This window comes from Phyllobates terribilis, unplaced genomic scaffold, assembly GCF_046119375.1.
Source record: "Phyllobates terribilis strain yellow unplaced genomic scaffold, ASM4611937v1 Scaffold_11__3_contigs__length_659146591, whole genome shotgun sequence".
NCBI classification, from domain to species: Eukaryota; Metazoa; Chordata; class Amphibia; order Anura; family Dendrobatidae; genus Phyllobates; species Phyllobates terribilis.
In genome coordinates this window covers 71752791-72041148 of record NW_027362771.1, presented here as the reverse complement: position 1 = coordinate 72041148, position 288358 = coordinate 71752791, and positions in this window count along the sequence as shown.

Here is a 288358-nt window from a genome sequence, read left to right as displayed (position 1 = left end):
GTCCTGATGATGCCAGGGTGTTCTCTGCGTCGCCAGTGCTCAAGCCCAATGTATTGTGCAAACCTGGCCGCTCCGGTGATCAGGGGGATGTTTCAGAAGCCTGGTCGTTCTCTGTGGCTGATACCCTCCAGGATGTTGCAGCCAAAGTCCGACCCAACAGCCTGGAGCCAGAAACCGAAGCCCCTACTGACCTGTCCGGAAGTGGCGCTCCTTGGCCCGCCACTGCGCTTGTACGGCAGCGGAGGCTAAACGTTTCCTGGGATGCTCCGAGTGAAGTCACGGAGATGACATCTGATGACGTTGGTGATCTCGTGCTGAACTCCAGTACTTACGAAGGGGTGAAGGCTTCCTTCCTGGCTGGCGATGGCAATGAGTAGACAGCGTGAGATCTCCGATTCCTCTTCAAGCTCCTGCTTCTTCGTCCGGATGGAGGCGAGGTGTCAGGTAGGTACTCCGGTACTGGCCTGCTGGTATGGCTTATTTCCACAGGATCCCTCGCTGTCTGAATTTTCAGCGCTAAGCAGCTCTACAGCCACTCTATGCCTCCTTCTGCCTCAGCATGGTGCGTCAGCTGCTATAGTAGGTTGTCCATGTCTTCACTCTTTTGCATCAGCTGATAATGATGCCTACACGGCAACAGCTGTTATTTTATCCTCAAATTCTTCTCGCACTTTTCTTCTTGACTAGTTATAATCCTGCAAAAAGAAGCACCAAAACATCTGTACAGAACCAGTTTGAACCTGCTCGTGACAGCTCACAGCTGACCAGATGAACTTTTAACCCTATTATGTTATAGATGACATGAAAAACACCATTAGTCTCCTGATTAACTTATGACGAGTAATAATAAAATATTCAGGGTCTGTGTTACTATAAGACCCCCATTCTATTCTTGGTTCAGGGGGTCTTACATTCTGCAGTCGATGCTGGTGATAGAGGAGAAGTCTGTACCAGAAACTCTGGGCATCTCAAACTGTGTCCAGCCACTAAAATAAGGGTGGCTTGGACCTGTAGTGCCATACGTGCCATACAGTCTGGCAGTATGGGTGCATGTGCTATCCAGCTGGATTATACAGATCCCTTCTTCGGCCAATAGGAACGTGTAGCGCCCCGAGGTCTCGATCGCTACAGAGGTATTGCACCTCAACCAGAGGTGTGATATCCCCCTCCTGGGTAAGGATGGTTTGTGGACCAGGTCTCTGTGAGCTGCACACATTACACTTCTCATTCAGGGGGGGGGGGAACAGCTCGATGGTGCTCCCATTAATATAAATGCAGGCACGAGTGACCTTGTTCCCTGCCTGGAGTGGGGAGGTGGGGGGAACCTAGTGATGTGGGAGCAGATAGGGGCTGGTTTCTGGGCATAGGTAGGAGCCCATTGGTTGCAGGTCACCTGGGCTCATACACAGAGAGGGAGGTATAAAAGGTGGGCACCATCTTAGATCAGTGTTCAGTCAGTGAGAGGAGAAGACAGGGAGCGGAGGCTCCGTTGGAGCTCTGCTCAAAGGCAGGCCTAGGGTGAAGGCTGGAGCCTGAGAGGAAGGAGGAGAAGAAGGAACAGAACACCAGGAGAGGCCCAGAGACACGAAGGCAGAAGGAACCCTAAGGACCCAGGAGATTGCAGGTGACGGGTTGGCAGAACAGGGTACCGGATCCCAAGTTGGTGGAGGTGACTAATCCTTAGCCAAGAACCCGTGGTCGTGATCATTTACTGGTGCGACCCCTCACTACACCTACTAGGAAGGCACACCACATAGGGTCAGGGAAGTGGGCACCCAGCCCTCCCAGGAGAAGACTCGAGGCAGCTGGACAGAAGTAGTGTCACTGGTGGGGCACGGCTGATGAAAGGATAGAAGGGAGCCCTGTGCCACACTCTGGAATTGCCTGGGGGTTGATCGAGCCCCCTGCCTGGTGGACGCAGCACGGCTCAGGCGGTCCTACCTGTGCACAAGTGACCTGGAAGAGAACTGTGAGTAAAGAACCTGAACTGTAACACCTTGTCTCTGTGCTTCCTCACCGCGTACAGCACTACTAGTACTGGGACGCCCCGCACCACAACCACCATCATCGCTCTACATTGCCCTGAGGCTAGACTCCTCCCATGGAGAGTTATACTACACTTTGCTGCCCTCACAACATCAGCCTCAGAGGTCGGTTCAGCAGCGGCGGTTCTTATTGACCGCAATCCACGGGTGGCGTAGTCGGACATTGCATTATACTGATACAGAGACTGCCACAACCTTGGTCTGACCACCCTGAGCCACGGGACCGGGTCGCCACTACTACTCCCAGCATTGCCCTGAAGCCCGGTACCGAGTGCCCCACGGCCCAGGGGGCGAGACAAAAGCATCACACCCCACTAAAGTTCCCAGCTTACAACTAGTAGCTGCCAAATATAGTTTGTTTTTCCTCTGGTTTCCTGCTGCTGCTTATCTTCTGTGTTGTCTATGGATTTCCTCTTCTGACCTCAGCTTGTTTACTGACTACTCTTGCATCTTTACATTTTTTACATTTATTGCCCTCCTGTTTCTGACCCGACAACCTCACCACTCCTGCCAGCCTGTACCATCAACCAGCCACCTCCTGTATAAGACCAAATCCCTGTACAGGGATTAAAGTGTTGAGGCCAGAACTAGCCCTAGGATCTGGTAAATGGAGAGGCTAGCTAGGGCTAAGCTGTCCCTGGAAGCCATTTTTACAAGTTGACCACTGAGAAAGCCCCATTGCATTATATCTGGTCAAAACAAATTATGCATCCCCCTATCAGATACAAGACTTGACCCAGTGAGTCCAGGATCTTACAGAGCAATTTCAGTATTATGAAACTGCTCAGTCTCAGGCCTATATCACTGCAGCTCCTCCCTTGACCTATTCTGAATCCAAGGTTGACCTACCTGACCGATTTTAAGATCACTGTACAGTTTTTTCATGTAAAGAAAGTTGTTGCCGGTACTTCATTTGCCCACATTTGTCAGGTTCTTAGAAACATCATATTCTTTCTACAGGATGAACTCAAGGACTGGGCTTTTTCCCTATGCTTTATGCTCCAGAACTTTCCATAGTTGACTCATTTTTTCAGGCCCTAAGGCTCCTATATGATAAGCCTGACCGGGTGATATACTACTGAGGAATACTGCACTGAATTTTAGCACTGGGCTACAGACTTGCAATGAAATAACCAGGCCTTTCGCCATCAATTTTGTACTTGACTTTCTGATTAAATCGAAGACATGTTAGTATAGTTTCCTTTTCCTGACTCTATTAATATAGTCATGCCCCTGGCAATATGTCTTGATAGGCAATTGCGCAAGAACAGACATAAACTCACTGCTAACTCTGCACCTCCACCTAAGACTTGTGTACCTATTGCCCTTACTGTGGAGCCAATAGAAATTGTAGTATTTACTTTCCATCAACAACAAGAAATAAAACAACAAAAACTGTTTTTTGGTAACAACTGTGGAGAGTCTGGTCATCAGATGTACTCCTGCCCAAAACTAACACCGCCAGAAATATGCCAGTGCCTAGGTGGGTGCCCAGATAGGCACACAGTTATCTCTCTATGCTTCTGCATCTGTGGGTGCTTAAGGCCTTTATATAATTTAAGTTTCGCAGTAATGATTGTTAATGCCAAGATTGCAAAAGATCTTGGCTTACCCTTGGTAAATCTATGTTTTTCTATGAAAGCCAGTGCTATTGATAATATACACTACCGTTCAAAAGTTTGGGGTCATTTAGAAATGTAATTATTTTTGAAAGAAAAGCACATTTTTTTCAATGAAGCTAACATTAAATGAATCAGAAATACACTCTATACATTGTTAATGTGGTAAATGACTATTCTAGCTGCAAACGTCTTGTTTTTATTGCAATATCTACATAGGTGCATAGAGGCCCATTTCCAACAACCACCACTCCAGTGTTTTAATGGTACATTGTGTTTGCTAACTGTGTAAGAAGGTTAATGGATGTTTAGAAAACCCTAGAAAACTCTCGCACAAGTATGTTAGCACAGCTGAAAATGGTTTGGCTGATTTGAGAAGCGATAAAATTGACCTTCCTTTGAGCTAGTTGAGAATCTGGAGCATTACATTTGTTTGTTCTATGAAACTCTCAAAATGGCCAGAAAAAGAGAACTTTCATGTGAAAAGTGACAGTCTATTCTTGTTCTTAGAAATGAAGGCTATTCCATTCGAGAAATTGCCAAGAAACTGAAGATTTCCTACAACGGTGTGTACTACTCACTTCAGAGTAGAGCACAAACAGGCTCTAACCAGAGTAGAAAGAAGAGTGGGAGGCTCCGCTGCACAACTGAGCAACAAGACAAGTACATTGGAGTCTCTAGTTTGAGAAATCGACGCCTCACAGCTCCTCAACTGGAAGCGTCATTAAATAGTACACGCAAAACTCCAGTGTCAACGTCTACAGTGAAGAGGTAACTCCCCGGGATGCTGGCCTTCAGGGCAAAGTGGCAAAGAAAAAGCCATATCTGAGACTGGCTAATAAAAGGAAAAGATTAACATGGGCAAAAGAGCACAGACATTGGAAAAGAGGACGATTGGAACAAAGTTTTATGGACAGACGAATCAAAGTTTGAGGTGTTTGGATCACACACAAGAACATTTGTGAGACGCAGAACAGCTGAAAAGATGCTTGAAGAGTGCCTGATGCCACCTGTCAAGCATGGTGGAGGTAATGTGATGGTCTGGGGTTGCTTTGGTGCTGGTAAAGTGGGAGATTTGTACAAGGTAAATGGGATTTTGAATAAGGAAGGCTATCACTCCATTTTGCAACGCCATGCCATACTCTGTGGACAGCGCTTGATTGGAGCCAATTTCATCCTACAACAGGACAATGACCCAAAGCACACCTCCAAATTATGCATGAACTATTTAGGAAAGAAGCAGGCAGCTGGTATTCTATCTGTAATGGAGTGGCCAGCGCAGTCACCAGATCTCAACCCTATTAAGCTGTTGTGGGAGCAGCTTGACCGTATGGTACGCAAAAAGTGCCCATCAAGCCAATCCAACTTGTGGGAGGGGCTTCAGGAAGCATGGGGTGAAATTTCTCATGATTACCTCAGCAAATTAACAGCTAGAATGCCAAAGGTCTGCAATGCTGTAATTGCTGCAAAGGGAGCATTCTTAGACGAAAGCAAAGTTTGAAGGAGAAAATTATTCTTTCAAATAAAAATCATTATTTCTAACCTTTTCAATGTCTGGACTATATTTTCTAATCATTTTGCAACTCATTTGATAAAGTATGAGTTTTCATGGAAAACACAAAATTGTCTGGGTGACCCCAAACTTTTGAACGGTAGTGTACCTCATTCCCGAGATGTGGTGAACTATATCACTAAAGAGGATTCATTGCTTGTTGGTGCTTTACACTTTGAACCTATGACTTTTTTTTTCTTGAAAACCTGTCCGAGACTGTGGTCTTTGGTATGCCATGCCTACGTAAACATAATCCAGTTATTGACTAGCACCAGGGCAATGTAATATGCTAGTGCTCTTAGTGTTAGAACAATTGTATGTCTTTATGTATGAATTTGTCTAAGGCCTTACTTATTGGTTTACTTGAAATATTTAGAATTTTTTACTGATGTATTATTGTATGATGGTTATCTGGGTTGTTGTTGACAGGTTCAGTAAACAGTGTAAATTTGCTCCTCTGTCTGGGTTGCCTAAGACTGTGTGCACACGATGCATTTTTGGTGCATTTTCATTGTGTTTATTCTACTAAGAAATGGGCCAAAAATGCTAGGGAATCCTTGTGCCAGCTAATGCAATGGCAATCCTGAAGTGCTGTGCACATGACCATAAATTTTCCTGTCAGGATTTGCATTGCATTTAAACCTGCAGTATGTCAATTCTTTGTGCATTTTTGACGCATTTTTCACTCATTGACTTCAATTGACTCAGTCAAATCCAGAGCAAAAACGCAGGTGTAAACATATTTGTGAATTTGCTACAGATTTTTGCTGCATATTTGACTGACTCAATTGAAGTCAATGGGTCAAAAACACAGCAAAAACGCACAAAAAAATTACCGTGGGTGACAGGCGTCGGCTGATGAGAGACTACTCCTCCCATGAGCCTATGGCTGCTACCACTGATAACGTGGGATGGGATGGCAGCTATCATCGGCCGGCGCCTGTGCTCACAGTGTTAAAAAAAAAAAAGTTAAAATAAATGAATGTTGAAATAAAAACACATTATACTCACCTATCTGCAGTAATCCTGAGGGTTCCACGGCGATGAAATCACTCGGCAGCACTCTATTCACTAACAGGAGCACGATCGCTCCCAGCAGTGTATAGAGCTGAGCTGCTGGGAGAGAGATCATCAGAGTTCAATCAGCTGATGGCTCCGGTGACCTCACTTGCTGCACCGATGATGAGAGAGACAATTCTCCTGCTGTGGTGGTGCCATAAGTGAGGTCACTGGAGCTCATCAGCTGATTGAACTCCGGTGCCCTTTCTCTCGGCAGCTCAGTGCAATACACTGACACATGAGTGATTACACTACGTGTTAGTGTATAGCCTGCTGCCCTCTAGAACAGTCACATCAGTGATTGCTGATGTAACTGCTCTAGAAGTTACCCTGATCTTCATGGGTCACTCTGGATTATGTCATCACGGTGGACAGGTGAGGAATATGGTTGTTTTCTGTGGACAGTCTGGTCATCAGATGTACTCCTGCCCAAAACTAACACCGCCAGAAATATGCCAGTGCCTAGGTGGGTGCCCAGATGCCCAGCAAGGCACACAGTTATCTCTCTATGCTTCTGCATCTGTGGGACTTAAGGCCTTTATATAATTTATGTTTCGAAGTAATGATTGTTAATGCCAAGATTGCAAAAGATTTTTTTTACAGGTGACAATGGCTTCAGCGGATTAGGCATTACGTGAGTATTTTTGTTTATTATTTTCTGTTTTTTTACAGGGGACAATGGATTCAGCAGATTAGCATTAGGTGAGTAAACTGTGTTTCTTATTTTTAAATAAATTATTAAAACTGTGTGAACTTTTATTTCAAATAGAGGATTTTTTTCAGGCCATGTGGTTATTTTCAAACCTTTACTTTGGGGTTGGTAATGGTGGCACATAATAGATGCCCTCTATAACTAACCTGGGCTTCATGTCAGCTGCCAATGCAAGGTTGACATGAACCCCAACCCTATTACCCCACTTGCCACCGCACCAGGGCAATTGGGGAAAGTGAGGCCAAGCACCAGATTTGGCGCATCTTTTGGATGCGCCATTTCTGGGGCTGCTGAGGGTTGATATTTTTAGCCTCAGAGGGGGCCAGTATCCATGGCCCCTTCTATGACTATTAATTTCAGTTCACAGTTGTCTGTTTAGCCTTTGCTGGTTAGATTTTATAGCGGGACCCTATCTCAATTTTTTTCTGGGGTCCCCCTGTAATCCCCCTGTAATCTAGCCAGTAAATTCTAAGCAAACAGCTGTGGGCTGTTATTAACAGCCAGGAAACATGTTGGCCTAATGGCCCCTTCAGTTGCTAGTAATATCAGCCCCCCGTGGTCTACTTTCCCTCTACTGGTTATGAAAATGACATGAGGGCCCATGACATTTTTTTATTTAATTCTTCATTTTATTTCATTTATAAGAAATCCCATGCCCACTGTGCTTGTCTTTGACACTGCGTAAACTGCATAAAAGAATGTTAATTTCTGTAGCGGAGACACTGGTATCTGCTGCTGATTTTGACTGATTGAAATGTCATTACATGCGGTGGATCCGCATGTACTGACAAAACAAGAATGCACAAATATGCTGCCTCCAAAGTGCTGCTGGTTCCTCATCGTGGAGAAGTATCATTAAGGCAAAACAAACAGCTGTGAGCTGTTATTAATAGCCAGGAAACATGTTGGCCTAATGGCTTCTTCTTAGGCTAAACATAGCAACCCTCAGCTGCCCCAGAAATTACACTTAATATTTGAATGGGATTAGGAGTAATGGGATTATGGGTAATTGTATTAGGTGTTGCTGACACCAAGCCCTAGGTTTAGTAGTTTAGAGGTGTCAGCCAGACACCCTCATTACTAAACCTGTAAGTAAAGAGTTAAATAAACACACACACCAAGAATGAAACACTTTATTTAACATAAAACAGACCCATTCATTTAAATTAACAAATATACTCACCTCAGGTCTGACGGTAATCTAAGGGTTAAAGTGATGCCCCACATTTTTTTTTTCAAATATCTTTTTTTATCTCCAAAAAGCATTCAGTGATGTACCCTTCTTGCCACAGCTCGCACTGATGTGCCATCCTGGATGAACTGCACTACCTGAGCAACTTCTGTGGGTTGTACTGTAGACACCACCTCATGCTACTGTACCTCTAGGGATGAGAGCAATGGCAAAATGAAAAAGTGACCCAAACAACAGCCAAAAAGGATAGCAGAGAAATGGTCCGTGGTCACCACCTGCAGAACCACTCCTTTATAGGGGGTATCTTGCTAATTGCCTATCATTTCTACCAGTTGTCTGTTCCATTAGCACAACAGCAGGAGAAATTGATTCACAATCAGTGTTGCTTCATAACTGGACAGGTAGATTTCACAGAAGTGTTATTGACTTGGAGTTACAATGTGTTGTTTAAATGTTCCCTTTATTTTTTTGAGCAGTGAATATATATATATATATATATATATTTATAGTTTCAGCTGTGGGCTGTTATTAACAGCCAGGAAACATGTTGGCCTAGTGGCCCCTTCAGTTGCTAGTAATATCAGCCTCCCGTGGTCTACTTTCCCTCTGCTCGTTATGAAAATGACACGTGGGCACAGGCCATTTTTTTTATTTAATTCTTCATTTTATTTCTCTTCCACGTCTTTTCCAAGGGGCATTGAAGTGCCTCCCAATTTTTGGCAGCCCTTGCATTCACTGCATAGGCCAACACTATGGGAGACCAACTTCCTAATAATGGGAACATTTTGTTCATGAGGCCCTCTATGTCTCTTCCAAGGGGCATTGAAGTGCCTCCCAATTTTTGGTAGCCCTTGCATTTACTGCATAATAAAACAGTAAGGGAGACCCACTTCTTAATAATGGGGACATTGTTTTCCAGAGGCCCTCCTCTAAGTCTCTTCAAAGGGGTATTGGGGTGCATCCAAATTTTCAAAGGGGTATTAGGGTGTGTCTAAATTTTGGGCAGCCCTGCCACTCACTGCATATGCAATAACAGTATAGGAGACCCACTCTTTAGTAATGGGAACAACAAAGCATAGCCGGCTGATGGCCCTCTAATAATAGTGAGGGCCGACTGCTGGCCCTATAAAAATAGCCTTCAAGATTTTCAGAGTCCCTCCTTCATAAATGAAACAGGGTGTTTCTGATCATGTCTCACACACCACATGGCCAGATAAGGTTGTAAAATGTTAAAATGACATTTCCCGGTGAATGCATTTGTCACGGTTGAAAGCAATGCAAAAGTGCAAAAACGCATCAAAAACGCTAAGTGTGAACACAGCTCAAGGTGTGGGGGAATATTTTTGCTTTTGGTTATTTATTTTGCCTTATATATAAGTCATTACCCTGGAAAGGATGTTCCTTAACATATTTCTCAGGAAAATCCATTTTGGTTTCGTTTTTGTATGTTTTATTGTGAGTCCGTAAAAGTGGCGTAATACCTCTGACTACATTGTTTACAGCAGTGACTTGGGAGTCATAAATGCTTCCAGGGGTTTTCCCCATACTGTTACTATGTCACTTGAGCACAGTTCCCATCGATTTGGGCACGTTTTAGGCCCTGTGCAGACTGCCGGGGGGAGCCGCCTGAAAAATGCTCGAGTTTCCCATAGACGTATTCCAATGTGCTCGACCCAAGCAACGAGCACCCGAGCATTTTAGTGGTCGCCCATCACTATCCGAGACCACTTGTGTTCCTCATTTTCTTTTAGCTCTTTTTTTATCTCTTATTTACTGCTCATGCTAAAAGTTAAGTACAGTTTCTAAGATTTGGATGACAGTTTCCAAAAAGAGCTGCTGAATGATCTTATTTTACAGTTTTAAATATTTTATATGCTATAAAAAGAATGGAATGTTATACAGTAAAACTACTTCCATATTTATTTTATTCTTAGATTCTTTGCATCTCAAATTTATGGATGCTGAGCATAATAAATATTCACAGCAGCTAAAAAGTGGTTGCATTTTGTATATTCCTAAGAAGACTTCAAATATCTACAGTAAATGCCATAGCATGAGAAAATAAATAAAAGGAATCACGGCATGTTAGATTTATATAGGCCAATGAAAATAAAAGCAGTGATATAAAAACCACATTAAAGGTAGGAAAGCAATAGTCTTCAAAGCTGCTGCAATTAAGTATATTTATTTAATAAATTCATTTTTATTTATATAATTATGTTGCAAGTTTTATTTTTTCAGTTCACTAAAAAGGATATTAAATCCAGAAAACATTGCAGAAAGGTCATTTTTCACAATAAGTAGTCACAATTCCAATACACTGCAGTTTTCAACACGCCAAACTTAAGACAAGTAAATAGTACTGATGGACAACTACTCACACACCTATCATCCGTGGGGTGTTGTTGCCTAGTCTCATAGATGCAGACTGTATAGGCTTATTTAACCCCTTATGGACCGAGCCACTTTGTATGTTAATGACCAGGCCAATTTTTTCAATTCTGACCACTGTCACTTTATGCGGTAATACCTCTGGAATGCTTCAACGGATTCCCCTGATTCTGAGAATGTTTTTTCATAACATATTGTACTTCATGATAGTGGTAAAACTTCTTTGATATCACTTTCATTTATTTGCAAAATAAACAGAAATTTGGCAAAAATTTTTAAAATGTTGTAATTTTCAAACTTTGAATTGTTATGCCCTGAAATCAGAGAGATATGTCACACAAAATAGTTAATAAATAACATTTCCCACATGTCTACTTTACATGAGCACAATTTTGGAAACAAATTTTTTTTATTAGGGAGCTATAAGGGTTAAAATGTGACCAGCGATTTCTCATTTTTCCAACAAAATTTACAAAAAATTTTTTTTAGGGACCACATCACATTTGAAGTCACTTTGAGGGGTCTATATGATAGAAAATACCCAAGAGTGACACCATTCTAAAAACTTCACCCCCCAAGGAACTCATACCCACATTCAAGAAGTTTATTAACCCTTCAGGTGCTTCACAGGAACTGAAGCAATGAGGAATAAAAAAATTAACATTTAACTTTTCTCACAAAATATTATATTTAGACCAATTTTTTTTTATTTTCACAAGGGTAACAGAAAAAAATGGACCACAAAATGTATTGTGCAATTTCTTCTGAACATGTTGATACCAAATATGTGGCGGAAAACTACTGTTTGGGCGCATGGCAGGGTTCGGAAGTGAAGGAGCGCCATTTAACTTTTTGAATTAAAAATTTGCTGGAATAATCAGCAAACGCTATGTTGCGTTTGGAGAGCCCCTGATGTGCCTAAACAGTGGAAACCCCCAACAAGTGACCCCATTTTGTAAACTAGACCCCTCAATGAACTTATCTAGATGTGTGATGAGCACTTTGAACCCCGAGGTGCTTCACAGAAGTTTATAACATAAAGACGTGAAAAAAAAACCTCACAAAAATTTTCTTTTAGCCCCCAACTTTTTATTTTCACAAGGGTAACAGGAGAAAATGGACCCCAAAAGTTGATGTGCAATTTCTCCTGAGCATGACGATACCCTATATGTGGCATAAAACCACTGTTTAGGCACATGGCAGGGGTCGGAAGAGAAGGAGCGCCATTTGACTTTTTGAATTCAAAATTTGCTGGAATAATTAGCGGACGCCATGTTGCGTTTAGAGAGCCCCTGATGTCCCTAAACAGCAGAAACCCCCCACAAGTGACCCCATTTTTTGGAAACTAGACCTCTCAATTAACTTATCTAGATGTGTGATGAGCACTTTGAACCCCAAGGTGCTTCACAGAAGTTTATAACATAGAGACGTGAAAAAAAAATCACAAAAATTTCTTTTTAGCCCCAAATTTTTATTTTCACAAGGGTAACAGGAGAAAATGGACCCTTAAAGTTGTTGTGAAATTTCTCCTGAGCACACCGATATCCTATATGTGTCATAAAACCACTGTTTGGGCGCACAGCAGTGTTTGGAAGGGAAGAAGCGCCATTTGATTTTTTTGAATTCAAAATTTGCTTGAATAATTAGCGGACGCCATGTTGCGTTTGGAGAGCCCCTGATGTGCCTAAACAGCGGAAACCCCTCACAAGAGACACCATTTTGGAAACTAGACCCCTCAATGAACTTATCTAGATGTGTGCTGAGCACTTTGAACCCTTAGGTGCTTCTCAGAAGTTTATAACGTAGAGCCGTGAAAATAAAAAAAAAAATCACAAAAATTTTTTTTCAGCCACAAATTTTTTATTTTCCCCAGGGTAACAGGAGAAAATTGACCTCTCATTTTGTTGTGCAATTTCTCCTGAGCACGCCAATACCCTTCACGTAATTGGCAACTACTTTTGAGGCACAGTGCAAAGGTCAGAAAGGAAGGAGCACCATATTATAGTACAGATTTTACGGTTATGGTTTGAGGGTGCCATGACCCACTGGGAGATCCCCTGAGGTTCCGTAACAGCAGATTCCCCCATAAATGACCCCATTTTTCAAACTACACCTCTCAATGAACTCATCTAGGGGTGCAGTGATCATACTGACACCAAGGGTGTGCCACAGAATTTTATTCCATTGGGCAGTGAGGAAAAAATAATTACATTTTTACCGCAAAAATTTTGTTTTAGCCCCAGATTTGACATTTTCACACTGGATAATGGATAAAAATGGCACCTAAATTTGTCTCTCAATTTCTGCTGAATGTGGCAATACCTCATATGTGGCTGTACAGTACTGCTTGGCCACACGGCGACACTCAGGAGGGACGGAGCGCTATTTACCTCCTGGAGCGCAGATTTTCCTAAAATAGTTTGCGTACCCCATATACAGAGCCCCTAAATGCTATAAGAGCAGAATCCCCCCTCAAGTGACCCCATTTTAATGTATATCTGCGGTTGTTAAGGGGTTCATAAACACAAGTCCTTATGGTTTACCAGGGGATCCCGATCTGGTATTGAATCTGTGGACCTTCTCTACAACAAATAAATGAGTCATATTATCCCTCTCCAAAATCTCCGCTTGCCGCTCTTCATATAAAGTGTCTGGATTTCTCCCCTCAGTTTTTTCAGAACCTCCACTAACCTGACATTATTTTGGCAAAGTCGATTTTTGAGATTATCAGCTTTTGCAAATAATACAGTAACATTATCTGTGTTATCTTGTCTTTTTCTCCTTAACTGCAGCATGGCATTTCCTATTTCACTTAAAATGCCATCCACAATTTTGGTTCTCTCTGCACTTTCTGTAGATCTTCCCTCAATTTAGAAATGTCCTCTTTTATGCCTCCAACTTGACAAGATAGTTGTAGCATCGGCGTCTCTGCCTCCTGCTAGGCAGAGACGCCGTCCCTCTCACCTTCCTGTTCAGTGCACGGCGTCCTCCAGCGCTCCTTCCCTCGCTGCTGCCGGCGCGCGCTCCTACCCGGGCACCGTGCTTAGGGCGCGCGTGCTCCCCCTCTCTTAAAGGGACCGCGCGCGTCGTCCTAAGGAATCCCCAGCCAATAGCCGGAGGACTTCACATATATAATTTTTGTACCAAGGAAGATTTTTGATCATGCTTCTTTAGCCATGCAGCTGCCCCAACCTCATCATCTGTTTTCTGTTCTCACGCGCTGGTGTCACCAAAGTGCCACACTCTGCTGGAACCTGTACTGCATCTGAGATTGGAAGATCTCAACTATTAGCTGAGCACAGGTTCTCTTTTAAATCTACATGGCCATTCATGAGTTAAACAGGTTTCAGTTTCTTGTGGTATGGAAGAGGTTAAAAGTTCCTTGTTGTAACTCTGCTGAGTTTTTCTATTGACTCTTGTCTCAGTTGCTGCTTGTTGTAACTACACCCCTTTCATTATTTAAACCTGGTCCTGGCTTCCTCCCTTGCCAGCTATAGAATTTCCATTCTGTGCTTGACTACTCTGGAGAAGGTGTTCTTGCAGAAACAGTTGTGCTTCTTTGATTCTTGTGGATTTCCATTTGTTTGTGTGTTTTTCCCTGTCTATCTCATTCCCTGTGTTGTCTTTACCATAGTAGTAAGACTAGTGTCCTGCTGTACTGCACACAAGCCAGGACAAGGTGCAAGGTCAGTCAGGGCTTAGGCACGTGACAGCGCATGGGGTGAAGGACCCATCTAGGGCAACAGGCAGAGCAGGTTTCAGCATAAGGTGAATGTTGAGGGGTCATCATCCCCCTCACCCTATCATCAGGGCTTTCCTTTACCAGCTCCCTTACCCCCTCCCGTTGCATCGCACACCAGGCATCTCCATGCCCTGGCGTGACAGCTGGTATCTTAAAGCAATATTGGGCTTCCACCTCTCAACTACTCTGCCTTACTGTGACATCAGTATTGGTGCCTGCCCTTCCTGTGTCTGCTTCCATCACAGGGCCACAGTTCTAGTTCTGTGTCTTTTGGGCCTTGAAGTTCTTTTCAGGCTGGGTTAACTTCTGTCAGCGTTTACTGTTTGCTGTGTGGTCTGGGTGGGGCTGTTTTAACTCCTGAAATCCTGCTGTCTACCGCCAGTTTTAATCTGACAAGCTTTTGTGAACTTGTGCCTTGCAATATTCCCTGTGGACATTCCTGATTTTGACCTTGGCTCGTTCATTGACTATTCTGTTAGAGACATCAGTTCTTTACATGACGCAGATGTTGCTGCCACATTATATAACACCAATATAACACCACAACAACTGCAGCTCTCAATTCGGTCGCCCCCTCACACATACCAAAGCTCGCACAATCAACAGGGAACCCTGGCACACCAGCCTAACCAAAGAACTGCGACTGGCCTCCAGGGTTCCTGAGCGTAGATGGAAAAGATCCCACTCCAATGAGCATTTCATTGCATTCAAACAGTCCCTCACTACCTTCAAGTCCACACTCACCACAGCAAAACAAACATACTTCTCATCTCTCATATCCTCCCTGTCTCACAACCCCAAGCAACTATTCAACACCTTCAATACTCTCGTCCGCCCTCCCAGTGCCTCATCCCTCTCATATAATCTCAGCCGAAAACTTTGCCTCATTCTTCAAGCAGAAGATTGACACCATAAGACACAGTTTTTGCCTAAAGTCCCCCCAGCCCCACCTCACATCTACTCAATCCTGCTCCTCCTCCAAAACCATCTTCTCCACCATTACGGAAGATCAACTTTCCTCTTTACTCTCCAAATCACACCTCACCAACTGTGACTTGGCCCAATCCTGTCCCACCTCATCCCCAACCTCACCACTATCTTCATCCCAACCCTAACCTGTCACTAACAACTGGTGTCTTCCGCTCATGCTTCAAACATGCCTCAATAACACCCATCCTCAAAAAGCCATCCCTTGACCCATCCTCTCTGACTAGTTATCGTCCATTATCACTTCTCCCCTATGCCTCAAAACTACTGGAACAACATGCTCACTTTGAACTGTCCTCCCATATCTCCTCCTGTTCTCTTTTTAACCGCCTCCAATCTGGCTTCCGACATAATAATAATAATCTTTATTTTTGATATAGCGCTAACATATTCCTCAGCGCTTTACATACATTAACGTCGCTGTCCCCATCGGGGCTCACAATCTAGATTCCCTATCAGTATGTCTTTGGAGTGTGGGAGGAAACCGGTGAACCCGGAGGAAACCCACGCAAACACGGGGAGAACATACAAACTCCTTGCAGATGTTGTCCTTGGTGGGATTTGAACCCAGGACCCCAGCGCTGCAAGGCTGCAGTGCTAACCACTGAGCCACCGTGCCGCCCGACTGCACCATTCTACTGAAACTGCCCTGACTAAAGTCACCAATGACCTACTAACTGCCAAATCAAAGCAACACTACTCTGTCCTCCTCCTCTTAGACCTTCCATCTGCCTTTGACTCAGTGGACCATTCCCTCTTACTACAGACTCTCTCACCTGTCGGCATCACAGACTTGGTCCTATCTTGGATCTCCTCATACCTAACAGACCGGACATTCAGTGTCTCCCACTCACACACCACCTCCTCATCTTGCACCCTATCTGTTGGTGTCCCCCAAGGTTCAGTCCTAGGACCCCTCCTCTTATCCATCTACACCTTTGGCTTGGGACACCTCATTGAGTCTCACGGCTTTCAGTATGATGATGACACACAGATCTACTTCTCCGGACCCGACATCTCCTCCCTACTAACCAAAATCCCGCAATGTCTGTTCGCTATTTGATCCTTCTTCTTGCTAGATTTCTAAAACTTAACATGGACAAAAACCGAATTCATCATCTTTCCACCATCTCATTCATCCCCCCCACCCGACCTATCTATCAACGTCAATGGCTGCTCACTCTCCTCAGTCCCGCAAGCTTGCTGCCTTAGGATAATCCTGGACTCTGATCTTACCTTCAAACCACATATCCAAGCCCTTTCAACTTCCTGCTGACTCCAACTCAAAAATATCTCCCGGATCCGCACATTCCTCAACCATGAATCTGCAAAAACACTAGTGCATGCCCTCATCATCTCCTGCCTCGACTACTGCAGCCCCCTGCTCTGTGGCTTCCCTTTTAACACTCTTGCACTGCTCCAATCTATCCTAAACTCTGCTGCCTGACTAATCCACCTGTCCCCCTGCTATTCCCCGGCCTCTCCTCTCTGTCAATCCCTTCACTGGCTCCCCCTTGCCCAGATACTCCAGTTCAAATCCTTAACTATGGCAAACAAAGCCATCCACATTCTGTGTCCCCCATATATCTATGACCTAGTCTCCCGGTACTTACCTACACGCAACCTTCAATCGTCACAAGATCTCATTCTCTACTCCCCTCTTATCTCCTCTTCCCACAATCGTATACAAGATTTCTCCCATGCATCCTCCCTACTCTGGAACTCTCTACCCCAACATATAAGGCTCTCGCCTACTGTGAAAACCTTCAAAAGGAACCTGAAGACTCACCTCTTCCGACAAGCGTACAACCTGCAGTAACCATAGCTCCACCATACAGCTGCACGACCAGCTCTGCCCCTATCTACTGTTTCCTCACCCATTCCTTGTAGACTGTGAGCCCTTGCGGGTAGGGTCCTCGCTCCTTCTGCTCCAGTCGCCATCACATTTTGTTCAAGATTATTGTAATTGTTCTTGTATGTATACCCCTTTTTCACATGTAAAGCGCCATGGAATAAATGGCGCTATAATAATAAATAATAATAATAATATTCTCCTGTTTTACAATTTTATCCCTACAATGACCTCCTGGTTCAATCCCAGTTACTAGATCATTATCTTGCCTTGGTTTTGTTCGTCTGGACAGTAGCCCTTCCATGGAAACAATACACTGGACCCTGTTGTTAGGCCAAATCCCTGTACAGGGGTTAAAGAGTGAAGGCTGGGGTTCCTCTGGTATCTGTTAGGTGGATTGGCTTGTGGCAAGTATTTCTGAAGTAGCCTTTTTGAGCCTATGCCTCTGACAGGCATGACACAGGGCTTTTTGGACCACAAAATAGCTGCTTCTATTTTTGTCATCCACCTCTTCGTGTTCAGGAGGTATTCCCCCACTGATTTATGCTCTTAGCTGGCTTGCAGAGAGGGGCTTGCAAGATATAATCAGGATTCAATAGCAGAAGATCCTCAACACATGGGTCCAAGTGTAACTAGACCACGTTCTTCCTTCAATAAAAATAATTTAAACCAAACACTAGATGTATAAATGAAAATAACAGCTGTTGAAAACAGTTTTCTTGATTTTAATATTAATTTCATAGCGAATTAACATGCAACCTGTTTTGAAAACCATATGGAAACAAATACAAAAATTCTGCTATTGCACAGAATTTCTATGGTTCTTTTTGTGTACCCATGCAGAGTAGCATATGGTACTCTATTTTTATAGAATTGTGAGCATGAGGCCTTAGTAAAATTTACATAATTTAAACACAGGTAATTAATAACTTACCAGGCTAGATTTAATTACAAATGTTATGTTGTACAAAACACTTAGCCACACAATCACTTTTCCTTTCAATAAAACTTATGAATTTGTCTTGTTCTCTAAACTATTACGGTAATTTCTGTATAACAGAAATAAATCTGCAATACTCACAAAATAAACTTTAACTTCCCAGTGAAACCTTCTTAGCATATAAACATCTGTAGGAAGCAAAAGTAAATGGAAACATTACCATCGATAATAAAAAGGAAGATTATTATGAAACATTTGAAATGGCAAGACCTCTGTTTCACATAAAACAGATAGTCACTAAGGCTTCTATCTAAGGAAAGAAAGGAAGTTTAATACACTTGACAGCTTTTATAGCTCACTACCTATTCAAAGAAAGAAAGTTAAATTATAACTTTTAATGACTATAATTTAAAAAACAGGCATTAAAAGTGCTGGAGGGAGTTACTGCAGAACACTGATAGCCATACTTAGCAGAAAATCAACTCGTAATGAAAAGAAGATAAAAGCACATCACAGGTTTCAGAGTCCTTCCTACAAAGTCACAATCCTTAAATACAAAAATGAAAAGAAAAAAAATAAGAATTATAGATTATCTTCCATGAACACACAAACACATGGGAATTGCTGCACTTCGTAGTTTCAATAGATTTAGGCATTTTCCAAATCATACAGTACTCAGTCTGACTTTTGTTGAAATAATCTGAACTCTCTTATGCAGGAAACGTAAAGGCAAATATAAACAATTGTTCAAGATTGGCCAGTGGAAAAAAAAAACCTTATTCAATTTCTTACTAGTAAAGGCTTCATATTGAATATGTTCACCCTCTGTTTTTCTTCGAAGAGGAGTGATTTGCTGGTTAGCATGATCACTTTCCACCACTTATGTCCTGGGTATGACCAATGCGAACATGTATGGTTATGACCAATAACAGGGAGTGACCAATACCAACTAACTAATGCCAACATCTGAGGAAGCTTGTATGTTTTTCTTATATTTACCGGGGTTTCCTTCCACACTGCAAGAAAATACTGTTAAGTAATTGACTATGCAAATGACATTAGTATGTCAGGGATTAGGAAAGGACTGAATTCATGATGAAAATTGTGCAGTTTCTGGCCATATCATAAGTAATGAATGTATGTTTAAATTTTTATCTTATCAACAATAGAACACAATTACAAATCAAAATTACAAAGTGACACACTTACAATTTGTGAAATTTATATTTTCTTTTTCTGACTTTTTACTGTATTTTTTTTCCTTTTTTCTAAACAAAATCCTTACAAAGTTGGAGAGAAATGTTTACAAAGATGGAGACTAAGATTTTTCACAACCTTTTTAAGACAGATATGTTTACAGAATCATTATGAGATGCCATATCTGAATTCTTATATTAATAATAGAGATGATAGAACCATTTGAAATGCAAATTTGCAGCCTAGCTAAATTTTGCTAAAAAATTCAATTTTCGACAAATAAATTTGCCACAAATCGCAATACTTCAAAGTTTCTAATAGCAATTTAAATAGATGTTTGACACTCAGAGGTATCCTAGGACAGAACTAGGTATCCTAGAACTCTTAAATGAAAAACACAGCCTTATTAATTTCCCAGCATCCTAATTAACAACATGCTGGAGAATCAGACTTTTTCCTTTGCTAAATGAAAAAGAAAAATATTTTTCACAAAGCATTCAAAAATTATTCCTTTTTTAGGGAGCAAAAACAGGTATGCTCAGCAGAACTTATGAACGTGAAGCAGTAATGGCTTCTCAATTTGCACAGGTTGTGCAGACTACTCTAACTTTCCACTGAAGGCTGGACATGACAGCACGCCGAGAGATATGTGGGCAAGCTCTTGCCACTGGTTCAATATGCTGACCTAGAGGTTAATGGATAGGGAATAAGGCTATCTGCCTGAGAACAGACACAGTCTACGTAGGACTGAACCTGACTGTTAAGTCAGTGTGCCACTGAAGTGCATCACGTTGTCTCAAAGGAAACCAAGGATTCTGCTCACATCATCCTTTATCTGTATGTAGTGGTTTTTTTGCACGCTTACTTATTCAATCTTTTATCAAAAATAATGATGACCCAGCTTGTAAGAGCTTAAAATCTACAATGAGGTGAGGGTGACACAAAGTTCAGGTGCTTATTTGCAATGATGGTCCAGCCATCTTGATGAAATGGGAGATAGATAAGGACTGCATGAGCTAGTCACCAGCCAATATTTCCAGTGCTTTTGGGTGCAGTGGAGTTTGATGGAGAATTATATTCAGAGAAATAGTAAATAGGCTTTATATAAAATGACTTTGATTAGGGAATGTGATTGGCCATCCTAAACAGATGTGTTTTTAGGGAGCACCTAAAACTGTGCAAGTTATAGTTGGTTCTAATTTCTTGGGGTAAAGCATTCCAGACATTTAGTACAACTCGTGAGAAGTCTTGGAGTCAGGAGCGGGAGGTACGAATTAGTTCAGATGTTAGTCAAAAGTTGCTTCGGAGTGTAGAGAACGGGTAGGACGATAAACAGAAATGAGTCAGGAGACGTAGGGGGGTTCCGCTCTGTGGAGAGCTTTTTGGGTGAAAACGAGCAATTTAAATCCTATAATTGACTCGCCCCCTGGGCCGTGGGGCACGCGGATCCAGGCGATAGGGGAACGATGGGGGTAGTAGTAGCGGCGGCCCGGTCCCGCGGCTCAGGGTGGTCAGGCCAATGGTAGTCTGCTACGTGCTTCAGATAATGTCCGACTACGCCACCCGTGGATTGCGGTTATTAGGAACCGCCGCTGCATGCAGACCGCTGGGGCTGATGAGGTGTGCAGCTAGGGTAGTGTGACTCCCCACGGGAAGAGTGCGGCCCCAGGGCAGTGTAGTGGATGGTGGGAGTGATGGTGGTGAAGGTCCCAGTACCGGTAGTGCCAGAGGAGCGAAGGAGCACACGGACAACAAGTTACAGTCCAGGGTCTTTACTCACAGTTCGTTTGTTCCGGGTCACTTCCGTCGGCAGTGACCACCCGAGCCGTGCTGCGTCCACCAGGTGAGGGGCTCGGTCAACTCCCAGGCAGTTCAGGAGCATGGCACAGGACCCCCTTTAATCCTTTCTCTGTCCTGCCTCACCAGTGACCCACTTTTGTCCAGCTGCCGCGGACTCGTGCGGTTAAACGTGGGCCCCGTCCTCCACTGTCCTATATGGTGCCTTCCTAGCAGGTTTGATGAGGTGTCGCACCAATAGATGATCACGACGACCGGTCTTTGGCTGAGGGTAGTTTCTCCTCCACCAACTTGGGATCCGGTACCCTTAATCTGCCTGACCCTTCACCCTGGATTCTCGTGGCTTCTTAGGGTCCCTTCCACCTTCTTGTTCCTGAGCCCTTCTTTTTCTCTCTCTCTTTCTTTGCAGTTCTTTTCTGTTTCTGTTCCTTTCTGTTCCTTTCTCTTGGAGCTGAGATGAGCCAAAATCTCAGCTCCCCTTCACCTCCTCCTCGGCCTCTCACTAGGCCCTCCTGGAGTAGAGCTCCTACAGAGTCTCTACTCCCTGTCTTCTCCTCTCTGGACAGAACTGACCCAGAACTAAAATGGTGCCCACCTTTTATACCTCCCTCTAGCCATGAGCCCAGGTGACCAGCAACCAATGGGCTCCTATCTACGCTCAGGAACCAACCCCTATCTGCCCCTACAGCACTGGGTGTTCCACCCCCCTCCCCACTCCAGGCAGGGACATAGTCGGTCGTGCCTGCACTTCTGTCTAGCGGGAGCACCGTTGAGCTGTCCCTCGGAAATGGGGTGTGTGTGCTGTATGCAGCTAACTGAGCCCTGGTCCATATTCCATCCTTACCCGGGAGTGGAATATCACACCTCTGGACTGAGGTGCAGTACCCCTGTAGCGGCCGAACCCTCGGGGCGCTACATTCCCCCCTGGTAAAGCACAGCTCGTCATCGGGCTGGAAAAGAGCAAAAACAGTTAATTACAGGACATGCAAAACTTTTTAAAACTTTTCACATCAGAAAACAGGCAACATGGTTCAATTCGCTTTATGGGAAACGCTTTCCTTTTCTTGTCACACTATTATAAAACACTTTGCTAATGCCTCTGGAACTCTTTTGTCATATAAAACACCTTGTAAAACATTTGCATTATCACCTAACAGCATATTAAACTTTCTCATGTAAAACATTTTTAAGTAAAGCACATTCTTGGATTCTTGGATCATGGCCGCGGTGCAACTTGCAACCAGGTGTTCTTTCTTCTTGTAAGTGCAGGAATTTTGGCAAACTTGTAAACATGAGGGACTTACTGTCCCGAGGTAGACGTAGTAGTCTTTTTATAAAACCAGTAGGGAACGCTTTAGGAAGCGCAACTATATACAAGGGATTTGACCGCTCTCAGTCCTCGGCCAGTTTTGGGAAGGGAATGGCTGCTCACAGTCCTCAGCCTGGTAGGGGGTGAGGGGCACACAGGTAACAGTTCAATATTTGTCCCAACGGGGACCACACTTTCAAGACGGGAACAGTCCCAAAAACAGTTCTGATACCCTGAGGGGTAACTATGTACACAGTTACTTTGCTACTTACTAGTAGCGGTGTCCTCCATATGCTCCTTCTTCCTCCTCATATGGTTCTTCAGACCCGTCCGGGTCCTCTTGGATCTCCTCATAGCCGCGGTATTGTAGCTCCTCCTCGGTGAGCCGATGGACATGTAGGGCGTATGGTCCTTTTGCACCTACGTGGCGGGTAAAGGCGACCACATCACCAGGGTATAGGTCACGGCCACGATGTCCCTCAGGTAGATGACTCTCCATGTCCCTGCGGGTCACAAAGACGTCGCCTGCGGTTTCTGGGCCCCTGATGAAGCCCCAGCCGTTCTCCATGTGGAATTTGACTATGGTCCCGGTGATTCGGGGACCACGGGCTGCTTGGGGGTCTTGGCGGGCCTTGCGCTTTTGCTCAGCACTCTGGGCCTGGAGCCGTTCCTTTCTGACGCGCCTCTCTCATCGCTCCCGCTCAAAGGTCGCCAGTTGCTGATGACAGGCCTCCAGACGACGGACCGCATCTGCCCGGGTCTCTTGAGAGAACCCCATCAAGTTCTCGCTGGTGGGGTCCCACGCAAATTGGACGTCCTCCAGTGGGGGTAGGGTGACCTCGACGGGTTCAGGAGCCGGTATCAGAGGCTCGCGCGGGGGCTGGGCCTTCCATGGCTGATTGCCGGTCACTTCAGCCGGCCACTCCAGCGGCAGTCCATCCGGACCGGTGTGATGTGCCAATAGGTCCACGCCCAGCGATGGTATAGTGGGGGGACCGAATCTGGGAGCAGCGCCCGGGGGCACTCGGCCTTGCGACCAGGCCGGGGGTCTTGTGGCTGCGCTAGGTGGCAGTCCCATCCGGGACAGGGGCGCAGTCTTAGCGATGGCACCCGGGTCATCCAGGCCTTGCGACCGGGCCGATGATGCTTCCTGCTTTACGGCGCCCGGGGTCAAGGGGCGTGGCGCTGGGCGGGGCGTGGCCGCGGCGCTCGCCGCTTGAGGCCTAGCCGGGAGCAGTGGCGGCGCAGCAACAGGTGCGGTGAGTGGGGCTTCTGGTGCTGCGACGGGAGGCTGGGGCAGGCTTGCGGGTGCTGGGCTTGGGGTGGTGACGTCCCCTTCACTTGCCTCAGTCCTCGTGGCTCCCTCCGCGGCGTCGCCTCCGGTCCTCTCTCCTCTTGCGCCATCCTCAGAGGCAGGCAAACCCCGGGGTGCGGCTGAGGCCTGTCGCTGGTGGGTCTCGGCCTGCCGGGCCAGTTCCTCTCTCCACTCGGTGAGTGCACTCCGCTGCGCCCGGACCATCCTCCGCTCCAAGTCCTCCAGTGCAGCTTGCGCACGCTCCGGGTCTCTGGGGAGCTGCGCTAGGGCTTCTGCTAGGCTGCAGAGCGGTTCGGCCTGCAGCAGGCTTCGGGCCAGGAGGCTGGTGCTGCTGAGGGCGTCCATTCCCGGGTGCGGTCTGTCTGGACTGATCCAGACCACCCCCTGCCCCGCAGTTTTCTTCTCTTTCCGCCCCCATGGGGGGTGGTCCTGGGGCATTCTGCTGACAATCACTCTCAGGGGCAGCCCCCCCACGTTGACGGACATTTCCACAGCCGTGCTCATGGTTGTCGGGGGCGGGCTTCCTCTTTGGCGCCATTCTGGGACCCGGCCCACGATGGAAGGCGGACTCCTGTGGTCTTTTGGCGCGCACATTATGGCGATCGTTCTTCTGGGGCGGGCGCCATCTTTGGTACAATGAAACAGTCTCTTTTCAGGTGCGCAGTACCTGTTGTTAGCGGGCACGAAATCCTGCCGACTACGCCAAAGCCGACTCGCCCCCTGGGCCGTGGGGCACGCGGATCCGGGCGATAGGGGAACGATGGGGGTAGTAGTAGCGGCGGCCCGGTCCCGCGGCTCAGGGTGGTCAGGCCAGGTGGTCTGCTACGTGCTTCTGACGCGCCCCCTGGGCCAGTGCTGTAGTGCGGCGCGCGTGCACGCGGGGAATACCCGGAGCCGGATCCGATGGGGGTAGTAGTCTTCGTGTGGCGGTGACCCGGTCCGTGCCCAGGGTAGTCAAACTAAGTGGCAGTTTTTGGTATGATGGTATTAGTGTCCGACTACGCCACCCGTTGAATGCGGCTATGAAGCCGCCGCTGCAGGGCAGTCCGCTGAGGCCGGTGGTACGGATGTGCAGCGTGGATGGTATAACCCCCAACGGGAGGGGTATGGCCTCAGGGCAGAGGATGAGGTTGATGTTGGGAGTGATGTTGTGGATGTCCCAGCACTAATGGTGCGACAAGGAAGCACGGAGACGCGAGGGTACAGTTCAGGGTCTTTACTGATGGTACAAGGCAAATTCCCCCGGGAGTACTGGCTAGTAGTTGGGGCCTGGTTAGTCTGCGAGTAAGCCGGAGTTCCCCTGGCCAGGTGGAGTTGTAGGCCTTCCTGTTAGTCTGTATCCTTCCTGGCTACCCTGTTTTCGGCGGTTACAAGTAGCCCACGTCCCTGGGTATACCGTGTGGTGCTCACCCGTATGGCTGGTGACCTGGGGCCTCCTGTTAGCCTCCGCTCCGGGATGGCGGTGCTGGTCACTTCGTTGTGACTGAGCCTCCGGGCTTTTATGGCCAGAGGACCTGGAATCCCCTGCCGGATGGATTCTGCTGCTGGGTATATCTTAGTCCCCACAACCTCGGACTCCTGTGTCCGGTTTTAGTACCTTCTCCCAGGGCGAGCTCTGCACAGCTCCAGCCCCTGGCGCTTCTCCTTGGCTCCTACAGAGCTCCTGATGTCTATCTGTCCCTGTTTCTGCGTGTCCAGACCAGACTCCGTCTCTGTCTGGAACTCCTCTCACCTAACCCTGCCTCAGCCCCAGTTTATGTAGGGGAAGTTCTTCCCCTCCCAGGACTGGGCAGGAGGTGTGGCATGCTTAGGATTCCTGCCCAGGAGACCTCCCACCTGCTCACAGACGTTGCCACACTTCAGATAATGTCCGACTACGCCACCCGTGGATTGCGGTTATTAGGAACCGCCGCTGCGTGCAGACCGCTGGGGCTGATGAGGTGTGCAGCTAGGGTAGTGTGACTCCCCACGGGAAGAGAGCAGCCCCAGGGCAGTGTAGTGGATGGTGGGAGTGATGGTGGTGAAGGTCCCTGTACCGGTAGTGCCGGAGGAGCGAAGGAGCACGCTGACAACAAGTTACAGTCCAGGGTCTTTACTCACAGTTCGTTTGTTCCGGGTCACTTCCGTCGGCAGTGACTGCCCGAGCCGTGCTGCGTCCACCAGGTGAGGGGCTCGGTCAACTCCCAGGCAGTTCAGGAGCATGGCACAGGACCCCCTTTAATCCTTTCTCTGGCCTGCCTCACCAGTGACCCACTTTTGTCCAGCTGCCGCGGACTCGTGCGATTAAACGTGGGCCCCGTCCTCCGCTGTCCTATATGGTGCCTTCCTAGCAGGTTTGATGAGGTGTCGCACCAATAGATGATCACGACGACCGGTCTTTGGCTGAGGGTAGTTTCTCCTCCACCAACTTGGGATCCGGTACCCTTAATCTGCCTGACCCTTCACCCTGGATTCTCGTGGCTTCTTAGGGTCCCTTCGACCTTCTTGCTCCTGAGCCCTTCTGTTTCTCTCTCTCTTTCTTTGCAGTTCCTTTCTGTTTCTGTTCCTTTCTGTTCCTTTCTCTTGGAGCTGAGATGAGCCAAAATCTCAGCTCCCCTTCACCTCCTCCTCGGCCTCTCACTAGGCCCTCCTGGAGTAGAGCTCCTACAGAGCCTCTACTCCCTGTCTTCTCCTCTCTGGACAGAACTGACCCAGAACTAAGATGGTGCCCACCTTTTATACCTCCCTCTAGCCATGAGCCCATGTGACCAGCAACCAATGGGCTCCTATCTACGCTCAGGAACCAACCCCTATCTGCCCCTATAGCACTGGGTGTTCCACCCCCCTCCCCACTCCAGGCAGGGATATAGTCGGTCATGCCTGCACTTCTGTCTAGTGGGAGCATCGTTGAGCTGTCCCTCGGAAATGGGGTGTGTGTGCTGTATGCAGCTAACTGAGCCCTGGTCCATACTCCATCCTTACCCGGGAGTGGAATATCACACCTCTGGACTGAGGTGCAATACCCCTGTAGCGGCCGAACCCTCGGGGCGCTATATAATCCTATAATGTATGGGCAGCCAGTGCAATGAGTGGCACAGAGCGGAAGCTTTTGAGTAATGATTAGCCAGATAGATGACCCTGGCTGTTGCATTAACGATGGACTGGAGAGGGGAAAGTCGAGTGAGGGGGAGGCCAATTAATAGAGAATTACAATATTCAAGGCGGAAGTGGATCAGGGCAACAGTGAGGGTTTTTGTTGTTTCCATGGTGAGAAAGGGGCAGATTCTAGAGATGTTCTTCAGGTTCAAGTGACAAGAGCAGGCAAGAGATTGTATATAGGAGGTGAAGGAAAAATTTGTGTCAAACATAATACCAAGACACTTGCTGCCTAGGAGTTATTGTGGTGCTACCCACGGAGGGGGAGATGTCAGATTTAGGGAGGTAAGTAGACAGCGGGAGCAGAAGGAGTTCAGTTTTGGAAAGGTTGAGTTTCAGATAGAGAGTAGACATGGTGTTGGAAACTGCATACAGTCACTGGTGTTCTGTAGTTCAACAGTGGTAATGTCAGGGGATGAAGTGTATAGTTGTGTGTCACCAGCATCAAGATGGTACTGAAAGCCAAGTTTGCTTATGGTCTGTCCAATTGAGGCCGTGTAGAAAGAGAAGAGAAGCGGGCTAAGGACTGAACCCTGAGGGACCCCAATAGTGAGAGAAAGAGGAGAAGAAGTGGAGCAAGCTAACGATACACTGAAGGAGTAGTCAGAAAGATAGGAAGAGAACCAGGAGAGAATAGTGTCCTTTAAGCCAATTGAGTGGAGCATAGAGAATAGGAGGTGATGGTCAACAGTGTCAAAAGCTGCAAGAAGAATGATCAGAGAGTAGTCAATGTTACGTTTTTGCTGTCAAAAGGTCATTGGTCACTTTGATGAGTGCAGTTTCTGTAAAATGTAGGGGGCGGAAGCCAGACTGTGATGGATCTGGGAGAGAGTGAGTAGAAAGGTAACAGATAAGGCGGGAGTAGACCATGCAATCCAAGAGTTTAGAGATGAAGGGGAGATTGGAGACTGGTCTGTAGTTATTTGTGCAGGATGGGTGAAGAGAGGGTTTTTAATAATGGAGTAATGATAGTGTTTGAAGGAGGAGGGGAAGATACCAGAAAAAAGGGAGAGATTGCCGATTTTAGTTAGGTGATTAGTGATGACTGGAGAGAGACTGGAGTAGGTGTGAGGTAATGGGGTCAGTAGTACATGTAGTAGGATGAGAAGAAGAGAGGAGCCTGGAGATCTTTCTTCTGTGACTGGGTCAAATGTGAAGAGTGAGCAAGTGGAGATGTGGGGAGAGATGGGAATCACGGCACTTGGTGGCTGGGAGCTGATTTCCTGATTGGTATTTTCTATTTTCTATGTAAAGTAGGCGGCCAGATCATCAGCACAAATGTCTGAGATAGGGGCCATTAGGATTGTGGAGGAAGTGAAAGGTGTCAAAGAGTTTTTTTGGGTTGTTAGATAGCGATGAGATCAGGGTGGTGAAGCAGGTCTATTTGGCAAGGTGAAGGGCAGTGTTATAGGTTCTTAACATAAATTTATAGTGGATAAAGTTTTCTGGTGTACGAGTTTTCCTCCATAGGCGTTCGGCACTTCTAGAGCATTGCAGGAGAAATGGAGTTTGCGGTGTGAACAAGGGCTGTTTTACTATGTGTTTGGAGGTTCTGTGGGTGAGGGGCACTACTTGGCAATGAAATATCCCTTATAATTATTTTGTATTTCAATTTGTAAGCTTACAATGCAATGAAAGCAACTTTTTGAAGACAGAATTCTACTGTAAATAATTAATTATTAAATATTTCAGAAACTATAGCCAATCTGTAAAAACCAAAGTCATATTCTTAATTAGTACCATAAAATTAATATAAAAATGTTCCAACATAATTGGCAACAAAATCACTATATACCAGTGTTATATTATATGCCTTTATAGATAGTTGGTGCAATTTGGTATTTTTTACTCTTTGTGTAGGGACATACTATTTAGGATTGTAATATTACCAATAATTGTACAAATAGGACCATTTCACCTTCCTGCAATATATGCTTGTGGTTTTTAAAGATCTTTTTATTTTGTTGCATTAATAAAGATTATTTAAATACTAAATAGACTTCATTTTTTTAGGATTTCATTGTAACTTTGTATGATTACATGAAAAATTTCCAAGAATGTTAAAAACATATTTTTACAATATTTTTCATCCTATATGCTATTTAAAAAAAGACAATAAAAAAAATTATTTTGTCAGAAATACTGCCACATCCTATATTTCTTGTTGTTATTCTTTGAATCTTCACATCAAGGTGTTTTTATAGTCCCTGAATATAGTACTGTCTAACAATGTAATTTGCATAAATATAGGTTATAGTTTATTCCTGTTGTGTAAATGGATTTATTGTGTAATATAAATGGATTAGACTTACCTATCAGGGAAAAAACAATGCCCAAAGTAATAAAGGTAAGGAATGCTGACATAGCACTAATTCCCAAGACATATTTGTTTTGTAGTGAGATTAAAATCTGTAGAGGTCATAGATGGGACAAGTTTTCTTCTCTTTTTCCTCAGATGAGAATAGGAATTCAATTTATTTTAGCATGAGTATATGGTTGTAAACATATTCACACTTAGGAATGGAAATTGTTAATTGCTTAGTCTAATTTTCTATAATGGTAATTGATTGATGAGTATTTATTTGGTACATGGTACTTCATTGAAGTCTACGAGACAATGTATCTCCGTTCAGAGGACATATCAGACTCAAAGTAGCACTACAAACCTAATTAAATAGATTATCAAAGATCTTTACTTCATGGAAACCTGCAGATATCCGTGTTTCACAGAGAAGTGTTTTGCACTTTATGTTATCTCACAATTCCTTTCCCTGTAAAGTCTATTATTGATCAACCTTCTAAAGTTTCAAGTTATATCATTAGCTTGGTGGTAATAGCTCTCAACATTTCACAATGTTTTTCTCATTTTAGGATATGTCTTTAAATAGTATTTCTATACTAAATTAATTTATATCTGTATATAACCATGATGAGAAGAGTTAAATAGGTATCAATCAGATCATATTTTTAACTAAAAAGCAAAAAATAAATTTAAAGATTAGTGTTGAGCGAGCATGCTCGACACTGCTCGGTACTCGCCCGAGCATCACGCTACTCGGGATGTTCGGCGAGCACTGAGCATTTCCGGGTTACTCGGGTGGGAGCTCGGGTCTCCGCCCTGCACGTTTGGCGCTCTTTACAGAGCCAATGAACATACAGGGATTGCCAGCCAGTCACTGTAATGCCGCAGCCATGTTGTTTGTGGGCATTACAGTGATTGGCTGGCCGCACAGCGTCACCTCGAGTATTTAAAACCGGGCGCCGCCATCTTGGACACAGTCGCTCCGGATCAGACAGTGTAGGGTCAGTGCTGCTGAGTTAGGGAGAGATATATAGTGCGAAATAGGTAGTGTAGGGTCTCTTAAGCCTGCCAAATCAAACAAACAGTCCTTCTCAGGACTAATATCCATCCCAGATATCAGGCAGGCAGGCAGGCTGTATAGGAGACGCAGTGGTTATACCAGCAAATGCTGCATTACAGTCCTGTGTGCTCCTGTTGGTCAAATTGCTAGACTTACCACCCCTGTCTCAGGGGTGATTTTTTCATCTAAATCCTGTATTTTCTTTCTTTCCTCAGTCAGACTGTCCAAATACGCGTCTTATTAACCTTTTGGTTATCCCCCCCCCCCCAAAAAAAAAAAAAATTGAGTGTGTCTGTGACTGTTCAGACACCAATATATCTGTTTAAAAGAGTCTGGTGTAGGCCAGAAAAATATAACTGTGGTTTTGCAGTTCCAGGAGTCAAATCTCTGTATTATCCTTTTTTTGGCTTTTTTGTGCCGTAAAAAAAACTGTAATAGTGTCTCCCTGACTGGTCAGACACCAATATATCTGTTTAAAAGAGTCTGGTGTAGGCCAGAAAAATATAACTATGGTTTTGCAGTTCCACGGGTCAAATCTCTGTATTATCCTGTTTTTGGCATTTTTTGCCGTAAAAAAAACTGTAATAGTGTCTCTCTGACTGGTTAGACACCAATATATCTGTTTAAATGAGTCAGGTGTATGCCACAGAACTATAACTGTGGTTTTGCAGTTCCACGGGTCAAATCTCTGTATTATCCTGCTTTTGGCATTTTTTGCCATAAAAAAAAACTGTAATAGTGTCTCCCTGACTGGTCAGACACCAATATATCTGTTTAAAAGATTCTGATGTAGGCCAGAAAAATAGAACTGTGGTTTTGCAGTTCCAGGGGTCAAATCTCTGTATTATCCTGTTTTTGGCATTTTTTGCCGTAAAAAAAACCTTAATAGTGTCTCCCTGACTGGTCAGACACCAATATATCTGTTTAAAAGAGTCTGGTGTAGGCCAGAAAAATAGAACTGTGGTTTTGCAGTTCCACGGGTCAAACCTCTGTATTATCCTGTTTTTGGCATTTTTTGCCATAAAAAAAACAGTAATAGTGTCTCCCTGACTGTTCAGACACCAATATATCTGTTTAAAAGAGCCTGGTGTAGGCCAGAAAGATAGAACTGTGGTTTTGCAGTTCCACGGGTCAAATCTCTGTATTATCCTGTTTTTGGCATTTTTTGCCGTAAAAAAAACCAGAAATAGTGTCTCCCTGACTGGTCAGACAACAATATATCTGTTTAAAAGAGTCTAGTGTACGCCACATAACTATAACTGTGGTTTTGCAGTTCCACGGGTCAAATCTCTGTATTTTTCTGCTTTCTGCATTTTTTTGCCATAAAAAAAAACTGTAATAGTGTCTCCCTGACTGTTCAGACACCGATATATCTGTTTAAAAGAGTCTGGTGTAGGCCAGAAAAATAGAACTGTTGTTTTGCAGTTCCACGGGTCAAATCTCTGTACTATCCAGCTTTTGGTATTTTTTCTGTAAAGAAAAACAGTAATAGTGTCTCACTGATTGTTCAGACACAAATATTTCTGTTTGAAAAATTCTGGTGTACGCCACATAACTATAACTGTGGTTTTGCAGTTCCACGGTCCAAATCTCTGTATTATCCACTTTAGGGCCTTTTTTACATAAAAAAAACAGTTTGAGTATGTCGCTGACTGTTCAGCCCCAAATATATCTATTTAAAAAAGTATGGTATACGCCAGTAAATTAGAATTGTGGTTTTGCAGTTCCACGGTTCAAATCTCTGTATTATCCAGCTTTTGGTATTTTATCCATAAAGAAAAACAGTAATAGTGTCTCCCTGATTGTTCAGACACAAATATATCTGTTTGAAAGATTCTGGTGTACGCCACATAACTATAACTGTGGTTTTGCAGTTCCTTGGTTCAAATTTCTGTATTATCCAGCTTTTGGCCTGTTTTATGTAAAAAAAAAACACTAATAGTGTCTCCCTGTCTATTCAGTCACAAATATATCTGTTTAAAAGATTCTTGTGTAGGCCAGAGAAATAGAACTGTGGTTTTCCTCTTCCACGGTTCTAATCTCCTTTCTATTACCCTTTTTCCATTGATAGTGCGAGTGTAAGCTATTTTACTTAATTTACAATGGGCAAGGCGCGAGGCAAGGGACGTGAAACTGGACGTTCTGGTGATGGTGCGTGTAGAGGACGGGGCCGTGGCCAAGGTGAAAATGTGCCACAACCAACAGCCACATCTTCTCGCTCCCACTTCTTGAACGAATTACTAGGGAAGCACACTACAACACCAGTATTGCGAACTGATCAGTGTGAACAGGTTATTAATTGAATAGCAGATAATACTTCCAGTTACCTGGGCACTACCACCTCAGGTCTGTCTCCCACATGGTCAAGTTTTAGTAGCCGTGAGTCTCGACCGCATACTCCTCCTCACCCTGATGCTCCTTCCTCCCACCATGCCGAGTGTCATCAGACAGCAACTGATCCCACACTTGGACACTTTGAAGATCTGTTCACTGGTCTATTTCCATATTTGTGCCCCTCGCCTGCTCCGCTTGAAGTGGTGGAAGAGGAAATCCCATGTAGCGATGCCCAAATATTTGAACAGCCACGGCCACAGGAAGTCGATGCTGGCAATTTGTCACAAGAGGTGGACGATGACGAGACACAATTGCCAGGAAGTGAGGAGGAGGATCCTAGTGCGAAAATGGAAGAGGAGGAGGTGGTGGATGATCTAGTAACTGACCCAACGTGGCAGGAGGACACGAAGAGCGAGGCCAGCAGCACACAGGGGGAGGGAGGCAGAGTACCCCAACAGGCAGGAAGAAGCAGTGTGGTGGCCGCACACAGAAGGTGGTCAACAGTTCCCTGTAACACCAACACGAGGGATGTTGCCAGTACAACCGGTAGGTCTTCCAGAGTCTGGAATTTTTTTAAAGACTCTGCTTATAACCCCAAAAAGGCCATTTGTACCACCTGCCAGTCCAGCATCAGCAGGGGTGACAAAACTACCAGCCTGACCACCACCAGCATGATCAGGCACATGTCAGCAAAGCACCCGACTTAGTGGGGTGTACCCCAGGGTCCACGACCAGTGTCAGCGGGTGTCACCACTGCTTCTTCCACTGTTGTGCATGTAATAGAACCCCCTGTTGTGCGTGCAAGGCAATCCCCTGTCCATAGTGCATGCAAAGATGCCCCCTCCTCTCAGTCTTCACTTGTTATGGCAGTTTCTCAAGAAACAGCATCAACATCCACATCCACATCCCACCGCAGCGTTCAATTGTCCATATCTCAGACGTTTGAACAAAAGCACATATTCGCAGCCAACGCCCCACAGGCCACAGTCCTTAATTCGCACATTTCACGACTGCTTGCGTTGGAAATGCTGCCTTTTAGGCTGGTGGAGACGGAATCATTCTGCAACCTTATGGCGGTGGCCGTCCCTCGGTACTCGTTCCCCAGCCGACACTATTTTGCCCGGTGTGCCATCACCGCACTACACAAGCACATGTCCCAAAACATCTGCAGTGTCCTCAACAACGCAGTTACTGTAAGAGTCCACCTGACAACGGACACATGGACAAGTGCTTGTAGCCAGGGATGGTACATCTCCCTGATGGCACAGTGGGTAAACATAGTGGAAGCTGGGACACAGTCAGACCTTGGGACGGAACACATCCTCCCCACACCGAGGATTGCAGGCCCTATGTCAGTCAGAGTTGCCCCCACAGTGTACAGCTCCTGCGCATCATCCTCCTCCTCCTCATGTTCAGCCTCCCTCTCAGATATCACCACATCAGTTACAAGCTGGAAGCACTGCAGTACTGCCTCAGCCAAGCGGCAACAGGCTGTGCTGAAACTCATAAGCTTAGGTGATAAACTTCACACTGCTTCTGAGTTGTGGACAGCTGTGAAAGAGCAGGCAGATCTGTGACTGAGACCGCTAAACCTACATCCAGGCATGGTCGTGTGTGACAATGGCCGTAACCTGGTGGCGGCTCTGAGGCGAGGCGAGATCACACACGTACCATGCCTGGCTCATGTGCTTAACCTCGTGGTTCAGCCAATTCTTAAATCGTGCCCCGAGTTGCCAGATCTGCTCGTCAAAGTACGCCGCCAGTCAGCTCATTTTCGCAAGTCAGCTACAGCTTCCGCCGCCCTTGCTGTGTTGCAGCAGCGTTTGCAGCTTCTGGCACACCGACTGGTGTGTGATGTCCCCACACGTTGGAACTCTACCCTCCACATGTTGCAAAGGATTTGTGAGCAGAAGAGAGCAGTTGTGGAGTACCAGCTGCAACAAGGCCGTCGATATTCAGGTCAGAATCCACACATAAGACCTCAGGAGTGGACCTGGATGTCTGACATATGTACCATCCTGACAAACTTTGAGGAGTTCTCCAAGATGGTGAGTTGCGATGACGCCATAATTAGCGTCAGCATCAAACTTGTCTGTCTTTGCAACGCTCTCTGCAGAGAAGTAAAGAGGAGGCATTGCAGCCCGAGTATGATGAGATGGATCAAGAAGCCGTAACGGGCGGTTACACACAGCCCAGCCTCATCTCATCCCAATGTGCATTGGGCGACAATGAGGGAGAGGAGGAGGAGGAGGAGGAAGAACAGGAGCTGGTATCATGCGCTGTAGACTGTAGTACCTGTACAACTGTCATACCGTCGGTTCAGTGTCGGTGGCCTGAGAACAGGGGCGAGGAGGAGGAGGAGGAGAGCATGATCAGTTATCATATTGGTGAGTACACGGAAGTTTTGCCCGTTACCAGTCTGGCACGCATGTCTGACTTTATTTTACGCTGCCTTAACCGTGACCCTCGCGTTGTCAAAATGTTGGGTGACAGTCATTACTGGTTGGTGACACTTTTAGACCCCCGCTACAAGGAGAACTTTCACTCTCTTACTACTGAGGTGGAGAGGTCTACAAAAATGTGGCAGTACCAGAAGGCCCTTGCTGCAGAACTGTTAAAAAAATTCACATCTGAACACGCTAGCAGCAGAGGTCACATTTTGTTGACCAACCAAGGCGTATAGGCAAGAGAGATGCAACTCCAATCAAGCAGAGGCAGGGGAACACTGTCACCATTCTGGGACAGTTTTCTGAGACCCGCCCAGCTTACAGGCCCTGAGGCGCGGGGTACTCTCACAAGGGTGACCATGGTCCATGTTGCCAGCATTGCAAGTTCCTCCGTCCTAATTTTTGGCAGCTTTTGCTTGGAAGGCATAGGAAAAGACTATGGGAGACCCACTCCCCAATAATGGGAATAATTTTTTTACTATGCTGTACTGCATGGCTCTTGTTTGCCAGCATTGCAAGTTCCCCCGTCCTAATTTTTGCCAGCTTTTGCTTGGAAGGCATAGGCAAAGACTATGGGGGATCTACTCCCCAATAATGGGAATAATGTTTTTAATATGCTGTACTGCATGGCTCTTGTAAGGCTCATGAAAACCGTCTTGTTAAGCTACTCTGAACTCCACGTCTCTTCCAAGGGCATTAAAACCGTCTTGTTAAGCTACTGCGACCACCACCACTTTTCCAAGGGGCATTAAAACTGTCTTGTTAAGCTACTGCGACCTCCACCAGTTTTCCAAGGGGCATTAATACAGTCATGTTAAACTACAGCGACCTCCACGTCTCTTACAAGGGGCATTAAAACCATCTTGTTAAGCTACTGTGACCTCCACGTCTCTTCCAAGGGGCATTAAAACCGTCTTGCTAAGCTACTGCGACCTCCACCATTCTTCCAAAGGGCATTAAAACTGTCTTGTTAAGCTACTGTGACCTCCATGTCTCTTCCAAGGGGCGTTAAAAACGTCTTGTTAAGCTACTGCGACCTCCACCTATTTTCCAAGGGGCATTAAAACCATCTTGTTAAGCTACTGTGACCTCCACCACTTTTCCAAGGGGCATTAAAACCACCTTGTTAAGATACTGCGACCTCCACAATTCTACCAAGGGGCATTAAAACCATCTTGTTAAGCTGCTGCGACCTCCAGGTCTCTTCCAAGGGGCACTAAAACCGTCTTGTTAAGCTACTGTGACCTCCACCACTTTTCCAAGGGGCATTAAAACCATCTTGTTAAGCTACTGTGACCTCCACCACTTTTCCAAGGGGCATTAAAACCACCTTGTTAAGCTACTGCGACCTCCACAATTCTACCAAGGGGCATTAAAACCATCTTGTTAAGCTGCTGCGACCTCCAGGTCTCTTCCAAGGGGCACTAAAACCGTCTTGTTAAGCTACTGTGACCTCCACCACTTTTCCAAGGGGCATTAAAACCATCTTGTTAAGCTACTGCGACCTCCACCATTCTTCCAAGGTTCATTAAAACCGTCTTGTTAAGCTACTGCGACCTCCACGTCCCTTCCAAGGGGCATTAAAACCATCTTGATAAGCTACTGCGACCTCCACCACTTTTGAAAGGGGCATTAAAACCATCTTGTTAAGCTACTGCGACCTCCAACACTTTTCCAAGGGGCATTAAAACCGTCTTGATAAGCTACTGCCACCACCACCATTCTTCCAAGGGGCATTAAAACCATCTTGTTAAGCTACTGCGACCTCCACGTTTCTTCCAAGGGGCATTAAAACTGTCTTGTTAAGCTACTGCCTTTTGGAAGTGCATTGAGGTGAAGGGTGCATTGCTGGAAAAGGGAAAAAAACAAAAAAACAAACCTCTTTAAATCTCTTAATTTGCGAGTGTGTACGAGCTGAGTGTGACCGGAGCGTAAGCACGAACGAAAGTAAGTGTGTGACTTGTTTTTCAGTGAAGAGGTATTTGGGAATCCTGCAGAAAATACCTGTGTGAATTGCGGTGAGTTGCTGCATTGTGACCTGCTGAGTGCTTTTTTACCTGTTTAGTTTTATTGGGCTTTTTAAAACCTATTTTCTCACTACAGTTTTAGTTTCTTAGTTTACTACCTGTGTATTTAAGGGTTAACTACATTGCACTAAAATCCTGAGGTGTAGCTTTACTCACAAGGGGTTAATTAAGGGGAAGGGGTCATAATTAAGGGTTTATATGGGGCAGCTGGTTGGGCATCCAGTCCTTTGGAAGTTCATTGAGGTGAAGGGTGCATTGCTGGAAAAGGGAAAAAAAAAACAACTCTTTAAATCTCTTAATTTGCGAGTGTGAACGAGCTGAGTGTGAATGAGCTGAGTGTGACTGGAGCGTAAGTGCGAACGAAAGTAAGTGTGTGACTTGTTTTTCAGTGACTTGGATTCAGGGAGTTTGGAATGGAGGACTTTGGACTGAATTGCTGTCTGTATTTCATTAATTCTTTACTTTTCTATTTACTTAACATTCTGTCTATTGCAATCCCCATTAGGAAATGAGCTCCATTATTGAAAATGCAATCCAGTGTACATCTTGCCACATGTATGCATTCCTTGAACAGCCGGTCGGGGTTGCTTACTGCTGCGCAAGATGTGTGCACGTTGTGCGTTTGGAAGCCCTGATACTGGATCTAAATGAGCAGCTGGCAACACTGAGATCCATTGACAACATGGAAAGGAGTCTGCTGCTCACTGAGCAGCTGCTCACTGGGGTAGATGTGGGGGTGGGTGGTAGTCGGGAGCTGCAGGACAGTGAGGCCGCTAGTTAGGTGACAGTTAGAAGGGAGGGTAGAGGGAATAGTGCCAGGGAGGCTAGTCCTGATCTGGCACACCCCAATAAGTTTGCAAAGTTGGCAGATGAGGGGACTGACGGTACAGGGGTAGCACTGCTGAAGCAAGGCATTTCCCCTGAAAGCCAGAGGAGTGTCAGCTCCAGTAAAGAGGGAAATAGGAGAGTAGGGCAGGCCAGGCAGGTGCTGGTAGTGGGGGACTCAATTATTAGGGGAACAGATAGGGCATTAAAACCGTCTTGTTAAGCTACTGCGACCTCCACCACTTTTCGAAGGGGCATTAAAATCGTCTTGTTAAGCTACTGCGACCTCCACGTCTCTTCCAAGGGGCATTTAAACCGTCTTGTTAAGCTACTGCGACCTCCATCACTTTTCCAAGGGACATTAAAATCGTCTTGTTAAGCTACTGCGACCTCCACCATTCTTCCAATGGGCATTAAAACCGTCTTGTTAAACTACTGCGACCTCCATCACTTTTCCAAGGGACATTAAAATCGTCTTGTTAAGCTACTGCGACCTCCACCATTCTTCCAAGGGGCATTAAAACCATCTTGTTAAGCTACTGCGACCTCCACGTCTCTTCCAAGGGGCATTAAAACTGTCTTGTTAAACCACTCTGAACTCCACAGCTCTTCCAAGGTGCATTGAAATGTTGTTTTTAATTAACTCTAACCTCCACGACTCTTCCAACGGGCATTGCATTTCCTCCTGATTTTAGTCAGCTTTAGCTTTTCAATGCATAGGTGAACACTAAGGGAGACCCACTCCCCAATAATGGGTAGAAGGTTTTGAGTATGCTGTAATCCACGTCTGTTTCAAGGGGCATTGCAGTTCCTCATAATTTTTGGAAAGCCTTCCATTTACTGCTTAGGCCAACAGTGCACAGGAGACCCAGTTGCTATAAATGGAAAAAACGGTTTAGTTAAGGCCTTCTGACCTCCATGTCACTTCCAAGGGGCATTGGAGTGCCTCGAAATTTTTGGTAGGCATTGCACTCACTGTATGCCCTATAACTGTGTAGTCGAACCGCTCCTTTTGGTACAGAAACATATCCTACAAGACATGTGTGGTTAATTGGCCTGATATTGATGTGAATGGTCCCTGTTCCTCCTGCTCTTTCTCCTTTGCCACCACCTCATCCATCATTCATCACCTGAAGCTTTGTTTTAACGGGAGTCATAGAACTGGGATAGTAGCAGGAAAACATCCAGCAATCCTCGGAGGAGGTAGGATATGCGCCAAAGAGCTGACCACATCAGGCCTAGCCGCTACTACATACGTGCACTTGCATTCCAAGAAAACAAAGCAGATTCTAACTTCTATCATCATCATCATGCTACTCACCTTGGCACTCTCAACTCCCCTGATGGAGAAGCCAGGGCCCACCGGAGGAGTCTGGTTCTCTGGTGGGCTCGTGCAATGCTGCCCTAAAGCTGGCCAGGCTAATTAAAGTGTGAGGGGATGTTGCAAGGAGAAATAGGGGTGGCTGGGGACCGTTTATGGACACCCGGCCGCCCCCAGGCAGGGGAGCGTGTGTGGACACCAGCCTTGGGGCGGATGGGGACCAAGCGTGGACACCCGGCCGCCGGGCGGCTGGGGACTGAGTATGGATTCCAGGCTGCCGACGCAGCCATGTAATGGAGGCCGGCATCTGCCTCCACATGCCTAAAAGGCCCAATTTCAAGTGCAAGCAAGCTAGCAGTATGGTATTGCAGCCTGGGGGTGGGTGAGTGGCAGGCTGCACACTTACGCTTGCATTCCAAGAAAACAAAGCAGATGCTAACTTCTATCATCATCATCATGCTCCTCACCATGGCACTCTCAACTCCCCTGATGGAGAAGCCAGGGCCCACCGGAGGAGTCTGGTTCTCTGGTGGGCTCGTCCAATGCTGCCCTAAAGCAGGCCGGGCTAAGAATAGTGTGTGGGAGGATGTTCCACGGAGAAATAGGGGCGGCTGGGGACCGTTTATGGACACCTGGCCGCCCCCAGATGGCTGGGGAGCATGTGTGGACACCCGGCCGCAGGGCGGCTGGGGACCGAGTATGGACACCCGGCTGCCCCCTGGAGGCTGGGGACCGAGCGTGGACACCCGGCCGCCGGGCGGCTGGGGACTGAGCATGAATACCTTGCTGCCGAAGCAGCCATGAGGTAGTGGCCAGCTTCGGCCTCCTCCAAACTAAAAGGCCCCATTTCAAGTGCAAGCAAGCTAGCAGTATGGTATTGCAGCCAGGGGGTGGGTGGGTGGCTGGCTGCATTCTTGCGCTTGCATTGCAAGGAATGGGGGAGGTACAATTGAACACTGCCCTGGGACAAGGACTTGCACGGGGATAGATGCAAGTCTTCATCTTCTGATGCGGAAAGGATCACTTCTGATGGGCACACTTTTTAACAGTGACCTGGGTGTCAGAGATTCTTCCAGGGGTCATCCCCATGCTGTTCCCATGTCTTTTCAGCACTGTATGCATGTGTCACAGAGCACATGGCCAGATAAGATTGTAAAATGTTAAAATTACATTTCCCGGTGAATGCATTTGTCACGGTTGAAAGCAATACAAAAGTGCAAAAACACATAAAAAATGCTACTTGTGAACATAGCCCAAGGTGTGGAGGAGTATTTTTGTTTTTGGTTATTTATTTTACCTTATTCACAAGTCTTTACCCTGGAAAGGAAGTTCCTTAACATCTTTCACAGGAAAACCGTTTCAGTTTAGTTTTTGAACTTTTTATTGTGAGCCCGTTAAAGTGGCTTAATACCTCTGAGCACGTTGTTGACAGCAGTGACCTGGGGCTCAGAAATGCTTCCTGGGGCGATGCCCATGATGTTCCCATGTCTTTTGAGTACTGTCACTATCGTTTTGGGCACTTTTTAGACTTTCTGCAAACTGCCGGGGGTGCAGCCGCAAAACTGCTCGGGTCTCCCATAGCCTAACATTGGGCTCGTTGCTCGGGTCTTGGCCCGAGCTTCGAGCACCCGAGCATTTTAGTGCTCGCTCAACACTAATAAAGATCAATTTCCCAAGATTGCAATATGGTCATATTTAAAGGTCTGCATTATGGCAGCAACACTTATTTCACAACAAGCTTTAAAGCCGGATCCAAGATTGATTGATATCTGAAGAGAAGGAGCAATAGCACATGATAAACCCAAGGACTCTGATTGTAGCGTGTGACATTACAATGGGACCGGTGTCTAAGGAACAAAAAAGCAGACCACAATCATATTGCCTGGCCAAGATGAAGATCTAAGGAGGTCAGATGGACGCATGAGCACATGGAATAAATTGGTGCCACAATAGTATGTATCAAAAGGAAACAATATAAAATATAACAAAAAAGGAGGCATATGACAGAATTTTCTATTAAAATATACTATTAAGTATATTAAACAGAAAAAGCTATATATACATCTATATATCTATATGAACACTGTCAAAAATGCTAGAATGGAGATGTGCACTTATTACACCAAAAACCACAAGGTACAACAAATGCATAGTACCCGGATCATATGAGGACAAAGAAAAGTCCTAGCTGAATCTGGAAGTAACTCCATGCGACATAATGTATACAAAGGAGGGCAATTGGAGTCTAAAGTGCTTCAAATATAACAAAGTTTTATTAATACACATAATTGTAAAACATGACAAGTAGACAATGATAAAAGATGATCACAGACAATGAGCAGAGCTGACACATACATCTGGTGCATAAAGAGTCCAATAAATTTAACTCACATAGTGTCGGTATATAAGCACAATGGCAGTAACAGGAGTCATTGTACAACGATGTCAAACTTTGAAGTAATAACAATCCCACAAAGTAAAAATAAGTTATAAATCTCAACATATAATGTGCAACTGTACACTTATAATCGTGGAAATCAAAAAACAGAACATACCGACATGTAAAGCACCAGAGAGAAGGTCAGCCAAAGAGAAAAAAAACCCTGGGTGCCCGCATGGCCCCTGGCTGTTTAACCCCCTAAATGCTGCGATCGATATTGATAGCAACATTTAAAAGGCAGGGAAAGAGAGGAGGGAGGGGGCTCCCTTTCCCCTCTGATCAGTGCCCCTACGTCGTCATTGTGAGAAACTGATCTTTGCCATGGTGATCATGACGCGATTTGGGTCATCAGGCTACAGAAAGTCTCTTAGACCATGCTCAGAGCATGGTCTAAGAGGCTTCTGTTAGTGCTGCACTTACTGGTATAAAGCATTGCAACGCTGGTGCATTATAATGCCTTATACCAGTGATCAAAGCCATGAAAGTTGAAGTCTCAAAGAGCAACTAAGTATAAAAGTAATAAAAAATTAAAAAAAAGGAAAAAATTTTTTTAAAAAATCTCAAAATAATAATAATAATAAAAAAAAAAAATCAGAACAATAAATGTATTTTTATGTAAAAACAAAAATAAACAAAAAAGTAAAAGTTTGTTATCTCCGCTTCCTGGCCTATAAAACTGTCACACTAGTTAACCCCTTCAGTGAACACCGTAAAAAAAAACAAAGCAGAAAACTATACTTTTTCATCATACCGCCAAACAAAAAGAAAAATAAAATGTGATCAAAAAGACGAATGTAAATAGAAATGGTATCACTGAAAATGCCATCTTGTCCTGCAGAAAACAAGCTGCCATACAGCTCTATGAGCTGAAAAATAAAAAAACTATAGCTCTCAGAATGCAGCAATGCAAAAACAATTCTTTTTTCTGCAAAATAATTTTTATTATTTAAAAGCGCCAAAACATAAGAAAATTATATAAATGTGGTTACCCCGTAATCATACTGATCCAAAGAATAAAGTCGTCTTATCACTTTTACTACACAGTAAACGGCATAACAAAAAAAAAAAAATTCCTGAATTGTTGGTTTTTATTCATTCTGCGTCCCAAAAATCGGAATAGAAAGCGATTAAAAAATGTCATGTGCCTGAAAATGGTACCAATAAAAACGTCAAGTCGTGCCGCAATAAAGAAGTATTCACATGACTCTGAAGAAAAAGTGTATTTTAGTGTGTGATAGCAGCCAAACATAGAAAAGTCAGTATAAATTTGGTATCGCTGTAATCGCACAGACCTGCAGAATAGTCGTTTAGTCACATAAACTGCATTAGGAACAGCATAAAAAAAAAAATTGTTGACCTGCGCTTGATTTTCTTATTCTGCCTCCCAAAGATTGCAGTAAGGCTCGGCTCACATTTATCCTTCAATGAACACTTACAGAGGGGTTTCAGTATAAATCTCTATCTAGGGGGTAACATTTCTCCTTGCAGAGAGCAACATGTTAAGCATGTCACGGTGAGGAGACTTTTAAAGTCGCAATGCTCCTCTGGGAAATATGCAAATTGTCTCTTCAGAGAGGAAGAGGACCAGAACTCTAGTGCCACCTACAGGAAGTAGCAATCCTAAAAGTCAATAGTGGCCCTTTAACAAGGCTTATCACATGACATATGATGTACACACGTGGTCAAAATTGTTGGTACCCCTCTTTTAACGAAAGAAAATCCCACAATGGTCACAGAAATAACTTGAATCTGACAAAAGTAATAATAAATTAAAAACCTATGAAAATGAGCAAATGAAAGTCAGACATTGCTTTTCAACTATGCTTCCACAGAATTTAAAAAAAAATGTATCTCATGAAATAGGCCTGGACAGAAATGTTGGTACCCCTGAAAATAATGTGACAAAAGGGACATGTTAAATCAAGTTGTGTCCACTAATTAGCATCACAGGTGTCTACAATCTTGTAATCAGTCAGTGGGCCTGTATATAGGGCTACAGATACTCACTGTGCTGTTTGGTGACATGGTGTGTACCACACTCAACATGGACCAGAGAAAGCAAAGGAAAGAGTTGTCTCAGGAGATTAGAATGAAAATTATAGACAAGCATGTTAAAGGTAAAGGTTATAAGTAATGATGGGCAAGCAAGAAAAATGCACGGGTGCTCGCTGCTCAGGGCGAGTACATTGGAATACTCGAGTGCTCGACTCGAGCAAAAGCCCAATGTAAGTCTATGGGAAACTCGAGCATTTTTCAGGTGGCTCCCCCCGGCGGTCTGCAGAGGGCCTTAAATTTGCCCAAATCGATGGGAACAGTGCTCAAATAACATGGGAACAGCATGGGGAAGACCCCTGGAAGCATTTCTGACTCCCAGGTCACTGCTGTGAACAATGTTGTCAGAGGTATTACGCCATTTTTACAGACTCACAATAAAACATACAAAAACAAAATGGATTCTCCTGGGAAATATGTTAAGGAACATCCTTTCCAGGGTAATGACTTGTATATAAGGCAAAATAAATAGCCAAAAACAAAAATACTCCTCCTCAACTTGGGCTATGTTCACATGTAGCGTTTTTGATGCATTTTTGCACTTTTGCATTGCTTTCAACCGTGACAAATGCATTCACCGGGAAATGTCATTTTAACATTTTACAACCTTATCTGGCCATGTGGTGTGTGAGACATGATCAGACACATCCTGTTTCATTTATGAAGGAGGGACCCTGAAAGTCACAAAGCCTATTTTTATAGGGCCATCAAGCGGCCTTTACTATTCTTAAAGGGCCAGCAGTTGGCCCTCGCTATTCTTAGAGAGCCATCAGCCGGCTATGCTTTGTTGTTCCCATTACTAAAGAGTGGGTCTCCTATACTGTTATTGCATATGCAGCAAGTGGCAGGGCTACAAAAAATTTGGACGCACCCCAATACCCCTTTGAAAATTTGGATGCACTCCAATACCCCTTTGAAGAGACTTAGAGGTGGGTCTCCTGAAAACAATTTTCCCATTATTAGGAAGTGGGGATTCCATACTGATTGCCTATGCAGTGAATGCAAGGGCTGCCAAAAATTTGGACCTACTCCAATGCCCCTTGGAAGAGACGTAGAGGAGGGCCTCCTGATAAAAAATATTCCCATTATTAAGAAGTGGGTCTCCCATTGTGTTTGCCTGTGCAGTGAATGCAAGGTTTGCCAAAAATTTGAAGCACTCCAATGCCCCTTAGAAGAGACGTGGAGATCAGAGGGCCTCCTGAAAACCATGTTCCCATTATTAGGAAGTGTGTCTCCCATTGTGTTTGCCTATGCAGTGAATGCAAGGGCTGCCAAAAATTTGGAGGCACTCCGATGCCCCTTGGAAGAGACTTGGAGGTCAGAGGGTCTTCTGAAAACAATGTTCTCATTATTAGGAAGTGGGCCTCCCATAGTGTTGGCCTATGCAGTGAATGCAAAGGCTGCCAAAAATTGGGAGGCACTCCAATGCCCCTTGAAAGAGACGTAGAGGGCCTCATGAAAAAATGTTCCTATTATTAGGTAGTGAGTCTCCCATAGTGTTGGCCTATGCAGTGAAAGCAAGGGCTGCCAAAAATTTGGAGGCACTCCAATGCCCCTTGGAAGAGACGTGGAGGTTAGAGGGCCTCATGAAAACAATGTTCCCATTATTAGGAAATGGGTCTCCCAAAGTTTTGGCCTATACAGTGAATGCAAAGGCTGCCAAAAATGGGAGGTACTCCAATGCCCCTTGGAAGAGATGTAGAGGGCCTTATGAAAAAATGTTCCCAATATTAGGAAGTGGGTCTCCCATAGTGTTGGCCTATGCAGTGAATTCAAGGGCTGCCAAAAATTGGGAGGCACTCCAATGCCCCTTGGAAGAGACATGGAGGTCAGAGGGCCTCATGAAAACAATGTTCCCATTATTAGGAAATGGGTCTCCCAAAGTTTTGGCCTATGCAGTGAATGCAGGGGCTGCCAAAAATTGGGAGGCACTCCAATGCCCCTTAGAAGAGAAGTAGAGGACCTCATGAAAAAATGTTCCCATTATTAGGAAGTGGGTCTCCCATAGTGTTGGCCTATGCAGTGAATGCAAGGGCTGCCAAAAATTGGGAGGCACTCCAATGCCCCTTGGAAAAGACGTAGAGGAGGGCCTCATAAAAAAAGTTCCCATTAGAAAGGAGCGGGTCTCCTATACTTGTAATGCCAATGCACTAAGTGTATGGGCTGACAAACATTTAACCCTGGGGGGTATACATGAACATACTGTATAAAAAATTGTTTTTACGTGCATCATAAACACCCTTTAGAAAAATTATGTGGGTGTTGCATAACGGACCACAGTCACCCTGGTGACATGGTGGTGGCGGATGAGGATGAGGAGAAGGAGGAGGACAAGAGCAAATAGATAAAATCAGTAAGCGTATACCCATGTGTGGGTGTAAAGAGGTGCATGGGAATACACCCCCCCAAAAAAAGACAATGGATTTGAGTTTATGTTATGCTGCTATCATTCGGTGGTGTTGAGAAGTCTGGCCCAATCAAGCCCTTGTTCATTTTAATAAGAGTCAGCCTGTCAGCATTTTCAGTTGACAGGTGGATGCGCTTATCAGTTATAATTCCACCAGCGGCACTAAAATCCCGGTCTGATAAAACGCTGGCGGCAAGGCAGGCCAGGACCTACAAAGCATAGAGAGCCAGTTCATTCCACGTGTCCAGCTTGTATACCCAATAATTATAAGGCACAGAGGAATCACGGAGGACGTTAGTACGGTCGGCAAGGTACTCCCTCAGCATCTTCCCAAACTTTGCACTCCTTGTGAGAGTACCCGGCGCCTCAGGGCCTGTGCGATGGGAGGGGCTGAGAAAACTCTCCCAGAACTTTGACAGTGTTCCCCTGTCTCTGCTGGAATGGAGTTGTGTCTCTCTCGCCTTTACAATTTGGTTGTCCAACGAACTGTGAGCTCTCCCACCAGCGTTCTCAGATGGGAATTTTTTAATTAGTTCTGCAACAAGGGCCTTCTGGTACTGCCCCATTTCTGTAGACCTGTCCACCTCAGGAATAAGAGATATAAAGTTCTCCTTGTAGCGTGGGTCTAGAAGTGTTACCAACCAGTAATGACTGTCACCAAAAATTCTGAGAACGCGAGGGTCACAGGAAAGAGGGTGCGTAACATAAATTCAGCCATGCTTGCCAGACTGCTAACAGGCAAGACTTCCATGTCCTCACCAAGAGGACGACTGACCATGCTCTCCTCCTCCTCCTCCCTGTCCTCAGGCCATCCATGCTGAACAGACGGTATGACAGTTGTGCTGGTAGTACCATCTATAGCGCATTAAACTAGATCCTGTTCTTCCTCTTCCTCCTCCTCCTCTTCCTCCTCATTGTCACCCAGTCCACATTGGGATAAGATGAGGCTGGGCTGTGTGTAATCACCCTGTATGGTTGCTTGCGCCATCTCATCGTGCTCCGCCTGCAATGCATTCTCTTTGATTGTGAGCAGAGAGCATTTCAGAAGACAGAGAAGTGGGATGGTGACGCTAATTATGGCATCATCACCGCTCACCATCTTCGTGGAGTCCTCAAAGTTTTGAAAGATGGTACATATGTCTGACATCCATGTCCACTCCGGAGGTCTTATGTGTGGAATCTGAACTGAATATTGACAGCCTTGTTGATGCTGGTAGTCAAAAACTGTCCTCTTCTGCTCACAAATCCTTCCCAACATCTGCAGTGTAGAGTTTCAACGCGTGGGAACATCGCAGATCATTCGTCTAGCTGGAATCTGCTAACGCTGCTGAACCACGGTAAGGGGGGTGGAAGCTGCAGCTGACTTTCTAAAATGGCACACAGGCGGCGTACTTTGACAAGCAGACCAGCAGCTCTGGGTAGGTTTTGAGAAACCGCTGAACCACAAGGTTATGCACATGGGCCTGGCATGGTAGATGTGTGAGCTCGCCTCGCCTCAGAGCCGCCACCAGGTTCCGGCCATTGTCACACACGACCATGCCTGGCTGTAAATTCAGCAGTGTCAGCCACAGATCTGCCTCCTCTTTCAGAGCTGTTCACAACTCTTCAGCATTGTGCGGTTTGTCACCTAAGCATATTAGCTTCAGCACAGCTTGTTGCCGCTTGGCTGAGGCAGTGCTGCAGTGGTTCCAGCTTGTGACTGATGTGGTCATTTCAGAGATGGAGACTGAAGAGGAGGAGGAAGCTGAGGAGGATGAGGTGCAGGAGCTGTAGACTGTGAGGGCAACACTGATTGACCTAGGGCCCGCAATCCTTGGCGTCGGGATGATGTGATCCATGCCAAGGTCCGACTGGGTCCTGGATTCCACTATGTTAACCCAGTGTGCTGTCAGCGAGATGTACCTTCCCTGCCCACAAGCACTTGTCCACGTGTTCGTGGTTAAGTGGACTTTCCCAGTAACTGCATTGTTGAGGGCATGGCTAATGTTGTGGGACATGTGCTTGTCTAATGCGGGGACGGCACACCGGGAGAAATAGTGGCAGCTGGGGACCAAGCACCAAGCGATGGCCGCCGCCATCAGGCTGCGGAAATCTTCGGTCTCCAGAAGCCTAAAAGGCAACATTTCGAGCTCAAGCAGTCGCAAAATGTGAGAATTTAGTAGTGTGGCCTATGGGGCATTGGCTACGTATTTGCGCTTCATTCCAAGGACTGGGGTATGGATAACTAAATGCTGCGCTGGGACAAGGATGTGCTTGCTGATGGTGCTAGTTGACAGTGTGCAACGACAGGTGCAGGGGCAGGAGGCATCTTTGCATGCACTATGGACAGGGGATTGGCTTGCACGCACAACAGCGGAAGTCACCCGCAGACACTGTTCCTGGACCCTGGGGTTCGGCCCACAAAGTCGGATGCTTTGCTGCCATGTGCCTGATCTTGCTGGTGGTGGTCAGGCTGGTAGTTTTGCAACCCCTGCTGATGCTGGCCTGGCAGGTGGTGCAAATGGCCTTTTTGGGGTTATCGGCAAAGTCTTTAAAAAACAACCAGACTCGGGAAGACCTAACAGTTGTACTGGTAACTTCTGTCATTTTGATGTTATGGGGAATGGTTGCCTGCCTTCCATCTGCGGCCACCACACTGATTCTTCCTGCCTCTTGGGGTGTTCTCCCTCCCTCCCCCTGTGTCCTGCATGTCCTCCTGCCAGGTCAGTTACTATATAGTGTTGAGCGAGTATGTTCTGCTAACCCTTTCGCGCAAGTAAATACAGCTGCTTGGTGTTATGTTTAAATCATTCCCGCGTGCATGATTTGTGACTGTTTGACAGCTTTATTACATGTGAGGAATTATTGTTTCTTTTGCATTCCTCACATGTAATAAAGCTATCAAACAGTGACGCGGGAGTGATTTGAACATAACACCGAGCAGCTGTAACTAATCGGTGCTCGCCCGAGCATACTCGGCGAAAGGGTTAACAGAACATACTCGCTCAACACTATTACTATGTCATCAGCCAACTCATTTTCCACTTGCGCACTCTAGTCCTCCTCCTGACTTTCTGGCAATTGTGTCTCATCATCATCCACCTCTTGTGAAACTTTCCCACCGTCGCCTTCGTATAACCATGGCTGCTCAAATATTTGAGCATCGCTACATGCGATCTCCTCTTGCCCCGCTTTAAGTGCACCCAGAAAGAGGCCCGAATCTATACATGGAAAAGTGAAAAGCTCTTCGGAGTATCCAAGTGTGGTGTCAGTTGTCTCCGGGCACTCAGCAAGGTGGGAGGAAGGAGGTTCAGGGTGAGGAATATGCCTTCCACGCTCACGGCTACTGAGACTTTACCGTGTGGAAGACAGGGTGGTGATGGTGGTGGTGGCAAAGTGACTGGAATCATTATCAGCTATCCAACCAACAACTTTTTGACACTGCTCTGGTTTCAATAGTGGTATGCTGCGGTCCCCTAGTAATTGGGACAGGAAGGTCGGGCGAGAAGATTTCAGCTTGCCCACTGCCTCGGCCTCTGCATGCACCATCAAAATCACCATCACGTCCAGTTCCCCGTCCCTTGACACACAGCTTGTGTTAGAACCCTCTTGTTTGTTTTTTCCATCTTGTGTTTTGAGGTCACGTGACCATCTGCCTTTATATTCCAGCTCCGCCCTTTTGGCTGTTCTGGACTTCAGTGTTTGACTGTTTCTCTAGCCAGGTGCTTCTGTGCCCTTCTCTGTCAGTTCGCTTGGTCCTTCTGGGACCTCTAGTACCTTTTTGTCAGTTTGTCTTTTTGTGTTCTGCAACTACTTCTTTGTTTAGGAGGTGTACCATTTTTTAACCCAGTCCTTAGTTCTTTCAGGGACCCCTCCCTTTATGCTATAGGTCTTCGTTCAGACTAGCCGAGGGCTAAGGCGGGTCTGTTCGCTAGGAACAGGCAGCCCACTACATCATAGGGATTCAGCTTAGTCTTACTGTAGGGACAGCTTTCCCATATCTTTCCTTAGTTTATGTTGCAGATCATAACAGTAAGTCCAGCCCAAAAAACTAAAAGGAAAGAAATTCGGCGATCAGTATGATTTACGTCCAGGATATGGCTCAACGCCTGCAGGGATTGTCTCTGGAGGTGGCCGAGCTTCAGCAACATGTGAGCAGCAGTTCTGGAGCGCATTTTGTCGAACCCAAGGTAGGACTGCCTGATGTTTTTTATGGTAAACAGCAAGATTTTTTTTCCTTTAAAAATGATTGTTTGTTATATTTTTGTTTGAGACCAAGGTCCTCTGGGAATGAATCACAGCACATTTGTTTTATTATGTCACTTTTGCGCAATGAACCACAGGGGTGGGCCTTTTCTCTCCAACCTAATGATCCGTGTTTAAGGTCTGTTGAAGAATTTTTTTCTGCTTTGTGGCTATTATATGACGATCCTGATCGAATCTCATCTGCTTGAGGCAGAAGTCAGGTGTTTGAATCAGGGGTCAGGTGATGTTGAAAATTATTGCACACACTTCAGGAGATGGGCCTCAGAAGTTAAATGGAATGATCCTGCCCTGAAATGTTTATTTCTTGCTGATCTGAGTGAAAGGGTTAAGGATCTGCTAATTGCATTCCCTGCACCCGATATTTTGCAGGATGCCATGCAATTAGCTGTTCGTGTGGACAGGAGGCTGAGGTTCAGGCTGAATGAGGTAAAAACTCCTGTAATGTCAATTCCTAGTCCCCAGAAATCTGCTCTGACGGCGGAGTACCGATGGAGGTTGGGGCGATGTCACTCCACTCTCAGGAAAGAGACCGGAGGTTCGCCGAGGTATTGTGTCTTTATTGTGGTAAAGCTGACCATTTGATTAAGTATTGTGAGCTTTGTTTAAGTAAAGAAAAAAAAAAGGTCAGTTACACCCGTATAGCTTGTTTACGCTCTGCAGAAGTATTTCTTTCTGGGAGTACTACTTTGCAGGGAGATTTGATTGAATTTCAGGTATTTGTGGATTGTGGCTCAACACTTAATGTGACTGATAAAGGGTTTTTGGAAAACCTTAAATTGAAATCCAAACCTTTGTCATCACCTATTTCTGTGATTGCAATTGATAACACTCCCTTGAAATGTATTACGCACAAGGTTGCTGCATTTCCCCTCACTATCAATGGAGTTCAGCAAGAAATTTTGGACTTGGTTGTATTAGATAATTTACCCTCTCTGGTTGTTCTAGGATTGCCTTGGTTAAAACTGCACAATCCTTTACTGGACTGGTCTATTAATGTAATTAAGTCTTGGAGTCCGAAGTGCTATGATAAATGTTGTAATTGTCGCATTGCGGCTGTGGAAAAAGGGGAATTACCTGTAACTACTCAAGATTTTTGGAGGGTTTTTTCAGAGGAGTCGCAAGTTTTACCTCCTCATAGGGATTATGATTGCGCCATTGAGTTTGTTCTGGGAGCTACTCTTCCCAAGAGTCGCTTGTTTAATCTGAAAGAAAGGCCTTGGAGGAATACATACAGACTAGCCTGGCTGCTGGTCACATTAGACCTTCTAAGTCGCCTGTGGCAGTTGGATTTTTCTTTGTTAAAAAAAAGGACGGGGATTTACGTCCATGTCTGGATTTTTGTGAAATTAATAAGATTACCGTATGCAATTCCTACGAATTGCCGTTAATTCCTGACTTGTTTAACCAGTTAGTGGGGGCCAAGTGGTTCGCTAAAATTGATCTCCGGGTGGGCATACAATTTGTTACGAGTGAAAGAGGGTGATGAATGGAAAACTGCTTTTAACACTCCGGTAGGTCATTTTGAGAATCTGGTGGTGCCTTTTGGTCTTACCAATGCAACTGCATTTTTTCAGAACCTTATTAATGACATCCTGACACCTTTGATTGGTAAGAATGTGGTTGTGTATTTGGATGACATTTTGATTTATTCACCAGATCTAGAGTCCCATTGGCATAGTGTATGTGAAGTTTTGCAGTTATTGAGTGATAATTCACTATTTGCTAAGCTAGAGAAATGTGAGTTTGCTGTGCAGAAAATTATTTTTTTGGGCTACATTGTCTCCAGCGAGGGCTTTGAGATTGACCCTGTGAAGGTTCAGGCTGTGCAGGAATGGCCTAGGCCTATTGGTTTGAAATCTATACAGAGATTGTTGGGTTTTGCCAATTATTACAGGAAATTCATTAAGAATTTTTATGCAATTGTTAAACCTCTAACCGATCTCACCAGGAAAGGTGCGAATACGGCCCAGTGTACTATTGAGGCCATTGAAGTGTTTGAGTATCTCACAAAGAAAAAGTTCAGTTCTGCCCCTATCCTTATGCAGTCTGATGAGACCAAGCCTTTTTTGGTCGAGGTTGATGCTTCATCGGTGGGTGTCGGAGCAGTTTTGTTTCAGGAGAACAAGGGTGGAGTACATCCTTGTGCCTTCTTTTCGAAAAAATTTCGGAAACCGAACTGAATTATGATGTTGGAAATCGGGAGTTGCTGGCTATTAAACTCGAGTTTGAACATTGGAGTCATTCTTTGGAAGGCGCTACATTTCCTATTCAAGTTTTCACAGATGATAAGAATTTGATCTATCTGGATGCTGTCAAGCAATTGAATGACTGTCAAGCTAGGTGGGCACTTTTTTTTTCTCGGTTTCATTTTTCTGTTACCTATATCCCTGCTACCAAGAATGTTAAAGCCGATGCTTTATCTCGCAGCTTCTCTCCTACAGTCGGTGCCAAGGAGGAGGAGAGCATTTTATAGAAAGGAGTTGTGGTGTCGGCATTGGACTCCATGTTGGAGAATGGGATTCTGAGAGCTCAAGATGATGCGCCATCTAACACTCCCCATGGGAGGTTGTTCGTGCCTAGAGCATTTAGGAGAGATTTGTTTGTAGAGTGTCATGAGTCTCGGTTGGCTGGTCATCCAGGAATTTCAGAGACTAAAAGACTTATCAGTCGCAGTTTTTGGTGGCCTGGATGGCAGAAGGAAGTCATCAAGAGGGTGCATCAATGTACTGTGTGTGCTAGGTCAAAGGCTTCACATACTCCTGGTGCGGAGATGCTTTGCCCTCTGGAGGTTCCTAGTGCACCTTGGATGCATCTATCTCACAATGGATCTTATTACTGATCTTCCTGTGTCTGAGGGTTTTACTGTCATCTGGGTGGTCGTGGACCATTTTAGAAAGATGTGTCATTTGGTTCCATTCATTAAGTTGCCCTGCGCCAAGACACTCGCTAAGGCATTTGTTAAGGAGATTGTCAAGCTCCATGGCGTTCCCACGGATATTGTTTCTGCTAGAGGACCTCAGTTTGTGGCTTGCTTTTGGCGTGCTTTTTGTGACAGGTTGGGAGTCCATTTGTCATTTTCATCTGGTTATCATCCTGAGTCTAATGGACAGACTGAAAGAAAGAACCAGGATGTTGAACAGTTTTTGCGTTGTTTTGTGGCGGACAATCAAGAGGTGTGGTCTGAGTTTCTGCCTCTCGCAGAATTTGCTCTCAACAATCATACATCCTCCTCTGCTAGGTGTTCTCCTTATTTTTGTTGTACTGGGAGACATCCGTCTTTTGGTTTGTTTTCCAAATTGGGGTCGGCGGTGCCAGAGGAGGAGAATTTTTCCGGTGATTTGGAGAGAGTTTGGACTAATGTACGCAGCAACCTTCAAGAGGCTAACAAGAAGTCGAAAAAGTATTTTGACAGGAAACGTAAGGAGGTTTTGCTTACTGTGGGTGACATGGTTTTGTTGTCCTCGAAGAACCTGCAGTTGAGGATTCCCTCTAAAACACTGGGTCCTAAGTTTGTGGGTCCATTTAAAGTGCTTCAGGTTGTTAACCTATCTGCTTTTACGTTGGATGTCCCTACTTCCTGTAAGATTAATCATGTGTTTCATGTTTCCTTGTTGAAAAAGGCTCATATATCTGATAAGGACGCCACTGTCACAGTTCCTCCTGTGGTGGAAGACGGCGAATATGAAATTTCTTGAATTCTAGATGGTATAGAGGGAGATTACAGTATCTCGGCTCCTGGAAGGGTTTTGGTCCCGAAGACAACTCCTGGGTAAGGACGGATGATGTCTCTGCTCCTAGGCTTGTTAAAGCTTTCCACAAGAGGTTTCCGGATAGGCCCGGGCCTTGAGGATCCGGAGGATCCTCATAAAAGAGGGGTACTGTTAGAACCCTCCTGTTTATTTTTTCCATCTTGTGTTTTGCGGTCACATGATCATCTGCCTTTATATTCCAGCTCCGCCCTTTTGGCTGTGCTGGACTTCAGTGTTTGACTGTTTCTCTAGCCAGGTGCTTCTGTGCCCTTCTCTGTCAGTTCCCTTGGTCCTTCTGGGACCTCTAGTACCTTTATGCCAGCTTGTTTTTTTGTGTTCTGCAACTACTTCTCTGTTTAGGAGGTGTCCCATTTTTTATCCCTGTCCTTAGTTCTTTTAGGGACCTCTCCCTTTATGCTATAGGTCTTCGTTCAGACTAGCCGAGGACTTAGGCGGGTCTGTTCGCTAGGAACAGGCATCCCGCTACATCATAGGGATTCAGCTTAGTCTTACTGTAGGGACAGCTTTCCCCTATCTTTCCTTAGTTCATGCTGCAGATCATAACACCTTGCCCATTTTAAATGGAGGACAATATCTTCCACTCGCATTACAAATGACTGAATTTGGAGTGAACTTATATGTGATCCGTTTGATGGACAAACCACAGTTTTAAATAGCTGGCCTGTAGGTAACTATTTTTAACTGCAAACTGGTGTCAATAACTTTGCTGACACACTGAAACAAAATTTTAATGGAGGCCAGAAATGGCATAGTTTTCAATGAACTTATATGTGATCCGTGTGACGGACAAACCACAGTTTTAAATAGCTGGCCTGTAGGTAACTATTTTTAACTGCAAGCTGGTGTCAATAACTTTGCTGACACACTGAAACAAAATTTTAATGGAGGCCAGAAATGGCATAATTTTCAATGAACTTATATGTGATCCGTGTGACGGACAAACCACAGTTTTAAATAGCTGGCTTTTAGGTAACTATTTTTAACTGCAAGCTGGTATCAATAACTTCGCTGACACACTGAAACAAAATTTTAATGGAGTCCAGAAATGGCAGAATTTTCAGCGAACTTAAATGTGATCAGTGTGATGGACAAACCACAGTTTGAAATACCTGGCCTGTATGTAACTATTTTTAACAGCGACCTCGTGTCAATAACTTCACAGACACAGTGCAACAAAATTTCAATGGAGGCCAGAAATGGCAAAATTTTCAGTGCAATTATTCGTGATCCGTGTGATGGACAAACCACAGTTTAAAATAGCTGGACTTTTAATGCTGTAATATGGAAAGGACCTGCCTGTATTCTGCTGTGCCAACAAGCAAATGGCGCAGAAAAACGGTGTTCTCTGGAATACTTTTTAAGCAAATAATCAGGATTAAGATAAAAAAAAAATTATTCCTGGCCCCTGATACCTGGGGCTATTTCTACCAATATCTGTAAAAGCACCAGCAGACAGAACTGGAATGGACCCTCTAGCTATATGCACTGCAGTCTGCTATATACCCTGCCTGCCTAGCACTGATATCTCTACAGCTGGATTAGTCCTCAGAAGGACTGTTAGTTGAGATGGATATGTAGAGAATCTTGTGGAATACCTACACTAACTAATAAACAACCAAATCTCTCCCTAGCTCAGCAGCACCTCTCCCTATACTGCCTGATAGCGGAGTAGACTATGACGAGCATGGCTGCATCAGGTCTGATATAGACCTGATGACGCTGTGTTGCCAGCCAATCACTGTACTGCCACAACCAACATGGCTGCAGCATTACAGTGTGTGGCAGACAATCCCTGCATGTTAATTGGCACTCTAAAGAGCACCAAACATGCAGGGAGGGGGCCCAAGCATCCGCTTGAGCATCTCGGAAGTACTCGGCGAGCTCTGAGCATCTCGAGTACTGAGATGCTAGGGCGAGTACCGAGTACTTGCGAGTATGCTTGCTCATTACTAGTTATAAGACCATCTCCAAGCAGCTTGATGTTCCTGTAACTACAGTTGCACATATTATTCAGAAATTTAAGATCCATAGGACTGTAGCCAATCTCCCTGGACGTGGCCGCAGGAGGATAATTGACGATAAATCAAAGAGACCGATATTACGAATGGTAACAAAAGAGCCCAGGATAATGTCTAAAGAGCTTAAAGGTGAACTTCAAGCTCAAGGACCATCAGTGTCAGATCGCACCATCCGTCGTTGTTTGATCCAAAGTGGACTTCATGGGAGACCACCAAGGAGAACACCATTGTTGAAAAAAAATCATAAAATAGCCAGACTGGAATATGCCAAATTACATGTTGACAAGCCACAAAGCTTCTGGGAGAATGTCCTATGGTCAGATGAGACAAAAATGGAAGTTTTTGGCAAGTCACATCAGCTCTATGTTTACAGACGGAAAAATGAAGCATATCAAGAAAAGAACACTGTCCCTACTGTGAAACATGGAGTAGGCTCTGTTATGTTCTGGGGCTGCTTTGCTGCATCAGGCAAGGGTGTCTTGAATCTGTGCAGGGTACAATGAAATCTCAAGACTATTCAGGGATTCTAGAGAGAAATTTGCTGCCCAGTGTCAGAAAGCTTGGTCTCAGTCGCAGGTCATGGGTTTTGCAACAGGATAATGACCCAAAACGCAAAGTTAAAAACATCCAAGAATGGCAACCTTCAAACACGAGACAACTGGAGCAGTTTGCTCATGAGGAGTGGGCCAAAATACCTATCGAGAGGTGCATAAGTCTCATTTACAGTTACAGGAATCGTTTGATTGCAGTGATTGCCTCAAAAGGTTGTTCAACAAAATAATAAGTTAAGAGTAACCTCATTTCTGTCCAGGCCTATTTCATGAGTTTAATTCTTTTAAAAATTCTGTGGAAGCAGGGTTGAATAGCAATGTCTGACTTTCATTTGTTCATTTTCATAAATTTTTAATTTATTATTACTTTTGTCAGATTCAATTTATTTCTGTGACCATTGTGGGTTTTTCTTTCATTAAACGAGGGGTACCAACAATTTTGACCACGTGTTTAAGCAAAAACCAGAAACTCAATTTGCAGTTACTGTGCTTCAGGGAACTGGCCTCGTCACTTTGCACTGACAAGGGGCAGTACCCTGAAGCACTGTGTCTGCAAATTGAGTTTCTGGTTTTGGCTTATATCCTATGTCATTTGATAACTCTTGTTACCACTAGAGTTCTGGTCCTCTTCCTCTCTGAAGAGACAATTTGCAGTATAAATCTCTGAAATACATGACAGAGGAAGATCCTGTATATTGAAGAAGATGGAGGCACTGAGGATGCCGTCTGGCCTATGATGAGTGATGTCTGTTTTTTTAAGCATGCACAAAAGAGCAGTCAGCCACAGTTTTGTGCACCTCTGAAAAGTCAGACACCGCTAAACGGAGGACAAACGGAGTAGGGAGTAACTTTGTTGCCTCCCTACAGTGAATGGATCTGTCAAAGTGTCATCTGAATCACGTTTTTCAGATATTTATATGCAAATTGTCTCTTCAGAGAGGAAGATGACTAATGACCTGGGCACAAATAAAGAAATTGGGGGTGGGGTTAGAACAGTCAATGAAGTAAGAAGGAATAGAGGTACAGAGAGATACATAAAATGCATGTATACTAATGCTAGAAGCCTCACCCAAAAAATGGAGGAGTTAGAATTAATCTTATTGGAAAATAATCATAACATGGTGGGGATATCTGAGACGCGGCTGGACGAGAGCCATGACGGGGCAGTTAATTTACAGGGCTATAGTCTGTTCAGAAATGACCGTACAAATAAGCGAGGGGGGGTGTGTTTATATGTAAAATCATCCTTAAAACCCATCTTGCGGGAGGATATATGTAAATCTAATGGAAATGTAGAGTCCCTGTGGGTGGAGATAAGGGGAGGGGAAAAAAAAATAAATTACTGATAGGGGTTTGTTATAAGTCTCCAAAAATAATGGAAGCAGAGGAGAATATCCTCGTAAAGCAAATAGATGAAGCAGCGACTCAAGGAAAAGTCATTATTATGGGGGACTTCAGCTACCCTGAAATACATCGGGGGACAGAAACCTGTAGTTCAAGCAAAGGTAATAGGTTTTTGACAACTATGAGAGACAATTACCTTTCACAACTGGTTCAGGACCCAACAAGAAGGGGGGCACTGCTAGACCTAATATTAACCAACAGGCCAGACCGCATATCAAATATACGAGTTGGGGGTCACTTGGGTAATAGTGATCACAAAATAATACGTTTTCATGTAACTTTTAATAAGATGTGTAGTAGAAGAGTTACAAGGACACTAAACTTCAGGAAGGCGAATTTCCAACAGTTGAGAGATGATCTTAGTGCAATAAACTGGGACGATATCCTGAGACATAAAGCTACACAAAGCAAATGGGAGACATTTATTAGCATCCTGAATAGGACCTGTGCACAATATATACCCTATGGGAATAAACATGCTAGAAATAGGATGAAACCACTATGGCTAAATAGAGCTGTAAGGGGTGCAATAAGTGACAAAAAGAAAGCATTTAGAGAACTAAAGCAAGTAGGTGGTGATGAGGCATTAAATAAATATAGAAAATTAAATAAATTCTGTAAAAACCAAATCAAGGCTGCAAAGATTGAGGCAGAGAGAATCATTGCCAGAGAAAGTAAAAATAATCCCAAAATATTCTTTAACTACAAAAATAGTAAAAAACTAAAAAATGATAGAGTTGGCCCCCTTAAAATAGTCTGGGTGAAATGGTGGATGAGGATGAGGAAAAAGCCAATATGCTAAATGATTTTTTTTCAACCGTATTTACACAAGAAAATCGCATGACAGAAAACATGATTAGTGATAACAAAAATTCTCCATTAATTGTCACTTGCTTAACCCAGCAGGAAGTACGGCAGCGTCTAATAATCACTAAAGTTGACAAATCTCCGGGCCCGGATGGGATACACCCGCGAGTACTGCAGGAATTAAGTAACGTCATAGATAGACCATTATTTTTAATCTTTAAAGATTCCATAATAATAGAGTCTGTACTACAGGACTGGCGTATAGCAAATGTGGTGCCAATATTCAAAAAGGGGACAAAAACTGAATTTGGAAATTATAGGCCAGTAAGCTTAACCTCTACTGTGGGTAAAATCCTGGAGGGTTTCCTAAGAAATGCTATACTAAAGTATCTGAAGAAGAATAACCTCATGACCCAATATCAACATGGGTTTACGAGGGACCGTTCCTGTCAAAGTAATCTGATCAGTTTTTATGAGGAGTCAAGTTCGAGACAGGACCAAGTAAATGCTGTGGATGTTGTGCATATCGACTTTTCAAAAGCTTTTGATACGCTTCCACGCAAAAGGTTGATACATAAAATGAGAACAATGGGGATAGGGGAAAATATATGTATGTGGGTTAAGAATTGGCTCAGTGATAGGAAACAAAGGGTGGTTATTAATGGAAAACACTGAGACTGGGTCTCAGTTAACTGTGGGGTACCACAGTGGTCAGTATTGGGCCCCCTTCTTTTTAACATATTAATTAATGACCTTGTAGGGGGCATACAGAGTAATATTTCAATATTTGCAGATGACACTAAACTCTGCAGGGTAATCAATACAGAGGAGGACAATTTTATATTACAGGAGGATCTATGTAAACTAGAAGCTTGGGCTGATAAATGGTAAATGAGCTTTAATGGGGATAAATGTAAGGTAATGCACTTGGGCAGAGGAAATAAAATGTATAATTATATGCTTAATTGTAAAACACTGGGCAAAGCTGTAACTGAGAAAAACCTGGGTGTATTGGTGGAAGACAAGCTCACGTTTAGTGGCCAGTGTCAGGCAGCTGCTGCAAAGGCAAATAAAATAATGGGATGTATTAAAAGAGGCATAGATGCTCATGAGGAGAACATAATTTTACCTCTATACAAGTCACTAGTACGACCACATTTAGAATACTGTGTACAGTTCTGGTCTCTGGTGTATAAGAAAGACATAGCTGAACTAGAGAGGGTGCAGAGAAGAGCGACCAAGGTTATTAGAGGACTGGGGGTCTGCAATACCAAGACAGGTTATTACACTTGGGGTTATTTACTGTGGAAAAAAGAAGGCTTAGGGGTGATCTTATTACTATGTACCAGTATATGAGGGGACAGTACAAAGACCTGTCTACTGATCTTTTTACTCTGAGGCCAGAGACGGGGACAAGGGGGCATCTTCTACGTCTGGAGGAAAGAAGGTTTAATCATAATCACAGACGGGGATTCTTTACTGTAAGAGCAGTGAGACTATGGAACTCTCTGCCGCATGATGTTGTAATGAGTAATTCTCTATTAAAATTTAAGAAGGGCATGGATGCCTTTCTTGAAAAGTATAATATTACAGGTTATATATACTAGATTCCTTGATAGGGCGTTGATCCAGGGAACTAGTCTGATTGTCGTATGGAGTCGGGAAGGAATTTTTTCCCCAATGTGGAGCTTAGTGTTTGCCACATGTTTTTTTTGCCTTCCTCTGGATCAACATGTTAGGCTATGGGTTGAACTAGTTGGACTTAGTCTTCCTTCAACCTTAAAAACTATGTTACTATGTAAAAATCTAGTGCCAACTATAGGAAATAGCAATCCTAAAAGTCAATATCAGCGCTCTAATGTGCCTTGTCACATAACTTAGGATAAAAGCCAAAATCAAAATCTCAATTTGCAGACACTGTGTTTCGGGGTACAGCCCCTCATCAGTGCATGGTGTGAGATCTGCTATGGCTGGGTGAAAGGCATCTGACCAGGATCCAAGGGGTAATGTTTCTCCTTGTGGAGAGTGACATGTCATGCCTGGCATGCCAAGGTGAGAAGACTTTTAAGCCGCAATGTTCCTCTGGGAAATTTGCAAATTGTCTCTTCAGATAGGAACTTAGGATAAACTTAGGATAAAAGCCAAAATCAAAATCTCAATTTGCAGACACTGTGTTTTGGGGTACTGCCCTCGTCAGTGCAAAGTGTGAGATCTGATTTGGCTGGGTGAGAGGCATCTGACCGGGATCCAAGGGGAACATGTTGCATTGATGGGGGGGAAATACCCCGAAACACAGTGTCTGCAAATTGAGATTTTGGTTTTGGCTTTTATCCTAAGTCATGTGACAAGGCTTGTTAGAGATTCAATATTGACTTTAAGGATTGCTACTTCCTTTTTGTGGCACTAGAATTTTATTCCTCTTCCTCTCTGAAGAGACAATTTACATATTTCCAAGAGGAGCATTGAGGCTTAAAAGTCTTGTCACTTTGGCATGTCACTCTCCGCAAGAAGAAATATTACACTTTGGATCCCAGATATTTAGATGGAAACCCCGATGTAAGTGCTCAGTGTAGAGCACAGGATAAATATGAACTTATACAAAATGTTCTGTACCCCAAAATGCCAGCAATAAAAGCTTAAACTCAACCCACAAAAAACAAGTCCCCACCCCGGTCTGTCACATGTTAACAGAAACATAGTTTTCCAAGTTAGAGACAGAACAAAGGCTCTGGAAAAGCAACATGGCTCCTACCAAAAGAAATCCAGTGCAATCTTTGCTCCCAAATCCAAATAACCCCCTCTCTTCTGAGCCCCACATTGTGCCTAAACCGCAGTTTGAAACCACTTGTTTGACATTAACGAAGTAATGAGAGCCGACTTAATTTTGGGTGCGTGGCTCAAGAAGCACAAGCTGGGCACAATATACAGAACTACAATAATTGCCACTACAATGACATATTTGCAATTTTCACTCTGCAACTTCCACTGCGTGTTTTCTTCTGGAAAACGCCCAGAGTCAAAATTGGCATTACATCCATAGATGAATTCCCAGAGGGGTGTAAATTCAAATAAGGGGTCACTTGAGGGAAGTTTCCACTGTTTAGGTACATCAGAGGCTCTGCATTTGGAGTACACAAACTATTCTAGAAAAATCAGCACCACAAAAGTCAAATAGTGCTCCTTTGCTGCTGAGCCCTACCGTGTTGCCAAACTGTACTCTTCAGCCTTATATGGGCTATTGCCACATTCAGGAGAAATTGTGTAACAAATCCTGGTGCCTTTTTATTCATTTTCTCTTGTGAAAATGAAAAATCTGTGGCTAAAACAGTATTTTAGTGATAAAAATGTAATTATTAGTTCTTCACCACCCTATGGTATAAAATTCTGTGACACACTGTGGTGTCAATATCCCCACTGCATCACTTGATATATTCACTAAGGGATGCAGTTTGCAAAATGGGGTCACTTCTTCCCTTCTTCGCTTTGTACTGTGCCTGAAAAGTAGTTTCTGACCACATATAGGATACTGACGAACTAAGGAGAAATTGCGCAACAAATTGTGAGGTCCATTTTCTCCTATTTCTCCTTTTAAATCATAAAAACTTGGGGCTAAAACAGCATTTTACTTGTAAAAATGTAATTATTTTTTCTTCACTGCTCAATAGTATAAAACGTTGTGACACACCTGTGGTGTCAAAATGCTCACCGCACCCCTGAAGTGGCAAGTAAAAGTTTGGGCATTCCTCGTCAAAATTACTGTTATTGTAAACAATTAAGCAAATGAGAGTTAAGTAAAGCAAAAGATGAAATGATATGTAAAACGCCTAAAGTTAAAGATGACACATTTCCTTTGTATTTTCGGCCAAAAAAAAATCATCATCTTTTACATTTTAAAAACTACAAAAAGGAAAATTGGTCTATGCAAAAGTTTAAGCACCTGGCATGGTTAGTACCTAGTAGCACCCCTTTTAAAAGTATAACAGCTTGTAAACGCTTTTTGTAGCCATTTAAGAGTCTTTTATTCTTGTTTGAGGGATTTTAATCTATTCTTCCTTGGAAAATTCTTCCAGTTCTGTGAGATTCCTGGGTCGTCTTTCATGCCTTGCTATTTTGATGCCTAGCCACAGACTATCAATGATGTTCAAATCAGGGGACTGTGAAGGCCATTGTAAAACCTTTGGCTTGCACCTTTCGAGGTAGTCTATTGTGGATTTTGACGTATGTTTAGCATCATTATCCAAATGTAGAAGTCATTCTCTTTTCAACTTCAGCTTTTTTATAGATGGTGTTATGATTGCATCAAGAATGTGTTGAAATGTCATTGAATCCATTCTTCCCTCTACCCGTGAAAGGTTCACTGTGTCATTGGCTGCAACACAACCCCAAAGCATGATTGATCCACCCCCATGCCTAATGGTTGGCGATATGTTCTTTTCCAGAAATTATGTGCACTTTTTTCTCCACACACACATTTGATCATTCTGGCCAAAAAGTTCTAGTTTAGCTTCATTGGTCCACAGGACTTGTTTCAAAATGACATCAGACTTGTTTAGATGTTTTTTTGCATACTTCTGATACTGAATTTTTATGGTGGGGATGCAAGAGAGGTTTTCTTCTGATGATTTTTCCATGATGGCTCTATTTGTGCAGGTGTCTCTGAACAGTAGAACAATGTACCATAACTCCAGAATCAGCTAAATCTTTATGAAGGTCTTTTGAAGTCAAGCAGTAGTTCTGATTTGCCTCTCCACTTCAGCAATCCTATGAGCAGCTCTCACTGAATTTTTTCTTGGTCTTCCAGACCTTGTCTTAACCTTCATTGTTCCTGTTAACTGCCATATGCTTCAAACTGAGGAAAGGGCAACTTGGAAATGCTTCACTATCTTCTTGTAGCCTTCTCCTGATTTTTGTACCTACACCATTTTCATTTTCAGAGTTCTAGGTAGCTACTTAGAAGAATTCATGGCTGCTGTTTTTTGGCACAAGGTTAGAGGAGGCTGGGATTTAATAAAGCTGGGAAATTGGCATCACCTGGCCTTTCCTAATGATGATAGCAAATGTGAGGAGCTGGCCACTTGCTAAAAACTATTAGATCAATGCACGTAGAGTGGATTCCATGGCTCTTAGGGATGCAGACATTTTCCAGCACAGAGCACTGGTTCCATTGGTCTTATTGTTGTTTTTTTGGAGATTCGCTTGCTTGTCAGCTTAAGTTTCAATGAAAGTGTTCAGCTTCAGGAATCAATATTTCCATTCAGTGACAGTAAGCAGAGGAAAACATGCCAGCTGGATCTCAAATATACAAAGGCCAGACAGGAGAAATGTGTCATCTTTAACTTTAGGCCTTTTAGAGATCATTTCATCTTCAATTTGCTTAACTGTTCACAATAACAGTAATTTTGTACAGGGATGCCCAAACTTTTACATGCCACTGTAGATGAATTTATTGAAGGGTGTAGTTTGTAAAATGGAGTCACTTATGAGGGTTTCTCCTGTCTTGATACCTCAGGGGCTCTGCCTTTGTGACATGGCACTCGGAAATCATTCCAGCAAAATCTGTACTCCAGTATGGTGCTCCTTCTGAGCTTTCAACTGGGCCTGAAAAGTAGTTCCCGACTACATATAGAATATTGACAAACTCAGGAGAAAAGCAAATTGTATAGTCCATTTCTCCTGTTACAAATGTGAAAATGAACAATTTGGGGCTAAAGCAACATTTTTGCAGGAAAATGTGATTTTTTTATTTTCGCGACTTAATAAAATTCTGTGAAGCACCTGTGGGCTCAAAGTGCTCACCACATCTGCAGATTTATTCCTTGAGAGGTGTAGCTTCCAAATTGGGATCACTTTTGGGGAGTTTCCACTGTTTAAGCATATTAGGGGTCCAACAAACACGACATGGCATCCGCTATCTATTCCAGCCAATTTTGAGCTTCAAAAGTCAAAATGGTGCTCCTTCCCTTCCAAGCACTGCCGTATGCCCCAAAAGTAGTTTCCTCCACTCATGGTATATTGGTGAACTATGGAGAAATTGCACAACATATTTTATGGTCCAATTTCCCTGTTCCCCTTCTGAAAATAAACAATTTGGGGTTAAAGGAACATTTTTGTGGGAAAAATGTTTATTTTTTCATTTTCACGGCTCAACAATATAAAATTTTGTAAAGCACCTGTGGTCTCAAGATGCTCACCACCCCTCTAAAGAATGTTCTTAGTGGGGTCTAGTTTCCAAAATGGGTCACTTGTTGGGGGGAGGGGGGTTCCACTGTTTAGTCACATCAGGGGCTCTGCAACATGGCTATGTATTCCAACCAATTTTGTTCTCCAAAAGTCTAATGGCGCTTCTTCCATTCTGAGCCCTGCTGAGCACCAAAACAGTAGTTTTCCACCCTATATGGGGTATTGGCATACTCAGGAGAATTTTTAAAAAATTACGTGGTTAAATTTCTCCTGTTACCCTTCTAAAAATGAGGTAAAATGAACATTTTGGTGGGAAAAATGAAAATGTTAATTTTCTCATCCCACATTGCTTTAATTCCTATGAAGTGCCTTGAGGGTTAATAAACTTGTTGTTTTGAGCATTTTGAGGGGTGCAGTTTTTAAAATAGTGTCACTTTTGAGTATTTTCTGTCACATGGGCCCCTCAATTTCACTTCAAACGTGATGTGGTCTCAAAAAAAAAACAGTTTTGTAAATTTTGTTAAAATATGAGAAATTGCTGATAAACTTTTAACCTTTCTAACTTCCTAACAAAAAAATATTATGTTTCAAATATGATGCTGATGTAAAATAGACATGTGGGAAATGTTATTTATTAATTATTTTGTACAGCATGACCAACTGGTTTAAGGATATAAAAATTGAAAGTTTGAAAATTGTGAAATTTTCAACATTTATGCCAAAATCTTGATATTTTCATAAATAAACACAAAAAGTTTTGGCCTACATTTACCACTTACATGAAGTACAACACATCATGAAAAAATGACATTGGTAAGAATTAGAAAATTTGGGCTGATCAGAAAGATGTAAACAATCTCAGGGCTGAATGGGTTTAAAAATAAAAAAATATGTTTTATTCAGCTTTACAGTCACTATTCCATAATACTGTTGATTTAACCTACTAAAATTGGTTAATGGTCCTGCTTAAAAAAATAAAAAACAGACAAACAAAAAAATATAATTTTGTAATAATCTGTCATGAAAGGTTTATGCATATGCGGCAATTTATGGTTGTGGTGTGAATTGCAGTGGGACAAGAATATTGCAGTGATTTTAGTTTAAAATTGAAGTCCTTAAAAATAAGGACAAACATTTGGAAGGGGCAAACATTTGTTTATTATACACATATTACACACATATACTTTTAAAATATTCATACAAACTGTACATGCATACATACATATTTACTAAAAACTAGTGTTGAGCGAGCACTAAAATGCTCGGGTGCTCGAAGCTCGGGCCGAGCACACCGTGATACTCGGGTGCTCGACCCGATCAACGAGCCCTATGTTAGTCTATGGGAGACCCGAGCAGTTTTGCGGCACCACCCCCGGCAGTCTGTAGAAAGCCTAAAAAGTGCCCAAAACGATAGTGACAGTGCTCAAATGACATGGGGACAGCATGGGGATCGCCCCAGGAAGCATTTCTGACCCCTAGGTCACTGCTGTCAACAACGTGGTCAGAGGTATTAAGCCACTTTTAAGGGCTCACAAAAAAACGTTCAAAAACAAAACAGAAACTGTTTTCCTGTGAAATGTGTTAAGGAACATCCTTTCCAGGGTAAATACTTGTGTATAAGGTAAAATAAATAACCAAAAACAAAAATACTCCTCCACACCTTGGGCTATGTTCACAAGTAGCATTTCTTATGCGTTTTTGCACTTTTGTATTGCTTTCAACTGTGACAAATGCATTTACCGGGAAATGTTATTTTAACATTTTACAACCTTATCTGACCATGTGCTTTGTGACTCATGCATACAGTGTTGAAAAGTCATGGGAACAGCATGGGGAAGCCCCCTGGAAGCATCTCTGACACCCAGGTCACTGCCTAAAAGTGTGCCCATCAGAAGTGAACCTTGCCGCATCAGAAGATGCAGACTTGCAACTATCCCCGTGCAAGTCCTTGTCCCTGGGCAGTGTTCAATTGTACCTCCCCCATTCCTTGCGGTGCAAGCGCAAATATGCAGCCAACCACTCACCCACCCGCAGGCTGCAATACTATACTGCTAGCTTGCACTTGAAATGGGGCCTTTTAGTTTGGAGGAGGCCGAAGCTGGCCACTACCTCATGGCTGCGTCGGCGGCAAGTCTCCATACTCAGCCCTCAGCCGCCACTATTTGTCCCGGGAACCCTCCCCACACTTTTCTTAGCCTGGCCTGCTTTAGGGCAGCATTGGACGAGCACATAAGACAACCAGAGACTCCTCCGGTGGGCCCTGGCTTCTCCATCAGGGGAGTTGAGAGTGCCAAGGTGAGGAGCATGATGATGATGATAGAAGTTAGCATCTGCTTTATTTTCTTGGAATGCCAGCGTAAGTGTGCAGCCTGCCACCCACCCACCCCGAGGCTGCAATACCATACTGCTTGCTTGCTTGCAGTTGAAATGAGGCCTTTTAGGCTTGTGGAGGCAGACGCCAGCCACCATGTCATGGCTGCGTCGGCGGCCTGGTATCCATATTCAAGCCCCAGCCGCCCGGCGGCTGGGTGTCCACACTCGGTCCCCAGCCGCCAGGGGGCGGCCGGGTGCCCACACTCGGTCCCCAGTCTCCCCTATTTGTCTCTGTGCTCCTTATACACGCATACCAAAATACCAAAATATTACCTGTGCCCTCCCCAGTGCATTTAGTGGGAAGGACAGCCTAACCACAAACATGTGGACAAGTGAATGTGGCCAGGGATGGTCCATCTCACTGACACCTTCACACTGGGTTAATATTGTGGAAGCCGGGACACAGTTGGACACTGGGATGCAACACGTCCTCCAGATATAGAGGATTGCGGTGTTAGAACTCTCCTGTTAGTTTTTTTTTAGTTTGCTGGTCACATGACCATTTTTGCCTATTTAATCTGGCTCCGCCCTCCTGGTCTTGCTGGACTTCATTGTATTTACTACTCTTGAGCTAGCTTGGTTCTCTGTTGCCGTTCTCTGTTAGTTTTGCTAGGTCTTCTGACCTCTATGCTTTTTGTTGTGTGTTTGTCTTTGACTGCTACTATTTCTGCTAGGAGGTGTCCAACTTATCCCAGTCCCTAGTTCTTGTAGGGATCCCTCCCTCACATCTATAGGTCTTCGTTCAGACTAGCCGAGGACTTTAGCGGGTCTGATCGCAGGATCAGGTTCCCCATTACATCGTAGGGATCTAGTTTAGTTCTATTGTAGGGACAGTTCTCCTGTCTTTCCTTAGTCCCTGTAGCAGATCAAAACAGTAAGTCCAGCCCTAAAAGAAAAAAAAAAAAAAAAATTTCTCTAAGGAAAGACCTCCAGTTTTCCATCATGGTCTCGGTTCAAGATTTGGCTCAACGCTTGCAGGGACTCTCTCTGGAGGTGGCCAAGCTCCAACAACACGTGAGTAGCTGTTCTGGAGCACATTTTGTGGAACCAAAGGTACGTCTGCCTGATTTATTTTTTGGCGAACAACAAGATTTTTTTTTTTTAAAAAATGCTTGTTTATTGTATTTTCGCTTGAGACCCGGATCCTCTGGTGATGAATCACAGTGCATAGGGTTCATAATGTCACTTTTGTGCAAAGATCCTCAGGGATGGGCCTTCTCTCTCCAACCTAGTGATCCGTGCTTTAGATCAGTGGATAGTTTTTTTTCTGCTTTGGGTTTGTTGTATGATGATCCTGATCGTGTCTCATCTGCTGAGTCTGAATTGAGACGTTTGAGGCAGGGATCAGGTAATGTGGAAAAATATTGTTCTCACTTCCGTCGGTGGTCTGCCCAGGTGGGGTGAAACGATTCAGCTTTGAAAAGCTTGTTTCTTGCAGGGCTAGGTGAAAGGGTTAAGGATTTACTGATTGCTTATCCCACACCTGGAAACTTGCAGGAGGCTATGCAATTAGCTATACGGGTGGACAGGAGACTGCGTGCTAGGGTTAATGAGAGCAAATCCTCTGCTATGTCAGCTCCGAGTCTTGAGAGGGTCTGTGCTGACAATGGAGAGCAGATGGAGATTGGAGCGATGACACCCCGCTCTCAGGAAAAAGACCGCAGGCTTTCTGAAGGCTTGTGCTTCTATTGCGGAAATTCTGGTCATTTTATTAAGAACTGTGTGCTTCGTTTGAAGAAAGAAAAAAAAATGGTCAGTTATGCCCGTATTGCCTGTTTAAATTCTAAGGGAGTATTCCTATCTGCCACTACTGCTGCTCAGGATGAATTAATTGAATTTCGGGTATTTGTGGATTGTGGTTCTACTCTGAATGTGATTGATGGGGGATTCTTGGAAAAACGTAGATTAGAACCTAAAACTTTGTCATCCCCTATTGCTGTGGTTTCTGTTGATGGCTCTCCCTTGAAGAGTGTTACTCATAAGGTCTGTGAATTTCCCCTCACTATTAATGGTATTCACTAGAGATGAGCGTTGTTCTACTCGAACTGTTCGCCAATCTCAAATTCGAGCTGTTTTGGGCGGTGTTCGAGCCGTTCGGCGAACACGAACAATTTGAGAAAAATTCGGCTGTTCGAGGTTATGTTCGATAACTGTTCGTGCACCAAAATCATAACTGGATTTTTTCTCAGTAATGATGAAAATTAATGTTAATACGCAGTTTGAGTGTACAGCGGTGTGGGGGGAGGGGCAGGGGATGGATCTCTGCAGGAACAGTGAAGATCATTTTTTTTTTCTCTTTCCCGCATTTACAGTGGGGAGGTGCAATCTGTCAGCCTATCAGCAGCACACACACGGAGCGAAGTGCTTTTTTTCACACAAGCAAGGGCATGTGTCATTGGCAGTGTATGTCACATGTCCTTGCCCTATAAGACCAAGCCATTTTCCCCGTCGCCACCATTTTTTCACTGCTGCAGCTGTGTGTTAGACGGCACCGCTGTTGCTGTGTGCGCTATACCTTGTTAATTTCAAGCCAATTTTCGCACAAATCTACAGATAGCTTGGGAGTAGGGAATAGTTGTGATTGCAGTCCTTTTAAGGACTAGGTTACAGCATTTCCTACGACTTTTATCAGGCAGGTCTGTGCTCTTAAATAGATAGATTGTGGGAGTAAAGACTAATTGTAATTGGAGTCCTTTTCAGGACTAGGTTACATCAGTTCCTATCAGTTTTTGCCAGGCAGGTCTGTGCTAGTGCTGTGCAAGTTTTTTTCACAGCATTTGGCTGAATCTAGCAAAGCTAATCCTTTTTGGCCTATTGCAGAGTGTGTTAGTCAGTGGAGTAGCCTATCTGTGTTGCAAGATATATCACCTGTGTATAGAATACCAATTTTTTTACTGCACCTAGTGAAGTAAAATCTTTTGGGCATAGCATCATTCTATTAGTCCATCTATACTGACCTCCATCAGGTTGCAAATTGAATATAATTTTTTTCTGCATCTAGCTCTGAAAAAATATTGGGCTTCTAGCTGTGTGTGGGACTTGTTGTATTAGTTCATCTATACTGACCTCCATCAGGTTGCAAACTGAATATATTTTTTTCTGCATCTACCTCTGAAAAAATATTGGGCTTCTAGCTGTGTGTGGGACTTGTTCTATTAATCCATCTATACAGACCTCCATCAGGTTGCAAACTGAATATATTTTTTTCTGCATCTACCTCTGAAAAAATATTGGGCTTCTAGCTGTGTGTGGGACTTGTTGTATTAGTCCATCTATACTGACCTCCATCAGGTTGCAAACTGAATATATGTTTTTCTGCATCTACCTCTGAAAAAATATTGGGCTTCTAGCTGTGTGTGGGACTTGTTCTATTAATCCATCTATACAGACCTCCATCAGGTTGCAAACTGAATATATTTTTTTCTGCATCTACCTCTGAAAAAATATTGGGCTTCTAGCTGTGTGTGGGACTTGTTGTATTAGTCCATCTATACTGACCTCCATCAGGTTGCAAACTGAATATATTTTTTTCTGCATCTACCTCTGAAAAAATATTGGGCTTCTAGCTGTGTGTGGGACTTGTTCTATTAATCCATCTATACAGACCTCCATCAGGTTGCAAACTGAATATATTTTTTTCTGTATCTACCTCTGAAAAAATATTGGGCTTCTAGCTGTGTGTGGGACTTGTTCGATTAATCCATCTATACAGACCTCCATCAGGTTGCAAACTGAATATATTTTTTTCTGCATCTACCTCTGAAAAAATATGTGGCCTTCTAGCAGTGTGTGGGACTTTCTCTATTAGTCCATCTATACTGACCTCCATCAGGTTGCAAACTGAATATAATTTTTTTCTGCATCTAGCTCTGGAAAAATATTTGGCCTTCTAGCAGTGTGTGGGACTTTCTCTACTAGTCCATCTATACTGACCTCCATCAGGTTGCAAATTAAAAATAATTTTTATCTGCATCTACAGTACCTCTGAAAAAATATTTGGGCTTCTAGCTGTGTGTGGGACTTGTTCTATTAGTCCATCTATACTGACCTCTATCAGGTTGCAAATTGAATATAATTTTTATCTGCATCTAGCTCTGAAAAAATATTTGGCCTTCTAGCAGTGTGTGGGACTTTCTCTATTAGTCCATCTATACTGACCTCCATCAGGTTGCAAATTAAAAATAATTTTTATCTGCATCTAGCTCTGAAAAAATATTTGGCCTTCTAGCAGTGTGTGGGACATTCTCTATTAGTCCATCTATACTGACCTCCATCAAGTTGCAAATTAAAAATAATTTTTATCTGCATCTACCTCTGAAAAAATATTTGGGCTTCTAGCTGTGTGTGGGACTTGTTCTATTAATCCATCTATACAGACCTCCATCAGGTTGCAAACTGAATATAATTTTTTTCTGCATCTAGCTCTGAAAAAATATTTGGCCTTCTAGCAGTGTGTGGGACTTTCTCTATTAGTCCATCTATACTGACCTCCATCAGGTTGCAAATTAAAAATAATTTTTATCTGCATCTACAGTACCTCTGAAAAAATATTTGGGCTTCTAGCTGTGTGTGGGACTTGTTCTATTAGTCCATCTATACTGACCTCCATCAGGTTGCAAATTGAATATAATTTTTGTCTTCATCTAGCTCTGAAAAAATATTTGGCCTTCCAGCAGTGTGTGGGACTTTCTCTATTAGTCCATCTATACTGACCTCCATCAGGTTGCAAACTGAATATATTTTTTTCTGCATCTACCTCTGAAAAAATATTGGGCTTGTAGCTGTGTGTGGGACTTGTTCTATTAATCCATCTATACAGACCTCCATCAGGTTGCAAACTGAATAAAAAATTTTTCTGCATCTACCTCTGAAAAAATATTTGGGCTTCTAGCTGTGTGTGGGACTTGTTCTATTAGTCCATCTATACTGACCTCCATCAGGTTGCAAATTGAATATAATTTATTTCTGCATCTAACCCAGCCAATAGTTTTGGCCTAATACCACAGTTTGGCCACTCAGCTCTGCTCGGTTCCCATCCATTGTTTTTTTGTGCAAACAACTCCAGAGTTGTGAATTAGTTAACCACCAAAAAGAGTGGAAAAAAGCCTGCTGCTGGTGGAAAGGGGAATAGGCATGTTGGGAAGGGTAAAAAACTTTGTGTTCGTGGGGTAGGTGTTAAAGCAACAGTAACATCTGCAGAAGAAAGACCATCTTCCAGCCAAACTAAAATGTCTACTTCTTTTAGCGGACAATGTGATAAGATCCCTTTCTTACGGCCACGCCAATCGCTACAAATTCCAGATGAGGCACAAAAACAGCAGGTGCTTCAACGGATATCAAGTGCTCCTTTAAGTGGGCTCTCCTCCACATCAACTTCAACATCACAAATACTCCAGTCCTCAAAGGTGTCACCCCAATCGCACTTGCTTCCTCACAGCTCCCAAATCTCCAGCTGCCTGTCTGAGTATGAGGTAGAACAGATGGTTGAGTCTGCAGAGCTGTTTATTAATACTATAGCCTGGGAATCAGAGGTCGACTCCAGCGCTTCTGTGAATCCAGACGAGGAAATGATCTGCACTGATGCCCAGAATCTTTATGAGTCGGATCCAGGACCAGACGCAGAAGGTTCTGACCATAATGTAGACCCTCATTCCCAAACTGTAACTCCTGTTGGTGGAGACAATGAGGAAGACGATGATGAGACTCAAATACCTGATTGGAGCGACAACTTGAGTTTTTTGTCAGGGCAGGAACAGGTTGGCTCTGAGGATGACGGGTGTGATAACGCACATGGTGATGATGATGAGGTTGGAGATCCCACTTACTGTCAACCCACAGTCAGCCAAGAGATGAGGTCAGCAGAGGAGGTGGAGGAAGATGCTAGTGACGACGAGGTCAGGTTGTGCCTTCCTGGACAGAGACGTAGTACTGGAAGCACGTCAACAACTGCATCCTCAAACACAACTCTGCCTCTCACCACAAGTCGTGGTGGCTCTTCAGGTCGCATGGGTGCTAAGCCTTGCATAGCCTGGGCATTTTTTCAGATCAATAAAGATGACCCAACTCGTGTTATCTGTAACATTTGTCAGCAAAAGCTAAGTAGAGGCCAAAAAATACATAGTTTGAGTACTTCATGCATGAACCGGCACATGGACATGAAGCATAAGTTGCAGTGGGAAGCTCAGTGTGCTACAATGCGGCCTAGCCGGCCGGGCCAACCACCGTCTGCCATATCTTGTGCATCCGCGGCCTCTTCATCCTCTGTGACTGGGGGGACAGCAGTCACACCTGTTTTGGGGCGCAGACCTGCCACCTCTTTACCCGCAACAGCCAGCGTGATTGGCAGGTCATCATTTTCTTTGGAGGTGGTAACACCAGCTGGTGTTGAGCGCTGTCCGACATCGATAGCACCACCTTTGGATCAAGGCAACCTAACATGTCCGCCTGCATCTTCCTCACAGACCGGCAGTTTGCCGGGGACACCCTTATCAACCCCGTCTAAGCACAATAGCCAGCCCTCGGTCCCTCAGATGTGGACAAGTAAAAGACCATTTCCTCCTAGCCATGAGAAAGCTAAGAGGTTGAATTTCACCATCTGCAAGCTCTTGGCTACAGAAATGCTGCCTTTCCGCCTGGTGGACACAGAGGATTTTTGAAACCTTATGTCCGTCGCAGTGCCCCAGTACCAGATGCCCAGTCGGCACTACTTCTCAAAGAAAGGTGTGCCTGCGCTCCACCAGCATGTCACACACAACATCACCGCTTCTTTGAGAAACTCTGTGTGTGACAGGGTGCATTTCACCACAGACACTTGGCGAGTAGGCATGGACAGGGGCATTACATGTCGCTGACTGGGCACTGGGTAACTATGGTGACAGCAGGACAAGGGGCTGCTGTCCAAGTCTTGCCGTCCCCACGAGTTGTGCGTCAATCCTGTTTATGTCAAAGTTCCTCCACTGCTTCTGCCTCCTCAACCTCCTCTCGGTCTTCCACCTGCACCCAAAGCCTGTCTGGTCATGCCACAAGCTTTCTAACTGCGCAGAAGGGATCCTGCACACCTCCTTACTATGCTGGCAGTAGGGCTCAACGTCATCAGGCGGTTTTTACATTGAAATGTCTGGGAAATGTGAGTCACACAGCTGAGGAGTTGTGGTCAGCTCTGGAGAACCAATTTCATGAATGGTTGTCTCCACTGGACCTGAAACCAGGGAAGGCCGTGTGCGACAATGCTGCAAACCTGGGTGCGGCCCTTTGCCGGGGCAATGTCACACACGTGCCTTGTATGGCTCACGTGTTGAACCTGGTTGTCCAGCAATTTTTAGCCCACTATCCCAGACTAGATGGCCTTCTGCAGAGGGCACGGTCGCTGTGTGCTCACTTCCGCCGTTCGCATCCCGCAGCTCAGCGACTTACATCTCTACAGAAGTCGTTGGGCCTGCCACTTCACCGGCTAAAATGCGATGTGCCTACCCGGTGGAATTCAACTCTGCACATGTTGCAGCGACTGTGGCAGCACCGACAAGCCCTGGTGCAATACGTTCTGACGTATAGCCTGGGCCAACGAGATCCAGAGGTGGGGCAAATCACGCTGGAGGAGTGGTCTCAGATCAGGGACCTATGCACCCTTCTGCACAGTTTTGAAATGGCGACGAAGATGTTTAGTGCTGACGATGCTGGAGCACATGTTAAACAGAATTCGGAGTCAGGTGGTGGCACAAGAGGAGGTGGCGGAAGTAGAGGAGGAGGAGTTGTATGCGGAAGGGCTAACATCTGCAAGGTCCAGACGGTCGGCAGCACCAAGGCGGCAGGCATGTGAGGGTGGGGGAGATGGTTTTACCAGGGCGCATGGTAGCAGCCAAACTAGTGAGGAAGGTGCAGGAGCCCAGGAAGAAGTGGAGGACGAACTGATGGAAGACTCATCATATGAGGGAGACCTTGATCACATTTCTGTTGTGCGAGGTTGGGGGGAGAGGACAGAGGAAGGAAGCATGATTGTTACCTCGCCACCAACACAACAGGGACTTGGTGCTCCTGGATGCACAACACACATGAGTGCCTTCTTGCTGCACTACCTGCAACATGACCCTCGAATTGTGAGAATTAGAAATAATCCTGACTACTGGGTTGCCACACTGTTAGATCCCCGGTACAAAAGTAAATTTGCAGAAATTATTCCTGCCATAGAAAGGGATGCACGCATGCAGGAGTATCAGCAGAGACTGTTGCAGAATCTTACATGTGCTTTTCCACAAAATACCAGTGGTGCACGTAGTGAATCTCACAGTTCCAACTTGCCAACCGTGGGACCGTCAAGTGTTCAGCACTCAAACCGTAACAGAACCACAGTATCTGCTGGTAACATCAATTTTGCGGAATCATTTCACCACTTTTTTAGCCCATCCTTTGCAAGGCCACAGGAGACAAGAAGTCTGACACATAGTCAACGCCTAGAGACGATGGTACAGGAGTATCTCATAGTAAACATTGAAGCCATGACTGTGTCACTGGACCCTTGCTCTTTTTGGGCTTCCAATCTGGATAAATGGCCGGAGCTAGCCACTTACGCCTTGGAGATCTTGTCATGCCCCGCAGCCAGCGTTCTGTCTGAACGTGTGTTCAGCGCTGCTGGTGGTGTGCTGACAGATAAGCGCACGCGGCTCTCCACTGATAATGTAGACAGACTCACATTCATAAAGATGAACAAATCATGGATCCGAAATGACTTTTCTACCCCTGTGTCATCCTGGGGAGAGTAAAAAGCTTGATGATTGGTTAAAATCACCCTACCAACCGTTTTAAGCTTTCAAATTACTAATCATGTTTATCTGTATCTTGGCTGGAAAATAATTTGGGATTTGTAGCAGTGTGCAGCACTGATTCTATTAGGCCATCTATAATAAGCTCCACCAGATTTAAAATTACTAATCATGTTTATCTGTATCTTGACTGGAAAATAATTTGGGCTTTGTAGCAGTGTGCAGCACTGATCCTATTAGGCCATCTATACTAAAGCTTCACCAGATTTAAAATTAATAATAATTTTTAGCTGCATCTAGCCCGGAAAATAATTTTGGGGCTCCGAGATGCGCAAGACACATAAGTGCCTTCTTGCTGCACTACCTGCAGCATGACCCTCATATTGTCAGAATTCGAAGTAATCATGACTACTGGGTTGCCACACTCTTAGATCCCCCAAACTTTTCGATCAACCTTTTCATTTTAATAAAGACCAAAAAAATGGTCATTTTTGAAATTATAAGCATTAGCACGTTGTTAGAAACTGAAATCAAACAGTTTTCAACTCAAAATTTTATTCTAGGTGATGTTACATTTTCACATAGGACCCCTTGTTCGAAAGGAGCTTCTGAACTCTCTCGTCCATTGAATTTGTCAGGTTTTGGATGGTTTCTGCTTCAATTGTTTTGCATGAGGACAGAATACCCTCCAAGAGCTGTTGCTTAGATGTGAACTGCCTCCCGCCATCATAGACACTCCTTTTAATGATGCTCCAAAGGTTCTGAATGGGGTAGAGGTCAGGGGAGCATGGGGGTCACACCATAAGCTTGTCCCCTTTTATGCCCATATCAGCCAGAGATGCAGATGTTTTATGTGCAGCATGAGATGGTGCATTATCATGCAAAAAAATGATCTTGCTGTGAAATACACGGTTCTTCTTCTTGAACCATGGCAGGAAGTGCTGTTTGAGAAAATCCACATACATTATGGAGTTCATCTTTAGCGCCTTCAGGGATCCTAAAGGGGCCGACAATCTCTCTCCCCATGATTCCAGCCCAAAATATTACTCCACCTCCTCCTTGTTGGCGCTGTAGCCGTGTTTGCGTGGGGTGTCCATCAACCAGCCATCCTCCACTCCATCCATCTGGACCATCGAGCGCTGCACGGCACTCATCCGTGAACAAAACAGTTTTGAAATCAGTCTTCATGTAATGTTTGGCCCACTGGAGCCGTTTCTGCTTGTATGAAGTGGATAGAGGAGGTCGACAGGATGGCGTATGCACAGCTGCAAACCTCTGAAGGACCCTGCATCTTGTTGTTCGGGGGACGTTGGAGGCACCAGCAGCTTCAAAAACTTGTCTGCTGCTATGACAAGGCTTTTTTGCCGCTGCTCTTTCAACCTGACGCAATTGCCTGCAGGAAAGAGTCCTCAATTTGCCCTTATCAGCACGCACACGTGTGTACTGTGAATCAGCTACATACTTCTTGATTGCCAAGACACTTCATCCTGATCATCGCACAATGTTGATTGTAGTCATGCCTTGACCTAAACACTCCACAATTTGTTGCTTCTCAGCAGCCGACACATCCTTTTTCTTTCCCATTTTGGCAGAAAATGTAGGCTGCTTAATAATGTGAGACAGCCTTCTTAAGTAGTCTTGCCTTTCATTGGACACACCTGCCAAACAAATTAGCACAGGTGTCTGCAATTGCTTACAGTGATATAAAGAGCCCTGACACACATCACCATCAATGAGTTTAACTGACAAACAAACAAATTCTTCCCTTATCACTCCTAAACACTTTTTGCATAATAATTTGGAACACAGTGTACATGTGCTTTTCCACAAAACACCAGTGGTTCACGTAGTGAATCTTACAGTTCTAACTTGCCAACCGTGGTCTGTATGGAGTTGTTCAATAAAGGGCCCAAAATTAAGATAACATAGATGGGAGAGGTCTCTATGAATAGGAATTCCTAAGTATTTGATATCCTGTGAGGGCCAGGCAAAGGGAAAGTTGGACTAGATGGAATCCTATATGGATTTGGGGAGGGAGACATCGAGGGCTTCAGACTTCGCTGCATTGATTTTAAAATTTGACCATGTAACAAAGTGATCTATTTCAGCCATAACAGCATGGATGGATATATGTGATTGAGTGATATATACTAGGACATCATCAGCAAATAGAGAGCACTTGTACTCGGTGCCTCCCACCTCAATCCACCTAATATTGGGGTTATGGCGAATTGATGAGAGCAGGTGCTTCGTCACTAGGATGTATAAGAGAGGGGACAGAGAACATCCCTGCCTTGTCCCATTGGTGATTGTGAAAGGTGATGAAAATGTTCTGATGTGCCCCCTGGGCCTTGGGACACCCGGACCCGGACCCTTTTTGGTGGATGCTGGTGGTTGTAGTCTCCGTGGCGGCGACCCGGTTCCGTGGCTCAGGGCGGTCAAACCAGTGGCGGAACTATTTATGTGGTTTTGATGTTTAAATGTCCGACTACGCCACCCGTGGATTGCGGTCAGAGTGAACCGCCGCTCCAGGGCAGACCGCTGAGGCTGGTGTTGTGGGTGCAGCAGAGCGTAGCATAACTCCCCACGGGAGGAGTATAGCCTCAGGGCAGTGTATGCGGAGGATGGGGGTGATGGTGCAGGGCAGCAGCAGTAACGACACGGAGTCAGTGATGCAGTCCAGGGCCTTTACTCACAGTTCTTATTATCCAGACCATGTCTGCAGGTAACGGCTGCCCACGTCGTACTGTGCTCACCAGGTGAGGGGCTCAGACAACTCCCAGATAACTTTGGAGCGCTTCACAGGACCCCCTTTGTGTGTCCTTTGTCTGTCCTTTCTTACCAACCCTTCTGTCCGGCTGCCTCGGGCCTCCTCTTGGTAAACTTGGCGCCAGTTTCCCTGACCCTATGTGGTGCCTTCCTAGCGGGTGTAGCGAGGGGCTGCGCCACATAAAATGTCACAGCCTCCTGTTTCTAGCTGAGGGTCGTTTCCTGCCTTCACTAGTTTCGGGGACCGGTCTCCCCCTTTGGCCTGACCCCTCCACGCAGGTGGATTCGGGCGTGCGGTGGCGACTCGCCCGTCCGCACCCCTGGGATCCCTTCATTCCTCATTCCTGGAGCCTTCTCTGCTCCTCTTCCTTCCTTCTCCCTCTTCCAGGCCTGGGCCTCTGTTACTAGGCCCGCCTCCGGAGCAGAGCTCATGCAGAGCCCCTGCTCCCTGCCACTTCTGCTCAGACTTCTCTGCACTGAACTAAGATGGTGCCCACCTTTTATACTCCCTTCTCAATGCACCCAGGAACTGCTTCCTCCCTGCTCCTGCACTACAGGGTTCCCCTTCCTCAGTGTTCCCTCCCCCCACTCCAGCCGGGGACAGGGACTGTCGTGCCCATCTCAGGGGCATATTGGTCGCCCTGCCCCACGGCAATGTGGTGTAATGCATGCTGGTGTCGGGTCCTGATCCACACTACATCCTTACCTGAGAGTGAGATATCACACCTCTGGGTGAGGTGCAATACCTCTGTAGCAACCGAGCCCTCAAGGGTGCTACAGTTCCATTTATCTTCAGCCTAGGTGACATATTGCGATACAGGGCCGTGATTTTGGCTATAAAAGGGTCCCCTAGACCCCTACCCCAAGCTTTTTAAGAGAATCATATATGGCGTGCCAGGAGACTCTATGGAATGCTTTCTCAGCATCCAACGAGAGTATCTAATTACAAATTTTTAACTGCATCTAGCCCAGGAAATACTTTGTGCCTAGTAGCAGTGTCTGCTAGTCAGCGGATTATCCCGGCTGTTAAGCAAGCTACACCACCTGTAGTTTGGACACTTAATTTTTTCAAAGGAAATGCTTCGGGACAACGGGATACTCAGTGAAGAGCATCAGGAGGCACCCCAAGGCATAGGGGCTGGGACTGGCAGTAGGATGCCTTGCGGTGGACAGCCGAGCTCGATCCTTATAAAAGCTTTTTAACTACAGCAGCTTTAGTGGACGCTACTGGAGCTGGAATTACGCGGCTGCTGGCATGAGACTTGCCCTCCAATAGATCCTTGTAAATGGATTTAAAGTGTATTCATTCAAATTAGAGAGACAATTTAAATTAAAAAGCTTAGAGCTGCCTCCACCACAGGGGGGCTCGCTCGACCCACCAGCGGACAGGCACCAGTATTGGGAGAGGGGGGCTGGCCGTCAGGGTTCACCGCGGCTCTAGCACAAACCCAGCGACGCAGAGGTGGCACGGGCAGAAGCGGACTGAACGTGTCGGCTTCTCACTTTTTGGATTTTAGAAGGGCATGACATGCCTATATCTGTGTCTCCCCCTCCTTTTACTCCTCCACCTCTTTTCTTTTCGCATGACTATATGTACTTGTCACTTTTCCATGTGTTAGTTGTGTCTTCTGAGCAGTTTGTCAGCTTTTGGACACCTTTGAAGGTGTTTTCTATGTGTTTCTATGTGTTTTTGTTTGCCTGCCATTGGTTTTAACGGTGTTCGAAGGTGTTCGACGAACGGTTCGACGAACACACGGGTGTTCGACGAACCGAACCAAACTCGAACACTACGGGGGTGGCTCAACACTAGTATTCACCAAGAAAATTTGGATTTGGTGGTATTGGATAATTTGCCTTCTCCAGTAATATTGGGGTTACCCTGGTTAAAATTGCACAATCCTGTACTGGAGCCCTAAGTGTTATGACAAGTGTTGTAACGGACGTATTGCTGCTGTGGATAAAGGGGAATTGCCTGTACCTATTCAGGATTTTTGGAGAGTTTTTCTGAGGAGGAGTCACAAATTTTGCCTCCCCATAGAGACTATGATTGTACCATTGAATTTGTCCCTGGAGCGACTCTTCCTAAAAGTCGTTTATTTAATCTTACTATTCCTGAGAGAAAGGCTTTGGAGGAATACATACAGACAAGCTTGGCCGCCGGTCACATTAGGCCTTCCAAGTCTCCTGTGGCTCTTGGATTTTTTTTTGTAAAAAAAAAAAGATGGGGGTTTACGTCCTTGTCTGGACTTTCGTGAGATTAATAAAATTACTGTACGCAATCCTTACCCACTGCCATTGATTCCTGATTTATTTAACCAGTTAGTGGGGGCCAAGTGGTTCTCTAAAATTGATCTCCGGGGGGCATACAATTTGTTGCGCATGAAAGAGGGTGATGAATGGAAGACTGCTTTTAACACTCCTGTGGGTCATTTTGAGAATCTGGTTATGCCTTTTGGTCTTACCAATGCTCCAGCATTTTTTCAGAATCTTATTAATGACATCCTTAGACCTTTAATCGGCAAAAATGTGGTTGTGTATTTGGATGACATTCTGATTTATTCGCCTGATCTGGAGTCTCATTGGCGGAGCGTACGTGAGGTATTACAGTTATTAATGGACAATTCGCTTTTTGCTAAGCTGGAGAAATGTGAGTTCGCTGTACAGAGAATTAGTTTTTTGGGCTACATTATCTCCAGTGAAGGTTTTGAGATGGACCCGGTTAAAGTTCAAGCTGTGCAGGAATGGTCTAGGCCTATTGGTTTGAATTCGATACAGAGGTTTTTGGGTTTCGCCAATTATTACAGAAAATTCATAAAAAAATTTTCTATTATTGTCAAACCGCTGACCGATCTCACCAGGAAAGGTGCTAATGCGGTTCAGTGGACTTCTGAGGCCATTGAAGCTTTTGTGTTTCTAAAGGAGAGGTTCACCTCTGCTCCCATCCTTATGCAGCCTGATGTGACTAAGCCGTTTTTGGTTGAGGTTGATGCTTCTTCGGTGGGGGTCGGTACGGTGTTGTCTCAGGAAAACAAGGATGGAGTACATCCCTGTGCCTTTTTTTCAAAAAAAATTTCTGAGACTGAACTTAATTACGATATGGGTAATCGGGAATTGCTGGGGTTTAAACTCGCATTTGAACACTGGCGTCACCTCTTGGAAGGTGCTGAATTTCCCATTCAGGTTTTCACTGATCATAAAAATCTGATCTATCTTGATGCTGCCAAGCGCTTGAATGCCCGTCAGGCTAGGTGGGCACTTTTTTTCTCGCGGTTTAATTTTTCTGTTACTTACATCCCGGATACCAAGAATGTTAAAGCGGATACTTTGTCTCGCAGCTTTTCTCCCATGGTCGGTGTTGAGAAGGAAGAGGAGAGCATTTTACAAGAAGGTGTTGTGATTGCTGCTTTGGACTCCGTTTTGAAGGATGAGATTCTTAAAGCTCAGGAGAATGCTCCATCTAACACTCCCCATGGGAGGTTGTTTGTGCCTAGGACCTTTAGGAGAGATTTGTTTGTTGAGTGTCATGAGTCTCGGTTGGCAGGTCATCCAGGAATTTCTGAGACCAAGAGACTTGTGGGTCGCAGTTTTTGGTGGCCTGGATGGCAGAAGGAAGTCATTAAGTGGGTGCGCCAATGTACTGTGTGTGCTATATCCAAGTCTTCGCATGCTCCTGCTGCGGGGTTGCTTTGCCCTCTGGAGGTTCCTAGTGCACCTTGGACACATCTGGCTATGGACTTTATTACTGACCTTCCCCCCTCTGAAAGTTTCACGGTCATCTGGGTGGTCGTGGACCGTTTTAGCAAGATGTGTCACTTGGTTCCCTTCATCAAACTGCCTTGCGCTAAGACACTCGCTAAGGCCTTTGTCAAGGAAATTGTCAGACTACATGGTGTTCCTACTGACATTGTTTCTGATAGGGGACCTCAGTTCGTGGCTCGTTTTTGGCGTGCCTTTTGTGACAGGTTGGGAGTTCATTTGTCGTTTTCATCTGGATATCATCCTGAGTCTAATGGCCAGACAGAAAGGAAGAACCAGGATGTTGAGCAGTTCTTGCGTTGTTTTGTGGCAGACAATCAAGAGGGGTGGTCTGAGTTTCTGCCACTTGCTGAATTTGCTCTTAACAACCATACATCCTCTTCTGCTGGGTGTTCGCCTTTTTTTTGTTGTTCTGGGAGACATCCGTCTTTTGGGTCATTCTCCAAATTGGTTTCGGCTGTGCCTGAGGAGGAGAGTTTTTCCGGTGATTTGGAGAGAGTTTGGACGGATGTGCGTGGTAATCTTCAGGAGGCTAACAAAAAATCTAAGAGGTACTTTGATAGGAAATGGCAAGAGGTTTTGTTTGCTGTTGGTGACATGGTTTGGTTGTCCTCTAAGAATCTGCGATTGAGGATTCCTTCTAAAAAATTGGGTCCCAAGTTCGTAGGGCCCTTTAAGGTGCTTCAGATAGTTAACCAATCTGCTGTTAGGTTGGAGGTTCCTACGTCCTGGAAGATTAACCCGGTGTTTCATGTTTCTCTGTTGAAAAAAGCTGATGTGTCTGATTGTGACGCCTCTGCCACTGTTCCTCCGGTGGTGGAGGACGGGGAATATGAAATTTCCCGCATCCTAAATTCTAGACGGTATAGAGGGAGTTTGCAGTATCTCGTCGCTTGGAAGGGTTTCGTACCTGAGGATAACTCATGGGTGAGGGCGGATGATGTTTCTGCTTCCAGACTTGTCAGAGCGTTTCACAGGAGGTTTCCTGGTAAGCCTGGGCCTAGGGGATCCGGAGGATCCTCTTAGAAGAGGGGGTACTGTTAGAACTCTCCTGTTAGTTTTTTTTTAGTTTGCTGGTCACATGACCATTTTTGCCTATTTAATCCGGCTCCGCCCTCCTGGTCTTGCTGGACTTCATTGTATTTACTACTCTTGAGCTAGCTTGGTGCTCTGTTGCCGTTCTCTGTTAGTTTTGCTAGGTCTTCTGACCTCTATGCTTTTTGTTGTGTGTTTGTCTTTGACTGCTACTATTTCTGCTAGGAGGTGTCCAACTTATCCCAGTCCCTAGTTCTTGTAGGGATCCCTCCCTCACATCTATAGGTCTTCGTTCAGACTAGCCGAGGACTTTAGCGGGTCTGATCGCAGGATCAGGTTCCCCGTTACATCGTAGGGATCTAGTTTAGTTCTATTGTAGGGACAGTTCTCCTGTCTTTCCTTAGTCCCTGTATCAGATCATAACATGCGGGTCCTGGGTCAATCAGGCTTCAGCACAAAGATCAGAAGGCAGACAGCAGCAGTGGTTGGCCTCCTACACAACGAGTAAATTATTAATGATCATGAGGCCATCCATCTTCTTAGCTTTCTGTTCCTTGGAATGCAAGCACATGTATGTAATTGCGGCTAGGCCTGAGGTGGTCAGTGTTTTGGCGCATATCCTACCTCCTCTGAGGATTGCTGGATGTTTTCCTGTTACTATCTCAGTTCTGACTCCCGTTAAAACAAAGCTTCAGATGATGAATGATGGATGATGTAGTGGCAAAGGAAAAAGAGCAGGAGGAACAGGGACCATACACATCAACATCAGGCCAGTCAACCACACATGTCTTGTAGGATATGTTTCTGTACCAAAAGGAGCGGTTTGGCTACACAGTTATAGGGCATACAGTGAGTGCAATGCCTACCAAAAATTTCGAGGCACTCCAATACTCCTTGGAAGTGATATGGAGGTCAGAGGGCCTTAACTAAACCGTTTTTTTCCATTTATAGCAACTGGGTCTCCTGTACACTGTTGGCCTAAGCAGAGAATGGAAGGCTTTCCAAAAATTAAGATGAACTGCAAGGCCCCTTGAAACAGACGTGGATTACAGCGTACTAAAAACCTTCTACCCATTATTGGGGAGTGGGTCTCCCTTAGTGTTCGCCTATGCATTGAAAAGCAAAAGCTGACTAAAATCAGGAGGAAATGCAATGCCCGTTGGAAGAGTCGTGGAGGTTAGAGGCAATTAAAAACAACATTTCAATGCCCCTTGGAAGAGCTGTGGAGTTCAGAGTGGTTTAACAAGACGGTTTTAATGCCCCTTGGAAGAGACGTGGATGTCTCGGTGGAATAAAAAGACAATATCAATGCCCCTTGGAAGAATGGTGGAGGTCCCAGTGGAATAAAAAGACAATATCAATGCCCCTTGGAAGAGTGGTGGAGGTTACAGTGGAATAAAAAGACAATATCAATGCCCCTTGGAAGAATGGTGGAGGTCCCAGTGGAATAAAAAGACAATATCAATGCCCCTTGGAAGAGACGTGGAGGTCACAGTAGCTTAAAAAGACAGTTTTAATGACCCTTGGAAGAGACGTGGAGTTCAGAGTGGTTTAACAAGACGGTTTTAATGCCCCTTGAAAGAGACGTGGAGGTCTCAGTGGAATAAAAAGACAATATCAATGTCCCTTGGAAGAGTGGTGGATGTCCCAGTGGAATAAAAAGACAATATCAATGCCCCTTGGAAGAGTGGTGGAGGTTACAGTGGAATAAAAAGACAATATCAATGTCCCTTGGAAGAGTGGTGGAGGTCGCAGTGGAATAAAAAGACAATATCAATGCCCCTTGGAAGAGTGTTGGAGGTTACAGTGGAATAAAAGGACAATATCAATGCCCCTTGGAAGAGTGGTGGAGGTTACAGTGGATTAAAAAGACAATATCAATGTCCCTTGGAAGAGTGGTGGAGGTCGCAGTGGAATAAAAAGACAATATCAATGCCCCTTGGAAGAGTATGGGAGGTCCCAGTGGAATAAAAAGACAATATCAATGACCCTTGGAAGAGACATGGAGGTCACAGTAGCTTAACAAGACAATTTTAATGCCCCTTGGAAGAGACGTGGAGTTCAGAGTGGTTTAACAAGACGGTTTTAATGCCCCTTGGAAGAGACGTGGAGGTCACAGTAGCTTAACAAGACAGTTTTAATGCCCCTTGGAAGAGACATGGAGGTCACAGTGGAATAAAAAGACAATATCAATGCCCCTTGGAAGAGACATGGAAGTCCCAGTGGAATAAAAAGACCATATCAATGACCCTTGGAAGAGACATGGAGGTCACAGTAGCTTAAGAAGACAATTTTAATGCCCCTTGCAAGAGCCATACAGTGCAGCATATTAAAAACATTATTCCCATTACAGGGGAGTGGGTCTCATAGTCTTTGCCTATGCCTTCCAAGCAAAAGCTGCCAAAAATTAAGACGGAGGAACTTTCAATGCCCCTTACAAAAGCCATGCAGTACAGCATAATAAAAACATTATTCCCATTATTGGGGAGTTGGTCTCCCATAGTATTTGCCTATGCCGTCCAAGAATAAGCTGCCAAAAATTAGGATGGAGGAACTTGCAATGCCCCTTACAAGAGCCATGCAGTGCAGCATATTAAAAACATTATTCCCATTAATGGGGAGTGGGTCTCCCATAGTCTTTGCCTTTGCCTTCCAAGGAAAAGCTGCCAAAAATGAAGACGGAGGAACATGCAATGCCCCTTACAAGAGCCATGCAGTACAGCATATTAAAAACGTTATTGCAATTATTGGGGAGATGGTCTCCCATAGTATATGTCTATGCCGTCCAAGCATAAGCTGCCAAAAATTAGGACAGAGGAACTTGCAATGCCCCTTACAAGAGCCATGCAGTACAGCATATTAAAAACATTATTCACATTATTGTGGAGTGGGTCTCCCATAGTCTTTGCCTATGCCTTCGAAGCAAAAGCAGCCAAAAATTAGGACGGAGGAACTTGCAATGCACCTTACAAGAGCCATGCAGTACAGCATATTAAAAACATACATTATTCCCATTATTGGGGAGTGGGTCTCCCATATTCTTTGCCTATGCCTTCCAAGCAAAAGCTGCCAAAAATTAGGACGGAGGAACTTGCAATGCACCTTACAAGAGCCATGCAGTACAGCATATTAAAAACTTTATAACCATTATTGGGGAGTGGGTCTCCCATAGTCTTTGCCTATGTCTTCGAAGCAAAAGCTTCCAAAAATTAGGATGGAGGAACTTGCAATGTCCCTTACAGGAGCCATGCAGTACAGCATATTAAAAACATTATTCCCATTATTGGGGAGTTGGTCTCCCATAGTCTTTGCCTATGCCTTCCAAGCAAAAGCTGCCAAAAATTAGGACGGAGGAACTTGCAATGCTGGCAACATGGACCACGGTCACCCTGGTGGTATAGTGGTGGTGGAGGCTGAGGATAAGGAGAAGAGCAAAAAACAGCCAAAATGAGGAAGCGTATACCCATGTGTGAGTGTGAAGCGGTGCATGGGAATACACCTCCCGAAATAACACAGTGGATTTGACTTTATGTTACTCTGCTGTCATTTGGTGGTGATGAGAAGTCTGGCCCAATCCAGCCCTTGTTCATTTTGATAGGGGTCAGCTTGCCAGCATTGTCAGTTGACAGGCGAGTGCGCTTATCAGTTATAATTCCCCCAGCGGCACTATAAACACGCTCCGATAATACGCTAGCCGCAGGGCATGCCAGGACCTCCAAGGCGTACAGAGCGAGTTTATTCCAAGTGTCCAGCTTGGATACTCAATAATTAAAAGGCACAGAGGAATCACGGAGGACGCTGGTATGGTCGGAAAGGTACTCCCTCACCATCTTTTGAAAATTTCCACTCCTTGTGAGAGTACCCCGCGCATCAGGACCTGTAAGCTGGGCGGGTCTCAGAAAACTGTCCCAGAACGTAGACAGTGTTCTCCTGCCTCTGCTGGATTTTAGTTGCGTTTCTCTCGCCTGTACGCTTTGGTTGGGCAACGAACTGTGTCTTCTACCGCTAGCATGTTCAGATGGGAATTTTTTGAACATTTCTGCAGCAAGGGCCTTCTGGTACTGTCCCATTTTTGTAGACCTCTCCACCTCAGGAATAAGAGAGTGAAAATTCTCCTTTAGCGGGGGTCTAAAAGTTTCACCAACCAGTAATGACTGTCATCCAACATTTTGACAACGCAAGGGTCACGGTTAAGGCAGCGTAACATAAAGTCAGCCATGCTGGCCAGACTGGTAACGGGCAAGACTTCCGTGTCCTCACCAAGATGACGACTGACCATGCTCTCCTCCTCCTCCTACTCCCCCCTGTCCTCAGGCCACCCACGCTGAACCGACGGTATGACAGTTGTACAGGTACTACCGTCTACAGTGCATGATACCAGCTCCTGTTCTTCCTCCTCCTACTCTCCCTCATTGTCCCCCAAAGCATGTTGGGATGAGATGAGGCTGGGCTGTGTGTAATCGCCCGCTACGGCTTCTTGATCCATCTCATAATACTCTAGCTGCAATGCCTCCTCTTTAATTCTCTGCAGAGAGCTTTGCAAAAGACAGACAAGTGGGATGTTAACGCTAATGATGGCGTCATCACCATCACCATTTTGGTGGACTCCACAAAGTTTGTCAGGATGCACATATGTCAGACATCCAGGTCCACTCCTGAGGTCTTATGTGTTGAGTCTGACCTGAATATCGATGGCCTTGTTGCAGCTGGTACTCCACAACTGTTCTCTTCTGCTCACAAATCCTTTGCAACATGTGAAGGGTAGAGTTCCAATGTGTGGGGACTTCGCACACCAGTCAGTGTGCCGGAAGCTGCAAACGCTGCTGCAACACAGCAAGGGCGGCGGAAGCTGTAGCCGACTTCCAAAAATGAGCTGACAGGCGGTGTACTTTGACGAGCAGATCTGGCAAATCGGGGTACGATTTAAGAAACCGCTGAACCACGAAGTTAAGCAAATGAGCCAGGCATGGTACGTGTGTGATCTCGCCTCGCCTCAGAGCCGCCACCAGGTTACGGCCATTGTCACACACGACCATGCCAGGATGTAGGTTCAGCAGTCTCAGCCACAGATCTGCCTGCTCTTTCACAGCTGTCCACAGCTCACAAGCAGTGTGAGGTTTATCACCTAAGCTTATGAGTTTCAGCACAGCCTGTTGCCGCTTGGCTGAGGCAGTACTGCAGTGCTTCCAGCTTGTAACTGATGTGGTGATATCTGAGATGGAGGCTGAACATGAGGAGGAGTATGATGCGCAGGAGCTGTATACTATGGGGGCAACTCTGACTGACATAGGGCCCGCAATCCTCGGTGTGGGGAGGATGTGTTCCGTCCCAAGGTCCGACTGGGTCCCGGCTTCCACTATGTTCACCCAGTGTGCCGTCAGGGAGATGTACCGTCCCTGGCCACAAACTCTTGTCCACTGGTCCGTTGTCAGGTAGACTCTCCCAGTTAGTGCGTTGTTGAGGGCATGGCAGATGTTTTGGGACACTTGCTTGTGTAGTACAGGGATGGCACACGTCCCACTGTGGTGGGATGTGGACGTGGACATTGATGCTGTTTCTTGAGAAACTGCCATAACAAGTGAAGACTGAGAGGAGGGGGCATCTTTTCATGCAGTATAGACAGGGGATTGCCTTGCACGTACATCAGGGGGTTCTCTTACACGCACAACAGCGGAAGAAGCAGTGGTGACACCCGCTGACACTGGTTGTGGACCCTGGGGTTCGCCCCACAAAGTCGGGTGCTTTGCTGACTTGTGCCTGATCATGCTGGTGGTGGTTAGGCTGGTAGTTTTGTCACCCATGCTGATGCTGGCATGGCAGGTGATACAAATGGCCTTTTTGGGGTTATCAGTAGTGTTGAGCCACCCCCGTAGTGTTCGAGTTCGGTTCGGTTCATCGAACACCCGTGTGTTCGCCGAACTGTTCGTCGAACTGTTCGTCGAACACCTTCGAACACCGTTAAAACCAATGGCAGGCAAACAAAAACACATAGAAACACATAGAAAACACCTTCAAAGGTGTCCAAAAGCTGACAAACTGCTCAGAAGACACAACTAACACATGGAAAAGTGACAAGTACATATAGTCATGCGAAAAGAAAAGAGGTGGAGGAGTAAAAGGAGGGGGAGACACAGATATAGGCATGTCATGCCCTTCTAAAATCCAAAAAGTGAGAAGCCGACACGTTCAGTCCGCTCCTGCCCGTGCCACCTCCGTGTCGCCGGGTTTGTGCCAGAGCCGCGGTGAACCCTGACGGCCAGCCCCCCTCTCCCAATACTGGTGCCTGTCCGCTGGTGGGTCGAGCGAGCCCCCCTGTGGTGGAGGCAGCTCTAAGCTTTTTAATTTAAATTGTCTCTCTAATTTGAATGAATACACTTTAAATCCATTTACAAAGATCTATTGGAGGGCAAGTCTCATGCCAGCAGCCGCGTAATTCCAGCTCCAGTAGCGTCCACTAAAGCTGCTGCAGTTAAAAAGCTTTTATAAGGATCGAGCTCGGCTGTCCACCGCAAGGCATCCTACTGCCAGTCCCAGCCCCTATGCCTTGGGGTGCCTCCTGATGCTCTTCACTGAGTATCCCGTGGTCCTGAAGCATTTCCTTTGAAAAAATTAAGTGTCCAAACTACAGGTGGTGTAGCTTGCTTAACAGCTGGGATAATCCGCTGACTAGCAGACACTGCTACTAGGCACAAAGTATTTCCTGGGCTAGATGCAGTTAAAAATTTGTAATTAGATACTCTCGTTGGATGCTGAGAAAGCATTCCATAGAGTCTCCTGGCACGCCATATATGATTCTCTTAAAAAGCTTGGGGTAGGGGTCTAGGGGACCCTTTTATAGCCAAAATCACGGCCCTGTATCACAATACGTCACCTAGGCTGAAGATAAATGGAACTGTAGCACCTTGAGGGCTCGGTTGCTACAGAGGTATTGCACCTCACCCAGAGGTGTGATATCTCACTCTCAGGTAAGGATGGAGTGTGGATCAGGACCCGACACCTGCATGCATTACACCACATTGCCGTGGGGCAGGGCGACCAATATGCCTCTGAGATGGGCACGACAGTCCCTGTCCCTGGCTGGAGTGGGGGGAGGGAACACTGAGGAAGGGGAACCCTGTAGTTCAGGAGCAGAGAGGAAGCAGTTCCTGGGTGCATTGAGAAGGGAGTATAAAAGGTGGGCACCATCTTAGTTCAGTGCAGAGAAGTCTGAGCAGAAGTGGCAGGGAGCAGGGGCTCTGCATGAGCTCTGCTCCGGAGGCGGGCCTAGTAACAGAGGCCCAGGCCTGGAAGAGGGAGAAGGAAGAAAGAGGAGCGGAGAAGGCTCCAGGAACGAGGAATGAAGGGATCCAAGGGGTGCGGACGGGCGAGTCGCCACCGCACGCCCGAATCCACCTGCGTGGAGGGGTCAGGCCAAAGGGGGAGACCGGTCCCTGAAACTAGTGGAGGCAGGAAACGACCCTCAGCTAGAAACCGGAGGCTGTGACATTTTATGTGGTGCAGCCCCTCGCTACACCCGCTAGGAAGGCACCACATAGGGTCAGGGAAACTGGCGCCAAGTTTACCAAGAGGAGGCCCGAGGCAGCCGGACAGAAGGGTTGGTAAGAAAGGCCAGACAAAAGACACACAAAGGGGGTCCTGTGAAGCGCTCCAAAGTTATCTGGGAGTTGTCTGAGCCCCTCACCTGGTGAGCACAGTACGACGTGGGCAGCCGTTGCCTGCAGACGTGGTCTGGATAATAAGAACTGTGAGTAAAGGCCCTGGACTGCATCACTGACTCCGTGTCGTTACTGCTGCTGCCCTGCACCATCACCCCCATCCTCCGCATACACTGCCCTGAGGCTATACTCCTCCCGTGGGGAGTTATGCTACGCTCTGCTGCACCCACAACACCAGCCTCAGCTGTCTGCCCTGCAGCGGCGGTTCACTCTGACCGCAATCCACGGGTGGCTTAGTCGGACATTTAATCATCAAAACCACATAAATAGTTCCGCCACTGGTTTGACCACCCTGAGCCACGGAACCGGGTCGCCGCCACGAAGACTACAACCACCAGCATCCACCAAAAAGGGTCCGGCTCCGGGTGTCCCAAGGCCCAGGGGGTGCATCAGAACATTTTCATCACCTTTCACAATCACCAATGGGACAAGGCAGGGATGTCCTCTGTCCCCTCTCTTATACATCCTAGTGACGGAGCACCTGCTCTCATCAATTCGCCATAACCCCAATATTAGGTGGATTGAGGTGGGAGGCACCGAGTACAAGTGCTCTCTATTTGCTGATGATGTCCTAGTATATATCACTCAATCACATATATCCATCCATGCTGTTATGGCTGAAATAGATCACTTTGTTACATGGTCAAATTTTAAAATCAATGCAGGGAAGTCTGAAGCCCTCGATGTCTCCCTCCCCAAATCCATATAGGATTCCATCCAGTCCAACTTTCCCTTTGCCTGGCCCTCACAGGGTATCAAATACTTAGAAATTCCTATTCATAGAGACCTCTCCCATCTATGTTATCTTAATTTTGGGCCCTTTATTGAACAACTCCATACAGACCACGGTTGGCAAGTTAGAACTGTAAGATTCACTACGTGAACCACTGGTGTTTTGTGGAAAAGCACATGTACACTGTGTTCCAAATTATTATGCAAAAAGTGTTTAGGAGTGATAAGGGAAGAATTTGTTTCTTTGTCAGTTAAACTCATTGATGGTGATGTGTGTCAGGGCTCTTTATATCACTGTAAGCAATTGCAGACACCTGTGCTAATTAGTTTGGCAGGTGTGTCCAATGAAAGGCAAGACTACTTAAGAAGGCTGTCTCACATTATTAAGCAGCCTACATTTTCTGCCAAAATGGGAAAGAAAAAGGATGTGTCGGCTGCTGAGAAGCAACAAATTGTGGAGTGTTTAGGTCAAGGCATGACTACAATCAACATTGTGCGATGATCAGGATGAAGTGTCTTGGCAATCAAGAAGTATTTAGCTGATTCACAGTACACACGTGTGCGTGCTGATAAGGGCAAATTGAGGACTCTTTCCTACAGGCAATTACGTCAGGTTAAAAGAGCAGCGGCAAAAAAGCCTTGTCATAGCAGCAGACAAGTTTTTGAAGCTGCTGGTGCCTCCAACGTCCCCCGAACAACAAGATGCAGGGTCCTTCAGAGGTTTGCAGCTGTGCATACGCCATCCTGTCGACCTCCTCTATCCACTTCACATAAGCAGAAACGGCTCCAGTGGGCCAAACATTACATGAAGACTGATTTCAAAACTGTTTTGTTCACGGATGAGTGCCGTGCAGCGCTTGATGGTCCAGATGGATGGAGTGGAGGATGGCTGGTTGATGGACACACCACGCAAACACGGCTACAGCGCCAACAAGGAGGAGGTGGAGTAATGTTTTGGGCTGGAATCATGGGGAGAGAGATTGTCGGCCCCTTTAGGATCCCTGAAGGCGCTAAAGATGAACTCCATAATGTATGTGGATTTTCTCAAACAGCACTTCCTGCCATGGTTCAAGAAGAAGAACCGTGTATTTCACAGCAAGATCATTTTTTTGCATGATAATACACCATCTCATGCTGCACATAAAACATCTGCATCTCTGGCTGATATGGGCATAAAAGGGGACAAACTTATGGTGTGACCCCCATGCTCCCCTGACCTCTACCCCATTCAGAACCTCTGGAGCATCATCAAAAGGAGTGTCTTTGATGGCAGGAGGCAGTTCACATCTAAGCAACAGCTCTGGGAGGGTATTCTGTCCTCATGCAAAACAATTGAAGCAGAAACCATCCAAAACCTGACAAATTCAATGGACGAGAGAGTTCAGAAGCTCCTTTCGAACAAGGGGTCCTATGTGAAAATGTAACATCACCTAGAATAAAGTTTTGAGTTGAAAACTGTTTGATTTCAGTTTCTAATAACCTGCTAATGCTTATAATTTCAAAAATGACCATTTTTTTGGTCTTTATTAAAATGAAAAGGTTGATCGAAAAGTTTGGGGGATCTAAGAGTGTGGCAACCCAGTAGTCATGATTACTTCGAATTCTGACAATATGAGGGTTATGTTGCAGGTAGTGCAGCAAGAAGGCACTTATGTGTCTTGCGCATCTCGGAGCCCCAAAATTATTTTCCGGGCTAGATGCAGCTAAAAATTATTATAATTTTAAATCTGGTGGAGCTTAGTATAGATGGCCTAATAGGATCAGTGCTGCACACTGCTACAAAGCCCAAATTATTTTCCAGTCAAGATACAGATAAACATGATTAGTAATTTTAAATCTGGTGGAGCTTATTATAGATGGCCTAATAGAATCAGTGCTGCACACTGCTACAAAGCCCAAATTATTTTCCAGCCAAGATACAGATAAACATAATTAGTAATTTGAAAGCTTAAAACGGTTGGTAGGGTGATTTTAACCAATCATCAAGCTTTTACTCTCCCCAGGATGACACAGGGGTAGAAAAGTCGTTTCGGATCCATGATTTGTTCATCTTTATGAACGTGAGTCTGTCTACATTATCAGTGGAGAGCCGCGTGCGCTTATCTGTCAGCACACCACCAGCAGCGCTGAACACACGTTCAGACAGAACGCTGGCTGCGGTGCATGACAAGATCTCCAAGGCGTAAGTGGCTAGCTCCGGCCATTTATCCAGATTGGAAGCCCAAAAAGAGCAAGGGTCCAGTGACACAGTCATGGCTTCAATGTTTACTTGGAGATACTCCTGTACCATCGTCTCTAGGCGTTGACTATGTGTCAGACTTCTTGTCTCCTGTGGCCTTGCAAAGGATGGGCTAAAAAAGTGGTGAAATGTTTCCGCAAAATTGATGTTACCAGCAGATACTGTGGTTCTGTTACGGTTTGAGTGCTGAACACTTGACGGTCCCACGGTTGGCAAGTTGGAACTGTGAGATTCACTACGTGCACCACTGGTGTGTTGCGGAAAAGCACATGTAAGATTCTGCAACAGTCTCTGCTGATACTCCTGCATAATTCTCACAATTCGAGGGTCATGTTGCAGGTAGTGCAGCAAGAAGGCACTCATGTGTGTTGCGCATCCAGGAGCACCAAGTCCCTGTTGTGTTGGTGGCGAGGTAACAATCATGCTTCCTTCCTCTGTCCTCTCCCCCCAACCTCGCACAACAGAAATGTGATCAAGGTCTCCCTCATCTGATGAGTCTTCCATCAGTTCGTCCTCCACTACTTCCTGGGCTTCTGCACCTTCCTCACTAGTTTGGCTGCTACCATGCGCCCTGGTAAAACCATCTCCCCCACCCTCACATGCCTGCCGCCTTGGTGCTGCCGACCGTCTGGACCTTGCAGATGTTAGCCCTTCCGCATACAACTCCTCCTCCTCTACTTCCTCCACCTCCTCTTGTGCCACCACCTGATTCCGAATTCTGTTTAACATGTGCTCCAGCATGTAAATCACCGGAATAGTCATGCTGATAATGGCATCGTCAGCACTAAACATCTACGTCACCATTTCAAAACTGTGCAGAAGGGTGCATAGGTCCCTGATCTGAGACCACTCCTCCAGCGTGATTTGCCCCACCTCTGGATCTCGTTGGCCCAGGCTATACGTCAGAACGTATTGCACCAGGGCTTGTCGGTGCTGCCACAGTCGCTGCAACATGTGCAGAGTTGAATTCCACCAGGTAGGCACATCGCATTTTAGCCGGTGAAGTGGCAGGCTCAACGACTTCTGTAGAGATGTAAGTCGCTGAGCTGCGGGATGCGAACGGCGGAAGTGAGCACACAGCGACCGTGCCCTCTGCAGAAGGCCATCTAGTCTGGGATAGTGGGCTAAAAATTGCTGGACAACCAGGTTCAACACGTGAGCCATACAAGGCACTTGTGTGACATTGCCCCGGTGAAGGGCCGCACCTAGGTTTGCAGCATTGTCGCACACGGCCTTCCCTAGTTTCAGGTCCAGTGGAGACAACCATTCATGAAATTGGTTCTCCAGAGCTGACCACAACTCCTCATCTGTGTGACTCACATTTCCCAGACATTTCAAAGTAAAAACCGCCTGATGACGTTGAGCCCTACTGCCAGCATAGTAAGGAGGTGTGCAGGATCCCTTCTGCGCAGTTAGAAAGCTTGTGGCATGACCAGACAGGCTTTGGGTGCAGGTGGAAGACCGAGAGGAGGTTGAGGAGGCAGAAGCAGTGGAGGAACTTTGACATAAAGAGGATTGACGCACAACTCGTGGGGACGGCAAGACTTGGACAGCAGCCCCTTGTCCTGCTGTCACCATAGTTACCCAGTGTCCAGTCAGCGACTTGTAACGCCCCTGTCCATGCCTACTCGTCCAAGTGTCTGTGGTGAAATGCAACCTGTCACACACAGAGTTTCTCAAAGAAGCGGTGATGTTGTGTGCGACATGCTGGTGGAGCGCAGGCACACCTTTCTTTGAGAAGTAGTGCCGACTGGGCATCTGGTACTGCGGCACTGCGATGGACATAAGGTCTCGAAAATCCTCTGTGTCCACCAGGCGGAAAGGCAGCATTTCTGTAGCCAAGAGCTTGGAGATGGTGAAATTCAACCTCTTAGCTTTCTCATGGCTAGGAGGAAATGGGCTTTTACTTGTCCACATTTGAAGGACCGAGGGCTGGCTATTGTGCTTAGACGGGATTGATAAGGGTGTCCCCGGCAAACTGCCGGTCTGTGAGGAAGATGCAGGCGGACATGTTAGGTTGCCTTGATCCAAAGGTGGTGCTATCGATGTCGGACAGCGCTCAACACCAGCTGGTGTTACCACCTCCAAAGAAAATGATGACCTGCCAATCACGCTGGCTGTTGCGGGTAAAGAGGTGGCAGGTCTGCGCCCCAAAACAGGTGTGACTGCTGTCCCCCAGTCACAGAGGATGAAGAGGCCGCGGATGCACAAGATATGGCAGACGGTGGTTGGCCCGGCCGGCTAGGCCGCATTGTAGCACACTGAGCTTCCCACTGGAACTTATGCTTCATGTCCATGTGCCGGTTCATGCATGAAGTACTCAAACTATGTATTTTTTGGCCTCTACTTAGCTTTTGCTGACAAATGTTACAGATAACACGAGTTGGGTCATCGTTATCGATCTGAAAAAATGCCCAGGCTATGCAAGGCTTAGCACCCATGCGACCTGAAGAGCCACCACGACTTGTGGTGAGAGGCAGAGTTGTGTTTGAGGATGCAGTTGTTGACGTGCTTCCAGTACTACGTCTCTGTCCAGGAAGGCGCAACCTGACCTCGTCATCACTAGCATCTTCCTCCACCTCCTCTGCTGACCTCATCTCTTGGCTGACTGTGGGTTGACAGTAAGTGGGATCTCCAACCTCATCATCATCACCCTGTGCGTTATCACACCCGTCGTCCTCAGAGCCAACCTGTTCCTGCCCTGACAAAAAACTAAAGTTGTCGCTCCAATCAGGTATTTGAGTCTCATCATCGTCTTCCTCATTGTCTCCACCAACAGGAGTTACAGTTTGGGAATGAGGGTCTACATTATGGTCAGAACCTTCTGCGTCTGGTCCTGGATCCGACTCATAAAGATTCTGGGCATCAGTGCAGATCATTTCCTTGTCTGGATTCACAGAAGCGCTGGAGTCGACCTCTGATTCCCAGGCTATAGTATGAGTAAACAGCTCTGCAGACTCAACCATCTGTTCTACCTCATACTCAGACGGGCAGCTGGAGATTTGGGAGCTGTGAGGAAGCAAGTGCGATTGGGGTGACACCTTTGAGGACTGGAGTATTTGTGATGTTGAAGTTGATGTGGAGGAGAGCCCACTTAAAGGAGCACTTGATATCCGTTGAAGCACCTGCTGTTTTTGTGCCTCATCTGGAATTTGTAGCGATTGGCGTGGCCGTAAGAAAGGGATCTTATCACATTGTCCGCTAAAAGAAGTAGACATTTTAGTTTGGCTGGAAGATGGTCTTTCTTCTGCAGATGTTACTGTTGCTTTAACACCTACCCCACGGACACAACCTTTTTTCCCCTTCCCAACACGCCTATTCCCCTTTCCACCAGCAGCAGGCCTTTTTCCACTCATTTTGGTGGTTAACTAATTCACAACTCTGGAGTTGTTTGCACAAAAAAACAATGGATGGGAACCGAGCAGAGCTGAGTGGCCAAACTGTGGTATTAGGCCAAAACTATTGGCTGGGTTAGATGCAGAAAAAAATTATATTCAATTTGCAACCTGATGGAGGTCAGTATAGGTGGACTAATAGAACAAGTCCCACACACTGCTAGAAGGCCAAATATTTTTTCAGAGCTAAATGCAGAAAAAAATTATATTCAGTTTGCAACCTGATGGAGGTCAGTATAGATGGACTAATAGAACAAGTCCAAAAACACAGCTAGAAGCCCAAATATTTTTTCAGAGGTAGATGCAGAAAAAAATTATATTCAGTTTGCAACCTGATGGAGGTCTGTATAGATGGATTAATAGAACAAGTCCCACACACAGCTAGAAGCCCAATATTTTTTCAGAGGTAGATGCAGAAAAAAAATATATTCAGTTTGCAACCTGATGGAGGTCAGTGTAGAAGGACTAATAGAGAAAGTCCCACACACTGCTAGAAGGCCAAATATTTTTTCAGAGCTAGATGCAGACAAAAAATTATTTTTAATTTGCAAACTGATGGAGGTCAGTATAGATGGACTAATAGAGAAAGTCCCACACACTGCTAGAAGGCCAAATATTTTTTCAGAGCTAGATGCAGATATAAATTATTTTTAATTTGCAACCTGATGGAGGTCAGTATAGATGGACTAATAGAGAAAGTCCCACACACTGCTAGAAGGCCAAATATTTTTTCAGAGCTAGATGCAGAAAAAAATTATATTCAGTTTGCAACCTGATGGAGGTCAGTATAGATGGACTAATAGAACAAGTCCCACACACAGCTAGAAGGCCACATATTTTTTCAGAGGTAGATGCAGATAAAAATTATTTTTAATTTGCAGCCTGATGGAGGTCAGTATAGATGGACTAATAGAGAAAGTCCCACACACTGCTAGAAGGCCAAATATTTTTTCAGAGCTAAATGCAGACAAAAAATTATTTTGAATTTGCAACCTGATGGAGGTCAGTATAGATGGACTAATAGAGAAAGTCCCACACACTCCTAGAAGGCCAAATATTTTTTCAGAGCTAGATGCAGACAAAAAAATATTATTAATTTGCAACCTGATGGAGGTCAGTATAGATGGACTAATAGAGAAAGTCCCACACACTGCTAGAAGGCCAAATATTTTTTCAGAGCTAGATGCAGATAAAAATTATTTTTAATTTGCAACCTGATGGAGGTCAGTATAGATGGACTAATAGAGAAAGTCCCACACACTGCTAGAAGCCCAAATATTTTTTCAGAACTAGATGCAGAAAAAAATTATATTCAGTTTGCAACCTGATGGAGGTCAGTATAGATGGACTAATAGAACAAGTCCCACACACAGCTAGAAGCCCAAATATTTTTTCAGAGGTAGATGCAGATAAAAATTATTTTTAATTTGCAACCTGATGGAGGTCAGTATAGATGGACTTATAGAGAAAGTCCCACACACTGCTAGAAGGCCAAATATTTTTTCAGAGCTATATGCAGACAAAAAATTATTTTGAATTTGCAGCGTGATGGAGGTCAGTATAGATGGACTAATAGAACAAGTTCCACACACTGCTAGAAGGCCAAATATTTTTTCAGAGCTAGATGCAGAAAAAAATTATATTCAGTTTGCAACCTGATGGAGGTCAGTATAGATGGACTAATAGAACAAGTCCCACACACTGCTAGAAGCCCAAATATTTTTTCAGAGCTAGATGCAGAAAAAAATTATATTCAATTTGCAACCTGATGGAGGTCAGTATAGATGGACTAATAGAATGATGCTATGCCCAAAAGATTTTACTTCACTAGGTGCAGTAAAAAAATTGGTATTCTATACACAGGTGGTATATCTTGCAACACAGATAGGCTACTCCACTGACTAACACACTCTGCAATAGGCCAAAAAGGATTAGCTTTGCTAGATTCAGCCAAATGCTGTGAAAAAAAACTTGCACAGCACTGGCACAGACCTGCCTGGCAAAAACTGATAGGAACTGATGTAACCTAGTCCTGAAAAGTACTGCAATTACAATTAGTCTTTACTCCCACAATCTATCTATTTAAGAGCACAGACCTGCCTGATAAAAGTCATAGGAAATGCTGTAACCTAGTCCTTAAAAGGACTGCAATCACAACTATTCCCTACTCCCAAGCTATCTGTAGATTTGTGCGAAAATTGGCTTGAAATTAACAAGGTATAGCGCACACAGCAACAGCGGTGCCGTCTAACACGCAGCTGCAGCAGTGAGAAAATGGTGGCGACGGGGAAAATGTCTTGGTCTTATAGGGCAAGGACATGTGACATACACTGCCAATGACACATGCCCTTGCTTGTGTGAAAAAAAGCACTTCGCTCCGTGTGTGCGCTGCTGATAGGCTGACAGATTGCACCTCCCCACTGTAAATGCGGGAAAGAGAAAAAAAAAATGGAGATCTTCATTATTCCTGCAGAGTTCCATCCCCTGCCCCTCCCCCCACCCCGCTGTACACTCAAACTGCGTATTAACATTAATTTTCATCATTACTGAGAAAAAATCCAGTTATGATTTTGGTGCACGAACAGTTATCGAACATAACCTCGAACAGCCGAATTTTTCTCAAATCGTTCGTGTTCGCCGAACGGCTCGAACACCGCCCAAAACAGCTCGAATTTGAGATTGGCGAACAGTTCGAGTCGAACATCGCTCATCTCTAGTTATCAGCAGTGTCTTTAAAAAAATTCCAGACTCTGGAAGGCCGGTTGTACTGGCAACGTCCCTCATGTTGGTGTTACGGGAAACGGTTGCCCGCCTTCTGTCTGTGGCCACCACACTGCTTTTTCCTGCCTTTTGGGGTACTCTGCCTCCCTCCCCCTGTGTGCTGCTGACCTCGCTCTGCATGTCCTCCAGCCACATTGGGTCAGTTACTAGATCATCCACCACCTCCTCCTCTTCCACTTCCGCACCACGGTCCTTTTCTTCACTTCGTGGCAATTGTGTCTCGCCATCGTCCACCTCTTGTGACAAATTGCCAGCATCGCCTTTCTGTGGCCGTGGCTGTTCAAATATTTGGCCATCGCTACATGGCATCTCCTCTTCCACCACTTCAAGCGGAGCAGGCGAGGGGCCCAAATATGGAAATGGACCAGTGAACAGCTCTTCAGAGTGTCCAAGTGTGGGATCAGTTGCTGTCTGACGACACTCAGCTTGGTGGGAGGAAGGAGCATCAGGGTGAGGAGGATTAAGCGGTCGAGACTCACGGCTACTAACACTTGACCGTATGGAAGACAGACCGGAGGTGGTGGTGCCCAGCTGACTGGAAGTATTATCTGCTATCCAATTAATAACCTGTTCACACTGATCAGTTTGCAATAGTGGTGTTGTTGTGTGCTTCCCTAGTAATTCGGTCAAGAACTGGGAGCGAGAAGATGTGGCTGTTGGTTGTGGCACATTTTCACCTTGGCCATGGCCCCGTCCTCTGCACGCACCATCACCAGAACGTCCAGTTCCACGTCCCTTGCCACGGCGCCTTGCCCATTGTAAATGAAGTAAAATAGCTTACACTCGCACTATCAATGGCAAAAGGGTAATAAAAAGGAGATTATAACCGTGGAAGAGGAAAACCATAAGTCTAGTTCTCTGGCCTACACCAGTATCTTTTAAACAGATATATTTGTGTCTGAACAGTCAGCGAGACACTCAAACTGTTTTTTTTTATGTAAAAAGCGCAAAAATGTGGAGTACACCCAAATTTGAACCGTGGAAGAGGAAAACCACAGTTCTATTTCTCTGTCCTACATAAAAATCTTTTAAACAGATATATTTGTGTCTGAACAGTTAGCGAGACACTCAAACAGTTTTTTTTATGTAAAAAAGGCAAAAAGTTGGATTACACCCAGATGTGAACCGTGGTAGAGGAAAACCACAGTTCTCATTCTCTGGTCTACACCAGAATCTTTAAACAGATATATTTGTGTCTGAACAGTCAGCGAGACACTCAAACTGTTTTTTTTATGTAAAATATGCATAAAGGTGGATTATACCCAGATTTGAACCATGGAAGAGGAAAACCACACTTCTAGTTCTCTGGCCTACACCAGAATCTTTAAACAGATATATTTGTGTCTGAACAGTCTGCGAGACACTCAAACTAATTTTTTTTATGGAAAAAAGGCAAAAAGGTGGATTACACCCAGATTTGAACCGTGGAAGAGGAAAACCACAGTTCTAGTTCTCTGGCCTACACCAGAATCTTTTAAACAGATATACTTGTTTCTGAACAATCAGCGAGACACTCAAACTGTTTTTCTTTAAGGAAAAAAGGCAAAAAAGTGGATAATACAGAGATTTGAACCGTGGAACTGCAAAACCAGAGTTCTAGTTATCTGGCTGAAACCAGACTCTTTTAAACAGATATATTTGTGTCTGAACACTCACAGACACACTCAATTTTTTTTTTTTTGGGGGGGGGATACCAAAAGGTTAATAAGACAGGTATTTGTACAGTCTGACTGAGGAAAAAAAAAGAAGAGGATTTAGATGAAAAAAAATGGATTTTTCCTGACCCCTGTGACCTGGGGTCTGACTTAGCAATTTGAGCAGCAGCACACAGGACTGTAATGCAGTGTTTGCTTGTATAACCACTGCGTCTCCTATACAGCCTGCCTGCCTGATATCTGGGATAGATATTAGTCCTCAAAAGGTCTGTTTGTTTGATTTTGCAGGCTTTAGAGACCCTACACTACCTATTTCGCAGCAGAAATCTCCCCCTAGCTCAGCAGCACTCTCCCTACACTGTCTGATCCGGAGCGACTGTGTCCAAGATGGCGACGCCCGGTTTTAAATACTCGAGGTGACGCAGTGCGGCCAGCCAATCACTGTAATGCCCACAACCAACATGGCTGTGGCATTACAGTGACTGGCTGGCAATCCCTGCATGTTCATTGGCTCTGTAAAGAGTGCCAAACATGCAGGGCGGAGACCCGAGCTCCCGCCCGAGTAACCCGAAAATGCTCAGTGCTCGCCGAACATCCCGAGTAGTGAGATGCTCGGGCGAGTACCGAGCAGTGTCGAGCATGCTCACTCAACACTAATATTTAACTCTCTTACCGCATCTTGATTCTATGCATTACCATGCCTTAACATTTACCTTTTTCTTTCACTTATGGTGCTTGTGTGTTTTTCTAGAAAACTTATGATTTTATTAGACAGTTGATTTTAAGGTATCCACTCAGAAAGTCAACTTAAAGACTAGTCTGATGATGACACAACTTAGTCACATTAGGACCAACAGGAAATTACTATTACAAGGGAGCTGAGGAGCATTATATTGAGATAAGCTCGAGCAGATGTTTATTGCAGGCAGTAAAGAATTATAAACCTGTGATGATTATGGGGACAGAGAGGTTATTGTTGCCGGACTGTGCTGGCATCTACAAAATGACCTTTTATGGAGGCTATTTCTAACTTAAAGGGTATAGCTATTCACAGTGTGGTCGGTTATCTAAGCCAAGAACAGTTCAAGACATCTCAATGTACTTATACTTGTGACCTTGTTTGACACAGAACACAGTTCAGTTGACCAGAGCACACTAGTAAGGCTATGTGCCCACGATGCAGAATTGAAGCAGAAAATTTCTGCAGCATTTCTGCATCTCCCTGGCAGAAAAAACGCATGCAGATTGTGCATGCGTTTTTCCTGCAGAATACATGCGGAATACATGCGGATTCACATGCGTATCCACATGCGTTAACGCATGTGTTTCCGCATGCGGACTGACAAGCACTTTCCAGGCGATAGCATCACTTGGAAAGTGCTTGACAACTAGGTCACACTGTATAAATCCATGCAAACGGCATGGATTTATACAGTGTGACCGTAAAAATAAAAAAAATAAAGCTATACTTACCTCCGATGCCGCCGCATGTGCTGTCGCGCTCCTTCCTGGCTTCTTCCTGGCTTGCCGGCATCTCGCGAGACAGGCTGCGGTCACATGACCACGACGTCATCTCAGGTCCTGGAAGGAGAAACGCTGCAGGGGCCGCCGGACAGGTGAATATAAACTTTATTTTTTATTTTATTCGTTTTTTTACAGGTACAATTGTACCCAGGTCTGGATGAGAGTCTTCTCTCCTCCAGAACTGGGTACCATCCGCACATTGAAACGCATATTATCCGCTTGTACAAATGAACAGACACGGATTCTATGCGTCTCAATGCAAGTCAATGGCGGCGCTTCCGCTGCGCTTCCGCAAAATTAGTGAACATGCTGCGGATTTATGAGCGCTGCAGAAACGCTGCGGAAAAATCTGCAGCATGTGCATTGACATTGCGGAATGCCATTGGGGACCATGTGGTGCGGATTACCATGAATTTTTGATGCGTTTCAGCTAAAGTAGTCATACGAAAATAAAAAGTATATACCTCCCAAACTGGTAACTTTCCTGCAGCATTGACGCTGTCTCGCTACAATCATGTAATATTGTTATGCCAAGTAACCACAATAAACATTTATCTCATACAATGTTAATAATAAACTTGTTCTGCAAATCTTATATTAGGATTATATCACAATTTACAACATGTTCATATAATCAGCTAATGCTGAATACTAGTGTTGAGCCACCCCCATAGTGTTCGGGTTCGGTTCGGTTCGTCGAACACCGGAATGTTCGAGGAGCTGTTCGTCGAACTGTTCGTCGAACACCTTAGAACACCGTCGAACACCGTTAAAACCAATGGCAGGCAAACAAAAACACATAGAAACACATAGAAAACACCTGCAAAGGTGTCCAAAAGCTGAAAAACTGCTCAGAAGACACTCTCTTTAAAAAAGCCGGCCGGCAAATTCAGCAGCGGCATACACCGGTACCCGACAATTTAGACAAGAAGGAATAGAGCATCACACATAGATTAGATAGATAGAAACATGTCAGTCACACATATAAGAAGCACAGTGACAGTGTTGGTTACTGTACTTGCCATTTAGTGTAAAGGATTTATTAAAAAAAATAATAGTGTTTTCATGCACTGTCTCTTTAAAAAAGCCAGCCGGCAATTCAGCAGCGGTACCCGACAATTTAGAATGGAAGGAATAGAGCTTCACACATAGATTAGATAGATAGAAACATGTCAGTCACATTTATAATAAGTACAGCGACAGTGTTGGTTACTGTACTTGTCATTTAGTGTTAAAATAAAGGTTTTATTAAAATAAAAATTGGCGTGGGGTTCCCCGTAATTTTAGTCTCTAGCGGAGGTTAAGCAGACAGCTGGGGCAGATGTTTGAAGCCTGGGAAGGGGGTAATACCCACGGAGCTTCCCAGGCTACTAATATAAGCCCCCAGCTGTCTGCCTAGCCTTTGCTAGCTATTAAAATAGGGGGGACCCCACGTCAATTTTTTGGGGGTCCCCCATTTTAATAGCTAGTAAAGGCTAGGCATTCAGCTGGGGGCTGATATTAGTAGCCTGGGAAGCTCCATGGGTATTACCCCCTTCCCAGGCTTCAAACATCTGCCCCAGCCGTCTGCTTAACCTCCGCTAGAGCCTAAAATTAAGGGGAACCCCACGCTAATTTTTTTTTAAATAAATCCTTTATTTTAACACTAAATGACAAGTACAGTAATCAACACTGTCACTGTACTTCATATATATGTGACTGACATGTTTCTATCTATCTAATCTATGTGTGATGCTCTATTCCTTCCATTCTAAATTGTCGGGTACCGCTGCTGAATTGCCGGCCGGCTTTTTTAAAGAGACAGTGCATGAAAACACTATTATTTTTTTTAATAAATCCTTTACACTAAATGGCAAGTACAGTAATCAACACTGTCACTGTACTTCTTATATATGTGACTGACATGTTTCTATCTATCTAATTTATGTGTGATTCTCTATTCCTTCTATTCTAAATTGTCGGGTACCGCTGTTGAATTGCCGGCCGGCTTTTTTAAAGAGACGGTGCATGAAAACACTATTATTTTTTTTTATAAATCCTTTACACTAAATGACAAGTACAGTAATCAACACTGTCACTGTACTTCTTATATATGTGACTGACATGTTTCTATCTATCTAATCTATGTGTGATGCTCTATTCTTTCGGTTCTAAATTGTCGGGTACCTGTGTACGCCGCTGCTGAATTGCCGGCTTTTCATGTTTCACTGTGAGCACAGTTCCCATCGATTTGGGCAATCACTCTAATGCCACAACTACCATGGCTGTGGCATTACAGTGAGTGGCAGACAATCCCTGCATGATTGGTGCTCTAAATAGTGCCAGACATGCAGGACACGCTTTTGGTGCACGAACAGTTATCGAACATAACCTCGAACAGCCGAATTTTTTGCAAATCGTTCGGGTTCGTCGAACAACTCGATCACCGCCCAAAACAGCTCGAATTTGAGATTGGCGAACAGTTCTAGTCGAACACCGCTCATCTCTACTGAATACTGAAGTAGTGGAAAACCTCTGGGTGCTACATGCCCATGGATTGTGATTTTATATTGCCAGTGCTGTTGTTTCTGTTTTTTCATAGCTAATAACACTGTTGTGCTTGAAAACCCCTCTCATGATGCCGCAAGTGAGATCTTACATTTGGACAGTATCGTGTGACATCTGTATAGGTCCCTGCCCTTTCTGACTCTGCTTCTGTCACCGGGTGGCGCTGCACTCTTTTGGTAAGCCACATGAGGTGACAACTCTAGTTCAGTGTTCTCTGGGACTTCTAGTTCTTGGAGGTCGAGAGTCAACTTCTATCAGTGTTTTGTCAGTGCTGTTTGGCCTGGGTAGGGCTTCAAGATATTTAAGCTCATGAAATCCTGTTGTCCACTACCAGTTATAACTTAACTAGCTTCAGTGAACTTTTGTGTTTCTTGCTTTTATTCTCAATGAATATTCTTGATTTTGACTTCTTTTTGTATTTTTACTACTCTCTAGCCATATGATTATGTTCCTGCACTGACCTCCTGGATCTGACCCCAGCTACCACACCATTCTTTCCGCCAGCCCGCACCACCCGCCAGCAGATGATTCTGTGATCCTAATCCAAGGGCCCTTGTGTAAGTCCCTGTACAGGGGTAAAAGGGTGATGGTCTGGGATTTAGTAAATAGAGTGGCTTGCACCAAGTCTGTCTGTGATAGCCATTTTAGTGCTGTCAAGCAGTCATTGACAGACCCAGGGCTGCAATGTAGCATTGGGGGTTCCTACTCAGCATGCCTAGATCCCACAATCTGGAATATTGGACCAGTCTTTTACTAGAAAAAGGAAGTATAGAACAGTTTTATTGTTTTTAATTAGATATATTTAGGAAAATGTTCAGTGGCTATGCATTCTTTTCTTAAATAAAAAAGGTAGCCACACTGTAGCCATAGGGACTCTGCAAGGAGCTCTAGTTAATTATCATCATTCTTAGCTCTTTGTTCAAATAAACTCCTGTGAAAACCTTGAGGTGTCATAGAAGTAATTACCATTGACCATTTACATGATTTCTTCTCTATGAAGAAAAGAGCAATGTGGAAGATATCAGGAGCAATTATCTAGAGCAGGACAACTGATGCATGATCTTGGCAGCTAATTAACTTTTTTTTCTTGACTGGTATCACCATAAATATATTGTAACAAACGAACAGTAATCATGTATCTGATACAATGTTAATAGTTAATTTGTTCCGTAAATGTTATATTATGATTCTGTCACAACATGTTCATATCATTATAAAATAAAAAAAAAACTTTGTCTAATTTGCAATATTGAGCTTTGTGAGTGGAGATATATCTTTATATAACATACATCTTCTAATAAAAAGAAAACACTAATGTTAAATTTATCCATTTCCTGCATAAAACTCTAAGCTCTCCTTAACCTGAGACTTCTTCTGGTTTCTCTATCTCTCTATTCTGATTACTACTTTGCTTGTGGCTCCTCAAATCATGTGTTTCTTGAATAGAGATGAGCAGATTGACCCATGAAGAATAGACTTTATGTAGAATTTCCTGAAATGCGCAGGTCCTTGTGAACTTGAACAATCTATAAAAACACTTATACTCACCTCCCATGCCGACGCCATTCCAGAAGTATTGTCACTCACATTTCTGGGGCTCTCTTGTGGCTGTTATGACATGTGAGCCCTGTGCCCAGCCAGCACTGGCGTCACTGTCTCCATCTTCGGACAAATCGAACATCAAGAAGATGGCAGAGAGCAGACACAGCACTAACTTCCTCTTCATGTTTGATGTGTCTGAAGGTGGGACAGTGACGCTGATTAGGCTCCAGGCTCATGTGTCATAACAGCCGCAGGAAAGACCTGGGAACGCGAGTGCCAACGCCGCTGGAACGGGGCTGGCACGGGAGGTAAGTATAGGTGTTTTTATCTTATCAGGGCCAAACACGGGGAATGAGAAGGGTTAGTCCTAGTAGTGGACAACCCCTTTAAACTCTTCAGTCCTAATTTAGTCTCTCTTCTCTCTTGCTTTCTCTCCTTTTTTATCTGACTAATGCTGACTTTTCAGTATTACGATTCACATTAAATTTATCTGACGTTAATCAAATTTTAAGGAAGATTCAGCAAACTAGTAGAATGTGAATTTCAAAAGATCTGCTCAACTTGTGAGTATCTAACTTTCAATTAGTATTGTAAAAGTCAATTAGTAGGTTCCCCATGATGCCCAAGTAAGACTCGATTCATACATGTGGAAGCTAAGTGGGTCCTAAATCTGTACTACTATAATTCATAAAAATGGCATAGCAAAAGCAGTACTTATAGCATATTAGGACAAATGTATTAAAACTCTAAATTTTAGTACATACTTAGGGGTCACGTTATCATAATAAAACTATTGTGTGTCAATTTTTTTAGCCATTTTTGTTTTACACATTAATAAAACTGGTGCTTGATGTAAATTTGGCACATTTCATTTTAGCACTAATTAAAAAAAAAATAACTACAAAAAGCAATCCACAAAAAAGCACTTGACACATTTATCAAAAGTACACCAAATTTATCATGGAAGGACCCCATGAAAAACAAGACAAAACAGCAAGCATGCAGCATTTACTTCAAGAATTTCTGAGCAAAACTTGATTCTTCCAAAAAAAAAGGTTAAACAACCCAAAGGAGTAAACTTCACCTTTCCCTAGAATGCATGACGCCTGAAATATACACTTTCACGTAACCTGGGCCTTTTAGGCCCTTATGCAACTCATATGGAGGAACTCAAATAAATAACTTTTACAAGTTTATTTCAAAACTGCAAAGTAAGATATGAAAAATGCATAACATTGTAATTATAATTGTTTGCAGAAAACACCAAAAAAATAAGTACATTCGCCTAAAAGGCCCAGGTTACGCATTCTATGTGATGAATCCTTTTTATCATTTCATTTTATCATATCATTAATGATTTTTTTTGCAAATTTCAAACAAAGCTATGAAAAACACACAAACAAGGGTATATAAATGTTGAAGTAAACTAGCTGCAGCTACATTTCTTTTCCAACTTTTCTTTTTCAATTTTATTGATCTTATGCTCAATTTACACGTTATCTTTTCTGAAGAATGTTCTCTACAGACATTTTCTCCACAAATGGTACAGTAATGCTAAGTTTTCCTGTCTTTGTTTGTTGGACAAATAAAGCAACGCTTTCATATACTTTCTCCTGGCTCTGGAATTGCCTGAAAATGGAATATACCACACCATTTCATAGCTTCTCTAGTTTGCTTTGGCAAGCATTTTATGTTGCTTCGCTGCTTCATGTGAGGCATTACAAGTTCATGGCAAAGGTCTTTCAAAAATACGCATCTCCTGTCTTTCCTCCTAGCATGGAAATCGGGATGAGTTTCAGTATAAATAATGTAGGAATTATGGGCTGATGTAGTACATCAAGCATATTTGAAAAAATAACTACAGGCCAACGTTTTGTTGGCCTCTTGTATGAATATTCTCAACCATTTCATCCATCTTGTCCAGCTGCTCAGCATCGTCGTCAGCCCCAACGCCTAGCTGGTCCACGAGATGTACAGATTGTCTCTTGGGTATTTGTGCCTAGCAATGTTAAGCATAGGTTGCTGAGAGAAACAGGGCAGTTGGAGCCTAAGTCCAGGATTCTCCGCACTGAGCATGTCCGTGACCTGGCGGACCGTGATTGGTGGTTTGGCAACCACCTGATCCGGTGACCTGGCTCCGCCTGATTGGTCGCGGGTGACGCCACCAATAGTGCGAAGGTGGGCAAGGCTTAGTCTTTAAAAGACCCACCCACAAACATGGCGGCGCGCTCTGATCATTGAGCAGTGATGCTGATGTGTGGACGATTGTGTTCCACGTAGTTTCCATAGGCAGGTGTAGTGGAAAAAGGCAGGCTAGTGGAAATAGGCAGGTAGCTCCGTCTTGCAGTCTGGCTCTGCCAAAGGGGTCGCTTAACACCCTGAGCAGCCTGCAGACGTCCTGTCCACGGCTATTGCCTGTCAGCCACGTGGAGTAATACCCTTCAGTCCGGTAGCACGCCGGCTGGAAGCACGTGTACCCGTCGGCGTAGTCACACACGCATCCAAGCTCCGCCAGTGTAGTCCCTGTGTAGTTAACAGGGCTACAGCCACTTCCCCGGTCGCGCATCTCCCGTGCAGTTAACGGAGATAGAGCGAACCACTATACCCGTTCCTGTGTGCAGTAACACGGAAGGGTTTATTATTTAAGTTGGTTGCTTTCCTTTTCACCCGGAAAGTGTTTGGTAGCAGTCCACCAGGCTGCATCGCGGACCCCAGGGTCGGTTGCGTTCCATTATAATAAAGTTGTCTGCAACCGCCCTCCTAACAATAGGTATTCCACAACATATATATATACATATATATATATATATATATATCCATCTGAACTAACAGTCTTTCTGAGGACCAATCCAGTTGCATATAATCAGTGCTAGGTAGGCAGTGTATGTGGCAGACTGCAGTGTATGATACAGCACAAGAGGGTCCATTCAACGTCCTGTCTTCTGCTGTAATAGTTACAGATAATTCTAGACATAGCCCTAGATATCAGGGGCATTTTTTATCTTAATCCTGGTTATTTGCTTAAAAAGCAATCTAGAGTTCTCCATTTTTCTGCTCCAATTGCTTGTTCTCACTGCAGAATAAAGCCAGATCTGTTCCATATTTCAGCAAAAAACATACATTTCTTCCATTTTCATTCCGCTGCAGTGTGTCGGTCAAGCTATTCACACTAGGTGTCTGTCAATAATAGTATTAGCAAATTAAAGGCCTGCTATTTAAAATTGTGGTTCTCTGTCAGACGTATCACATATAACTGCATTCCAAAATCAGCCATTTCTCGTGGACGTGGAAAATATTGTCCTCCATTAAAAATGATCAAGGCACGTGGCAAGGGACAGGGAAGTGGACGTGATGGTGATGGTGCATGCAGAGGCTGAGGCCGAGGATGTTGCCGTGGGCAAGCTGAAGTTATGCCACAACAAGCACCCACATCTTGTCGCTCGACCTTCCTGTCCCAATTATTAGGGGACCGCAGAACACCACTATTGAACACAGAGCAGTGTCAAAAGGTTGTTGGTTGGATAACAGACAATGTTTCCAGTCACTTTGCCACCACCCTGTCTTCTACACGATCAAGTCTCAGTAGCCGTGTGTCTGAACCGCATATTCCTCACCATGATCCTCCTTCCTCCCACCATTCCAAGTGCCCGGAGACAACTGATCCCATACTTGGACAATCAGAAGAGCTGTTCACTTTAACATTTGTAGATTCGGGCCTCATGCCCCGCCAGCTTCAAACAAGTCAAGAGGAGAACGCATATAGCGATGCCGAAATATTGGAGCAGCCTAGGTCACATGAAGGCAATGGTGGGAAAATGCAATTACTGTCACAAGAGGTGGATGATAATGATGATGAGACACAATTGCCAAAAAGTCAGGAGGAAGAACGGTGCGGAAATGGAAGACGAGGTGGTGGATGATGTAGTAACTGACCCAACCTGGCAGCGAGACACACAGAGCAAGGACAGCAACATAAACATACAGGGGGAGGGAGGCGTAGCACAATAACAGACAGAAAGAAGCAGTGTGGTGGCCGCAGACACAAGGCAGGAAACCATTCCTCGTAACGCCAAAACGATGGAAGTTGCCAGTACAACTGTTAGGTTTACCCGAGTCTGGTTATTTTTTAAAGACTCTGCAGATAATCTCAAAAAGGCCATTTGCACCACCTGTCAGGCCAGCTTCAGCAGGAGTAGCAAAACTAGCAGCCTGACCACCACCAGCATGATCAGGCACATGGCTGCTGAGCACATGACTAAGTGGGCCGAACCCCAGGGTCCAGCAACAGTGTCTGCGGGTTACACCACTGCTTGTTCTGCTGTTGTCCGTGCACGCTTATCCCCTTTCCATGGCGCATGCCAAGGTGCCTCCCGCCCTGCACCTGTCATTGAACACTCTCAATTAGCACCATCAGCAAGCACGTCCACGTCCTTGTCCGAGGGTAATGATCAGTTGTCCCTACCCCAGTCCTTGGAACGCAAGCACAAATACGCAGCCAACGCCTCACAGGCCACACTACTAAACTCCCATATTTCGCGAATGCTTGCTCTCAAAATGTTACCTTTTAGGCTTGTGGAGACGGAAGCTTTCCGCAACCTGATGGCGGCGGCCATCCCTCGGTACTCAGTCCAAAGCCACCTCTATTTCTCCTGGTGTGCCATCCCAGTATTACACAAGCACATGTCCGACAACATTAGAAGTGCCCTCAAAAATGCAGTTACTGGGAAAGTCCACCTAACCACGGACTTGTGGACAAGTGCTTGTGGGCAGGGACGGTATATCTCACGAACGGAACACGTCCTCGCAACGCCAAGGACTGCGGGCCCTGGGTCAATCAGGGTTGCCCCCACATTCTACAGCTGCTGCACCTCCTTTCTTTAGCCTCCATCTCTAAAATTACCACATCAGTCGCAAGCTGAAAGCACTGCTGCACTGCCTCAGCCAAGCGGCAACAGGCTGTGCTTAAGCTAATATGCTTAGATGAAAAACCGCACAAAGCTGAAAAGTTGTGGACAGCTCTGAAAGAGCAGGCAGATCTGTGGCTGACACTGCTGACCCTACAGCCAGGCATGGTCGTGTGTGAAAATGGCCGGAACCTGGTGGCGGCTCTGAGGCAAGGCGAGCTCACACACGTACCATGCCTGGCCCATGTGCTTAACCTCGTGGTTCAGCGGTTTCTCAAAACCTACCCGGATCTGCCAGATCTGCAGATACACTGCCTGTGTGCCCATTTTAGAAAGTCAGCTACAGCTTCCACCGCCCTTGCCGTGCTTCAGCAGCGTTTGCAGCTTCCAGCTAACTGACTGATCTGCGATGTCCCCACACGTTGGAACTCTACATTGCAGATGTTGGAAAGGATTTGTTAGCAAAAGAGGGCAGTTGTTGACTACCAGCATCAACAAGGCCATCGGTATTCAGGTCAGACCCACACATAAAGCCTCAAGACTGGACATGGATGTCAGACATAGGTACCATCATGATATACTTTGAGGACTCCACCAAGATGGTAAACGGCGATGACGCCATAATTTGCATCACCATTCCACTTCTTTGTCTACTGAAATGCTCTCTGCTCACAATTAAACAGGATGTATTGCAGGCGGAGCACGATGAGATGGAGCAAGGAACCATACAGGGTGATTCCACACAGCCCAGCCTCATCTTGTCCCAATGTGGACTGGGTGACAATGAGGAAGAGGAGGAGGAGGAAGAACAGGAGCTAGTTTCCTGCACTATAAATGGTAATACCTGCACAACTCTAACACCGTCTGTTCAGCATGGATGGCCTGATGACAGGAAGGAGGAGGAAGAGGAGGAGGATGAGGAGGAGAGCATGGTCAGTCGTCATCTTGGTGAGAACATGGAAGTCTTGCCTCTTTGCAGTCTGGCATACATGGCTGAGTTTATATTACGCAGCTTTTCCCGTGACCCTCACATTGTCCAAATTTTGGGTGACAGTCATTATTGGTTTGTGAAACTTCTAGACCCACACTAAAGGAGAACTTTCTGTATCTTATTCCCACGAAGGACAAGCCTAATAAAATGGTGCAGTACGAGAAGGCCCTTGTTGCGGAATTATTTAAAAAATTCCCATCTGAAAACGCTGGTGGCAGGGGTCACAGTTCATTGGACAACCAAGGAGTACAAGTGAGAGAAACACAAATGCAATCCAGCAGAGGCAGAGGAAACCTGTCAAAGTTCTGGGAAAGTTTACTCAGACCCTCCCATCGCACAAGCCCTGATGTGCGGGGTACTCACCCAAGGAGGGAAAAGTTGCGGAATATGCTGAGGGAGTACCTTGCCGGCCGTACCAACGTCCTCCGTGATTCCTCTGTGCCTTATAATTATTTGGTATCCAAGCTGAACACATGGCATGAACAGGCTTTCTACGCCTTGGAGGTCCTGGCCTGCCATGCCGCTAGCATTTTGTCAGAGCGGGTTTTTAGTGCCGCTCGTGGAATTATAACCGATAGGCCCATCTGCCTGTCAACTGGAAATGCTGACAGGCAGACTCTTATAAAAATGAACAAGGGCTGGATTGGGCCAGACTTCTCAACACCACCGAATGATAGCAGCGTAACATAAACTCAAATACAGTGTCTTTTTTTTGGGAGGTCTAACTCTATTCCCATGCACCTCTGTCTTCACACCCAGACATGGGTAAACGCTTCCTGATTTTGTCTATTTCCTCTTGTCCTCCTCCTACTCTGCATCCTCATCCTCCACCACCATATAACCACCATATGTACCATGCCAACATATCTATGTCTCTTGCCAGGGCCATTAGAGTTCCTCCAAATTTTTGGCAGCCGTTGCTTCACTCCATACGCAAACAGTATGAGAGACACATTTCCTAATAATGGGAACATTGTTTTCAGGAGGCCCTCCGACCTCTACGTCTCTAGCATTGTAGTTCCTCCAAATTTTTGGCAGCCGTTGCCTTCACTGCATACCCTTTAACTGTATAGCAGACCCTCTTCTTTCTATTTGGAACATGTCGTTACTGTGGCCAAGCTCTATGTGTCTTTAAATTGTTAGTAGGATTTTTCCTAAATTTTGGCAGCGATTGCACTCACTGCATACCCTATAATTGAATAGGAGACCCTCTCCTTTCTAATGGGAACATGTCGTACTCGTTACTGTGGCCCTGCTCTATGTGTCTTTAAATTGTTAGTGGGGTTGTTCCCAAATTTTGTCAGCCCTTGCAGTCACAGCATGGGCATTACCACTATAGGAGACCCGCTCCTTTATAATGGAAACATTTTTTTACTAAGTCCCTTCTCTATGTCTCTTCAAATCGGTATTGGGTTGCGTCCAAATTTTTGGCAGCCCTTGCAGTCACTGCATACGCAGTTAATAATGGTTAATAATTGGAACAACAAAGCATAGCCGGCAGATGGATCTCTAACAATAGTGAGGGCCGACTGCTGACCCTATAAGAATAGTAAGGGCCGCCTGATGGCCCTATAAAAATAGGCTTTGTGACTTTTGAAGTCCCTCCATCTTAAATGAAACAGGATGTGTGTGATGTTTCACACACCAGATGACCAGATAAGGTTGTAAATTGTTAAACTGACATTTCCCGATGAATGCATTTGTCTTAAAAAATAACATAAAACAAATTATAAAAAATATAAAGTATTAAAACCAGACTCGCCAATGTAACCTCAATGTAATCTCATTGTTCAGCTCCTGCATCTCCTCCTCCAGCTCGGCCTCAATCTCTGATATGACCACATCAGTCACAAGCTGAAAGCACTGCAGCACTGCCTTGGCCAAGCGGCAACAGGCTGTGCTGAAGATAATATGCTTAATGCTTAGGTGACAAACCGCCAACCGCTGCACAGTTGTTGAAAGCTGTAACACAGCAGTCTGATTTGTGGCTCTCACCGCTGAACATACAGTCAGGCATGGTCTTGTGTGACAATGGTCACAACCTGGTGATGGAGAAATGACAGCCGCAGTAGATATGGTTTCCCTCTATGCCAGTCCTTTCAGCAAGCTAAAAAATATGGATGTGGTGAACTACAACTCCCACTGAGAAGCAGTTTCAGGCTGAAAAACTTTGGGCCCAATGATGCTGAGGGCTCACCTTTCTCCCCCGCTCAAGAGCCCCATAGCAGCTGCAAAGTTTGCGCCTGTCATGAACTCTCCTGATGGATAAGCCAGGGCCCACCCGAGGATTCTCGGGTGGGCCCATCCAACCCTGCCGAGAAGAAGCCCCGTCCAACCCTGCCGAGAATCAGCCCCGGCTAAGAAAAGTGTGTGGGAAGGTTCCCGAACACTCTATGGCTGCTTTTTTAATGTGGACTGGCTCCGCACTGTCTCTGGCCACATTCACCTGTCCACGTGTTTGTGGTTAGGCGGTACTTCCCAGTAAGTGCACTGGGGAGGGCACGGGTAATGTAGTGGGAGCCGTGCTTGTGGAAGGCGGAGATGACACCGGAAGAAATAATGGCGGCTGGGGACTGAGTATGGACACCCTGCCGCCGCCACCATGAGGTTGTGGACAGCTTCCACCTCCACAAGGCTAAAAGGCCACATTTCAAGTGCAAGCAGCGGCCCAGAAATCTGGCAGTTTACTTTTGTAGCATGTGGGTGGATGGCTGGCTGCATACTTGCGCTTGCATTCCAATGAATGGGGTAGGGTCAACTGAATGATGCGCTGGGACAAGGACGTGGACCGTGATTGTTGCAAGTCTGCAACGACAGGTGCATGGCGGGAGGCATCTTCGCATGCGCCAAGGATCACTTATCATAGGCACACTTTTAGGCAGTGATGCTTCCAGGGGTCTTTCCCATGCTGAACCCATGTCTTTTAAGCACTATATGCATGTGTCTGATGATGTGTCACACACCACATGGCCAGATAAGTTTGTTGAATGTTAAAATTACATTTCCCAGTGATTGCATTTGTCTTGGTTGACAGCAATGCAAAAGTGCAAAAACGCATCAAAAACGCTACGTGTGAACATAGCCCATGGTGTGGAGGAGCATTCTTGTTTTTGTATACTTATTTTGCCTTATATATAAGTCATTACCCAGGAAAGGAAGTTCTTTAAGATATTTCCCAGGATCCATTTTGGTTTTGGTTTTGCATGTTTTATTGTGAGTCCGTAAAAGTGGCGTAATACCTCTGACAACATTGTTCACAGCAGTGACGTGGGAGTCAGAAATGCTTCCATGGGTCTTCCCCATGCTGTTCCCATGTCATTTGAGCACTGTTCCTATCGATTTGGGCAATTTTTAGGCCCTTTGCAGACCGCTGGGGTGGCAGCCAGAAAAATGGTCGAGTTTCCCATAGACTTACATTGGGCTCGTTACTTGGGAAGAGCACTTGAGCATTCCAATTTGCTCGACTCGAACAACGAGTACTCGAGCAATTTAGTACTCGCTCATCACTACTTATACTTTAACCCCTTTAAAGCCCATGACGTACTAATATGCATCTGTGCCCTGGGACTTAAGAGCCTGACCCGTATTATTACGTCATCGCGATCGCGCGCGCACACAGGCTGTGCGGGCGCGATCGCCGCCGGGTGTCAGCTGATTGTCACAGCTGACACCTGGTACTATGTGCAGAGAGCGGTCCCGCACCACTCCCGGCACATTAACCCCCGCAATGCTGCGATCGAAGTCGATCGCAGCATTACGGTGGCTAAGGGGAGGTGATTGCAATACTCACCTCCTCTTCAGGCAACCAGCGCTGTCTGCCGCGGCTTCCCGTGTGTTGCCATGACGACCCGATGTCGTCATGACAACATCCGGGTCACCAGACAGCAGGAAGATTGTTTGGTCATGCGCAGTGCATGACCAAACAATCTTCTCACTGTGCAGCGCTGACTGCCTGCATGGACAGGGACGGTGCTCAATCCCTATGCTATGCAGGCGATCAGAATAAAAAAAGTGAAAGTCCCAGAGTGGGACAAAGTAAAAAAGTAAAAAAAACTTTCAGAAAGTGAAAAAAAAACAAAATTTTTTTTTAAAAAATATAAAAAAAATAATAAAAAAAAATAATCCACCAAAAATAAAAATATAATGTACCCATCATTAAATATGAAAAAAAATAAAATAAATAAAAGTACACATATTTGGTATCGCCGCGTCGGTAACGACCTGACCTATAAAACTGTCCCACTAGTTAACCCCTTCAGTGAACACGGTAAAAAAATAAAATAAAAAACGAAGCAAAAAACAATGCTTTATCATCATACCGCCAAACAAAAAATGGAATAACACGCGATAAAAAAGATGAATATAAATAAAAATGGTACCGCTGAAAACATCATCTTGTCCCGCAAAAAAGAAGCCATGATACAGCTACATCATCTGAAAAATCAAAAAGTTATAGCTCTCAGAATAAAGCGATGCAAAAAAATATTTTTTTTCTATAAAATATCTTTTATTGTGTAAAAGCGTCAAAACATAGAAAAACAATATATATGTGGTACCGCTGTAAACATACAGACCAGAAGAATAAAGCTTATTAATTTTACCACACGCAGAGTAGAATAAAAAAATAGAAAAAAAAACAATTCCTGAATTGTTGGTTTTTGTTTATTCCCCCTCCCAAAAGCTGAAATAGAAAGCGATCAAAAAATGTCACGTGCCTAAAAATGGCACCAATAAAAATGTCAACTCATCCCGCAAAAAACAAGCCATCACATGACTCTGTTGGCCAAAATATGGAAAAATTATAGCTCTCAAAATATGGCGATGCAAAAACTAGATTTTACAAAATATGTGTCTTTAAGTGTGTGACAGCTGTCAGTCATAAAAACCCGTTATCATTTTGGTATCTCTGTAGTCTCACTGACCCGAAGAATAAGGTCATCTAATCACTTATAACCGTGGGGGTTAGGGTTGTGCTAATGTTAGGGTTGGGGTTAGGGTTGTGCTAATGTTAGGGTTGGGGTTATGGTTGTTTTTTTTTCAAAAGTAAAAAAAAAAAAAGATGACGATATGGCAACTAGTGCTGAACGCAAGTGCTCGCTACTTGAGTTTGCATCGGGTGCTCGGGTATGCATTGAGTCTTCGCCCCATATGCTTCGCGGCCAAAAACACCTTGCGGGGATTGCCTGCCATGCACGAGCGATCCCCGCATGTTTTTTTTGGGGTGTCTAATAACCATGAAACATGCAGACGGGGACTCGGGCATTTCACTTGAGCACCCATGATACATGGTGCATACCTGAGTACCCGATGCAAACTCAAGTAGCGAGCACTTGCGCTCAAGACTAATGACAACTTATTCAATATGATGACCTAATGTCATCAAATTCTGTTTCGTATCTCTGGGTTCAAAATGTTCACTATACCCCTTGATAAAATCCTTGAGGGGTGTAGTTTCCAAAATGGGGTCACTTGTTGAGGGTTTCAACTATTTAGGCACATCAGGGGCTCTCCAAATGCGACATGGCGTCCGCTCTCGATTACAGCCAATTTTGCGTTCAAAAAGTCACACAGTGCTCCTTCCCTTCTGAACTCTGCCGTGCACCCAAACACTGTATTTTCCCCACATATGGGGTATTGGCGTACTCAGGAGAAATTGCACAAAAGTTATTGCGGTCCATTTTCTCCTCTTACCCTTGTGAAAATAAAAAAAATTGGGGCTAAAACATCATTTTTGTGGAAAAAGTTTGATTTTTTTATTTTCACGGCTCAATGTTATAAACTTCTGTAAAGGATTTGGGGGATCAAGGTGCTCACCACACATCTAGATAAGTTCCCTGAGGGGTATAGTTTCCAAAATGGTGTCACTTGTGGGGGGTTTCTACTGTTTAGGCACATCAGGGGCTCCCCAAATGCAACATGGGGTCTGCTAATTATTCAAGCAAATTTTACATTCAAAAGGTCAAATGACGCTCCTTCCCTTCCGAACCCTGTCGTGCGCCCAAGCAGTGGTTTTCCCCCACATATGGGGTATCTTCTTACTCAGGAGAATTTGCACAACAAACTTCATGGTGCAATTTCTCCTGTTACCCTTATGAAAATGCAAAAGTGGGAGCTAAAAATCATTTTTGTGGGAAAAATGTGAAAATTTTATTTTTACGGCTCAATGTTATAAACTTCTGTGAAGCATCTGGGGGTTCAAGGTGCTCACCACACATCTAGATAAGTTCCCTGAGGGCTCTAGTTTCCAAAATGTTGTCACTTGTGGGGGGTTTCCACTGTTTAGGCACATCAGGGGCTCCCCAAATGCAACATGGCGTCCGCTAATTATTCAAGCAAATTTTACATTCAAAAAGTCAAATGGCGCTCCTTCCCTTCCGAACCCTGCAGTGCACCCAAACAGTGGTTTTCCCACACATATGGGATATCTGCTTACTCAGGAGAAACTACACAACAAATTTTGTGGGTCCATTTTTTCCTTTTACCCCTGCGAAAATAAAAAAAATTGGGTCTAAATTAACATTTTTGTGAAAAAAGTTAAATTTTTATTTTTTTCTTCCACATTCCAAAAATTCCTGTGAAGCACCTGAAGGGTTAATAAAGTTCTTGAATGTGGTTTTGAGCACCTTGAGGGGTGCAGTTTTTAAAATGGTGTCACTTTTGGGTATTTTCTGTCATAAAGACCCCTCAAAGTGACTTTAAATATGATGTGGTCCCTAAAAAAATGGTTTTGTAAATTTTGTTGGAAAAATGAGAAATCTCTGGTCAACTTTTAACCCTTATAGCTCCCCAATAAAAAAAAATTTTGGTTCCAAAATTGTGCTGATGTAAAGTAGACATGTGGGAAATGTTATTTATTAACTATTTTGTGTGACATATCTCTCTGATTTAAGGGCATAAAAATTCAAATTTTGAAAATTGCAAAATTTTCAAAATTTTTTCCAAATTTCCATTTTTTTCACAAATAAACGCAAGTGATATCAAAGAAATTTTACCACTATCATGAAGTACAATATGTCACGAAAAAACAGTCTCAGAATCTGGGGGATCCGTTGAAGCATTCCAGAGTAATTACCTCAAAAATTGACAGTGGTCAGAATTGTAAAAATTGGCCTGGTCATTAACATGCAAACCACCTTGGGTTGTAAAGGGGTTAAGAGATACCTTTTTGCAGAATTGTAAATTGGTACAGCAATTTTTTTACGATGTCAGAACCTAGGTCTTTCTGCACTGGAGAGCCAACTTCTTTGCCACAGTAGATAAACCCATTCATCCCAAAATAATTTGCAGATTCAAACATCCAGAATATTTTTATTCCGTACTTGCCTCATTTACTAGGCATATATTGAATGAACTTGCAACGTCCTCTGTAGGCTACAAGTTGCTCATCCATCACTACATTAGCACTAGGATTGCAGCGCTTGGTACAATTCTTGATAAAAATATTCCAGATGTAACTGATAGGTGCTAATTGATCCATTTCCAACCTTGCAGGGCGAGTTTGCTTATCATCCAATCAAAGGCTTCTCCAAATTTCCTCATATCTATTCACAGACATTGTTGCTTTGTAGTGTGGATCAGAAAGTGGGTCCAGAAATAGTTCTCTGATAGGAACATCATAAGATTTTTTTACACCCTGCCAGAAGTGTTAATCCAGTATAAGCATACAATTCCTCTTTTGAGATATTTTGACATGTTTTTTTTCCAGAAGCAGTACATCTTTCTTCTAGGTTTGTACATAAAAGCACCTCATCTGAAATATCTTCAGACAAAAAAAGTACAGAAAACATCTTTAGGGGACAAGTATTGGGGACCCCCCTCCCCAGCAACCCTGATAACAATAACAAGTAACTTGAGACACAAACACTGATGAGTACAAGACAAACATAGCACGGGCCTAAAAGACCCAGGTTCTGTAAATATGGGGTTTCCCCCAAAAAGCATTGTTATACCAAAATGTCTATCACATAAAATTATATAAACAACTGGATATTACCAACAACGACATACTTGAGGAATACCTCAAAATTCAATGTAAAGTAATTTTGCTGAAAATAGCAAAAAAGTAAGTGGCCCGGGTTACGCATTCTAGGGTTAAACTTATGCACATTACTGTATAGAATGTGCAATATAGTACAGTATTAAAATATCATAAAATTACTGAATATATTGTATTCACACATATTTATAATGTAGAATAAACTGCAAAATAATAAATATTTATCTGAGCTTGCAGTCGCATAATGATAAATAAAACTTATTCTGTAAAGAAAGTTAGTTGTAAACAGCCTCATCTGAATAGATCTTTAACATTAAATAGAATAGGCAAAAAAAATCTTCATATATGTAACCTCATGTTCAAGGATGTTTCTGTAATAGTTTTTATGTTACCTTGTGAGTGTAGAGACATTGTGACTTCTTTAGATTTTTTTCTATGAAATGGAAAATCATAAAAAAGAAAACATTTAAATGAAAAAGTGCCCTTTTATAGATAATAAATATAAAATGTCAGAAAGGCACAAAAGGGAGTAAATAATAAATATGACAAAGGGAAAAACAGAAAAGGGCACTAAAACTAGCAAAACAAAAAAAAATCAATGATAAATTGCAGCATTAAACTAAACAGTCTTAAATTTGCTACATTTATTGAAGTGGTTTATATTGTTTGTTAAAATTGGTGCATTTTTGGATTGTTCTTTATTTTCCGATTTGTTGGATTATATGAGTAACAACATAGGACTGCAAGGTCAAGTGTTAAGAAACCATTTAAGTGAGTGCCGGCTAATATGACCACATTATTTAAGGAATTTATTAGATCAAAGTATCCTAAAACTGAGGATCCAAGTACTATTGTTAGACTAGCTGTTGAGGAATTTTTCAGCGATATCTCAGAGGGAAAGCTTACTGTAGAAGCTTTCAATCCAAAGATAAAAAACAACAAAAAATGTATTTTAGACTTGATGAAGCTGTGACACAAATTCAGCACCTCCATATGCCTTATTCTTTTTTATCTCATATTTTTAAGTAAATAAAAATTAAAGAGCACAATAGTATATTGTTATTAAACATTTCTTAACTAAATAATTTCCCAAAAATTATTATTATATATTTAGCGAGAGTAAATATAAAAAAAACTTAAACCCTTCCTGGGACAAACTATATATTTGCTATTGCTGTGCCTGTACAAGAGCCTCGTAAACCTCATCCTACTTGACAGCATTCCTGGCACCTCGATGATCTTGTGCTGGGCCTACAAATCAGAAAAGACGCTGGAGATTCCGGAAAGTAGCTGACGATTTGCAGAGCTCCTGTTCAGCGGCCACTGACTACTGACGTGGATGCTGACACAGGGTCCTCGTAATCGATTTTATCATACAGCTCCATCAAAAGAAAAATGTAAAAGTTAAGGCTCCCTATTTATTATTTTTTTTTTCTTTTTCTCTTTAGTCTTCTTTTTTCTTTTTTTTTTGCAGAGTTATATTTTTTGTCATGGGCCATTGGAGAACCAGGAAAGAATATAAATTACTTGTTCTGCTGATCAGTAGGAGTTCTACCAGTAACTCTCACTCTGATCTAATAATCGTAGAAATAAGTACACCTTTAAGGATTTACACACATTGGCATAGATTTTCAAACTCTGCTGAAGATCCAAAATTTACAAGGCCAAAATATAGAACCTATTGAAGTCTATTATAGTTTACAAAACCTCTGCATTTCTCAAATTTTACTCTAAAGCATAGAGAGCTTGTTTAGGTGAATTCCATATGAATTATTGTATTCTCTATCAGATATTGTATTGTAAAGAACTTAGCCTACTCATCGAAGCAGAGAGCTTGGTGTTTCATTTATATACCTTTTACACAAACTTCAGTGCCAGTTAATCCCTCAACACTTTGTATATATCGTTTTTAAAACGCTTACTGTATGATACTATGATGATCCATGGCAATTGTGAAACATGCATTTATGTGCTGCATATACAGTACAGACCAAAAATTTGGACACACCATCTCATTTATAGATTTTTCTGTATTTTCATGACTATGAAAATTATACATTCACTCTGAAGGCATCAAAACTATGAATTAACAAATGTGGAATGATATACTTAACAAAAAAGTGTGAAACAACTGAAAATATGTCTTATATTCTAGGTTCCTCAAAGTAGCCACCTTTTGCTTTGATGACTGCTTTGCACACTTTTGGAATTCTCTTGATGAGCTTCAAGAGGTAGTCACCGGAAATGGTCTTCTAACAATCTTGAAGGAGTTCCCAGAGATGCTTAGCACTTGTTGGCCCTTTTGACTTCACTCTGCGGTCCAGCTCACCCCAAACCATCTCGATTGGGTTCAGATCTGGTGACTGTGGAGGCCTGGTCATCTGGCGTAACACCCCATCACTCTCCTTCTTGGTCAAATAGCCCTTACACAACCTGGAGGTGTGTTTGGGGTCATTGTCCTGTTGAAAAATAAATGATAGTCCAACTAAACACAAACCGGATGGAATAGCATGCCGCTGCAAGATGCTGTGGTAGCCATGCTGGTTCAGTATGCCGTCAATTTTGAATAAATCCACAACAGTGTCACCAGCAAAGCACCCCCACACCATCACACCTCCTCCTCCATGCTTCACGGTGGGAACCAGGCATGTAGAGTCTATCCGTTCACCTTTTCTGCGTCGCACAAAGACACGGTGGTTGGAACCAAAGATCTCAAATTTGGACTCATCAGAACAAAGCACAGATTTCCAGTGGTCTAATGTCCATTCCTAGTGTTCTTTAGCCCAGGTAAGTCTCTTCTGCTTGTTGACTGTCCTTAGCAGTGGTTTCCTAGCAGCTATTTCACCATGAAGGCCTGCTGCACAAAGTCTCCTCTTAACAGTTGTTGTAGAGATGTGTCTGCTGCTGGAACTCTGTGTGGCATTGACCTGGTCTCTAATCTGAGCTGCTGTTAACCTGCGATTTCTGAGGCTTGTGACTCGGATAAACTTATCCTCAGAAGCAGAGGTGACTCTTGGTCTTCCTTTCCTGGGGCGGTCCTCATGTGAGCCAGTTTCTTTGTAGCGCTTGATGGTTTTTGCAACTGCACTTGGGGACACTTTCAAAGTTTTCCCAATTTTTCGCACTGACTGACCTTCATTCCTTAACGTAAAGATGGCCGCTCATTTTTCTGTACTTAGCTACTTTTTTCTTGCCATAATACAAATTCTAACAGTCTATTCAGTAGGACTATCAGCTATGTATCCATCAGACTTCTGCACAACACAACTGATGGTCCCAACCCCTTTTATAAGGCAAGAAATTCCTCTTATTAAACCTGACAGGGCACACCTGTGAAGTGAAAACCATTTCCGGTGACTACCTCTTGAAGCTCATCAAGAGAATGCCAAGAGTGTGCAAAGCAGTTGTGAAACATCTGAAAATATGTCTTATATTCTAGGTTCTTCAAAGTAGCCACCTTTTGCTTTGATGACTGCTTTGCACACTCTTGGCTTTCTCTTGATGAGCTTCAAGAGGTAGTCACCGGAAATGGATTTCACTTCACAGGTGTGCCCTGTCAGGTTTAATAAGTGGGATTTCTTGCATTATAAATGGGGTTGGAACCATCAGTTGTGTTGTGCAGAAGTCAAGTGGATACACAGCTGATAGTCCTACTGAATAGACTATTAAAATTTGTATTATGGCAAGAAAAAAGCAGCTAAGTAAAGAAAAACGAGTGGCCATCATTACTTTAAGAAATGAAGGTCAGTCAGCTTGAAAAATTGGGAAAACTTTGAAAGTGTCCCCAAGTGCAGTTGCAAAAACCATCAAGTGCTACAAAGAAACTGGCTCACATGAGGACCGCCCCAGGAAAGGAAGACCAAGAGTCACCTCTGCTTCTGAGGATAAGTTTATCCGAGTCACCAGCCTCAGAAATCGCAGGTTAACAGCAGCTCAGATTAAAGACAAAGTCAATGCCACACAGAGTTCTAGCAGCAGACACATCTCTTCAACAACTGTTAAGAGGAGACTTTGTGCAGCAGGCCTTCATGGTAAAATAGCTGCTAGGAAACCACTGCTAATGACAGGCAACAAGCAGAAGAGACTTGTTTGCGCTAAAGAACACAAGGAATGGACATTAGACCAGCGGAAATCTGTGCTTTGGTCTGATGAGTCCAAATTTGAGATCTTTGGTTCCAACCACCGTGTCTTTGTGCGACGCAGAAAAGGTGAACGGATGGACTCTACATGCCTGGTTCCCACCGTGAAGCATGGCCATTTTGAGAGTTTCATAGAACAAACAAATGTAATGCTCCAGATTCTCAACTAGCTCAAAGGAAGGTCAATTTTATAGCTTCTCAAATAAGCTAAACCATTTTCAGCTGGGCTAACATACTTGTGCAAGGGTTTTCTAGAGTTTTCTAAACATCCATTAGCCTTCTTACACAGTTAACAAACACAATGTACCATTAAAACACTGGAGTGGTGGTTGTTGGAAATGGGCCTCTATACACCTATGTAGATGTTGCAATGAAAACAAGACGTTTGCAGCTAGAATAGTCATTTACCACATTAACAATGTATAGAGTGTATTTCTGATTCATTTAATGTTAGCTTCATTGAAAAAAAAATGTGCTTTTTTTTCAAAAATTAATGAAATTTCTAAATGACCCCAAACTTTTGAACGGTAGTGTATATATTTACATATATAATTAAAAAAAAAATTATATATATATATATAAAGTGACTACTAGTCTTTAGCCATCATACAACAAGGGTAAGAAATCAAGAGACAACAAGAGAAAATGCTAAAAACTTGCTGGGAGTCAAATTACAATTTAAAAAAATCAAATCTAAGAATTTAGTTTAAAACATTTCCATTAATTTATTCAAATGAACACGTTTTCTGATGTTTAACGATAAGAAATATATTTTTCCACTAACAGACTATAATTGTCATTATCTTCCAGGGTTTAGACTTATGTGCTATGACACCTGTTACATTTTTCTGAAGTAATATTTCTTAGAAGAGATGTTAATTCAATTAAAAAAAGGCATCATAATTAAAGAGAATACAGTGATTCTACGCAATTCACAGTACACAAGGGCATGCAGGCTTAAACTGTGACTGGTGTGTTTGGGCTTTGTGCCCATTACCTAACACAAATGTTAATAATATACAGTATTTAGAATGAAGTAACTGCTTTATGTATGTGCGTTCCTGTTTTCATAGCCTTGGTTTGGTATAGTTTTGCTGGAGTGTTTTGGGATTTCTCTACCTTTTTATAGCAAATATTAAGTCTGCAGCAGTTTAAATGCTCGCTGACTTTAATAAAATATACTCTCTTACATGCTAAATCAAATCATGTGGCAGGCAGAAAGTAATCCTGATGGGATTACCTAGCCTACATTTCATCTATCAATACAAGCCAGTCCTTTCCCAGAGCCTGAGTGACGATGGAACATCTTTCCTAATTTATTGCCTTCCAGCACATAATGGCTTCTACGTACATCTTGTTTATTTCTGGTTTGTGTTTGCATCTTTGGAAACCAAAGAAAGCAAAAGGAATAAAACTAAATAATTAAATGGTGTTAAGTCTATAGAGAATTTCCTTCAGATACAAGATCTGGAAATAGATAGAGACAAAAGAGGCCACAGTTGCACTACCCAAACCAAGTGCCATTTTATAGTATTCAAAGAAGAACCAGCTCCCAGTAAAGAATATTTTACCGTCTGTTTGGATACTAAATATTAAGCAGTGTCAAAAGGGCAAAAATAATGTGTTAATTTTTCCTAAAACTAAAGCAATACTTAAAGAGATTAGAAATAATTATGTTAAGGAGGACACAACTGGACCCCGAAGTAGATGGACTTGTATTCTGGGAGCTCCATAAAGCAGCTCAACTTTATCCTACTAGTGCCGTACCTACAAGCAACTGAAATAAGCACCCTCTCTAAGACCCCCTTCACATGTATGTGTTTCCATTTTTTTTATGGATACTACAGGTACTTATTATAACCTATGCTGCTGTGCTCATGTCTGTGTTTTTACACGAACTGTGTGTCCATATGAACCACACAGAGACATGTCCATTTTTTTCCGGCAGCACAGATGACAAGGGCCAATACAAATCTATGAGTCCATGAAAAACATGTAGAGCACATGGATGGCATCCGTGAGTCATTTGTGTGCTGTCCGTGTTTAACATTGCAAAGTAAAGGAAAAGCTTTGTCATTTATTTATTTCTTTGTCCATACCGGAAAAACACTGACGATACACTGATGGTAAAACAGACAATACACGGATGATACACTGATAACATCAGTACTGGTTTTTCACATCCGTGTTTTATTCGGACCTGTGAAGGGGGCCTAATAGAAGAGATATCAGTTTAACAAGGCAAGAGAAAAGTAATATTTTTTTTAAAAAGCATTCCAAAAAATTTCTATTTTTTGCGATCAGCAATAGGTTTGTTTGGAAAGTGACGCAATGGCTTTTTTAAGAACCCGTCCAAACTTTATCCCTATTTGGAAGCAGCAAAACATTTATTTTTGTAAAGTAAAGAAGCAGTGGCTTTTTAAAAAGTCATCCGAAATTATCCCTTTTTTGTGAGCATTGTCAGACTTCTTATATTTATTCTGTGCAGTATAGGGTTGCTAGAAGCAGTATAGTATTGATATAGAAAACAATGGAGAGGCAGGATATCTGTTATGCTTATTGTCAGTGGCAATGGCAGCAACAGCACAATGAGCAGGCAAGCAGGTTCTACAGCTGATCTAATCATTGATTTCAGCCGCAGGTAAATGAAAGTTATTGATCTATGCCTGATTCATTTTGACAATAGTAAAGTTCACATTTGAGGAGGACAACCTAGTCCACTTGAGCATAACAAAGCCACCTTTCACACTGTATATCTGATAGTACACTGATGGCTAGATAAGAAAGTACGGCCAATGGAAACTGGGTACGTTATTGCCACAGGTCCAATCTGTTGACCTAGAAGTCCATAGAGTCAGTATTTAGCATGCCAGGTAAAGGATACTGTCCAGGCATAACAGAATCTGACTGCTAATGTGGTATGTTTCGGTTTGATAAAACACATCAAGTTGACTCAGTGGCAGATTTAAATTCTGGTCTATAATGTCAGATATACCATAAGCCACAGCTACTTGTTGTACTGGTAGCACTGGCTCAGACAGAGGAGCATTGGCTTTGTAGGGAGTGGAGATGGGTCTTCCAGTCAGACATGTGGTCAGCAGGCGTCTGCTCAATGAAATCTTCACAGAGCAGGGAAAACTCCTTATACTGGGAATGCAACAATTTTTACTTCATTTCAGAAGACAGAAAATTTTACTTTTATAACAATCCAATAGTCATCCATTTGCTTGATAGAAATGATTTACTTGTCATTTAATAAGTAATCGAGCATGCAGCTTGCCATGCTTGGAAGAATAACCCAGGTCACTATGTACTGTCAGCCTCATCCCTTGCCTTTGACCAGTGTAAAAAAATATCCACCCCAACCTCTCCAAAACAGCAATGGATACTTAGAAGTTGCAGTTTTTTCTCCATCTCTCATTGCATCCTTGTGAATATTTTTCCAACATAAATTTGAAGGTATTATATTGTTGATGGCAAAGTTGTCTCTGCTGATAAATTTGGAAGCCTCTTTGAGGTGTTTCAATGTGTGACATGTGTCCCTCATCAGCTGCCAATGGTGGATTTCAAAGTAACCCAAAATCCAGTTTGCCTGATGCACAATATAATCAGTAACCGCTTTGTGCTGCTCAATGCAGAGAAGCAAATAATTTTCTATATGGCTTTTGTCAACCATTATTTATTTATTAAGCATTGCTTATATAGCACCATTAATTCCACAGCACCTTACAGACATCATCATCGCTGTCTTTAGTGGGGCTCACAATCTACATGTAGGAGGAAAAGTGGAATACCCAGAGGAAACCAAACACTGGGAGAATATACAAACTCTTTACAGATGTTGTCCTTGGTAAGATTTGAGCTCATGACCCCAGTGCTGCAAATCAATAGTGCTAACCACTGAGCCATCATCAATGCTCATAAGTTGTGAAACAGCTTGCCACCAATTAAGCTTTAGACTGAGGACAGGGACTAGATACAAAATGTATACACAGCTGTGAGACCTAGCACTAGTGTTGAGCGAGTATGTTCTGTCCGAGTACGCTCAGGCCGAGCTCCGAGTATTTACAGCTACTCGGTGATATGGTTGAATCGCTCCCGTGTGCATGATTTGCAACTGTTTGACAGTTTTATTACATGTGAGGAATGTGTAAGAAATAGACATTCCTCACACATAATAAAACTGTCAAACAGGCGCAAATCATGCACACGGGAGGATTCAACCATATCACCGAGCAGCTGTAAATACTCGGAGCTCAGCCCGAAAGGGTTAATAGAACATACTCGCTCAACACTACCTAGCACCCAACCATGGAAGCTTGAGTTTGTGCATTTTGATTGAGGTGGTGCATTGATGCCAGTCAAAACATTGATGCAATGAATCATGAAAGAGATATAATGTCCCTGACCATAATTTCTGCACGACATGTTGATGGTGCACTGCATTTTTTAATTCCATCACAAGTACAGGAATCAGCCCATTTGTTACCATTTACAGTTAAGACAAATATTATGATTTTCAATAAAACTTTCACAGGAAATGATATCCTCTCTGGTCCATAGTTTGTCTCTTTGTAATGTTTACATTCTACACATTTTATTTCTTTAGGGTAGACCTATTTGGTTTCTTTTATTTCTTCATAAGTCCTGCATTCAAAGAGCCATCAATATTTTATTTTTCCTCTAGCCTATCTGTATGTTGTTCTATTTTTTGTGAAATGAGTTTTATTCAACAGTGGCACCAATCTGGGGTACATATAACTTATTGACTTACTTTTAATAACACTTTGCAGGAAGAAATTGAAAAAAGACATCAATTCAGCTCCATTTTTTAACATTTTAAATTGTGCATCATTCGATATGCTGCACAAAGTGTTATAGAGTAAGGCTAAGTTCAAACGGCTGCAGAAACTTTCAGACCAGTCACGTTCACAAGCTGTGCATGTGAACGACTCTGTGTGCAACTATGAAAGGTGCAGGAGCTACCTGCTATTTACATTCTTTATTATTGTGCATTAATTGGAGGTTGAGTTCCGTGTGAAAAGTTGCCCATGTGCACTAGCGCGTAAGCTCTCATTGGTCTCAGTGACTCCATGTGAGGGCAAATTTTACATGGATAGCATTCGGACTCTACATACTTTTCTGTGTACATGCGATAGCTGAACTTTTTTTCATTTAAATATTGATTACTGATTAATCTTTGCAAAATTATTCATCTTTGTAATGTACTTCATTACTTCATATTGCTTCCATTTCTCTCAAGCACTGAAAAGGCTGGTTCAATTGCCTTGTTCATGCACTTAAAGTAGCTGAACTGAAGGTCTAGCAAATATCCATAATCATTTGTGAGCTTCTCTGCTCCTCATGCAATAAATATATGTTTTACAGACTGTAACATTCATTGCAGTACCTGTCCCCTCTATTTTTGCTACTATTTCCAGGCAACGCATGGTGATTATGCGGTAGCCCTGTTTTAAACAAAGGACCTGTGATACCGCCCAGCCTGAAAGCTTGGGGGTTAATTCCTGCCTAATTTCTCTCTGTTGTTTGCCCTGGGCGGGACTGCTCTCTATTTAAACTCCTGGGTGTCAATCTTCCACTGATACTATAGTTATAGTTTGGCCACGGCCCCACTATCAGTATTTAGTCAGTTTTCGGTCAGTATCTTTTCTCAGGCGTGGGAGCCAAAATAGGAGTGGGTGATAAATGCAGAATTGGTGACTTGTTTCTATTATACCTTTTCTCTGATTGTTCCTCACCTGGTTTTGGCTCCCACTCCTGAGAAAAAATACTGACCGAATACTGACCAAATACTGATAGTGGGGCCGTGGCCTTTTACTAACTTCAGCTTCTGTTTAGCCTGTTGTATCCTAGTTCTGATTTCGTTCCATTTACTAAGTATATATGTTCTGATTTATGATTTTGTCCTTTGTCTTCCCTCCAAGTTCTGACATGGAAACCTATTCATTCCTGCCAACCCACTCCATCGGCCAGTGGCTACTCCATTAATTCAACTCAAGGCCCTGACATAAATTCACATCCATGTATACGGGTTAAAGTGTGAAAGCCTAGGCTCCCCTGGGACCTGATAGGCAGAGTAGCTAGCGCAAAGTCAATTAATGGAAGCCATATTTGGAGCTGTGAGACAAGATAGCCTTTCTCCATTTCTGAGCATAGAGGGTGGGAGCAGAGAATCTCACACAAGAGCACAAATATTTGATGTTTCTGCAGCTAAAACAGTTGCTTAGAGTGCATGAATAAGGCTCTTTCAGCATGGAGTTTGAGAGATAATGGAACATAAGGTAATTAAGTACATTACAAAAATTCATAACTTTGCAAAGTCTGATCAATTGAATAATAAAAAAATAGTTGCACCTTAACTTAATTTTGCTGTAAGTACAACTACAGTAATACAAAAGTTATCTAGTTATATTTACCTTTTATTGCTTTGTACAAAAAAAGTACAGTTTGAAAAGAATATATTTTTACATTTTGTGTTTTCATATTATTATAGCTATAGGTTGTACATTTTTCAACAGAACTGAGGGCTTTTTTTTGCATGACAAGCTGTGGTTTTCATTGATACCATTGTATGGTACATATACTGTAACTTCATTCATTCTTTATGAGAAGCCGAATAAAATACAACTGAAATTATGTATTATAATAATAGTAGACATTGTTAATTTTATTTCGTAGGTACTACTACAGATGAGCAAATGTTTATTCAACTGAATTTGAGAACTTCCCAAATATTTTGGATTTGTTAGAACCTGAAATATACAGGATTTGATTTGAATTTAGCATAATGGCGGCAAGGCCTGCCAGCTGAGTTTTCAGTAGGGTGTAAAATGGGGCATTTTTTCCAAATTCCAAATGCGACAAAATTGTGAAAAAGGCACAATTCTGTAATTTTTGGGGGGATTTTGTTATTACAGAGATTACAGTAAAAATTGACCTGGCAATTTAATTATCAGGATCAGTTTGAATGTTGTGATACCAAATAGGTATCAAAAAGGTTTTCTATTTTTTTTAAATGATGGAAACATTTTGGAAATTTGTAAAGTGTGTGACTTGTAGGATTGCTGCTTCCAATAGGTGGCGCTATAGAGTTTAAGTCCTCTTTTGCTCTGAAGAGGCAATTTGCATATATAAAAAATAAAATTCATTTGTGTTGCTATTTTCTGAGATTTATAGCATTTTCAATTTTCAGTGAATTGAGCTATGTGAGGCCTTGTTTTTTGGGCCTGAGAGAACATTTTTATTGAATCCATTTTGGATACTATGTTTTGATTGCCTCTTATTGTATTTTATTTGTGATGCTGCGGTCTCTGAAAACCCCAGTTCTGGCATTTAAACTTTTTTTATCATTAGTGGTTAGTTACCGATCGGGTTTATTAGTTTTATATTTTGATAAAATGCACTTTTATATATGTGGAGATACCACATATGTGTATTTTTAATGGGAGAAGAAACAGGGTGATTTGAGTTTGTATATTTTTTTGCATATTTTTAAAAACATTTTTAGTGCATTTTATATTTCCCTTCGGAGACTTAAACCTGTGGCTGTCTAATCGCTAGTATTATATACAGCAATAATATAGTATTACTATATATACAGTGGGTACGGAAAGTATTCAGACCCCTTTAAATTTTTCACTCTTTGTTTCATTGCAGCCATTTGGTAAATTATAAAAAGATCATTTTTTTTCTCATTAACCCTTTACTGGCCTGGGGCGTATTAGTACCCCTCAGGCCATCATCCCCCGGTTCAGTGAGGGCTCCGGCAGTGAGACCGAACTGAACTGGGCACATGTCAGCTGATTATTACACCCGTGGCTGTTAACCAGTTAAATGCCACTGTTAATCTCTGACAGCGGCATTTAACAGTAGCGTGTCACTTACGTGATCGTGGGTCACTGATGGGTGGGCATGACAACCCTGGGTCTGCAGCAGACCCCAGAGGTTGTCAAGTAAAGATCACTATGAGTGCCACCTAGTGGTCGGCGCTCATAGCACAGGAGCATTTCTGCTACATAGAGGTGATCTGTTCATCACCTATATGTAGCAGAGGCAATCAGACAGATGCTGCTTCTAGTCTCCTATGGAAAAATTGTTAAAAAAAATGCTTTTAAAAATATTAAAAAGATGAAAAATTATAAAAGTTTAAATCAACCCCCTTTTGCCCCATTCAAAATAAAATAATAAAAAATAAACCCCACATACACATATTTGGTATCGCCGCATTCAGAATCTCCCAATTTATCAACATAAAAAAAGAATCAATCCGATTGGTAAACGACGTAACGAGAAAAAAATTCCAAACACCAGAATTACGTTTTTTTGGTTGACGCAACATTGCAATAAAATGCAATAATGGGCGACCAAAACACTGTATCTACCCCAAAATAGAATCAATAAAAACGTCAGCCTGGCGCGCAAAAAATCAGCCACCACACGGCCCCAGATCCAGAAAAATGGAGACTTTACGTGTCTCGAAAAATGGCTCCATTTTTTTTTTAGCAAACTTTGGATTTTTTTTTTACCACTTAAAAAAGAACCTATACATGTTTGGTATCTACGGACTCATAATGCCCTGGAGAATAACAGTGGCAGATCAGTTTTAGCATCCAGTGAACGTGGAAAAAAAATAAAAAAACAACAGTGGAATTGCATTTTTTCTGCAATTTCACTGCACTTGGAATTTTTTTCCCGTTTTCCAGTACACTATATGGTAAAACTAGTAATGGCGATTAAAAGTAAATCTCGTCCCGCAAAAAATAAGCCTTTACATGGCCATATTGCCCAAAAAATAAAAACGCTATGGCTCTGGAAACAAGGGGAGCAAAAAACGAAAATGCAAAAACGGAAAATCCCAAGGTCGTAAAGGAGTTTCAAGTACATTCTGCACCCTATCTTGACTGAAAAAAAAACAGAAATGTAGACATTTTTGCAAATTTATTAAAAATGAAAAACTGAAATATCACATGGTCATAAGTATTCAGACCCTTTGCTCAGTATTGAGTAGAAGCACCCTTTTGAGCTAGTACAGCCATGAGTCTTCTTGGGAATTATGCAACAAGTTTTTCACACCAGGATTTGGTGATCCTCTGCCATTCTTCCTTGCAGATCCTCTCCAGTTCCATCAGGTTGGATGGTGAACATTGGTGGACAGCCATTTTCAGGTCTCCCCAGAGATGCTCAATTGGGCTTAGGTCAGGGCTCTGGCTGGGCCAGTCAAGAATGGTCACAGAGTTGTTCTGAAGCCACTCCTTTGTTATTTTAGCTCTGTGCTTAGGGTTATTGTCTTGTTGGAAGGTGAACCTTCGGCCAAGTCTGAGGTCCAGAGCACTCTGGAAGAGGTTTTCGTCCAGGATATATCTGTACTTAGCCGCATTCATGTTTCCTTCAATTGCATAGCATGATGCTGCTACCACCATGTTTCACTGTTGGGATTGTATTGGGCAGGTGGTGAGCGATGCTTGGTTTTCTCCACACATACCACTTAGAATTATCACCAAAAAGTTCTATCTTCGTCTCATCAGACCAGAGAATCTTATTTCTCATAGTCTGGGAGTCCTTCATGTGTGTTTGAGCGAACTCTATGAGGGCTTTCATATGTCTTGCACTGAGGAGAGGCTTCTGTCAGGCCACTCTGCCATAAAGACCCGACTGGTGGAGGGCTGCAGTGATAGTTGACTCTGGGGAACTTTCTCCCATCTCCCTACTGAATCTCTGCAGCTCAGCCACAGTGATCTTGAGGTTCTTCTTTACCTCACTCACCAAGGCTCTTCTCCCACGATTGCTCAGTTTGGCTGCACGGCCAGGTTTAGGAAGACTTCTGGTGGTCTCAAACTTCTTCCATTTAAGGATTATGGAGGCCACTGTGCTCTTAGGAACCTTGAGTAATGCAGAAATTCTTTTGTAACCTTGGCCAGATCTGTGCCTTGCCACAATTCTGTCTCTGAGCTCCTTGGGCAGTTCCTTTAAGCTCATGATTCTCATTTGGTCTGACATGCACTGTGAGCTGTGAGGTCTTATATAGACAGGTGTGTTCCTTTCCAAATCAAGTCCTATCAGTTTAATTAAACACAGCTGGACTCCATTGAAGGAGTAGAACCATATCAAGGAGGATCACAAGGAAATGGACAGCATGTGACTTAAATATGAGTGTCTGAGCAAAGAGTCTGAATACTTATGACCATGTGATATTTCAGTTTTTATTTTTTAATAAACTTGAAAAAATTTCTACATTTCTGTTTTTTTCAGTCAAGATGGGGCTCAGAGTGTACTTTAATGAGAAAAAAATTAACTTTTTAGAATTTACCAAATGGCTGCAATGAAACAAAGAGTGAAAAATTTAAAGAGGTCTGAATACTTTCCGTACCCACTGTAGAAAAAATCATGGTCTCCTATGAATGCCAGCAACAGACTATATTAAATTTGAATGTGCATGGAAGCAAAGAACCTTTAAAAGCAAAGGGGTACAAAAATATTTGCCAAAGCTGGCAATTTGAATTTCAAATGATTTGCTCATCTCTAGTTCCATGATTACAGTTTTCTTTATCATCATCCTCATTTTTTTCTAAAAATGAGGATTTTTGGTTTTTGACTTATGTGAATTACCCTAGTTAGAACCTTGCCTAGGATTAGGTCCCTGGGAACGTCTTAGCACAAAAGGCAGAATTTTTTTTTCAAACAAAAATTTCTGGGCTTACATGTCTACAATTTTCTTTACCTTCATCCTCATTTTTGCTATTTTTGGGGAATTGGAGTAAATTCCCTGATAAGGACCCTGCACATATCTGGGCACAAAAGATCATCAAAAATTCAAGGCTTCCTTGACTAGGATCTTATTTTTGCTAAAATAAGGATTGTTGATGCCTTGACTGATGTGAATTCATCTGGAAGGCCCTGCCCCAGTGTTAGGCCTCTACCCTGCACTGGAAACAGAAAATGCTGTTTTAGTATTATTTTTCATCTCTAACTCATGAAGTTGAAGTTGAAGATGGTACTTGAACCAGGATTCAAGTCGTGAGAATGCCTGGTCTGGCAGAGCTGGGCACAAAAGAAAAAATGTTCATACAAAAATTCAAGACTTCTGTGTTTCATCCTCACTTGGAACCTAAAAAACTGTTACATTGTTATTTTTCATTACTAACTGACATGGTTCAACGGGGTATCTAGATTGTGAGCCCCAATGGGGACAGTGATGATAAGGCCTGTAAAGCACTGTGGAATATGATGGCGCTATATAAGCAAAGCATATTAAAGAAATAAATAGTTCAGAGGGTAATGGAATGAGGAATCGATCCTTGAGTATATGTTCCATGGTCTAGATGTCATGGTAGACAAAGTAACATACAAAGTTGATATTACAGACAGTGACATAAAAATTGATTGTCCTCCTCTGGCCTCGGCATTAATCGTTTTTAAAATGCACAATCCAAACCAGTTTTAACGTGGACCACATACCTAATCAGATGAATTCTTAGTAGGCCTTTGTGCAGGAAATTTCAGTAATTCTCTGCCTCATCACAAAAGACTAATATTTTTAGTGCAGTGTCCTAGATGAGCAAAAATGTTGTTATTTAATAAGGTGTTTAAATGTGCTTTAAATTCTGGCATAAGCACATTTTGGCCACTAAAAGGGATCATTTTTGTATCTTTTTTCATTTTAAAAAGCATGTAAAGTCCGTCAGTGCAATGTGTTATTAAACGGGCTGTTGGTTACTATCAGGTTACATGATGAGATCATTTTAACATTACTAATGTTGTTTTTTCATTTCGCAGCTTGAAAAGGAGTTGGATACAGTTCTAGGAGACCTCAGAATGTTACACTTGTCTTTTCGGGGCTATTGGAGTATTAGTAATATTTGTGAGTCGTAATGAATTGATTCAACAGTAATGACATTTTTGGAAAAAATTAGTCGAAGCTGTCAAGTTTGAACTTCAAAAAATTTGCTCATGTCTACTGCAGGTATGTTTGCCCATAATAAAGACATACCAGATACATGTGTGATATCTGTATAGATAATTAAAATATAAAACTGCTTACTTCATCACAATCAGAATAGCCACTACTAGTGTTGAGCGGGCATGCTCGTTTAACCCTTTAAATGAGCACGCTCGGGTGCTTGCCGAGTATTTGCGGCATGCTCGGCATCTAGGTTTGATCCACCGCGGCTGCATGTGTTGCAGCTGTCTGACAGCCGCAACACATGCAGCCGCGGTGGATCAAACCTAGATGCCGAGCATGTCGCAAATACTCGGTGAGCACCCAAGCGTGCTCGTTTAAAGAGTTAAATGAGCACGCTCACCCGACACTAGCCACTACACATTTACATTCTTTTATGAAGACAACAGGGAGCTTTATCATTTTATTCTTATATGATCTCTGAGCTGACTTTTTCATTGCTGAGTGGTACTACTTTGAAAATATGACTTTTCTCAGCAATGCACCCTGAGGCTTTTTAGCAGCAAATATGACAAAGCACTAATATATATTTATATCCTTCGCAGAGCTGTGGTAAATGTGCGTAGTCAATGAATCAAATGATATTTCCAGGTTGTACAGTATTGCATGCACACAATATTTTTATAATTGAAGAGTTAACAGAGATGAGATGAATACGAAGGTTTACTTAACGCTACAGATCTTAAAATACCACAAAATTGTCCTTGTGGTTATGATCCTTGAAAATCAAATAAAAAATAGCAGCGGCTGTTTTCTTGCCTGGGGCACTAGAGGTAGTGTTCCGTAAAAACATGTCAGACAAAAGAAGAAAAATACAATTCAACTGTTGGATATTTCACAACACAGATTTTCAGAGCAGATTAGATTTTTCGACCACCGCATAGCATGATGATAAATAACAATTTAATCAAGAAAGCCATTTAACATAAGCATTTTATTTTAATCGCATGAATTAAAATCAGCCTACTGACTTTGTGGAGTCACCTTAGCAAGGACGCCCTTAAGGGCCCCAAGTGATGCAAGTAGTGGAAATGCAAGGATGAATCATGAGTTCATTAGCTAAAGAATACTGCTAAACCAGCCAGTGCAAGGATCATGCAGCTGAGGTCTGCTTAGAGCCAAATGCATCAGTACAATCCTAAATATAGATTCTGGAATAAAAACAAGTGCCACATACACATGAGAGCCTAAATCTATGGGTCACTGCTTTGCAGATACTTCTAGTCTCCCAAAAAATTAGATAAGGAAATTCTAATCTTCTTCATATACTTCTGCTCTGATAAAGAATCTTCGATCAAATCATTAGGAAAAAAACAAATATAAATATAGCATAATATACAAATATATATACAAATGTTCACATGGACTGCTTATCATTTCTAGACAGCCTTGTATATTTAAATATCAGAGCAGTTCTCTTAGCAGTTCAGTATACGGGATTTATCAGCAATTTTGATCTGCTGTAAGTGAGGTAGGAGACCTGTAGACAGGGTCGGTCTGGCCTGGCGGGAAATCGGGAAATTTCCCGGTGGGCCCCGATATGAGAGTGAGAAAATTGGTGGCGGGGGCCCTTTAAAAGCGCGACTGAATCAAATGTAGTGTCGCGCGCACGGCACATTCATTGGTGACAGCGGGCCTGCAGTGACGTGCATGCAGCATACTTACCACGTGAGTCTCTGACACTGAGAGGACGGATTCTTTCTGGGCGGTGACACGCACCGCGCTCTGCTTTCCCGCTGGCTGGCAGACTGTGGTGTCAGGTGACACTGACGCTGACGCCGCTCTCTTCTGGCCTCTGATACGCGCGCCCGCGCTCTGCAGTGCTCTCTCTCTGCTCCAGGGCCGGCCTCTGAGACGCCGGCGCCACCGAAGCCGGCGTCTCGCTCTGCTCTCCCTGCTCCCGGGCTTCTGATACGTCCTATCCCGGCTCCATATCTGCCCTGGCCTGCTCCCCTGTAGTAATACTGGCTCCCGGGTGGTGGCACCGCCCCCTTCTCTCCTGCTCTGACTCTGTTTTTTTTTATACCGGTTCCGGGGCTGGATATGTGGACGGTGACCTGCAGCACTCTACAGTTCAACTCTCCAACCTGGCCTGGCCTGGAATTGGAAACAAGGCTGCAGGCCTACAGCTCTCACTGCTTCAATTTCATATCAAGAGCACCGTGCCAAATAGTCAATAACGTTTTTATGGGTGAGTCATATGCCTGTGTGTGTGTTACTTTGTATATGCCTGCTGGTGCGTGTATATGCCTGTGTGTGTGTTACTTTGTATATGCCTGCTGATGCGTGTATATGCCTGCAGTTCATGTGTGTATATGCCTGCGTGTGTGTGTACAGTGTGTGTGAAAATGCCTGTGTGTGTACAGTGTGTGTGTGTGTGTGTGTGTGTATATACCTGCAATGCGTGTGTATATATGCTTGCGTGTGTGTGTGTATATGCCTGCCTGTGTGTATATGCATGTGTGTACAGTTTATGTATATGGCTGTGTGTGTACAGTATGTGTGTATATGCCTGCCTGCATGTGTGTGTATATGCCTGTATGCGTGTGTGTGTGTGTGTGTATTTGAGTGCCTGCATGTCTACATGTGTATATGTGTCTTCACACATGTGTGCATGCTTCCCTGCATGTCTGCATTTTTGTATGTGATTGGTTGAGTGTGTCTGTGCATGACTGTGTGTGCATTTCTGTGAGTGCTTGCCTGCGTGTGTACGTGTCCCCATTTCTGTGAGTATGTGTATCTGCTTGTGTATAATAGGGCTCTTTCACATGTCCTGATATTTACGGGACTGGAGATATCCGTGTCCACCTGTGTGTCATCCGTGTGACACATACCAGCGCTTGGGAATCAATGTACAGTTAGCGCTGTTCCCAAGAGCTGGGTGCTGCCCTCATCATAGATCCCTGCCTGCTGTGATCAGCAGCAGCAGCAGGGTCAATGATGAGAGTAGTAGTCTACTCCCGCCGTGTCCAACTGTAAAAATAGGAATAAAATAAAAAAATCCTTATACTCACCTCTCCTAAGTGTCACCCGCTGTAATCCGTGCGAGCACTCACGCCGAGGAGAACAACTCCTGCAGCGAGCGGGCCCCAGAGCTGTGCTCAGTGATTGACAGGGCACCCCTTGTTGAGCGCAGCTCCGGGGCCCGCTCGCTGCATGAGTCATTCTCCTTGGCGTGAGCGCTCGAACGGATTACAGCGGGTGACACTTAGGAGAGGTGAGTATAAGGATTTTTTTATTTTATTCCTATTTTTACAGTTGGACACGGCAGGAGTAGACTACTACTCTCATCATTGACCCTGCTGTTGCTGATTGCAGCGCCGGCAGGGATCTATGATGAGAGCAGCGTTCAGCACCCGGTGCTTGGGAAGAGCGCTGTCATCAGTGTGTGGGATGTTTTGCAGGAGGTGCAGCTGGTAAAAACATTCATTTGAATGGGTCTGCGTGTACCAATGTCTCTGGTACTTGTGGAAACTGTCATCGCATGTACTGACGTGTGAAAGAGCCCTTAGTATGTGTGTGTGTAAGCACGCTTCTGCATGTCTGTGTGCTCTTCCGAAGATTTATTATATTTGCGGAGAGATGGGAGAGAAATATTAGGAGACAGAATGGGGAGATGTGTGAAATAACTAGGGGAGGTGTGGGAATGGGTGCGGGAACAGAAGGGGGATGTATGAGGACAGTATGGCGGGAGAAAAGTGTGAGGTGACACAGTACAGAGACTAGGTAGTGTGGGGGAAGGTATGGAGATGCGGCAGTATGGGGGAAACAGTGTGAGGGCACAGAAAGGGGGGAACAGTATGCTGAGGAGGGGGAGTGTGATGAAGGGGCACAGTATAGAGACTGGGCAGTATAGGGGGGACACAGTGTGAGAGGACAGTGTGAAGAGGGGGCCCAGTATGGTAAGGAGAGGACAGTGTGGAGAGCAGGTACCATAAGAGGGGTAGAGTGTATGTCATATTTTGTGCAGGGAGCATTGTAAGAGTTAGGTTTATTCAGGGGCTCAGTGTAGATATTTTTATTCAGGAGCATTATAATGACACTGCTATCTTTAAGGGCATCGTGTGGGGATGTGCTGCAGAAGACCGGAGAAGATGGAAGTCTGCAGAGACGAGCTGTGGATGAGAAAAGTCCTCAAGGGGTCTGGACAAGATGGAGACGAAAAGAAGGAGAATGACTCTAATCAGAGAAGACGTCTCAGGTAAGATACCTGGATGTAAATGTTCATTTGTGATCCTGCCTGTGTCTCGCCAGTACTGTGGTTCCTGTATGGTCCGCAGTCTGATGATGACTGATAACTCCCAGTATCTCTATTGTTAATTACATGCTGGGAGTTGTAGGTTTATGCGATACAAAGATATATGGGTCTGACCTGACATTACAAATGATGGTGGTTCAGATGATGTATTCATGTACTCATGTGTTTGTGCGCGTCTGCATGTTTGTGCACGTCTGCGTGTTTGTGCGTGTCTGCGTATTTGTATGTGTCTGCGTATCTGGAATAATATGTATTTTTGTAAGATGCGTGTATGTAACTGTGCATTGTGGTGTGTAATAACATTCATATGCTTGAGGCACCTTTACTACATCTATTAGGTCTCTTTCACATGTGTTAGGGAATTCCATTTGTCTTTCCACATTTAGGAACAGACAAGTGAAATTTGCTAACCTTGTCATAACTGTCACCATTGGGATGTGCTTGTATGGAGCGGGTTCAGGAGCTGAGCCTGCTCCATACCGGGCAGATGTCGGCTGTGTTACATAGCCGGCGTCTGCCTGTAACAGCAGTGATCAGAGCTTGCCTTGATTGCTGCTGTTTTGAGTATTTAAGTGCCCTTTTTAATCACTGACAGCGGCATTTAGATAGCACAATGGCCGGTGCATGCAGCCCCTTGTGACGCAGTTGCAGATTGCTGTTCGGTTGCCAGTAGTGCTGAGTGAGCGTGGTCGGATAAGAGACATTACAGTCACCGCGAACTACAAAGTGAGCGTGCTGCAATAACTTCCGGCACCTTGATTGTGACACTTCCATGGAGCCCAACCTCAAGCTGAGCTTCATTGAATGACTAACATGGTAGCTGCACCTGGCAACTAGTGGTGAGTGAGTTTGGTCGGATAAGGTGTGATCCCAGCATGCTCGGGTGTTATCCGAGTATCTTGTAGTGCTCTGCTAATATGCTCGAGTCCCCGGGGTAGCATGTTTTGCGGTGATAGACAGAAGCAACACATGCAGGGATTACCTAAGAAACCGGCAATTCCTGTATGTGTTGCGTCTGTCTACCTCCATAAAACTTGCTACCCCGAGGACTCGAGCATAGTAGCAGAGCACTACAAGATACTTGGATAATACCCGAGCATGCTGGATCACAACTTATCCAACCACGTTCGCTCAGCACTAGTTGCCAGGTGCTGCTGCCATGTTAGTCATTCAATGAAGCTCAGCCTGAGGTTGGCCTCCATGGAAGATGTCACAATCAAGGTGCCGGACGTTATTGCAGCACCCTCACCGACCCTATGACAGGAAGCGAGTGGCGGCAGGGAGAATAAAATGTAATTTTCTCCGTGTAGCCAATGCTTTTCCAATAAGCCGTCTAACCAGGCTTTACACCCTATTTACCTGCAGATTACCCCTATATCTGCAGATAAATAGCATTTTTCAAGGTGACAAGTTACCATTAAAGGGACTCTGGCAGTACGGAATGACTGTTCGAAGAAAGTCCTGCCGCTTGGTGCTCCACAGCGCGGCCAAACATGTAATTATAGTACATTATAGAAAAACATAACAAGTAATAAAACCGTTTAGGTGGGCAGTAGTGTGGGCCCCTAGAGTCAGTTCCCCTGGTGGGCCCTAGGCACCCCAGTCCGACCCTGCCTGTAGAGGAGTCTAAACATACCTTTCTATAAAAAGTAAGCAGAGGACTCAGTGACAAAATTAAAGTTTATTCTAGTGTACACTTCTCCAGCAAATGTCCTGATGCTGGTCCCTAATGCTGAAAATTTCTGTATTACGTGCTCCAATACCCAAGCCTCCCGATTAACTTTTGAGTGATGGCTATCTGCTTCTTCTGTAGTAAATTCAGGCGTGAAGGTGATGTTGTGACCGATGTCATAACTGCTGTTGGTGTACCTGGTTCAACTGGTAGTGAAAATAAATATCACTGCACTCCCTTGGTAGGTGCTCGAGCAGGGGCCGAACCCTTTAGGACACAGTTCAAGAAACCTCGGCACTCAAAACGTCCTTTATATGTGAAAATTTATTTTAGCATGATAAACACACAGCAATATTACAACAAAACGTTTCGGTCATGATGACCTTCTTCAGTTGGCAAATAGAACTGCTGGTGTAGGTAGAGGGATAGGGTCCCAAACGGGCTGCCTTAGAGGAGCGTGCGTTGGCTCCAGTTGCGCATCGCGGTGTCCAACCTGTGCAGCCGTACAGGGGCCCAAGAGGTAAGGAGGCCCATTTCTATCTCAAAAAGCAGGTGGAAGTGTGCATTATGATGAATTAATATAGTGCAAAGGGTTCATATATTGTACTTGCACAGGGGCCCTTTTCTGTCTGTGTATGCCAGTGTCACTAGGGAAAAGCTAGGTAACTAACAAAATAATCCATAGCAGGGTCCGGACGAGGGGTAGGCACTATCTCATATCAGTTTGTGGGCCGCACTTTTGTGAAGCTTATGTGGCACCCCTGCGGGTCCAGTCGCCACAGAGATGCTGCATCTCAGCCAGAGGTGTGGTACCGCACTCTCGGTAAGGAGGGAGCACTACCTGGGACCCACACATCCACATCCAACACCACATCACTCCGGTAGGGAAGGGCGAGATTGTTCCTGAGGTAGAGAAGGTGGGTGGACGAAGTAGTTTAGGGGAGAACACAAGGAAGGACTGAAGGTAGAGGGGACCACGTAGAGTGACAGTTAGTGACGTGGGTCACACAACAGACAGTATAAAAAGACAGGTAGAAACATCTAGAAGGGCCCAGTGAGTGAGGACCATTGAGGAGTAAGGCCCAGACAGATTGAGGGCCCAGTTAGAGGGGCCCAGTAGGAGAGAGAACGAGAGGAGCGAGAGAGTCAGAGAAGGGTTCCAGAGACAGAGAAGCGATCTTAGGGGCACGGGAAGTGCGGAGTCCACCCGTGCGCCCGAATTCACGCCAACCGTAGTCGGGAGAAGGGATCAGGTCACAGTAAGGGACTGGCCCCAGACTAGTGGAGGACTGCAAGACTCAGCTACCAAACCGGAGGCTGCGGTATCTGTAAGTGCCATAGCCAGAACCACACACATTCACTGAAAAGGTGGCCATGTAGGACCAAGGGGACAGAGAGGACGTTACCTGACAAGGCCTGCGGCCACTGGCTCGGTCTCGGGCAGGAGGGCGAGAGCCAGCGCAGAGAGAGACGACCCGCGAAAGGTACACAAGAAGGGGGTCCCGATCAAGTGCACACAAGTTATCTGAGAATTAGCTGGAGCACTTCCCTGGAGGGCACAGGACTCGGTGGGCTGTTATAACCTGCTGGCACTTGTAGCCTGAAACATCATAAGAACTGTGAGTAAAAACTTGAAGGCTGCACCCCGCTGTGTCCTTGACTTAATTGCTGCATCACCAGCCTTGCACTACACCAACAACAAAGGTACCTCTTTAACTGCCCTGGGCTCTAGCTCTACCCGTGAAGAGCTGAACCATCTCTGCTGCATCACCAACTGCCCCAGTGGATCTGAACAGCAGTGGCGGCCACCTATAGCCACATACCACGGGTGGCGTCATGAAACGTTATCCCCAAAACATTATTCCTCTCTATTATTCACCGCCCGGGGCCATGGACTGGGTCCCGCCACCGTGACTATCCTAAAAGAACTGACCAGCCCAGGGACGAGCACTCCACGGCCCCAGGGGGCGCATCACTGTGATACAGCTCTGCCTGACATTGAAAAGGGGAGCAGTGAAGGGCAAGAACACTGGCAAATGAACGCTTCCCCCATCAGAATGATAGAAACACTCATTGGCCAGTGTTCCTGTTCTCCTGAACTGCACTTCTGAGGTAGAGCTAGAGATGACCGGCATCTACCAAGCTGAGCTGTCAGATAAGTAGTACAGGGTGGGCCATTTATATGGATACACCTAAATTAAATGGGAATGGTTGATGATATCAACTTCCTGTTTGTGGCACATTAGTATATGGGAGGAGGAAAACTTTTCCAGATGGGTGGTGACCATGGCGGCCATTTTGAAGTCGGCCATTTTGGATCCAACTTTATATTTTTCAATGGGAAGAGGGTCATGTGACACATCAAACTTATTGAGAATTTCATATGAAAAACAATGGTGTGCTTGGTTTTAACGTAACTTTATTCTTTCATGAGTTTTTTGCAAGTTTATGACCACTTATAAAATGTGTTCAAAGTGCTGCCCATTGTGTTGGATTGTGAATGCAACCCTCTTCTCCCATTCTTGACACACTGATATCTGTTTCAGATACTGTAAGCCTGTAGATATTTTGTGGAACACTACACTAACTAATAAACAAGCAAATCTCTCCCTCACGCAACAACATCTCTCCCTATTCTGCTTGTTTCCGGGGTAGACTGTGATGAGTCTAGCGTCACCGGCGCTTAAATAGTCTCGATAACACTATGCGGCCAGCCAATCACTGTAATAACACAACCAACATGGCTACGGCATTACAGTGCATGACAAGCTATCCCTGCATGTTCATTCGCTCTCTAAAGAGTGCCAAACATGCAGGCGGGGACCTGAGCTCCCACCCAAGCAAGCCGGAAATACTCGACGAACTTGTCGAGCACCATGATGCACGGGTGAGTACCGAGTAGTGGCGAGCACGTTTGCTCATCACTAGTTCTTAATTATATGAACTAGTGATGAACGAGCATACTCGCAAGTACTCGGTACTCGACCGAGCATCTCAGTACTCCAGGTGCTCAGAGCTTGCCGAGTACTTGCGAGATCCTTGGGCGCATGCTCCGGTCCCCTTCCTGCATATTTGGCGCTGTTTAGATACAGGGATTGCCTGCCACTCACTGTAATGCCGCAGCCATGTTGGTTGTGGCATTACAGTGATTGGCTGGCTGCACAGCATTATCAGGTCTATATCAGACGTGGTGCCGCTGTGCTCGTCAGTCTACTCCGCAATCAGGCAGTGTAGGGAGAGGTGCAGCTGAGCTAGGGAGAGATTTTGTTTCCATATTAGGGCGCTAAAAATCCAGCTATTTAACCCCTTTAAAACCCATGACGTAATAATATGCGTCTGTGCCCTGGGCTTTAAGAGCCTGACCCGTATTAGTACGTCATGGCGATCGGGCGCGCACACAGGCTGTGCGGGCACGATCGCCGCCGGGTGTCAGCTGATTGTCACAGCTGACACCCGGTACTATGTGCAGGGAGCGGTCCCACACATTAATCCCCACAATGCTGTGATTGAAGTCGATCGCAGCATTGCGGTGGCTAAGGGGAGGTGATCGGGATACTCACCTCCTCTTCTGGCCTCCAGCGCTGTCTGCCGCGGCTTCCCGGATGTTGCCATGACGACCCAATGTCGTTTATGAAAATAAATGAAAAATTGTAAAAACATTAAAAAATGAATATGTAGCGCCCAGGGGATGGGGACTACTCGGCGCCCGGGCCTTAATGCCTGGTCTTGGGGGATGTCGCGGTGGTCGGCTCCCGGGCCCGTACCCTGGGGTCTCTCTTAAAAAGGGGAAAAAGGAAAATGAAATGCGCTGTGGCAGTCCTCTGAGGCCGGTGTTATGGCAGCTATGATGGTGTAGCTCCCCACAGGTGGTGCTAGGCCTCAGGGCAGCGGTGTTTGGTAAGATGCACGATATGTGACCCAGCCGGGTCCAAGGAAAAATGGGAGACAAACTCACGTTTGGCTTTAGTACCTTTTTACTGGTGGAGTTGCGGTACCACCCGGAGCACTGTAGGGTGAGGTGTGCACTGCAGGTCTCTCCCCAGTGAGCAGGTATAGGGCCTCCTGTATCCTTGCTGCTTCGTGTAGTTTATGGCCGTCTGAAACTAGGCCCAACTTAGTCCTTTCCCCAGGGGAAATTGCACAACAAATTTTGGGGTCCATTTTTTCCTGTTACCCCTGTGAAAATAAAAAAATTGGGTCTAAAGTAACATTTTTGCGAAAAAAGTTAAATGTTAATTTTTTTCTTCCACATTCCAAAAATTCCTGTGAAGCACCTGAAGGGTTAATAAAGTTCTTGAATGTGGTTTTGAGCACCTTGAGGGGTGCAGTTTTTAGAATGGTGTCACTTTTGGGTATTTTCTGTCATAAAGACCCCTCAAAGTGACTTCAAATATGATGTGGTCCCTAAAGAAATGGTTTTGTAAATTTTGTTGGAAAAATGAGAAATCGCTGGTCAACTTTTAACCCTTATAGCTCCCTAATAAAAAAAAATTTTGGTTCCAAAATTGTGCTGATGTAAAGTAGACATGTAGGAAATGTTATTTATTAACTATTTTGTGTGACATATCTCTCTGATTTAAGGGCATAAAAATTAAAATTTTGAAAATTGCAAAATTTTCAAAATTTGCCCCAAATTTCCATTTTTTTCACAAATAAACACAAGTGATATCAAAGAAATTTTACCACAATCATGAAGTACAATATTTCACGAAAAAACAATGATCTCCTTATGGCAAGTGTGAAGGGAGGACCGGGGAGCGGCGCCGCCGGTCCGGATACTTCTGCTGCGAGCAGCCGGTCATCTCCCGACTGCTCGCAGCGGAAGTACCTGCACAGGCAGCGCTGCTCCTCGGTCTTCACTAATACAATTCGCTGATTGGTCGCGGCCGCCGGCTGCGACCAATCAGCGATTTTGGCGCCAAATTTAAACACCGCTCTGCTGATTGCGCCTGGTCGGCCGCATACATATTCTAGAATACCCTATGCGTTAGAATCGGGCCACCATCTAGTTCACATATACAGTAATTGCGCTGAAAATACTGCCATTTTTGGCCTCCATTCAAATTTTTTTTCAGTGTGTTAGCAAAGTTTTTGGCACTGGTATGCTGTTCAAAATAGTTACCTACAGGCCAGGTATTTAAAACTGTTGTTTCTTCATCACACGGATTACATATAACTTTGGTCCAAATTCAGCCATTTGTAGTGAGCGTGGAAGATATTGTCCTCCATTTAAAATGGACAAGGCGCGTGGCAAGGGACAGGGAACTGGACATGATGGTGATGGTGCATGCAGAGGCCAAGGCCAGGGGCAAGCTGAAATTGTGCCACAACAAACACCCACATCTACTTGCCCGACCTTCCTGTCCCAATTCCTAGGGGATTGCAGCACACCACTATTGAACCCAGAGCAGTGTCAAAAGGTTGTTGGTTGGATAGCGGATAATGCTTCCAGTCACTTGGCCACCACCTCCACCACCACCACCACCATGTCTTCCACATGGTCAAGTCTCAGAAGCCATGAGTCTGCACTGCATATTCCTCACCCTGATGCTCCTTCCTCCCACCATGCCGAGTGCCCGGAGACAACTGATCCCACACATGGACACTCTGAAGAGCTGTTCACTTTTCCATTTATAGATTTGTTCCTCTCGCCCAGTCCACTTGAAGCGGGGCAAGAGGAGATCGCATGTAGCGATGCCCAAATATTTTAGCTGCCATGGTCACATGAAGACGATGGTGGGAAATTGTCACAAGAGGTGGACGATGATGAGACACAATTGCCAGAAAGTCAGGAGGAGGACAAGGGTGTGGAAGTGGAAGAAGAGGTGGTGGATGATATAGTTAATGATCCAAAATGGCAGGAGAACATGCAGAGCGAGGACAGCAGCACATAGGGGGAGGAAGGCAGAGCATCCCAACAGGCAGGAAGAAGCAGTGTGGTGGCCGCAGACAGAAGGCAGGCAACCATTCCCTGTAACACCAACACGACGGAAGTTGCCAGTACAACTGTTAGGTCTTCCTGAGACTGGTTGCTTTTAAAAGACTCTGTCGATTATCCCAAAAAGGCCATTTGCACCACCTGCCAGGCCAGCATCAGCAGGGTGGCAAAACGACCAGCCTGACCACCACCAGCATGATCAGGCACATGGCAACAAAACACCCGACTTTGTGTGCCGAACCCCAGGGTCCTGGAACAGTGTCTGCAGGTGGCACCATTGCTTCTTCCACTGTTGTGCATGCAAGCCAATCCCCTTTCCATGGTGCATGTGAAGATGCCTCCTGCCTGCACCAGTCATTGCACACTCTCAAGTAGCAGAATCAGGAAGCACATCCATGTCCTTGTCCCAGCGCAGGGTTTAGTTGTCCATACCCCAGTTCTTAGAAAACAAGTGTAAATACGCAGCCAACGCCCCACAGGCCACACTACTAAATTCCCACATTTCGCGACTGCTTGAGCTTGAAATGTTGACTTATAGGATCGTTGAGACGAAAGCATTCCGCAACCTGATGGCAGTGGCCGTCCCTCAGTACTTGTTCCCCAGCCACCACTAGTGCTTGTGGGCAGGGAATGTACATCGCTGATGGCACACTGGGTTAACACAGTGGAAGCTGGGACCCAGTCGGACCTTGGGACGGAACACGTCCTCCCGACGTCAAGGATTGCGGGCCCTATGTCAATCTGAGTTGCCCCCACAGTCTACAGCTCCTGCATTTCATCCTCCTCAGCCTCCTCCTCCTCTTCAGCCTCCATCTCCTAAATGACCACATCAGTCACAAGCTGGAAGCACTGCAGCACTGCCTCGGCCAAGCGGCAACTGGCTGTACTGAAGCTAATATGCTTAGCTCACAAACCGCACAATGCTGAAGAGTTGTGGACAGCTATGAAAGAGCAGACAGATCTGTGGCTCACACCGCTGAACCAATAGCCAGAAATGGTCTCATGTGTCAATGGCAGGAACCTGGTGGCGGCTCAGAGGTGAAGCAAGCTCACACATGTACCATGCCTGGCCCATGTGCTTAATCTCATGGTTCAGAGGTTTCTCAAATCCTACCTGGAGCTGCCGGATCTGCTTGTTAAAGTACGCCACCTGTGTGCCCATTTTAGAAAGTCACAAACAGCTTCCAACGCCCTTGCCGTGTTTCAGCGGCATTTGCAGCTTCCATCTCACAGACTGGTGTGTGATGTCCCTACGCGTTGGAACTCTACACTGCAGATGTTGGGAAGGATTTGTGAGCAGAAGAGGGCAGTTGTTGAGTACCAGCATCAACAAGGCCATCAGTATTCAGTTCAGACTCCACACATAAGACCTCAGGAGTGGAGATGGGTATCAGACATATGTACCATCCTCCAAAACTTTGAGGACTTCACCAAGATGGTGAACGGCAATGACACCATAATTAGTGTCACCATCTCGATTCTCAGTCTTCTGAAATGCTCTCTGCTCACAATCGAAGAGGATGCATTGCAGGCGGAGTACGATGAGATGGAGCAAGGAACCATACAGGGTGATTACACACAGCCCAGCCTCATCTCATCCCAATCTGGATTGGGTGACAATGAGGAAGAGGAGGAGGAAGAACAGGAGCTAGTTTAATGTGCTATAGACAGTACTACCTGCAACTACAACTGTCATACTGTCTGTTCAGCGTGGATGGCCAGAGTACAGAGAGGAAGAGGAGGAGAGCATGGTCAGTCATCCTCTTGGTGAGGACATGGAAGTCTTGCCTGTTAGCAGTCTGGCACGCATGGCTGAGTTTATGTTATGCTGCCTTTCCCATGACCTTCGCATTCTCGAAATTTGGGGTGACAGTCATTACTGGTTGGTGACACTTCTAGGCCCACGCTACAAGGAGAACTTTATATCTCTTATTCCTGAGGAGGACAGGTCTACAAAAATGGGGCTGTACCAGAAGGCCCTTGTTGCGGAACTATTACAAAAAGCAGAGGTCACAGTTCATTGGACAACCAAGGAGTACAGGCGAGAGTGACACAACTTCAACCCAGCAGACGAGGGGAACACTGTCAAAGTTCTAGGAGAGTTTTCTCAGCCCCTCCCATCACACAAGCCCTGAGAAGCGGGGTACTCTCACAAGGAGTGCAAAGTTTGGGAAGATGCTGAGGGAGTACCTAGCCGACTGTACCAACGTCCTCCGTGATTCCTCTGTGCCTTATAATTATTGGGTATCCAAGCTGGATAAGTGTAATGAACTGGCTTTCTACACCTTGGAGGTCCTGGCCAGCCCTGCCACCAGCGTTTTATCAGAGCAGGTTTTTAGTGTCGCTGGTGGAATTATAACTGATAAGCGCATCTGCCTGTCAACTGAAAATGCTGACAGGCTGACTCTTATAAAAATGAACAAGGGCTGGATTGGGCCAGACTTCTCAACAACACCAAATGATAGCAGCGTAACATAAATTCAAATCCAGTGTCTTTTTTTGGGAGCTGTATTCCCATGCACCTATTCACACCCACACATGGGTATACGCTTCCTGATTTAGGCTATTTGCTCTTGTCCTCCTCCCTCTGCTCATCCTCATCCTCCACCACCATATCACCAGGGTGACCTTGCTCCGTGATGCAATACCCACATAATTTTTTTGAAGGGTGTTTATGATGCCCATAAAAAATTTTTATTATACAGTATGTTCATGTATACCCCCAGGGGTAAATTTTTGTCAGCCCATACACTTAGTGCATGGGTGTTACGGGTCCGGGGGGTGGAACCTCTGTGCTACAGTGCAAGGAGGGACCAAGAGGGGCGTAACTAAGTCTCAACCCGGACCGACCCTGGTTGTACGGCGGCTAACGACTCCGTGACCAGGGAGGGACCGAGCCGAGGGACCAGGTGCTACTCTGGGGACGACTTTGTAAGGGACCAGGTGACTCCCACGGTACAGATGGCAGGGACTGACCAGAATAGCAGGTAGGCACAGCAGGCAGGCTGGCGAGCAGAAGCCTCCAGGTAGGCTATCTGGTAGACACGGCAAGTGACGGCAGGAGTCTCTAGGTGGGCTGGCAGGTGGTCATGGCAAGTGACCGCAGGAGTCTGTAGGTGGGCTGGCAGGTAGTCACGGCAAGTGACGGCAGGAGTCTCTAGGTGGTCACGGCGAGTGATGGCAGGAGCCTCCGGGAGGGCACGGCAGGTAACAAGCAGGTAACAGGCAAGTGCTCCCAGGTGAGTGGACTGGCAGGCACGGCAGGAAACAGGCAGGCAACAGGCAAGTGCTCCCAGGTGAGCGGACAGGCAGGCACAGCAGGTAACCGTTAGGCAAGAGGCAAGTGCTCCCAGGTGAGCAGACCGGCAGGCACGGCAGGTAACAGGCAGGCAACAGGCAAGTGCTCCCAGGTGAGCGGGCTGGCTGGCACGGCAGGTAACAGGCAGGTAACAGGCTGGCGGGCAAGACTGGAAGTCAGGCTAGCAGCAGGACCTGAGGGCTGAAGCAGAGGTCAGAAACACTGTGCAACAACTTTTGCTCGGGCAACTCCATTTTGGAGGAGGTGCCTTATATATGGGAGGACCCTCGGCTATTGGCCAGGGACTCTTTAGGACGGCGCGCGCGGCCCCTTGAAGAGGGAGGGAGCGCGCGTGCGCCCTAAGCACAGTGCCCGGGGAGCTGTGCGCGCCGGCAGCAGGAAGAGGAGCGCTGGTGAACGCAGAGCAGGGAGCGCGGGGAGCGAGGAGGTGAGTGGGACGGCGTCTCTGCCTGGCAGGGGGCAGAGACGCTGATGCTACAATGGGCACTACAAGTATAGGAGACCCGCTCCTTTCTAATGGGAACATTTTTTTATGAGGCCCTCCTCCACGTCTCTTCCAAGGGGCATTGGAGTGCCTCCCAATTTTTGGCAGCGCTTGCATTCACTGCATAGGCAAACACAATGGGAGACCCACTTCCTAATAATGGGTACATTTTTTTTCAGGAGGCCCTCCTCTTTATCTCTTCCAAGGGGCATTTGAGTGGCTCCAAATTTTTGGCAACCCTTGAATTCACTGCAAAGGCAAACATAATGGGAGATACACTTCCTAATAATGGGAACATTGTTTTCAGGAGGCCCTCTGACCTCCACATCTCTTCCAGGGGGAATTGGAGTGCCTCCAAATTTTAGGCAGCCCTTGTATTCACTGCATAGGCAAACATAATGGGAGACCCACTTCCTAATAATGGGAACATTGTTTTCTGGAGGACCTCCTCTAAGTCTCTTCAAGGGGTACTGGGGTGCGTCCAAATTTTCAAAGTGATATTGGGGTGCGTCCAAATTTTGGGCAGCTCTGCCACTCACTGCATATGCAATAACAGTATAGGAGACCCACTGTTTAGTAATGGGAACAATAAAACAAAGCCAGCTGATGGCTCTCTAAGAATAGTGAGGGCGACTGCTGGCCCTTTAAGAATAGTAAATTCCGCCTGATGGCCCTATAAAAATAGGCTTTGTGACTTTCAGAGTCCCTCCTTCATAAATGAAACACGATGTGTCTGATGATATCTCACACACCACATGGCCAGATAAGGTTGTAAAATGTTAAAATGACATTTCCTGGTGAATGCATTTGTCACGGTTGAAAGCAATGCAAAAGTGCAAAAACACATCAAAAACGCTACGTGTGAACATAGCCCAAGGTGTGGATTTTTGTTTTTGGTTATTTATTTTGCTTTATATACAAGTCATTAACCTGGAAAGCATGTTCCTTAACATATTTCCAAGGAAAATCCATTTTGGTTTTGTTTTTGTATGTTTTATTGTGAGTCCGTAAAAGCGGCGTAATACCTCTGACAACGTTGTTGACAGAAGTGACCTGGGAGTCAGAAATGCTTCCAGGGGTCTTCCCCATGCTGTCCCCATGTCATTTGAGCACTGTTCCCATCAATTTGGGCAATTTTTAGGCCCTCTGCAGACCCCTGGGGGGAGCCGCCTGAAAAATGCTCTAGTTTCCCATAAACTTACATTGGGCTCGTTGCTTGGGTCGAGCACCCGAGTATTCCAATGTGCTCGACCCAAGCATCGAGCACCCGAGCATTTTAGTGCTCACCCAGCACTATTAAGAAACAATTTTTATGTCCTCTCTTTTATGTATATCTGTATACTTTCACATTTATATATCTGCTCATTTCTCATGAAAATTTCCATATATCAGAACATTTGTATATTTGTACACTTGTATACCTCTCCCTCTTTTATCCTTACATTATATATATTAATATATTTACACATTCAAATATGGTGCAATATATTATGCAAAATATTATATATTATGCACAGTAGCACATTTGCACAGTATACCAGTATTTTTTGCACATTTTTGCAATATTTGCATTTTTAGCCACTTCTTTATTTATTTATTATTTTTTATTTCTTATTCACATCTCCGTACTCTTGAATTTATCATTCATGCCATCTCTCATTATTATCAATCACGTATTCATCCTATCTCACATACAGTGGTGGCCAAAAGTATTGGCACCCCTGCAATTCTGTCAGATAATACTCAGTTCCAGAAAATGATTGCAATCACAAATTCTTTGGTATTATTATCTTCATTTAATTTGTCTTCAATGAAAAAACACAAAAAGAATTGTCCTAAAGCCAAATTGGATATAATTCCACACCAAACCTAAAAAACGGGGTGGACATAAGTATTGGCACTGTTTGAAAATTCATGTGATGCTTCTCTAATTCGTGTAATTAACAGCACCTGTAACTTATCTGTGGCTCCTAACAGGTGTTGGCAATAACTAAATCACACTTGCAGCCAGTTAACATGGATTAAAGTTGACTCAACCTCTGTCCTGTGTCCTTGTGTGTACCACATTGAGCATGGAGAAAAGAAAGAAGACCAAAGAACTGTCTGAGGACTTGAGAAACCAAATTGTGAGGAAGCATGAGTAATCTCAAGGCTACAAGTCCATCTCCAAAGACCTGAATGTTCCTGTGTCTTCCGTGCGCAGTGTCATCAAGAAGTTTAAAGCCCATGGCACTGTGGCTAACCTCCCTAGATGTGGACGGAAAAGAAAAATTGAAGAGAGATTTCAATGCAAGATGGTGCGGATGGTGGATAAAGAACCTCGACTAACATCCAAACAAGTTCAAGCTGCCCTGCAGTCCAAAGGTACAACAGTGTCGACCCGTACTATCCATCGGCGTCTGAATGAAAAGGGACTGTATGGTAGGATACCCAGGAAGACCCCACTTCTTACCCCGAGACATAAAAAAGCCAGGCTGGAGTTTGCCAAAACTTACCTGAGAAAGCCTAAAATGTTTTGGAAGAGTGTTCTCTGGTCAGGTGAGACAAAAGTAGAGTTTTTTGGGAAAAAGCAACAACATAGAGTGTACAGGAAAAAAAAAGAGGCATTCAAAGAAAAGAACACGGTCCCTACAGTCAAACATGGCGGAGGTTCCCTGATGTTTTGGGGTTGCTTTACTGCCTCTGGCACTGGACTGCTTGACCGTGTGCATGGCATTATGAAGTCTGAAGACTACCAACAAATTTTGCAGCATAATGTAGGGCCCAGTGTGAGAAAGCTGGGGCTCCCTCAGAGGTCATGGGTCTTCCAGCAGGACAATGACCCAAAACACACTTCCAAAAGCACTATAAAATGGTTTGAGAGAAAGCACTGGAGACTTCTAAGCTGGCCAGCAATGAGTCCATACCTGAATCCCATACAACACTTGTGGAGAGATCTCAAAATGGCTGTTTGGAGAAGGCACCCTTCAAATATCAGGGACCTGGAGCAGTTTGCCAAAGAAGAATGGTCTACAATTCCAGCAGAGCATTGTAAGAAACTCATTGATGGTTACCGGAAGCGGTTGTTCGCAAGTATTAGGCTGAGGTTGCCAATACTTTTGGCCACCACTTTAGGTTCACACTGGTGTGCCCATGGGTTTTGGCCAGCCACGTATGCATGTGCTGCTTGCGCTCATGTTGGCTGCTGGCTTCATGTCTCTATATGTCTGGTGACTTCGGTCAAATGACCTGTTCCCAACGTCACTTGTCACGGGTGTCCACAGCTTCCAGTCCCTCCTGGTGGCACATGTGTAGTCACCCTGTCTGTCCATTCCACATCGGCCAGCAATCATTGCCAGTGCTGGTGACCGTGTCACCCTACGTACCAGCAACTTCTGGCCCACAATCTGCAAGTTTCCAGTTTCACTTTGGTAGTTGGAGCAGTGACAGATCTGCCGGTTCTTTTGATTGGCCACACCACCCTTTTTAAATCCTTCTGGTTCTAATGGACGCTACACCCTAACAAAGGACTTCTGTCCGATACACGCTTTGGGGCATGGGAAAACTTCCAAAATTGTCAGTGTATCAAATTCTTATTTTCTCCACTGTATACAGTAAAAATCACACTAGGCGTATACAGTCTAACTTAATATTTGCTGAAAAATCTACTTTTATTTGATATGCAAAGGAGGGCACACTACACTGCAGCACACCCTTGGCATGGCTTATGCCATGGTGTACTGTTATGCCCTTCTTTTTGCATATTAAAGCCATTCCTTTGTCTTGATTGATAACGCTCCACTGGTAAGGGCAAGTGATGTTTAAATCAGTTTGCATGTCACCGCGATTGCACTGACACTGGAGCAATGCCTGGGATGTTCCAATTGTCTGTATAGGTGTACTTGTACACAAAATATGTCTACAGGCACATTCTGACTCCTGGTTCCTGCTTGTCTGCGGCAGCTGCTTGATGGACCAGGAAGTATAGCAACTGAGCAGCTTCAGTGAGGAGTAAAGGGCATTGTGATGAGCATACTCATTTCAATTCCACTCCTCCTTACTCAAACTGCGGACAAAGGAAAGTAGGACCCAGACGTCTGAAACTGACCACAGTAAAAATAAGCTAATCAAGCAAAATTTGAATTTCCAGTTTTTGTGTTTTTTTCCTGGGAAATTCAATATAATGTCCCATAGAATAATAAATATAATATGTTAAAGATAAAGAAAATTTTTAAACTCACCTCTCTGGTCCTTCCACTACTCATCTCCACCCGTTCTGTCTTCATTGCATCTTCTGATCCTCCACAGCTAGTGTTGGAATCTTTAGTCCTCTTGGATTGTGCCAGACTTTCATGTGTTATGGCGCCGGAAGGCTTCTGTGCAGCTGCACATGAAGTCACATCATCATGATGTCATGAAGTATGCTGTGACCTTCTACGCACCATAACACCCAGAAGTCTAGCACAGTGCGAGAAGCCCGAAGATTCCATCGCAAGTGGTGGGGGATCAGAAAATGCAGCAAGGACTTTACAGGTAGTGGTGAGTAGTGGAGAGGCTTAAGAGGTGAGAGGTTAGTATAACTGTTTTTAATATTTTTAACCTTTTGATGGCCCATTTTGGCTCAGATAAATGAAGGCCAGTTGCCCCCATTTTGCTGAATCTGTGAGGAAGTAGCTAAAAAAAAATCTGTATTTGATGAATTCGGATTTCTGCTTAATTTGAGTAGAATTTAATCCACTCAAATGTATTTGTTCATCTTTAGCCAAAATCCACATTATGTATGTACACACAATAACACTTGGAGAATTTCGATGTGTGCAAATTCCGCATAACCTGATTTAAGACAGCGCTCTCTCTTAGGGCTCATTCAGACGTCTTCGTTGCATGTACATGCTGTACCCATTTTTTTCAGGAATAGAACATGTACCCATTGTGAGGCTGTTTACATGTCCATGTTTTTTCACGGACCATATGTCTGTGCAAAACTCATGGAGACATGTTCATTTTTTTTCAGCTTCATGATGATATGGGCCATTGCAAATGTTACGGCTCCGGGTGGTGGAACCTCTGTGCTTCGGTGCAAGGAGGGACCAGAGGGGCATAACTAAGTGCCTACTCGGACTGACTCAGGTCACACGGCGGCTTAGTCGACTCCATGAACCAGGTGAACCAGGTGCCACTGTGGGACCTTCCTTGTGTGAGAGAAGGTGAATCTCACGGGTCAGATAACAGGAGCTGACCAGTACAGTGGATGGAAGAGAAAGGGAGAAAAGCGCACTATGTGAAGTACCTGATAGGTAGATGTGACGGAAACAACCAAAAAGCCACTCACCTATTGGAGTTGTGCACCGCTGAACAACTCCGGTGTTAGTGTGAGGATGGAAAGAGCAGGCACGTCTCACCGCAAGGTACAGGTAGCTTGGCACACCATGTGCCGTGTGCTGCAGACCGCCGCTCGTGCTCACCGCTTCCAGGTCCCAAAATTCAAGGCCACGTGTCCGCCCACAGATCACGTGACTCAGGATCAGATGTGCATCACCACAGGTCCTGAAATTTAGGAGACTGCAGCCCCCAACCGCAGGTCCTGAGTTGAGCAGCCAAAGGGTAATTTTATAGTGGGGGGATTTAAGAATGATTAACTAGAAGCTGCTCCTGCCGCTTACCTCCAAAAGGGGTTGGACCAGTAGAGCGGATGAGCACAGCAGGAAGGCTGGCGGATGGTCCGGGTAGATAAGTGTGACGCCCAGCTGCGCTTGGTATCACAGATCCCAGAAGAGTGCATTGATGGAATCCTCCACAAGAGGCCCCCATAAACATTCACACATCTCCACCTTCCACCTCAGACCAGCAGAGGGAGCCCGTTAGGGATATAAATAGGGAAGTTGGAGCTAGGTAGTTCAGTCTAGTTTCAGTTTGCAGTCTAGTCCAGTACAGTCTGAGAAGAGTTACCTCAGAGGACAGAGCCTGTTCCAGCTCCTGCAGTTCCTAGCCTGCAGTGGAGCTCATCTGGACTAAGACTCAGAATAGTGAGCTTAAGGTGTGCCGGCGCCATAAGATCAGTTAAGCGCGGCAAGCTGCCGTTAGTGTGAGTAGCCTAGTGAGGGCCCGAGCGTGGCCGAAGGCGAGTGGAAAGTTAGTAGCAGTGGGGGCAGAGGAGCTTACCCAGCTCACCCTGAAACATATACCGGACACCGGGTCCGAGCTTACCGGGATCTCTACGACCCAGTAAGGCACAACCGGAATCCCTGGAGAACTACAGGTCCAAGGTTCACCAGAGAGCTGATACGTAACAGAGCCAGGAGACACATAGGCCCCGTAAGCTGGGAGTGTGCACTCCAAGAGAAGGCCCTACCACAATATCAGCCGGTGCAGGACAGAGAAAAAGTTAGGCCTAGCTCCAGGCAGGTCAGAAACTTACTACACAGAGGCAAGAAACCAGAGGCCCTACACCCGCTCATTGGGGAGGATCCTGATATGCACCCTTTACCCTTCAGTGCCTGATTTTTCACCAGTAAAAGGTACTGAAGTGACTATCGGGTCTGTCCCCATTCTTGCTCTGACCCTTCTGGGTCTCGTCTGTCCTGCATCCCCCCTCTCCGTTCCCTGCCGTGAGGCCTAGCTCCACCTGTGGGGAGCTATACCATCAAGCTGCCTTATCACTGGCCTCAGTGGACTACGCAGCGCTGGTGATTCTCACCAGAAGCCACAGGTGGCGTCACGAACTTTCATAAAATTAACAAACAATTCCCTTTTAAAAGCTGACCCCAGGGTACGGGCCCGGGAGCCGACCACCACTGCGACATCCCCAAGGCCAGGCAAAGGCCCGGGTACCGAGTCATCCCCATCCCCCTTGGCTAGTCATCTTTCCTGGCATCACGAACAGGATCGCATGCCCGCGGCAACGACGGAGTGTTATGCCCGTTGCCTTCGGGTACTGTGCGCCTTTAATCAAAAAACTGTGTACGTTAAACTGTGATGAAGATTGCCGCCATTGAAGGGCATAACCGCGGGAAACTGAGGGGCGTACCTGCAAAAGCGCGCGAAGCCCCGGACACGCCCCACGCCTCGACGTCAAACCAGGAAGCGCCAGGTCCTGAAAGGAGCGTCGCTGAACGCTCTGACGTAGGACGCAAGCGACGCAAGGTCCTGAAGATGACCGTTACCTGCGGAGCTGCAGCCTACCAGAAGAAAAGAAAAGAAGTTAGGCCACGGTTCGCTAGGGGGGGCGCCAGGATGTCCAGGGAACAACACAACGCCGGAATACCGGTTAACAGCCCTGATGTTCAACCCGCGCCCGTGTTACAGGCGGCCGCTCCACCAGCAGCGCCTGTAACTCCTGTCATTCCCATAACTCTACCGTACATTCCTGGAGCGAAGTGGCTCCCACAGTACAACGGCAAACCAGATACCCTGTCTGGATTCAAATGGAAGATATACGGTATCTTAGACATGCACTCTATGACAGGCAGGCTGAGTGCCGCTGTTGTAGTAGGACAACTGACTGGTGCTGCGGAACGGGAAGTGGAAACATGGTCATCCGCAGACCAGGAGTCAGTGTCCGCAATCTTTAAAAAGCTATAGACTGTTTTTGAGGATCATACTGAGGCGGACCTCCGGATGAGGTTCTACAACTGTTCTCAACAGCCGGAGGACAATGTTCGGGACTATGCCTGGCGTCTACAAGGGGCCCTGCGGGCTCTGAAACAGGTTAGTCCGACCAGCATCAAGAATGAAAACAAAATGCTGAAGGAACAGTTTGTCCGGGGACTGAGGTCTCCAGAGGAGAGCAGGACTGTGCGTTGGTGGTCCTTAGATCATCCAGATGCTACCTTTGACAATCTTAAGGACATGGCTATAAAAGGACTGCAGCCCCTGGAAACAAATGCCACCCAATGTTACCAGGGTGGGGCTACCCCAGTGCCTGCTACACCCACCTTTTCCCCAATGGCTGCTGAAGCCAAGGTTCCAGCAACGTCCCCTAGAGAGCAGGACAGTTTGCGCTCTGAAGTGCGCCAGTTGAGCAAAACCCTGACCACTGTGCTGAGTGCTCTGCAGCTGCGGACGGAGCCTGAGGAAGGAGGGAAAATCCTGATAGCCGATAGCCCTGAGGATGTCCCCTGGATGCGAAGGAGGAGGAGGACAACACCACGCTCTACGAGTATCAGTGACCAGCACCGTCCACAGAAGGACCCTACCTGCTACCGCTGCCACAAGACCGGACACACCTCCCAGAATTGTCCTTTAAACGAGAAAACCCTGGGGCCGAGGGCCGACACCCAGGAGTAAACTCCCCAGGCCCATCAGACTGGTACAACAGGTTCATCGGAGTAAGACCTTTCCTGTCCATTGTGCTGGACGGCATCCCAACGCACACTCTGCTGGACACAGGATCTCAGGTAACCATCATGCCTGACATCCTCTACAAGAGGTTCTGGTCCATGGACTACCTACATCCGCCAGATCCAAATCTTTCAGTTTATGCCTCAAACGGACTCCCCCTTAACCTAATCGGGGTTAAGAATGTGACTGTAAAGGTGGGGAGAGTGGAGCTGAAGGACCAGGGACTAATTGTAGTAGAGACTAATCCTGACGATACCAATCCGTATATGGTACTAGGCACTAACATTGTTGGTAACTGTTTGGGAGAAGTTGTGTTCTTGCTCCAACAGATAGCTGACACTGCCAGACCAGGACAGAGGAGGGCGCTGCAGAAGGAGATCCGAGTCCTGATGTACCAACAGCAAGTAAGGTTAACAGATGGTGAAATTGGTAATGTGCGGGTGACAGACCCCATACCCATTGTGATCCCCCCAATGAGTGAAATGCTTATCTGGTGTAGAGCTGCTATAGGTCTTAGAGGACAGAGCTACCAGGCGGTAGTAGATCCCCTTTGCTCCAAGCACAGACCCACGCTCTTAACCGCCAGAGGAGTGGTAGATGTATGCAATGGGAGGGTGCCCGTCCGTCTTCTCAACTGTGGGGAAGATGAGGTCAGATTGCCACGTTATGCCACTGTTGCCAAATTATATGCTGTAAATAACAACTGCATTCAGAAGGCGGAGTCCTTAACCTCACCAGATGAAGTGGAGGATAATGACCCTGCAACCCAGGTGAAGGATTGGTGTCAACAGCTCCATGTTGGGACAGACACCACTCCTGCCCATCAGAAACAGGGTGTACACCGGGTGGTTCAAGAATGCGCGCAGGTGTTCAGTAAACATCCACTTGACTTTGGGAGGATTAAGGGGGTTTAACACCATATCCCCACAGGTGACCATCCACCCATCAAAGAACGTTACAGGCCTATACCACCAGCACACTACCAGAAGTCTAAGGAAATGTTGCATGACATGAGAAAGGCGGGGGTAGTAAGGGATAGTTGTAGTCCCTGGGCAGCTCCCCTAGTGCTAGTTAGGAAAAAGGACGGGAGCATGAGAATGTGTGTAGATTACTGACAAGTAAATCTCATTACACATAAAGATACATACCCTTTACCACGCATAGAGGAGTCCCTAGCTGCCTTAAAGTCTGCAAATTACTTTTCCACCCTTGACCTCACTAGTGGGTACTGGCAGGTAGCCGTGGCTGAGGAGGATCCGGAGAAGATGGCCTTCACCACCCCGATGGGACTCTGCGAGTTCAACAGTATGCCGTTTGGACTCTGCAATGCCCCTGGAACGTTCCAGAGATTGATGGAGTGCTGCCTGGGACACCGCAACTTCGAGACTGTGTTACTATACCTGGATGACGTGATTGTGTACTCCAAAACGTATGAGGACCACTTGAAGCACCTGGCAGAGGTATTTGAGTCACTGTCCCGGTACGGGATGAAGTTGAAGCCCTCAAAGTGCCACCTGCTCAAGAGAAAGGTACAGTACCTGGGGCACATTGTCAGTCCGGAAGTGGTAGCACCAGACCCGGAGAAGGTCACTGCCATCCAGAAGTGGCCAGAGCCGAAGAACCTCAAAGAGGTGCGTCAGTTCTTGGGACTAGAAGGATACTACCGGAGGTTTGTAAAAGATTACACCAAGAAAGAAGCTCCTCTGCAAAACCTCCTGGTAGGGCAGTCCCCCAAAGGCAGAAATCCCCCATTCCACTGGGGTAAGGAGCAAGCCAAGTCATTTCAGGAGATGAAGGAGATCCTGACAGGTGATGAGATCCTAGCCTACCCTGACTACAGCCAACCGTTCCTGCTGTATACTGATGCCAGCAACAAAGGACTGGGAGCTGTCTTAAGCCAGAAGCAGAATGGCCAAGAGAAAGTGATCGCATATGCAAGCAGGAAGCTCCGCCCGACCGAGAGGAACCCAGAGAACTATAGCAGCTTTAAGTTAGAGTATACCTGGCCTTGGTCTGGGCCATCACTGAAAGGTTCAAGCACTACCTAGCCTCCAGTAAGTTCACTGCCTTCACCGATAACAACTCCTTGACCCATCTTGAAACAGCTAAACTAGGAGCACTGGAACAACGATGGATGGCTCGGCTGTCAAATTATCAATTCACAATTAAATACCGGGCAGGCCGCAAGAACACCAATGCCGATGCCCTGTACAGGATGCTTCACCAGTCAGACATGGAAGAAGAAGTGGATGACCTGGAAGAGATTGAGCTACCTGCCTTTTACCGGAATGGGATGATCCACGAGCAACGAGCCTCCAGGAGGCAGCGTGGAAAGACGTTAAACCCCCGGCATCACCACAGCCGGAAAGAGACCCAGGACAGTGACCTGGTTGTCAGCCGCATCAAGGAGCTGATAACCCAAGAAGGTTTCTCCCTGGAAAAAGAAGCGTCTCTGCAAGCAAAGCAGCTGTGGAACGAGAGAAGCCGGCTGTTTATCTACCGTGAGAATCTGTGCCGGAGGTACGTCAATCCAAAAACCCATGAGATGGTATGGCAGATAGTGGTCCCCAAGACATACATCCAAATGGTGCTAGAGGCCTACCACGATCAGGCAGGGCACTTTGGCTGGCAAAAGCTAGAGACCCTGCTGAAGTGTCGATTCTACTGGGTAGGAATGCGCAGCTCCATTGAGCGGTGGTGCCAGGACGGGGGACCCTGTGGCCTTAGAAGAAAAGACTACAGAAGCCAGAAGGCACCCCTGCAACCCATCAAGAAGACTCGACCCCTGGAGATCGTGGCACTGGACCATGTCAAGCTTTCCCCCATTAGGTCAGGGTACTCTTATCCTCTGACCATGGTGGATCACTACTCACATTTCCTGGTGGTCACCCCCGTCAAAGACCTGATGGCAGAGAGAGCAGCAAAGACGTTCCAAGCATATTTCTGTATACCCCATGGTTATCCTGAGCAGGTGCTGACGGACCAAGGTCCGACCTTTGAGGCTGAGTTGTTCCAGGAGTTCTGCCATTTATACGGGTGTAAGAAGATAAGAACTACACCATACCACCCACAAACCAATGGTCTCTGTGAGAAGTTGAATAACATCATCATCGACCTGCTAAAGACCATACCACTTGAGGAGAGAAATCAGTGGCCAGACCTTCTACCTGACCTAGTAGATCTGTATAATCATATACCAGTAAGTTCCACCAATTGCACTCCGGCATATCTCATGTGGGCAAGGCCAGGAAAGCTGCCCATGGATCTCGAGCTTGGTGTTGTTGAGCCTGAACCTGATATGACCACTTCTTCAGTGGGACACGAGCAGACAGGAGCAGTACAGAAGAGTAGAAGCCTGTGTCGAGGACAGTCTCACTAGGGTGAGAGAAAAGCAGGAGGCGCACTACAACAAAAACTCGCCCGCAGAACCCTTCACACCAGGTGAAGTAGTATTGAAAAGGAAAAGACGAAACCACAAACTTGATGACCAGTGGAAGAGAGAACCCTACACTGTGTTACAGTCAAGATTTGATAATAAGAAGACCTGCTTAATTAGTCGAGATGGAGGAAGGATGACTGCGACAGTGTCCAGGGATCACCTAAAGTTGTGTCCAGACCTGTTAAAGCCTCAAAAAGAAGTGCCTCTCCTAATCCTGGAAGAGCCTAGAGAAGCAGTGATACACACTGACTTAGGAGATTTCCTGGCAGATTGGCCTCAAATAGGAGGAGCAGTAATCATTCCAACACTCCAATTCTTCGAACAGCCAGAAGACCCTCCACAGCAAGTTGAACCTGTAAGTGCTGCAGAAGAGCCTAGTGCTGCAGAAGAGCCAGCTCAAGAAGTATCGCCGGATGAAGGATCCCCGGTAGGAGCAGAGCAAGAGGGCCCAGCCAATGGTGAACTTGCCAGTCCCAGAGAGAGGTTAAGGCAGTTTTACAACTTAGTCACATGTAGAGCTGGTAGGGTAACTGACAATGCATACTCTAATACCACACAGACCACCGCACTATGCAGATCAACACGTAGTACTAGAGGTAAACCCCCTGTCAGATACACTGAGTAAAATAGCTAAACTTCTGACAAATGTAAATAGTTACCCCTGGGGTATCAAATTGTATTATATTACATTATGTATTTGCATGTGTTTCTTAATTTGTGTTTTGCCTTATTATTGAACAATCTAAGTGATATGGACACTTTGCCTATTTACTTCTTTATTTACCTAAGAACTGCTTGGCTGAGGACTGTGTGCAGCCCAAAAACTATTTATTCTATATAATTGCACTCCCTGGAGTGCCCCTTTAGGTGACCTTAGAAGGAAACCTGTCTAGAGTGGCTCTACCGGAGGTCCAACTCAGGATCTTCATGCCCTGCAGCCACCCCAGGGCCTACGTTGAGTGTTTGGGACAGGTCCCTCAAACCACCAAGTACTCTACACTGTGAGATGGACATCCTGTTTGGGAACCTCACTGCAAGAGACTTGAATTCTGAGGACGCTTTGTATTTGGTTATGTTATTATGTAACGTTTAAGCTTGGTGCCTCCCATAAAGGGAAGTTTGTTCATGTTTCCTATTGTTTTATAAAATGTACTTCAGCCCGGGAGTGCTGAGCTTTGCTAGGGGGGAATGTGACGCCCAGCTGCGCTTGGTATCACAGATCCTAGAAGAGTGCATTGATGGAATCCTCCACAAGAGGCCCCCATAAACATTCACACATCTCCACCTTCCACCTCAGACCAGCAGAGGGAGCCCATTAGGGAAGGTGGAGCTAGGTAGTTCAGTCTAGTTTCAGTTTGCAGTCTAGTCCAGTACAGTCTGAGAACAGTTACCTCAGAGGACAGAGCCTGTTCCAGCTCCTGCAGTTCCTAGCCTGAAGTGGAGCTCATCCGGACTAAGACTCAGTTGTAGCACAGAATAGTGAGCTTAAGGTGTGTCGGCGCCATAAGATCAGTGAAGCGCGGCAAGCTGCCGTTAGTGTGAGTAGCCTAGTGAGGGCCCGAGCGTGGCCGAAGGCGAGTGGAAAGTTAGTAGCAGTGGGGGCAGAGGAGCTTACCCAGCTCACCCCGAAACATATACCGGACACCGGGTCCGATCTCTATGACCCAGTAAGGCATAACCGGAATCCCTGGAGAACTACAGGTCCCAGGTTCACCAGAGAGCTGATACGTAGCAGAGCCAGGAGACACATAGGCCCCGTAAGCTGGGAGCATGCACTCCAAGAGAAGGCCCTACCACAACGTCAGCCGGTGCAGGACAGAGATAAAGTTAGGCCTAGCTCCAGGCAGGTCAGAAACTTACTACGCAGAGGCAAGAAACAGGAGGCCCTACACCCACTCATTGGGGAGGATCCTGATATGCACCCTTCACCCTACAGTGCTCCGGGATGTGCCTGATTTTCCACCAGTAAAAGGTACTGAAGTGACTATCGTGTCTGTCCTCGTTCTTGCTCTGACCCAGCTGTGCCTCGCCTGTCCTGCATCCCCCCTCTCCGTACGCAACCCTGAGGCCTAGCTCCTCCTGTGGGGAGCTATACCATCAAGCTGCCTTATCACCGGCCTCAGTGGACTGCGCAGCGCTGGTGATTCTCACCAGAAGCCACAGGTGGCATCACGAACTTTCATAAAATTAACAAACAATTCCCTTTTAAAAGCTGACCCCAGGGTACGGGCCCGGGAGCCGACCACCGCGACATCCCCAAGGCCAGGCAAAGGCCCGGGTACCGAGTCATCTCCATCCCCCTGGGCTAGTCATAAGCAGGCAGGTACGGCTGATAGCCAGACAGGTGCTCTGGGCAGGCAAGCAGGCGGGTACGGCAGATAGCCAGACAGGTGCTCCGGGTACGCGAGCTGATGGGCTCAGCAGGTAACTGGCAGGTGCTCCAGGTAGGCAGGCTGGTGAGCATGGCAGGTAACTGGCAGGTGCTCCAGGTAGACAGGCTGGCGGGCACGGCAGGTAACTGGCAGGTGTTCCAGGTAGGTATGCTGGCGGGCCAGGCAGGTAACTGGCAGGTGCTCCGGGTAGGCAGGCTGGTGGGCACGGCTGATAGACAGACTGGCGGGCAGGACTGACAGAAAGACTGGCAGGCAGGACTGACAGGCAGCGGGACCTGAGGGCTGAAGAAAGTGGTAGCACACAAACAACAACCTTGCACAGGCACCATTTTGGAGGAGGTGCCTTATGAAGGGGAAGTCCTCCGGCCATTGGCCCGGGACTCTTTAGGACAGCGCGCGGCCCCTTTCAGAGGGAGGAAGCACGCGCGCCCTTAGCACAGTGCCCAGGAAGCGTGCCACAGCAGCAGGGGAGTAGGAAGACGCTGAACCGGGACCGTGGACGTGAGTGGAACGGCATCTCTGCCCGGCAGGAGGCCGAGACGCTAATGCTACAGTACCCCCTCTTTATGACCCCACAAGAATTTTTTAAGAAGATGAGGGACATGAATGTTCTCCCTGGGTTCCCAAGACCTCTCCTCTGGGCCAAACCCCTTCCAATCCACAAGAAATAAAGTCTTTACTCTTACCCTATTGGTGGCCAAAATGTTTTCTACCTCAAAGACGTTCTCTGCGGAGACTGGAGCTGGGGTGGTACCTGGATTGTCAGATAAAGAATTAAGGACAACTGGTTTGAGGAGAGATACATGAAAGGAGTTGAGAATCCGTAAGGTGACCGGGAGTTTCAGCTTGTAAGCCACGGGATTAATTTGTTTAGGAACCTCGAACGGACCGATGAACCGCGGACCCAACTTATAAGAAGGTATTTGGAGACGGACATATTTGGAGGAAAGCAAGACCTTGTCTCCCGGACGGAATTAAGGCAGATCCAGATGTCTCGTATCAGCGTGTTTCTTCATCCGCTGGGAAGACTGAAGAAGCGCTGTGTTACGGATCCGGGTGGTGGAACCTCTGTGCTGCGGTGCAAGGAGGGACCAGAGGGGCATAACTAGGCATCAACTCGGACTGACCAAGGTCACACGGTGGCTCAATTGACTCCGTGAACCAGGGAAGGACTGAGCAGAGGGACTAAGTGCTACTCTGGGCCTGTTCTTATTAGTGTTGAGCCACCCCCGTAGTGTTCGAGTTCGGTTTGGTTCGTCGAACACCCGTGTGTTCGCCGAACTGTTCATCGAACTGTTCGTCGAACACCTTCGAACACCGTTAAAACCAATGGCAGGCAAACAAAAACACATAGAAACACATAGAAAACACCTTCAAAGGTGTCCAAAAGCTGACAAACTGCTCAGAAGACACAACTAACACATGGTAAAGTGACAAGTACATATAGTCATGCGAAAAGAAAAGAGGTGGAGGAGTAAAAGGAGGGGGAGACACAAATATAGGCATGTCATGCCCTTCTAAAATCCAAAAAGTGAGAAGCCGACACGTTCAGTCCGCTCCTGCCCGTGCCACCTCCGTGTCGCCGGGTTTGTGCCAGAGCCGCGGTGAACACTGACGGCCAGCCCCCCTCTCCCAATACTGGTGCCTGTCCGCTGGTGGGTCGAGCGAGCCCCCCTGTGGTGGAGGCAGCTCTAAGCTTTTTAATTTAAATTGTCTCACTAATTTGAATGAATACACTTTAAATCCATTTACAAGGATCTATTGGAGGGCAAGTCTCATGCCAGCAGCCGCGTAATTCCAGCTCCAGTAGCGTCCACTAAAGCTGCTGCAGTTAAAAAGCTTTTATAAGGATCGAGCTCGGCTGTCCACCGCAAGGCATCCTACTGCCAGTCCCAGCCCCTATGCCTTGGGGTGCCTCCTGATGCTCTTCACTGAGTATCCCGTGGTCCCGAAGCATTTCCTTTGAAAAAATTAAGTGTCCAAACTACAGGTGGTGTAGCTTGCTTAACAGCCGGGATAATCCGCTGACTAGCAGACACTGCTACTAGGCACAAAGTATTTCCTGGGCTAGATGCAGTTAAAAATTTGTAATTAGATACTCTCGTTGGATGCTGAGAAAGCATTCCATAGAGTCTCCTGGCACGCCATATATGATTCTCTTAAAAAGCTTGGGGTAGGGGTCTAGGGGACCCTTTTATAGCCAAAATCACGGCCCTGTATCACAATACGTCACCTAGGCTGAAGATAAATGGAACTGTAGCACCCTGAGGGCTCGGTTGCTACAGAGGTATTGCACCTCACCCAGAGGTGTGATATCTCACTCTCAGGTAAGGATGGAGTGTGGATCAGGACCCGACACCTGCATGCATTACCCCACATTGCCGTGGGGCAGGGCGACCAATATGCCTCTGAGATGGGCACGACAGTCCCTGTCCCTGGCTGGAGTGGGGGGAGGGAACACTGAGGAAGGGGAACCCTGTAGTGCAGGAGCAGGGAGGAAGCAGTTCCTGGGTGCATTGAGAAGGGAGTATAAAAGGTGGGCACCATCTTAGTTCAGTGCAGAGAAGTCTGAGCAGAAGTGGCAGGGAGCAGGGGCTCTGCATGAGCTCTGCTCCGGAGGCGGGCCTAGTAACAGAGGCCCAGGCCTGGAAGAGGGAGAAGGAAGGAAGAGGAGCGGAGAAGGCTCCAGGAACGAGGAATGAAGGGATCCCAGGGGTGCGGACGGGCGAGTCGCCACCGCACGCCCGAATCCACCTGCGTGGAGGGGTCAGGCCAAAGGGGGAGACCGGTCCCCGAAACTAGTGGAGGCAGGAAACGACCCTCAGCTAGAAACCGGAGGCTCTGACATTTTATGCGGCGCAGCCCCTCGCTACACCCGCTAGGAAGGCACCACATAGGGTCAGGGAAACTGGCGCCAAGTTTACCAAGAGGAGGCCCGAGGCAGCCGGACAGAAGGGTTGGTAAGAAAGGCCAGACAAAGGACACACAAAGGGGGTCCTGTGAAGCGCTCCAAAGTTATCTGGGAGTTGTCTGAGCCCCTCACCTGGTGAGCACAGTACGACGTGGGCAGCCGTTACCTGCAGACGTGGTCTGGATAATAAGAACTGTGAGTAAAGGCCCTGGACTGCATCACTGACTCCGTGTCGTTACTGCTGCTGCCCTGCACCATCACCTCCATCCTCCGCATACACTGCCCTGAGGCTATACTCCTCCCGTGGGGAGTTATGCTACGCTCTGCTGCACCCACAACACCAGCCTCAGCGGTCTGCCCTGCAGCGGCCGTTCACTCTGACCGCAATCCACGGGTGGCGTAGTCGGACATTTAAACATCAAAACCACATTAATAGTTCCGCCACTGGTTTGACCACCCTGAGCCATGGAACCGGGTCGCCGCCACGAAGACTACAACCACTAGCATCCACCAAAAAGGGTCCGGCTCCGGGTGTCCCAAGGCCCAGGGGGTGCATCAGAACATTTTCATCACCTTTCACAATCACCAATGGGACAAGGCAGGGATGTCCTCTGTCCCCTCTCTTATACATCCTAGTGACGGAGCACCTGCTCTCATCAATTCGCCATAACCCCAATATTAGGTGGATTGAGGTGGGAGGCACCGAGTACAAGTGCTCTCAATTTGCTGATGATGTCCTAGTATATATCACTCAATCACATATATCCATCCATGCTGTTATGGCTGAAATAGATCACTTTGTTACATGGTCAAATTTTAAAATCAATGCAGCGAAGTCTGAGGCCCTCGATGTCTCCCTCCCCAAATCCATATAGGATTCCATCCAGTCCAACTTTCCCTTTGCCTGGCCCTCACAGGGTATCAAATACTTAGGAATTCCTATTCATAGAGACCTCTCCCATCTATGTTATCTTAATTTTGGGCCCTTTATTGAACAACTCCATACAGACCACGGTTGGCAAGTTAGAACTGTAAGATTCACTACGTGAACCACTGGTGTTTTGTGGAAAAGCACATGTACACTGTGTTCCAAATTATTATGCAAAAAGTGTTTAAGAGTGATAAGGGAAGAATTTGTTTGTTTGTCAGTTAAACTCATTGATGGTGATGTGTGTCAGGGCTCTTTATATCACTGTAAGCAATTGCAGACACCTGTGCTAATTAGTTTGGCAGGTGTGTCCAATGAAAGGCAAGACTACTTAAGAAGGCTGTCTCACATTATTAAGCAGCCTACATTGTCTGCCAAAATGGGAAAGAAAAAGGATGTGTCGGCTGCTGAGAAGCAACAAATTGTGGAGTGTTTAGGTCAAGGCATGACTACAATCAACATTGTGCGATGATCAGGATGAAGTGTCTTGGCAATCAAGAAGTATGTAGCTGATTCACAGTACACACGTGTGCGTGCTGATAAGGGCAAATTGAGGACTCTTTCCTACAGGCAATTACGTCAGGTTAAAAGAGCAGCGGCAAAAAAGCCTTGTCATAGCAGCAGACAAGTTTTTGAAGCTGCTGGTGCCTCCAACGTCCCCCGAACAACAAGATGCAGGGTCCTTCAGAGGTTTGCAGCTGTGCATACGCCATCCTGTCGACCTCCTCTATCCACTTCACACAAGCAGAAACGGCTCCAGTGGGCTAAACATTACATGAAGACTGATTTCAAAACTGTTTTGTTCATGGATGAGTGCCGTGCAGCGCTCGATGGTCCAGATGGATGGAGTGGAGGATGGCTGGTTGATGGACACCCCACGCAAACACGGCTACAGCGCCAACAAGGAGGAGCTGGAGTAATGTTTTGGGCTGGAATCATGGGGAGAGAGATTTTCGGCCCCTTTAGGATCCCTGAAGGCGCTAAAGATGAACTCCATAATGTATGTGGATTTTCTCAAACAGCACTTCCTGCCATGGTTCAAGAAGAAGAACCGTGTATTTCACAGTAAGATCATTTTTTTGCATGATAATGCACCATCTCATGCCGCACATAAAACATCTGCATCTCTGGCTGATATGGGCATAAAAGGGGACAAACTTATGGTGTGACCCCCATGCTCCCCTGACCTCTACCCCATTCAGAACCTCTGGAGCATCATCAAAAGGAGTGTCTATGATGGCGGGAGGCAGTTCACATCTAAGCAACAGCTCTGGGAGGGTATTCTGTCCTCATGCAAAACAATTGAAGCAGAAACCATCCAAAACCTGACAAATTCAATGGACGAGAGAGTTCAGAAGCTCCTTTCCAACAAGGGGTCCTATGTGAAAATGTAACATCACCTAGAATAAAGTTTTGAGTTGAAAACTGTTTGATTTCAGTTTCTAATAACCTGCTAATGCTTATAATTTCAAAAATGACCATTTTTTTGGTCTTTATTAAAATGAAAAGGTTGATCGAAAAGTTTGGGGGATGTAAGAGTGTGGCAACCCAGTAGTCATGATTACTTCGAATTCTGACAATATGAGGGTCATGTTGCAGGTAGTGCAGCAAGAAGGCACTTATGTGTCTTGCGCATCTCGGAGCCCCAAAATTATTTTCCGGGCTAGATGCAGCTAAAAATTATTATTAATTTTAAATCTGGTGGAGCTTAGTATAGATGGCCTAATAGGATCAGTGCTGCACACTGCTACAAAGCCCAAATTATTTTCCAGCCAAGATACAGATAAACATGATTAGTAATTTTAAATCTGGTGGAGCTTATTATAGATGGCCTAATAGAATCAGTGCTGCACACTGCTACAAAGCCCAAATTATTTTCCAGCCAAGATACAGATAAACATGATTAGTAATTTGAAAGCTTAAAATGGTTGGTAGGGTGATTTTAACCAATCATCAAGCTTTTACTCTCCCCAGGATGACACAGGGGTAGAAAAGTCGTTTCGGATCCATGATTTGTTCATCTTTATGAACGTGAGTCAGTCTACATTATCAGTGGAGAGCCGCGTGCGCTTATCTGTCAGCACACCACCAGCAGCGCTGAACACACGTTCAGACAGAACGCTGGCTGCGGGGCATGACAAGATCTCCAAGGCGTAAGTGGCTAGCTCCGGCCATTTATCCAGATTGGAAGCCCAAAAAGAGCAAGGGTCCAGTGACACAGTCATGGCTTCAATGTTTACTTGGAGATACTCCTGTACCATCGTCTCTAGGCGTTGACTATGTGTCAGACTTCTTGTCTCCTGAGGCCTTGCAAAGGATGGGCTAAAAAAGTGGTTTAATGATTCCGCAAAATTGATGTTACCAGCAGATACTGTGGTTCTGTTACGGTTTGAGTGCTGAACACTTGACGGTCCCACGGTTGGCAAGTTGGAACTGTGAGATTCACTACGTGCACCACTGGTGTTTTGTGGAAAAGCACATGTAAGATTCTGCAACAGTCTCTGCTGATACTCCTGCATGCGTGCATCCCTTTCTATGGCAGGAATAATTTCGGCAAATTTACTTTTGTACCGGGGATCTAACAGTGTGGCAACCCAGTAGTCAGTATTATTTCTAATTCTCACAATTCGAGGGTCATGTTGCAGGTAGTGCAGCAAGAAGGCACTCATGTGTGTTGCGCATCCAGGAGCACCAAGTCCCTGTTGTGTTGGTGGCGAGGAAACAATCATGCTTCCTTCCTCTGTCCTCTCCCCCCAACCTCGCACAACAGAAATGTGATCAAGGTCTCCCTCATCTGATGAGTCTTCCATCAGTTCGTCCTCCACTTCTTCCTGGGCTCCTGCACCTTCCTCACTAGTTTGGCTGCTACCATGCGCCCTGGTAAAACCATCTCCCCCACCCTCACATGCCTGCCGCCTTGGTGCTGCCGACCATCTGGACCTTGCAGATGTTAGCCCTTCCGCATACAACTCCTCATCCTCTACTTCCTCCACCTCCTCTTGTACCACCACCTGACTCCGAATTCTGTTTAACATGTGCTCCAGCATGTAAATCACCGGAATAGTCATGCTGATAATGGCATCGTCAGCACTAAACATCTTTGTCGCCATTTCAAAACTGTGCAGAAGGGTGCATAGGTCCCTGATCTGAGACCACTCCTCCAGCGTGATTTGCCCCACCTCTGGATCTCGTTGGCCCAGGCTATACGTCAGAACGTATTGCACCAGGGATGGTCGGTGCTGCCACAGTCGCTGCAACATGTGCAGAGTTGAATTCCACCGGGTTGGCACATCGCATTTTAGCCGGTGAAGTGGCAGGCCCAACGACTTCTGTAGAGATGTAAGTCGCTGAGCTGCATCCCATCTAGTCTGGGATAGTGGGCTAAAAATTGCTGGACAACCAGGTTCAACACGTGAGCCATACAAGGCACGTGTGTGACATTGCCCCGGCGAAGGGCCGCACCCAGGTTTGCAGCATTGTCGCACACGGCCTTCCCTAGTTTCAGGTCCACTGGAGACAACCATTCATGAAATTGGTTCTCCAGAGCTGACCACAACTCCTCAGCTGTGTGACTCACATTTCCCAGACATTTCAAAGTAAAAACCGCCTGATGACGTTGAGCCCTACTGCCAGCATAGTAAGGAGGTGTGCAGGATCCCTTCTGCGCAGTTAGAAAGCTTGTGGCATGACCAGACAGGCTTTGGGTGCAGGTGGAAGACCGAAAGGAGGTTGAGGAGGCAGAAGCAGTGGAGGAACTTTGACATAAAGAGGACTGACGCACAACTCGTGGGGACGGCAAGACTTGGACAGCAGCCCCTTGTCCTGCTGTCACCATAGTTACCCAGTGCCCAGTCAGCGACATGTACCGCCCCTGTCCATGCCTACTCATCCAAGTGTCTGTGGTGAAATGCACCCTGTCACACACAGAGTTTCTCAAAGAAGCGGTGATGTTGTGTGCGACATGCTGGTGGAGCGCAGGCACACCTTTTTTTGAGAAGTAGTGCCGACTGGGCATCTGGTACTGGGGCACTGCGACGGACATAAGGTCTCGAAAATACTCTGTGTCCACCAGGCGGAAAGGCAGCATTTCTGTAGCCAAGAGCTTGCAGATGGTGAAATTCAACCTCTTAGCTTTCTCATGGCTAGGAGGAAATGGTCTTTTACGTGTCCACATCTGAGGGACCGAGGGCTGGCTATTGTGCTTAGACGGGGTTGATAAGGGTGTCCCCGGCAAACTTCCGGTCTGTGAGGAAGATGCAGGCGGACATGTTAGGTTGCCTTGATCCAAAGGTGGTGCTATCGATGTCGGACAGCGCTCAACACCAGCTGGTGTTACCACCTCCAAAGAAAATGATGACCTGCCAATCACGCTGGCTGTTGCGGGTAAATAGGTGGCAGGTCTGCGCCCCAAAACAGGTGTGACTGCTGTCCCCCAGTCACAGAGGATGAAGAGGCCGCGGATGCACAAGATATGGCAGACGTTTTTTGGCCCGGCCGGCTAGGCCGCATTGTAGCACACTGAGCTTCCCACTGCAACTTATGCTTCATGTCCATGTGCCGGTTCATGCATGAAGTACTCAAACTATGTATTTTTTGGCCTCTACTTAGCTTTTGCTGACAAATGTTACAGATAACACGAGTTGGGTCATCTTTATCGATCTGAAAAAATGCCCAGGCTATGCAAGGCTTAGCACCCATGCGACCTGAAGAGCCACCACGACTTGTGGTGAGAGGCAGAGTTGTGTTTGAGGATGCAGTTGTTGACGTGCTTCCAATACTACGTCTCTGTCCAGGAAGGCGCAACCTGACCTCGTCGTCACTAGCATCTTCCTCCACCTCCTCTGCTGACCTCATCTCTTGGCTGACTGTGGGTTGACAGTAAGTGGGATCTCCGACCTCATCATCATCACCCTGTGCGTTATCACACCCGTCGTCCACAGAGCCAACCTGTTCCTGCCCTGACAAAAAACTAAAGTTGTCGCTCCAATCAGGTATTTGAGTCTCATCATCGTCTTCCTCATTGTCTCCACAAACAGGAGTCACAGTTTGGGAATGAGGGTCTACATTATGGTCAGAACCTTCTGCGTCTGGTCCTGGATCCGACTCATAAAGATTCTGGGCATCAGTGCAGATCATTTCCTCGTCTGGATTCACAGAAGCACTGGAGTCGACCTCTGATTCCCAGGCTATAGTATGAGTAAACAGCTCTGCAGACTCAACCATCTGTTCTACCTCATACTCAGACGGGCAGCTGGAGATTTGGGAGCTGTGAGGAAGCAAATGCGATTGGGGTGACACCTTTGAGGACTGGAGTATTTGTGATGTTGAAGTTGATGTGGAGGAGAGCCCACTTAAAGGAGCACTTGATATCCGTTGAAGCACCTGCTGTTTTTGTGCCTCATCTGGAATTTGTAGCGATTGGCGTGGCCGTAAGAAAGGGATCTTATCACATTGTCCGCTAAAAGAAGTAGACATTTTAGTTTGGCTGGAAGATGGTCTTTCTTCTGCAGATGTTACTGTTGCTTTAACACCTACCCCACGGACACAACCTTTTTTCCCCTTCCCAACACGCCTATTCCCCTTTCCACCAGCAGCAGGCCTTTTTCCACTCACTTTGGTGGTTAACTAATTCACAACTCTGGAGTTGTTTGCACAAAAAAACAATGGATGGGAACCGAGCAGAGCTGAGTGGCCAAACTGTGGTATTAGGCCAAAACTATTGGCTGGGTTAGATGGAGAAAAAAATTATATTCGATTTGCAACCTGATGGAGGTCAGTATAGATGGACTAATAGAACAAGTCCCACACACAGCTAGAAGCCCAAATATTTTTTCAGAGGTAGATGCAGAAAAAAAATATATTCAGTTTGCAACCTGATGGAGGTCAGTATAGATGGACTAATAGAGAAAGTCCCACACACTGCTAGAAGGCCAAATATTTTTTCAGAGCTAGATGCAGACAAAAAATTATTTTGAATTTGCAACCTGATGGAGGTCAGTATAGATGGACTAATAGAACAAGTCCCACACACTGCTAGAAGGCCAAATATTTTTTCAGAGCTAGATGCAGAAAAAAATTATATTCAGTTTGCAACCTGATGGAGGTCAGTATAGATGGACTAATAGAACAAGTCCCACACACAGCTAGAAGCCCAAATATTTTTTCAGAGGTAGATGCAGATAAAAATTATTTTTAATTTGCAACCTGATAGAGGTCAGTATAGATGGACTAATAGAGAAAGTCCCACACACTGCTAGAAGGCCAAATATTTTTTAAGAGGTAGATGCAGATAAAAATTATTTTTAATTTGCAACCTGATGGAGGTCAGTATAGATGGACTAATAGAGAAAGTCCCACACACTGCTAGAAGGCCAAATATTTTTTCAGAGCTAGATGCAGATAAAAATTATTTTTAATTTGCAACCTGATGGAGGTCAGTATAGATGGACTAATAGAGAAAGTCCCACACACTACTAGAAGGCCAAATATTTTTTCAGAGCTAGATGCAGAAAAAAATTATATTCAGTTTGCAACCTGATGGAGGTCAGTATAGATAGACTAATAGAACAAGTCCCACACACAGCTAGAAGCCCAAATATTTTTTCAGAGGTAGATGCAGATAAAAATTATTTTTAATTTACAACCTGATGGAGGTCAGTATAGATGGACTAATAGAGAAAGTCCCACACACTGCTAGAAGGCCAACTATTTTTTCAGAGCTAGATGCAGAAAAAAATTATATTCAGTTTGCAACCTGATGGAGGTCTGTATAGATGAATTAATAGAACAAGTCCCACACACAGCTAGAAGCCCAATATTTTTTCAGAGGTAGATGCAGAAAAAAAATATATTCAGTTTGCAACCTGATGGAGGTCTGTATAGATGGATTAATAGAACAAGTCCCACACACAGCTAGAAGCCCAATATTTTTCAGAGGTAGATGCAGAAAAAAAATATATTCAGTTTGCAACCTGATGGAGGTCAGTATAGATGGACTAATAGAGAAAGTCCCACACACTGCTAGAAGGCCAAATATTTTTTCAGAGCTAGATGCAGAAAAAAATTATATTCAGTTTGCAACCTGATGGAGGTCAGTATAGATGGACTAATAGAACAAGTCCCACAAACAGCTAGAAGCCCAAATATTTTTTCAGAGGTAGATGCAGATAAAAATTATTTTTAATTTGCAAGCTGATGGAGGTCAGTATATATGGACTAATAGAGAAAGTCCCACACACTGCTAGAAGGCCAAATATTTTTTCAGATCTAGATGCAGATAAAAATTATTTTTAATTTGCAACCTGATGGAGGTCAGTATAGATGGACTAATAGAGAAAGTCCCACACACTGCTAGAAGGCCAAATATTTTTTCAGAGCTAGATGCAGAAAAAAATTATATTCAGTTTGCAACCTGATGGAGGTCAGTATAGATGGACTAATAGAACAAGTCCCACACACTGCTAGAAGCCCAAATATTTTTTCAGAGCTAGATGCAGAAAAAAATATATTCAATTTGCAACCTGATGGAGGTCAGTATAGATGGACTAATAGAATGATGCTATGCCCAAAAGATTTTACTTCACTAGGTGCAGTAAAAAAATTGGTATTCTATACACTGGTGGTATATCTTGCAACACAGATAGGCTACTCCACTGACTAACACACTCTGCAATAGGCCAAAAAGGATTAGCTTTGCTAGATTCAGCCAAATGCTGTGAAAAAAACTTGCACAGCACTGGCACAGACCTGCCTGGCAAAAACTGATAGGAACTGATGTAACCTAGTCCTGAAAAGGACTGCAATTACAATTAGTCTTTACTCCCACAATCTATCTATTTAATAGCACAGACCTGCCTGATAAAAGTCGTAGGAAATGCTGTAACCTAGTCCTTAAAAGGACTGCAATCACAACTATTCCCTACTCCCAAGCTATCTGTAGATTTGTGCGAAAATTGGCTTGAAATTAACAAGGTATAGCGCACACAGCAACAGCGGTGCCGTCTAACACGCAGCTGCAGCAGTGAGAAAATGGTGGCGACGTGGAAAATGGCTTGGTCTTATAGGGCAAGGACATGTGACATACACTGCCAATGACACATGCCCTTGCTTGTGTGAAAAACAGCAGTTCGCTCCGTGTGTGCGCTGCTGATAGGCTGACAGACTGCACCTCCCCACTGCAAATGCGGGAAAGAGAAAAAAAAATGGAGATCTTCATTATTCCTGCAGAGATCCATCCCCTGCCCCTCCCCCCACCCCGCTGTACACTCAAACTGCGTATTAATATTAATTTTCATCATTACTGAGAAAAAATCCAGTTATGACTTTGGTGCACGAACAGTTATCGAACATAACCTCGAACAGCCGAATTTTTCTCAAATCGTTCGTGTTCGCCGAACGGCTCGAACACCGCCCAAAACAGCTCGAATTTGAGATTGGCGAACAGTTCGAGTAGAACAACGCTCATCTCTAGTTCTTATATGAAAGCAGGTGACTCCCACAGGTAAGTGGCAGGAGCCTCCGTTTAGGCATGGCAGGTAACTGACAGGAGCCTCCAGGTAGGCTGATAGATAGGCACGGCAGGTAACTGGTACGTTCTCCGAGTAGACAAGCAAGCCAGGCCCATAGACAGACTGGTGAGTTAGGATCGCAGGCAGACCTTCGGGCTGGAGAGTATACTTGGCAGGCGGAGACAGGTAGTCAGGCTGGTGGACAGGACTGGTAATCAGGCTGGCGGACAGGACTGGTAGTCAGGCAGGCAGACTGGACTGGTAGTCAGGCTGGCGGACTGGACTGGTAGTCAAGCTGGCGGACTGGACTGGTAGTCAGGCTAGCGGACTGGACTGGTAGTCAAGCTAGCAGCGGGACCTGAGGGCTGAAGCAGAGGTTAGGACACAAAGCTACAACCTTGCACGGGCACCTCCATTTTGGAGGAGGTTCCTTTTATATCAGAGGTCCTCCGGCCATTGGCCGGGGACTCCTTAGGACGACGCGTGCGGCCCTTTTAAGAGGTAGGGAGCGCGCGCGCGTGCCCTAAGTACAGTGCCCAGAAAGCTGCGCGCGCCAGCAGCAGTAGCAGCAGGAGAGCCGGAAGACACCGGGTCGGGAGCGCGGCGGTAAGAGGGATGGCGTCTCTGCCTGTCAGGGGGCAGAGGCTCTGATACTATAGTACCCCCCCTTTACGCCCCCTCTTTTTTAGGCCGGAAAGACATTTTTTAAGGAGAAGCAGGGCGTGGATGTTCTCCCTGGGTTCCAAGTTCTTTCCTCTGGGCCAAACCCCTTCTAATCCACCAGAAAAAAGTTTTTTCCTCTTACCCTCTTGGTGGCCAGAATGTTCTCTACCTTATAGATGTCCTCAGTAGAGATGAGCGTTGTTCTACTCGAACTGTTCGCCAATCTCAAATTCGAGCTGTTTTGGGTGGTGTTCGAGCCGGTCGGCGAACACGAACAATTTGAGAAAAATTCGGCTGTTCGAGGTTATGTTCGATAACTGTTCGTGCACCAAAATCATAACTGGATTTTTTCTCAGTAATGATGAAAATTAATGTTAATACGCAGTTTGAGTGTACAGCGGGGCGGGGGGAGGGGCAGGGGATGGATCTCTGCAGGAACAATGAAGATCTCCATTTTTTTTTCTCTTTCCCGCATTTGCAGTGGGGAGGTGCAATCTGTCAGCCTATCAGCAGCGCACACACGGAGCGAAGTGCTTTTTTTCACACAAGCAAGGGCATGTGTGATTGGCAGTGTATGTCACATGTCCTTGCCCTATAAGACCAAGCCATTTTCCCCGTCGCCACCATTTTCTCACTGCTGCAGCTGCGTGTTAGACGGCACCGCTGTTGCTGTGTGCGCTATACCTTGTTAATTTCAAGCCAATTTTCGCACAAATATACAGATAGCTTGGGAGTAGGGAATAGTTGTGATTGCAGTCCTTTTAAGGACTAGGTTACAGCATTTCCTACGACTTTTATCAAGCAGGTCTGTGCTCTTAAATAGATAGATTGTGGGAGTAAAGACTAATTGTAATTGGAGTCCTTTTCAAGACTAGGTTAAATCAGTTCCTATCAGTTTTTACCAGGCAGGTCTGTGCCAGTGCTGTGCAAGTTTTTTTCACAGCATTTGGCTGAATCTAGCAAAGCTAATCCTTTTTGGCCTATTGCAGAGTGTGTTAGTCAGTGGAGTAGCCTATCTGTGTTGCAAGATATACCACCTGTGTATAGAATACCTATTTTTTTACTGCACCTAGTGAAGTAAAATCTTTTGGGCATAGCATCATTCTATTAGTCCATCTATACTGACCTCCATCAGGTTGCAAATTAAAAATATTTTTTTTCTGCATCTAGCTCTGAAAAAATATTTGGGCTTCTAGCAGTGTGTGGGACTTGGTCTATTAGTCCATCTATACTGACCTCCATCAGGTTGCAAATTAAAAATAATTTTTTTCTTCATTTATCTCTGAAAAAATATTTGGGCTTCTAGCAGCGTGTGGGACTTGTTCTATTAGTCCATCTATACTGACCTCCATCAGGTTGCAAATTAAAAATAATTTTTTTCTGCATCTAGCTCTGAAAAAATATTTGGGCTTCTAGCAGTGTGTGGGACTTGGTCTATTAGTCCATCTATACTGACCTCCATCAGGTTGCAAATTAAAAATAATTTTTTTCTGCATCTAGCTCTGAAAAAATATTTGGGCTTCTAGCAGCGTGTGGGATTTGTTCTATTAGTCCATCTATACTGACCTCCATCAGGTTGCAAATTAAAAATAATTTTTTTCTGCATCTAGCTCTGAAAAAATATTTGGGCTTCTAGCAGTGTGTGGAACTTGGTCTATTAGTCCATCTATACTGACCTCCATCAGGTTGCAAATTAAAAATAATTTTTTTCTTCATTTAGCTCTGAAAAAATATTTGGGCTTCTAGGAGTGTGTGGGACTTGTTCTATTAGTCCTTCTATACTGACCTCCAGCAGGTTGCAAATTGAATATAATTTTTTTCTGCATCTAGCTCTGAAAAAATATTTGGGCTTCTAGCGGTGTGTGGGACTTGGTCTATTAGTCCATCTATACTGACCTCCATCAGGTTGCAAATTAAAAATAATTTTTTTCTGCATCTAGCTCTGAAAAAATATTTGGGCTTCTAGCAGTGTGTGGGACTTGGTCTATTAGTCCATCTATACTGACCTCCATCAGGTTGCAAATTAAAAATAATTTTTTTCTTCATTTATCTCTGAAAAAATATTTGGGCTTCTAGCAGCGTGTGGGACTTGTTCTGTTAGTCCATCTATACTGACCTCCATCAGGTTGCAAATTAAAAATAATTTTTTTCTGCATCTAGCTCTGAAAAAATATTTGGGCTTCTAGCAGTGTGTGGGACTTGGTCTATTAGTCCATCTATACTGACCTCCATCAGGTTGCAAATTAAAAATAATTTTTTTCTTCATTTATCTCTGAAAAAATATTTGGGCTTCTAGCAGCGTGTGGGACTTGTTCTATTAGTCAATCTATACTGACCTCCATCAGGTTGCAAATTAAAAATAATTTTTTTCTGCATCTAGCTCTGAAAAAATATTTGGGCTTCTAGCAGTGTGTGGGACTTGGTCTATTAGTCCATCTATACTGACCTCCATCAGGTTGCAAATTAAAAATAATTTTTTTCTGCATCTAGCTCTGAAAAAATATTTGGGCTTCTAGCAGTGTGTGGGACTTGATCTATTAGTCCATCTATACTGACCTCCATCAGGTTGCAAATTGAATAAAAAAATTTTCTGCATCTAGCTCTGAAAAAATATTTGGGCTTCTAGCGGTGTGTGGGACTTGGTCTATTAGTCCATCTATACTGACCTCCATCAGTTTGCAAATTAAAAATAATTTTTTTCTGCATCTAACCCAGCCAATAGTTTTGGCCTAATACCACAGTTTGGCCACTCAGCTCTGCTCGGTTACCATCCATTGTTTTTTTGTGCAAACAACTCCAGAGTTGTGAATTAGTTAACCACCAAAATGAGTGGAAAAAGGCCTGCTGCTGGTGGAAAGGGGAATAGGCGTGTTGGGAAGGGGAAAAAAGGTTGTGTCCGTGGGGTAGGTGCAGAAGAAAGACCATCTTCCAGCCAAACTAAAATGTCTACTTCTTTTAGCGGACAATGTGATAAGATCCCTTTCTTACGGCCACGCCAATCGCTACAAATTCCAGATGAGGCACAAAAACAGCAGGTGCTTCAACGGATATCAAGTGCTCCTTTAAGTGGGCTCTCCTCCACATCAACTTCAACATCACAAATACTCCAGTCCTCAAAGGTGTCACCCAAATCGCACTTGCTTCCTCACAGCTCCCAAATCTCCAGCTGCCCGTCTGAGTATGAGGTAGAACAGATGGTTGAGTCTGCAGAGCTGTTTACTCATACTATAGCCTGGGAATCAGAAGTCGACTCCAGCGCTTCTGTGAATCCAGACGAGGAAATGATCTGCACTGATGCCCAGAATCTTTATGAGTCGGATCCAGGACCAGACGCAGAAGGTTCTGACCATAATGTAGACCCTCATTCCCAAACTGTAACTCCTGTTGGTGGAGACAATGAGGAAGACGATGATAAGACTCAAATACCTGATTGGAGCGACAACTTTAGTTTTTTGTCAGGGCAGGAACAGGTTGGCTCTGAGGACGACGGGTGTGATAACGCACAGGGTGATGATGATGAGGTCGGAGATCCCACTTACTGTCAACCCACAGTCAGCCAAGAGATGAGGTCAGCAGAGGAGGTGGAGGAAGATGCTAGTGACGACGAGGTCAGGTTGCGCCTTCCTGGACAGAGACGTAGTACTGGAAGCACGTCAACAACTGCATCCTCAAACACAACTCTGCCTCTCACCACAAGTCGTGGTGGCTCTTCAGGTCGCATGGGTGCTAAGCCTTGCATAGCCTGGGCATTTTTTCAGATCGATAAAGATGACCCAACTCGTGTTATCTGTAACATTTGTCAGCAAAAGCTAAGTAGAGGCCAAAAAATACATAGTTTGAGTACTTCATGCATGAACCGGCACATGGACATGAAGCATAAGTTGCAGTGGGAAGCTCAGTGTGCTACAATGCGGCCTAGCCGGCCGGGCCAACCACCGTCTGCCATATCTTGTGCATCCGCGGCCTCTTCATCCTCTGTGACTGGGGGGACAGCAGTCACACCTGTTTTGGGGCGCAGACCTGCCACCTCTTTACCCGCAACAGCCAGCGTGATTGGCAGGTCATCATTTTCTTTGGAGGTGGTAACACCAGCTGGTCTTGAGCGCTGTCCGACATCGATAGCACCACCTTTGGATCAAGGCAACCTAACATGTCCGCCTGCATCTTCCTCACAGACCGGCAGTTTGCCGGGGACACCCTTATCAACCCCGTCTAAGCACAATAGCCAGCCCTCGGTCCCTCAGATGTGGACAAGTAAAAGACCATTTCCTCCTAGCCATGAGAAAGCTAAGAGGTTGAATTTCACCATCAGCAAGCTCTTGGCTACAGAAATGCTGCCTTTCCGCCTGGTGGACACAGAGTATTTTCGAGACCTTATGTCCGTCGCAGTGCCCCAGTACCAGATGCCCAGTCGGCACTACTTCTCAAAGAAAGGTGTGCCTGCGCTCCACCAGCATGTCGCACACAACATCACCGCTTCTTTGAGAAACTCTGTGTGTGACAGGGTGCATTTCACCACAGACACTTGGACGAGTAGGCATGGACAGGGGCGTTACATGTCGCTGACTGGGCACTGGGTAACTATGGTGACAGCAGGACAAGGGGCTGCTGTCCAAGTCTTGCCGTCCCCACGAGTTGTGCGTCAATCCTCTTTATGTCAAAGTTCCTCCACTGCTTCTGCCTCCTCAACCTCCTCTCGGTCTTCCACCTGCACCCAAAGCCTGTCTGGTCATGCCACAAGCTTTCTAACTGCGCAGAAGGGATCCTGCACACCTCCTTACTATGCTGGCAGTAGGGCTCAACGTCATCAGGCGGTTTTTACATTGAAATGTCTGGGAAATGTGAGTCACACAGCTGAGGAGTTGTGGTCAGCTCTGGAGAACCAATTTCATGAATGGTTGTCTCCACTGGACCTGAAACCAGGGAAGGCCGTGTGCGACAATGCTGCAAACCTGGGTGCGGCCCTTCGCCGGGACAATGTCACACACGTGCCTTGTATGGCTCACGTGTTGAACCTGGTTGTCCAGCAATTTTTAGCCCACTATCCCAGACTAGATGGCCTTCTGCAGAGGGCACGGTCGCTGTGTGCTCACTTCCGCCGTTCGCATCCCGCAGCTCAGCGACTTACATCTCTACAGAAGTCGTTGGGCCTGCCACTTCACCGGCTAAAATGCGATGTGCCTACCCGGTGGAATTCAACTCTGCACATGTTGCAGCGACTGTGGCAGCACCGACAAGCCCTGGTGCAATACGTTCTGACGTATAGCCTGGGCCAACGAGATTCAGAGGTGGGGCAAATCACGCTGGAGGAGTGGTCTCAGATCAGGGACCTATGCACCCTTCTGCACAGTTTTGAAATGGCGACGAAGATGTTTAGTGCTGACGATGCCATTATCAGTATGACTATTCCGGTGATTTACATGCTGGAGCACATGTTAAACAGAATTCGGAGTCAGGTGGTGGCACAAGAGGAGGTGGAGGAAGTAGAGGAGGAGGAGTTGTATGCGGAAGGGCTAACATCTGCAAGGTCCAGACGGTCGGCAGCACCAAGGCGGCAGGCATGTGAGGGTGGGGGAGATGATTTTACCAGGGCGCATGGTAGCAGCCAAACTAGTGAGGAAGGTGCAGGAGCCCAGGAAGAAGTGGAGGACGAACTGATGGAAGACTCATCAGATGAGGGAGACCTTGATCACATTTCTGTTGTGCGAGGTTGGGGGGAGAGGACAGAGGAAGGAAGCATGATTGTTACCTCGCCACCAACACAACAGGGACTTGGTGCTCCTGGATGCGCAACACACATGAGTGCCTTCTTGCTGCACTACCTGCAACATGACTCTCGAATTGTGAGAATTAGAAATAATCCTGACTACTGGGTTGCCACACTGTTAGATCCCCGGTACAAAAGTAAATTTGCAGAAATTATTCCTGCCATAGAAAGGGATGCACGCATGCAGGAGTATCAGCAGAGACTGTTGCAGAATCTTACATGTGCTTTTCCACAAAATACCAGTGGTGCACGTAGTGAATCTCACAGTTCCAACTTGCCAACCGTGGGACCGTCAAGTGTTCAGCACTCAAACCGTAACAGAACCACAGTATCTTCTGGTAACATCAATTTTGCGGAATCATTTCACCACTTTTTTTAGCCCATCCTTTGCAAGGCCACAGGAGACAAGAAGTCTGACACATAGTCAACGCCTAGAGACGATGGTACAGGAGTATCTCCAAGTAAACATTGAAGCCACGACTGTGTCACTGGACCCTTGCTCTTTTTGGGCTTCCAATCTGGATAAATGGCCGGAGCTAGCCACTTACGCCTTGGAGATCTTGTCATGCCCCGCAGCCAGCGTTCTGTCTGAACGTGTGTTCAGCGCTGCTGGTGGTGTGCTGACAGATAAGCGCACGCGGCTCTCCACTGATAATGTAGACAGACTCACGTTCATAAAGATGAACAAATCATGGATCCGAAACGCCTTTTCTACCCCTGTGTCATCCTGGGGAGAGTAAAAGCTTGATGATTGGTTAAAATCACCCTACCAACCGTTTTAAGCTTTCAAATTACTAATCATGTTTATCTGTATCTTGACTGGAAAATAATTTGGGCTTTGTAGCAGTGTGCAGCACTGATCCTATTAGGCCATCTATAATAAGCTTCACCAGATTTAAAATTAAAAATAATTTTTAGCTGCATCTAGCCCGGAAAATAATTTTGGAGCTCCGAGATGCGCAAGACACATAAGTGCCTTCTTGCTGCACTACCTGCAGCATGACCCTCATATTGTCAGAATTCGAAGTAATCATGACTACTGGGTTGCCACACTCTTAGATCCCCCAAACTTTTCGATCAACCTTTTCATTTTAATAAAGACCAAAAAAATTGTCATTTTTGAAATTATAAGCATTAGCAGGTTGCTAGAAACTGAAATCAAACAGTTTTCAACTCAAAACTTTATTCTAGGTGATGTTACATTTTCACATAGGACCCCTTGTTCGAAAGGAGCTTCTGAACTCTCTCGTCCATTGAATTTGTCAGGTTTTGGATGGTTTCTGCTTCAATTGTTTTGCATGAGGACAGAATACCCTCCCAGAGCTGTTGCTTAGATGTGAACTGCCTCCCGCCATCATAGACACTCCTTTTAATGATGCTCCAAAGGTTCTGAATGGGGTAGAGGTCAGGGGAGCATGGGGGTCACACCATAAGTTTGTCCCCTTTTATGCCCATATCAGCCAGAGATGCAGATGTTTTATGTGCAGCATGAGATGGTGCATTATCATGCAGAAAAATGATCTTGCTGTGAAATACACGGTTCTTCTTCTTGAACCATGGCAGGAAGTGCTGTTTGAGAAAATCCACATACATTATGGAGTTCATCTTTAGCGCCTTCAGGGATCCTAAAAGGGCCGACAATCTCTCTCCCCATGATTCCAGCCCAAAACATTACTCCACCTCCTCCTTGTTGGCGCTGTAGCCGTGTTTGCGTGGGGTGTCCATCAACCAGCCATCCTCCACTCCATTCATCGGGACCATCGAGCGCTGCACGGCACTCATCCGTGAACAAAACAGTTTTGAAATCAGTCTTCATGTAATGTTTGGCCCACTGGAGCCGTTTCTGCTTGTGTGAAGTGGATAGAGGAGGTCGACAGGATGGCGTATGCACAGCTGCAAACCTCTGAAGGACCCTGCATCTTGTTGTTCGGGGGACGTTGGAGGCACAAGCAGCTTCAAAAACTTGTCTGCTGCTATGACAAGGCTTTTTTGCCGCTGCTCTTTCAACCTGACGTAATTGCCTGTAGGAAAGAGTCCTCAATTTGCCCTTATCAGCACGCACACGTGTGTACTGTGAATCAGCTACATACTTCTTGATTGCCAAGACACTTCATCCTGATCATCGCACAATGTTGATTGTAGTCATGCCTTGACCTAAACACTCCACAATTTGTTGCTTCTCAGCAGCCGACACATCCTTTTTCTTTCCCATTTTGGCAGAAAATGTAGGCTGCTTAATAATGTGAGAGAGCCTTCTTAAGTAGTCTTGCCTTTCATTGGACACACCTGCCAAACTAATTAGCACAGGTGTCTGCAATTGCTTACGGTGATATAAAGAGCCCTGACACACATCACCATCAATGAGTTTAACTGACAAACAAACAAATTCTTCCCTTATCACTCCTAAACACTTTTTGCATAATAATTTGGAACGCGGTGTACATGTGCTTTTCCACAAAACACCAGTGGTTCACGTAGTGAATCTTACAGTTCTAACTTGCCAACCGTGGTCTGTATGGAATTGTTCAATAAAGGGCCCAAAATTAAGATAACATAGATGGGAGAGGTCTCTATGAATAGGAATTCCTAAGTATTTGATACCCTGTGAGGGCCAGGCAAAGGGAAAGTTGGACTGGATGGAATCCTATATGGATTTAGGGAGGGAGACATCGAGGGCCTCAGACTTCGCTGCATTGATTTTAAAATTTTACCATGTAACAAAGTGATCTATTTCAGCCATAACAGCAGGGATGGATATATGTGATTGAGTGATATATACTAGGACATCATCAGCAAATAGAGAGCACTTGTACTCGGTGCCTCCAACCTCAATCCACCTAATATTGGGGTTATGGCGAATTGATGAGAGCAGGTGCTCCGTCACTAGGATGTATAAGAGAGGGGACAGAGGACATCCCTGCCTTGTCCCATTGGTGATTGTGAAAGGTGATGAAAATGTTCTGACGCACCCCCTGGGCCTTGGGACACCCGGAGCCGGACCCTTTTTGGTGGATGCTGGTGGTTGTAGTCTTCGTGGCGGCGATCCGGTTCCGTGGCTCAGGGCGGTCAAACCAGTGGCGGAACTATTTATGTGGTTTTGATGTTTAAATGTCCGACTACGCCACCCGTGGATTGCGGTCAGAGTGAACCGCCGCTACAGGGCAGACCGCTAAGGCTGGTGTTGTGGGTGCAGCAGAGCGTAGCATAACTCCCCACGGGAGGAGTATAGCCTCAGGGCAGTGTATGCGGAGGATGGGGGTGATGGTGCAGGGCAGCAGCAGTTACGACATGGAGTCAGTGATGCAGTTCAGGGCCTTTACTCACAGTTCTTATTATCCAGACCACGTCTGCAGGTAACGGCTGCCCACGTCGTACTGTGCTCACCAGGTGAGGGGCTCAGACAACTCCCAGATAACTTTGGAGCACTTCACAGGACCCCCTTTGTGTGTCCTTTGTCTGGCCTTTCTTACCAACACTTCTGTCCGGCTGCCTCGGGCCTCCTCTTGGTAAACTTGGCGCCAGTTTCCCTGACCCTATGTGGTGCCTTCCTAGCGGGTGGAGCAAGGGGCTGCGCCACATAAAATGTCAGAGCCTCCGGTTTCTAGCTGAGGGTCGTTTCCTGCCTCCACTAGTTCGGGGACCGGTCTCCCCCTTTGGCCTGACCCCTCCACGCAGGTGGATTCGGGCGTGCAGTGGCCACTCGCCCGTCCGCACCCCTGGGATCCCTTCATTCCTCGTTCCTGGAGCCTTCTCCGCTCCTCTTCCTTCCTTCTCCCTCTTGCAGGCCTGGGCCTCTGTTACTAGGCCCGCCTCCGGAGCAGAGCTCATGCAGAGCCCCTGCTCCCTGCCACTTCTGCTCAGACTTCTCTGCACTGAACTAAGATGGTGCCCACCTTTTATACTCCCTTCTCAATGCACCCAGGAACTGCTTCCTCCCTGCTCCTGCACTGCAGGGTTCCCCTTCCTCAGTGTTCCCTCCCCCCACTCCAGCCAGGGACAGGGACTGTCGTGCCCATCTCAGGGGCATATTGGTCGCCCTGCCCCACGGCAATGTGGTGTAATGCATGCAGGTGTCGGGTCCTGATCCACACTCCATCCTTATCTGAGAGTGAGATATCACACCTCTGGGTGAGGTGCAATACGTCTGTAGCAACCGAGCCCTCGGTGCTACAGTTCCATTTATCTTCAGCCTAGGTGACGTATTGTGATACAGGGCCGTGATTTTGGCTATAAAAGGGTCCCCTAGACCCCTACCCCAAGCTTTTTAAGAGAATCATATATGGCGTGCCAGGAGACTCTATGGAATGCTTTCTCAGCATCCAACGAGAGTATCTACTTACAAATTTTTAACTGCATCTAGCCCAGGAAATACTTTGTGCCTAGTAGCAGTGTCTGCTAGTCAGCGGATTATCCCGGCTGTTAAGCAAGCTACACCACCTGTAGTTTGGACACTTAATTTTTTCAAAGGAAATGCTTCGGGACCACGGGATACTTAGTGAAGAGCATCAGGAGGCACCCCAAGGATTAGCGGCTGGGACTGGCACTAGGATGCCTTGCGGTGGACAGCCGAGCTCGATCCTTATAAAAGCTTTTTAACTGCAGCAGCTTTAGTGGACGCTACTGGAGCTGGAATTACGCGGCTGCTGGCATGAGACTTGCCCTCCAATAGATCCTTGTAAATGGATTTAAAGTGTATTCATTCAAATTAGAGGGACAATTTAAATTAAAAAGCTTAGAGCTGCCTCCACCACAGGGGGGCTCTCTCGACCCACCAGCGGACAGGCACCAGTATTGGGAGAGGGGGGCTGGCCGTCAGGGTTCACCGCGGCTCTGGCACAAACCTGGCGACACGGAGGTGGCACGGGCAGGAGCGGACTGGCCGTCTCGGCTTCTCACTTTTTGGATTTTAGAAGGGCATGACATGCCTATATCTGTGTCTCCCCCTCCTTTTACTCCTCCACCTCTTTTCTTTTCGCATGACTATATGTACTTGTCACTTTTCCATGTGTTAGCTGTGTCTTCTGAGCAGTTTGTCAGCTTTTGGACACCTTTGAAGGTGTTTTCTATGTGTTTCTATGTGTTTTTGTTTGCCTGCCATTGGTTTTAACGGTGTTCGAAGGTGTTCGACGAACAGTTCGACGAACAGTTCGGCGAACACACGGGTGTTCGACGAACCGAACCGAACTCGAACACTACGGGGGTGGCTCAACACTAGTCCTCAGCGTAGACCGGAGCTGGGGAGGTACCTGGATTGTTGGAAAAAGAATTAAGCACAACTGGTTTGAGGAGAGATACGTGGAAGGAGTTGGGAATCCGTAAGGTGGCCGGGAGTTTTAAGTTGTAGGCTATTGGGTTGATTTGCTTGAGGACTTCAAATGGACTGATGAATCGTGGACCCAACTTATAGGAGGGTATTTTGAGGCAAACATGTTTGGAGGAGAGCCAAACCTTGTCCCCCGGACGGAATTGAGGCGGATTCAGACGTCTCTTATCAGCATGTTTCTTCATCCGCTCTGAGGATTGATGAAGTGCAGATCTAGTGTCTTCCCAAATGGTAGAAAATTCGCTGACCAGAGACTTTGCGGCAGGGTTGTCCACAGAAGCGGAGACGGGAAACGGAATCCAGGGATGTTGACCGTAGACCACAAAGAACGGGGACTTGGAAGAAGATTCGCTTTCATGGTTGTTATAGGAGAACTCGGCCCATAGTAGGAGCTCCACCCAATCATTATGGTGAGCATTGACGAAATCCCGGAGAAAGCTGGTAAGGATCTGGTTGATACATTCCACTTGGCCATTGAACTGCGGATGGTAAGCAGAGGAGAAATCCAGGGTGACAGCCAGCAGTTTACACGTAGCTCTCCAGAAACGTGAAGTAAACTGGACCCCGCGATCAGACACAATGTGGAGGGGTAGACCGTGGAGACGAAAGATGTGATGGATGAAATCCTTAGCCAGCACAGATGCAGAGGGGAGACCAGGCAGAGGGATGAAGTGGGCCATTTTAGAAAAGCGATCAGCGACCACCCAAATGACAGTACAACTGGCAGAAACAGGGAGATCAGTAATAAAGTCCATAGCAAAGTGTTGCCATGGGGCAGCAGGAGCTGGAAGAGGCAGGAGGTGGCCGGCTGGAAGATGTCTGGGAACCTTTTTGCGGACACAGGACGAAGAGGCCATGGCGAAGTTTACCACATCATTGTGCAGGGTAGGCCACCAGTAATTCCGGGTAATCAGCAGGAAGGTATTCTTCTGGCCAGCATGGCCTGCTAGTTTAGATGAATGACCCCAGTGAAGAACCTTCTTACGATCCAGAACCGCTACAAACATCTTACCGGGTGGGAGACGAGACAGGTCCAAGGGGGCCACATTCATCACTTTGGAGGGATCGATGATATGCATAGGTTCCTCCTCTTGATCGGAAGACAGGAAGGATTGGGACAAGGCGTCGGCCTTAACGTTCTTGTCCGCCGGGCGGTAATGTAGGGTAAAGTTGAAGCGGGCAAAGAACAAAGACCACTGGGCCTGACGCGGATTGAGTCTTTGGGCATTCTGTAGATATGCCAGGTTTTTGTGGTCAGTATAGATGACCACCGGGTGCAAAGCCCCTTCAAGCAGGTAACGCCACTCCTCCAACGCCAATCTGATGGCTAGCAGTTCTCGGTCTCCTATGGAGTAGATGCGCTTGGACGCGGAGAAGAGGTAGGAGAAGGAGCCGCAGGTTACCATTGTTCGGATGGAGATTTCTGGGTGAGCACCGCTCAGGCTCCAGAAGAGGAAGCATCAACCTCCAGAAAGAACTGTTTGTTGCTATCCGGACGGTGCAGCACTGGGGCAGAAGAGAAGGCTTGTTTTAAGGAGAGGAAGGCCTCCTCCGCTTCGGATGGCCATTCCTTAGGATTTGCTCCCTTTCGGGTGAGCGCAGAGATGGGGGCAGTCCGGGAAGAGAAATGTGGAATGAAGAGACGGTAATAGTTGGCGAAGCCCAGGTATCGCTGAATCGCCTTCAACCCCTCCGTACTGTGCCACTTTAAGACGGCAGAGACCTTCTCGGGGTCCATCCGAAGGCCTATCTTAGAGATAATATAGCCCAGGAACGGAAGAGAGGTCTGCTCGAAGAGGCATTTCTCAAATTTTGCATATAGGTGATTCTGCCTGAGCCTAAGCAGGACCTGGAGAACATCCCTCCGGTGTGTGGAAAGATCCGGAGAGAAGACCAAGATTAGAGATGAGCGGTGTTCGACTAGAACTGTTCGCCAATCTCAAATTCAAGCTGTTTTGGGCGGTGTTCGAGTTGTTCGACGAACCCGAACGATTTGCAAAAAATTCCGCTGTTCGAGGTTATGTTCGATAACTGTTCGTGCACCAAAAGCTTGTCCTGCATGTCTGGCGCGATTTAGAGCACCAATCATGCATGGATTGTCTGCCACTCACTGTAATGCCAGAGCCATGGTGGTTGTGGCATTACAGTGATTGCCCAAATCGATGGGAACAGTGCCAACAGTGAAACATGAAAAGCCGGCAATTCAGCAGCGGCATACACCGGTACCCGACAATTTAGAACCGAAAGAATAGAGCTTCACACAGAGATTAGATAGATAGAAACATGTCAGCCACATATATATGAAGTACAGTGACAGTGTTGCTTACTGTACTTGTCATTTAGTGTAAAGGATTTATCAAAAAAAATAATAGTGTTTTCATGCACCGTCTCTTTAAAAAAGCCGGCCGACAATTCAGCAGCGGTACCCGACAATTTGGAATAGAAAGAATAGAGAATCACACATAGATTAGATAGATAGAAACATGTCAGTCACATATATATGAAGTACAGTGACAGTGTTGCTTACTGTACTTGTCATTTAGTGTAAAGGATTTATTAAAAAAAATAATAGTGTTTTCATGCACTGTCTCTTTAAAAAAGCCGGCCGGCATTTCAGCAGCGGTACCCTACAATTTAGAATAGAAGGAATAGAGCATCACACATAGATTAGATAGATAGAAACATGTCAGTCACATATATAAGAAGTACAGTGATAGTGTTGATTACTGTACTTGTCATTTAGTGTTAAAATAAAGGATTTATTTAAAAAAAAATTGGCGTGGGGTTCCCCGTAATTTTAGGCTCTAGCGGAGGTTAAGCAGACGGCTGGGGCAGATGTTTGAAGCCTGGGAAGGGGGTAATACTCATGGAGCTTCCCAGGCTACTAATATCAGCCCCCAGCTGAATACCTAGCCTTTACTAGCTATTAAAATGGGGGACCCCCCCGCCAAAAAAATGACGTGGGGTCCCCCCTATTTTAATAGCTAGCAAAGGCTAGGCAGACAGCTGGGGGCTGATATTAATAGCCCAGGAAGGGTGCCATGAATATTGGCCCCCTCCCAGGCTAGAAATACCAGCCGTCAGCCGCCCCAGAAATGGCGCATCCATAGGATGCGCCAATTCTGACACTTAGCCTCGCTCTTACCACTGCCCTGTAGCGGTGGCAGTGGGGTAATAGGGCTGGGGTTGATGTCAGCTTATAATGCCAGCTGACATCAAGCCCAGGTTAGTAATGGAGAGGCGTCTATAAGACACCCCCATTACTAACCCCATAGTCAAAGTTAAAAGAAAACACAAACACCCAGAATAAAGTCCTTTAATTGAAATAAAGACACAATCCTTTATTGTTCTAAATTAAACCATACTTACCACCACGCCCATTCCAGTTGAAGCCAACGATCTCCTGCAATAAAAGTAAAATAATAAAGCAACCTCATCCTTACCTTTCCATGGTTCCCACGACAGCTTCAGCTCTGCTACATCGAGATGACAGGCTGGACCGCAGCAGAACGCTGCCATCCAGCCTGTCATCCCGCAGACACTGAGAAGCGCAGGCATGCTTGCGCTCCTCAGTGTCTCGCTGTGACGGCATCCAGATGAGCCGACAATGAACTCGGCTCACCTCATGCACGTCACTGACAGCGTGGGAGAATTCTCCTGCACTCAGCGCTTCAGCGTGAGGATTTTCCCACGCTGTCAGTGACGTGCATGAGGTGAGCCGAGTTCATTGGACATGAATGAGTTCACCTCATGCACGTCACTGACAGCGTGGGAAAATTCTCACGCTGAAGCGCTGAGTGCAGGAGAATTTTCCCACGCTGTCAGTGACGTGCATGAGGTGAGCTCATTCATGTCCATTGAACTCAGCTGACCTCATGTACGTCACTGACAGCGTGGGAGAATTCTCACGCTGAAGCGCTGAGTGCAGGAGAATTCTTCCACGCTGTCAGTGACGTACATGAGGTGAGCTGAGTTCATTGGACATGACCTCGGCTCATCTGGATGCCGTCACAGCCAGACACTGAGGAGCGCAAGCAAGCCTGTGCTTCTCAGTGTCTGCGGGATGACAGGCTGGATGGCAGCGTTCTCCTGCGGTCCAGCCTGTCATCTCGATGTAGCAGAGCTGAAGCTGTCGTGGGAACCATGGAAAGGTAAGGATGAGGTTGCTTTATTATTTTACTTTTATTGCAGGAGATCGTTGGCTTCAGCTGGAATGGGCGTGATGGTAATTATGGTTTAATTTAGAACAATAAAGAATTGTGTGTTTATTTCAATTAAAGGACTTTTTTCTGGGTGTTGTGTTTTTTTTAAATACTTTACTAGAAATTCATAGTGGTCATGTCTAATATTGGCGTGACCCCATGAATTTCGGGCTTAGGGCCAGCTGATAATGCCAAGCTGGCCCTAACCCCTTTATTACCCAGTGAGCCACCGCACCAGGGCCCTGGATGAGTTGGGTACAGCGCCAGAAGATGGCGCTTCTATGAACTCGCCATTTTCCGGGGTGGCTGCGGACTGCAATTTGCAGCGGGTGGGGCCCAGAAAGCTTGGGCCTCCCTGCGCTGCAGATTCCAGCCCCCAGCTGCCTAGTTGTACCTGGCTGGACACAAAAATAGGCCGAAGCTCCACGTATTTTTTTTTTTAATTATTTCATGAAATTCATGAAATAATTAAGGAAAAAAGGGCTTCCCTATATTGTTGTGGCCGGCCAGGTACAAATAGGCAGCTGGTGGTTGGGGGCAGCCCTTTCCTGCCTGCAGTACCTGGCTGGACACAAATATAGTGCGAAGCCCCACGTCAATTTTTTTTAAAATTATTTCATGAAACTAGATGGTGGCCCGATTCTAACGCATCGGGTATTCTAGAATATGTATGCAGCAGACCCGGCGCAATCAGCAGAGCGGTGTTTAAATTTGTCACCAAAATCGCTGACTGGTCGCGGCCAGCAACCGCGACCAATCAGCAAAGCGGTGTTGAAATTTGGCGACTATATCACCGGCGGTCGCGACTAATCAGCAGAGCGGGGTTTAAATTTTGCGCCAATAATGCTGATAGGTTGTGGTCGCGACCAATCAGCAAAGCAGTGTTTAAATTTGGCGCCAATAATGGTGATTGGTCACGACCTCGACCATTCAGCAGAGCGGTGTTTAAATTTGGCGCTAATAATGCTGATTGGTCGCAATCGCCGGCCGTGACCAATCAGCAGAGCGGTGTTTAAATTTGGCGTCAAAATCGCTGATTGGTCGCGGAAGGCAACTGTGACCAATCAGCCGAGCAGGGTTTAAATTTGGCGCCAATACTACTGATTGGTCGTGGACGGCGACCGCGGTCAATCAGCAGAGCGGTGTTTAAATTTGGCGCCAATAATGCTGATTAGTCACGGCCGGCATCCGCGACCAATTAGCAGAGCGGGGTTTAAGTTTGGCGCCAATCTCGCTGATTGGACGCATCTGGCGTCCGCGACCAATCAGCAGAGCATTGTTTAAATTTGGCGCCAAGCTCGCTGATTGGTCGCGGCAGCTATTTAAATGTGGCGCCCAAATCGGTGATTGGTCGCGGGCAGCATCCGCGACCAATCAGCAGAGTGGTGTTTAACTTTAGCGCCAAGATCACTGATTGGTCGCGTGCGGAGAGCGCGACCAATCAGCTAATCGTATTGGTGAGGACCGGGGAGCGCCGCTGCCTGGTCGGATACTTCCGTTGCGAGAAGCCGGGAGATGAGCGACTGCTCGCAGCAGAAGTATCCCGACCCACAGCACCGCTCCCCGCTCCTCCCTTGACACCCTAGCCGCTGATGTCCCCACAGTATCCGCATGGTGTTACAAAGATCCGGACATTTGTGTTAAAAATCGCTGATTGGTCGCTGGCGCTGACCGCGACCAATCACCGATTTTGGCGCCAAATTTAAATATCGGCCGCAACCAATCACCAATCTTGGCTCCACATTTAAACACCGCTGTGCTGATTGGTCGCCGACGCTGGGCGCGACCAATCACCGATTTTGGCGCCACATTTAAATAGCGTCCGCGACCAATCAGTACAGCGGTGTTTAAATGTGGAGCCAAGATGGGTGATTGGTCGCGGAGGATATTTAAATTTGGCGCCCAAATCGGTGATTGGTCGCGGCTGATATTTAAATTTGGCGCCCAAATCGGTGATTGGTCGCGGGCACGCCCGCGACCAATCAGCGATTTTTAACACAAATGTCCGGACCTTTGTAACACCATGTGGATACTGTGGGGACATCAGCGGCTAGGGTGTGAAGGGAGGACCGGGGAGCGGCGCTGCGGGTCGGGATACTTCTGCTGCGAGCGCCCGCTCATGTCCCGCCTTCTCGCAGCGGAAGTATCCGTACAGGCAGCGCCGCTGACATCCATGCGGCTAGGGTGTGAAGGGAGGACCGGGGAGCGGCGCTGACATCGAATTGGTCGCGGCCGCTATTTAAATGTGCCGCACAAATCGGTGATTGGTCACCGTCTTGACCGCGACCAATCACTGATCTTGCCGCCAAAGTTAAACACTACTGTGCTGATTGGTCGCGGACGCTGCCTGCGACCAATCACAGATTTGTGCGCCAAATTTAAATATCGGCCGCGACCAATCACCGATCTTGGATCCACATTTAAACAACGCTGTGCTGATTGGTCGCGGCCGATATTTAAATGTGGCGCCCAAATCGGTGATTGGTCGCGGTCTTGGCGCGCGACCAATCACTGATCTTGCCGCCAAAGTTAAACACTACCGTGCTGATTGGTCGCGGACGCTGCCCGCGACCAATCACCAATTTGTGCGCCAAATTTAAATATCAGCCTCATGCACGTCACTGACAGCGTGGGAAAATTCTCCTGCACTCAGCGCTTCAGCGTGAGAATTCTCCCACGCTGTCAGTGACGTGCATGAGGTGAGCTGAGTTCATTGGACATGACCTCACCTCATGCACGTCACTGACAGCGTGGGAAAATTCTCACGCTGAAGCGCTGAGTGCAGGAGAATTCTCCCACGCTGTCAGTGACGTGCATGAGATGCGCCGAGTTCATTGCACATGAACTCGGCTCATCTTTATGCCGTCACAGCGAGACACTGAGGAGCGCAAGCATGCCTGCGCTTCTCAGTGTCTGCGGGATGACAGGCTGGATGGCAGCGTTCTGCTGCGGTCCAGCCTGCCATCTCGATGTAGCAGAGCTGAAGCTGTCGTGGGAACCATGGAAAGGTAAGGATGAGGTTGCTTTATTATTTTTCTTTTATTGCAGGAGATCGTTGGCTTCAGCTGGAATGGGCGTGGTGGTAAGTATGGTTTAATTTAGAACAATAAAGAATTGTGTGTTTATTTCAATTAAAGGACTTTATTCTGGGTGTTTGTGATTTTTTAGTAACTTTCACTATGGGGTTAGTAATGGGGGTGTCTTATAGACGCCTCTCCATTACTAACCTGGGCTTGATGTCAGCTGGCATTATAAGCTGACATCAACCCCAGCCCTATTACCTCCTGCCACCGCTACAGGGCAGTGGGAAGAGCGAGGCTAAGTGCCAGAATTGGCGCATCCTATGGATGCGCCATTTCTGGGGCGGCTGACGGCTGGTGTTTCTAGCCTGGGAGGGGGCCAATATTCATGGTACCCTTCCTGGGCTTTTAATATCAGCCCCCAGCTGTCAGGGGGGACCTCACGTCATTTTTTTGGGGGGGTCCCCCATTTTAATAGCTAGTAAAGGCTAGGTATTCAGCTGGGGGCTCATATTAGTAGCCTGGGAAGCTCCGTGGGTATTAACCCCTTCCCAGGCTTCAAACATCTGCCCCAGCCGTCTGCTTAACCTCCGCTAGAGACTAAAATTACGGGGACCCCCACGCCAATTTTTTTTTTAATAAATCCTTTATTTTAACACTAAATGACAAGTACAGTAATCAACACTATCACTGTACTTCTTATATATGTGACTGACATGTTTCTATCTATCTAATCTATGTGTGATGCTCTATCTTTCTGTTCTAAATTGTCGGGTACAGATGCTGAATTGCCGGCCGGCTCTTTTAAAGAGACGGTGCATGAAAACACTATTATTTTTTTTAATAAATCCTTTACACTAAATGACAAGTACAGTAAGCAACATTGTCACTGTACTTCATATATATGTGACTCACACGTTTCTATCTATCTAATCTATGTGTGATTCTCTATTCCTTCTATTCTAAATTATCGGGTACAGATACTGAATTGCCGGCCGGCTTTTTTAAAGAGACAGTGCATGAAAACACTATTATTTTTTTTAATAAATCCTTTACACTAAATGACAAGTACAGTAAGCAACACTGTCACTGTACTTCATATATATGTGACTGACATGTTTCTATCTATCTAATCTATGTGTGATTCTTTATTCTTTCTATTCTAAATTGTCGGGTACTGAATTGCCGGCCGGCTTTTTTAAAGAGACGGTGCATGAAAACACTATTATTTTTTTAAATAAATCCTTTACACTAAATGACAAGTACAGTAACCAACACTATCACTGTACTTATTATATATGTGATTGGCATGTTTATATCTATCTATGTGTGAAGCTCTATTCTTTCTGTTATAAATTGTCGGGTACCGCTGCTGAATTGCCGGCCGGCTTTTTTAAAGAGACGGTGCACGAAAACACTATTATTTTTTTTAATAAATCCTTTACACTAATTGACAAGTACAGTAAGCAACACTGTCACTGTGCTTCTTATATGTGTGACTGACATGTTTCTATCTATCTAATCTTTGTGTGATGCTCTATTCCTTCTTGTCTAAATTGTCGGGTACCGGTGTATGCCGCTGCTGAATTGCCGGCCGGCTTTTTTAAAGAGAGCGTCTTCTGAGCAGTTTGTCAGCTTTTGGACACCTTTGAAGGTGTTTTCTATGTGTTTCTATGTGTTTTTGTTTGCCTGCCATTGGTTTTAACGGTGTTCGACGGTGTTCTAAGGTGTTCGACGAACAGTTCGACGAACAGTTCCTCGAACATCCCGGTGTTCGACGAACCGAACCGAACCCGAACACTACGGGGGTGGCTCAACACTAACCAAGATGTCGTCCAGGTATACCACCACGCATGAATATAGGAGATCACGGAAGATATTGTTACCTAATTCTTGGAAGACGGCTGGAGCAATACAGAGACCGAAGGGCATCACACGGTATTCATAGTGGCTGTCCCGGGTATTGAATGCCGTCTTCCACTCGTCTCCTTGGCGGATCCGGACCAAGTTATACACCCCACGAAGATCGAGCTTGGAGATGATCTTCACACCTTTAAGGCGGTTGAACAGCTCAGAGATGTGCGGCAGGGGGTATTTGTTTTTGATAGTAATCTGGTTGAGTCCTCTAAAATCGATACCGGGGTGTAGTGAACCGTCTTTCTTTTTTTATGAAGAAGAATCTGGCTCCAGCCTGGGAGGTAGATTTCCGGATGAAGCCCCTAGTCAGATTTTCTTTGATGTACTCCGACATGGCCCGGGTCTCGGCCAACGACAATGGGTAAATACGCCCACGGGGTGGAGTGGCACCAGGTACCAGGTCGATGGGGCAATCATATGGCCTATGAGGTGGCAGTGTCTCTGCTTCCTTCTTGTCGAAGACATCTGCATAGGACCAGTAAGGTGCCGGTATACCAGGTAAATTGGCCGGAGTAGACGGAGGTCAAACCGGGCGAACCGGGACCAGGCAGGTCTCGTGGCAATCCTGCCCCCAACGGAGCACCTCATCGGATTGCAAATTCAGAACGGGTTCATGTCTCTGTAGCCAGGGTTTGCCTAGCAAAAGGGAGTGAGAGAGTCAGAAAGCAGATGGAAGGAGATCCTCTCTGAGTGCAGCATTCCCACCTGCAGGGTTACGGGTTCTGTGACAAGCAAGATGGTAACCGGAAGGAGTCTTCCATCCACGGAAGCAACTGCCAATGGTTCAGCCAGAGGTTTGGTAGGAATCTGATACTTGTCTACAAGGGACTGGGAAATGAGATTCCCAGTGGCTCCGGAACCCAGATGTGCGGTTTCAAAGAAGCTGTTCTCTCCACAGGAGATAGAGATGTATAAAGTCAAGAACGGAGAGGATTTACTCTTGCCTTGGATGACCTCTCCGAGCAGTCCTAGACACTGGAGTTTCCCGGCTTCACCGGGCAGGAACAAATCAGATGCTCCTTACTACCACAGTAGAAACATCTCTTCTTGACGAGATTTGACCATCTTGGTTTGGTCGATCTGCATAGGTTCGGGCGATCATGCCCGGGCAGTTGCTGATTGGGAAGCAGGTTTCTGGAAAAGAGGAGCAAGATGAGGAAATCTTCTCTCCCGGGTAGTCTCCTTAGCATGTTCTAGGAAACGGATGTCAATCCGGGTAGCTAGTGACACCAGGTCATCCAGGGTGGTAGGAATGTCCCGGCTCGCTACTTCGCACTTAATCCGACTGGAAAGGCCCTCCCAGAAGTTGGACACCAGGGCCTCGTTGTCCCAGGCAAGCTCAGAAGCGAGGGTATGGAACTGTATGGCATGGTGAGACTCCCATGGCAGAGACGGAGCAATGAGGAGGCAGTAGAAATCCTTTGTCCAGGCTCATCGAAGACCCTCCGGAAGGTAGGGAGGAAAGCCGGAAGACCGGACACCAGGGAATCCCCTCTCTCCCATAGAGGGTTTAGCCATGCAAATGCTTCCCCGGTGAGGTGAGACATGATGAACGGCACCTTGGCCCGGTCGGAGGGAAACTGATGTGCCAGAAGTTCAAAGTGCAGCGTGCACTGGCTCAGAAAACCCCGACATAAAATGGGGTTGTGGAGCCCAGCTGCGCTTGGTACCACAGATCCTAGAAGGGTGTATTGATGGAATCCTCTACAAGAGGCCCCCATAAACATTCACACATCTCCACCTTCCACCTCAGACCAGCAGAGGGAGCCTGTTAGGAATATAAATAGGGAAGGTAGAGCTAGGCAGTTCAGTTCCTGCAGAGTGAGACACAGAAACTGGTCAGTCTGCAATGGAGCTCAGTCTAGTTTGGAGAGGTCAGCCTGCAGTGGAGCCTAGTCCAGACTCAGTTGCAGCTCAGTTAGAGCTCAAGGTGTGCCGGCGCCATAAGATCGGTGAAGAGCGGCAAGCTGCCGTTAGTGTGAGTAGCCTAGTGAGGGCCCGAGCGTGGCCAAAGGCGAGTGGAAAGTGAGTAGCAGTGGAGGCAGAGGAGCTTACCCAGCTCACCCCGAAACATATACCGGACACCGGGTCCGAGCTTGACGGGATCTCTACGACCCATTAAGGCATAACCGGAATCCCTGGAGAATTACAGGTCCCAGGTTCACCAGAGAGCTGATACGTAACAGAGCCAGGAGACACATAGGCCCCATAAGCTGAGAGTGTGCACTCCAAGAGAAGGCCCTACCACAACATCAGCCGGTGCAGGACAGAGATAAAGTTAGGCCAAGCTTCAGACAGGTCAGAAACTTACTGCGCAGAGGCAAGAAACAGGAGGCCCTACACCCGCTCATTGGGGAGGATCCTGATATGCACCCTTCACTCTACAGTCCTCCGGGAAGTGCCTGAACCACCACCAGTAAAAGGTACTGAAGTGACTACCGTGTCCGTCCCCGTTCTTGCTCCGACCCGGCTGGGTCTCGCCTGTCCTGCATCCCCCTCTCCGTACGCTGCTCTGAGGCCTAGCTCCACCTGTGGGGAGCTATACCATCGAGCTGCCGTATCACCGGCCTCAGTGAACTGCCGCAGCGCTGGTGAGTCTCACCAGAAGCCACAGGTGGCGTCACGAACTTTCATAGAGTTAACAAATAATCCCCTTTTAAAAGCTGACCCCAGGGTACGGGCCCGGGAGCCAACCACCGCTACATCCCCAAGGCAAGGCAAAGGCCCGGGTACCGAGTCATCCCCATCCCCCTGGGCTAGTCAGGGTCACCTCCAAATCGAGGAGGCACAGAAAGCCGGGGTCCTTGGCTTGATGCCGTGGTATTGGTAGGCAGCGGCACCGTCAGAGCCGGTGTCGCTCGGCTCGATGCGGGCACAGGTGGGACAGATAGCGTGTCCAGGCAAGAGTTGACAGACCACAGGTAGGTCAGGATGGTTTCCTGTGGGGATCTCTGACGAGAAACCTCCTGGTATTGGTCAGCAAGCGAAGGAGCCTGGGGGCCACCGGGTTCCATTGCCCGTGCAAACTGTTACGGATCCAGGTGGTGGAACCTCTGTGCTGCGGTGCAAGGAGAGACCAGAGGGGCGTAACTAGGTATCAACTCGGACTGACCAAGGTTGCATGGCGGCTCAATCGACTCTATGAACCAGGGAAGGACCAAGCAGAGGAACCCGGTGCTACTCTGTGCCTGTCCTAGTATGAGAGCAGGTGACTCCCACGGGCAAGTGGCAGGAGCCTCAAGGTAGGCACGGCAGGTAACTGACAGGAGCCTCCAGGTAGGCTGACTGATAGCCATGGCAGGTAACGGGTAGCAGCCTCCAGGTAGGCTGACAGATAGGCACGGCAAGTACCTGGTACGTTCTCCGGGTAGGCAGGCAAGCCAGGCCCATAGACAGACTGGCGGGTTAGGATCGCAGGCAGACCGTTGGGCTAGAGAGTACACTTGGCAGGTGGAGAGAAGTAGTCAGGCTGGTGCACAGGACTGGTAATCAGGCTGGCGGACAGGACTGGAAGTCAGGCAGGCGGACAGGACTGGTAGTCAGGCTGGTGGACTGGACTGGTAGTCAGGCTGGCAGACTGGACTGGTAGTCAAGCTAGCAGTGGGACCTGAGGGCTGAAGCAGAGTTTAGGACACAAAGATACAAACCTGCACGGGCGCCTCCATTTTGGAGGAGGTGCCTTTCATATGAGAGGTCCTCCGTCCATTGGCCGGGGACTCCTTAGGACGACGAGCGCGGCCCCTCTAAAAGGGAGCAGGCGCGCGCCCTAAGCACAGTGCCCGGGAAGCTGCGTGCGCCAGCAGCAGCAGCAGGAGAGCCGGAAGACGCCGAGCCGGGAGCGCGGCGGTAAGAGGGACGGCGTCTCTGCCTGTCAGGGGGCAGTGGCGCCGATAGTACACGCAGCTCTAGTGTCTTCCCAAATAGCTGAAAATTTGCTGACGAGAGACTCCGCGGCAGGATTGTCCACAGAAGAGGAGATGGGTTACGGAATCCGGGGGTGTCGACCGTAGACCACAAAAAATGGGGATTTAGTGGAAGACTCGCTCTCATGGTTGTTATAGGAGAACTCGGCCCAGGGCAGGAGATCAACCCAATCGCTATGGTGTGCTTTGACAAAGTGCCGAAGAAAGCTGGTAAGGATTTGATTGATACGTTTCACTTGACCATTGGACTGAGGATGATAAGCAGAGGAGAAATCCAAAGAGACATCCATCAGCTTGCACATGGCTCTCCAGAAGCGCGAAGTGAATTGAACTCCGCGATCCGAGACAATGTGGAGGGGTAGGCCGTGAAGACGGAAGATGTGATGGATGAAGTCCTTAGCCAGCACAGATGCAGACGGAAGACCAAGCAGAGGGATGAAGTGGGCATCTTAGAAAAGCGGTCAGCGACCACCCAAATGACAGTACAACTGGCAGAAACAGGGAGATCTGTGATGAAGTCCATTGCAATGTGTTGCCACGCAGCGAAAGGCATGGGAAGAGGAAGGAGACGACCGGATGGAAGGTGCCTGGGAACCTTGTTACGGGCACAAGTGAACAAGCCGTGACAAAGTCTGCAACATCCTTGCGCAGGGAAGTCCACCAGTAATGTTTGGCGATGAGCAAAAAGGTCTTTCTCTGGCCAGCATGACCGGCAAGTTTGGATGAATGGCCCCAGAGTAGAACCTTGTTTCGATCCAGAACCGCTACAAAAGTCTTACCGGGTGGAAGATGAGACAGGTCAAACGGAGCAACAGTCATTACTTTGCAGGGGTCAATGATATGTAGAGGCTCCTCCTCTTGGTCGGAAGACAGGAATAAGCGGGATAGAGCTTTAATGTTCTTGTCTGCCAGGCGGTAAGGCAGAGGGAAACAGAATCGGGTGAATAATAGAGACCACCTGGCTTGACGCGGATTTAGTCTTTGGGCGTTCTGCAAATAAGCAAGGTTTTTGTGGTCAGTGTAGATGACCACTGAGTACATAGCCCCCTCCAACAAGTAGCGCCACTCCTCCAGTGCTAATTTGATGGCCAGCAGCTCACAATCTCCTATGGAGTAGTTGCGCTCGGACGAGGAGAAGAGCTTGGAGAAGAAGCCACAGGTTATCATTCTCCCAGACGAGGTCTTCTGGGTGAGCACTGCTCTGGCTCCGGAGGACGATGCATTAACCTCCAGGAAGAACTGCTTGCTGCAATCTGGACGCTGTAGCACAGGAGTGGAGGAGAAGGCTTGTTTAAGGGAGACGAAGGCCTTCTCCACTTCGGAAGTCCATTCCCTGGGATTTGCTCCTTTACGGGTGAGAGCGGAGATGGGAGCAGTCCGGGAGGAGAAATGAGGAATGAAGAGGCGGTAATAGTTTGCGAAGCCCTTGAATCGCTAAATCGCCTTCAACCCCTTCAGTCGGGCCACTTTAAGATGGCAGACACCTTCTCGGGATCCATCCGCAAACCAGTCTCGGAGATAATAAAGCCCAGGAACGGCAGAGAGGCCAGCTCAAAGAGGCATTTCTCTTATTTAGTGTATAGGCAATTCTTCCGGAGCCTAAGCAGAACCTGACGAACATCCCTCCGGTGTGAAGTCAGATCTGGAGAGAAAACCAAGATATCGTCCAGGTACACCACCACGCAAGAATACAGGAGATCACAGAAGATGTTGTTAACCGGGTCCTGCAAGACAGCCGGAGCATTACAGAGACCAAGGGCATCAAGCGGTATTCGTAGTGACCGTCCCGGGTGTTAAATGTCGTCTTCCACTTGTCTCCCTGGCGGATCCGGACCAAATTGTACGCCCCATGAAGATCGAGCTTGGTGAAGATCTTCGCACCTTTAATTCGGTCAAACAGCTCCGAGATGAGAGGCAGGGGGTACTTATTTTTGATGGTAATCTGGTTTAGGCCCCTGTAATCGATATAGGGACGTAAAGAGACATCTTTCTTCTTGACAAAGAAGAATCCTGCTCCAGCTGGAGAGGTGGATTTCTGGATAAATCCCCTAACAAGATTCTCCTCTATGTACTCAGACATGGCCCGGGTCTCAGCCAGCGACAAGGGGTAGATACGCCCACGGGGAGGAGAAGCACCAGGTACCAGGTCGATGGGGCCATACGGTCATACTGCCTATGAGGTGGTAGTGTCTCCGCTTCCTTTTTGTCAAAGACGTCCGCATAGGACCAGTAGGGTGTCGGCAGACCAGGTAGATTTGCAGGATTAGAAGGGGGTCGAGCAGGACGAACCAGAACCAGACAAGACTCATGGCATTCCTGACCCGAACGGAGCACTTCACAAGATCTCCAATTCAGTACGGGCTCATGTCTTTGTAACCAGGGTAGACCAAGCAAGAGGGAGTGAGAGAGAACCGACAGCACATAAAAGGAGATCTTCTCCGAGTGCAGCATTCCCACCTGAAGGGTTACAGGCTCTGTGACAAGCAAGATGGTTTCTGGACTAAGCCTCCCATCCACGGAGGCAACCGCCAACGCTTCAGCCAGACGTACGGTAGGAATCTGATACCATTCCACAACAGCCTGTTGAATGAGGTTCCCAGCGGCTCTAGGATCCAGATGCGCAGTCTCGAAGAAGCGGGTCTCACCACTGGAAATAGAAACAGACAGAGTCAAGGACAAGCAGGATTTACTCTTGGCTAGGACGACCTCTCCGAGCTGTCCTAGACACTGGAGTTTCCCGGCCTCACCGGGCAGGAAAGGATCAGATGCTCTATACTGCCACAGTAGAAGCAACTCTCCTCGGCTCGGCGTGCCTCCAGTCGAGACTTGACCTGGTTTGGTCAATTTGCATAGGCTCAGGCGAACATGCCCGGGGAATTGCTGGTTGTGAGGTTGGAATGTTGGAGTGAGACGCGGAAATCTTCTCTCCCGGGTAGTCTCCTTAGCACATTCTTTAAAACAGATGTCAATCCGGGTAGCTAATATATCCAGGTCATCCAGGGTGGAAGGGATGTCACGACCGGCTAGCTCATCCTTGATCCATCCGGAAAGACCCTCCCAAAAGGTGGACACCAGTGCCTCATTGTTCCAGGCAAGTTCAGATGCGAGGGTTCGGAAACGTATGGCATACTGGCCCACAGTGAGAATCCCTTGGCGGAGACAGAGAAGTTAGGAGGCAGTAGAAGATTTTCGTCCGGGCTCATCAATGACCTTCCGGAAGGCAGCAAGAAAAGCCAGAAGATCGGACACCAGGGGATATCCTCTCTCCCACAGAGGATTTAGCCATGCCAATGCCTCCCCGGTGAGGTGAGACATGATGAACGCCCGGTCGGAGGTGAACTGGTGGGCCAGGAATACAAAGTGCCGCATGCACTGATTTAAGAGGCCAAAGCGTGGAGGCACAGAGAGTCGGGGTCCAAAGCCAGGTGCCACAGCGCCACTGGGTTGAGGTACTCTGGGTAGGTGAGCTGGCGAGCACGGCAGGTAACTGGCAGGTGCTCCAGGTAGACAGGCTGGCGGGCATGGCAGGTAACTGGCAGGTGCTCCAGGTAGACAGGCTGGCGGGCATGGCAGGTAACTGGCAGGTGCTCCAGGTAGGCAAGCTGGCAGGCATGGCAGGTAGCTGGCAGGTGCTCCGGGTAGGCAGGCTGGCGGGCACGGCTGATAGACAGACTGGCGGGCAGGACTGTTAGATAGGCTGGCGGGCTGGACTGACAGAAAGACTGGCGGGCAGGACTGACAGGCAGCGGGACCTGAGGGCTGAGGAAAGTGTTAGCACACAAACAACAACCTTGCACAGGCACCACCATTTTGGAGGAGGTGCCTTATAAAGGGGAAGTCCTCCGGCCATTGGCCGGGGACTCTTTAGGACGGTGCGTGGCCCCTTTAAGAGGGAGGGAGTGCGCGCCCTAAGCACAGTGCCCGGGAAGCTGCGCGCAGTGCATGCCACAGCAGCAGGAGGGGAGCAGGAAGACGCTAGACCAGGACCGCGGTGGTGAGGGGAACGGCATTTCTGCCCGGCAGGAGGCAGAGACGCCGATGCTACAGCAAGTCTATGGGTCTGTGTGTAATGCAGGTGCTGGGATGCAACGCACAGAGACACAAGGCGAGAACAGTAAGAGTTGAATATAAACAGTTTATATATATATGTAACAGGTACGCTGAACAAGGGATTGCAACAAGGGTAATAAACAGTAATTTGAAGTATTAGCAAAATGCGAAGTCTCTCAAGGTAATGTGGTGCCCTCGATCATGGGAGACACCACGTGAGTTCCTTAACTGTGCATATGGCTCTAGCGGGGGTCACCGGTTATTCCCGCTAGGCCGTGAGTCTTTTTCCGGATAAATTCAATTAGATCACGTTGAGCTTCTTTAGCCCCAACCGTTCCCCTCCCAACCTGAGTACCTAAACCCAATTGTCCCCGGTACCGTGGGTGAACAGTAGAAGTGACGGCCCTGTTCACGTATGCAGCTCCTCTGCTTTTGCTGGCGTGACTTTCCTGGGGCAGCCGTCTCTCATGTCCTCTCTGCTTGGCCGTTGGAGGCAATCTCTCGAGCCTTGGGTTGGGAGGTCCAGACCTCGTCTGTCGGCGGGCGTCGTCGGGTTCCGCGAACTCACTCTGCACCGCCAGCAGGTTCTGAGTCTCCTCAGCAGGCACAGCACTCGGATCACATCTGTGAGGGATGCGGAGCTCTTCTACCGGTGCCCGGCTGTGGCACCTCACAGGCCTCTGGCTTAGGCCTGTCACACGGGGCTTCCCAGCACGCAGGGAACATGTCTGCTCCTTTCTGCTGCTTGGCGCCAAAGACCCCTCAGATTTGGCGCGCTGGCCTCTTATTTCTCGGAACGCCATCCTGGAAGTCACCTGATCGGATCCAGCGTCTAAATCTGCTCTCCCTTTAACTTCCCTTGCATATCTTGGTTCCGCTTGACTGTGTCTGGCCAGCAGATGGCAGTCTCTCTCCATTTTTGAAACATCATGTAGGAGTTCCCTTACAAGCTCTCTCGCCTTTGCTACATGTGAAAAACAAGAACAGCACATGGATGGCATCCATGTGCCATCCGTGTGCTGTACATATTTAAACTTGCAAAGGATAGCAGAGGCTGTGTAATTTATTTATTTATCCATCCATGAAAAACTGATTAGACACTGATGGTCAGACTTCATCTTCAATACTGTGTCAAATTCTTGGCACCACAATTTAAAAAAGACATAGAAAAACTGGAGCAAGTTCAGACAAGAGCTACCAGGATGGTGAAACTATGTCCTAAGATGAATGATTAAAGGATCTGGAAATGTTTGCAAAAAAGACTAAGATGAGACTTAATAGCTGTCTGCCAACATCTGAAAAGATGTCACAGTGTCATCCTTATTCTCATTTACACTTGGAGACACAAGTATAGAGGGATCATCCTTTTTCTCATTTACACATGGAAACACCAGAAGCACTGTAATTAAACTAAAAAGGAATTAGATTAGAAAATTAGAAAAAAATTAGAAAAACATTTTGATAGTGAGGATGATCAATGAGTGGAACAAGCTGTTTTGAGAGGAGGTGATTTCTCCTTCAATGTAAGTCTTCAATCAAAGGCTGGACATACAACTGTCTGAGATGGTTTAGTGAATCCTGCATTGTTATTCAACACTTTTAACTTTCTCCTCCGCCCTCCACTGACTCCTCCAACCTCTGTCACCTCTGCTGAGGAGTTTAGCACACACTTCAAAAACAGGATTGACCAAACTCAGCAAGTCTTTACTGTCCAACCACCACAACCCCTTTGTGACCATTGCCTTTCCTCATAACCTCCCTTTCCAACATCACGGAAGGAGACCTCACTTGTAGTGTTGAGCCACCCCCGTAGTGTTCGGGTTCGGTTTGGTTCGTCGAACACCGGGATGTTCGAGGAACTGTTCGTCGAACTGTTCGTCGAACACCTTAGAACACCGTCGAACACCGTTAAAACCAATGGCAGGCAAACAAAAACACATAGAAACACATAGAAAACACCTGCAAAGGTGTCCAAAAGCTGACAAACTGCTCAGAAGACACTCTCTTTAAAAAAGCCGGCCGGCAAATTCAGCAGCGGCATACACCGGTACCCGACAATTTAGACAAGAAGGAATAGAGCATCACACATAGATTAGATAGATAGAAACATATCAGTCACACATATAAGAAGCACAGTGACAGTGTTGGTTACTGCACTTGTCATTTAGTGTAAAGGATTTATTAAAAAAAATATTAGTGTTTTCATGCACCGTCTCTTTAAAAAAGCCGGCCGGCAATTCAGCATCTGTACCCGACAATTTAGAACAGAAAGAATAGAGCTTCACACATAGATTAGATAGATAGAAACATGTCAGTCACATATATAATAAGTACAGTGATAGTGTTGCTTACTGTACTTGTCATTTAGTGTAAAGGATTTATTTAAAAAAATAATAGTGTTTTCATGCACTGTCTCTTTAAAAAAGCCGGCCGGCAATTCAGCAGCGGTACCCGACAATTTAGAACAGAAAGATAGAGCATCACACATAGATTAGATAGATAGAAACATGTCAGTCACATATATATGAAGTACAGTGACAGTGTTGGTTACTGTACTTGTCATTTAGTATTAAAATAAAGGATTTATTATTAAAAAAATTGGCGTGGGGTTCCCCTTAATTTTAGGCTCTAGCAGGAGGTTAAGCAGACGGCTGGGGCAGATGTTTGAAGCCTGGGAAGGGGGTAATACCCACGGAGCTTCCCAGGCTACTAATATCAGCCCCCAGCTGAATACATAGCCTTTACTAGCTATTAAAATGGGGGACCCCCCAAAAAAAATTACGTGGGGTCCCCCCTAATTTAATAGCTAGCAAAGGCTAGGCAGACAGCTGGGGGCTGATATTAATAGCCCAGGAAGGGAGCCATGAATATTGGCCCCCTCCCAGGCTAGAAACACCAGCCGTCAGCCGCCCCAGAAATGGCGCATTCATAGGATGCGCCAATTCTGGCACTTAGCCTCGCTCTTCCACGCTGCCCTGGTGCGGTGGCAGGGGGTAATAGGGTTGGGGTTGATGTCAGCTTATAATGCCAGCTGACATCAAGCCCAGGTTAGTAATGGAGAGGCGTCTATAAGACACCCCCATTACTAACCCCATAGTCAAAGTTAAAAAAAACACAAACACCCAGGATAAAGTCCTTTAATTGAAATAAAGACACAATCCTTTATTGTTCTAAATTAAACCATACTTACCATCACGCCCATTCCAGCTGAAGCCAACGATCTCCTGCAATAAAAGAAAAATAATAAAGCAACCTCATCCTTACCTTTCCATGGTTCCCACGACAGCTTCAGCTCTGCTACATCGAGATGACAGGCTGGACCGCAGCAGAACGCTGCCATCCAGCCTGTCATCCCGCAGACACTGAGAAGCGCAGGCTTGCTTGCGCTGCTCAGCGTCTCTCTGTGACGACATCCAGATGAGCCGAGTTCATGTCCAATGAACTCGGCTCACCTCATGCACGTCACTGACAGCGTGGGAAAATTCTCACGCTGAAGCGCTGATTGCAGGAGAATTTTCCCACGCTGTCAGTGACGCGCAGGAGGTGAGCTGAGTTCATTGGACATGAGCTCACCTCATGCACATCACTGACAGCGTGGGAGAATTCTCCTGCACTCAGCACTTCAGCGTGAGAATTTTCCCACGCTGTCAGTGACGTGCATGAGGTGAGCCGAGTTCATTGGACATGACCTCGGCTCATCTGGATGCCGTCACAGCGAGACAGTGAGGAGCGCAAGCATGCCTGCGCTTCTCAGTGTCTGCGGGATGACAGACTGGATGGCAGCGTTCTGCTGCGGTCCAGCCAGTCATCTCGATGTAGCAGAGCTGAAGCTGTCGTGGGAACCATGGAAAGGTAAGGATGTAGTTGGTTTATTATTTTTCTTTTATTGCAGGAGATCGTTGGCTTCAGCTGGAATGGGTGTGATGGTAAGTATGGTTTAATTTAGAACAATAAAGAATTGTGTCTTTATTTCAATTAAAGGACTTTATTCTGGGTGTTGTGTTTTTTTTAAATACTTTACTAGAAATTCATGGCGGTCATGTCTAATACTGGCGTGACCCCATGAATTTTGGGCTTGGGGCCAGCTGATAATACCAAGCTGGCCCTAACCCCTTTATTACCCAGTGAGCCACTGCACCAGGGCCCTGGATGAGTTGGGTACAGCGCCAGAAGATGGCGCTTCTATGAACGCGCCATTTTCCGGGGTGGCTGCGGACTGCAATTTGTAGCGGTGGGGGCCCAGAAAGCTTGGGCCTCCCTGCGCTGCAGATTCCAGCCCCCAGCTGCCTAGTTGTACCTGGCTGGACACAAAAATAGGGCGAAGCCCCACGTACTTTTTTTTTAATTATTTCATGAAATTCATGAAATAATTAAGAAAAAAAGGCCTTCCCTATATTGTTGTGTCCGGCCAGGTACAAATAGGCAGCTGGTGGTTGGGGGCAGCCCGTTCCTGCCTGCTGTACCTGGCTGGACACAAATATAGTGCGAAGCCCCACTTCAATTTTTTTTAATTATTTCATGAAATTCATGAAATAATTAAGAAAAAAAGGGCTTCCCTATATTGTTGTGTCCGGCCAGGTACAAATAGGCAGCTGGTGGATGGGGGCAGCCCGTTCCTGCCTGCTGTACCTGGCTGGACACAAATATAGTGCGAAGCCCCACTTCAATTTTTTTAAATTATTTCAGGAAATTCATGAAATAATTTAAAAAAAATTGACGTGGGGCTTCGCACTATATTTGTGTCCAGCCAGGTACAGCAGGCAGGAACGGGCTGCCCCCAACCACCAGCTGCCTATTTGTACCTGGCCGGACACAACAATATAGGGAAGCCCTTTTTTTCTTAATTATTTCATGAAATAATTTAAAGAAAATTGACGTGGGGCTTCGCCCTGTTTTTGTGTCCAGCCAGGTACAACTAGGCAGCTGGGGGCTGGAATCCGCAGCGCAGGGAGGCCCAAGCTTTCTGGGCCACCCCCGCTGCAAATTGCAGTCCGCAGCCACCCCGGAAAATGGCGCGTTCATAGAAGCGCCATCTTCTGGCGCTGTACCCAACTCATCCAGGGCCCTGATGCGGTGGCTCACTGGGTAATAAAGGGGTTAGGGCCAGCTTGGCATTATCAGCTGGCCCTAAGCCCGAAATTCATGGGGTCACGCCAATATTAGACATGACCACCATGAATTTCTAGTAAAGTATTTAAAAAAAACACAACACCCAGAAAAAAGTCCTTTAATTGAAATAAACACACAATTCTTTATTGTTCTAAATTAAACCATACTTACCATCACGCCCATTCCAGCTGAAGCCAACGATCTCCTGAAATAAAAGAAAAATAATAAAGCAACATCATCCTTACCTTTCCATGGTTCTCATGACAGCTTCAGCTCTGCTACATCGAGATGACAGGCTGGACCGCAGCAGAACGCTGCCATCCAGCCTCTCATCCCGCAGACACTGAGAAGCGCAGGCATGCTTGCGCTCCACAGTGTCTCTCTGTGAGGGCATCCAGATGAGCCGAGTTAATGTCCAATGAACTCGGCTCACCTCATGCACGTCACTGACAGCGTGGGAAAATTCTCCTGCACTCAGCGCTTCAGCGTGGGAGAATTCTCACACTGAAGCGCTGAGTGCAGGAGAATTCTCCCACGCTGTCAGTGACGTGCAGGAGGTGAGCTGAGTTCATTGGACATGAGCTCACCTTATGCACGTCACTGACAGCGTGGGAAAATTCTCCTGCACTCAGCGCTTCAGCGTGGGAGAATTCTCACGCTGAAGCGCTGAGTGCAGGAGAATTCTCCCACGCTGTCAGTGACGTGCAGGAGGTGAGCTGAGTTCATTGGACATGAGCTCACCTTATGCACGTCACTGACAGCGTGGGAGAATTCTCCTGCACTCACCGCTTCAGCGTGAGAATTTTCCCACGCTGTCAGTGACGTGCATGAGGTGAGCCGCGTTCATTGGACATGAACTCGGCTCATCTGGATGTCGTCACAGAGAGACGCTGAGCAGCGCAAGCAAGCCTGCGCTTCTCAGTGTCTGCGGGATGAGAGGCTGGATGGCAGCGTTTTGCTGCGGTCCAGCCTGTCATCTCGATGTAGCAGAGCTGAAGCTGTCGTGGGAACCATGGAAAGGTAAGGATGAGGTTGCTTTATTATTTTTCTTTTATTGCAGGAGATCGTTGGCTTCAGCTGGAATGGGCGTGACGGTAAGTATGGTTTAATTTAGAACAATAAAGGATTGTGTCTTTATTTCAATTAAAGGACTTTATTCTGGGTGTTTGTGTTTTTTTTAACTTTGACTATGGGGTTAGTAATGGGGGTGTCTTATAGACGCCTCTCCATTACTAACCTGGGCTTGATGTCAGCTGGCATTATAAGCTGACATCAACCCCAACCCTATTACCCCCTGCCACCGCACCAGGGCAGCGTGGAAGAGCGAGGCTAAGTGCCAGAATTGGCGCATCCTATGAATGCGCCAATTCTGGGGCGGCTGACGGCTGGTGTTTCTAGCCTGGGAGGGGGCCAATATTCATGGCTCCCTTCCTGGGCTATTAATATCAGCCCCCAGCTGTCTGCCTAGCCTTTGCTAGCTATTAAATTAGGGGGGACCCCACGTCATTTTTTTTGGGGTGTCCCCCATTTTAATAGCTAGTAAAGGCTATGTATTCAGCTGGGGGCTGATATTAGTAGCCTGGGAAGCTCCGTGGGTATTACCCCCTTCCCAGGCTTCAAACCTCTGCCCCAGCCGTCTGCTTAACCTCCGCTAGAGACTAAAATTAAGGGGAACCCCACGCCAATTTTTTTAATAATAAATCCTTTATTTTAATACTAAATGACAAGTACAGTAACCAACACTATCACTGTACTTCATATATATGTGACTGACATGTTTCTATCTATCTAATCTATGTGTGAAGCTCTATTCTGTCTGTTATAAATTGTCGGGTACCGCTGCTGAATTGCCGGCCGGCTTTTTTAAAGAGACGGTGCATGAAAACACTATTATTTTTTTTGATAAATCCTTTACGCTAAATGACAAGTACAGTAAGCAGCACTTTCACTGTACTTCATATATATGTGGCTGACATGTTTATATCTATCTAATCTATGTGTGAAGCTCTATTCTTTCTGTTATAAATTGTCGGGTACAGATGCTGAATTGCCGGCCGGCTTTTTTAAAGAGACGGTGCATGAAAACACTATTATTTTTTTTGATAAATCCTTTACGCTAAATGACAAGTACAGTAAGCAACACTGTCACTGTACTTCATATATATGTGACTGACATGTTTCTATCTATCTAATCTATGTGTGAAGCTCTATTCTTTCGGTTCTAAATTGTCGGGTACCGGTCTATGCCGCTGCTGAATTGCCGGCTTTTCATGTTTCACTGTGAGCACTGTTCCCATCGATTTGGGCAATCACTGTAATGCCACAACCACCATGGCTGTGGCATTACAGTGAGTGGCAGACAATCCCTGCATGATTGGTGCTCTAAATAGCGCCAGACATGCAGGACACGCTTTTGGTGCACGAACAGTTATCGAACATAACCTCGAACAGCCGAATTTTTTGCAAATCGTTCGGGTTCGTCGAACAACTCGAACACCGCCCAAAACAGCTCGAATTTGAGATTGGCGAACAGTTCTAGTCGAACACCGCTCATCTCTACTCACTTGTCTCCTCTCAAAAATCACACCTCACCACTGGTGCACTCGACCCCATCCCACCTCCTCCCCAACCTCACCCCCACATCCCATCCCTAACCCATCTCTTCAACCTACCACTACCTTCCCCTCTGCCTTCAAACATGCCACAATCAAAGACCTTGCCTTATCTTGGATCTCCCCATACCTTTCTAATCAAACATTTAGCATCTCCCACTCCAACACTACCTCCTCATCCTGCTACCTCTCTGTTGGAGTCCCTCAAGGCTCTGTCCTAGGACCCCTACTCTTCTCAATCTATACCTTTGGCCTGGAACAGCTCATAAAATCCCATGGCTTCCAGTACCATCTGTACGCTGATGACACCCAGATCTATCTCTCTGGCCCAGATGTCACCTCTCTGCTGTCTAGAATCCCAGCATGCCTATCAGCCACATCCTCCTTCTCCTCCTCTTGCTTCCTCACGCTTAATGTGGATAAAACTGAACTCATCATCTTTCCCCCATCTCGCATATCTTCCCCACCTGATCTTTCTATCACAATAAATGACAGCACATTTTCCCCTGTACCGGCAATGTCTCCGAGTAACCCTTGACTCTGCCCTGTTCTTCAAACCCACATCATGCTTTTGCCACCTCCTGTCACCTCCAACTAGAAAATATTTCCAGAATCCGTTCTTTCCTCAACCCTCAATCTACTAAACTGCTTGTGCATGTCCTCATCATCTTCCGCCTCGACTACTTCAACATCATCCTCTTTGGCGTACCTGCTAACACTCTGGCACCCATCCAGTCCATTCTCAACACTGCTGCGCGACTGGTTCATCTCTCGCCTTGCTACTCCTCTGCTATCCCCCTTTGCAAATCCCTTCACTGGCTCCCAATTGCCCAACGCATCCAGTTCAAATTACTAACACTGACCTACAAAGCCATCCAGAACCTTTCTCCTCTGTACATCTCTGAACTAATCTCCCGATATATTACGTTACGTAATTTCTGGTCCTCTCAAGACCTCCTTCTCTCCTCCACACGTATTTGTTCCTCACCAATTCGTTTGCAAGATTTCTCCCAAATATGGAATTCTGTGCCTCAACTCGTCCGATTAAGTCAACATTTGGATCCTTCAGATGGAACCCGAAAACCCATCTCTTCAAACAAGCTTACAGCCTGCCATGACCTTGCTTGCTGTCACCTCAACAACACCCGAGCTACTGCAACCCCCCGCCAACCTACTGTCTCCTTCCCCGTTCCTGTAGAATGTAAACCACAAAGGCAGGGTCCTCTCCCTTTTGTACCAGTCTACCAATGTTAGTTTGTTTACTGTAAGTGATATCTGTATTTGGTATGTAACTCTTTCTTATGTACAACACCAAGGAATCAATGGCGCTATATAAATAAATAATAATAATAATAATAATTGTGCAGGCGGTTGGACACGATGATCCTGGAGGTCCCTTCCAACGCTAACATTCTATGATTCTCTGATGGTAAAAACAGACACACAACCATGCACTGTTGACACACCGATCCTCCAAAACACTGATGACACCAGTAGCATTTTTTTCACATTCTTGTTTGAACACAGACATCTGAGTTAGGCCTTATCAACAAGGGACTGACTTTCACATGCAAAAACAAGGACTTAACAGTGTACCAAAATATAGGCCACGTCAGGGATGCACAGAAGTGCCCTTATTTGTATGTTAAATAAAAGCAGATTATTCAGCAAATATTAAATTAAACTGTATTTGCTTGGTATGATTTTTATAAGAAATACATCCCATGCATAAATGTTTATGCAATTTAATTGGCATTTTCAGGGCGACAGACTCCTTTTAAATATTGTTCTTGTGAGCACATTGTGCCATGTACACGTGCTAGTGAGAACGATCAAGTAAACGATCATCCTGTACACATGAAAGTATGGTAACAGCCTATCTGAACGGGCTATTAAACCACTGCCGATCTGCTTCATATATTAGATTCGAAGTTGTTTAAAGGCAGCATTTGACCAAAGTGAATGCACCCTTAGGTTTAGTTACCTCATAGGTCTTTCCCCTAAAGCAATGATTTTTCACAGTCACAGATTACCTATGCAAACTTCCCTCTTCTCTGGTTTTCTGCAGCACATCCCGAACTGTGCTGTGCTCTAAACAAGTCCTATTCTGTGTAACTGAATAAATAATTATTCTTCATTGCGCTCCATGCACAAAAATGAACACAATATTATTCCTCTTATGGTAAATGGCTTCCACAATATCCTCTGCTATACAATATTTTTACCACACCAATCTCTTATATACTATGACCGCCAAACCATATCCCTAATTTACTTTGACCACAACACTGTCCACGATTGTGAACTATCAGGCTATGTGCCCACGATGCGGAAATGCTCCGGATTTTTTCTTGAGCGTTTCTGCATCTCCCTGGCAGAAAAAATGCATTCGGATTGAACATGCGGATTATACATGCGTTTTTCCTGCCAGGGACAAGCGGAAGTGAAGCGTTCTTCACATGCATTTCTGCATGCGGGTTGACAAGTGCTTTCCAAGCGATTTTAGTATCACCTGGAAAGTGCTTGACAACTTGGTCACACTATATAAATCCATGCAACCGGCATAGATTTATATAGTGTGACCGAAAGAATGGTTAAAATAAATATTATACTTACCTTCTGATGGCCTCCTGTGTGCTTGTCTCTGCTTGCCGGCAGCTCGCGGTAGATTTATGAACCTGCTGACGTCAGCGCAGGTCCTTTAGTCTACCGCGAGCTGCCGGCAACTGAGACAAGCACACCGGAGGCCATCAGAAGGTAAGTATAATATTTATTTTTTATTTTATTCTTTTTTTTACAGGCTCTATGGTACCCGGGTCCGGAAGAGAGTCTCCTCTTCTCCAGACTCGGGTACCATCAGCATATTGAAACAAATGGATTCCGCATGTACAGATGCAGTGATGCGGATTCCATGCATTCCAATGCAAGTCAATGGCGGTGAAAACGCAGCGCTTCTGTAAAATAATTGGTAGTGCTGCGTTTTTTTCCGCAATGATAATCTGCAGAGGAAATTTCAGCAGCGTGTGCACAGCACATGCGGATTATTGTTGGGGAACATGGCAGACCTTCTACCAAGCATTTTTTAAGCATTTCTACAGTGGAATTGCCGCTGCGGAAACGCTTAAAAAAACGCATCGTGGGCACACAGCCTTACCACCACTCCCTTATAAACTAAAACCACCTCATTGTCCTCCCTTATGAATTATACCCACCAAACCTTTCTCACTTATGAACTATGATCTTCACATTATCTCCATTCCATGCTGCTCCCTCTTCATGTTGAGCCCCCATGTTTGCTTTCTCCATACTGAGCAGCAACATTCTATTTCTCTCCAAACTGAGCCACCCATGCTGCCCCTCCTCCATACTGAGCCCTCAATGCTGTCCCTTTTCCTAACTTTGCCCTCCTTACTGCCACTTCACCATATTGAGTCCTTCATGATACCCCTTTCTCATACTGAGCTCCCATGTTGCACCTTGTTCCTATTGAATCCCTCATGCTGTCCCCTCTCCATACTGAGCCCCAAGGCCTTCCCCTCTCCATATTGAGCCATCATGTTGCCTTCTCTCCATACAGAGTTCATCTTGCTGATCCTTCTCCATACAGAGCCCCCAATGCTACTAATTCTCCATTCTGAGCCCCCATAAGGCCTCTTCTTCCTACTGAGCCCCCAATGCTGCCCCTCTCCATACTAAGCTCCCACGCTTCCTTCTTTCTATGTACTTAGCCCCCCATGCTTCCCCTTGTCCATAGTGACCACCCATGCTGCCTCTTCTCAATAATGAGCTCCTACGCTGTCCAATTTTCATACTGACCACAATACTGCACTTCTCCATACTGAACCATTATACATCATCTCCATACTGAGCCTCCCACACTGTCGCCCATCTATACTGTCCCTTAATGTATCCCTCCCTCTGTAAGCTCCCATACCCTGCAATCTACAGTACAAGCGCCTTCTATCTTTGGATCTATGAACCAAGCTCCTCAAGCACCTTCTCTTCCTGTTTAGCACTCTGCAGCGATGTCTGCAGCATGATGAGGTATCACTCATGTGCTGAAGTGGTATTAGCAGCATGGGCACGCTACTGCATGTAAGAGCCTGGAGCTAATTGAAGCTTCTATAACCCCAGAAGTTCCAATATTTATGGATTTTCATTTGTATTTAAATGATTTGTACTTAAAGTGGTTTTCCGGTCTTAAGCTATAAGTCTGCGGTCACACTACATGATTGCAGACTTGTAAATCCTCATATCGCGTGCACTGTGCCCTGTGAAGATTTTCTGATGCTCGTGCCAGGAGTGGCGGGTGCGTGAGTATGTGAGTTGTATGCTTGCGGTCACATGCTGACTAGATGGGCGTGGGCTCGCTCAATGCAAGTGTAAGTAGTTGGAATGTGTCTGGAAGTATGTGTGTGCATATATATTGTTTTTATATGCTGCATGTGTCCATATATACTTTACCATGTGTGTTTACAAAATCTGATCTTCACAGCACGTTTGTGCAAAAGTATCATGGCAAAAATAAAATTCTGAGAACACCAGAAGAAAAGTTGTTGTTGCTCATCAGTTTTGAAAATGTTACAAAACCATCTTTAAAGCGTTTGGACACTATGAATCCACAGTCAGACAGATTGTGTACAAATTGAGAAAATTGAAGATCATTATTACTTTCCTTATGAATGATTGAGCAACCAAAATCATTCTAAAAGCAAGGAATTTAATAGTCCGCAAGAATAAAGAGGTACTTAAGATAACCTGTAAGCCACTAAAGGCCTCTCTCACATTAGCTAATATTAATGTTCTAGAAGAATCGAGATGAAATGATCAGTAAAAAGCTGAACAACAATGGTGTGAATGGCAGGATTGCAAAGAAAAAGACACTGCTCTCCAAAAATAATATTGATGCCATTTGCAGTTTGTTAAAGATCACCTGGACAAGCGTAAAGACTACTAGAACAATATGTTGTGACGAATAAGACTAAAATTACACTTATTTGCTTAAATGAGAAGTATTGTATTTGGAGAAAGACACTGCATTATGGCATAAAAACCTCATATCATCTGTGAAATATCGAGGTAATATGAAGATTTGTGCTTATTTTGCTGCATCTGCGCCAGGACAGTTTGCCATCATTGATGGACCATAGAGATCTGAATTACACCAGCAAATTTTAAAAGTAAATTAAAGGACAACTGTCCATTAGCTGAATCTCAAGAGAATGTATTTCATGCAGCAAGACAACAACTCAAAGCGCACAATATGTTCCACAAAAAATGGTTAAAGTAGAATAAAGTTAAAGTGTTGGAATGGCCAAAGCAAACTCCTGACCTTAATTAAATAGAAATATTGTGGAAGAAACTTAAAGGGGTTGTCCAGGATTTTTTTTTACTATTGGCCTAAAAACTAACAGGCAGGCAGTTGCTAACAGAGGCAATTACTTGACTGTTCTACCCGGCACAAGCTCAGAGCCGTCACTGACCACTCCTGCCGGCGATTCAGCTGCTCCTCGTCAACAGAACAGCTCTTCCACTGCTGTACATCAACAGAGCAGCGGAAGAGAAGCCGCTTCTCTGTTGATGTGACATCAGAAAAAGCTGCTGAATTGCAAGCAGCGATAATCTCATGGATGGTGTATTAAAACTGCAGCAAGCTGCTAAGAAGGTGACACATCCCTGGATTCAGGGTTTCTGCTCCTACATTATGATGCTCTCATATTAAAAAGCCAAAACCTGCTGAAGGATTTCCTTTAAGCGAGGAGTTCATGGGGGAAATAAACACTTCAAACTAACTGAAATGAAGCTGTGGGCTAAAATACCTCCAAGCCAATGTGCAGGACTAAGCAACAATTATCAGAACTGTTTAGATGCAGTTGTTCCTGAACCAAATACTGAAAGTATACTTTTGTCACTCAATGACATGTGATATTGGATCATTTTCCTAATTTAAAAAATGACATAGCCTAATATTTTTGAGTCACTTGTTTGATTTAGTTGTCTTTATCTGCTTTTATAACTTGTGTAAAAATCTGATCCAGTTTTAAGTCAAATTTATGCAGAAATATGGAAAAGTCTGATGGGTTCACAAACTATTGTTACTGTATATATTTTTTGTGCTATAGCATGTACTATTTAGTAGTAGTGTTGAGCGATACCTTCCGATATCAGGAAATATCGGATCGGATTGGATCTGGCCGATACCCATAAAGTATCGGATATCGCCGATTCCGATACCGGAAACCAATGCAAGTCAATGGGACACAAATATCGAATGAAAATAAACCCTTTCCTTGTAGGTTAATTCTACATGAAGGAAAACAACTAACAATAATGTAGAATGTATTGGGGGATGAGGTTGCCCAAATCGATGGGAACAGTGATCATAGTGAAACATGAAAAGCCGGCGATTCAGCAGCGGTATACACCGGTACCCGACAATTTACAACAGAAAGAATAGAGCTTCACACATAGATTAGATAGATGGAAACATGTCAGTCACATATATAATAAGTTCAGTTACAGTGTTGCTTACTGTACTTGTCATTTAGTGTAAAGGATTTATTTAAAAAAATATTAGTGTTTTCATGCACCGTCTCTTTAACCCCTTAACCCCCGGTGGTTTGCACGTTAATGACCAGGCCAATTTTTACAATTCTGACCACTGTCATTTTATGAGGTAATTACTCTGGAACACTTCAACGGATCCCCCTGATTCTGAGATTTTTTTTTCGTGACATATTGTACTTCATGATTGTGGTAAAATTTCTTCGATATCACTTGCGTTTATTTGTGAAAAAAATGGAAATTTGGCGAAAATTTTGAAAATTTTGCAATTTTCAAAATTTGAATTTTTATGCCCTTAAATCAGAGAGATAAGTCACACAAAAGAGTTAATAAATAACATTTCCCACATGTCTACTTTACATCAGCACAATTTTGGAACCAAAATTTTTTTTTGTTAGGGAGCTATAAGGGTTAAAAGTTGACCAGCAATTTCTCATTTTTCCAACAAAATTTACAATACCTTTCTTTTAGGGACCACATCACATTTGAAGTCACTTTGAGAGGTCTTTATGACAGAAAATACCCAAAAGTGACACCATTCTAAAAACTGCACCCCTCAAGGTGCTCAAAACCACATTCAATAAGTTTATTAACCCTTCAGGTGCTTCACAGGAATTTTTGGAATGTGGAAGAAAAAAATGAACATTTAACTTTTTTCACAAAAATGTTACTTCAGACCCAATTTTTTTTATTTTCACAGAGGTAACAAGAAAAAATGGACACCAAAATTTGTTGTGCAATTTCCCATGGGCACGAAGATACCCCTTATGTGGGGAAAAAACACTGTTTGGGCGCACGGCAGGGCTCGGAAGGGAAGGAGCGCCATTTGACTTTTTGATTGTAAAATTTGCTTGAATAATTAGCCCCCCACAAGTGACCACATTTTGGAAACTAGACCCCCCAAGGCACCTATCTAGATGCATAGTGAGCACTTGGAACCCCCAGGTGCTTCACAAATTGATTCGTAAAAATGAAAAAGTGTTTTTTTTTTCACTTGATGGGTACATTATATTTTTATTTTTGGTGGATTATTTTTTTTTTTTATATATTTTTACAATTTTTTTTTATTTTTTTTTTCACTTTCTGATAGTTTTAATACTTTATTACTTTGTCCCACTGTGGGGCTTTCACTTTTTTTTCTCTGATCGCCTGCATGGCACAGGAATGCAGCACCATCCCTGTGTCATGCAGGCTGTCAGCGCTGGACAGGGAGGAGATTGTTTGGAGATGCACTGCGCATGTCCAAAAAATCTTCCTGCTGTCTGGTGACCCGGATGTTGTCATGACGACCATCACGCCCATTCCAGCTGAAGCCAATGATCTCCTGCAATAAAAGAAAAATAATAAAAAACCAACATCATCCTTACCTTTCCATGGTTCCTAGGACAGCTCCAGCTCTGCTACATCGAGATGACAGGCTGGATCGCAGCAGAAAGCTGCCATCCAGCCTGTCATCCCGCGGACACTGAGAAGCACAGGCATGCTTGCGCTCCCCAGTGTCAGGCTGTGAAGGCATCTAGATGAGCCAAGTCTCTCACGCTCACCGCATGCGCAGGAGAATTCTCCCACGCTGTCAGTGATGTGCATGAGGTGAGCTGAGTTCATTGTCGGCTCATCTGGATGCCGTCACAGCCAGACACTGAGGAGCGCAAGCATGCCTGCGCTTCTCAGTGTCTGCGGGATGACAGGCTGGATGGCAGCTTTCTGCTGCGATCCAGCCTGTCATCTCGATGTAGCAGAGCTGAAGCTGTCCTGGGAATCATGGAAAGGTAAGGATGATGTTGCTTTATTATTTTACTTTTACTGCAGGAGATCGTTGGCTTCAGCTGGAATGGGCATGATGGTAAGTATGGTTTAATTTAGAACATTAAAGAATTGTGTGTTTATTTCAATTAAAGGACTTTATTCTGGGTGTTGTGTTTTTTTAAAATACTTTATGTAACGGGTCTGGGAGGCGGAACCTCTGAGCAACTCTAACAGGGGGCGGTCCTTGTGAGGAAGCGGGTGGCTCCCAGGGAAGACGGGCAGGTAGTCACGGCAAGTGACAGGGACAGTCTCTGGGTAGAAGGGCAGGTAGTCACGGCAAGTGACAAGGACAGTCTCTGGGTAGAAGGGCAGGTAGTCACGGCAAGTGACAGGGACAGTCTCTTGGTACAAGGGCAGGTAGTCACAGCAAGTGACAGGGACAGTCTCTGGGTAGACTAGCAGACAGGTAGCAGGTGGACGCTCCCAGGTGAGCGGGCAAGAGTCTCTGGACGGGCAGGTGGTCACAGCAAGTGACGGCAGAGTCTCCAGGTAGGCTAGCAGGCAGGTAGCAGGTGAGCGCTCCCAGGTGAGCGGGCAAGAGTCTCTGAACAGGCAGGTGGTCACGGCAAGTGACGGCAGAGCCTCCAGGTAGGCTAGCAGGCAGGTAGCAGGTGAGCGCTCTCAGGTGAGCGGGCAAGAGTCTCTGGACTGGCAGGTGGTCACGGCAAGTGATGGCAGAGCCTCCAGGTAGGCTAGCAGGCAGGTAGCAGGTGAGCGCTCCCAGGTGAGTGGGCAGGCTGGTCCATAGACAGACTGACAGGTGTCGGAAGGCAGACCGTCGGACCGCAGGCTTGCAAGCAGGTAGGCAGATATCAGGCAGGTATCAAGCAGGAATCTCGCAGGTGACTGGCAGGTAACTGGCAACGGGTCCTGAGGGCTGAAGCAGAGTGAAGGCTTTGCAACAACATTGCTCGGGCACCTCCATTTTGGAGGAGGTGCCTTATATATGGTGAGGTCCTCCGGCCATTGGCCGGGGACTCCTTAGGACGGCGCGCGCGGCCCCTTTAAGAGAGGGGGAGCGCGCGCGCGCCCTAAGCACAGTGGCCAGGAGGCAGCGCGCGCTGCCAGCAGAGCGGGAGGAGGACCCCGGGCACGGAGCGGAGAGGTGAGGGGAACAGCGTCCCTGCCTAGCAGGAGGCAGGGACGCCGACGCTACACTTTACTAGAAATTCATGGTGGTCATGTCTAATATTGGCGTGACCCCATGATTTTTGGGCTTAGGGCAAGCGGATAATACAAAGCTGGCCCTTACTTCTTTATTACCCAGTGAGCCACCGCACCAGGGCCCTGGATGAGTTGTTTACAGCGCCAGAAGATTGCGCTTCTATGAACGCGCCATTTTCTGGGGTGGCTACGGACTGCAGTTCGCAGCAGGGGGGGTCCACAAAGCTTGGGACACCTTGCGCTGTGGATTTCAGCCCCCAGCTGCTTAGTTGTACCTGGCTGGACACAAACATAGGGCGAAGCCCCACGTATTTTTTTTTTTTACTTATTTCATGAAAATCATGAAATAATAATAATAAAAAGGGCTTCCCTATATTGTTGTGTCCGGCCAGGTACAATTAGGCAGCTGGGAGTTGGGGGCAGCCCGTTCCTGGATGCTGTACCTGGCTGGCATACAAAAATATGGCAAAGCCCACGTCAAAATTTTTGGGAAAAATTAATTAAAAAATAAATAATAATTTAGGGACTGCATCTTTATTAACCCCTCAAGTGTCATTTAGTGTTAAAATAAAGGATTTATTAAAAAAAAAATTTGCGTGGGATCCCCCAAAATTTTAGTCTCTAGCGGAGGTTAAGCAGACGGCTGGGGCAGATGTTTGAAGCCTGGGAAGGGGGTAATACCCACGGAGCTTCCGAGGCTACTAATATCAGCCCCCAGCTGAATACCTAGCCTTTACTAGCGATTAAAATGGGAGACCCCCCCAAAAAAATGACGTGGGATCCCCCCTATTTTAATAGCTAGCAAATGCTACGCAGACAGCTGGGGGCTGATATTAATAGCCCAGGAAGGGTGCCATGAATATTGGCCCCCTCCCAGGCTAGAAACACCAGCCGTTAGCCGCCCCAGAAATGGTGCATCCATAGGATGCGCCAATTCTGGCACTTAGCCTCGCTCTTCCACGCTGCCCAGGTGCGGTGGCAGGGGGTAATACTGGTGGGGTTCATGTCAGCGCCAGCTGCCATGAAGCCCAGGTTAGTAATGATGGGCGTCTATAAGACACCCCCATTACTAACCTACAAAGTGTTAAAAAGAAAAAACACACACTACACCAAGAAAAAAATAATTTATTTGAAATAAAACACACCATTTTATTTAATTCTTAGTTTACTAAAAAAAAATAGTTACCTGTCCACGTTCCTGCGCTGATCTCCCATGCACAGCTGTCACATCTGGAGATGGTGACAGCTGTGCATGGCTGCTGTAAGCTCACACTGCCGGGAACACATCCGCTCCCGGCAGCGGGAGCCACTGACTGAGGTCACCGGAATGTATTCAGTCAGCGCAGCTCCGGAGACCTCCTTTACGGCTCTGCTGTACCGTGGGAATTTCTCACGGTACAGCAGGGCCGTAAAGGAGCTCACCGGAGCAGCGCTGCCTGAACTTCGGCGAACCCGCTTATGTAATGACGGGGCGGCTTTACGGCCCGTCATTCTAGCGGCGGCAGCGGTTAAGCGCGGTCACATTCTATGTGGCTGTCCTAAACAGGAGATCATCGTGGGACACTCGTGGACTACTATGGAGGGGTAAGGATAAGGTTGCGGTTTATTATTTTATATTTTATTACAGGAGATCGATGGCTTCGGGGAATTACGTGACTAGGTGAGTATAGGTGTAGTTTTTTATTTTTTACTTTATTTTAGGTGGCGATCGGCGGGGACAGGTAATGTACAGAGATGAGCGTTGTTCGACTCGAACTGTTCGCCAATCTCAAATTCGAGCTGTTTTGGGCGGGGTTCGAGCCGTACGGCGAACACGAACGATTTGAAAAAAATTCGGCTGTTCGAGGTTATGTTCGATAACTGTTCGTGCAAAATCATAACTGGATTTTTTCTCAGTAATGATGAAAATTAATGTTAATACGCAGTTTGAGTGTACAGCGGGGCGGGGGGAGGGGCAGGGGATGGATCTCTGCAGGAATATTGAAGATCTCCATTTTTTTACTCTTTCCCGCATTTACAGTGGGGAGGTGCAATCTGTCAGCCTATGAGCAGCGCACACACGGAGCGAAGTGCTTTTTTTCACACAACAAGGGCATGTGTCATTGGCAGTGTATGTCACATGTCCTTGCCCTATAAGACCCAGCCATTTTCCCCGTCGCCACGATTTTCTCACTGCTGCAGCTGCATGTTAGACGGCACCGCTGTTGCTGTGTGCGCTATACCTTGTTAATTTCAAGCCAATTTTCGCACAAATCTACAGATAGCTTGGGAGTAGGGAATAGTTGTGATTGCAGTCCTTTTAAGGACTAGGTTACAGAATTTCCTATGACTTTTATCAGGCAGGTCTGTGCTCTTAAATAGATAGGTTGGGAGTAGAGACTAATTGTAATTGCAGTCCTTTTCAGGACTAAGTTACATCAGTTCCTATCAGTTTTTGCCAGGCAGGTCTGTGCCAGTGCCTTGCAAGTTTTTTTCACAGCATTTGGCTAAATCTAGCAAAGCTAATCCTTTTTGGCCTATTGCAGAGTGTGTTAGTTAGTGGAGTAGCCTATCTGTGTTGCAAGCTACACCACCTGTGTAGAGAATACCAATTTTTTTACTGCACCTAGTAAAGTAAAAACCTTTTGGGCATAGCATCATTCTATTAGTCCATCTATACTGACCTCCATCAGGTTGCAAATTTAATATAATTTTTTTCTGCATCTAGCTCTGAAAAAATATTTGGGCTTCTAGCAGTGTGTGGGACTTGTTCTATTAGTCCATCTATACTGACCTCCACCAGGTTGCAAATTGAATCTAATTTTTTTCTGCATCTAGCTCTGAAAAAATATTTGGGCTTCTAGCAGTGTGTGGGACTTGGTCTATTAGTCCATCTATACTGACCTCCATCAGGTTGCAAATTAAAAATAATTTTTATCTGCATCTAGCTCTGAAAAAATATTTGGGCTTCTAGCAGTGTGTGGGACTTGGTCTATTAGTCCATCTATACTGACCTCCATCAGGTTGCAAATTAAAAATAATTTTTATCTGCATCTAGCTCTGAAAAAATATTTGGTCTTCTAGCAGTGTGTGGGACTTGTTCTATTAGTCCATCTATACTGACCTCCACCAGGTTGCAAATTAAAAATAATTTTTATCTGCATCTAGCTCTGAAAAAATATTTGGGCTTCTAGCAGTGTGTGGGACTTGTTCTATTAGTCCATCTATACTGACCTTCATCAGGTTGAAAATTGAATCTAATTTTTTTCTGCATCTAGCTCTGAAAAAATATTTGGGCTTCTAGCAGTGTGTGGGACTTGGTCTATTAGTCCATCTATACTGACCTCCATCAGGTTGCAAATTAAAAATAATTTTTATCTGCATCTAGCTCTGAAAAAATATTTGGGCTTCTAGCAGTGTGTGGGACTTGGTCTATTAGTCCATCTATACTGACCTCCATCAGGTTGCAAATTCAATATAATGTTTTTCTGCATCTAGCTCTGAAAAAATATTTGGGCTTCTAGCAGTGTGTGGGACTTGGTCTATTAGTCCATCTATACTGACCTCCATCAGGTTGCAAATTAAAAATAATTTTTATTTGCATCTAGCTCTGAAAAAATATTTGGGCTTCTAGCAGTGTGTGGGACTTGTTCTATTAGTCCTTCTATACTGACCTCCACCAGGTTGCAAATTAAAAATAATTTTATCTGCATCTAGCTCTGAAAAAATATTTGGGCTTCTAGCAGTGTGTGGGACTTGTTCTATTAGTCCATCTATACTGACCTTCATCAGGTTGAAAATTGAATATAATTTTTTTCTGCATCTAGCTCTGAAAAAATATTTGGGCTTCTAGCAGTGTGTGGGACTTGGTCTATTAGTCCATCTATACTTACCTCCATCAGGTTGCAAATTAAAAATAATTTTTATCTGCATCTAGCTCTGAAAAAATATTTGGGCTTCTAGCAGTGTGTGGGACTTGGTCTATTAGTCCATCTATACTGACCTCCATCAGGTTGCAAATTCAATATAATGTTTTTCTGCATCTAGCTCTGAAAAAATATTTGGGCTTTTAGCAGTGTGTGGGACTTGGTCTATTAGTCCATCTATACTGACCTCCATCAGGTTGCAAATTAAAAACAATTTTTATCTGCATCTAGCTCTGAAAAAATATTTGGGCTTCTAGCAGTGTGTGGGACTTGTTCTATTAGTTCATCTATACTGAGCTCCACCAGGTTGCAAATTAAAAATAATTTTTATCTGCATCTAGCTCTGAAAAAATATTTGGGCTTCTAGCAGTGTGTGGGACTTGTTCTATTAGTCCATCTATACTGACCTTCATCAGGTTGAAAATTGAATATATTTTTTTTCTGCATCTAGCTCTGAAAAAATATTTGGGCTTCTAGCTGTGTGTGGGACTTGTTCTATTAATCCATCTATACAGACCTCCATCAGGTTGCAAACTGAATATAATTTTTTTCTGCATCTACCTCTGAAAAAATATTTGGGCTTCTAGCTGTGTGTGGGACTTGTTCTATTAGTCCATCTATACTGACCTCCATCAGGTTGCAAACTGAATATAATTTTTTTCTGCATCTAGCTCTGAAAAAATATTTGGCCTTCTAGCAGTGTGTGGGACTTGTTCTATTAGTCCACCTATACTGACCTCCATCAGGTTGCAAATTCAAAATAATTTTTTGTCTGCATCTAGCTCTGAAAAAATATTTGGGCTTCTAGCTGTGTGTGGGACTTGTTCTATTAGTCCATCTATACTGACCTCCATCAGGTTGCAAATCGAATATATTTTTTTTCTCCATCTAACCCAGCCAATAGTTTTGGCCTAATACCACAGTTTGGCCACTCAGCTCTGCTCGGTTCCCATCCATTGTTTTTTTGTGCAAACAACTCCAGAGTTGTGAATTAGTTAACCACCAAAATGAGTGTAAAAAGGCCTGCTGCTGGTGGAAAGGGGAATAGGCGTGTTGGGAAGGGGAAAAAAGGTTGTGTCCGTGGGGTAGGTGTTAAAGCAACACTAACATCTGCAGAAGAAAGACCATCTTCCAGCCAAACTAAAATGTCTACTTCTTTTAGCGGACAATGTGATAAGATCCCTTTCTTACGGCCACGCCAATCGCTACAAATTCCAGATGAGGCACAAAAACAGCAGGGGCTTCAACGGATATCAAGTGCTCTTTAAGTGGGCTCTCCTCCACATCAACTTCAACATCACAAATACTCCAGTCCTCAAAGGTGTCACCCCAATCGCACTTGCTTCCTCACAGCTCCCAAATCTCCAGCTGCCCGTCTGAGTATGAGGTAGAACAGATGGTTGAGTCTGCAGAGCTGTTTACTCATACTATAGCCTGGGAATCAGAGGTCGACTCCAGCGCTTCTGTGAATCCAGACGAGGAAATGATCTGCACTGATGCCCAGAATCTTTATGAGTCGGATCCAGGACCAGACGCAGAAGGTTCTGACCATAATGTAGACCCTCATTCCCAAACTGTAACTCCTGTTGGTGGAGACAATGAGGAAGACGATGATGAGACACAAATACCTGATTGGAGCGACAACTTTAGTTTTTTGTCAGGGCAGGAACAGGTTGGCTCTGAGGACGACGGGTGTGATAATGCACAGGGTGATGATGATGAGGTTGGAGATCCCACTTACTGTCAACCCACAGTCAGCCAAGAGATGAGGTCAGCAGAGGAGGTGGAGGAAGATGCTAGTGACGACGAGGTCAGGTTGCGCCTTCCTGGACAGAGACGTAGTACTGGAAGCACGTCAACAACTGCATCCTCAAACACAACTCTGCCTCTCACCACAAGTCGTGGTGGCTCTTCAGGTCGCATGGGTGCTAAGCCTTGCATAGCCTGGGCATTTTTTCAGATCGATAAAGATGACCCAACTCGTGTTATCTGTAACATTTGTCAGCAAAAGCTAAGTAGAGGCCAAAAAATACATAGTTTGAGTACTTCATGCATGAACCGGCACATGGACATGAAGCATAAGTTGCAGTGGGAAGCTCAGTGTGCTACAATGCGGCCTAGCCGGCCGGGCCAACCACCGTCTGCCATATCTTGTGCATCCGCGGCCTCTTCATCCTCTGTGACTGGGGGGACAGCAGTCACACCTGTTTTGGGGCGCAGACCTGCCACCTCTTTACCCGCAACAGCCAGCGTGATTGGCAGGTCATCATTTTCTTTGGAGGTGGTAACACCAGCTGGTGTTGAGCGCTGTCCGACATCGATAGCACCACCTTTGGATCAAGGCAACCTAACATGTCCGCCTGCATCTTCCTCACAGACCGGCAGTTTGCCGGAGACGCCCTTATCAACCCCGTCTAAGCACAATAGCCAGCCCTCGGTCCCTCAGATGTGGACAAGTAAAAGACCATTTCCTCCTAGCCATGAGAAAGCTAAGAGGTTGAATTTCACCATCTGCAAGCTCTTGGCTACAGAAATGCTGCCTTTCCGCCTGGTGGACACAGAGGATTTTCGAGACCTTATGTCCGTCGCAGTGCCCCAGTACCAGATGCCCAGTTGGCACTACTTCTCAAAGAAAGGTGTGACTGCGCTCCACCAGCATGTCGCACACAACATCACCGCTTCTTTGAGAAACTCTGTGTGTGACAGGGTGCATTTCACCACAGACACTTGGACGAGTAGGCATGGACAGGGGCGTTACATGTCGCTGACTGGGCACTGGGTAACTATGGTGACAGCAGGACAAGGGGCTGCTGTCCAAGTCTTGCCGTCCCCACGAGTTGTGCGTCAATCCTCTTTATGTCAAAGTTCCTCCACTGCTTCTGCCTCCTCAACCTCCTCTCGGTCTTCCACCTGCACCCAAAGCCTGTCTGGTCATGCCACAAGCTTTCTAACTGCGCAGAAGGGATCCTGCACACCTCCTTACTATGCTGGCAGTAGGGTTCAACGTCATCAGGCGGTTTTTACTTTGAAATGTCTGGGAAATGTGAGTCACACAGCTGAGGAGTTGTGGTCAGCTCTGGAGAACCAATTTCATGAATGGTTGTCTCCACTGGACCTGAAACCAGGGAAGGCCGTGTGCGACAATGCTGCAAACCTGGGTGCGGCCCTTCGCCGGGGCAATGTCACACACGTGCCTTGTATGGCTCACGTGTTGAACCTGGTTGTCCAGCAATTTTTAGCCCACTATCCCAGACTAGATGGCCTTCTGCAGAGGGCACGGTCGCTGTGTGCTCACTTCCGCCGTTCGCATCCCGCAGCTCAGCGACTTACATCTCTACAGAAGTCGTTGGGCCTGCCACTTCACCGGCTAAAATGCGATGTGCCTACCTGGTGGAATTCAACTCTGCACATGTTGCAGCAACTGTGGCAGCACCGACAAGCCCTGGTGCAATACGTTCTGACATATAGCCTGGGCCAACGAGATCCAGAGGTGGGGCAAATCACGCTGGAGGAGTGGTCTCAGATCAGGGACCTATGCACCCTTCTGCACAGTTTTGAAATGGCGACGAAGATGTTTAGTGCTGACGATGCCATTATCAGCAAAACTATTCCGGTGATTTACATGCTGGAGCACATGTTAAACAGAATTCGGAGTCAGGTGGTGGCACAAGAGGAGGTGGAGGAAGTAGAGGAGGAGGAGTTGTATGCGGAAGGGCTAACATCTGCAAGGTCCAGACGGTCGGCAGCACCAAGGCGGCAGGCATGTGAGGGTGGGGGAGATGGTTTTACCAGGGCGCATGGTAGCAGCCAAACTAGTGAGGAAGGTGCAGGAGCCCAGGAAGAAGTGGAGGACGAACTGATGGAAGACTCATCAGATGAGGGAGACCTTGATCACATTTCCGTTGTGCGAGGTTGGGGGGAGAGGACAGAGGAAGGAAGCATGATTGTTACCTCGCCACCAACACAACAGGGACTTGGTGCTCCTGGATGCGCAACACACATGAGTGCCTTCTTGCTGCACTACCTGCAACATGACCCTCGAATTGTGAGAATTAGAAATAATCCTGACTACTGGGTTGCCACACTGTTAGATCCCCGGTACAAAAGTAAATTTGCCGAAATTATTCCTGCCATAGAAAGGGATGCACGCATGCAGGAGTATCAGCAGAGACTGTTGCAGAATCTTACATGTGCTTTTCCACAAAACACCAGTGGTGCACGTAGTGAATCTCACAGTTCCAACTTGCCAACCGTGGGACCGTCAAGTGTTCAGCACTCAAACCGTAACAGAACCACAGTATCTGCTGGTAAGATCAATTTTGCGGAATCATTTCACCACTTTTTTAGCCCATCCTTTGCAAGGCCACAGGAGACAAGAAGTCTGACACATAGTCAACGCCTAGAGACGATGGTACAGGAGTATCTCCAAGTAAACATTGAAGCCATGACTGTGTCACTGGACCCTTGCTCTTTTTGGGCTTCCAATCTGGATAAATGGCCGGAGCTAGCCACTTACGCCTTGGAGATCTTGTCATGCCCCGCAGCCAGCGTTCTGTCTGAACGTGTGTTCAGCGCTGCTGGTGGTGTGCTGACAGATAAGCCCACGCGGCTCTCCACTGATAATGTAGACAGACTCAGGTTCATAAAGATGAGCAAATCATGGATCCGAAACGACTTTTCTACCCCTGTGTCATCCTGGGGAGAGTAAAAGCTTGATGATTGGTTAAAATCACCCTACCAACCGTTTTAAGCTTTCAAATTACTTATCATGTTTATCTGTACCTTGGCTGGAAAATAATTTGGGCTTTGTAGCAGTGTGCAGCACTGATTCTATTAGGCCATCTATAATAAGCTCCACCAGATTTAAAATTACTAATCATGTTTATCTGTATCTTGGCTGGAAAATAATTTTTGCTTTGTAGCAGTGTGCAGCACGGATCCTATTTGGCCATCTATACTAAGCTCCACCAGATTTAAAATTAATAATAATTTTTAGCTGCATCTAGCCCGGAAAATAATTTTGGGGCTCCGAGATGCGCAAGACACATAAGTGCCTTCTTGCTGCACTACCTGCAACATGACCCTCATATTGTCAGAATTCGAAGTAATCATGACTACTGGGTTGCCACACTCTTAGATCCCCCAAACTTTTCGATCAACCTTTTCATTTTAATAAAGACCAAAAAAATTGTCATTTTTGAAATTATAAGCATTAGCAGGTTATTAGAACCTGAAATCAAACAGTTTTCAACTCAAAACTTTATTCTAGGTGATGTTACATTTTCACATAGGACCCCTTGTTCGAAAGGAGCTTCTGAACTCTCTCGTCCATTGAATTTGTCAGGTTTTGTATGGTTTCTGCTTCAATTGTTTTGCATGAGGACAGAATACCCTCCCAGAGGTGCTGCTTAGATGTGAACTGCCTCCCGCCATCATAGACACTCCTTTTGATGATGCTCCAGAGGTTCTGAATGGGGTAGAGGACAGGGGAGCATGGGGGTCACACCATAAGTTTGTCCCCTTTTATGCCCATATCAGCCAGAGATGCAGATGTTTTATGTGCAGCATGAGATGGTGCATTATCATGCAAAAAAATGATCTTGCTGTGAAATACACGGTTCTTCTTCTTGAACCATGGCAGGAAGTGCTGTTTGAGAAAATCCACATACATTATGGAGTTCATCTTTAGCGCCTTCAGGGATCCTAAAGGGGCCGACAATCTCTCTCCCCATGTTTCCAGCCCAAAACATTACTCCACCTCCTCCTTGTTGGCGCTGTAGCCGTGTTTGCGTGGGGTGTCCATCAACCAGCCATCCTCCACTCCATCCATCTGGACCATCGAGCGCTGCATGGCACTCATCCGTGAACAAAACAGTTTTGAAATCAGTCTTCACGTAATGTTTAGCCCACTGGAGCCGTTTCTGCTTGTGTGAAGTGGATAGAGGAAGTCGACAGGATGGCGTATGCACAGCTGCAAACCTCTGAAGGACCCTGCATCTTGTTGTTCGGGGGACGTTGGAGGCACAAGCAGCTTCAAAAACTTGTCTGCTGCTTTGACAAGGCTTTTTTGCCGCTGCTCTTTTAACCTGACGTAATTGCCTGTAGGAAAGAGTCCTCAATTTGCCCTTATCAGCACGCACACGTGTGTACTGTGAATCAGCTACATACTTCTTGATTGCCAAGACACTTCATCCTGATCATCGCACAATGTTGATTGTAGTCATGCCTTGACCTAAACACTCCACAATTTGTTGCTTCTCAGCAGCCGACACATCCTTTTTCTTTCCCATTTTGGCAGAAAATGTAGGCTGCTTAATAATGTGAGACAGCCTTCTTAAGTAGTCTTGCCTTTCATTGGACACACCTGCCAAACTAATTAGCACAGGTGTCTGCAATTGCTTACAGTGATATAAAGAGCCCTGACACACATCACCATCAATGAGTTTAACTGACAAACAAACAAATTCTTCCCTTATCACTCCTAAACACTTTTTGCATAATAATTTGGAACACAGTGTACATGTGCTTTTCCACAAAACACCAGTGGTTCACGTAGTGAATCTTACAGTTCTAACTTGCCAACCGTGGTCTGTATGGAGTTGTTCAATAAAGGGCCCAAAATTAAGATAACATAGATGGGAGAGGTCTCTATGAATAGGAATTCCTAAGTATTTGATACCCTGTGAGGGCCAGGCAAAGGGAAAGTTGGACTGGATGGAATCCTATATGGATTTGGGGAGGGAGACATCGAGAGCCTCAGACTTCGCTGCATTGATTTTAAAATTTGACCATGTAACAAAGTGATCTTTTTCAGACATAACAGCATGGATGGATATATGTGATTGAGTGATATATACTAGGACATCATCAGCAAATAGAGAGCACTTGTACTCGGTGCCTCCCACCTCAATCCACCTAATATTGGGGTTATGGCGAATTGATGAGAGCAGGTGCTCCGTCACTAGGATGTATAAGAGAGGGGACAGAGGACATCCCTGCCTTGTCCCATTGGTGATTATGAAAGGTGATGAAAATGTTCTGATGCAGCCCCTGGGCCTTGGGACACCCGGAGCCGGACCCTTTTTGGTGGATGCTGGTGGTTGTAGTCTTCGTGGCGGCGACCCGGTTCCGTGGCTCAGGGTGGTCAAATCAGTGGCGGAACTATTTATGTGGTTTTGATGTTTAAATGTCCGACTACGCCACCCGTGGATTGCGGTCAGAGTGAACCGCCGCTGCAGGGCAGACCGCTGAGGCTGGTGTTGTGGGTGCAGCAGAGCGTAGCATAACTCCCCACGGAGGAGTATAGCCTCAGGGCAGTGTATGCGGAGGATGGGGGTGATGGTGCAGGGCAGCAGCAGTAACGACACGGAGTCAGTGATGCAGTACAGGGCCTTTACTCACAGTTCTTATTATCCAGACCACGTCTGCAGGTAACGGCTGCCCACGTCGTACTGTGCTCACCAGGTGAGGGGCTCAGACAACTCCCAGATAACTTTGGAGCGCTTCACAGGACCCCCTTTGTGTGTCCTTTGTCTGGCCTTTCTTACCAACCCTTCTGTCCGGCTGCCTCGGGCCTCCTCTTGGTAAACTTGGCGCCAGTTTCCCTGACCCTATGTGGTGCCTTCCTAGCGGGTGTAGCGAGGGGCTGCGCCACATAAAATGTCAGAGCCTCCGGTTTCTAGCTGAGGGTCGTTTCCTGCCTCCACTAGTTTCGGGGACCGGTCTCCCCCTTTGGCCTGACCCTTCCACGCAGGTGGATTCGGGCGTGCGGTGGCGACTCGCCCATCCGCACCCCTGGGATCCCTTCATTCCTCGTTCCTGGAGCCTTCTCCGCTCCTCTTCCTTCCTTCTCCCTCTTCCAGGTCTGGGCCTCTGTTACTAGGCCCGCCTCCGGAGCAGAGCTCATGCAGAGCCCCTGCTCCCTGCCACTTCTGCTCAGACTTCTCTGCACTGAACTAAGATGGTACCCACCTTTTATACTCCCTTCTCAATGCACCCAGGAACTGCTTCCTCCCTGCTCCTGCACTACAGGGTTCCCCTTCCTCAGTGTTCCCTCCCCCCACTCCAGCCAGGGACAGGGACTGTCATGCCCATCTCAGAGGCATATTGGTCGCCCTGCCCCACGGCAATGTGATGTAATGCATGCAGGTGTCGGGTCCTGATCCACACTCCATCCTTACCTGAGAGTGAGATATCACACCTCTGGGTAAGGTGCAATACCTCTGTAGCAACCGAGCCCTCAGGGTGCTACAGTTCCATTTATCTTCAGCCTAGGTGACGTATTGTGATACAGGGCCGTGATTTTGGCTATAAAAGGGTCCCCTAGACCCCTACCCCAAGCTTTTTAAGAGAATCATATATGGCGTGCCAGGAGACTCTATGGAATGCTTTCTCAGCATCCAACGAGAGTATCTAATTACAAATTTTTAACTGCATCTAGCCCAGGAAATACTTTGTGCCTAGTAGCAGTGTCTGCTAGTCAGCGGATTATCCCGGCTGTTAAGCAAGCTACACCACCTGTAGTTTGGACACTTAATTTTTTCAAAGGAAATGCTTCGGGACCACGGGATACTCAGTGAAGAGCATCAGGAGGCACCCCAAGGCATAGGGGCTGGGACTGGCAGTAGGATGCCTTGCGGTGGACAGCCGAGCTCGATCCTTATAAAAGCTTTTTAACTGCAGCAGCTTTAGTGGACGCTACTGGAGCTGGAAATACGCGGCTGCTGGCATGAGACTTGCCCTCCAATAGATCCTTGTAAATGGATTTAAAGTGTATTCATTCAAATTAGAGAGACAATTTAAATTAAAAAGCTTAGAGCTGCCTCCACCACAGGGGGGCTCGCTCGACCCACCAGCGGACAGGCACCAGTATTGGGAGAGGGGGGCTGGCCGTCAGGGTTCACCGCGGCTCTGGCACAAACCCGGCGACACGGAGGTGGCACGGGCAGGAGCAGACTGAACGTGTCGGCTTCTCACTTTTTGGATTTTAGAAGGGCATGACATGCCTATATTTGTGTCTCCCCCTCCTTTTACTCCTCCACCTCTTTTCTTTTCGCATGACTATATGTACTTGTCACTTTTCCATGTGTTAGTTGTGTCTTCTGAGCAGTTTGTCAGCTTTTGGACACCTTTGAAGGTGTTTTCTATGTGTTTCTATGTGTTTTTGTTTGCCTGCCGTTGGTTTTAACGGTGTTCGAAGGTGTTCGACGAACAGTTCGACGAACAGTTCGGCGAACACACGGGTGTTCGACGAACCGAACCGAACTCGAACACTACAGGGGTGGCTCAACACTAGTCATAAGCTGAAAGCACTTCAGCACTGCGTAAGCCAAACGGCAACAAGCTGTGCTGAAGGTAATATGCTTAGGTGACAAACCGCACAATGCTGAAGAGTTGTGGACAGCTCTGAAAGAGCAGGCAGATCTGTGGCTGACACCGCTGAACCTACAGCCAGGAATGGTCGTGTGTGACAATGACCGAAACCTGGTGGCGGCTCTTAGGCGAGGCGAGCTCACACATCTATCATGCCTTGCCCATGTGTTTAACCTCGTGGTTTTGTAGTTTCTCAAAACCTACCCGGATCTGCCAGATCTGCTTGTCAAAGTACGTCACCTGTGTGCCCATTTTAGAAAGTCACCTACAGCTTCCGGCGCCCTTTCCGTGCTTCAGTAGCATTTGCAGCTTCCGGCCCACTGAGTGATGCGTGATGTCCCCACACGTTGGAACTCTACATTGCAGATGTTGGGAAGGATTTGTGAGCAGAAGAGGGCAGTTGTTGAGTACCAGCATCAACAAGGCCGTCGGTTTTCAGTTCAGACTCCACACATAAGACCTCAGGAGTGGACATAAATGTCAGACATATGTACCATCCTCCAAAGCTTTGAGGACTCCAACAATATGGTGAGAGGCGATGACGCCATAATTAGCGTCACCATCCCGCAAAAAATTAAAAGTGATTTTGAGGTGTCTATGTTACAGAAAATACCCCAAAGTTACATCATTCTACCTTTAGGTGCTTCACAGGAATTAAAAGAATGTGCAAGAAAAAAATAAACTTACCTTTTTTCACAAAAATTTACTTTTAGACCCATTTTTTTTACTCTCACAAGGGTATCAGGAGAAAATAGACCCTAAAATTTGTTGTGCAATTTCTCCTGAGTATGTCGACACCTCATACATTTGGGAAAACTACTTCTTTGGTGCATGGCAGGGCTCGGAATGGAAGCAGCACCATTTGACTTTTTGAATGTATAATTTGCTGCAATAATTAGCAGACACCATGTCGTGTTTTGAAAGCCCTTGATGTGCCTAAACAGTGGAAAGTGTTCACAAGTTACACCATTTTGGAAACTAGACTCCCAGGGAACTTATCTAGATGTGTGGTGAGCACCTTAAAGCCCCAGGTGCTTCACAGAAGTTTATAACGTTGAGCCGTGAAAATAAAAAAAATCAAATTTTTCACACAAAAATGTTTTTTAGCACCAAACTTTGCATTTTCACAAGGGTAACAAGAAAAAATTGACCATAAAATTCGTTGTGCAATTTCTCTTGAGTACGCAAATAACCCATTTGTGTGTGAAAACTACTGTTTGGGTTCACGGCAGGGCTCAGAAAGGAAGGAGAGACATTTTGGAATGCAGATTTTGATGGAATATTCTGCGGGTGTCATATTGTTTTTGGAGAGCCCCTGATGTGCCTAAACAGTAAAAAAAAAGTGACCCCATTTTGGAAACTAGACCACTCAAAAAATGTATCTAGATGTGATGAGCACATTGAACCCACAGGTGCTTCACAGAATTTTACAACATTGATCTGTGAAAATAAAAAAATAAATTTTTTTACCAAGAAAATGTTGTTTTAGCCCCAAATCTTTTCATTTTAACAAGGATAGCAGGAGAAAATGGACCCAAAAATTTGTTGTGCCATTTCTCCTGAGTACGCTGATACCCCACTTGTGGTTGAAAGCTACTTTAGAGGCAGAATAAAGCTCAGACAAGAAGAAATGCCATATTGGAGATCAGATTTTGCTGGACTGGTTTAAGGATGCCATGCCACATGGGTAGAGACCCTGAGGTGCCAGAACAGTCGAACCCCACATAAGTGACCCCATTTTACAAACTACTCTCAGTGATTCATCTAGAGATGCAGTGATCATATTAACACCACAGGTGTGTCACAACATTTTTGTTAGAACCCTCCTGTTTGTTTTTTCCATCTTGTGTTTTGCGGTCACGTGACCACCTGCCTTTATATTCCAGCTCCGCCCTTCTGGCTGTACTGGACTTCAGTGTTGTTTGACTGTGTTTTCTAGCCAGGTGCTTCGGTGCCTATCTCTGTCAGTTCGCTTGGTCCTTCTGGGACCTCTTGTTCCTTTTTGTCAGTTTGTCTTTTTGTGTTCTGCAACAACTTTTCTGTTTACATTTTTGTTCCAGTCCTTAGTTCTTTTAGGGACCCCTCCCCTTATGCTACAGGTCTTTGGTCAGACTAGCCGAGGACAAAGGCGAGTCTGTTCGCTAGGAACAGGCAGCCCGCTACATTGTAGGGATTCAGCTTAGTCTTGCTGTAGGGACAGTTTTCCCCTATCTTTCCTTAGTACTTGTTGCAGATCATAACAGTAAGTCCAGCCCCCCCCCCAAAAAAAAATAAAAGAAAGAAATTTGGGGATCAGTATGGCTTCTGTCCAAGTTTTGGCTCAACGCTTGCAGGGATTGTCTCTGGAGGTGGCCGAGCTCCAGCAACACGTGAGTAGCTGTTCTGGAGCGCATTTTGTGGAACCCAAGGTAAGACTGCCTGATGCTTTTTATGGTAAACAGCAAGATTTTTTTTTCCTTTAAAAATGCTTGTTTGTTATATTTTCATTTGAAACCAAGGTCCTCTGGGAATGAATCACAGCAAATTGGTTTTATTATGTCACTTTTGCGCAAAGAACCACAGGGATGGGGCTTTTCTCTCCAACCTAATGATCCATGCTTAAGGTCTGTAGAAGAATTTTTTTCGGCTATGGGTCTACTATATGACGAACCTGATCGAATCTCATCTGCTGAGGCAGAACTCAGGCGTTTGAATCAGGGGTCAGGTGATGTTGAAAATTATTGCACACACTTTAGAAGATGGGCTTCAGAAGTCAAATGGAATGATCCTGCTCTGAAATGTCTATTTCTTGCTGGTCTGAGTGAAAGGGTTAAGGATTTGCTAATTGCATTCCCTGAACCTGAGACTCTGCAGGATGCCATGCAATTAGCTGTTTGTGTGGACAGGAGACTGAGATTTAGGCAGAATGAGGTAAAGACTCCTGTAATGCCAGGTCCTAGTCCCCAGAAAATCTGCTCTGATGGTGGAGAACCGATGGAGGTTGGGGCGAAGTCACTCTCCTCTCAGGAAAGAGACCGGAGGTTCGCCAAGGTATTGTGTCTTTACTGTGGTAAAGCTGACCATTTGATTAAGTATTGTGAGCTCCATTTAAGTAAAGAAAAAAAAAAGGTCAGTTACGCCCGTATAGCTTGTTTACGCTCTGCAAGAGTATTTCTTTCAGGTAGTACTACTTTGCAGAAAAATTTGATTGAATTTCAGGTATTTGTGGATTGTGGTTCAACACTTAATGTGAATGATAAAGGGTTTTTGGAAAAACTTAAATTGAAATCCAAACCTTTGTCATCACCTATTTCTGTGATTGCAATTGATAACACTCCCTTGAAATGTATTACTCAGAAGGTTGCTGCATTTCCCCTCACTATCAATGGAGTTCACCAAGAAATTTTGGACTTGGTTGTATAAGATAATTTACCCTCTCCGGTCGTTCTAGGTTTGCCTTGGTTAAAACTGCACAATCCTGTACTGGACTGGTCTACTAATGTGATTAAGTCTTGGAGTCCGAAGTGCTATGATAAATGTTGTAATGGTCACATTGCGGCTGTGGAAAAGGGGAATTACCTGTACCTATTCAAGATTTTTGGAGGGTTTTTTCAGAGGAGGAGTCGCAAGTTTTACCTCCTCATAGGGATTATGATTGCGCCATTGAGTTTGTTCCGGGAGCTACTCTTCCCAAGAGTCGCTTGTTTAATCTGACTATCCCTGAAAGAAAGGCCTTGGAGGAATACATACAGACTAGCCTGGCTGCTGGTCACATTAGACCTTCTACGTTGCCTGTGGCAGTTGGATTTTTCTTTGTTAAAAAAAAGGCCGGGGGTTTACGTCCATGTCTGGATTTTCGTGAAATTAATAAGATTACCGTACGCAATTCCTACCCATTGCCGTTAATTCCTGACTTGTTTAACCAGTTGGTACAGGCCAAGTGGTTCTCTAAAATTGATCTCCGGGTGGGCATACAATTTGTTACGAGTGAAGGAGGGTGATGAATGGAAAACTGCTTTTAACACTCCGGTAGGTCATTTTGAGAATCTGGTGATGCCTTTTGGTCTTACCAATGCACCTGCATTTTTCAGACCCTTATTAATGACATCCTGAGACCTTTGATTGGTAAGAATGTGGTTGTGTATTTGGGTGACATTTTGATTTATTCACCAGATCTAGAGTCCCATTGGCAGAGTGTATGTGAAGTTTTTCAGTTGTTGAGTGATAATTCCCTCTTTGCTAAGCTGGAGAAATGTGAGTTCGCTGTGCAGAAAATTAGTTTTTTGGGCTACATTGTCTCCTGCGAGGGCATTGAGATGGACCCGGTGAAGGTTCTAGCTGTGCAGGAATGGCCTAGGCCTATTGGTTTGAAATCTATAGAGATATTTTTGGGTTTTGCCAATTATTACAGGAAATTCATTAAGAATTTTTCTGTAATTATTAAGCCTCTAAATACGGTCCAGTGGACTACTGAGGCCATTGAAGCGTTTAATTATCTCAAAGAGAGGTTCAGTTCTGCCCCTATCCTTATGTAGCCTGATGAGACCAAGCCTTTTTTGGTCGAGGTCGATGCTTCATCGACGAGGGTCGGAGCAGTTTTGTCTCAGGAGAACAGGGATGGAGTACATCCTTATGCCTTCTTTTCGAAAAAAATTTCGGAAACCGAACTGAATTATGATGTTAGAAATCGGGAGTTGCTGGCTATTTAACTCGCGTTTGAACATTGGCGTCATTTTTTGGAAGGCACTAGATTTCCTATTCAGGTTTTCACAGATCATTAGAATTTGATCTATCTGGATGCTGCCAAGCGCTTGAATGCCCGTCAAGCTAGGTGGGCACTTTTTTTTTTTCCGTTTCATTTTTCTGTTACCTATATCCTTGGTACTAAGAATGTTAAAGCCGATGCTTTATCTCGCAGCTTCTCTCCTACGGTCGGTGCCGAGGTGAAGGAGAGCATTTTGCAGAAAGGAGTTGTGGTGGCGGCATTGGACTCCATTTTGGAGAATGGGATTCTGAAAGCTCAAGATGATGCTCCATCTAACACTCCCCATGGGAGGTTGTTTGTGCCTAGAACCTTGTGGAGTGTCACGAGTCTCAGTTGGCAGGTCATCCAGGAATTTTGGAGACTAAGAGACTTATCAGTCGCAGTTTTTTGTGGCCTGGATGGCAGAAGGAAGTCATCAAGTGGGTGCGTCAATGTACGGTGTGTGCTAGGTCAAAGGTTTCACATACTCCTGCTGTGGGGTTGCTTTGCCCTCTGGAGGTTCCTAGTGCGCCTTGGACGCATCTCACAATGGATTTTATTACTGATCTTCCTGTGTCCAAGGGTTTTACTGTCATCTGGGTGGTCGTGGACCGTTTTAGTGAGATGTGTCATTTGGTTCCATTCATTAAGTTGCCCTCTGCCAAGACACTCGCTAAGGCATTTGTTGAGGAGATTGTCAAGCTTCATGGCGTTCCCACGGATATTGTTTCTAATATCTGACCTCAGTTTGTGGCTCACTTTTGGCGTGCTTTTTGTGACAGGTTGGGAGTCCATTTGTCATTTTCGTCTGGGTATCATCCTGAGTCTAATGGACAGACTGAAAGAAAGAACCAGGATGTTGAACAGTTTTTGCGTTGTTTTGTGGCGGACAATCAAGAGGTGTGGTCTAAGTTTCTGCCTCTCGCAGAATTTGCTCTTAACAATCATACATCCTCCTCTGCTGGGTGTTCTCCTTTCTTTTGTTGTACTGGGAGACATCCGTGTTTTGGTTTGTTCTCCAAATTGGGGTCGGCAGTGCCGGAGGAGGAGAGCTTTTCCGGTGATTTGGAGAGAGTTTGGACTAATGTACGTTGCAACCTTCAAGAGGCTAACAAGAAGTCCAAGAAGTATTTTGACAGGAAACGTAAGGAGGTTTTGTTTACGGTGGATGACATGGTTTTGTTGTCCTCAAAGAACCTGTGGTTGAAGATTCCCTCTAAAAAACTGGGTCCTAAGTTTGTAGGTCCATTTAAAGTGCTTCAGGTTGTTAACCCGTCTGCGGTTAGGTTGGATGTTCCTACTTCCTGGAAGATTAATCCTGTGTTTCATATTTTCTTGTTGAAAAAGGCTGATGTATCAGATAGGGATGCCACTGTCACAGTTCCTCCTGTGGTGGAAGACGGCGAATATGAAATTTCTCGTATCTTTAATTCTAGATGGCATAGAGGGAGATTACAGTATCTTGTCTCCTGGAAGGATTTCGGTCCCGAAGATAACTCCTGGGTAAGGGCGGATGCTCCTAGGCTTGTTAGAGCTTTCCACAGGAGGTTTCTGGATAGGCCTGGGCCTGGAGAATCCGGAGGATCCTCATAAAAGAGGGGGTACTGTTAGAACCCTCCTGTTTGTTTTTTCCATCTTGTGTTTTGCGGTCACATGACCACCTGCCTTTATATTCCAGCTCCGCCCTTCTGGCTGTGCTGGACTTCAGTGCTGTTTGACTGTTTTTTCTAGCCAGGTGCTTTGGTGCCTATCTCTGTCAGTTCGCTTGGTCCTTCTGGGACCTCTTGTTCCTTTTTGTCAGTTTGTCTTTTTGTGTTCTGCAACAGCTTCTCTGTTTATGAGGTGTCCCATTTTTGTTCCAGTCCTTAGTTTTTTTTAGGGACCCCACCCCTTATGCTATAGGTCTTTGTTCAGACTAGCCGAGGACTAAGGCGGGTCTGTTCGCTAGGAACAGGCAGCCTGCTACATCGTAGGGATTCAGCTTAGTCTTGCTGTAGGGACAGTTTTCCCCTATCTTTCCTTAGTACTTGTTGCAGATCATAACAATTTTATACCATTGGGCAGTGAAGAAAAAATAATACAATTTTTACCCACAAAATTTATTTTAGCCCCTTATTTTACATTTTCACATTGGGAAATAGGTAAAAATTGCACCAAAATGTGTTCCATGATTCCTACTGAATGTAGAAATACCCCATATATGGGCGTACAGTACTGCTTAGCCACATGGTGTGTCTTGTGAGGGCATGAGCGCTATTTGCCTCCTGGGGAACAGATTTTCCTAGAATAGTTTGCGGACTCCATATACAGAGCCCCTAAGTGCTAGAAAAGCAGAACATCCCCTCATGTAACCCCATTTTGGAAATTAAACCCCTTTGGGAGTTTATCTACAGGTGTGTTATCTACAGTTTATCATGAGTGTTTTCCAGAAAGAAACAGTAGTGGATGTTGCTGTGTGAAAATTGTAAACTGCCATTGTAGTGACCAGTACATTGTAGTGACTAGTACATTGTAGTGCCTGTACATTGTGCCTAGCTCTTGCTTTTGGAGACATGCACCTGTGAACTAGGTGGGCTCACATCACTACAGAAATGCCAAATATGTGGACACTAAATGTAGTATAGACACACTGGGGCACAGAAGGGAGGTGGGTATTTGGATTTGTGAGCGCAGAATTCCCTAAATTTATTTTCGGGAGCAAGGAGCCATAGCGCTATTCCAGAGCCTTTGTACTACCAGTAACGTGGAAGCCCTCTATATTTCCAATAACAGATGATGGACTTGAGTTGGGGCTTTTTTTATGGATTGAGTTGAAGTTTTTATTGGGGACATTGTACGTAACATTTTGGATCACATTATCCAGCTGAGCACTTACTTTGGGGTTTCCATCTGCAAGTGACGTGATTCAGATGAAACCCTCAATGGATCCATTCACTATAATGAGTCAGCAGAGTTACTCTGGATTCTGTATTGCCTCTTTTCAATGTTGTCCTTCTTTTCAGAAGTGCATAAAATTGTGGCCATTGGCACTTTTATGCATGCCTAAAAAGATGGACACCGGCAGATCACAAGGCAGACAGCTTCCACAGAGCCTCCATCTGCCTCGTTATGGGGAATCTTCCGGTCGGTATGATTACAGCGATACCAGATTTGTTTTTTGCTGGACGAGTTAACTTTTTATTGGTACCATTTTCAGGCACATAACATTTTTTGATCGCTTTCTGTTCTGATTTTTGGGAGGCAGAATGAACAAATACAAACATTTCAGGAATTGTTTTTTTTTATGCCATTCCACGTGTGGTAAAATTGATATGGCGGTTTTATTCTTTGGTTCAGTACGTTTACAGCGATACCACATTTATATTGATTTTTGATGTTTTGGGGCTTTTACACAATAAAAACTATTTTATAGAAAAAATAATCATTTTCGCATCACTTTATTCTGAGAGCTATAACTTTTTTATTTTTCCATTGACAGAGTTGTATTGCGTTTTTTTTTTGCGGGACAGGATGATGTTTTCATCTGTACCATTTTTATTTACATGTGTCTTTTTGATCGCCTTTTATTGCACTTTTTGTTCCGTGATATGATGATAAAGCATATTTTTTTGCCTAGTTTTTTATTTATTTTTTTAGCTTATTTTTTTTATAGGTCGGGTCGATCCAGACTCGATGATACCAAATATGTGTATTTTTTTTGGTTAATTTTTTTTACATAAATATATGTATTTATTCGATCAACAATTTTTATCTTTTTTTGTTCTTTATTTTGAGATTTTTTTCTTAATATTTGTATTAACTTTTTTTTTTTACTTTTTCGCATTGTTCCAGGATGGGACATTATCTCTACACTGTCAGATCGCTGATCTGATACTTTGCAATGCTTCAGCACTTTAGAGCATCAGATCAGCATAGCATCTGACAGGCAAGGAGGAGGCATATCAACTCCTGGTCTGACAGGCCACTTTCCCTGAAGGACCCAGGGTCACCATGGAGACCAACAGCGCAACGTGATCGCATCGCGTTGTGCTGGTGGGAGCACAGAGGTTGCTCACTCCCTCTGCGATGTCCTGCGATGTCGCTAGCAATTCTAGCACCAATCGTGGGCGGTGCTGCGGGGTGTCAGCTCTCATATAGAGCGACACCCCCATGTGATCACGGCGGCGCTCAGCATGTGCCCGCGCGATCACCATGCTGTATATATACTGCTCTTTGCAGGAACGCAGCTCCCGCAGAGCAGTATATATTTGTTGTATGTCGAGAAGGGGTTAATAGGCATATCCATAGGCACACTTACTCCACTTTTAGTCAGGATATATAAATGTGGCAGATATGGCTAATACATGCTGTGTTTACTCCATAGGCCTTTTTCTCTGGCTCTACACACAGTATACTGTATATGTAGGCAGAAAGTCCTTTTCTATATCGGTACCATTAGATAAATGAGCTCTGTCCAGAGGCGCTGCCTAGCAGCCAGCCTGGAATCTGGGGTGTGTCTCATTAGAACGCAGCACTCTGAGCTGCCAATCCTAAGATGGCGGCTCCCATAAACTGTGATTCTCACATAACATAATTCATGTAATTTATTTAATTTTTATTTACATCTACTGTCACCTTACTGTAATTTATCATATTATGTGTAGAGGTGATAAATACTCTTTAAAGAGAATTAGTCAGTATCTGTTTGTGTGAAGTCAGGTGTCAGGGAAGAAAATCACATAGTAAGCTATTGTTCAAGAAAAAGAGTCTGTTCCTGGGTGGTGTGACCGAGTCACTGGTATTATATGCCAGGGGAGGTATGTGTCACTCAGGATGCTCTCCTGTGTGAATTAAGACCTGCTGAATTTCTGCCAGCAAGTTATGTGCTGGGAGTTTGCTCTTTAAAAGGGTGTGGTTTTATGGGAATGACGTAGAGATAGGAGGGAAGTCATTCCCCATTCCTCTCCCTCAGAGTGTGACTGAACAGGGTTTAAATGTTCAGTCAGTTTGTTTTTCTGGGTGGAGTGTGTGGTCTGGAGATTGAAGTCTCCAGGCTGTGTGTGGCTGATGGCTGAGAGCAACACCGGAGGACTGGTGTTGTTGAAACTTCACAAGACTATTTGCAGGCCTTGCTGGCTAGAAGACTCTGTTATATTTCATCTTTTGTTTTCCCGTTAACCCCAAGAGGGACTGTTTATTTTTATGGGACACTGTGGGAGTTTATGCCGCACAATAAACCCTCAGGAAGTTTACCCAAACCGTGTGTCCTGTGTCTACCTCCGGAGAGCCAAGCAAGTCGCTTTACCACAGTGGGTAAAGAACCTTCGAAGGTAGTGGCTAATTAAGTGCTCTGTCATGCCCAGAGCACTTGAAGCATAACACATATGAATGAAAACATTAATTACTCAGGAATGCAGCAACAGATAGAACATATAAAGATTAATTTACATTTCACATACCTGCATGTACATATTTGTGGCTCGATGGAAGTCAACCTTATTGACAGATTCCCTTTAAAATAACTCACATTCTTTAGATTCAGAAAGATAACATATATTATGCCTATCAGCTCTATATCAAAAGTATGTGCTCAAAAGATTTACTCAACCATCAAAATTGGAGGGGTCTAAAGACAAATAAAAGCCTTTAAATGAAACTTGTCAGGCCAATTTTCTATATTTAAAGTCCATAAAACAATGTCTAATAGATGACCTAACAATCTATCCATACATATTTAAATGTTTGTTTCAGAGCCAGCAAAAGTTAGTGTTCACACTTTGCAGAGTTTTGTATTGATTGACATCACCCTGGCTGCATTAAAAAACTTTGCATCCTTGTCCATGATGAAGCCACATTTCTAGTGGTGATACGAATCGATGCATTCTTTATGGTTTAGGTTACCTTAGTAGGTTTTGTTTCATACATGAACAGACTCATGCATTTCGTTGAATTGGTTATGCTGGCAGTATGTACATTTTTTGACCCATAGTTTATTTTTCTGTTGTTTTCTCATATGCAGTATTAGAATATTATTGTTTGGTTATTTATGCCTACTGGGGGTAGGTGATTTTTACAATATTTTCACCTCATGTGATATATATTATTTATTTGCATACTGTGCATTATGTCTATCAAGGTTAGATGATTTTTATACACACTCACCTCATGTGACATCCGTTGTCCATCTACACGTTGTATTGATCTTAATCTATTGTAGGTACTTGTTTTTTCACATTTTTATTGTTAGTTCTATATATTATTATTGAACACAATTTGTCTTTATTGCTATTGTTTTTATATCCAGCACTAAGCACTTTATTTAAGTTTTTCTACCATTTTTTTTCTATTGGTTAACCATGTGATTGTTTGTTAGGGCAGAACTCAATTTGTCTCTTCAGAATTCACAATAAGTGTTTTGGTTGGGTTCAGATCAGGAGACATACTTGGCAACAGATATGTGTTTTGTATTATTGGCATGTTGGAAAATTGCACTTCTATCAAGGGCGTAGAGTGATGGTAGCATCTTCTCTTTCATTATAGAGCAGTACATCTGTAAATTCATGATACTATCAATGAAATATAGCTCCCCAAGACCAGCAGCACTCATGTAGCCAAACACAGGGAAACTGCCACCTCCATGTTTCACTGTAGGCACCATGCATTTAGAAAAAATGACTTTAGAAAAGCGCATGCTGCCTACAGTGAAACATGGTGGCAGCGTCCTTATGTGGGGCTACATGAGTGCTGCTGATGTTGGGGGAACTACATTTAATTGATGGTAATATGAATTCACAGATGTTCTGCTCTATAGTGAAAGCTAAGATGCTACTGTGTCACCCTGGCCTGGATGCCACAAATGTTTAATAAAGCTGTGTCTGAGAGCAAGGGGGAGATTCCCTAGTTAGGGACCATTAGCATGCAGCACCTCCTGTCCCAGGCCAGTAGGGGGAGCAGGCTGCCCCTATAAAAGCTGGAACTGGGGGCAGGGTTAGAAAGAGCTGGACGACCTGTCTCTGAAGTGAGAGGCGTCCCAGAAAAGGGAGAGCCAGTTCAGCTGAAGCTGAGGAGGTCGTGTGGCAGTAGAGGAGCCACGAGCCAGGGACGGAAGGCAACGTGAGCCTGTCCTGGCTGAGAGAGAAACAGAACTACTGGACTTTGGTGTCCGAGGCTGTTAGGATTCCAAATCCTACAGCAAATAACCAGACCGCAGGGGAATGTATGTCCCTTGGCCTAAGATTCCCGGAGGTTCAAACACAGCAGAAGGGACCAGCAGAGCTGCACCAGGCCAAGAGTAGAAAGGGACCCAAGTTGCAAGCCATACAGGCGAGAAGACACGGCAAGCTCAGGAACGTGGGCTATTACACCACGAGGAGGGAAATAGCCAGGAAGAGCGCAGAGAGCATGGTAGGCCTACACCCTCACCCTGACCAGAAGGGCTTCCCACTTGTTCTCAGACATCCAGGCCCCCTCCAAGCCTGGACAGTTTTTGGGTCATTTCACCTGTTCAAATAAAGACCCTGATGTCACGCTGTCTCTGTATACTGGAGGTAGGGGGCCTAAGCTGACCCTAAGCTGGGGCCCTGGCTAATCCCTCAACCTAGAGGTACTGTTAAAGGTACAGAGGTCCAGGCCGCCAGCGTAACCCCTACCTCCTGAGGATCCCTGCACCTAAGTAATCTAGTCCTGAGAAGGACCCCGATCACAACAAAAGGGGACAAGTAATAATATGCCCACACACAGTACTTAGACGAACGAGACAGTACAAGGGAAAAACCAAAACCACCTTGCATACAAAAACTACACAACTACAACAGAGGGAACACCAACGGGAAAGGAGATAAATGATAAAGCGAGGAAGGGAAAAAACTCTCCGAATACACTTATCTCTGAAACTCCAAATACCACGATCCGCTCTGTTAGTCTGCATGAAATGCTTTCACCGACACTTCCCTAACAGACCAGCAGGCATTTGAAGGAGTCTCACTACAGCAGCATTGATTGCAGCTGGGCGAGGCTGGACCTCGTCTAGCACAGAGAGAGAGAGAATTAACTCCCTCACTGCCGAAAAACACAAAGCACCAAAAAGTCAGCTGCGAGAAGTCAGGCTGTGTAATCGTGACGATCTTCGTGGCGACACACCCGTGACAGTACCCCCCCTTCTACGAGGGGCCTCCGGACCCTCAGGGCCAGGTTTATCCGGGTGAGTCGTGTGGAAGGCCCGAACTAATCGGTCTGCGTTAATATCCGACGCAGGAACCCACATCCTCTCCTCAGGACCATACCCTTTCCAATGAACCAGGTACTGAAGGGACCGGCGATTAAAGCGTGAATCGATGACCCTCGATACCTGGAACTCCAAGTTACCCTTGACCACCACTGGAGGGGGAGGTAAAGGTGACGGTACCACCGGCGCCACATACCTCTTAAGCAACGATCTGTGGAACACGTTGTGAATTTTAAACGTAGGGGGGAGGTCAAGACGGAATGCCACCGGATTAATAATAGAACTGATTCTGTACGGCCCGATGAACCTGGGACCCAGTTTCCAGGAGGGAACCTTAAGTTTTATATTCCTGGTAGACAACCATACCCGATCGTTCACACTTAGGTCCGGACCAGACACTCTCATCCTATCAGCCATACGTTTGTATCGGTTCCCCATAGTATTCAGATTCTTCAGCACCCCTCTCCATACTGAAGCGAGTGATGAGGAAAAACGTTCCTCCTCAGGAACCCCCGAAGAGCCCCCCCTACTGAAAGTACAAAACTGGGGGTGAAAACCATATGCCCCAAAAAACGGGGACTTACCAGTGGACTCGCTCCGCCTATTATTAAGACCAAACTCTGCCAGAGGTAAGAAAGAAGCCCAGTCCTCCTGGTTCTCTGACACAAAACACCGGAGATATGTCTCCAAGCTCTGGTTCATACGTTCCGTCTGACCATTGGTCTGAGGATGAAAAGCCGATGAGAACGACAAATGCATACCCCGCCGTGCACAAAACGCCTTCCAGAACTTGGACACAAACTGAGACCCCCGATCAGACACCACCTCGGAGGGTACCCTGTGAAGCCTCACAATCTCCCCAATGAACACCTGCGCAAGAGTTTTGGCATTAGGGAGAGCCGGAAGAGCGATAAAATGTGCCATCTTGCTGAACCTGTCCACTACAACGAGTATGACCGTTTTACCCGAAGACGGAGGGAGGTCCGTAATAAAGTCCATAGACAGATGAGTCCAAGGACGCTCCGGGATCTTCAAAGGTAAGAGGGCCCCAGACGGACGGGTATGTGAGGTCTTAGAGCGCGCACAAACCCCACAGGACGCGACAAAAGTTACCACCTCCTTATGTAAGTTAGGCCACCAAAACCGACGCGAGAGGAGATCCACAGTTTCTCTACTCCCCGGGTGTCCTGCAAAAACTGAGTTATGGTGTGCCTCGATCACCTTTTGTCGCAACTGATCTGGAACAAACAGTCTCCCCGGAGGTCCAACAGGGGCGTCCCCCTGAGCCTCCAATACCTCCTCCTCCAGCTCAGAGCATACTGCCGAAACCACCACTCCCTCCTGAAGGATAGGAATCGGGTCGTCTGTATTCCCGGCCCCAGGGAAACTACGAGATAAGGCATCCGCCTTTACATTTTTTGACCCAGGACGATATGTAACGACAAAATTAAACCTGGTAAAAAACAATGACCACCTAGCTTGTCTGGGATTCAGACGTTTCGCGGACTCCAGATATAGCAGGTTCTTGTGATCGGTGATGACGGTGACCGGATGGACTGCCCCCTCCAAAAAATGGCGCCACTCCTCAAAAGCTAACTTAATGGCCAAGAGTTCCCTATTGCCGACATCGTAATTCCTCTCAGCGGACGACAATTTTTTAGAGAAAAAGGCGCACGGATGCCACTTACCAGGGGACGAACCTTGTGACAATACTGCTCCCACCCCTACCTCGGAAGCGTCTACCTCTACAATGAATGGCTGTGACGCATCCGGTTGAATGAGTATGGGTGCCGAGGCAAAACATTTTTTCAAGGAGGAGAATGCTTGACAAGCCTTGTCAGACCACCTAGAAAAATTCGTCCCCTTTTTAGTCATGTCTGTGAGAGGCTTAACCATGGACGAGAAATTACGAATGAACTTCCGGTAATAATTAGCAAACCCCAGGAAACGTTGTAGTGCCTTAAGATTCTCTGGCCGATCCCACTCAAGAACTGCCCGCACTTTCCCAGGGTCCATACGAAAACCGGACGCTGAAACCAGGAAGCCTAAAAACTGGAGTTCCTGTACGGCGAACACACACTTTTCCCATTTGGCATACAGTTTATTATCCCGCAAGATCTGTAACACCTGCCTAACGTGCTCCTGATGAGACACCAGATCCGGCGAGTAAATTAAGATATCATCCAGATATATGACAACAAACTGTCCCACCAGGCGGCGAAAAATGTCATTAACAAAGTGTTGGAACACCGCCGGGGCATTAGTCAGACCAAATGGCATGACAAGGTTCTCATAATGCCCCTCCGGAGTGTTAAACGCCGTCTTCCACTCATCCCCCTCCTTCATCCTAATCAGATTGTACGCCCCCCTGAGATCCAACTTAGAGAACCATTTGGCGCCCACGATCTGATTAAAGAGATCGGGAATAAGTGGGAGCGGATACGGATCTCGGACCGTAATCCGATTAAGTTCACGGAAATCCAGGCAAGGGCGTAGGCCTCCATCTTTCTTCTTAACAAAGAAGAACCCTGCAGCCACCGGTGAAGATGAAGGTCTAATATGCCCCTTAGCCAGACTTTCTGAAATATAATCCTTCATGGCCTGCCTCTCAGGACCAGAAAGGTTATACAACCTAGCTTTAGGTAACTTGGCCTCAGGGAGCAGTTTTACAGAACAGTCATACTCGCGATGAGGAGGTAGTTCCTGACACCCTTTCTCCGAGAATACATCCTCAAAGTCCGCCAGAAATGGAGGTAAGACCCAAGGAGTAACCGCACCGATGACCGTGTTCATGCAGTTTTTATTACAGAATTTACTCCATTGGCTTATCTCTCTGGTTTGCCAATTAATAACCGGGTTATGCTTAGTTAACCAAGGAAGGCCCAACACTATAGGAGTGGGAAGACCCTCCAACACGTAGCAAGACAACAGTTCTTTATGTATCGCCCCCACTTGAAGTTTTACGTCATGCACATCTTGCAAAAAACTTCCCTGACCGAGAGGCCTGGCATCGATCGAGAATATGGGGATGGGTTTAGCCAACTCACTCAATCGCATACCCTGAACCCGGGCAAACCGAGCATCAACCAGATTAGCCCCGGCCCCACTATCCAGAAGAACAGATATCCTCTCAGTTCTCGTACCCACCACCACCTCCGCCGGTACGAGAAACTGAGACGAACCTAGGGACGAAATACCTACTCCCAGATTGCCGTCCACCACACAACCTGGGATCAACAGTTTTCCGACGACTCTTCACCCTGCAAGGGACGGGATGGACACCCCCCAATAAAATGTCCCTTTCTCCCGCAGAAGAAACACCTTCCTGTCTTATGGCGCACCACCGGTCCCCTCCCCCGAAATGATGTCCCTCCTAATTGCATAGGCTCCTCTGGACTGACCAGGGGAACCACCATATGAGGGGACCTTGTAGGAGGTGGAGTCATCACAGGGGGTAGAGTTATCCCGCACCTCTCCCGAAGCCGTCTGTCAACGCGAATAGCAAGGGCCATAGCGGCTTCCAGTGACGCGGGAGAGTCATACTGTGCCAACACATCCTGTAATTTGTCGGATAAACCTTGACAAAACTGGCTCCTAAGAGCCGGGTCATTCCACTGGGTGTCCGTGGCCCACCTACGGAACTCCGAACAGAATTCCTCCGCCGGACGATCTCCCTGCTGGATCCTACGTAACTTAGACTCAGCAAGGGAGATCCAATCTGGGTCATCATATACGAGTCCCAGAGCAGCGAAAAACCTATCCACTGACTGGAGAGCCGGGGAGCCCGGGGGAAGAGAGAACGCCCAAGATTGTGGGTCCCCTTGTAGGAGCGAGATGACAATTCCCACCCTTTGTTCTTCACTCCCCGATGACCGAGGCCGCAGCCGAAAGTACAACTTGCATGCCTCCTGGAAAACAAAAAACTTGTCCCGCCCCCCAGTGAACCTGTCAGGGAGAGCTACTTTAGGTTCTGGTCCGGCTTGCTCCTGAGGATACAAAACCTTGGACCTAACGTCCGCCAGCTCCATGGACAAACTCTGCAACTGCCGAGCTAGACCGGCTACTGGATCCATGGTAGCTGGAGAAAAACTAAGTGGTCGGTGAAAATGTCACGCTGTCTCTGTATACTGGAGGTGGGGGGCCTAAGCTGACCCTAAGCTGGGGCCCTGGCTAATCCCTCAACCTGGAGGTACTGTTAAAGGTACAGAGGTCCAGGCCGCCAGCGTAACCCCTACCTCCTGAGGATCCCTGCACCTAAGTAATCTAGTCCTGAGAAGGACCCCGATCACAACAAAAGGGGACAAGTAATAATATGCCCACACACAGTACTTAGACGAACGAGACAGTACAAGGGAAAAACCAAAACCACCTTGCATACAAAAACTACACAACTACAACAGAGGGAACACCAACGGGAAAGGAGATAAATGATAAAGCGAGGAAGGGAAAAAACTCTCCGAATACACTTATCTCTGAAACTCCAAATACCACGATCCGCTCTGTTAGTCTGCATGAAATGCTTTCACCGACACTTCCCTAACAGACCAGCAGGCATTTGAAGGAGTCTCACTAAAGCAGCATTGAATGCAGCTGGGCGAGGCTGGACCTCGTCTAGCACAGAGAGAGAGAGAATTAACTCCCTCACTGCCGAAAAACACAAAGCACCAAAAAGTCAGCTGCGAGAAGTCAGGCTGTGTAATCGTGACGATCTTCGTGGCGACACACCCGTGACACCTGAACTGTTTAAGAGGCCTCCGTTTCCTGGCTATTGCGGTCGGAATCATCCCCTCCATCACCTATCTACACTGCCCTGGGGCCACACTCCTCCCGTGGGGAGTTATATTATTCAGTGCTTCACGCATACATCTGCCCCAGCGGTCTGCATTGCAGCGGCGGTTATCCCTGACCGCAATCCACGGGTGGCGTAATCGGAACTTACCATATATATATATATATATATATATATATATATATATATATATATATATATATTAAAAGACGGTTCCCCTTTAAGCCTGACACCCTGAGCACGGGACTGGGTCGCCACTACTACTTCCCATCCGCATCCAGAGGCCCGGCCCTGAGTACCCCACGGCCCAGGGGGCGAGTCAGCTTCCTGGCGTAGTCGGCAGGATGGTGACCAACCAACCACAAACGGGTATTGCGTGCCTGGAAAAGACTTCATACTTACCTGAAAAAGAGGTTTCCCGCCATCCGGAGCCGTTTCCCGCCATCTTCAGCCATTTCCCGCCATCCTCAGCCGTGTTCCCGCCATCAGACACCATCTTCTGGACACCGCGCGGGGAGAAGAGGGGCGTGGACGTCCAAACCGCAAGGTCCTGGAAGGAGTGAGAGCGACGCTGACGTCACCAGGACACGACGCAAGGTCCCCGCCCGGAGCAGCACCAGCGGAGCCGCGGCCTACGGAAGAGGATCAACGGAAGGAAGGCCACGCTTAGCTAGGGGGGAGGAAGATGACGGACGCGGAGGGACCCTCTACCACCAGTGTGGCTGCAGCAGCGGTGATGCCGTTCTCTATGCCCTACATCCCCGGAGCAGCCTGGCTGCCCAAATACTCAGGGGAATCCCATACATTGACTGACTTTAAGGAAAGACTACACAGTCTATTTAAAGTTTATCCCCTGACAGAGGAAAAGAAGCTGAGCATTCTGACGCGGCAGCTCACCGCTGCAGCCCAGCGGGAAGTGAAATCATGGTCAGATGAGGAGAAAAGGACTGTAAGGGACATTCTGACCCGGCTGCAGAGTACCTTTGACACCCGTACCTCAGCAGAGATCAAAATGCGGTTCTATGGCTGTAAACAGCGGGCACAGGACAGCATCAGAGACTATGCCCTAAATTTGCAGGAAGCCTTGAGAGCAATCAAACAAGCTGACCCTGGCAGCGTGCAGGATACAGATAAGCTACTAACAGAAGAGTTCATAGAAGGTCTGCTGTCTAGCACCTACAGAACCCAGTTGCGCCTCATGTTCTTTCAAAAGCCTGGTCTAACCTTTGCCCAATTCAAGAACAGGGCCATAAGGGTGCTCCGTGAACCTACACCAAGTGGCGCTATAAACCCCCGGCACCCTGCTCTCACCTACCACCAGGAGGCGGCGCCCTCCTCTATGGACTCTGTGGGGGCCGATGCACAGGCCCTGAACCAAGCCCCGCTGAAAGATCTGCACCACCAAGTCCAGGAGCTGACCAGGAGCGTCGCGGCGTTGACCAGGACCGTCCAGGCATTACAAGTGGACCCGTCAAGACCCATCGAGTTGGCTTCAAGTCTGGAGGATGTCCCGTGGCGTCAACAGAGGAGGACCCCGTCGTTCTGAGGGAGGCCCACAGACCGCTACGCAGAGGATGGACAGCCCATTTGCCGTCGATGCAGCCAGCCCGGACACATTTCCAGGTACTGTAATTTAAACGGGTCCAACCTGGGGCAGAGGGCCAAGCCCCAGGCATAAGATCACCAGGCCCTTACAATTGGCGTAATAAGTACGTCGGGGGCGCCCGGTTTTATCCGTGGTGCTGGACGGTATCCCCATGAGTGCCTTGCTGGATACCGGGTCGCAAGTAACTACTATCCCTTATGTACTTTTTAAGCAGTATTGGACTGATGCTGATATAACACGGTATCCAGACAATGACTTGAGCATCATCGCCAGTAATGGCTTGCCCGTGCCGCAGATGGGGTTCAAAGAGATGACCATTAAGATTGGTAAAGTTGAACTGTCGGCACAGGGGGTGATTATTGTGGACATTGACCGTCGTGAAAGTCACCCTAAAATAACTGTGGGTACTAACGTGATTGAAAATTGTCTTTCAGAGATAATTGTAATTTTACAGCAGGTGGCGGTGAATGGCAGTTCCAGCCAATAGAGAGTCCTCAACAAAGAGATAAAGGCTGTGATGAGACAGCAGCAGGTAGAACTGTCTGGTGGTGAGATCGGTAGCGTAAGAATGAGTGACCCATTCCCCATTTCCAGGCCTCACAAAAGTGAAATGATGATCTGGTGTCGGACTGCAATCGGGTTGAGAGGCAGAGACTACCAAGCCATGGTAGAACCCGTGTACTCAGACAGCAGGCCCACCATTTTGACAGCCCGGGGGGTGGTTGATGTCCGTCATGGGAGGGTGCCCGTTCGCATCCTCAACATTGGGGAGAGGGAGGTACACTTACCCAGGTACGCTACACTTGCCAAACTGTTTGCTGTTGAACACAAAGCTATCAGGGCCATGGAACTGTTGCCCCCATCTCCACAGGCGGAGGGTAATGGCTCCCAGAAACAAAAGGAGGACTGGTGCCAGAAACTCCACGTGGGTGCTGACTCCACTCCCCTGCACCAAAAACAAGGAGTCTACCAGGTGGTTCAGGAGTACGAGAGAATTTTTAGTAAGCACCCGCTAGACTTCGGCCGAGTAAAGGGAGTGGAACACCAAATCCCCACGGGAGCCACCCACCAATAAAAGAGAGACACAGATCTGTACCCCCTGCACAATATCAGAATGCAAAGGGCATGCTGAGAGAAATGAAAGAAGCTGGGGTCATTAGAGATAGCTGTAGCCCCTGGGCAGCCCCCTTGGTTCTGGCAAAAAAGAAAGACGGTACCATGAGAATGTGCGTGGACTATAGACAAATCAATCGTATCACCAATAAAGACGCGTACCCGTTACCTAGGATAGAGGAGTCCTTGGCAGCCCTAAAATCAGCTAACTTCTTCTCTACTTTGGACCTTACTAGCGGGTACTGGCAGGTTCCTGTGGCAGAGGCTGACAAGGAGAAGACCGCCTTCACCACCCCGATGGGATTGAGCGAATTCAACTGTATGCCCTTCGGGCTCGGCAACGCAAAAGGTACCTTCCAGAGGCTGATGGAATGCTGTCTAGGGCACCAAAGCTTCGAGACGGTCCTACTTTACCTGGACGACGTGATCGTCTATTCGAAGACCTACGAGGACCATCTAAAACACCTGGCAGAGGTGTTCGAAGCCCTGGCAGGCTATGGCCTGAAGGTGAAACCATCAAAGTGTCACCTGTTGAAACCGAAGGTCCAGTACCTCGGGCACATGGTGAGTGCAGAAGGAGTAGCCCCCGACCCTGACAAGGTCGCAGTAATCAAGAGCTGGCCAAGCCCCTCAAACATCAAAGAAGTGAGGCAGTTCCTCGGGTTGGTAGGCTACTACCGAAGGTTCATCCCCGGGTTCACTAAGATGGCAGCTCGAATGCAGGACCTCCTCATAGATCAATCCAAATCCTGAAGTCAAAAGCCACCCTTCAAGTGGGACAAGCCGGAATAGGAGTCCTTCCGCCAGTTGAAGATGGCCCTCACGGGGGATGAGATCCTGGCCTACCCCGATTATGGCCAGCCTTTTATCCTCCACACAGACGCCAGTAATGTGGGGCTGGGAGCCGTACTGTCACAAAACCAGCAGGGCAGAGAAAGGGTGATCGCATATGCCAGCCGGAAGCTGAGGCCCACTGAAAGAAACCTGGAGAATTACAGCTCCTTCAAGCTAGAATTCTTGGCAGTGGTGTGGGCCGTCACAGAACGGTTTAAGCATTACCTGGCCTCCGCAAAGTTCACCGTGTACACGGACAACAACCTGTTGACACACCTGGACAATGCAAGACTAGGTGCCCTAGAGCAGCGGTGGATGGCGCGACTCTCGAATTATGACTTCACGATCAAGTACCGGGCAGGCAGAACCAATGCCAATGCTGACGCCCTATCTAGAATGCCTCACTTACCTGACGGAGGCGAAGACCCAGAAGATCTGGAGGAGGTAGAACTCCCTGCGTTTCACCGGTATGGAGCCACTCAATACTCCCACCACGAGAAGGAGGAAGACTTAACAACAATCATGATCAATCCCCTACCTCACCACAGCTGGGCCGAGACCCAAGATAATGACCCTGCAATCCGCATGGTGAAAGACCTGCTGACCCGGGAAGACGCCCGTCTAGATCCAGGTGCTCCAGAGGAAGCCAAGCAGCTATGGAAAGAGAAGAGCAGGCTGTTCCTCTATGAAGGTAAGCTGTGCAGGAGACTCGTCAACCACTGGACGCATGAGCTGACCTGGCATGTCGTGGTCTCAAGGCAAGATGCAGCTATGGTCCTGGAGGCTTACCATGACAGAGCGGGGCACTTCGGCTGGACGAAACTGGAGTTCCTGCTAAGAGGACGGTTCTTCTGGATCGGCATGAGAGGGGCTGTAGAGAATTGGTGCAGAGACTGTGGCCCTTGTAATCTAAGGAGGAAGACACCCTTGAGGCCCATCGTCACCAAGCAGCCTCTTGAGCTGGTAGCTCTGGACCACGTCAAATTGGCTCCAAGCCGGTCAGGATACGTTTATGCCCTGACAATCGTGGACCACTATTCCCGATTTCTAGTGGTGGTCCCTGTAAAAGACTTGACAGCTCAAACGGCAGCCAGAACCTTCCAGCAATACTTCTGCCACCCACACGGGTATCCGGAACAGGTCATGACTGACCAGGGTCCAGCGTTCGAGGCTGAAATCTTCCAAGAGTTCTGCAACCTCTATGGCTGTAAGAAGATTCGGACAACGCCTTTCCACCCACAAACCAACGGGATGTGTGAGAAAATAAACAATATAGTCATTGATCTCCTGAAGATGTTGCCCCTGGAGGAACGCAGCCTGTGGCCAGAAAAACTGCCGGACCTGATAGACTTATACAACCATATCCCGGTGAATGCTACAAACTGCACCCCGGCTTACCTGATGCGAGTCAGACCAGGTAAGCTGCCCATAGACCTGGAGATGGGAGTCCTAACACCCGAGGACACCTCCCCAGATGCGGACTGGGATACGGAAAGGCGACTGCAGTACAAGAAGGTACAGGAGAGTGTGGAGAAGAGCCTGGCCCAGGTGAGAGAAAGGCAAGAGAGACTCTTCAACCAACACGCCCCTGCTGGTCCCCTAGAACCTGGTGAGCAGGTCCTGAAGCGAAAGAGAAGGCTACACAAGCTGGACGACCAGTGGTAAAGGGATCCCTACACAGTACTGCAGTCTGATCACGACAACCCGAAGGTGTGCGTGATCACCAAGGATGGAGGAGAAACCACTAGTACCATCTCCAGAGACCACCTAAAAAGGTGCACCGAGCAACTACAAGGTGCAGAAGAGGATCAAGGTGTCCTTGAACCCGCAGAGGACAAGGAAGAGATGATCAGCACAGTTCTTGGGGAGTTCCCTCAGTCCTGGACTCGAATAAACGATGCCATAGTGGTACCCGTCCTGCATTTCCTGCAACCAATTCAGCAACCACCTACACCAGAGCAGGAAGGTGAAGAAGAACAAGCAGCCCCAGAGGCAGAAGAGCCTGTACCAGCAGCCCAGGAGAGTCAACCCTCTGCTGACAGTGAGCCTGCCATGCCTGCGGTAAGCCAAAGGACCCACAGACAGCTGCCTGCCCTGCCTGTAAATCTAGCCAGTGACTGCACCCCGAGCGCTAGTGAGAAAAGCCAGGCTAGACCACAACCAGATTGTGGGTTACGTAGGTCAACCCGGAGCACTAAGGGGCAAATACCAGCTCGCTGGAGAGTGTAGGGTGTGATAGCAAATGTAAATAGCCTGCAAAATGTTGAATTGTTTAAAATATAATTGCATGACCAGTAACAACGCGTTTTCTCAGTTTCTTTCAGTTAATACATGGACTAACAGGTTATGAATAGTGTTGAGCGATACCTTCCGATATCAGCAAATATCGGATCGGATTGGATCGGACCGATACCCAAAAAGTATCGGATATCGCCGATTCCGATACCGGAAACCAATGCATGTCAATGGGACAGAAATATCGGAATGAAAATAAACCCTTTCTTTCCTTGTAGGTTAATTCTACATGAAGGAAAACAACTAAGAATAATGTAGAATGTATTGGGGGAGGTGGGGGAGACAATAAAGGCATAGAGGTTTAGCCCAATCAAATGGAATAGCAGGAATTAATATTTTTTTTAAGACATTCTGAGTTACGGAAATATTGTCTATGTTAAGTATTTTTATATTTTGTCAGATATTTATGTTTCACTACTTCCATGCTCTTCACCTTCTTTTTTACTTCTCCTACGCTTTCTCCTTCATCATCCTCAGCATCAGCATCTTTTTCATCCACTTCTTCTTCACCTTCTTCATCTTCTTCTTCACCTTCTTCGTATTATTCTTTTTTTTACATTCTTGATATTCTTCTTATTCAACTATTATTCTTCTTCATATTCTACTTCTTCATCTTCTTCATATTCTTCTTCTTCATCATATTCTTATTTGTGACAGGCATTCCTGTAGTTGTTATCTATAAAAGTTTGAACATTACACCTTTCGTTCTGCCCGTCACAAAAGATTTACAACAGGATTTGTCCGCTTTCAGTTTGGCCTGCAGCAGCAGGTCTTTTCCAGGGGCACCACGAGGAGGAACGGACTCACCCCCATACACTGCTTAGTCATGTTCTGCTTATAATTTAGATATTATCTTTTGCTCTGATTTTTAGTCTTATGTTTAATGTTCTTCCGCTTTTTGTTCTGCAGCTTCTTGTACTTCTGCTTCTTGGTTTTCTGTCTCTTGTTCTTCTGTATCTTGGTGGTTGTCTTCTCTTCTTTGTCCTCTTGGTCAACTTCTTCAGGGTCATCTTCTTGGTCTTCTTCGGGGTGGTCTTCAGGGTCGTCGTCTTCGGGGTCCTCGTCTTCAGGGTTGTCGACTTCGGGGTCCTCGTCTTCGGGGTCCTCGTCTTCTTCGGGTTGGTCTTCAGGTTCCTCGTCTTCAGGGTCCTCTTCTTCGAGGTCCTCGTCTTCTCCGGGGTGGTCTTCAGGGTCCTCTTCTTCTTCGGGGTGGTCTTCATGGTCCTCGTCTTCAGGGTCGTCGTCTTTGGGGTCCTCATCTTCTTCGGGTTGGTCTTCAGGGTCCTCGTCTTCAGGGTCCTCGTCAGGGAGATCCAGAGTGATTACCAAGAACCATTTCAAAAAGCTTGAACTTGGAAATGCTGCAGAAGGTAAAAGAAGACGGAGGAACTACCGAGGACCAGCTGACGGTACTAGAACCCGGATGGGTAGCAGAAGGTACAAGAGCCAATGGAACTACCGAGGACCAGCTGATGGTACTGGAACCCGGATGGGTAGCAGAAGGTAAAAGAGCCAATGGAACTACCGAGGACCAGCTGACGGTACTGGAACCCGGATGGGTAGCAGAAGGTACAAGAGCCAATGGAACTACCGAGGACCAGCTGACGGTACTGGAACCTGGATGGGTAGCAGAAGGTACAAGAGCCAATGGAACTACCGAAGACCAGCTGACGGTACTGGAACTCGGTTAATATGCAGGAGGTACCTGTGCCAGAAAGCACTACCAAGGACCAGCAGACGTTGGTGGAACTTGGATACCGAGAAGGAGGCACCTAATCCAAAGGCACTGCCGAGAACCAGCTGACGGTACTGGAACCCGGATGTGTATCAGAAGGTACCCATGTAAAAAAAAGTTTCAAGGCCGCGAGCCGGCCGCAGTTACCAAAACCCACAGTCCTACAGGGGTTGCTTGTCCTATTGGCACTATGGAACCAGCCTTCATTGCCAGATCCCGCAGCCCACATAGGAGTCACCTAAACTGCAGGCACCATAGAGTCGGCTAACCTGACCGCAACATGACAGGACAACGCATTGGAGGCAAAGTGACGTTGACACTACCCGGAAATAGCTGGCGTGCTGGAACCAGGCTGGGCAGGAGGGAGTACCCGTGCAAAAGACACTGCTGAGAACCAGCTGACGGTACTGGAACCCGGATGGGTAGTAGAAGGTACAAGAGCAAATGGAACTACAGAGGACCAGCTGACGGTAGTGGAACCCGGATGGGTAGCAGAAGGTACAAGAGCCAATGGAACTACCGAAGACCAGCTGACGGTACTGGGACTCGGTTACTAAGCAGGAGGTACCTGTGCCAGAAAGCACTACCAAGGACCAGCAGACGTTGGTGGAACTTGGATACCGAGAAGGAGGCACCTAATCCAAAGGCACTGCCGAGAACCAGCTGACGGTACTGGAACCCAGATGGGTAGTAGAAGGTACAAGAGCAAATGGAACTACCGAGGACCAGCTGACGGTACTGGAACCCGGATGGGTAGCAGAAGGTCAAGAGCCAATGGAACTACCGAAGACCAGCTGACGGTACTGGAACTCGATTACTAAGCAGAAGGTACCTGTGCCAGAAAGCACTGCCAAGGACCAGCAGATGTTGGTGGAACTTGGATACCGAGAAGGAGGCACCTAATCCAAAGGCACTGCCGAGAACCAGCTGACGGTACTGGAACCCGGATGGGTAGCAAAAGGTACCTAAGTGAAAAAAAGTTTCAAGGCCGCGAGCCGGCCGCAGTTACCAAAACCCACAGTCCTACAGGGGGTGCTTGTCCTATTGGCACTATGGAATCAGCGTTCATTGCCAGATCTCGCAGCCCACATAGGAGTCCCCTAAACTGCAGGCACCATAGAGTCGGCTAACCCGACCGCAACACGACAGGACAACGCATTGGAGGCAAAGTGACGTTGACACAACCCGGAAACAGCTGGCATGCTGGAACCAGGCTGGGCAGGAGGGAGTACCCGTGCCAAAGACACTGCCGAGAAAAAGCTGACGGTACTGGAACCCGGATGGGTAGTTGAAGGTACAAGAGCAAATGGAACTACCGAGGACCAGCTGACGGTACTGGAACCCGGATGGGTAGCAGAAGGTACAAGAGCCAATGAAACTACCGAAGACCAGCTGACGGTACTGGAACTCGGTTACTAAGCAGGAGGTACCTGTGCTAGAAAGCACTACCAAGGACCAACAGACGTTGGTGGAACTTGGATACCGAGAAGGAGGCACCTAATCCAAAGGCACTGCTGAGAACCAGCTGACGGTACTGGAACCCGGATGGGTAGCAGAAGGTACACATGTAAAAAAAAGTTTCAAGGCCGCGAGTCAGCCGCAGTTACCAAAACCCACAGTCCTACAGAGGGTGCTTGTCCTATTGGCACTATGGAACCAGCCTTCATTGCCAGATCCCGCAGCCCACATAGGAGTCACCTAAACTGCAGGCACCGTAGAGTCGGCTAACCCGACCGCAACACGACAGGACAACGCATTGGAGGCAAAGTGACATTGACACTACCCGGAAACAGCTGGCGTGCTGGAACCAGGCTGGGCAGGAGGGAGTACCCGTGCCAAAGACACTGCCGAGAACCAGCTGACGGTACTGGAACCCGGATGGGTAGCAGAAGGTACAAGAGCCAATGGAACTACCGAAGACCAGCTGACGGTACTGGAACTCGGTTACTAAGCAGGAGGTACCTGTGCCAGAAAGCACTACCAAGGACCAGCAGACGTTGGTGGAACTTGGATACCGAGAAGGAGGCACCTAAGCCAAAGGCACTGCCGAGAACCGGCTGACGGTACTGGAACCCAGATGGGTAGTAGAAGGTAAAAGAGCAAATGGAACTACCAAGGACCAGCTGACGGTACTGGAACCTGGATGGGTAGCAGAAGGTACAAGAGCCAATGGAACTACCGAAGACCAGCTGACGGTACTGGAACTCGGTTACTAAGCAGGAGGTACCTGTGCCAGAAAGCACTACCAAGGACAAGCAGACGTTGGTGGAACTTGGATACTGAGAAGGAGGCACCTGATCCAAAGGCACTGCCGAGAACCAGCTGACGGTACTGGAACCCGGATGGGTAGCAGAAGATACAAGAGCCAATGGAACTACCGAGGACCAGCTGACGGTACTGGAACTCGGTTACTAAGCAGGAGGTACCTTTGCCAGAAAGCACTACTAAGGACCAGCAGACGTTGGTGGAACTTGGATACCGAGAAGGAGGCACCTAATCCAAAGGCACTGCCGAGAACCAGCTGACGGTACTGGAACCCGGATGGGTAGCAGAAGGTACCCATGTAAAAAAAAGTTTCAAGGCCGCGAGCTGGCCGCAGTTACCAAAACCCACAGTCCTACAGGGGGTGCTTGTCCTATTGGCACTATGGAACCAGCCTTCATTGCCAGATCCCGCAGCCCACATAGGAGTCACCTAAACTGCAGGCACCATAGAGTCGGCTAACCCGACTGCAACACGACAGGACAACGCATTGGAGGCAAAGTGACATTGACACTATCCGGAAACAGCTGGCGTGCTGGAACGAGGCTGGGCAGGAGGGAGTACCCGTGCCAAAGACACTGCTGGGAAACAGCTGGCGGTGCTGGAACCCAGGGTAAATACTAAAAACAGAGTGGAGCCAGAGGCGTAATTGGAACAACTTTAAAATCTGTAGTAGTGTGAATGTGGACAGAGCAGGAGAATTTGCCGGACACACAGCTGGGGAACAGCTGATGGTACTGAACCCCAATAACACTGGAGCAAGCGTTGACTGTGCAGATGGCACTTCTGAGCAGCAACTAGCGGTATTGGAGCCCAAGGTAAATACTAAAAACAGAGGAGCCAGAGGTGTAATTGGAGCAAGTTTTAAATCAGTAGTACAGTGGATGTGGACAAAGCAGGAGAATTTGCCGGACACACAGCTGGGGAACAGCTGACGTTACTGAACCCCAATAACACTGGTGCAAGCGTTGACTGTGCAGACGGCACTTCTGAGCAGCAACTAGCGGTATTGGATCCCAGGGTAAATACTAAAAACAGAGGAGCCAGAGGTGTAATTGGAGCAAGTTTTAAATCAGTAGTACAGTGGATGTGGACAAAGCAGGAGAATTTGCCGGACACACAGCTGGGGAACAGCTGACGTTACTGAACCCCAATAACACTGGAGCAAGCATTGACTGTGCAGACGGCACTTCTGAGCAGCAACTAGCGGTATTGGAGCCCAGGGATAATACTGAAAACAGAGGAGCCAGAGGTGTAATTGGAGCAACTTTAAAATCTGTAGTAGTGAGAATGTGGACAGAGCAGGAGAAATTGCCGTCCGCACAGCAGGGGAACAGCTGACATTACTGAACCCCAATAACACGGCAGCAAGTGTTGACTGTGCAGACAGCACTTCCGAGCGCCAACTGGCGGTGTTGGAGCTCAGGGATAATGCTGAAAACAGAGGAGCCAGAGGTGTAATTGGAGCAACTTTAAAATCTGTAGTAGTGAGAATGTGGACAGAGCAGGAGAAATTGCCGTCCGCACAGCAGGGGAACAGCTGACATTACTGAACCCCAATAACACGGCAGCAAGTGTTGACTGTGCAGACAGCACTTCCGAGCGCCATCTGGCGGTGTTGGAGCTCAGGGATAATACTGAAAACAGAGGAGCCAGAGGTGTAATTGGAGCAACTTTAAAATCTGTAGTAGTGAGAATGTGGACAGAGCAGGAGAAATTGCCGTCCGCACAGCAGGGGAACAGCTGACGTTACTGAACCCCAATAACATGGCAGCAAGTGTTGTCTGTGCAGACGGCACTTCCGAGTGCCAACTGGCGGTGTTGGAGCTCAGGGATAATGCTGAAAACAGAGGAGCCAGAGGTGTAATTGGAGCAAATTTAAAATCTGTAGTAGTGAGAATGTGGACAGAGCAGGAGAAATTGCCGTCCGCACAGCAGGGGAACAGCTGACGTTACTGAACCCCAATAACACGGCGCAAGTGTTGACTGTGCAGACGGCACTTCCAAGCGCCAACTGGCGGTGTTGGAGCTCAGGGATAATACTGAAAACAGAGGAGCCAGAGGTGTAATTGGAGCAACTTTAAAATCTGTAGTAGTGAGAATGTGGACAGAGCAGGAGAAATTGCCGTCCGCACAGCAGGGGAACAGCTGACGTTACTGAACCCCAATAACACGGCGCAAGTGTTGACTGTGCAGACGGCACTTCCAAGCGCCAACTGGCGGTGTTGGAGCTCAGGGATAATACTGAAAACAGAGGAGCCAGAGGTGTAATTGGAGCAACTTTAAAATCTGTAGTAGTGAGAATGTGGACAGAGCAGGAGAAATTGCCGTCCGCACAGCAGGGGAACAGCTGACATTACTGAACCCCAATAACACGGCAGCAAGTGTAAGCTGTGCAGACGGCACTTCCAAGCACCAACTGGCGGTGTTGAAGCTCAGGGATTACAGTTCAGGTGGTAGAAACATGAATACAACAGGAGACCTGGATACTGTTGCCAACCAATTATTTATTCTTGAAGAGGACTGGCAAATTCATGAGAGATCCAGGCCTTGTTCATTTTGAGAAAAGTAAGCCGGTCAATGTTATCGGAGGATAGTTGCATGCGACGGTCTGTTAGTACACCACCTGCGGCACTAAAGACGCGTTCCGATAATACACTAGCAGCACCTCCAATGCATACTGTCTAAGCTCAGGCCATGTATCCAGCTTACAGACCCAAAACTTGAAGGGAGAAGAGCCGTCTGGGAGTACACTAAGAGAGCAAGACATGTAGTCTGTCACCATCTGACGGAAACGTTGCCTGCTGCTGACTGGAGCCGTCTGTGATGGTGTAGACATTTGTGGCGGCGGGGACACAAAACTTTGCCACATTTCGGCCATACTGGTCTTGCCTTGTGCTGGGGCGCTACTTCTGCTCCCTCTTTGTGCAGAGCTTCCTTCACTGCCTCGACGCACTGAGCTGCTTTGTAAAGCACTAGCAGCACCGCTCTCGGTTGGAATGGAGAACATGATGGAATGCACCAGTGCGTCTTGGTACTCCCGCATTTTACGCTCCTGCTTCAACGGTGTTATGAGGCTTTGTAAGTTGTCCCGGTAGCGAGGATCTAGGAGGGTGGACACCCAATAATCAGCCGTGTTGAGAATGTGGGCGATGCGGCGGTCATTTCTCAGGCACTGCAGCATGAAATCAACCATGTGCTGCAGACTGCCAACTGGCCAAGAAACGCTGTCCCCTGCATGAGGCGTGATCTCTGCCTGCTCTGCATCACCCCACCCTCGCTCTAGATACTGACTACTAGAGCATTGTGTACCTCCCTCCTCTGGACAGATGTCTTCCTCATCCATTGACTCCTCCTCATCCTCCTCACAAAGTGTCCCCTGCCTAGGCCTTTGTGAGGAACCATGTTGCGCAGACTGTAGAGAAGCAGATGGCATTTGTGACTCCTCATCCTCCACCTCTTCCAAAACCTCGTCCCTTAGTGCTTGCAGTGTTTTTTCAAGCAGGCAGATAAGGGGGATAGTCATGCTGACTAGTGCATCATCTGCACTCGCCATCCGTGTGGAATAATCGAAGGCATGCAAAACGTGGCAAATGTCCTTCATAGAGGCCCACTCAGTGGTGGTGAAGTGTGAATGGCACGCACTGCGACTTGTTTGCGCCTGCTGCAGCTGGTACTCCATTACTGCTGCCTGCTGCTCACACAATCTCTCCAACATATGTAATGTTAAATTCCACCTGGTGGGTAGGTCACATATGATGCGATGTTCCGGAAGACGTAATCGGCACTGCAGAGCTGCAATGAGTGACCTTGCGTTGCTGGAACGCCGCAAGTGAGCGCACTCTATGCGAACCTTGTGAAGCAGTGCATCAAGATCCGGATAGTCCCTCAAAAAACTCTGCACGACCAAGTTGAGCACATGTGCCAGACATGGGATGTGAGTGAGGTTGCCTAGGCCCAGAGCTGCCACCAGATTTCGGCCATTGTCACACACTACCATGCCTGGCTGGAGATTCGCTGGCACAAACCAGACGTCTCTCTGCTGCTTGATGGCATTCCAGAGCTCCTGCGATGTGTGGCTTCGATTCCCCAAAGAAATTAATTTTAATACGGCCTGTTGATGTTTCGCCACGGCTGTGCTCATATCGGTCATCATAACAGGTAACCGTTCACGGGTCGATGTGGAGGTAGACCGTGATGGCTCCTGCAGCGCTGATTCAGAGGAACTGGAGTATGAGGAGGAGTCAATGTGTACAGACTGGATTCCTGCAATCCTTGGAGTTGGCAGAACACGTACAGCGCCACTCTCAAGATCTGTACCCGGCTCCACAACATTTACCCAATGGGCAGTGAGGGAAAGGTATCGTCCCTGTCCATGCTTACTGGTCCATGCATCGGTGGTCAGGTGGACCTTGCTACTGACGGCGTTTTGTAGCGCTTGTTTAATTTTTCCCTCCACATGATGTTGCAGGGCAGGGACGGCTTGCCTGCTGAAATAAAAGCGGCTGGGCACGTTGTATTGTGGGACTGCCACTGCCATAAAGTTGCAGAAGGTGTCAGTCTCCACCAGCCTGAAGGATAGCATTTCAAGGGCCAGTAGTTTAGCAATGCCAGCATTCAGAGCCTGTGCTCTGGGGTGGTTTGTCGAGTATGGGCGCCTTTTCTCCCATGCCTGTGCTAGCGATGGCTGTAGACTGGCCTGGGAGTGTGAGGATGACTGGGAAAGTGGTGCTGTGGGTGGAATTACACTGTGTCTCTGTACAACAGTGCCAGAGATTCTTCCATGGCGATCCTGTGAGGAAGCCGAACCAGCTGTGTGTGAGCTGGAGGAAGAGGCTACAACACGAGCTGAAGAGGTGGTAGGTGGCGCTGTAGGTTGGCCTAGGTCTTCAGTGTGTTTTTGTAACTCCACCACGTGCTTGGTCCGCACATGTTTCCACATATTTGTGGTATTGAGGTTGCTGACACTTTTCCCTCTTTTCACCTTCTGATTACACAGCTTGCATTTGACAAAGCAAATGTCATCTGCAACTGTGTCAAAAAAGAACCATGCACTGCAAGTCTTGGGAGCGCCCGCTTTGGATTTTGGAAGAGCCATGCTCCTAATGTGTGCCGAAGTGGAGGCTACAGGCAACCAAGTCTCCCCCTCCCTCTCCCTCCTTTTTGGGCAGTTCGGGGAATCTCTTCCTCAGAGATGCTCCCACCACCTTCCTGTCCCTCACGCCATGATGGGTCAAGGACCTCATCATCTACACCACCCTCTTCAAACAACTGCTTCTCCTGGGTAGTCTCGACAGCACAGTACGCACCAGAAAGTGGCACCTGAGTCTCATCATCAGATGCGTACTGAGGTGTGCTGCTGACCATAGGCACTGGCCCACCCGCCTCTTCAGATTCAGAGAGACAAAACGGTTGCGCATCACTGCATACTACCTCTTATTCAAATTCTCGAATTCTGCTTGGCTGGCCCCCTCTTTCCAAGCAAAGAGATTCAGAGAACAGAAGTAGAGATGGCTCCTGTCCTGGGCTCTCTGACTGCCTGGGTAATTTGGCAGGTGGTGAAGAGACAGATGGGTGCTCTTCAGTGCTCAGGACCTGAGAGGATCTGGAACTAATTGAAGTCGATGCGTTAGCTGCCATCCATCCGACAACGGCTTCAATTTGGTCCTCCCGCAGCAGTGGGGTACGGCTAGCTCCTACAAAGCTGCGCATAAAGGACTGTTCCCTGGTAAAACTGGGGGATGCTGAGTCACTGGTGCCCGTAGCAGGCACAGAATCCCCACGTCCTCTCCCTGCAGGCACAGAATCCTCACGTCCTCTCCCTGCAATAACTCCACGCCCACGACCACGACCACGACCACATGCTTTACTCCCTGCCTTCTTCATCTTGGTAGACTGATAAAGATAGGCAGAAAAGTACTAAGGGCTTAGTGTGCTTATTCCTGAACAGCTGCTAACAGGTATAAGAAACACTAATTTTATAAAGTGTTGACTAGACTTTAATATGAGCTAATGTGGCCTACACAACTGGAAAGTGGAGTGTTTGGTGAACTTTATTTAGATTTTTTTTGTCACAAAAAGACACTGGATGTGCCCAAAGATGTAATACCGATAGTATCACAAACTTTTGTAGCTATCACAATGTAGGAAGGTAACCTACAATGCAATAGATGAGGCTACAAAAAATAGGCTAATACTAATCTGGCTGGGGCTGCAGGGCACAATGCTGCAGAAAAGATCCTCTAACTACTCCTATATAGTGTGTTTGGAACCAATTTAGCTGAATACGGATGGAACCACCACACTAATAGAAGATATCAAAAAAGGACAATGTATGAGGCAGTGACACACACTGAGAGCACTACAGCAAGACATGGCTGAAGTACACACTACAGGGTGAGCTGCATTCACACACACAGACCTTGCAGACAGCGGTGAACAGTACAGATGCAGAGCACTGTGCACTAGCGCTGCAAGACAAAAAAAAATTCTCTATCTACTCCTATATAGTGTGTTTGGAACCAATTTAGCTGAATACGGATGGAACCACCACACTAATAGGAGATATCAGGAAAAATTATGAATTGGCCAAAAAGGACAATGTATGAGGCAGTGACACACACTGAGTGCACTACAACCAGACGTTGCTGAAGCACACACTACAGGGTGAGCTGCACTCACACACACAGACCTTGCAGACAGCGGTGAAGAGCACAGAGAACTGTGCACTAGTGCTGCAAGGCACAGCGATTTATAAAGTAGCTTGGGTAAAGCAGAATAGACCAAATAGGTAGCTAAAACTGTCCCTCAGAACAACAGCGTCCTATCCCTAACTGAATTCACAGCAGAGTGAGCTCAAAATGGCGGCGGCGGCTTTTATAGTGCATCATGACATCATTTCAGCAGCCAATCACAGCCATGCCATTAGTTAAGATGCCTACATGCCTAACAGGATGTGCCCACACTTCTTAGGATCCTCATTGGCTGAATAAAATGAAACTGGCTCATTGCATTATGGGAACTTCCGATTCAGGTATACGATATTGCAAAAGTATCAGAATTAAGTATCAGAATTCCGGTACCGCGAATATCGGCCGATACCCGATATTTCAGTATCGGAATGCTCAACACTAGTTATGAACTGTGAGTAACTGAGACTGTCCTGTAAATATGTTTGGAGCTTAACCAACGGAATGAACAAGGACTGTCAAGGACTTGGGGCTACGGCAGACCCCCCACCTGGTTAAAGCTCCCCGTTGTTGTTGGTGAAATGGACACCCGGTCACAGACCACACTGTGACCTTAAGAACTCAACCTGTGCGCCGTTTGCTTCTACCTGCCTTATAAAGTTTTAATGGTCATGCATATTACTCTTGTTTTAAGCTTAGTCCCGGAGTACTAAGTTTTACTAGGGGGGAATGTGTCACCCTGGCCTGGATGCCACAAATGTTTAATAAAGCTGTGTCTGCGAGCAAGGGGGAGGTTCCCTAGTTAGGGACCATTAGCATGCAGCACCTCCTGTCCCAGGCCAGTAGGGGGAGCAGGCTGCCCCTATAAAAGCTGGAACTGGGGGCAGGGTTAGAGAGAGCTGGACGACCTGTCTCTGAAGTGAGAGGCATCCCAGAGAAGGGAGAGCCAGTTCAGCTGAAGCTGAGGAGGTCGTGTGGCAGTAGAGGAGCCATGAGCCAGGGACGGAAGGCGACGTGAGCCTGTCCTGGCTGAGAGAGAAACAGAACTACCGGACTTTGGTGTCCGAGGCTGTTAGGATTCCAAATCCTACAGCAAATAACCAGACTGCAGGGGATTGTATGTCCCTTGGCCTAAGAAGTCCGGAGGTTCCGCCACAGCAGAAGGGACCAGCAGAGCTGCACCAGGCCAAGAGTAGAAAGGGACCCAAGTTGCAAGCCATACAGGCGAGAAGACACGGCAAGCTCAGGAACGTGGGCTATTACACTACGAGGAGGGAAATAGCCACGAAGAGCGCAGAGAGCACGGTAGGCCTACACCCTCACCCTGACCAGAAGGGCTTCCCACTTGTTCTCAGACATCCAGGCCCCCTCCTAGCCGGGACTGTTTTTGGGTCATTTCACCTGTTCAAATAAAGACCCTGAACTGTTTAAGAGGCCTCCATTTCCTGGCAATTGAGGTCGGAATCATTCCCTCCATCACCTATCTATACTGCCCTGGGGCCACACTCCTCCCGTGGGGAGTTATATTATTCAGTGCTGCTGACGCGCCCCTGGGCCTGTGTCGCGCTGCGTTGCGCACGCGGGAGCCTACCCGGAGCCGGATCAGTGGAGGGTTGTAGTCTCGTGGCGGTGACCCGGTCCGTGCCCAGGGAGTCAAACTAGACGGCAGTCTATTAGTAGTAAATAGTTGATGACTACGCCACCCGTTGAGTGCAGCCAGGAAGCTGCTGCTGCAGGGCAGACCGCTGAGGCCGGTGGTAGGATTGTGCAGCGTGATAGTATAACCCCCAACGGGAGGGGTATGGCCTCAGGGCAGCCGACGTGGATGATGGGGGTAGCAGGAACCACTCAGAGACGGTACGGTGTAGTTCAGGGTCTTTACTGGTAACAACGACAGACCCTCCCGGAGTACTTGCTAGCAAACGGGGCCTGGTCAGTCTTTGAGCAGATGGGATCTCCCCTGGCCAGGCGTAGTTGTAGGCCTCCCAAACTGACTGTACTCTTCTGGCTACCTTGCTAGAAGCTGATGTAAGTAGCCCACGTCCCTGAGTGTACCGTGTGGTGCTCACCCGTATGGCCGGTGACTCGGGGCCTTCTAATGGCTTCCGCTCCACGATGGCGGTGCTGGTCCCACGCGTGTGACCGTGCCTTCGTGCTTCTGGGCCAGAGGACCTGAAATCCCCTGCCTGACGGATTCTGCTGCTGGGTAGGAGTTAGTCCCCACAGCCTCGGACTCCGGGTCCGGTAAAGAATCTTCTTAGTCAGGGCGAGCTCTGCAGCTGCCAGCCCCTGACTCCTTGTAACTCTGCTGTTTCCTATGCTGCTTCTTGTCTCCACTCTCCTTGTCTGACTCACCCTGCCTCAGCCCCGGGTTTTTACAGGGGAAGTTCTTCCCCTCCCAAGACTGGGCAGGAGGTGTGGCATGCACAGGATCCCTGACCAAAGGACCTCCCACCTGCTCTCAGACATAACATTACATTACTGTGGAAAACCAGACCCCTGGGGTGCCACATTCCCCCCTAGTGAAATTTAGTACTCCGGGACTAAACACATTTAGAAAAACATAACAAAGTATAACAATAACAATACTATAAGAAAAACACATAAGATGGTTACGGCGTGTCCGCAACCGGATGCAGTCTTTGAAGAAAAGCAAAGGTGTCCATTTCACCAACACAGGGAGACGTAACCAGGTAGGGGTCTGTCCTACCCCGAGTCCTTAACAGTCTCTAGTCCATCCTGGGTTACGCTCCAACTATATACAAGGATTCCCGGTAAATCCACCAAGGTTTCCTAAAAACAACTGGAAACACAAAATTATACACAAGCAACAATACACAGATAAACATAAATAAAACTATTTTTACACTTCAAATTCTCCAGCGTGCGGGTAACTGGCCTCTAGTGGCCCTAGTGGACCTACGGAGCTGACTGTCTGGCCCTGAACTACAGGGTGTAGGAGCTGTCAAGGGTAAACTGGGCAGCTGTCTACCGGCTCTTTGTCTCACTAGGGGTACGGCAGGCTCACTATAAGCAGAGGGTTGATTCTCCTGTTCTACTCGTGTGGAGTCTTCTGCCTCCTGGACCGGCTGTTCTTCCAGCTCTACCCGTTGCTCCGTAGGTTCTTGGGATGATGGTTGGAGGAAGGTGAGTACGGGTACCACAACTGCACCATTGACTTGAGTCCAAGACCGAGGGAAGTCCCCGAGCACGGTACTAACCATATCTTCCCTTTCTCCCACGGGTCGATGGTCTTCTTGTTCCTCTTCAGGGTTCCTCAGTTGTTCGGGACACTTCTTCAGGTGGTCCCGGGATACAATGGCTGTGGTTTCCCCTCCGTCTTTACTGATGGTACAGACCTTCGGGTTCTCGTGGCTTGAGGGCAGTACGGTGTACGGGTCCTTCTCCCACTGGTCATCCAACTTGTGGAGCCGTCTTTTCCTCTTCAAGACCTGCTCTCCGGGTACCAGGGGAACAGCGGGAGCATACTGGTTGTAAGTCTTCTCTTGTCTTTCCCTAGCCTGACAGAGACTTCGCTCCACGCTCTCTTGTACTCTCCGGTACTGCTGCTGCCTCTCTGTGTCCCAGTCTGTTTCTGGTGAAGTGTCCTCAGGTGTCAGGACTCCCATTTCCAGGTCAACAGGTAACTTACCAGGTCTCGCCCTCATTAGGTAAGCCGGGGTACAGTTGGTGGAACCTACCGGGATGTGGTTGTATAGGTCCACCAGATCGGGCAACTTCTCAGGCCACAGACTGCGTTCTTCCAGGGGCAATGTTTTTAGAAGATCCATTACCACCTGGTTCATTTTTTCACAAAGTCCATTAGTTTGCGGATGGTAGGGTGTCGTCCTTATCTTCCGGCAGCCATACAGATTGCAGAATTCCTGGAAGACCTCCGCTTCAAAGGCAGGTCCCTGGTCCGTCAGCACTTGGTCCGGGTACTCGTGTGGACGGCAGAAGTGCTGCTGGAAGGCTCTAGCTGCTGTTTGAGCCGTTAAGTCCTTGACGGGGACGACAACCAAGAACCGGGAGTAATGATCCACGATGGTTAACGCGTAGACGTAGCCACTTCTGCTTGGGGTCAGTTTTACATGATCCAAGGCTACCAGTTCCAACGGTTGCCGGGTGACGATGGACTGCAGGGGAGTCTTCTGGCTGGCCCGGTCCTTCCTTCTCAGATTGCACGGGCCACAGTCTCTGCACCACTTCTCGATGGTTCCCCTCATGCCTACCCAGTGGAACCGCTCGCGCAGCAGGAACTCCAGCTTTTTCCACCCGAAGTGTCCAGCTCCGTCGTGGTATGCCTCCATCACCATGGCTGCGTCTCTTCGTGGCACCACTACTTGCCAGAGTAGTTCATGCATCCGGGAGTTGACCATTCTGCGGCACAACTTCCCCTTGTAAAGGAATAGTCGACTCTTCTCCGCCCATAGTTGTTTGGCTTCCTCCGGAGCGTCTGGTTCAAGGCGAGCCTCCGGCCGAGTCAGCATCTCCTTCACCAGTCGGACGGCAGGGTCGCTGTCTTGCGTTTCCGCCCAGTTGTAGTGGGGTAAGGGGTTCAACGTAGCAGCCTGCTTACCCCTTACCCGGTGGGAATACTGGATAGTCCCATGACGGTGGAACGCAGGGAGTTCAACTTCTTCCAGTCCCTCCGGATCTTCTCCTTCGTCCGGCAGGTTGGGCATCCTGGACAGGGCATCCGCGTTAGTATTGGAGCGTCCTGCCCGGTATTTGATTGTGAACTCGTAGTTGGACAGACGGGCCATCCACCTCTGCTCCAGGGCACCGAGTCTTGCCGTGTCCAGGTGTGTCAACGGGTTGTTATCCGTGAATACGGTGAACCGGGAAGAAGCGAGGTAATGCCTAAAGCGCTCGGTGACTGCCCATACCACGGCCAGGAACTCTAGCTTAAATGAGCTGTAATTCTCGGGGTTCCTTTCGGTGGGTCGCAGTTTTCGGCTGGCATAGGAGATTACTCGTTCTCTCCCCTGCTGAATCTGGGACAGTACGGCTCCTAGCCCGATGTTACTGGCGTCGGTGTAGAGGATGAAGGGCTGGCTATAGTCCGGGTACGCCAAGATTTCATCCCCCGTGAGGGCCATCTTCAGCTGGCGGAAGGACTCTTCTTCTAGCTCTTCCCATTTGAAGGGCGGCTTCTGGTTCTTGGCCTTTCGGGACTGGCCTATCAGGAGGTCCTGCATAGGCGCTGCCTTTTTGGTGAAACCGGGAATAAACCTTCGGTAGTAGCCTACCAACCCTAGGAACTGCCGCACTTCTTTTACGCTGGAGGGGCTTGGCCATCCCTTAATTGCGGTGATCTTATCGGGGTCGGGAGCCACTCCGTCAGCGCTCACCACGTGTCCCAGGTATTGCACCTTTGGTTTCAGGAGGTGACACTTGGAGGGTTTCACCTTTAGGCCGTAACTCGCCAGAGCTTCGAACACCTCCGCCAGGTGTTTCAGGTGGTCCTCATAAGTTTTGGAGTATACAATGACATCGTCCAGGTACAACAGGACCGTCTCGAAGTTTCTGTGGCCCAGACAGCACTCCATTAATCGTTGGAAGGTTCCTGGGGCGTTGCAGAGTCCGAACGGCATGCAGGTGAACTCGCTAAGTCCCATCGGGGTGGTGAATGCGGTCTTCTCCCGGTCCGCCTCTGCTACAGGAACCTGCCAGTACCCGCTAGTGAGATCCAAGGTAGAGAAGAAGTTAGCAGATCTTAAAGCAGCCAATGACTCCTCTATCCTTGGTAAGGGGTACGCATCCTTGTGTGTGATACGGTTGATTTTCCGGTAATCTACACACATCCTCATGGTGTTGTCTTTCTTTTTGACTAAAACTAGTGGGGCTGCCCAGGGGCTACAGCTATCCCGGATTACCCCAGCCTCCTTCATGTCTCTAAGCATCCCCTTGGCGTGTTGGTAATGTGCAGGGGGTACGGGTCGATACCTCTCTTTTATGGGAGGATGATCTCCCGTGGGGATGCGGTGTTCTACCCCCTTGACTCGCCCGAAGTCTAACGGGTGTTTACTAAACACTCTCTCATACTCTTGAACCACCCGATAGACTCCTTGTTTCTGATGTGAGGGAGTGGAATCAGTACCCAAATGTAGTTGCTGACACCAGTCCTCCATGTCTTTCTTAGAGCCGTTACCTTCCTCCGGGTGAGATGGAGGCAAGGGTTCCACAGATTGTATAGAATTTTGATTAGTGGTATATAATTTGGCTAGCGTGGCATACCGGGGCAGGTACACTTCCCTCTCCCCGATATTTATTATGCGAATGGGCACCCTCCCATGGCGTACATTGACCACCCCCCGTGCTGTCAAAATGGTGGGCCTACTGTCTGAGTAAACTGGTTCTACCATTGCCTGGTAATCTCTACCTCTCAGACCAATAGCTGCCCGGCACCAAATCATCATTTCACTTTTTGGGGGCATGGCAATAGGAAAAGGGTCACACATTCTTATGCTACCAATCTCACCGCCGGAGAGTTCCACTTGTTGCCGTTGCATCAGTGCCCGGATCTCTTTCTGGAGCACCCGCTGCTCGCCGGAGCTGGCGTTCTTGGCAACCTGCTGTAAAAGGAAAATCACCTCTGCAAGACAATTTTCAATTACGTTAGTTCCTAGAGTTATTTTTGGGTGACTCTCATGTTTATCAATATCTACAATGATCAGTCCCTGTGCGGCCAGTTCGACTCTACCGATTTTGAGGGTCACCTCTTTAAATCCGATCTGTGGCACGGGCTGGCCATTGCTGGCGATGATACTCAAGTCGTCGTCAGGGTAGCGGGTAATATCCGAGTCATTCCAGTACTGCTTGAAGAGCACGTACGGGATGGTGGTGACCTGTGACCCGGTATCCAGTAGGGCACTCATGGGAATGCCATCCAGTACCACAGGCAAGACTGGACGTCCTCCCACATATCTGTCGCGCCAGTTCGATGGGCCTGGTGATCTTTTTCCTGGGGGTTGGCCCTCTACCCCAGGTTGTGCCCGTTTAAAGAACAGTACCTTTCCATATGTCCGGGTTGATTGCAGCGGCGGCAGATGGGTCGTCCGTCCTCGCTGTATCGGTCACTGGATCTTCCTCTGGCCGGTGGGGTCCTCCTTGGTCGACGCCACGGGATGTCCTCCGGTCCGGATGCCAGCTGGATCTTCCCTGGGGTGGAAACCTGTAAAGACTGCACAGTTCGGGTTAGCGCAGCAACGCTCTTAGCTAGCTCTTGGACCTGATGGTGTAGGTCTGGAGCCGGGTCATTGTCCAAAGCCTGCGCATCAGCTCCCACAGGCCCTGTCGACAAGGGCGCCGCCTCCTGGTGGTAAGTGATAGCTGGGCGCCTGTGGGTAACAACGCCACCCGGTGCTGGTTCTCGGAGCACCCGGATAGCTCTATCCTTGAACTGTGCAAAGTCCAGATGGGGATCCTGTAAGGCCATTGCCCGCAACTGGGTTCGGTGGGCATTGCAATATAAACCCTCTATAAATTGTTCAGTCAATAGCCTGTCCTCGTTTCCCACCCCATCAGGGTCGGTCTGCTTTATGGCCCTCAGGGCCTCTTGTAGGTTTAGTGCATAGTCCCTTATACTCTCATGCGCTCGCTGCTTGCACCCGTAGAATCTAAGCTTAATCTCGGCTGAGGTGCGGGTATCAAAGGTGTCCTTCAGCCGGGTTAGTATCCCTGCGACAGTCTTCCTCCCAGGTGGCCAGGATTTTACTTCCCTTTTGGCTGCCCCAGTTAGTTGGGCCACCAGGATGCTCACTTTTTGCTCTTCTGTGAGGGGGTACACCTGGAAGAGGCTATCCAGCTTTTCTCTAAAGTCATGCAGGGTATGTGACTCCCCTGAGTACTGGGGTAGCCAAGCTGCTCCCGGGATATAGGGCATGGTGAAGGGCATAACTGCAGCAGCGGTAGCGCTGGCGGGGGTTGAGGCAGTGAAGCTCTCCTCCGTATCCGACATCTTCCTCCCCCCTAGTGGACCGTGGCCTACCTTGCGATGATCCTCTTCCGTAGGCCGCGGCTCCGCAGTGGATCGTCAGGGTTGAGGACCTTCCGTCGCGCTCCTGTGACGTCGGCGTCTGCTGGGCTCCTTCCAGGACCTTACGCAACGTCCGGACGTGAGGCGGGGCTTCAGTTCTCGCGCGCTTTCGGAGTCCACGCCCCTCTTCTTCCCGCGCGGCGTCCTCAAGATGGCGTCCAATGGCGGGAAAACTCCACGGATGGCGGGAAGAAGGTAGAAGATGGCGCCGGATGGCGGGAAACCTTCACCACTGGTAAGTTTGAACAGTCTTTGCTTTTCAGGCACGCAGTACCCGGTGGTTGCGGGCACGAAATCCTGCCGACTACGCCAAAGTTGACGCGCCCCTGGGCCTGTGTCGCGCTGCGTTGCGCACGCGGGAGCCTACCCGGAGCCGGATCAGTGGAGGGTTGTAGTCTCGTGGCGGTGACCCGGTCCGTGCCCAGGGAGTCAAACTAGACGGCAGTCTATTAGTAGTAAATAGTTGATGACTACGCCACCCGTTGAGTGCAGCCAGGAAGCTGCTGCTGCAGGGCAGACCGCTGAGGCCGGTGGTAGGATTGTGCAGCGTGATAGTATAACCCCCAACGGGAGGGGTATGGCCTCAGGGCAGCCGACGTGGATGATGGGGGTAGCAGGAACCACTCAGAGACGGTACGGTGTAGTTCAGGGTCTTTACTGGTAACAACGACAGACCCTCCCGGAGTACTTGCTAGCAAACGGGGCCTGGTCAGTCTTTGAGCAGATGGGATCTCCCCTGGCCAGGCGTAGTTGTAGGCCTCCCAAACTGACTGTACTCTTCTGGCTACCTTGCTAGAAGCTGATGTAAGTAGCCCACGTCCCTGAGTGTACCGTGTGGTGCTCACCCGTATGGCCGGTGACTCGGGGCCTTCTAATGGCTTCCGCTCCACGATGGCGGTGCTGGTCCCACGCGTGTGACCGTGCCTTCGGGCTTCTGGGCCAGAGGACCTGAAATCCCCTGCCTGACGGATTCTGCTGCTGGGTAGGAGTTAGTCCCCACAGCCTCGGACTCCGGGTCCGGTAAAGAATCTTCTTAGTCAGGGCGAGCTCTGCAGCTGCCAGCCCCTGACTCCTTGTAACTCTGCTGTTTCCTATGCTGCTTCTTGTCTCCACTCTCCTTGTCTGACTCACCCTGCCTCAGCCCCGGGTTTTTACAGGGGAAGTTCTTCCCCTCCCAAGACTGGGCAGGAGGTGTGGCATGCACAGGATCCCTGACCAAAGGACCTCCCACCTGCTCTCAGACATAACATTACATTACTGTGGAAAACCAGACCCCTGGGGTGCCACACTGCACACTTACATCTGCCCCAGCGGTCTGCTCTGAGGCAATCCACGGGTGTCGTAGTCGGAACTTACCATATATATATATATCAAAAGACGGTTCCCCTTTAAGCCTGACACCCTGAGCTCGGGACCGGGTCACCACTACTACTCCCCATCCGCATCCAGAGGCCCGGCCCTGAGTACCCCACGGCCCAGGAGGCGAGTCACTACCATCCCTCATTGCCCTTGGTAAATGTGCATTTTTTATAAGTGCATGATTCAGTGCCCATGTATGTCTCCAGAGCTGAATCTAACCAAAACACCTATGGGGAATTTTGAAGCAATAAGTTGAGCATTACTCTCTATCCACCATCCAGGCTCTAAAAGAGGTCATTCTTGAAGAATAAAAAAGATTGATGTTGTAATATGTCACAAACTTGTTCATTCCATGCCTAGAAGACTTGGTGCTGTCCTTAAAAATTATGGAAGTCATACGAAATACTTAAATGTAGTAGTTTTTGATGTGGGATTAATTCCTTTTTGCATCAACTAATTTGAGTAAAAATGTAAATTTTAGAATGAACTCTAATTACTAACCTTACGTTCATGTTATGGGTTAAAAATTGTTCGATGAATCTCAGTCTTGTCACAGTTTTGAAAAATGTTCTTGTGTTCAGTGAGATATTGAATAAAATCTTAATTTTCAAAAGGGGGTGTACACGTTTATGCTGAGCACTGTGCATTTCTAGTGGAAGCACATGGAAGTTATAAGATACACTTCTTAATGCACCTCTTGTATTTGGCACACTTTACTCCAGGGTCCCGTTTAGTAAGACTGGTGTGTACAATACCAGCGTTACTGAATAAACCTGTAAATAATTTGCTGTCACATACTGCATGTTCCGGGGATGGTCATAACCCATTGTGAACATTTAGGGCTAGACAACACTTTACAGCTCTTCATTTGATTTGAATCAACATAATCTCCCTGAACTGATAAAACGTTCCATGCCTGGTATTTAGCTTTGGTCTACATGCTTTGTGTAACAGATGTTTCATTTAAGTTATTTTTTCAGCTTTCAGCAAGACAAATTGCACAGAGGATTTGTTTAACCAATTGCATGCTAGTGACCCGAATCATTGTTCTACTACATTTTAAAAAGAATCTTATAAATGAAACATTTTACAAGGTTTAGAAACTGGTTAAACTACATTAATGTAAATTTACCTAAAGGAAACCTGTCACTATGAAAATGTCATCCAATCAGCAGGCATCATGATACAGAGGAGAGGGAACTGGGTAGATTGATATGTACATATATATATTTGTGAGAAAAGATTCAGTATAACCCGTGTTTCAATTGTTTAAACCTCTTCTCTTTCAGGGATTTTCAGTCCAGAGGGCGGTCCAAATCAGTGACTGACTGCAATCTTTGTATGCATAACTATACAAGCTACCAATTTCAAATTATCTACTCATCTTTAGGCCATATCCAGATGTTCAGTATTTGGTCAGTATTTTACATCAGTATTTTTAAGCCAAAACCAAGAGTCAGTGAAAAATGCACAAGTGGTGCACGTTAGTGTTGCGCGAGCATGCTCGGTTAACCTTTTCACCCACCCGAGTGCCCAAGTATTTTCGGCATCTATTCTCGACGGCATGTGTCACGGCTGTTAGACAGCTGTGACACATGCAGGGATTGCCTGTATGTGTCTCAGCTGTCTAACAGCCATGACACATGCAGCGGCGGCAGCTTGAGCATAGATGCTGAGCACGCCAAAAAGCACACTCGCACAACACTAGTGCACGTGTTTCTATTATGCTTTTCCCCTGATACCTGATTTTGGCTTACAAATACTGATGTAAAATATTGACCAAATTACTGAATGTGTGAATGTAGCTATAGTCAGTACACAAATAGGTAAAAACTGTCAAGAAATGTTTGCATAATAGAGTTAGAGCAGGGGCATGAAATTAATTTTCCGGACTGAACTTAATTCCGCTCAATATGAATTTTATCCCTTTAGAAAGAAAACATTGTAACTGTATTCTTACCAGTAGAGATGAGCGTTGTTCGACTCGAACTGTTCGCCAATCTCAAATTCGAGCTGTTTTGGGCGGTGTTCGAGCCGTTCGGCGAACACGAACGATTTGAGAAAAATTTGGCTGTTCGAGGTTATGTTCGATAACTGTTCGTGCACCAAAATCATAACTGGATTTTTTCTCAGTAATGATGAAAATTAATGTTAATACGCAGTTTGAGTGTACAGCGGGGCGGGGGGAGGGGCAGGGGATGGATCTCTGCAGGAATAATGAAGATCTCCATTTTTTTTTCTCTTTCCCGCATTTACAGTGGGTAGGTGCAATCTGTCAGCCTATCAGCAGCGCACACACGGAGCGAAGTGCTTTTTTTCACACAAGCAAGGGCATGTGTCATTGGCTGAGTATGTCACATGTCCTTGCCCTATAAGACCCAGCCATTTTCCCCGTCGCCACCATTTTCTCACTGCTGCAGCTGCGTGTTAGACGGCACCGCTGTTGCTGTGTGCGCTATACCTTGTTAATTTCAAGCCAATTTTCGCACAAATATACAGATAGCTTGGGAGTAGGGAATAGTTGTGATTGCAGTCCTTTTAAGGACTAGGTTACAGCATTTCATACGACTTTTATCAGGCAGGTCTGTGCTCTTAAATAGATAGGTTGGGAGTAAAGACTAATTGTAATTGCAGTCCTTTTCAGGACTAGGTTACATCAGTTTTTGCCAGGCAGGTCTGTGCCAGTGCTGTGCAAGTTTTTTTCACAGCATTTGGCTGAATCTAGCAAAGCTAATCCTTTTTGGCCTATTGCAGAGTGTGCTAGTCAGTGGAGTAGCCTATCTATGTTGCAAGATACACCACCTGTGTATAGAATACCAATTTTTTTACTGCACCTAGTGAAGTAAAACCTTTTGGGCATAGCATCATTCTATTAGTCCATCTATACTGACCTCCATAAGGTTGCAAATTTAATATAATTTTTTTCTGCATCTAGCTCTGAAAAAATATTTGGCCTTCTAGCAGTGTGTGGGACTTGTTCTATTAGTCCATCTATACTGACCTCCATCAGGTTGCAAGTTAAAAATAATTTTTATCTGCATCTAGCTCTGAAAAAATATTTGGCCTTCTAGCAGTGTGTGGGACTCATTGTATTAGGCCATCTATACCAAGCTCCACCAGCTTTTAAATTAATAATAATTTTTAGCTGCATCTAGCCCTGAAAATAATTTTTCTTCCCAATAGTGGTAGCAATAGAAATATGGGGCGCGAGCCTGGCTTACAAAAATATACGCTTCATAGCAAAAAACACCAGCCTAGCGCACTGCATTAATAAGATGGCATCATCGTCTCTCCCAATGCTAGGCCTACTACCCAGGCTAGCATTCCTGTGCCTAAAACACAATGTATGGGTCCGCGCTAGCCACTATGCTGAGGGGTCTAAAGCTGCTGCTAACGCTTTATAACAATTCAATTGGCAGATTTTCACAGAGCTCTTCCACAACGCCCACCCATCGGGCAACAGTTGCCCACCTTCCCTATGGGATCTAGTGGCGAATAGTTGATGCCATTAATCAGAGCGTCAGTTGCCCCGTCGACGTGGCAAGCATACGGTAAGGCATGGGAAGAGTGGACACGACTAGTAGCAGGCAGATGGGTTGACCAATGTGAACAAGCCAGATTACAAGTCACCATAGAATTTCTCCACCAGCTAATTATGAGGGGCATATCAGGGGCGTCAGCGCAGCGGTGTCTGACCGGAGTAGCATTTCACTTCCAACTACTGAATTGGGGAGATGTGACAAAGGTTCATCATCAGACAATCCATAAAAGGGTGGAAAAGGGGTCAGCCAAGTCAGGAGTGTAGACGTCCCGTCCCGTGTCACTAAAACTGATTTCTCACATCATATCCCTAACACCATTAACATGACACTCACAATTTGAAGCAACACTACTGTCTACTGCATTTGTGATCGCCTTCATCGGGGCGCTATGCATAAGCGAATTAGTCCCTCAATCCAAAATCACCACCAGTGGAGGCTTATTACACCAGGATGTAGTCATAGCCAATAATGCAATACGTCTACGCATACACAAATCGAAAACGGTTCCAGCGGGCAGGGGCACTTGGGTACTTCTTCAACCCACAAACGGTACACTGAGTCGGGTAACAATAGTAAAAACATATCTAACCATCAGATCACAAAGTAATTTCTTCCTATCACACATTGATGGAATGCCATTATCAAGATACCAGTTCCAAGCTATATTTAATAAATGCATAAGATCGGCAGGGTACCACCCCAAAGATTACGGGACACACTCATTCCACATAGGCGCGGCCAAGGAAGCAGCAAGAGCAGGACTGTCAGAAACGAAGTTCAGAGGATAGGGAGATGGCGATCCACGTGTTTGGCAAGATACATAAGACCGGACTTGTTATCCTAATGTGGTTTGTTTCTTTTACAGGTGACGCTAAGCCAACAGTGTGGGTGATAGGCCACTCGTATATGTATTGGGCAGCAAAAAGGGCGAAAGTCTGCCCAGGCGGGAGGAAATTAGAGTTTCAAAACACATATTTCAACTAGAGAGGTATTAGAGGCCTGCTATGGCCACAGGTACTAATGGAGGTAATCAAGGTAGGGAGAGAGGCAAGATGTCCGGTCATCTTAGTTATGCAGGCCGGGGGAAACAACCTAGGTCATCACAAGAGCGCATAACTAATGGCAATAATGAAACTAGACACTGAGCGCTTCAGAGAATTTTTCACAAAATTAGCTATAGTATGGTCAGAGATTGTGCCGATAGCGGTATGGCAAGGTGCGCGAGACATCACGGCCATCGAACGGACAAGGCGGGTGATAAATATTCGGATGGCAAAATTAGAAGAGACAGAGGCGGTGTAGTGGTACGACACCGACAACTGGAAGGAGATAAAGCAGGCCTCATACGGCCCAACGTTGTTCACTTAATGGATATTGTACTGGACATATTCCTGTCAGGACTCCAGGACGGAGTGGAACAAGCATTAAGAGTGATGGGTGGGGGTCAGAGTCCTGCATACGAGTAAGCAGGATCCTCCGTGGCATGGAAATAGAAAGGACATGTTGGAGAGTTACACTTGTTGGCCAAGTTGCCGGAGTGGAGACCCAGGGCATGCTGCAACAAGCTGAATTATTTTAGAAATAAAATGCCTTTCTAATGGAATGAGTATAAAGAGTTAATAAAGCTGTGACCGATCCTCACCCATCCAGTTGTAAGAGTTACATTATTGTATTGTCAAGGAAAGGGGGGCGGTAGGGGGGCTGAGCGTCTGGGTTTGGTTGGGGGTCCCCACAGTCTGCCT